General features: G+C 49.8%; 9 protein-coding genes and 1 long non-coding RNA gene across 35 annotated transcripts; 6 read left to right on the top strand and 4 right to left on the bottom strand.

Annotated features, from left to right (window-relative positions):
• The first annotated feature begins 6,808 nt into the window (after positions 1-6,808).
• Positions 6,809-28,768, top strand: ZDHHC1 (zinc finger DHHC-type containing 1). Of its 7 annotated transcripts, none has more exons than XM_055298566.2 (12): positions 6,809-7,151; positions 15,371-15,417; positions 16,719-16,961; positions 22,036-22,211; positions 23,714-23,815; positions 24,224-24,348; positions 24,437-24,595; positions 24,844-24,956; positions 27,617-27,699; positions 27,903-27,996; positions 28,121-28,181; positions 28,294-28,768. In XM_055298566.2, the coding sequence occupies exons 2-12, from the start codon at positions 15,409-15,411 to the stop codon at positions 28,575-28,577; spliced, it is 1,449 nt and encodes a 482-aa protein (XP_055154541.1). In that variant the 5' UTR covers positions 6,809-7,151; positions 15,371-15,408; the 3' UTR covers positions 28,578-28,768. The 7 variants fall into 7 exon arrangements, with proteins under 7 accessions (XP_055154541.1, XP_055154540.1, XP_055154542.1 ...); XM_063611772.1 differs by having other exon boundaries at positions 6,819-7,467; XM_055298573.1 differs by lacking the exons at positions 6,809-7,151; positions 15,371-15,417 and adding exons at positions 18,680-18,846; positions 20,077-20,128 and having other exon boundaries at positions 16,818-17,377; positions 21,670-22,211.
• An 873-nt stretch (positions 28,769-29,641) lies between these two features.
• On the top strand, positions 29,642-33,390 carry TPPP3 (tubulin polymerization promoting protein family member 3). 3 transcript variants are annotated; one of them, XM_055298600.2, is made up of 5 exons: positions 29,642-29,807; positions 30,147-30,241; positions 32,083-32,276; positions 32,566-32,719; positions 32,836-33,390. In XM_055298600.2, exons 2-5 carry the CDS (start codon positions 30,164-30,166, stop codon positions 33,022-33,024), a joined length of 615 nt encoding a protein of 204 aa, XP_055154575.1. In that variant the 5' UTR covers positions 29,642-29,807; positions 30,147-30,163; the 3' UTR covers positions 33,025-33,390. The 3 variants fall into 3 exon arrangements, with proteins under 3 accessions (XP_055154575.1, XP_055154576.1, XP_055154577.1); XM_055298601.2 differs by lacking the exon at positions 30,147-30,241; XM_055298602.2 differs by lacking the exons at positions 29,642-29,807; positions 30,147-30,241 and adding an exon at positions 31,856-32,004.
• A 4,529-nt stretch (positions 33,391-37,919) lies between these two features.
• On the bottom strand, positions 37,920-91,203 carry LRRC36 (leucine rich repeat containing 36). Its single transcript, XM_055298553.2, is given in 13 exon segments — positions 37,920-38,109; positions 38,112-38,281; positions 40,817-40,931; positions 44,311-44,434; positions 46,160-46,305; positions 50,793-51,233; positions 53,217-53,268; positions 54,847-54,967; positions 67,876-67,968; positions 70,586-70,682; positions 71,726-71,918; positions 76,379-76,506; positions 91,127-91,203. Coding segments are annotated over 13 exon segments (1,800 nt in total). The 5' UTR covers positions 91,197-91,203; the 3' UTR covers positions 37,920-38,059.
• Positions 91,021-129,279, top strand: KCTD19 (potassium channel tetramerization domain containing 19). Of its 8 annotated transcripts, none has more exons than XM_063611735.1 (16): positions 91,021-91,435; positions 97,235-97,531; positions 114,117-114,267; positions 115,366-115,560; positions 116,784-116,915; positions 119,134-119,344; positions 121,054-121,214; positions 122,455-122,555; positions 123,310-123,452; positions 123,644-123,727; positions 124,006-124,120; positions 124,529-125,156; positions 126,873-127,064; positions 127,246-127,400; positions 127,726-127,827; positions 129,021-129,279. In XM_063611735.1, exons 1-16 carry the CDS (start codon positions 91,400-91,402, stop codon positions 129,132-129,134), a joined length of 2,817 nt encoding a protein of 938 aa, XP_063467805.1. In that variant the 5' UTR covers positions 91,021-91,399; the 3' UTR covers positions 129,135-129,279. The 8 variants fall into 8 exon arrangements, with proteins under 8 accessions (XP_063467805.1, XP_063467806.1, XP_063467808.1 ...); XM_063611736.1 differs by having other exon boundaries at positions 127,246-127,373; XM_055298535.2 differs by having other exon boundaries at positions 91,123-91,352.
• Positions 129,224-139,970, bottom strand: PLEKHG4 (pleckstrin homology and RhoGEF domain containing G4). 3 transcript variants are annotated; one of them, XM_063611729.1, is made up of 22 exons: positions 139,917-139,970; positions 138,163-138,833; positions 137,900-137,995; positions 137,701-137,824; positions 137,522-137,615; positions 137,068-137,145; positions 136,875-136,988; positions 136,606-136,704; positions 136,364-136,512; positions 136,071-136,209; positions 135,854-135,970; positions 134,253-134,435; positions 133,495-133,997; positions 133,174-133,420; positions 132,345-132,434; positions 132,042-132,263; positions 131,788-131,958; positions 131,529-131,706; positions 130,691-130,807; positions 130,305-130,538; positions 130,101-130,216; positions 129,224-129,902 (listed from the first exon to the last, which is right to left on the bottom strand). In XM_063611729.1, the coding sequence occupies exons 2-22, from the start codon at positions 138,662-138,664 to the stop codon at positions 129,897-129,899; spliced, it is 3,579 nt and encodes a 1,192-aa protein (XP_063467799.1). In that variant the 5' UTR covers positions 138,665-138,833; positions 139,917-139,970; the 3' UTR covers positions 129,224-129,896. The 3 variants fall into 3 exon arrangements, with proteins under 3 accessions (XP_063467799.1, XP_055154505.1, XP_055154506.1); XM_055298530.2 differs by lacking the exon at positions 139,917-139,970 and adding an exon at positions 139,431-139,560; XM_055298531.2 differs by lacking the exons at positions 137,900-137,995; positions 139,917-139,970 and having other exon boundaries at positions 138,313-139,175.
• Positions 139,971-144,026: 4,056 nt separating this feature from the next.
• SLC9A5 (solute carrier family 9 member A5) lies at positions 144,027-179,393 on the bottom strand. Of its 5 annotated transcripts, none has more exons than XM_063611733.1 (17): positions 179,325-179,393; positions 178,476-178,560; positions 163,742-164,044; positions 161,367-161,530; positions 161,080-161,158; positions 160,624-160,801; positions 159,865-160,085; positions 159,441-159,643; positions 159,120-159,209; positions 158,953-159,023; positions 158,107-158,236; positions 156,890-156,978; positions 156,605-156,731; positions 151,704-151,874; positions 151,120-151,186; positions 149,998-150,135; positions 144,027-145,479 (listed from the first exon to the last, which is right to left on the bottom strand). In XM_063611733.1, exons 3-17 carry the CDS (start codon positions 163,863-163,865, stop codon positions 145,007-145,009), a joined length of 2,325 nt encoding a protein of 774 aa, XP_063467803.1. In that variant the 5' UTR covers positions 163,866-164,044; positions 178,476-178,560; positions 179,325-179,393; the 3' UTR covers positions 144,027-145,006. The 5 variants fall into 5 exon arrangements, with proteins under 5 accessions (XP_063467803.1, XP_055154517.1, XP_055154516.1 ...); XM_063611734.1 differs by having other exon boundaries at positions 144,887-145,479; positions 151,120-151,183; XM_055298542.2 differs by lacking the exons at positions 178,476-178,560; positions 179,325-179,393 and adding an exon at positions 167,373-168,984 and having other exon boundaries at positions 151,120-151,183.
• On the top strand, positions 158,069-166,189 carry LOC129492992 (uncharacterized). Its single transcript, XR_008661002.2, has 2 exons — positions 158,069-158,211; positions 165,990-166,189. It is a non-coding gene; the product is annotated as an uncharacterized lncRNA (long non-coding RNA).
• FHOD1 (formin homology 2 domain containing 1) lies at positions 168,991-187,529 on the top strand. 5 transcript variants are annotated; one of them, XM_055298532.2, is made up of 24 exons: positions 169,045-169,364; positions 177,467-177,573; positions 177,954-178,018; positions 178,485-178,552; positions 178,625-178,730; positions 178,804-178,898; positions 179,164-179,275; positions 179,362-179,456; positions 179,549-179,692; positions 179,817-179,965; positions 180,198-180,374; positions 180,495-180,518; positions 180,858-180,911; positions 182,439-182,554; positions 182,643-183,253; positions 184,721-184,876; positions 185,100-185,282; positions 185,370-185,489; positions 185,570-185,731; positions 186,129-186,319; positions 186,414-186,606; positions 186,694-186,856; positions 186,932-187,129; positions 187,204-187,529. In XM_055298532.2, exons 1-24 carry the CDS (start codon positions 169,164-169,166, stop codon positions 187,284-187,286), a joined length of 3,573 nt encoding a protein of 1,190 aa, XP_055154507.1. In that variant the 5' UTR covers positions 169,045-169,163; the 3' UTR covers positions 187,287-187,529. The 5 variants fall into 5 exon arrangements, with proteins under 5 accessions (XP_055154508.1, XP_055154509.1, XP_055154507.1 ...); XM_063611731.1 differs by lacking the exons at positions 169,045-169,364; positions 180,495-180,518; positions 180,858-180,911 and adding exons at positions 169,477-169,744; positions 170,091-170,307; XM_055298533.2 differs by lacking the exons at positions 180,495-180,518; positions 180,858-180,911 and having other exon boundaries at positions 168,991-169,364.
• Positions 187,530-187,639: 110 nt separating this feature from the next.
• Positions 187,640-189,806, bottom strand: TMEM208 (transmembrane protein 208). Its single transcript, XM_055298603.1, has 6 exons — positions 189,679-189,806; positions 188,973-189,068; positions 188,491-188,550; positions 188,274-188,410; positions 188,037-188,121; positions 187,640-187,942 (listed from the first exon to the last, which is right to left on the bottom strand). The coding sequence occupies exons 1-6, from the start codon at positions 189,682-189,684 to the stop codon at positions 187,805-187,807; spliced, it is 522 nt and encodes a 173-aa protein (XP_055154578.1). The 5' UTR covers positions 189,685-189,806; the 3' UTR covers positions 187,640-187,804.
• A 41-nt stretch (positions 189,807-189,847) lies between these two features.
• On the top strand, positions 189,848-210,112 carry LOC129492973 (F-box/LRR-repeat protein 2-like). Its single transcript, XM_055298552.2, is given in 7 exon segments — positions 189,848-189,927; positions 192,971-193,072; positions 206,273-207,211; positions 208,461-208,858; positions 208,860-208,941; positions 209,163-209,380; positions 209,480-210,112. Coding segments are annotated over 7 exon segments (1,932 nt in total). The 5' UTR covers positions 189,848-189,903; the 3' UTR covers positions 209,649-210,112.
• Positions 210,113-211,552: the final 1,440 nt, after the last annotated feature.

Genomic DNA, 211,552 nt, shown 5'->3' on the forward strand with positions numbered 1-211,552 from the left:
GCAGCCTCGAACTCCTGGGCTCCAGGGATCCTCCCCTTCTCAGCCTCCTGAGTAGCTTGGACTACAGGCATGCGTCATCATGCACCGCTAATTTTTAAATTTTTTGTAAACACAGGGTCTTGCTATGTTGCCCAGGCTGGTCTTGAACTCCTGGGCTCAAACAATCCTCCCACCTTGGCCTCCGAAAGTGCTGGGATTACAGCGGCCTCAACACAAATTTCTTGAGTGCTTAGTATGTTCTGGGTTTAGTAAGTGCTGGGATTACAGTGGCCTCAACACACATTTCTTGAGTGCTTAGTATGTTCTGGGCTCTGTGCTAGGGAAGCAATAGTAAACAATACCAACACTATTCCTCCCCTGTGGGAGGAATAATAATTCCCTCCTCTTCTGTCTGACTGGAGGGACAGGCCCTTATCAGATCATTACACAATCAAGGAGATCCGGACAGAAGGAACGAGAAAACAGAGTCCCATGATGCTATGGGAGTGATGGTCTCTATTCTGGGGACCACAGAGGGCTTTCCCAGAGGAAGTAAGTTTCCAGGTAGTGTGAGCTTCAAATGCAAAGGCCGTGGGATAGACAGAACTGTGGTCAGCCCGAGCCAGGGGGCATGCAAGGTCTTGGAGACTGCGGTGGCCACAGTGAGGAGGAGGTTTCTATTCCAATTTCATGGTATATGGAAATACCTCTCCCTAAGGAGTGGGGAGTGTTGTTGAGGGTTGTAAGCAGGAAGTAAAAGAATCAGCTTGGTGTAGGTTTTTAAAATTTTGTTTTTGTTCTAAGACAGCCACAGGCTGTAAGGAGAATGGAGTGATAAGGGTGGGGACAGGGACAGGGAGGGCCCCCGTGGAAATCAAGAGCCAGTCAGAAGGCCAGGGCAAGAGATGCTGGTGGCCATGAAGACAAGCCAAGTGGATGGGCTGAGTCATCCAGGGCCCACTGGAGAGGGTACTGTGACCCAGACGAAGTGGGCCCAGAGAGCGAGAGCTGTGGCTGATCATCTCCCACCCAGTCTAATTTAATAATTTTAAATTTAATTCCACTCATTGATGATGCAGACAGCATCATTTCCTGGTAGAAAGACAAGGACGGTCTGGATGGGAGGCACCCGTGATTACTACCCATCGAGCACTCTTTGGGTGCTCTATATGCATGGCCACATTTTCAGTCCTCATCACAGCCCTAGGCAGTAGCTATTGTTACCCCCATTTCAAATACAAGCAAATTGAGATTATTAAAGTTGAAGAATTTATGGCCGGGTGCAGTGGCTCACGCCTGTAATCCCCAGCACTTTTGGAGGCTGAGGCAGGCAGGTCGCTTGAGGCCAGGAGTTGGAGATCAGCTTGGCCAACATGGTGAAACCCTGTCTCTACTAAAAAAAAAAAAAAAAAAAAGCAAAACAAAAACAAACAAACAAAAACAAAAATTAGCCAGGCGTGGTGGGCACCTGTAATCTCATCTACTCAGGAGGCTGAGGCAGGAGAATCACTTGAACCTGGGAGGTGGAGGTTGCAGTGAGCCGAGATTGTGCCACTGCACTCCAGCCTGGGCGACAAAGTAAGATGCCGCCTCAAAAAAAAAAAAAAAAATTACCCAAGGTCACCATCTTATAACTGGCACCATTAAGATTGAACCACTAACCTGCCCTGGGACAGGTGAAGAGTGCACGGAACCTGGGATCACACTGGCTCTAATTATGGACGTATCTGTCAGTTCAGGCCCAGGGTGGGCTGATCCGGCTTTGCCCCCGTGGAGTCTCCTCTGGCAGCTCCCAGGAGCCCTGTAAGTCAGCTCACATGTGTGTGCACACCTGGAAAACCACAGGCCTTTTTCTCCCTGTGGCCCTTGGCTGTTCTATCCTGGGCAGACCTGCCTTGCGAATCACTGGCTGCAGCTCTGGCTAGGAACAAGTCCTGCCCAAGGGGCTAACTTCTATAAAATGGTCTCAAGTTTTCATAGAAATTGGCCAGGTTGGGGAGGGGGTGTTGTCGGGAGGAGCTGGAAGAACACAAGTTAAAGAGAACCCTGTGGGAAGAGGCCTGAGGGTGAAAACAGATGTTGCCGGTTCCAGGAGCTGCAGAATCGTCACAGAGGACAGGAAGAAGCTCCACATACCAGAAGCCTGCCCAGCAGGGCATTGGAAGCCACACTGTGTCATTTCAGTTGATCCTAAAGGCAAAAGGGAGCCCTGGAATCTCTTGAGCAAGGCTGATGAGGTGGTGTTTTCACATTAGAAAGATTTCTCTGGCACCTGCCAGGCAACATGTGACTTTCCTCAGTCGGTGATGCCCTGCGCAGTGTCAGCTTCTGGATTGGGGACCACACAAGGATGACAGACTCAGAAAGAGCATGATCAACTTGAGGTCAGGAGTTCGAGACCAGCCTGGTCTACCTGGTGAAACCCCAACTCTACTAAAAATACAAAAATTAGCTGGGTGTGGTGGTGCACTCCTGTAATCCCAGCTACTCAGGAGGCCGAGGCAGGAGAATTGTTTGAATCTGGGAGGTGGAGGTTGCAGTGAGCCAAGATTGCGCCACTGCACTCCAGCCTGGGTGATTCTGTCTCAAAAAAAAAAAAAAAAAAAAGCATAATCAAACTGCTTGTGCTTTTCAAAAGCAGATTTGGGGTGAGAGAGTCATCTTCTCACAGAGCCTGGCTTGGAGTCACGCAAAAAGATGTCAAGGGAGGCCAGGTGCCATGGCTCACGCCTGTAATCCCAGCATTTTAGGAGGCTGAGGTGGGTGGATGTCTTGAGTTCCAGCGTTTGAGATCAGCCTGGGACACATAGCAAGACCCTGTCTGTACCAAAAGTACAAAAAAAACAAAAAAACAAAAAAACCCCGAGCCGGGTGTGATGGTGTATGCCTGTAGTCCGAGCTACTCAGGAGGCTGAGGTGGGAGGATCGTTTGAGCCCAGGAGACGGAGGCTGCAGTGAGCCGAGATCATGGCACTGCGCTCTAGGCTGTGTGACAGAGAGAGAACTCATCCCCTGCCCCCCCAACCACCCCCCAACCCGCCCACTCAAAAAATAAAAGATGTCAAAGGAATCTGAGCTGTCTCTTGGATTTTTGTTTCAATTGAAAACAGCTTTCACTGGGCATGTATATGTGCACTTAACCCTGTTTGCAAGCCACTGTATCCATTTCCTATTACTGCTGAAACAAATGACTGCCAATTGTGTCGTCTTGACAGTTCTTGAGGTCAGAAGTTGGAAATGGGTCCCCCTGGGCTAGAGTCAAGGTAACAGCAGGCTGATTCCTTCTGGAGCCTCTAGAGGAGGGTCTGCCCCCTAGCCTTTTCCAGCATCTAGAGGCTGCCTGCATTCCTTGGCTCAGGCCCCTTCCTCCATCTTCAAAGCCCACAGTGTAGCACCTTCAAATCTCTCTGACCTCTGTCGTTACGTGGTCCTTCTCCCATGTGACCCTCCTGCCTCCCTCTTATCAGGACCTTTGTGACTACATTGAGCTCACTCAGATAACCTGGGATAATCTCTTCCATCTTGAGATCTTCATTTCATCTGCAAAATCCCCTTTGATATATCACGTAACACATTCGAAGTTTCCAGGGATTAGGGCGATGACATCTTTGTGGCACTATTATTCAGACTACCACCTCCTCTAACAAATAAAGAGAAGGAAGGATAGTCTGGCAACTGAGAGGAGGATGGGCCGGAAGTGGGCAGGCTGATATTAGGGAGAACTGGAGGCTGCTGCAGGTTCAGCAAGGAAGATGCTGGTGGTCTGGGCTGGGGTGGAGCAGGAAGAATGGACACAGAATGTGTTTCAGAGTGAGGGCAGCCTGGTCACAGGCATTGTCTGGTTTAGGTGGGCAAGCACTAGCAGGAGAGACATGGGAAGATGCCTGAGTGTACAGATGGGCTCACTGGGTAGATGGTGGTGCCCTTCAGAGGGCCCAAGGGGAGGAGCAGGTTTGTGGCAAGGACAAAGGGGGCATGTGGGGATCTGTTACATCCCAGACACCAATGGGACATCCAGGAGAGAAGCCCCTGAGTCAAGTGGATGCAGGGTCTTTTGGGTCCCTCCCCTTATTATGGGAATATATGGACTCATCTTTCACTTTGTTTTTTAATTTTTATTTGTATTTGCATTTACTTATTTATTTAGAGACAGAGTCTTGTTCTGTCACCTGTAAGGAGTGCAATGGCCCAATCTCGGCTCACTGCAACCTCTGCTTCCTGGGTTCAAGCGAACCTCCCACCTCAGCCTCCCGAGTAGCTGGGATTACAGGCGCAGACCACCATGCCCACCCAATTTTTATATTTTTGGTAGAGACAGGGTTTCGTCATGTTGCCCAGGCTGGTCTCAAACTCCTGACCTCTAGTGATCTGCCTGCCTCGGCCTCCCAAAGTGCTCAGATTACAGGTGTGAGCCACCATGCCCAGTCCCACCTTGTTTTTTAAAATATTTATTTATTTATTTATTATTTTTTAAACAGATAAAATCTGACCGGGCACAGTGGCTCATGCCTGCAATCCCATGGTGGCAGGCAACTGTAATCCCAGCTACTCGGGAGGCTGAGGCAGGAGAATCACCTGAACCCGGGAGGTGGAGGTTGCAGTGAGCTGAGATTGCGCCACTGCACTCCAGCCTGGGAGACAGAGCGAGACTCCGTCTCAAAAAAAAAAAAAAGAGAGAGAGAGATAAGTTTTTTTTTTTTTTTGTGACAGAGTCTCCCTCTGTCACCCAGGCGGGAGTGCAGTGGTGCGATCTCGGGTCACTGCAACCTCTGCCTCCTGGGTTCAAGTCATTCTCTTGCCTCAGCCTCCGGAGTAGCTGGGACTACAGGCACGTGCCATCACGCCTGGCTTATTTTTGTACTTTTAGTAGAGACGGGGTTTCACCATGTTAGCCAGGATGGTCTCGATCTCCTGACCTCGTGATCCACCTGCCTCGGCCTCCCAAAGTGTTGGGATTACAGGCGTGAGCCACTGAGACCAGCTGAGAGATAAGATCTTACTCTCACCCAGGCTGGAGTGCAGTGGCATGATTGTAATTCACTGCAATCTTGAACTCCCGAACTCAAGTGATTCTATTCTCCTGCCCCAGCCTCGTGAGTAGCTGGGACTATAGGCACAGGCCACCAGGCCCGGCTATTTTTTTCATCTTTTGTAGAGATGGGAGTCTCTCTATGTTTCCCAGGCTGGTCTCAAACTCCTGGCCTCAAGTGATTTTCCTGCCTCAGCCTCCTTAAAGTGCTGGGATTACAGGTGTGAGCCACTGCGTCCAGCCTCATCCTCCACCTTGATTTCTGGGTCATGATCTCTGTTTGACCCGAAGTTTTCCAATTCTGGGTAAGAGTTAAGTAGTCAGCTTGTACTCTGAAGCCAGAATAGCATTGATATTTATCTCACACTGAGTTTGAGTTTATCAGTCTTGAAAACAAGAATTTAAGTAATAGGTTATGTCACTTGCACAAGGACCCACACACCTGTCATGTGACAGAGCAGGAGTAGTTATGTTGCCTAATAAAACATACAATAAGTATGCTTGTGACTTATACATTTTAGAGATAAGGATGTTTTCTTTCCCTGTCATATCTGCCTTGCAGATGTGCACAGGACAGATAGCAGAAGACAAAGTGTCTTCCTGTCTTTTGAGAAAGCCTGAGCTCATAGAAGATTCCATTCTGAGTGTCCCCAAGGAGAAGAGGAGAGGGGACTTTTAGGGAAACCAGGTTAGCAGGGAAGTCTCCCAGGTAGAGAAAGGGAAGGGAGGCTGCAGGCCATGGAGCAGAGGAAGCAGGTGTCTGTCCCTGGCAGCCCCAGGGAGAGGTAGGGGCCTCAGCAGGGATTGCCTCATAGAGCCCAAACCTGAAAATCTTTGTGGACTGGAGCAATGGCTGTGGCCTCAGTACCAGACAAAACCCTGACCAGAGGGTTTTTTGCTTGTTTGTTTTTGATTGTTGTCTTTTGCTGTAGGAAAACATGAGTCCTTTGGAATTACCTAGCTAAGAGGAGTCCAGTGGAGACTGAGACTGAATTTCCCGGCCGGGCAGGGGCTCACGCCTGTAATCCTACCACTTTTGGAGGCTGAGGTGGGCGGGTCGCTTGAGTTCAGGAGTTCGAAACCAGCCTGGGCAACATGGCAAAACCACGCCTCTACAAAAAAATGCAAAAATTAGTCGGGGGTGATGGTGCTCGCCTGTAGTCCCAGCTACTCTGGAGGCTGAGGTGGGAGGATCGCCTGAGCCCAGGAGTTCGAGGCTGCAGAGAGCCGTGATCGTGCCACTGCACTCCAGCCTGGGTAACAGAGACCAGTTTAAAAAATAAAAAAAAAGATTGAATTTCCCATCAGCCTGGAAGATTGGGGTTTGATTTTTGCTTGATTTAAAGGCAATACATAAATGAGATATTTTGTGCTACTTATTTTAAGCTCTTACACTTCTCGCTTTATATTTTGGGGTACTTGCATTTTTAGTGGTGTAATTTATTTGTCTAGATCTGTTTGCCCCTTAACCTGTAAGCTCCCAGAAGGGTCGGGATATCATGGATGTTCCAGCACATAAGCTCATTGAAATGTGCAGGTCGACTGGGGTTGGGGGAGGTCTCTTCTTGAGAGCTGTGGTCTCAGGATAGAAACTGGAAGGGGGCGCTTTTGAGATGTTAGGATTTCGGGGAGACAAGCTGTGACTCGGGAGTAGGGAAAAGTGGATTTTCTAGACGAAAGGTTAGGAAGAATCTGGGAATGGGCCGACTTGGGCACCAAGGGGGTCCCTGGCAAGCCCCGCCCCGGCCGGGGGACCGGCGCGGAGTGACGCAGCGCGGTTTGGCCGCTGTGGGGCGCCGTAGCCCGCGCCGTTGTCAGGGGAACGGGCCCAGCGCCGGACGAGGCCCAGCCAGTCTGGGCCTGGCCTGGCCGCCCCTCCAGCCTGCTGGAGCTGGAGCCGGAGCCGGAGCCGGAGCCGGAGCCGGAGCCGGAGCCAGAGCCAGAGCCCGAGGACTCACCGGCCCAGTCTCCGTCCGGGATGGGGCCCCGCTCCCGGGCGCGTTGCTGCCCAGTCCCGGGGACCGTCCCTACCGCGAGGGTCTGAGGCGCGGCTGCCCCGGGGAGGGTGGAAGGCCAGGCGTGGGGCCCGAACCTCTGGCTGACCTTGGCAGGGCCCATCTGGCACGGCCTTCGCGGCGCGCAGGTGAGGAGTCCCCGCCCGGTTTCTCACCTCGGAGCCTGGCTTGAGCCACGGGGTAGCGGATGCTGCTGCCTGGTCGGCTGTGGGCTCGCTTCCGCCTGGAGCCGGTGGCCTGAGTTCCAGGGCCCGGGCAGAGCGCGGAGCTTCCTTTTAGCATGCATCAAGTTCGCAGATCTTCCTTGAGCGCTTACTCTTTGCCAGGCTCTGTGCCAGGCGTGGGCACAGAGGACTCCGAACAGACATGGCCCGTCTCCAGAACCCAGAGCATTAAGGAAGGGGGCTGGGAAGCCGATGTCATACATGACTAAAGTGATTTCAGGTCGGGTTAGGCTCTTTGGTATTGAAATGGAGGGGTTGGTCATGGAGGGTCTGTTTTAAAAGGAAACCATGGGAAGAGTTTTAATTTTTTCTTTTTTTTCTTTGAGACGGAGTTTCGCTCTTGTCACCCAGGCTGGATGGAGTGCAGTGGCACCATCTCGGGGTCATTGCAACCTCCGCCTCCCGGGTTCGAGCCATTCTGCTGCCTCAGCCTCCCGAGTAGCTGGAATTACAGGCATCCGCCGCCACGCCTGGCTACGTTTTGTATTTTTAGTAGAGACGGGGTTTCACCATGTTGGCCAGGCTGGTCTCGAACTCCTGACCTCAGGTGATCCACCCGCCTCGGTCTCCGAAAGTGTTGGGATTACAGGCGTGAGCCACCATTCCCGGCCAATTTTTAATTTTTTTTGAGACAAGGTCTCTCTTTGTCATCCAGGCTGGAGTGCTGTGGTGTGAACATGGGTCACTGCAGTGTCCGGCTCCCGGGCTCAAGCGATCCTCCCACCTCAGCCTCCCAAGTAGCTGAGACTACAGATACCCGCCACCACGCTCAGCTGATTTTTTAAGGTTTTGGTAGAGATGAGGTCTTACTATTTTGCCCAGGCTGGTCTCGAGCTCCTGGTCTCAAGGCATCCTCTTGCTTCAGCCTCCCAAAGTGCTGGGATTACAGGTGTGAGCCACTGCAACTGGCAGAAGAGCTTTTTATTTTTTGTTTATTTTTATTTTTATTTTTGAGACAGAGTCTTGCTCTGTCACCCAGGCTGGACTGCAATGGCATGATCTCGGCTCACTGCAATCTCCACCTCCCGGGTTCAAGCGATTCTCCTGCCTCAGCCCCCCAAGTCTGGGATTACAGGCGCCTGCCACCACACCCAGCTAATTTTTGTATTTTTAGTAGAAACAGGGTTTCAACATGTTGGCCAGGCTAGTCTTGAACTCCTGACCTCAGGTGATCCAGCCACCTTGGCCTCCCAAAGAAGAGTTTGGATGAGTTTCACGTTTGAAAAGCTCACTTCACTCTGGCTGCTGAGCAGCATGGTTGTGACAGACATATCGGGAAGTCAGCTGAGGGCCATCCTAGTTCTGCCAATCTAGCTGTGCCTCCTAAAATAACTCATTTAGTGTCTCTGAGCCTCAGTGTCCTCATGATGGGAGTGGGTGTTCTGCATGTTTTTTATGAGGAAGTGAGAGGCCAGTCACATCTGAAATCAGTGACTACAGGGATCTACAAGAACAGTTGGAAATGATAGGACCTTCCTTAGAGCTCTATGAGGATTGAATGAGTGAATTTCATTGAAGCAGTGCCTGGCACAGAATAAGTGCCCTCTAAATGCTGGTGTTTGTTATTATCATGGAAACACTGTAGGAGAGCGATGCTGGAGGTTTGGATTGGGGTAATAACAGCAGAGATGGTAAAAAAAAGTGGCTTGACTTCCTGTACTGAAGGAGAGCTGGGTTCAGACACGGGTGAGGGGTGGTCTCTGCTTTTGTGGAACTGGTGGTTCACTGTGGGAGATGGGTTTGTAAACAGATAATCACGATGAGGTGCAGTAAAAGCAACAGTGGTGCTTAATTAGCCAGATTGTTTTGTTTTGTTTCTGTTTTTCTTTCTTTGTTCTGTCACAACTTTGTTCTTAATGACTGTTGCGTGGTGGGTGTTCCCCAAGGCTGGCTCCTACAGTCATATGAGTTGATTTCCTGGTTGAAATCAACAACCTTGGCCTCTCTTCATTGGCCTTGTTTCTATTCTGTGTTACTCCCTCCTTCTTGTCCCCTTTCCTTGGCTTCATTTGTATCCCACACAATTTGCAGTGGTTGCTTCAGGAGGAGAATGGCACAGAAAATGTTTGCAAACCATGTCAACTCAGGAATAATTGGGGTTTCAAGCTTTTCTTGCCATAGCATCAGACTTTTTTTTTTTTTTTTTTTTTTTTTGAGACAGAGTCTCGCTCTGTTGCCCAGTCTGGAGTGCAATGGCGTGATCCCAGCTCACTGCAAACTCCACCTCCTGGGTTCAAGAGATTCTTCTGCCTCAGCCTCCTGAGTAGCTGGGATTACAGGCACCCACGACCATGCCCGGCTAATTTTTGTATTTTTAGTAGAGACGGGGTTTCACCATGTTGGCCAGGCTGGTCTCGAATTCCTGACCTCAGGAGATCTGCCCGCCTCGGCTTCCCAAAGTTCTGGGATTACATGCATGAGCCACTGCGTCCAACCAGCATCAGACTTCCACCTGTTGTTTATGAGAGAGAAAGTGAGGGCCCAGCCACGTCTGAGACCAGTGACTTGAGAGGTCTTTGGGAACAGCTTGAAGTTCCAGTTTAATTTTTGGTAGTTGTGTGATGCGCATCCGTTAGTTGAGCTAGAGCTGCTTCTCAGAATTTTAAGGCCAGAGACCTCTCTGGCACCTGTGGGGAATTTTAATAAACAAAGTACTCGTCCCTAAAGAATCTTTTGTAAATGACTTTTTGCACTGTAAAAAAACTGTGTACCGTGAAGTGTTTTCTTTCTAGCTTCCCTTTAGGTAGTTCAGCTGGGCATCTGTTAAATCTCAGTGAAAATTTTTTCAAAAGCAGATCCTGGGGGAAACGGAAAGTTCATTTAGGAATACTCATAGATAGAAAATCTCCCTACTGGGCATGGTTGTTTACACCTGTAATCCCAGCACTGTGGGAGGCCAAGGTGGGAGGCTTACATAAACCCACGAGTTTGAGGTTACAGTGAATGGTGATCGCACCACTGCACTCCAGCTTAGGCAACAAAGCAGGATCCTGTCTCTTAAAAAAAAAAAAAAAGTAGGTTGGGTACAGTGGCTAAGAGGCTGAGGTGGGTGGATCACTTGAGGTCAGGAGTTCGAGACCAGCCTGGCCAACATGGTGAAACCCCGTCTCTACTAAAAAAAATTCAAAAAGTAGCCGGGCATGGCGGCGGGCACCTGTAATCCCAGCTACTCGGGAGGCTGAAGCAGGAGAATCACTTGAACCCAGGAGGCAGAGGCTGCAGTAAGCCAAGATCGCACCACTGCACTCCAGCCTGGGCAACAAGAGCAAAACTCTGTCTTAAAAAAAAAAAAAAAAAAAAAGTGAAAGAAAAGAGAAGAAAATCTCTCACATGGAAACCACAAGTCCTCTAGCAAAAGGACAAGATGCATGGGAACAAAAGTTTCCTGTGGAGTGCACTTTCCCTTCGGGTTCTGGGAGTCTCAGGTAGCTGAGTTGGCTGTGGCCAAGAATGAAGCAGGTCCTGCCTAGCAGCTCCTCTATTGTGCTCTCTGATTGTGTGATTCCAGCTTTGACAAGATCCCTAACAGTTCATAGGAAGTTCTGTGGCTTTTCCTCATAGCTCTGCAGCCAAGCGTCTTAGAATTGCTTTCAAGAGTGAGAAAACATTTCATTAAAACCAAGCCCCCTTGTTAGGCAGGAATTCTTTGTCTGGCATGATAACAGGGCTCTAGATCACATAAGTGTGTTTCGTCCACAAGGCAGCTCAGTGGGGCCAGGAAGGCAGGAGGTGACATCCCCTAATCATTTGTTATTTGACATATTTTTTTTTTTCAAAAGCAGTACATGCTCATGATAAAAAATATATATATATTTGAACAGTTCAAAGGAGTACCAGGAAATGCAATTTCTGTCTTACGGCTCTTGGACCACTAGATCTCCTTCCTAGGGGCTGCTCCTGTGTTTGGTTTCTTGCATTTCATTCTGGAGAAAATCTGTGCATATAAGACTGTAGATGTCTATCCATCCCCGCCCCCCCCACCTTTTTTTTTTTTTTTTTTTTTTTTTTTTTTTTGAGACGGAGTCTCGCCTGTTGCCCAGGCTGGAGTGCAGTGGCACGATCTCGGCTCACTGCAACCTCCGCCTCCCGGGTTCAAGCGATTCTCCTGCCTCAGCCTCCTGAGTAGCTGGGTCTCCAGGCCCGCACCACCACGCCCAGCTAATTTTTGTACTTTTAGCAGAGATGAGGTTTCACCAGGTTGACCAGGCTGGTCAGGAACTCCTGACCTCAAGTGATCTGCCCTCCTTGACCTCTCAAAGTGTGGGGATTACAGGTGTGAGCCACTGCGCCCGGCCACCTTTGTTTTTATTCACTTGGTAGCTCCATCTACAAGTGTTCTTCATCTTGCTTTTTCACTTAATTGTGTATCAAAGATTACTTCATCCTTTTTTTTTCTTTTTTTCTCCCTTGTTTTTGATGCTGCCTAGCATTTTATTGTATGGATGTGCCATAGTTTATTTGTATTGTCTTTTGTCCTTTATTATTGCAAACAATGCTGCACTAAATCTTTGTGAGTATATGTATAAGATAAATACCTAGAAATGGAATGTCTGGGTCAAAGGGCATATATGTTCTAAAGTTTCGCCAGACTTGGACGTTGCCAAATTGCTTCACTGAACTTTGTTGAAAGATGAGTACAGAAGAGATCCAAAGAAGTGGATCTGTGAAATTTGCCCCAATGTTCCTCAATCTGTGAGTGGCAGCTCGGGAACCAGAAAAGGGCTCTATTCCAGGCTCAGCCCTCTTCCTTTGATCCCACCTGTGTCTCCCCATTGGCGGTGCAAGGTCCTCCAAGCACCTGCTTCAACCCCGTCGCTTTCTCCTCTGACCCCATCACCCTGCCCTCCCAGTTCCTTGTCCTCTCCTGGCAAACCCTCTTTAGTAATTAACTTGATTCTGAAGCCCTCAGGTAGCTTGCAGGAATCCAGGGATGCCCACAGTCTCTCCAGGGCTGGTACTTTTCGCTTTGAGAATGCTAGGCATGAATTTCACAACAACATTCCTAAATGTTTTTTTGTTGGGAGCAGAGGTGGGCAGGAGGAAAGTGGGTCACTCATGTAGCTATAATGTAGTTCATGATGAGAACTTAAAATGTTAAGATTTCCTTCATTTGACTTAAGCATATAAATTAAGGTACCCAGGCAGGGCGTGGTGGCTCATGCCTGTAATCCTAGCACTTTGGGGGGCCAAGCTGGGTGGGTCATCTGAGATCAGGAGTTCTTGAGACCATCCTGGCCAACATGGTGAAACCCCGTCTCTACTAAAAACATAAAAATTAGCTGGACGTGGTGGTGCCTGCCTGTAATACCAGCTACTTGGGAGGCTGAGGCAGGAGAATCGCTTGAACTTGGGAGATGCAGGTTGCAGGGAGCTGAGATTGTACCACTGTATTCCAGCCTGAGCGACAGAGTGAGACTCAGTCTAAATAATAATAATAATAATATAATAATAATTAATTAAGGTAGCCTAACCTTATATTGAAAACACCATCTAAGGCTTTTAGCAAGTGAATGTTAACGTGAACAGATTACTGTCATCCTGCCAATGGCTTTCACCTTGTGGGGGACAAGGGAGGGGCCTCCACAGCCCCTCTTGCCTGCCTTAGAAGCCACATGGGTCCTTGGCTTACCCAGGCCACGGGACACCCTCCTTCCTGTCTTCCCTTTATTCTGGCCAGCCTAATTCTCTATGGTTTGTTCTGTGGCAGTAAAAGGTACATGAAGAATGTTTTCCGAAGGCCGTGTACCTCTGAGCTTTGCAAAGATGCAGCTGGGGGTAGCCAGGTGGGCAGCAAGGAGCTTGTGGGCTTCACCGCCACCTTCTGACCAGTTTCTCCCAAAGCACAGGGCTGCTGGGCTCCCTGCTGGGCCGCTGTGGTGCCGCTTCCCCCATGCCCTCCTCCCCACTGGCTAGAAAGTTTTCCGAAGCACCCTGAGCCATTGGGTCACTCTCATGCCTTCAGCCTGCTTTGCCTCCATGTGGCTCTTCCAGCAGTGCCCATGTGTCCTCACCTGGCCTCCTAGACCCCTGTGATCTGAGCCCCGCAACTCCGGTCCCATCTCTCACTGGGTCCTGCTGTCCATTCCCTCCTTCCCCCATCCCCCACTCCCACCACCTGTCCACCCTTTGTTCTGCCACATTGGATGGCTGGCCCTTGCATGGGCTGCCAAAATGCCCATTCACCCACTGCCCTGGTATCTGTTCGTGTCTGTCCGGGTCCCAGAAAATAAGCCCCTGAGGGCACGCACCCGGTCTCATCTGTGTTTACATCCTAAGTGCGCAGGCTGGGCTCCGATAAGTGCTGACTGGCCAAGGTCAGAGGGTGCCAGCTGGCCACGTTGTTGGGGAACGGAGCCACATGTCTTTCAATCTGGTCTCCTAGAAAAGTGCTGAGAGGGGAGCAACAGCCAGAGAAGTCCTGGGGTCTGATGACAGTGCTTGGTCCCATCCATGGGTCTGGGAGCCCCATCTTGGATTCTCTCCGACCTCCCAGCCCTTTTAATCAAAATCTTTTGGGCCGAAGGAATTTGTAGCCACCAACTCTGCAGGAGAAAATGTCGTCAGTGAAGAGTGGGCTGGCCTGGGCATGCTTCTGGGCCAGCCTGGGCGTCTATTCCGGAATGCTGCGTCTGCTGAGGGAGGTCTGCCTGGCAGCACCATCGCCACATCCACAGCCTCAGACAAGTGCTCCCTTCCTGGGCCAAGGGGGTATCCTGATTTGGAGTCAGAGCCATCCCCAAGGCTGTATGTGGCGGGCACCTGGCTGCAGCTGGTGACTCCTCCTGCCTCAGGAATCCAGGATACAGCAGCACTGGGGATGCCTGTGGCTGCTGCCAGGCAGTGGGGCCAGATCAGCCGCATGCCTCTGTTTTGCTCTTTGGAAACTCCTGCAAGGTGTAGGGTTGTTCAGGTTTGGGGATGGCAAAAGGAGAGCCAGAATTTAGGAATCCAAATTCATGGATTCCTTTCAAAGTAGTTGCCCTAGTGATGGTGTCACTGGAGAGCTGATGTGCAAGCCACAGAGATTGGCCCCAGAGCAGAACCATCCAGCCCAATTGTATTCACAGGGCTTGACCTGATGACCTTTGACAATTTCCACAATACAAGGACAAAGATTTGCTATCTTTGGGGACAGGCAAAAGAAAGTGAGGGCTGGGATAGTGGGTCATGCATGTAATCTCAGTGCTTTGGGAGGATAAGGTGGGAAGATCGCTTGAGCCCAGGAGTTGGAGACCAGCCTGGGCAACATAGTGAGACTGTCTCTGCAAAAATAAAAAATAAATAGCTAGGCATGGCAACACGCCGCTGTATTTCTAGCTACTCAGGAGGCTGAGGCAGGAGGATCACTTGAGCCCAGGAGATTGAAGCTTCAGTGAGCTATCATTGCGCCACGGCACTCCAGCCTGGGTGACAGCGCAAGATCCTGTTTCAAAAACAAAAAACAAAACAAAGCAAGGCCGGGCACGGTGACTCAACGCTTATAATCCCAGCACTTTGGGAGGCCAAAGCTGGTGGATCTCTTGGGTCCTGAGTCCAGGAGTTGGAGACCACCCTGGGCAACATAGTGGGACCCTGTCTTTACAAAAAAATAAAAATTAAATTAAAAAAGTAGCCAGGTGTGGTGGTGCGTGCCTGTACTTGCAGCTACTCTGGAGGCTGAGGTGGGAGGATCACTTGAGCCCAGGAGGTCAAGGTTACAGTGAGCTGTGATGGTGCCACTGCACTCCAGCCTGGGCAACAGAGCAAGATCCTGTCTCAGAAGAAAAAAAAAAACCCTGAACCCAAAACCAAAATACCACCAGTTGAATCCCTGGGGGAAAACTAAGTCCTCCATTTAGCTTTGAGATGGGACCACTCAGAGGTCACTTCAAATAATGCTCGGCTTGGCCTGCAGGAGGCTCTAAACCTCAGGTGGGCTGAAGGGCAGGGTGGCTAGGAGTGTCTGGCAGTCAGGGTGGTAGCCAGCCGGCAGAGGGAGATGGGCTGCGGGAGGCATGGGTTCATGACCCTGCAGAAAGAGGTCAGGGCTGGATGGATGGAAGGCAGGGGAAAGCGGGCCAGATGGCTTAGGGTGGACCAGGATTCCACACCATTTACTGTGCCCACGTTTCCTTTTATTTCAGATGTTTTCAAGTCAACAAACATTTACTGAGGATCTACTATGTACAAGGTACAATTCTGGGTGCCTGGGGGAAGGGACATAGGGGACAGAGATGAATAAACCCCACCCAGCACATTTGCTGCCTTTGGGGAAAGCTGTCCTGACGGGGGCAGACATGAGGATTGCAAAGCGTCCCAAATGGCAAAGTAATTTGCCCAACAATGACTTAGCATAAGGGCCCCCTGACTCAGGGCATCAGGGAAAGCTTCCTGGATGAGGCAACGCTTGCAGTTGGCTCTGAAGATCAAGCCTCATTCCGTGGATTGAGAAGTGAGAAAGGTGATCCAGGAAGATGCACTGAGTCGGGGTCTGCGGCACCCTTTCTGTTTAGGTTCCCTGTCTCATGGGCAGGGGCTCCTGAAAGGAGAGTTCAGCTACCAGGGTTTTAGTCCCAGCTCCTGGCCTTCCCTCCACGAGCGCAGAGCTGGCCTGCCTCCCAGGTGTGGTGCTGCCTGCCCGGGTTGTTGTCCCATCTTGGGCCCATATTCTGGGGATGGGGGTCTTCCTCCTATAGCCCACCCCGTCTTGCCTGACATTCATCCCTGGCCACTGGGCCAGCTGTCCGGCTAGAGGGTGGTGGGTGGAGGGGGTGGTTGATGCCATCTGGTGTCTGGCTCTGAGTCCAAGGGCATTAGCCCACCTTTCTGTACAAAACTACACCAGGCCCAGATGTACTTAGAGAAACGTGGTCATTTCTGCTGCTGAAGGGAACTAAAGAGGAATCCTTCCCTTCCTCTCATGTGCTGGCCCCTCCCCAGCTGAGACCCCTCAGGCAGCATGGGGCAGAGCTTCAGGCTCCCCCAGTCCTAAAGGGATTTTCTGTCCACCATGGGGCAGAGGGCAGATCCTCTTTCTGGGCACCCCATTCCCCGTTTCCCTGAGCAAAGGATAGCGGGGGTGTCTGACACTTGCATTTGGACCTCAGGAAGGAGGTGACTAATCCTAACAGAATCAGCATGTGTTCTCATCACTCTGGCCCCAGCCTGATATTGTTACCAGATGAGAACATGTCTTATTGGGTTTAACTGTGATGGCTGTGGAGACAGCACTTTGAGTAACAGGCAGCAGCACTGTGTCCTGAATAAACCCTGGGCCCTCCTACCTTGTCCTGGCCAGGCTGGGGCCAGGGTTTGCTTTGGGCTTTGAGACAGCAGCCCACTCCCACCTTCTCCCCACTGCTCATCTCTGTTGTGCTAGGACCCCAGTTTCCCTGGCAGAGTAGCTGTCGCAGCCTACTTCCCCTGTGCTGAAACTTGGCTCCAGCCCGGCCTCTTGGGCTAATGCTCTCTCTACTGTTTCTCCCTCTGGAGATGAACATCTGCAACAAGCCCTCCAACAAGACGGCCCCTGAGAAGAGTGTGTGGACAGCGCCGGCGCAGCCCAGCGGACCCTCCCCCGAGCTGCAGGGCCAGCGATCCCGCCGGAATGGGTGGAGCTGGCCCCCTCACCCGCTCCAGATTGTGGCCTGGCTGCTGTACCTCTTCTTTGCTGTGATCGGCTTTGGGGTCCTTGTTCCCCTCCTGCCTCACCACTGGGTGCCCGCTGGCTACGCTGTATCCTTGGGAAAGTGTAGGGCTGGTGTGTGGAAGTGGGGAGGCAAAGGATGGCCGGCACAGCGGAGGCCCAAAGCCGGGTTCAGAGCCTCGGGGAGCACAGTCAGGAGAATGCAGCAGGGCGGGCCCAGTCCTGGGGTCTTGCTGCTTCCCAGCCTGCCTCCAGCCTCCACCTGACCTCTCCACCTGATAGGATGAGTGGGCATGCCTAAAATACCTAGGAGCATGTCAAGCCCTGCAAAGATGTGAATCCTGTCCACAGAGGCACCACAGGAGCAGTCGTAGAAGGAGGAGCGTCAAACCATCCTGACGCTAATTGTGTTCAGAGCGAACAAAGGATGAAGTAGGGAGTAATTAGTCCATCTGTCAAAGAATTTTTCACTTTTCAAAGAGTCACCGTAGAATTCTTTTACATAGTAAGTGTCCTGGTGCCTTAAAATGTGGTTTTATTTATGGACAGACTGTGCCCAGGACTGTTTATGGGCACATTGATTCTGTACATCAGACCCTTTTAGAGTGAGGTTGAATGTGACAAGAGATGGGATGGAGATACCCTGGATGCTTCTGGGAATAGTGACAAACCCGGACTTGCCTGAGCCCAGTGGTGTGATTGCCCCTTCCCTGGCCACAGCTCCCAGGAGCAGAGGATGTGGCTGCAAGGCCAGGGGTTGCAGTGAAGCAGGCATCTCTGTGCTCTTTTCCGGAGAGTTCCTATTTGAGTGTCCTTCACAAAGATGACTCCTGTGGGGAAGGTGAGGGCGGCCTAAGGGTGGTTGGCAGGGATAAGCCTAAAAGCCTGGGACATCGAGCCTGTGGTGAGCTCTGTCCCTGCTCAGCACCTTCAGAGCTGCACAGGACCGAGCAGCTCCTGCCAGCTCTGTGGGTCTTAGCCTCCTCCTCTGTCTGATGGGAAGGCTCCTACCTGGAGCACTTTAGGATATATGTGAGCACTAGAATTCATTAAGCCACAAATGTGAACATGCTCTTTTAGGAAACCGCAAAGCTCTGGGCTGGTGAGTGACAGGGTAGGTGTGTGGAGGGGGACCCTAGAGGAGGTTGTCATCCTCAGACACAGCAGTGCCATCTGGGGTCTTCTTGTTCACTAGAGCCCAGGGGCTGGTCATCAGCTCTGTGAATGGAAAACTGGACTTTGCCTGAGGTGACCAACAGGTCTTAGTGCTGTTAAGTCATGGGACATGGGAATGTGTCATGGGACATTCCTCCTGTGATCTGGAATGGACACGCCCCTCACTAGGGATCACCTGGCTTCCTCCCATCAGGATACCTGGGAAGCCAGATTAACCAGATGAACAACCCCATGGCTTGGACAAGTAGAAGCAGATCAAATCATGATAAACAGAAGGCAGTAGCCTTTATTGAGCCCTCACATGTGCCAGGCCCTGCGTCAGCCACTTTACATGAATGATCTCATTTGGTCCTCATAGTAATCCTGTAAGGAGGTATTCTCCCCATTTCCTAATGAAGAAGCTGGGCACAGAGGTTCTGTGACTTCCTGAGATCACATAGCAGGCACCCAGTGAGGCCAGATGGGCTGCCCAGGAAGCCTGACTGTCCTGAGAGGGGCGGGTTGAGGGCTTTGTCTCCACATTCAGGGTTCGTCTGCTTTGAGCATTGCAGAGGCTCACAGAACCACCTGGTTCGTGCCTGACCAGCCTATATGCTCTCCTTCCTTCCATCAAGCCTTCTCCTTTCTGCAGGCTCTCTCAGGTCCCCTGAGGAGTGAGGTAGGATCATAATGGGTACCAGGTACCCACCTTGGGCCTGGAACTGGCCTGGGCCTTCGGGATGCAAGCTGAGCCCTAGGGTGCTGGGCCCCCAGCTGAAGGGAAGGCTGGTGCACTGGAGATGGTGATCACGCCACATGGTAAGTGCAGCAGACTGTGAGGGCAGGCGGAGGCCACCTACACCAGCATCACCGCATATCCACAGGCACACTCGCAGCCTGTGGCTCCCCTCCTCCCCTGCCCCACCTCTCCCCACGTGCTCTTGGCTCCTCCCCCTTCCTTCCTCACTTAAATCCAGTCAGTCATCCAGCCCTGTTGATTTTGCCTCCTAAATAGACACTGAATTGGCTCCTGGTTTCTGCCACTGCCAACTGCCTCTCTTCCCTGGATGACCGCTGAGTTTCTAAACGGGTCCCCCACACACACTCTCACCTCGGCCAGCCCCCATCTGCATTCCTGCTCTTTCCAAAAACCAAATCTGATAATGTTGCGCCCCAGCTCCAAGCTTTCTAATGGTTTCTTCCTGCCTTAAGCAATGAGGCTCAAGGCCGGGTGCGATGGTTCACACCTGTAATCCCAGCATATTGGGAGACCGAGGCGGATGGATCACCTGAGGTCAGGAGTTCCAGACCAGCCTGGCCAACATGTGAAACTCCGTCTCTACTAAAAATACAAAAGTTAGCTGGGTGTGGTGGCGCATGCCTGTAATCCCAGTTACTTGGGAGGCTGAGGCTGGAGAATCGCTTGAACCGGGGTGGGGGGGTGGAGGCTGCAGTGAGCTGAGATAGCGCCATTGCACTCCAGCCTGGGCAACAGAGGGTGACCCTGTCTCAAAAAAAAAAAAAAAAAAAAAAAAAAAAAAGAAAAGAAATGAGGCTCAACATGGCGTCAAGGCTCCGCATTCTGGACTCTGCCTCTCTCCCCCATTTCCTCTGATGTGATTTTCCCTGTCCTCTTCTGTTTCCACGGCACTGGTCTCTGCCTGGAAGCCCCTTGTCTCTCTCCCTGCTCCCAACACCCAGCTAAATTAGAGGCCGAGAACTAGCAGCCTATGGGCCAGTCCAGCCTGCAGATTTGTTTTTTTGAATTGAAGGATAGTTAACAAAGAAAATGCACAGATCTTAATGTTCCTTCTATAGGCATGTTTTTTAAATTATTTATTTCCTTAACATTTAAACATTGAGAGATCTCACATAAAAACCCAGACTTCTGGTTCCTTTTGAGAAGCCAGAAATTGGCCACACAGACCCTCATTCTTGCAAGACAGCTGTGAGCTGGAGGCACACTTCAGCCGAACTGCTGGTGGGCATTCCACAAGTTCCCCATAGCCACAGTCCCTAGCCAGGCCCCCTTTCCTCTTTACCTGCCAGGTCCCTAGAATCCATTCCTCTCCAAGTCTCAGCTGAGACAATACTTCCTTAGGTAAGCCTTCTGGACCCCTTCAGACTAGATGAGGTCACTTGGTTATAAACTGGCATAGTCCCACGAACTTTCTTCATTGTAATTAACCCATTATTTGATTGATATCCATGTTTTTGGGCAGGAGTGGTGGCTCATGCTTGTAATCCCTGCACTTTAGGAAGCCAAGGCAGGCAGATCACCTGAGGTCGGGAGTTTGTGACTAGCCTTGGCCAACATGGCAATACCTTGGCTCTACTAAAAATACAAAAATTAGCCAGGCGTGGTGGTGAGCGTCTGTAGTCCCAGCTACTCGGGAGGCTGAGGCAGGAGAATCACTTGAACCTGGGAGGCAGAGGTTGCAGTGAGCCAAGATCGCGCCATTGCACTCCAGCCTGGGCAACAGAGCGAGACTCCGTCTCAAAAAAAAAATCCATGTTTTCCACCAGACTGCAGTCTCTTCAGTGCTAGGGACTCTTGCCCCTGCCATATCCCTCAATGCCTGTCACACAACAGAAGACCTCAGTAGACAGGTGAATGAATGACCCTGGGGGTGAGGCAAGAGAAGAGTTGGAGCAGGCAGGGAGTAAATATTTGCCCTCATTCAGTGTCTAAAGAGTGGATGGCATGGTGAGCACAGTAGCTGGTGATAGCAGAGAGGTTTGGGAGAAGCCAGAGGGAAAGGGACCTTAGCACCGAGCGGAGGAGTGAATTTCAGCCAGAGAGCTGTTGAGACCCACTGTAGGGGTGCAAGCAGGGAGGGCTTTGGGTCTGAGCTTTTAAAAACTTACTCTGCAACCATGTGAAGCATAGACTCAAGGGAACTCAGACAGGAGGCACAGAGTTGGGAGGCTGTAGAGTGGCACAGGCGAGAGATGAAGACTTGACCATAGGGATAGAAGGGGTAGTGATGGCCACAGGATTGTCTCTCTTAGCTGTGCTGTGGCACATTAGGGCGGAGCCTGGTTTATGCGGATATGTAGAGAAATTTGGCTGCTGGGAGGAGGAGGAAGGGAGGAAAAGAGATTGGACAGCTGATGAATGAAGGATGGCAGATGGATGATGGGTAGAGCATGAATGATGGAGGAATGATGTCTACCTGGCTAGCAAGAGGACGAGTGGAATTTTGGGCTGAAGCGGGTGTGATCAAGGGAGGGAGAGTGGATGGCTGCCTGGGTGGAATCTATGGGTGAATTTTTACACATCAGACTTTGTAGCAAATTGTCAGCAAACTTGTCTCCTGCATTTGGCCCAGTCATTGAGCAGATAGGTCCTGGAAGAGCTGTGTTTCAGCTTCAGAGACTAGCCATGCTGCCCCTGGCCAGGCCCTGAACATGGCAGGCCATCCCAGACACTCAGCCCAGGATTCCAAGTGCCTAGATTCTTGGTAGGGGAGGTAGCAAGTGTCTGAACCCCTGTCTGCAAGGGGTTCTCCATCTAGCCCAGCTACTGAAAAGGGGGGTGGCTGCATCCCTCTTGGAGGTGACTTCCTGTGAAAGCAAGATAAGGAAGCTGGGACTTAAACTTCAGGTTCTTGGACCTTAGGTGGGGTTGATCTCTTTCAGTCTCACATCACCATTTGGAATCTGAAACCAGAAACCGGCCTGAGGTCAGACCAGCCAGGGCCTGCACCAGGCCTGGAGCAGTGAGGCCAGGACCCTGTGATTGAGCACCTAGGTGGCGACAGCAGGCACTGCTGGCTGGCTGTGGATTCCTTTCCTAGATGGCCCCTCCCTCTTTCCATTTGGGGCACAGGGGTTACCTGGAGAGGTCTGATGAGGAGGCTTTGGGGGACTGGAGGTAGGAGGTGGCACAGGTAGAGAATCTGCACAAAGCGGGCTGGCATGGCAGTGGGGAGTTCTCTGGCTGCAAGGAACGGGGCAGGACTCCCAGCTGGCAGAGTGGAGTGAGTCTTTAACCTGCTGGGCCAGTGCATGGGTGCCATCTTTGCCAGCCACCTTGTGGTGCACCTCACTGCCGTCTCCATTGATCCAGCAGATGCCAACGTGCGGGACAAGAGCTATGCAGGGCCCCTGCCCATCTTCAACCGAAGCCAGCATGTTCATGTCATTGAAGACCTGCACTGCAACTTGTGCGACGTGGATGTGTGAGTGTGTGTGGGTGCTTGTGGCTGCCGAGTGTGCTGTGGGGTGCATGGTGGAGAGGGGGTGCCAGGACTTCACAGCCATCCCTGATGCCTCAGAACCCTCATGTTTTATGCAGTCAAGAACCTTGATGGCGTGACAGAGAATTGGGTTCCTGAGAAGGTGAGGAGAAGGTGATTGGAAACAGAAGATGAGGAGTAGTATTCCAGCAGTTAAAGGAGGAAACATTTGGCCCTGCCCAAACATTTCTAATGAGCGGCTCTGCCAGTGACACCCCCACATCTCTCGCCAGTATTCCCATATAGGGGTGGGCAGGGGTGTTGATGCCTGAGACTCACTGTGTGCTGAGCTCTCCCTGCAGCCACCCTGCATGGCTTTCTCACTTCATGGAGGAGGAAGAGCCCAGTGCTTAGAAAGGCTGATAGGCCAGACGCAGCCACTGATAGCGAAGCCAGACTCACATCTGGCCGGCCAGGCCCCTAAGTAGATACTGCTAACCTGGGGTCTACCCAGGAGGAGTCTGAGGCCCAGGGGGGCCAGGTGGCTTGCTCAGGTCCCTCTGCTAACGTGGAGGAGTCACTATGTGCTGCGCCCCTGCCACCTTGGCTGGTCCCAGCTACCTCTCTAGGAGCCCCTCTCCACCCTTCTGGAGCCCCCCAGTCTCCAGGTCTCGGGTGGGCGATCAGGGATGGGGACATGGCCCAAGGCCATCCCCCCGCAGGAAGCCTGTTGAAGGGGTCTGTCTGCAGACTGAGCAAGCCCTTAGCCTTAAGGCGCTAAGGACTTGGACATAAGGCCATCCTGCCATTCACTGGGCACCCGCCAGCACACTTTCCGAGCAGCTGCTCCAGCAGCTGCTGCCCATTGCAGGGCTCTGCCCTGTTCTGGGGGAGGGGTTGTGCCTTTGGGCCTTCCCGGATGCCTCCCTGGGCTGAGAGACTCCCCTGAGCCCCTGTGGTGAGCACCTGCATACTCATGCGGATGGCAGCCTGCGCTTCTTTTGCCTCTTTTCTCTTAGTCCACACAAACTGAAGTTTCTGGAAAAATGCCAGTACCATTCCCATAGAATGGCAGGGAAACGGGCCCACTGCCGGAGGTGTCGGGAAGGGCAGTGCAGGCCCTGGGCCCCCCACCTTGCTGTCTGCAGCTCCCTGGGCCCACACCTGCATCTTCTGGCTTCTCTCGGGGTCTTTGCTTGGAAAGGACGCCCGTTTTCCGTTTCATGGTGCATCAGCTAAGCGCACAATCCCAGAGCAGGAGGGGTGCACCTCCTTACCCTTCCTGCGGCCTCCGGGGTCCCCCAGCTCTTCGAGAGCGCTGCCTCCTCCGGGGAACCCACCCCGCAGCGCCTGCAGAGGGCGCGCGCGCTCCTCATCGCCTCGCTCGGGGCTGTCTCAGGCCTGGCGCTTGGTCCCTCCACGGACCCCACTCAACCGCCCCGACCAGCTGGGCCGCAGAGCGGGGAATGAGCCGGCCAACCGCGCTGTGCCCCCTCTCCCTGCAGGAGCGCTCGCTCCAAGCACTGCAGTGCCTGCAACAAGTGCGTGTGCGGTTTCGACCACCACTGCAAGTGGCTCAACAATTGTGTGGGCGAGCGGAACTACCGGTGAGGACAGCTCGGCCGCACGCGGGCCTCGGGATGCACTGTCTGAGGGTGGGAGCCACAGACCTTGCAGCCCGCCTGGCAGGCGGGCGGGGATGGGGATGCTTCGAGGACCTGTGCCCGTTTTATGCGGGGGTGCTGCCCAGAGAGTGATGCTCCTGGGTGCCGGCTGAGATGGCCAAGGGTGGGCCTGGAATCTTCCACCGAGCTGGCCCAGAGAAAGGTGGGCTGCTTGATGGGGTGGCCACCCATCTTCAGTTTTGCCGTATGCCTTTGGCTTCTGAGGAGTTGGGGCTGTGGGGTCACCCTCAGCCCTCTGAGCCCATAGCAATGACCCTACAGCCCCAACTCCTATGGGCCCTCCAAGGCTGGAGCTCCCTGGAGCTGACAGCTACCCATGGCTGGGCCCAGGCTCTTTCTACACAGTGTTGCATCCGCTTTACTGGGCGTCCTGCTCCTGGTGCTGGTGGCCACATATGTCTTCGTGGAGTTCTTTGTCAACCCCATGCGTCTGCGCACCAACCGACACTTTGAAGGTCAGTTTAGGCTCTGGACCTATTCTCACCCCCAACCCTGGTCACCTATCACGTCCCCGGCTGAGCACACGCTGCTTGTGCCTTGCAGTCCTGAAGAATCACACGGATGTGTGGTTCGTGTTCCTGCCCGCCGCCCCCGTGGAGACCCAGGCCCCTGCCATCCTGGCCCTAGCCGCCCTGCTCATCCTTCTGGGCCTCCTGTCCACAGCCCTCCTGGGGCACCTGCTCTGCTTCCACATTTATCTCAGTAAGTGCCTCCCACACCTGCCTTCTGGAGCGCAGGAGTCCTCAGATTGCAGGAAGGTGCCCAGTTGGATGGTGGACCCTGAAACCGTGCCCCTGCCCAGTATGGGCTCGCTATGGTGGCCGGGTCTCACCCGATGGCTTTGTGTATTTGGGGACACTGGTTTCAGCCTGGGGCTAGTTGTCCTCCCTCCTGTTCTGAGGTCCAGGGTCCCCCTTCCACCGCACTGAGCCCTCTCCTCCCCCCACCAGTGTGGCACAAGCTCACCACCTATGAGTACATCGTGCAGCACCGCCCACCACAGGAGGCCAAGGGGGTTCACAGGGAGCTCGAGTCATGTCCTCCCAAGATGCGGCCCATTCAGGTATAGAGGATGAGGGGTGGGAGGGGGCCTGGGTGTGGGGGGTGTTGGGCTGTGCAGCGAGCAGCCAGTGAGGAGACAGGGCAAGAGAGGCAAGCCTGGAACAGCCTCTGGGGGCGGGGGTGCTGGGGGCAGCGGAGACTGGGCTTGTGCTGAGCGTGTGTCCGCTCGCCCAAGCATGGGCACAGCCAGAGGGAGCCCTGTGTTTCCCGGACCCCACGTACACACCTGCCCAGGTGCCAAGCATGCACGGTAGGGCATGGGATGTGGGAGCCTGGAAGCAAGCAGGTTGGGGCTGCAGCAGGAGAGAGAGGGATGGACCAGCGACGGGGTCAGTGATGGGTGGCCAGGATGGAGCCATCACTTCTCCTCATCCATGACCTTGAACGCCTATACCCATTACCCTAATTTATGCTTAGAACAGCCTCTGTTGCAGATGTGCATACTGAGGCCTAGAAGGTTAACCATAAGCTGGGTCTGGGAAGAGTTAAGGTCTCCACGCTCTGGCCGGCCTGGCCAGGCTAGTGGCTGACCAGCCTATCCCCATTCCCACGCCCCATGGCTTCCTGAGGTCAGCAGCTGGGGTGGGGGTGATCCAGTCATCAGAGGAGCCCCTAGGGACTAGGAAGGCGGGCCCCAGGCAGGCTTTGCTGGGGGAAGGCTGAGCCCTGGATCCCGAGGCCTCATGGCAACTGGACACAAACAGAGGCTGGTGGGTGGGTTGGGGAAGGCCTAGGACCCTGCCTCTCCTGTTCTTGTCACCAGGGCTGGACACTGCTTGTGGGCCAGGCTGCCAAGACTGGGCAGGCCTGGGCCTGGGGTGTGCTGGCTATGGGTGGCGACTCCACTGTTACACCACCGTATACCTGCCCTGGTGCTGGGCTCTGATGGTGGCAGCTGTGCTGGGGAGAGGGTACTGTTTCCAGCCCCACATCAAGAGGAGATGGAGGCCCAGAGAAGTAGGCAGGAGACTTTCTCAAGCCTCATAGGCAGCACCCACTGAGGCAGGGCGGGCCCTTTGGCCCTGCCCTGCCAAGGCTTTGGGGCCAAATGTGGCCACAGCAAAGACATTTAATTTCTGTTCTGTCCCTCTGCAGTGACTTGAGGGAGGCGAACCTGGGGGACAGGAGTGGTGTTCTTGTCCCCTTTTACAAAGCAGAAAGCTGAGGCTGAGGGCCCAGTACCATTCAGGAATATACATGGTTTTGAAGGTCTCTGAGGAAGTATCCTCTGGACAGCCACGGCGAGAGAGGACAGGGCTCTGAGTGGGGACTCACTGGGGACGCTTTCAGACTTCCTGAGCTGGCTAGGGCCTGGCGCCTTTCCCATCCTGGCCCCTCAGCTTCTGAGACCTCCTCTACCGCTGCCCCCTCCTCTGCTTCCCCCTCTGGAGCCTAGGGCCCCCCAGTGGGCTTTGCCCCTCTGCTGACCCTGGAGGGTCACTGAGTCCACACTGGGGCAGAAAAGAGGTGTGGGGGAGAGTGATCTTGAGGTCTCCAGTCTCTGTGACTGGCCTCTGACCCCTGACCCCGCGCTCCTCAGCCCAGGCTGGTGCCCCCACACCCCTCTGCAGAGCAGCAGCCAGGGCAGAGGTTGGGCGGGGCCGCTGGCTGGGCTCCTCCCCCAGATCTGTCAGGGCCCTGCAGGCAGCCACCCACCCCCACCCCAGCAGGAATGCGGGAGGGGCCCCTCTCTGGAGCCGTTGCCCCCAAACATAGGCTTGTTTTAGAGACGGCCTTGCTGTTACAGTGTCCTCTCTGCATTAGTCAGGACGCCTCCGTCTCCATGGAAACGGCTGCTGAACTGGCGACAGCTGTCCGGGTGCTCCCGGCAACCCCTCCCCCCTCCGACCCTGCCCGGGACCCGCCCCCATCCCGCACCACGCCCTTCCCGGGCCTGCTTTCCCCTGGTTTTTGTTTCCTCACCTGGAGTCCTCCTGGGCAAAGCTGGGGCGAGTCCTGCGGGCGGGCGTGCAAGACTAGGCCACTCCTGCAACCCCCTGGCTTCAAGACCCCTTTGCTTTCAGGGTTCGCGTCTGCACCCTCAGGGTTGCTGTGAAGATCAGGGCTTGCCCATAAGCCTGGTGCCCAATGGGGCTGTGGCTCTGTTTGCTCCACCACCTACTACCTTCCCTTTTGGTGTAGTGGCAGGGAGACCACCGCATGTGCATTTACGCAGCCCCTTCTCGGCAGCCGGGATCGTGGCTGGTCCTCTGTGAGGGCGAGGGGTGCGCCCAGGACTCAGCTCTGCGGGAGCTGGTGGATGCACACTCAGGCCTGTTTCTCAGCCAGGGGAAAACAATTGGTTCAGAGGCTGGATCCCTGGGGACGCCAGGAGCAGGTGCGGGCAGCTCTGAGCTTCCCACCACTCCCTGGCTGAGCCTCTCTCAATTGGGCCTATAGACCCATGGGGGCTGGGAGCCTTCCCGCAGGAGGCAGAGGCTGAATAGATGAGGTAAGGACCTGGGGATGGGGCAAGGGCCAGAAATGGGTGTTTTAAGCCTTACCCTACAGATGGGATTTTCCCAGCATGGCTGGGAGCCTGGCATGAGGCCTGAGATGTCCCACAGAGGCCAGTGAGGGCAGGACTGCGTGAGCTTAGGGCTCAGGAGGCTCGGGAGCCACACCCCGCCTCCCAGCCTCCTTGACTTCCACCTTCCCCAGGAGATGGAGTTCTACATGCGGACCTTCAGACATATGCACCCAGAGCCCCCTGGCCAGGCCAGGCCAGCAGCAGTGAATGCCAAGTGAGTGCAACCTGGGCATGTGCCACTGGGCGTCTCCAGTTAGCATGGCAGGGCCATCGAGGCAGGAGAAGGGGGTAGGCTAAGGTCGGGGCATGGGTCTGGCCCTTCTCTGAGCTAACAGGAAGGGAAGCTTCTCTCAGCACCTCCAGTGGGGAGGGATTTGGGGAAGAGGCCCCAGGCTTACCCTCCTGCTTCCCCCTCAGTCCCTCCCAGTTTCTTGCCACCCGTGGCCAAGCGGAACCTCCACCACCCTCTTCCCCAGACACTCTCGCCCTGCCTCCCCGGATCCGACCCCAGGTAGGAGGGACTGTGCTGGGCCTCCGGTCCAGGTGGAGTGGGGTAGAAAGAAGCCTCTACCCTGGCGCTCGCCTCTGCTTCTTTTGGCGATGTGGGGCCCTCAGTCTCCCCCGTGTCTCTGCAGAAAAAGAGGAAGAGGCGCGTGTATAAAGTGCGAACTTCTGAGACCTCGGATCCGGTGTCGGGTGAGTGCCTCTCCCTCCCTGTCCGGGTCCTGCTCTGGGAACTCGAGGGAGGGGAAGGCAGAGCTACAAGCGAGCGGCAGCCACTGGGCTCATGTTCCCTTCACCTGCGCAGGGCCCAGGGCCCCCGGCCGCCGCTCCAGCTCGTCGACGGATTCCGCGGACGCCAGCCCTGTGCACGCCGCTGGCCCTGCCAGCGCCTACCACTCGGCGTCGGCAGAGTCCGTGGACGAGATTCCAGTGGCGCAGACGCGCCTGGGCAGCGCCGCTCTGGCCGCCCCGCGGGGCCGGGGCCGACAGCCCACGCTGGCGCGGCAGGCGCGTGCGCCCGCCGTTTTTGTGAGCCCGAGCAGCGGCAAGCCCAGGGCGCCAGGCGGCCGGGAGGCTGGTCTGGCTTAGCTGGGCCAAGAGGCCAGAGGGCCGAGTTGGAGCTGCCGGCCCGACTCTCTATGCAACACCCCATCCTTGCCTCACCGAGTGCACTTTAGGGGCCCCTACGGCCGGCGGGATCGGCCTCCCTCCCCCACGACTCAGCAATACCCGCCCCACCGGCTGTGATGCTCCAATAAACTTTTGTATGCTTTTGCGGACGTCGCGCTTACTTTCTTAATGGCAGGGGCCATGGGCCATCCAGAAGCCCGACCCTGGCCAGTCGACCGGGGGCGGGGAGGAGGTCCCTGTACAGTAGGTAGCCACCCAGGCTGCCCTGTGGAGGTGCTCAGGTGTGGCTCGTGGTTAAGAAAGGCCTTAGAAGGCGGCCTGGAGGAGGTTATTTTTCTTAAAGATGGGCTTTGCACTGGGAAGCAGAGAGAAAGCAGGCTTTGGGCTCCGAAAGCAGCAGTGGGCGCTGAGGCTGCGAGGCCGCGGGGAGGTGGCGGCGAAAGGAGGGGGCCGAGCCCGGAGGTCCCGCAGCTTTTCCCTGGCAGAGGGCTGCCGTCGAATGCCAGCATCCTGGGTCTGGGCGAGCGCGATTCGCTCGTGGGGAGTCCCCTCCCTTCTTCCCCACTGCTCCAGGCTCTGAATCCTACCCAAGAGAGCACGGGAGTTGTGGCCTGGGGGTGCCACCCGTTCAGTGGATGGCAGTGCTCTTGAGCCAACCGTAGACCCCTGTCACTGAGGGAGAGCTCCTTCCCGATTCCCCAAGCCCCACCAATGCCCCGCTCCAGCTCCCCAATGGCCTCTGGTTGACTCTCTGGGGGGCTGGATCTCCCCTGGAGACTGGGGCTGCTTAGAGCTTTAGGCACATCCCAGGATGGGAGGCTGTTTCCTCAGGGGGCCGTCCGAAGGCGCCCCGAACTGCAGAGCGCTTGTCTCGCCGTCGCGAGGACCTCGGAGTTGCGGGGGAGGGGCGGGATGCGGCTCTCGGAGAGGCGCGGGGAGGGCGGGGCCTCGTGGGCGGGGCCGGCGTGACCTTGGTCACTCTCCCGCCGAGACAGCCTCGGGGGTGGGACTCGCTGTCTCTATGGAGACCGAGAAACAGGGGATAATACGGCGGAGCCGCCTGGGCTGCAGTCCCACCCGGGAGCTTGCAGGGAGCGGAGCTGCGGAGCTGCCTGGTCTCCCTCATCCATCTGTCCATTCCTGCGTCCTTCTGTCCGTCCGAACGCACACTTCAGGAGCAGCCGCGAGGTAGAAGCCCATAGGAGACACAGATGCCCGCCACCCCAATCAGTATCCTGCACGATGAGGGTTGGGGGGAACAGCTTGGAAAGGGTCCCAACCTCCGGCGGTCCCAGCCGAGGAGCCAGCTGAGCGGCCCTGCCCTGGCCCCAAGCATTCTGCCCTGCAGCCCCCACCTCCTGGTCCGGCTGATTGATGACTCCAGCTGTCCCAGTGGGAGCGGGACGGGTGGCTCCAGTTCACGGGTGTGGCCACTCCATCCATGGCCTGCAAAACCCATGGGGCTGCGGCCTGCAACCCAGCGCCAGCTGACTGCGCTGAGATGACCAAGAATCCATCTTTCCACAGACAGGAGTGAGCACTGCATGCAGGATCCACCCAGTGCTTGGGCCAAGCACCCTGTGGCATCCAAGCTCCCCTGGACGTTACCCTTGGTGAACCAAGTGCGGGTCTTGGGGTCCCTGGTGGGAGGTTGCACCCAGGGAAAGGGAAGGGGAGTGCAGTGTGGACTGGGGTTGTGGTCCCTGCAACGCAGGAGCCACCGGTGCTCACAGTCCCAGAAACTGCCACTTAGGGATGGGAGTGTGGTCACTGGGGAGGAGTTTTCGGTGGAAGATGGGGCAGCCGGGCGGAGCCCAGGCTGTGGTCACTGGAAGCCCTAGTGTAAAAGGCAGAGCTAGAAGATGGTTGCTGAGACTGAGGGTGTGGTCAGGAGGTGGCAGTGGAGGAGGGGGATGTGGCGGGGAGGTCTCTACACAGGGGATCTCCGCATAGTACCTGGGAGTCTCATAATGTTAGTGTGTGGATGTGGACTGGGGCCTTCACTGCAGGCTGAGGGTGTGGCCAGAGGGCTGCAGGTGTGTGGACAAAGGGGTGCTGAGGGTCAGGGTGCCTTGATAAAGGGCTGTGGGTATTGGAGGGGGTCAGTGGCTGAGGCTATGGTCAGGGGTCTCAGGAAAGGATGCAGGTTTGTGGCCAGGGGCCTCAGCCCCAGGGCTGCGGGTGTGGGGATGGAGAAGGCTGCTGTGCAGGCTCAGGGTGTGGCCAGGGGTCTGCAGTGGAGGGCTGTGAGTGTGGGGGGCACTTCAGTGCTGGACTGTGGGCATTACTGGGGTCGGTGCAGGTTTGTTAGTATATATGTGGGGGCTGGTGGCCGAGGGCTGTGGCTGTGGGTGTGAGGATGGAGGATGGAAGGCTGAAGGTATGGCCAGGGGTACAAGGCCCAGGGGGTGGCAGGCGAGGGCTGAGTGCACAGGGTTGCTGGGAATGTGGGGGTGTGTGGCCAAGTTCAGGGCGTGGCCAGGGGAGGTCTGAGGTGTAGACATGAGGAAGTGTGTTTCAGCCACAGCCCCACTTGCCAGCATGACTCTTGGGGTTCGTAACTCTACAGCCCCCACCCTACTAGCCCCCAACCTCCTGCTCCCCCAAAACTCCACAGTGGGAGGTTACAGCCCCAGTCGGTGGCAAGGGGCCAGGAAGCCACGGTTATGCCCCAGGCGCAGGGAGTGCTGGCGTGCCCCACCCGTGGGCCCCAGCTTCCCAGCCCAACCCAGCCCCTCAGCACTGGGAGCTTCTCCCTGAGCCGCCCTGACACCATCCTGCCCTTAGCAACATTCTCCAAGCAGCACCACCCTCCCTTAGCAACCGTCTCCAGGCTTCACAAACTGTGGCCAGGCCAGCCCCAAGCTCCCGCTCCCCTCATGTTTTTGTTTAACAGCAAATAGTAACAAGGCCTTGCTGGGCCAGCTGCACCCCTGCCCAGGGCATGCACCCATGCCCAGACTGGCTCTTGCTGGGTCCTCATGACCCTTATGGAGATGCCGTCCTCACCAAATGCCTGCCTGACCAGCAGCCTGGCCTGGCCCCAACCCAGCTTGGCATGGAGCTTCCAGGGAGGGGGCCTGCTCTGCCACCCTCACTTCCACCCAAGCAGGCCTTGTGCCAGGGCCAGACAAAGCCAGGGCCCCAGCTGCTGCCCTCACAGTCTTTCTGGACAGTGCCACTCTGTTCCCAGCCTGCTGTGGGCATCATTATTTCATCTGCTGAACCCTGCTGAGAGCCAGGGCTGGCATTAGTGACAAGACCGTGCCTCCCGGGGCTCTTCCTTGGGGCTCTGTGGCCCAGGGCGACAGTGACTGGTCCCTCTCCCCAGGCAGCTCCAGCACCAACTCTGTAACAGAACCTGCCCAGGTCTTGCAGGTTTGAGGTAGAGGCTGGGATGTTCTGGGCTTGGGGGAGGGGAAGGGCAGATTGGCTGGGAGATGACCCAGGTGGGTCTCTACAGGGTGGCATGGCAGCGAGCACAGACATCGCTGGGCTGGAGGAGAGCTTCCGCAAGTTTGCCATCCATGGTGACCCCAAGGCCAGTGGGCAAGAGATGAATGGCAAGAACTGGGCCAAGCTGTGCAAGGACTGCAAGGTGGCTGACGGAAAGTCCGTGACAGGGACCGATGTGGACATCGTCTTCTCCAAAGTCAAGTGAGCCCTAAGCAGCCCCTGCTTCTCATGTTCCCAGGAGGTGGGGAACTGGGGGGCTGGAACCAGGGAGGACATCAAGAAGGGGTCAGGGGAACACCATGATCACGAAAGTCATTCTTCCAGGGCAAACCTTATCTATTGCCCTCCAGAGGTGCTGACCCCCGCGATTTCCCCAAACGTGGGAAAGAAACGCAACTGCATAATTTGTGGTGGCAGTGACTGTGTTTATGCTTTCCCCTGGGGGAGAAAAAAGAAAGGGGAACCCTCATGGTGCCCACATACCTGGCAGGGGGAAGTCTGCTCGGGTCATCAACTATGAGGAGTTCAAGAAGGCCCTGGAAGAGCTGGCGACCAAGCGATTCAAGGGGAAGAGCAAGGAGGAGGCCTTCGATGCCATCTGCCAGCTGGTGGCAGGCAAAGAGCCAGCCAATGTGGGTGTCACCGTAAGTGCCCTGCTGGTCTCAGATGGCCACGGAATGGGGTGTGGGGAATCGTGGCTGTGGGTGGGAAGGGCTGGGCTCCCTCATCAGGTGCCCCTGGGGAAACTCTGTCCAAACAGAAAGCAAAAACAGGGGGTGCTGTAGACCGGCTGACGGACACCAGCAAATACACGGGCTCCCACAAGGAGCGCTTCGACGAGAGCGGCAAGGGCAAGGGCATTGCAGGACGGCAGGACATCCTGGACGACAGCGGCTACGTGAGCGCCTACAAGAATGCAGGCACTTACGATGCCAAGGTGAAGAAGTGAGGCTTGAGAAGACCGCCCTGCCAAGTGCGGCTGCCCCTGCCAGAGGCTCAGGCCTGGATCTAAGGGGCATGTGGAGCAAGAGATCCTGGTCCCCTCCCTGCTGGACCTGCCACCCAGAGCTTCCTGCCTAGTCCCATGGGGCCGGCCTACCAGGCCTCTGACCCAGGCTGCTCTGCGGCCCCTTCCTCCTCCTCTTCCCGCTCCGACTTCTGTCCACCTGGGGACAGTCTGTGCCTGTAGCCTCATGACCCCAACCCAGCCCCAGGCATGGCTAACCCCTGCCTGCTTGCCTCCTATTTAAGCTGCTGCTCTGGCCAAGTGCCTAATTTTAACCCAGACCTCAATAAAGACACCTTTTGTATGGTACGTATCACCTTTTGACGATGACGGGGGAATGACATTCACACCCCAGTGACCCCCTCAGGGTCATCACCCCGCTGCATGCCACACACTGCTAATCTCTCCCCTTCCCCTGGCAGCCTTGCCCAGAAAAAGGCACTCATGAGTCCCCTTCTGTTAGCACAGAGCCATTCTGTCTGAGGAGACTCCTGAGGAAGTCCAAAGCCTTTTAGCTGGGCCTGATGGGAGTCCTGACATCAAAGCTTGCCTTCCTGTGATCAGTGCCTTGGGTTTGGGGAGTTGGCCCCCTCTCCACTTTCACAGCAGTAGGAGGGATGAAACAGCCGACTCGGCCTGGGACAAGCATTGGCAGAGGCCCCAGAGCCAGGCATCAGCTCTCAGTCTGCAAACAGGGGCTATGGAGGCAAGTCATTTTGGGTTCTGGCTCACAATACAGAAAATGCAGAACCTTAGAGGGTAGCTCATCCAGGCCGGGCGCGGTGGCTCACGCCTGTAATCCCAGCACTTTGAGAGGCTGAGGCAGGTGGATCATGAGGTCAGGAGTTCAAGACCAGCCTGACATAGTGATACCCTGTCTCTATTAAAAATACAAAAATTAGCTGGGCATGGTGGTGCGTGCCTGTAGTCCCAGCTACTCAGGAGGCTGAGGCCGGAGAATCGCTTGAATCCGAGAGTTGGAGGTTGCAGTGAGCCGAGATCGCGCCACTGTACTCCAGTATGTGTGGGCAACAGACACTTTGTCTCAAAAAAAAAAAAAAAAAAAAAAGAGAGTAGCTCATCTGACTCCGTAATTTCATAGCTGAGGAAATGTCCAGAGAGTGGAGGGGCTTCTGCAGACTAGAGGCCAGACCATGCCTCTTGCCTCCCAGGCCAGGGTCTTTCTAGCAAGCCCCAGCATTGACTTCCAAAACTGGGACTGGCTTGGCACCCAGCAGTAGCCTGTGGTGGGGGGTAGGGCATCCCTCAGTGAAGGGGCCTCCTCTTTGATGTCCTCCCATCTGTTCCACATCCCTGGTAGGGGAAGGGGAGCCTCTCTGGTCCTGGGCGTTTCCAGATCATCTCACTGAGGCTCTGGGTGTTTTGACAGAGCTATTCCCAAGCCAAGGCTTTCGGGCCACCTCTCCTTCCTTCCTTGCTGTGAAAATGGGGCTGGATGAGACTTTAGGGCCTACCCAGGAGAGGGTGGCTCCCAAAGGGGCTAGAAAAGGTATAAAAGGGCCAGTTCCCAAATGCCTACTTTCCTGACCCAGATCACAAGACAAAGCAGCACCATTGTTTATCCTCTCATCCCACAGGCTATTGGGGGATGCTCCTGTCCAGGTGGCCCCACATTCCTTAAGCCCAGCTCTCCTTGGGGACAGGGGTGTAGCGGAATAGTATGGCTTGAGACAGGGATGTCAGGTGGGAATCGGCAGGCAGCAAGTGGGCACCTGGCCACAGCAGAGCCTTGCCTCACAGCGCAGCTCCTCCTGACCCAGCTGACCGCGTCTCCTTGAGTGGCCCAGGGAAGAGCTTCAGGGACCTTCAGGCAGATCCTCCCACCAGCAAATGTTAAGAGGTAGAATGCAAGGTGTTTAATGAAAAAAAAAATGCAGAGGAACAATTCCTCTAGCCTTGGAAAATTCATTTGAATTGCAAGCTTAAAATGAACATAATAGGAGTGAAACCCAAATCCTCTGGCTTTCACCAAAACAGCCTCACAGGGAAGCAAATTTAACTGTGTTCCAAATTGGGCCAGGCTCCCACTATTCCACTGCAGGTGACAGTACCATCCAATGGTAGAGGGCCCAGTGGCTTCTCCATTCCTGTGACTGGCAGTATGGCTTGGAAGAACACAGAGAGAATGGCTGAGCCCCAAAACCCCACGTCGTAGGAGTAAAGCCGCCTCTTCTCGAAATGCCGTGATGACGCCCGAGGGAATTTAACGCCCAGTCAGGGCTGGGAGGACCCTAAGACCAAACGGGTCTGGCAGAATCTGGCACATGACAGCCACTGCCCAGCAATGCCACTGCTCCTCCCCTAACAGCCTCCTTGTGGTCGAAAGCTTTGGATACCCTTGCTAGCAAAATCAGGTTAGACAAAGGAGAGGTTAGGATCGAGGGACAGAGCCTTTAAAACCTGCTCTGTATGGCTGGGAGAACTCTCAACCTGAGAGTGCCTCTGCCCCTGCCTCTGGACATAGAACCTCCCTGAGGACCAGTCTCCATCCCAGACCTGTCTTGCTTTCTGGTGGTAGTGCCAGGCCTAGGGTGTGGGATTCTGCTCCATGTGTTTTCTGCTTGTTTCAAGGGTCCTCCGCTTTCCATGTTGAGTCCAGTTAGCCCCTCAGGGCAACAACTCTTTGGCTCTCTCCTTGACATCACAACCCCTACCCGTGCCCTGTAGACCAAGTGCCATACAGGGAAAAAATCAGAAACACAGATGACTTCCCCAGGAGTGGCCAGCAACCCTAGCAAGTGCCTGGCCTGGGGCAGGGTTGGTCACTTTCAATGACAATGGAAAATGGGGTGGAGGGTGGCACATGCTGGGCCAGGCTCTTTGTTCCCCTTAGGAGGTGTCCTGAGTAGATTCTGGGGCTGGCACCATCCAGTGTTCATGGAGGATGCAGGAACGGCTGGGGTGGAGGAAAGCAGTGCATTATTCCTCCCTGCCCCCTGGTGTGTCCATTAGGTTGGCCTGTGCACCTTGAAATATAACAACTCAGGGATGCAAGGCCACTGGCTGATGCTGCCCTACCTGGGAGACAAAGACAGGCCCAGGAAAGACGCAGCAGGGGTGCAGGGAGGCTGCTCTTACTGACATTTCCACAGAGCACAAGCTTGCTCTAGCTCCCTCAGAGCCTTGCAGCTCAAAGAAACTTCTGGCTCCTCTGTACAAGCTGCTTTTGGGAAGCCACTTAAAATCCAGAAGTCTGTGGATTTATAACTTAGAAACTTGTGACTGTCATGTCTTATTAGCATGGTGGTGGCTCTCCTTCCCTGCACAGCATGGAATCAGGGGTACAAGTAAGTTATCTAATCCTTCCACCTGTCTCTCTCTCTGATGTGGCCCTGAAGGTGAAGAGAAGAACCATGTGGCATTAGGTTGAAAATCCTTCACCTTCTACACGCTCTCTGGTGACATTAGCGTGCTGGGAGGCCACTGAAGCAGAAACATACCTAGAACCACTTACATCATCTTTCCCCATTGATTTTTTAAATGCCCAATCAGGATTAAAAGTACAGGGCACCTGCATGTAAACTGGATGCTGAGCCCAAAGCCAACATATTCAGAACCGGCATATCTAGTCCTGCCTGCCTCTGCCTCTTCTTTGGGCTGCCTAGCTCCCCCTTTGGTCCCTGCTTCACACATGATCAACCCATTCTCTTCTTCTCTCCTTCTCCTGCTTATTCTTCTTTCTTCTTCTTTGTTTTTCTTTTTTTTTGGAGACAGGGTTTTGCTCTGTTGCCCAGGCTGAAGTGCAGTGGTGTAATCATAGCTCACTGCAGCCTTGAACTCTTGGGCTCAAGCGATCCTCATGCCTCAACCTCCCTAGTAATTGGGCCCACAGGCATGCACCACTGTGCCTGGCTAACTTTAAAATTTTTTTTGTAGAGATGGAGTCTCACTATGTTGCCCAGGCTGGTCTCAAGCAATCCTCCCACTTCGATCTCCCTAAGTACTGGGATTACAGGCGTGAGCCCCTGTGCCTGGTCCTGAGAAAGCTTCTCAAACACAATCTGTCACTCCTCTGCCTTCCCAATCTAAAATCTTCAAAGAGCGGTGCAACTTTGCTCCTGCTTACCTCCTCTCAGCCCCTCAGCTCCCTGAAGAAACCACGTCCCTTTCCATTTCCCGGCCTTTGCACATGCTGCTGCTCTCTGCAGCTTCTCCCCATTGCTCTTGCCCTCAGCCACATGCTTTGCCTAGTAACCTCTTCATGTCTCCCCCTTCATGAACGATCACTTGCTCTGGGAACATTCTCATGACATTACACCTCTTCTATGTCCCACACTTCTATCCCTGCCCCACTACCCCCTGTGGTGTTCCAGACTTTTCTGTGTACTCTTGGCCTGGGAGGCTCTGCATCCCCTCTACCTGCTACCGTTCTTACTCATTCTGCAGCGTCCATTCAAACAAGCCTCACTGACACCTTCTCCAATCCTACAGTGGCCATTACTCACTCTTTCTCCCTCTTCAGGGCATCTTTAGGCTTTTGTTTAGACCTATTTAGTATCGATTCGAAGCTTTGGGTCCCATCACATGAGTTTGCTTTTTTCCCTGACTAAATTGTTGGCTGCTCCAGGGCAGACACCAGATGTCAGCTTTTCACCATGGCGGGAGGGAATCAAACCCTGTTTGATGAATCTGGTGGATGTTCTTTTTTAACTTTCTACCACAGTTCCAAATGACACAGGGGAAAAATGTCTAGTGTTTTTTTCCCTTTCAACATTTTCAGCCAAATGTCTCTATGCAATATCTATACAATAGCTGGGACCAAGTGCCAACTATTTCTGTGAGCAGAAGGAAAGAATGACTCAATAGGGGGAGATAAATAGAGATATAAAAAGAAGGACTAATACAATCTAATCAGAATACATTTCTTTCTTAATCTTTGTGAGTACATACCACCACACTGGTGGCAATGGCGGTGAGAGCCTCTGTGGACCAGGGAAGCTGTGGTGTGAGTTCCATGCTAGCTCCATAAGCCAGGCTCTGGGGCAGCATCCAAGACGCTCTGTATTACTGACCAGTGTCATGTGCCACTGGTGAGGAGGAAGACAACGTGCTTTTCCCAAAGGGCGATGATCTCCCCAGATGATGACCCTTCTCAGGAGGCAGGAGCGCTTTCCCGGAATAACCTTTTGGCTCCTTATTCAGCTGCTGCAGCAGATACTCATTAGTTACCACCAGGGATCTGAGGCCCAGGGGAAAAAGGCAGTCATGAAATCATAAAAGCAAGAGAGATACCATGCAGACCCAAAATGTTTCCCAAAGACAAATGTGAAATTAAGTCACATCTTTAAATAGAAGGAACTGTCCAATTTATGATTACTTTAAAAGCAGACTTACAGTTTCTTCATTACAGTTCTGTTTGATTATATTCCAAACTTACTGAAGCAATAATACATTTCCCATTTTATATATAGCTAGCAGTTGTTCTGTTCTTTCAAAAGCACTTTGATGATGAGGTAAGTAGAAGCCTTGGGTCACTGGCACCTGATCAGGCCTCCAATTTCTACCCCAAATCATAACATCTACTTCTAATCTATCCTGCCACTGCAATTCACTAATGGTGATAGTCATGGCTGCATTGAACTCTGTATTACCATCTAATTTTTTTTTTTTTTTTGAGACAGAGTTTCACTTTTGTTGCCCAGGCTAGAATGCAATGGTGGGATCTTGGCTCACTGCAACCTCTGCCTCCTGGATTCAAGCAATTCTCCTGCCTCAGCCTCCCAAGTAGCTGGGATTACAGGTGTGCACCACCACACCCAGCTAATTTTGTACTTTTAGTAGAGACAAGGTTTCACCATGTTGGTCAGGTTGGTCTTAAACTCCTGACCTCAATGATCCACCTGCCTCGGCATCCCAAAGTGTGGATTACAGGCTCGAGCCACCGCACTTGGCCTGTATTACCATCTAATGTTAAAAGCCATCCACACACTGGCAAAAAGAAAAAAATGTATGCATAATACTATTCATTATAGCACTATTTTTAATGGCAAAATATGTTAAACTAAATGTCCATCAATAGAGGACTAATTAAGTAGTATATCATCCACACAACTGAGCACTATGCAGCTAGAAAAAGGAATGAGAACTAACAACTCTATACACCACTATGAATAGATTTTCAAGATGAAATGTTAAAGCAACACTGTGTCTTCTTATGTAATAATTGGGGAATACAAATATACACCCACACCTACAATAGAAGGATGGTGGGAGGGAAGGAAAGGACAGCAAAGACAGGAAAGGAAGCTGGATTTTTCTGGATTTATCTTATTTTATAGGGTTGACATTGGGACTGTGTAAATGTTTTACTTAATTATGAAAACAAGATTAAACCAAAATTATTTTTAAAATCCCCTAAGAATCAAGGGCAAAATAAAACAAATGAACCTGTATGGTTTCAGAAGGATTATTTCTGGTTAATTTAAAAGAGAGTATTTTGACTGTACATCACTAAAGCAATATATCCTAATGTTTTCAAAGTGTGGTCCCCAGACCAGCAGCAATAGCATCACCCAGAAGCTAATTAGAAATGCAGATGTTCAGTTCCCAACCCAGACCTGCTGACTCAGAAATTGTGGGATGAGGCCCAGCAATCTGCATTTCAACACGTCCTTCGAGTTAATATGGAGGCATACCCAAGTTTGAGAACCATATTATGCTATTCTCTTTACTTTTGTAATGTTTGAAATAATTATAATGAAAAGCTTTTCAGACAAATCCAGAATGGTTCTGGGTCTAATCCTCTGAATATAAAGCTAACCAAATGAAAATCAGGAAGTGAAGTAGGAGGCTGAAGGTTTGGGGATGGAGTGCTTATCTTGAAGTCTCTTCTGATTTTTTTTGCCTGGCCTGTATCCTGGGGGTGCTTTTTTTTTTTTTTTTTTTTTGAGTCTGAGTCTCGCTCTGTCGACAGGCTGGAGTGCAATGGCGCGATCTCGGCTTGCTGCTACCTCCGCCTCCCAAGTTCAAGTGATTCTCCTGTCTCAGTATCCCCAGTAGCTGGACTACAGGCACGTGCCTTAAACTTTAATATGCTTACAAATCACCTGGGGATCTTGCTAAAAATAGATTTTGATGCAGTAGGTCTGAGGTGAGGCCCCACTTGTTTAGCAAGCTCCCAGCTAATTTTTGTATTTTTAGTAGAGACAGAGTTTCACCATGTTGGCCAGGATGGTTTTGGTCTCTTGACCTCGTGATCCACCTGCCTCGGCCTCCCAAAGTGTTGGGATTACAGGCGTAAGCCACCGCACCTAGCCGGGGGTGCTGTTCTTTAAGGACTGATGCTGTTGAGCTCCTCTGAAGGAAACAACACACTTTGGGTTCTTTCTCTATCACTCCCTGCCAAGTGCTGTTGATGTCTTCCGTGACCAATAGCAGGCACTTTCCAGAGGAGCCAGATGGCCGATTTTAGGGGTATGTACTGACCTCCCAAAAACGTTAGCTGACCCAAACAAAGGTCCGATCAGATCCAGTGAGAAGCTAATTATCAAGGTGTTGCAACCCACCAATGCCAACAAAGACGATTAGTCCCTGATGTGTCCTGGGAAGCCGTCATTTTTATAATCCCTGAGCTAACTGGCCAGATACAGGAGGTTTACACACAGAATGGGGTTCACTTGCAAAGTGCATAGATATTAACTTTCCACGCAAAACAAAGGAGATAAAAGGAGTAAATATCTGCTTCTAGAAGCAAGCTAGACAGACCCTCTCCTACCTCTGACTTTCATGGAGAATGGCAACTGTCTCTTCCAGCTTTTTCAGCTGGGCAAGCTCCTGGTTCAGGCAAGCCACCTGCATGGTCAGTTGTTGGTTTTTGTGCAGAAGATCATCTACAAAGGGCACAGTAGCCAGAGGTGAAAAGGATTCCAAGCTGCTAGTCTTTGAGCAGAATATAAGTATTCAGATGGACATCTTGAGAACTGGGGGCCCCATGGCACCCAACTTCACACTCCATTTCCTTACTTGGAGATAGGAGATATGGTGGCAAGAATACAGGGTTTGGCAACAGATCTGAGTTAAAATTCAGCCACTTAGTATTGCACATGGGCTGGGCACGGTGGCTCAGGCCTGTAATCCCAGCACTTTGGGAGGCCGAGGCAGGTGGATCACGAGGTCAGGAGTTCAGGACCAGTCTGGCCAAGATGGTGAAACCCCGTCTCTACTAAAAATACGAAAATTAGCCGGGTGTGGTTGCGGGCACCTGTAATTCCAGCTACTCGAGAGGCTGAGGCAGAGAATCGCTTGAACCCAGGAGATGGGATGGAGGTAGCAGTGAGCCGAGATTGCGCCACTGCACTCCAGCCTGGGAAACAGAGTGAGACTCCGTCTCAAAAAAAAACACAAATATTGCACGTGTTGGTTTATTTTTCTGACTTTCATTAGAGTTAATAACCCTGCCCCTTAACACTGTTATGAGGATTCAATGAGACACCTACCATCACTTAGCATAGGCAGTCAATAGATATTGGGTCTCACACTGTATTCTCCATTTTAGTTTGTTTTGTACATCCTTCACTCCCTACGTAGTATGTGAAAACATCTAGAATGGTGTCAGGCACACAGTAATAACTCAATTAATACTTGTAGAAACTGAATTTGTGGCTAAGACACTTATACCTAGCTTCCCCAATGTACTACCAATATATTACCATTGCCTGCAATAATAAGGAGGTAAAAGAACAGGAATTCCGGTTGTAATGATGCCAATCTTCTATACTTAAACTTTTTTTTTTTTTTTTTCTGAGGCAGAGTTTCACTCTTATTGCCCAGGCTGAAGTGCAATGGTGCGATCTCAGCTCACTGCAACCTCCAACTCCTGGGTTCAAGCAATTCTTCTGCTTCAGCCTCCTGAGTAGCTGGGATTATAGGCGCGTGCCACCATGCCCTGCTAATTTTTGTATTTTTAGTAGAGACGGGGTTTCACCATGTTGGCCAGGCTGGTCTCAAACTCCTGACCTCAGGTGATCCACCCACCTCAGCCTCCCAAAGTGTTGGGATTACAAGCGTGAGCTTGCTAAAAATAGATTTTAATGCAGTAGGTCTGAGGTGAGGCCCCACTTGTTTAGCAAGCTCCCAGGTGATACTAATGTGGATCACATCTTGAGTAGGAGGGTTCTAGAAGGTGGAAAACAAGGCTGCAAAAGCTTGTTTATCACCAGTAAGCCAAAATACTATACTAGGCCTCCTGGCTGAATGAAAGTAAGTATCTAGTGGACAAATACCTACTTTTAATTTCAAAGTAGGTAAGTGGAGACTGATATCTTTATTATTCGGGCCTGTGAGTATCAGATAGTGCTGAGAATTATTTATTTATTTAGTGCTGAGATTTAACAATGGAAATTCAGTGCTTCCACATCAGAACTTTGAAATCAAGTTCCTCGTATAAATCCATGTACCCATAATTTGCTTAGGGGTGCTGAGCTAGTCTGTCAAGGGCAAACTTTATCTAACATACTGGCCTTAACTATGCTGATAATAAAGTAGTACAATCAAGACTTAAATAGGATATTATTTTTCACTTATCACAATGGCAAATTTTGAAAAAATGCTCAGTGTTGGCAGAGGGGAGTGAAAGGAGCATTCAAGTACACTGATGAGGTGGGTGTAAACTGAAACAACTTTCTTGGGAGTGATTTATGTAACAAAAGCCTCAAAAATATCCCATCCTTTGACTCACTAATTCTACTTCTAGGACTGTCTCCTAGGAAAATAGTCTGAAATGTACACAAAGATTTCTGTACATAGACATTTATAGCAGCATTATTTATAATAGTATAAATATTAAATATTAGGACTCTCAGCTCCATCAAAAGGAAAGAAGGTTAATCTCAGAAAAGTATTTGATTCTAGGGTCTTTTCCTTCACTTCAGGTCTTTCTTTTGAATGTTTAGAAATAATTTAAAATCATTTTATTCTAAATATTATATAACCATTATAAAAACAACTATATAAAGGACTAAATAGATAAATATGGTATATTCTTGTGATATTGTAGAAATGCCTATACCATGAAATTAATAACATTAGGATGTAGAAATCAGGTCTGTGATTACTTGAGATCAAGAGTAGGGGAAACTGACTACACAAAGGTATGAAGAAACTTTCTAGAAATGTTCTGTATTTTGATTGAGATCAAACTTAAAATGTGTGCATCTAATTATATGTAAATTATTTTTTAAAACCAGGACACAGTTTTTTTATTATTATTTTTTGAGAGGCAGTCTTGCTCTGTTGCCCAGGCTGGAGTGCTCAGCTCACTGCAACCTCTGCCTCCTGGGTTCAAGCAATTCTGCTACCTCAGCCTCCCGAGTAGCTGGGACTACAGGGACTTGCCACCACGCCCAGCTAATTTTTGTATTTTTAGTAGAGACAGGATTTCACCATGTTGGCCAGGCTGGTCTTGAACTCCTGAGCTCAAGTGATCCACCCACATTGGCCTCCCAAAGTGCTGGGATTACAGGAATAAGCCACTGCACCCGGCCTATTTTTATTATTATTTTTCTTGAGACAGGGTCTCTCTTTCACCCAGGCTGGATTGCAGTGGCGTGATCAAGGTTTACTCTAACCTTGAACTGCTGGGCTCAAGTGATCCTTCTGCCTCAGCCTCTTTGGCTCTATAGGTGCACACCACTATGCCTGGCTAATTTCTTATTTTTTGTAGAGACGGGTTCTCACTATGTTTCCCAGACTGGTCTCAAACTCCTGGACTCAGTCAGTCCTCCCACTTTGTCCTCCCAAAGTACTGGGATTGCAGGTGTGAGCCACTGCACCTGCCCAGCCACAATTTTAAATTTGGAGTTAAAAAATATACAGAGAGGTAAGGTAGAAGAAAATATACCAAAAACACTAATGGAAGTTATTGCTGGATCATGGGGTTATATTTTCCTTGTATTTTCCAAACTTTGTATAAAGAACATGTTCTTGGTGTTATAATCACAAAAGCATGTGTCATTCTCAAAATTAATGGCAATAGTAACAACATTTGTACATGCTTTCCACATGACAAGAGCTTCATCTGGTAACTCAAGCCACTTGCATTACAATTCTCTGTGGCAAAATGATTGTTTCTGTTAACTGTCAGGAAAACTGATGACCAAGTAGGCCAAAGGCAGCCACATGAGTTAGCATGATGAAGATTACTAAATGGGTCATCTATAAACAAACAGTTGTCTTGAGAGGCCCCATATATCATGGCTTTCCTCAACTTACCATAAGTATGTGACTTTTGCCCACTCACAATTGAGATGGCAGCACCTTCCTCCAACTGTTGAATTTTTTCTGACAAAACGAGGTTTTCCTGCAGCACTCTGACCAGTTTTTGCTTCAAACTTTCCTTTAGATTAGAAAACAAAATACGAATACATTAAGAATCTGACATTCTAGGCTGGGTGCAGTGGCTCACGCCTGTAATCCTAGCACTTTGGGAGGCTGAAGCGGGTGGTTTGCCTGAGCTCAGGAGTTCGAGACCAGCCTGGGCAACACGATGAAACCCTGTCTCTACTAAAATACAAAAAATTAGCCAGGCATGGTGGTGTGCACCCGTAACCCCAGCTACTCGGGAGGCTGAGACAGGAGAATTGCTTGAACCTGGGAGGCGGAGGTTGAAGTGAGCTGAGATAGCGCCATTGCACTCCAGCTTGGGCGACAGAGCAAGAATCTGTCTCAAAGAGAAAAAAAAAAAAAAAGAATCTGACATGCTAAGGTGTGTTTAGAGAACTGAAAGATCTTTTCCTCTATTTAGTGATAAACTCATCCTTTTCTCACTAGAATTTTAATTCGTTGGTAAATATAGCTCAAATGCAGTGAACAAATTTATTACATGGACTAGCAATCTTTCTTATGAGTTATCTACTACTCTTGCAGAACAAACATTTGTCATTTTGACAAATGGCCAGCATTCTTAGTGATCTATCTAAAGTTTCTAGAATTGAACTTGGTGTCTGAAAATCCTCTAATGTTAAGGCGGCTAAGGCCGGGTGCAGTGGCTCAGGCCTGTAATCTCAGCACTTTGGGAGGCTGAGGCAGGCGGATCACAAAGTCAAGAGATCGAGACCATCCTGGCCAATATGGTGAAACCCTGTCTCTACTAAAAATACAAAAATTAGCTGGGCATGGTGGTGTGTGCCTGTAGTCCTAGCAACTTGGGAAGCTGAGGCAGGAGAATCGCTTGAACCTGGGAAGTGGTGGAGCTTGCAGTGAGCTGAGATCGCACCATTGCACTTCAGCCTGGGCGACAGAACAAGACTCCATCTCAAAAAAAAAAAAAAAAAAAAAAAAAGAAGAAGAAGAAAGGTGGCCAGGAGCAGTGGCTCATGCCTGTAATCCCAGCACTTTGGGAGGCTAAGGTGGGTGGATCACCTAAGGTCAGGAGTTTGAGACCACCTCGGCCAACATGGCGAAACCCTGTCTCTACTACAAATACAAAAATTAGCTGGGCATGTTGCTGGGCACCTGTAATCCCAGCTACTTGGGAGGCTGAGGCAGGGAGAATTGCTTGAACCTGGGAGGCAGAGGTTGCAGTGAGCTGAGATCGTGCCACTGCACTTGAGGCTGGGTAGCAGAGCAAGACTCTGCCTCACGAAAAGAAAATAAAAGAAAAGAAAAGAAAAGAGAAAAGGGAACAAAGCATGGGGATATGAGTTGCTTCTTCCTTTCCTAGAGCCAGCAGGCTGATGCTCTAGAATGGCCCCTAGCCCCTGGTTCAGGGCTCTCAGCTCCCTTAGAAGGGAGGAAAGACAATCTCAGATACATTTGCTGGGATCAAACCATAACCTTCAAGAACATTATCCTAAACATTTCCACTCTAGAGTTTTTTGGAATTTTTGTTTGTTTCTTCTCATTTCAAGTCTTCAGAATTTTTGGATTAGGGTTAGGATGAGGGAGTCATCCCTGCAGAACTTCCAAGTTGTCCCTGTCCTAGCAAGTTTTGTATTCCTGCTGTGCCCAGACTTTTGCCATATTTTGGTTAGGTGTTCATGGTGATGCTGATCATTAAGGCACAGAGATGTTGTAGTCCTGCTGCTCTGTACTTTTCTAAAGGGAGATGAGAGGGGCATACCATGTCATTAGGGACCAGCTGCGCAGCCTCCTTCAGTTCAAGCTCCCTCCTGCAGAAGGCTTTCGTCGTGTCTTCAGGATGTGAGCAACACCTCGCCTGAGAAGGCACCAGGACTACCAAAGACGGAAGCAAATCTCGGGCAGGACCTGCCAAAAATTCAGGATGGGCACACCGGCCAATCTTAAAAGCTAAAGCACAGCATTCCTAGTCAGTAACTACCAGCTCTCTGGATCAAATAGGCTAATCTATTATCTCCTTTTTACCAGAATTTAGTAAGTGGCAGAAAGAGGTGTTTTTAAGAGGACAAGAAAGTATATCCTACATACTCTATGGAGAAACAACAGCAGCCCCTTGTGAGTGCATAATTCCTTAGTCATTGATTAGTGGCCCTGGGGATAATTTCCTACAAAATGGGAGCAATAGGTCAACATAAGAAGGAAAATAACTGTTAGGATTTCTTCTTCTGTATGTCCCTTTAGACATTTTTTAAAAAGTTTTTTTAACCCCAAACAACTTTTAAGTTTCTAGTTTTTTTTTTTCTCGTTTGCTTGTTTGTTTTCCGAGACAGAGTCTTGCTCTGTTGCCCAGGCTGGAGTGCCGTGGTGTGATCTCGGCTCACTGCAAACTCCACCTCCCAGGTTCAAGCAGCTCTCCCGCCTCAGCCTCCGCAGTAGCTGGGATTACAGGCGCATACCACCACGCCTGGCTAATTTTTGTATTTTTAGTTGAGATGGGCTTTCACCATGTTGGCCAGGCTGGTCTCAAACTCCTGACCTTGTGATCGCCCGCCTCGGCCTCCCAAAGTGCTGGGATTACAGGCGTGAGCCACCGAGCCTGGCCTGCCTCATGTCTCACTTCTATCCATACCTGGCCTGTAGTCCAAGGGTCATAATAACCACTCCCTAGCATACACCCTCAACTCTCTGACAAAACTCCAATTCTGGTTAAATCCAACTGTCCACGTGTTCCAAGCCTACATCAGAGCAGGGGAACATAGCTGGAGAAAAAACGCATCTGTTCTGACCTTTCTCACTTTAAACTCATGATCACTATTGTAACTGCGCCCTTAGTGGTGCCCAGTTCTTCTGATTTTTTTTTTTTTTGACAGAGTCTCGCTCGGTTGCCCAGGGTGGAGTGCAGTGGCACAATCTCGGCTCCCTGAAACTTCCACCTCCTGAATTCAAGATATTCTCCTGCCCCAGCCTCCCAAGTAGCTGGGTCTACCCACCATGCCCAGCTAATTTTTGTATTTTTAGTAGAGATGGGGTTTCACCATCTTGGCCATGCTGGTCTTGAACTCCTGGCCTCAAGTGATCCACTGGCCTTGGCCTCCCAAAGTGCTGGGATTACAGGCGTGAGCCACTGTGCCTGGCCTCTCCTAATATAATACTCTGGCCAATTTACTCTTCTATTCTCTGAGACAAATATTTCACATCTCTCTTCAAACTTCCAACACCTTCTCTTCCTTCCTTACTGCCAGGTGCCAACCTCCTTTATTTCCCTGAGAGGCAATCAAAGAAAACATCTACATGATCACACCATCAAATCTACCAACTCTCCTGTATCTGTATTAATAAATTCTCTGCCTTCCTTCTTATTACAATAGATGAACTATCTGTGCTTTTTTTTTTTTTTTTTTTTGAGACGGAGTCTCTCTCTGTCACCCAGGCTGGAGTGTAGTGGCGCAATCTCGGCTCACTGCAAGCTCCGCCTCCCGGGTTCATGCCATTCTCCTGCCTCAGCCTCCCAAGTAGCTGGGACTACAGGGGCCCGCTACCACGCCCGGCTAATTTTTTGTATTTTTAGTAGAGACAGGGTTTCACCGTGTTAGCCAGGATGGTCTCAATCTCCTGACCTTGTGATCCACCCGCCTTGGCCTCCCAAAGTGCTGGGATTACAGGCGTGAGCCACCGCGCCCGGCCACTATCTGTGCTTTTATTTAAAACCAGCCTCTCCACTGGTGGACTGGATTCCATTTTCTTGTAACGGTCCCTTTTCTCCCTGGCATCATCAGTTTTCTGTCTACTAGATCACTCCTACCAGGATCTCCTTGACCCCATCCCCTCTCCAGCTAGTTCCATTTCTCTGTTTCCCTTTACTGCAAAACTCCTTGAAGGGGCTGATATGGGTTGGCTGTGTCCCCACCCAAATCTCATCTTGAATTGTAGCTCCCATAATTGCCACATGACATGGGAGGGACCTGGTGGGAAGTAACTGAATCATGGGGGCGGGTCTTTCCCATGCTGTTGTCAGTGATAGTAAGTCTCACGAGATCTGATGGTTTTATAAAGGGGAGTTCCCCTACACAAGCTCTCTTGCCTGCCACCATTTAAGACGTGACTTTGCTCCTCATTCACCTTCCGCCATGATTGTGAGGCTTCCCCAGCCATGTGGAACTGTGAGTCAATTAAACCTCTTTCCTTTATAAATTACCCTGTCTTGGGTATGTCTTTATTAGCAGTGTGAGAACAGACTAATACAAGGGTTGTCTATATTCAGTAACTTTACCGCCTTGCTTCCAATTTTTTTCTTGAATTCACCTCAGTGAGGCTTTCATTCTCATGCATCCTCTGAAGCTGTTCACTAATGTCTGCTTCATTGCCAAATACCATAATCACTTTTCAGTCCCAGGCTCCCTCCCTCCCTGTCAGAAGAAGCATTTGACCTAGCATTGATCACTCCCTCCTTCTTGAAACACATTCTTCACTTGGCTTCCAGGATATCACTTCCTCTTGGCTTTTTCCCCTCTATCTTACTGGCTGCTGCTTTCTCACTCTCCATGATGGTTTCTCTTTATCACTTCTAATTGTTGGAGGGCTCAGGTCCGGTCCTCAGATCTCTTTTCTATCTATATTCACTCTTTCCGTGAGATTTCATCCAGTCTCAGAGTTTTACTGTCACCCGTACACTTATAATCTCCAAATTTATATTTCCAGCCATACCTTCTTCCCTAAACTCTGGACTAGTATGTCCAATTACCAAATTGGCATCTCTGGAAAGTTTTAATAAGGCATCTGAAACTTAAGATGTCCAAAACCCAACTCTTGATATTTATCTTAAAATCTGTATCTCCCATTCTTTTCCATGTTAGTAAATGAAAGCTCTGTTCTTCTAGTTATTCAGACTCAAAACCACAGAATCACCATTGACCCTCTTTCTCCCACACTTCATCCTGGATCCATCAGCAAACCATGGAGTGTCATCTTCAGAACATATTCAGAATCTGACTACTTCTCACCACCTCCACTGCTATCTGTCTAGCCCAAGCCATCATCATCTGTTACGCTGATTCCAATCTCTCCAAAGCATTTTAAAAAAATTTCTACCCTGCTCCCCATAGTCTATTCTCAACCCAACATCCACAGTAATTCTTAAATGAGATCACATCACTCCCTTGCTACAAACTCTCCAACTCCTTCTGATCTCACCCAGAAAAAAGTCTGGCGTCTTTCTTACTTCATCTATACACTCTACTTTCTCTGCTGAGGCCGCACTGGCCTCCCTGAGGTTCCTTGTACATGAAAAGTATGTTCTAGCCTCAGGACTTTTGTATTCATTCCCACTGTCTAGAAAGTTCTCCTCCCAGACCCACATGGCTTACACTCCCACTTCATTCAAGTCTCTACTTTTATGATGCCTCATCAGAGAAGCTTTCTGGACCATTCTATCTAAAGCATCGCCTCCTCCTTATCACACTCTATGCCCTTATATAATTTTTTCACAGCATTTACCATAACCTGACATATATTTACATGCTAAAATGTTTATCATGTGTCTTACCCCATGAGAATGTAAGCTCTATGAAAGTAGGAACTGTCTTCTTATTATGGTAAAATATACATGGAACTTTATTTTGTTTGCTACTTTATCTCCAGAGCTAGGACAGTGTCTGGGACACTGTAGGTGTTCAATGAGTTTGGTTGAATAAATAAATAACAGAAGAGTGATCTCTGTCACTAACTCTGAAACTAACTTCTGTTTTTGTTTTCAAGACGGAGTCTTGCTCTGTTGCCCATGGAGTGCAGTGGCACGATCTTGGCTTACTGCAACCTCTGTCTCCCAGGTTCAAGCAATTCTCCTGCCTCTCAGCCTCCTGAGTGGCTGGGATTACAGGCGCATGCCACCATGCTCAGCTATTTTGTGTGTGTGTGTGTGTGTGTGTGTGTGTGTGTGTGTGTGTGTGTGTGTATGTATTTTTGGTAGAGACGGGGTTTCACCATGTTGGCCAGGCTGGTGTCGAACTCCTGACCTCGTGATCCGCCCAGCTCAGCCTCCCAAAGTGCTGGGATTACAGGCATGAGCCACCGTGCCTAGCCTGAAACTAACTTCTTCTGAAAGTAACTCAGAACAGAAGTGACTGTGAGTAAAGACTAGATGTCCTGGGATGCTGCTTAACTAAAATAGCAAGTAGCTGCGATGCTCACTTTCCTACAAATTTTCCCTAATATATATATATATCATGTTAAACTCATACCCTACAGATTTCTGGAGGTTCCAAGGACCACTGGTGACCCTAAAATACAACTTAAGAAATGCTAATACAATTTCAGAAGGGTTAATTCCAAAATTTTCAGTTATATCTTCTATCTTCATGCCTATGAAGAAGACCTGTAAACTGACAGGAAGCTGTTACCTGAACTAAGCTTCAAAAGCCTTCCAGTGCTGGAGTCAGGGTTTGACAGAGAAGTTAGTAAGTCTCCACAGGAATGTGAAGCGGTGGCCTTTATGTCATTTGAAGGCTTTATGCTATACTCTTGATAGTTCTTGCTTCTCTGAGGCCTTTTACCAAGACTTCCATGCAGGGATAGAGTTTGAGAATAACAACTGTCATAATTTTCCAGACCAACATCTGAAGGTAACTGATAGGGATGGATCTGGCTAGAATCACCCACATCCAGGCATTTACTCAATGAGGCATCGTGGGTAAGATGAAAAGTATCAGGTTTTGGTATCAATTCCTTTTCTGGAGAAGAACCTGAAGACTTATTGTCCAAAAAAGATACTTGGTACTCTTCTCTAGTCATCTTCTCTGGGGTTCAGACCGTGGACTGACGAGGCGAGTAGTGTCTGAACTCTGAACACCACCAAGGGAAAAAAACAAAACATGATAAGAATTCTTTGTGGCCTAGCTGGGAGTACCTCTGCTCACTGAACATACTCTCTGTCTGCCAGAAACACCTCTCAGGAAGAGGTGGTTTATAATTCTGATCAATGGTAGCATAAAGTGATGAAAGGACGGAACACCACCACCACCACCAATAAAATGTGGGACTTTTGTGTAAACAGTAAAGAATCTATAACATTCTGGAGACAAATTCTGTTTCTTTCTTTCTTTTTCTTTTTTTTTTTTTTTTTGAGACAGGGTCTCACTCTGTCGCCCAGGCTGGAGTGCAGTGGCGCAATCTCAGCTCACTGCAACCTCCGCTTCCCAGGGGGAAGCGATTCTCGTGCCTCAGCCTCCCGAGTAACTGGGATTACAGGCACATGCCACCATGCCCAGCTAGCTTTTGTAGTTTTAGTAGAGATGGGGTTTCACCATGTTGGCCAGGCTGATCTCCAACTCCTGACCTCAAGTGATCCACCCACCTCGGCCTCCCAAAGTGCTGAGATTATAGGCATGTACCACCATGCCCTGCTAATTTTTGTATTTTTTGTAGAGATGGAGTTTCACCATGTAGGCCACGCTGGTCTCAAACTCCTGACCTCAGGTGATCCACCTGCCTCGGCCTCCCAAAATGCTGGGATTACAGGCATGAGCCACTGCGCCTGGTCCGAAAAAAAATTTTTTTTAATTAGCCAGGTGTGGTGGTAGTCCTAACTACTTGGGAGGCTGAGGTGGGAGGATTGCTTGAGCCCAGAAGTTTGAGGTTATTATGAGCTCTGATTGTGCCACTGTACTCTACTCCAGCCTGGGCAACAGATTGAGACCCTGTCTCAAAAATAAAAAAATAAATAAATAAATAAAAAAGGAAGTGGGAAGAGAGAGAGAGAACGAACTGCCTAGAAATCTATACCCATCTAAAATACCCTTCAAGAATGATAGTGAAATAGAGGCATTATCACACAAAGAAAAGCTGAAAGAGCTCATCAGTAATAGACCTACATTAAAGTATGTATCACTGTAAGGCAAAGGAAAATGATATCAGAAGGGAAGCCTGGGAAGAAAAAGGAAGTGAGCAAACAGTAGTAAATAAATGGATAGACTTAAATCTACACTGACTATATAAAAAATAATATCTTGTGAAGTCTTTAAAAATATAGAGAATTAAAATTCATAATAACAACATATAAGTCAGGAAAGATAAATGAAATAAAGTACTGTAAGGTTTTTGAATTATCCAAAAGAAGACTTAAGGTATTAACAATTTAAAAATTATGGGCCAGGCGTGGTGGCTCACGCCTGTAATCCCAGCACTTTGGGAGGCCGAGGCAGGAGGATCACGAGGTCAGGAGATCAAGACCATCCTGGCTAACATGGTGAAACTCCATCTCTACTAAAAATACACAAAAAAAATTAGCCAGGCGTGGTGGCGGGCGCCTGTAGTCCCAGCTACTCAGAGAGGCTGAGGCAGGAGAATGGCGTGAACCTGGGAGGCGGAGCTTGCAGTGAGCCAAGACTGCGCCACTGCACTCCAGCCTGGGCAACAGAGCGAGACTCCGTCTCAAAAAAAAAAAAAAAAAATTATGTAAGTTAGGGATACATATTATCATTTGGGGAATAATACTAAAAGTATAGAAAATGTATATAACTTATAAACTAGTAGAGAGAAACAAATGGATGAATAAAAAAGTAATAAATACAAAAGAAGGCAAGAAAGGTAAGAAAAAGAATAGTCAATGCAAAAAAAAAACAAGAACAAAGGAGGTCAGAATATGCACTCTTTAAGCAGAAAAGTCTCACAGGTTACTAATCATCCAGGACAGTCCCTCACAAAAGCAGAAATTAGTTGACTAAATAGGGCCCCCATATTGAGACATCTTAATCTCCCAAATCCCATCACATCCAGACTTCTCTGATTAGTGTGGGGGAAAAATACTCAGTGAGCAAAATATTTACCATCTTCCTGGTGATTGTCACTTGGCATCTCCCTTCTTGCTACTTCCTGTGTCTAAAAAAAGTTCGAAAGTTTAGGTAGAAGGAAGTCCATGTGCATTCAGATGTAAGCTTATTAGACCAGGGGTTCAGAATACCTTGCTATTAATGGGAAAGACTATACTTGCAAGCTAGGGAAACAGACCTTTAAGCAAAGGTCCAGTTTAAGTCTATTTTAAAACAGTCACAATACAAGGAGATTCCAGAGTTGCTTGAATATCCTTAGCAGGTAAAGGACATAGCAAACAATGACTGTACTTTCTCTGCCTTAGATAGCTCATAGAAGGTAGATAATGGCCACTTTCCAACTTTGCTTTTTCGTTTAAAGGACTCTCATGCTTATTTTACCAGCTGGTAAAGCTATCAACCACCATAGTTAAGGGGGTTTTAATAGGCTGAAAATTAATCTGAGGCATAACTAGGCAAGGACTGAAGCAAAACAGAAAGCCATCTAGGGTTTCCTTTTTAAAAAATTATCTTAAAGTATTCAGTGTCTTTTTGGTAGTCATGGAGAGAAAGAAATCCCACTTCCTTATTTCTTAAACTAAAAAGATACAGCAAACTATTCCATTTCCTTTTTTCTCACTTCAAGAAGTAATTTCAGACAAGTGTTTTTGTTTGCTTTTTTATCTAAGAAGTGCTATTTAACTGGAGATTGCAATACTCTTTGTCTCCATTTCCTTAAGTCAATATGGTTTTTAAAAATGGTAACTGAGATCATTTCTAAGTCATCCAAGTAGAATCTCCAAAAACAAAGAAACTGATTAAATGCTTATCTTTTTAAAAGATGAAGGTAGTCTCTACCCAAACTGAAAAGAATAGTACTAACTTTTTACTAATTCAGTCTTGATTATCCAAATTATGGATTAATCAGAGCCTTTGCTGCTTTTCTTTCTCCTCCTGGCTATTTTCTACAATTTTATTGCTCATAAATGTATCAAAGAAAGGGAGAAGGTGAATATAAAGTAGTCAGTTCTGCTCCTTGTATCAGATTCACTCACACAAACAAGTCTTACATAATGGTTGCATCCCTTCTGTCACCAATTTTTTCATTAAAACCTTATTTTTCACTCCTCCACTATCTTGCATGATCTCTATCTTCCCATTGCCCACAACTTCCACGCCATCTTTACCCCCTTAAACTTTACTTTTTCTATTATACTGCAGAGGCAGCTTTGGGAAAGTCATACCTAAAATGTAAGACTCAGTATTAAAGGGTGTAGGTAGAAAATGTAAGAAGCAAGGCAATAGGAGATGGAGATATTGGATAGAGGGGAGAAAATTTAAAACCAGCCAAAAACTGTAACAGTTGCATTCTTGTTTGAGGACCAAAATGCCTGTCATAGATATGCTAAAGTTATATGTATAAATATATGACATTAGATAACAGGTTAGTGTGAGAGAGAGGGAAATGGGAGATTGAAATTAATGGAGAAGGTACTCTGCATTCTGTCCTGCCCTTTCCTTTAAAAGGGTCTAAAATGCCTTCATCAAACAAGTCCTCTGAGACCTTCATAAATAATTGAGGGCCCACTGAATTATCAATATTAATCATTGACTAGTCAACAGATCAGCAGGAGAGTGAATACATTACCTGTGTCCCCAGTGGGAAGGTGTCTAATTTCTGATCAGGTGTATCATTGCCCTGAGTTGCAGAAGTACTTAGAGAATCCTTTATTTCCCAGTTGGGGAAGGGAATAAAAAGTCCTTTGAGTCTGTGTTAAAAGAAAAAGCAAACAATGAAGCACTCAACGACCAGACTTCAAAGGCTGGAAGTCTAATGGAAAGATACTAAAAGGAAAGTCACAAGACTGAGTGCTAGTTCTGGTGCCACCACTTGGAGACCACATGAATTTGAGCAAATCACTTAACCTCTCTACATCTCTCACTTCATTTGGAAAACAGAGATGATAAAATCTAAACTGCCTATCTCTTAGGGTTGAGCCAGGTTAAAACAGGATAATGGATATGAAATAGCTTCAGAATTTATGAAGTGCTCAACAGAAACTGAGTGGAAGGCAAATATTTTGCACATTTCCTAAGCGAATAAATAATTAACTTTGATACCAATTCAATAATCTCCAACTACAGGGGGAGATGCTGGGAATAGACTCCTGGCATTACACATCTCCAGGGTACTAATCAGCAGTCAGCACTGATTGACCATTTCAAACCAGCCTTTTTCTGCCTTGCTTTCTCTCTTTTGTAAAAAGAGAAAACTAAGCTGGGCATGGTGGCTCACGCCTGTAATCCCAGCACTTTGGGAGGCTGAGGCGGGCAGATCACTTGAGGTTAGGAGTTCGAGACCAGCCTGACCAACATGGTGAAACCCCGTCTCTACTAAAAATACAAAAATTAGCCGGGCCGGGCGTGGTGGCGCACGCCTATAATCCCAGCTACTCAGGAGACTAAGGCAGGAGAATCACTTGAACCAGGGAGGTGGAGGTTGCAGTGAGCTGCGATTGTGCCACTGCACTCCAGCCTGGGTGACACAGTGAGACTCTATCTCAATAAAACAAAAAAAAAAAAGAGAGAGAGAGAAACCAGTCAGGACCTATTTCATGGAGAAGAATGCTAAATCCTTAGGTCTCCCAACGTATTTTTTACAGTTTATTTTGTTTTATTCAATTGTAACTAATGCTATTAGAGAGATTCTTGTTTTATCTTGTTTTTTGGTTACCACACAGAGAATGTGGAAGTATCATCCCCTACTATTTATAAAATCCTTGTAAAATTATTGATTAAATTAGTGATAGGGCTGGAAATATTCACCATGAGCTTAAATATATTTATTAGTAGTACTTTAGGCTCTGTATATATATTCAAACTTCTGGCCAGGTGCGGTGACTCACATTTGTAGTCCCAGCACTTTGGGAGGCTGAGGTGGGTGGATCATGAGGTCAGGAGTTTGAGACCAGCCTGGCCAACCTGGTGAAATCCCGTCTCTACTAAAAATACAAAAATTAGCTGGGCATGATGGTGCACACCTGTAATCCCAGCTGCTCGGTAGGCTGAGGCAGGAGAGCTGCTTGAACCCAGGAGGTAGAGGTTGCAGTGAGCCGAGATTGCGCCACAGCACTCCAGTCTGGGCGACAGAGCAAGACTCTTTCTTGGGAAGAAAAAAAAAAAAAAAAAAACGTATTAGAACACTCTGTATGTTATTTTGGGTGAGACTTTTTTTTTTAATTTTTACATTAAAAAAAGTTTTAATAGAAACAGGGTATCCGTATGTCGCCCAGGCTGGTTTAGAACTCCTGGGCTCAAGCAATCTGCCAGCCTTGGCTTCCTAAAGTGTTGGGATTACATGCGTGAGCCACCAGGCCTGGTAAGATTTGTTTTATAGTGAAAGAAAAATAATTTTTAGAAAGTAAAGGAAATAGTGTTCCATTTTCATTAAAAAATACTGTTAGGGACAGGCATGGTGGCTCATACCTATAATTTCAGCACTTTGGGAGGCCGAGGTGGGAGGATCACCTGAGGTCAGGAGTTCCAGACCAGCATGGCCAACATGGTGAAACCCCGTCTCTACTAAAATTACAAAAATTAGCCAGGCGTAGGCGCCTGTAATCCCAGCTACTCAAGAGGCAGGAGAATCGCTTGAACCCAGGAGGCAGAGGTTGCTGTGAGCTGAGATCGTGCCATTGCACTCCAGCCTGGGTGACAGAACGAGACTCCATTTCCAAAAGAAAAGAGAAACAAAATCTCATTAGTATTTTGCAGTTCACCTTTCAAATTTTGATGTTAGTTTAATACATATATTCACAAAAAAGTGACAAATTTTAACTTTTTTTCCTGTTTTATAATTTTATTTTTTACCAATATTTTTACTGTGATTAGAAAAATTATTTTAAAAATAAAAAGTAAAAATAACAAAAACTGTAGCCTAGTTCTGGCCACTTTGGAAACTGTTATCAAGAAGAGCCTGTCAGCAGTTCTATCACAGGCGAGGCACAGTGGCCCGTGCCTGTAATCCCAACACTTTGGGAGGCCCAGGCGGGTGGATCACATGAGTCCAGGAGTTCAACATCAGCCTGGGCAACATAGCGAGACCCCCATCTCTATTGAAAATACAAAAATGAGCCAGGAGTAGTGGCATGAGTCCCAGCTATTTGGGAGGCTGAGGTGGGAGGAACCCTGAACTTGGGAAGTCGAGACTGCAATGAACCGAGATTGTGCCACTGCACTCCAGCCTGAGTGACAGGAGTGAGACAAGAATGACAAGAAAGAAAGAATGATTCTATTAGGTTGTCATATTTGTACAAATGTTTTTCCACTCTGGATCAATACATTTATTAATGTATAATTCTGGGATTTGGAGTCTTCTGGGGGGACTTGAATGAAAATAAGAGTTTTGCTTTTGTTTAAGGAACTTTTTTCCAGCAGGATTATGTAAGAAGATAGTATCAAGAACTTGGGCCTTTGTCAAACAATGTGCTCTTATGCTCACTTTCATCTACTGGTTCTGGCAATAGAAAGCCACTACAAGCCAGTGCAACTGAGAGTAGACAGTGAATAAAGCCAGCCTCTTAAGAACCAGCCCCTCCATCCATTTGGGGCTCTAAGATGCTTTCTATTTCTGAATTGCCTTCTGGGACTGAAATGTCCTACTTAAACACAAGATGCTCTTCCAACCACTGGACTCAACAGAACTACTTTTCTGCAAGTGACATGAGCTATCAACCTTTTTGTCCTCTGTTCCCACTGCAGTAGCACTACAGAAGAAATAAAGTGAAGCAGAAACTGCTAGTTGTAACACAGCTTTTGTGTGAATGAGAATGGTTAGTAGGCTGTGACTTTGGGTTCAGGCCTCCTCTTACTCTTATCCTGTGGAACAAGACTTCGCAGGTGTTCAAGACCCTGCTCCATCCTGCTTTTCCTCCCACAGCATATATGCTCTTTTCCAGATTCACAGGTTCCTTTTCTTTCAACCTATGTCCTGGTTCAAATCCCCTACTGCCTGAACTTCTTGCTGAGTGCTCTCATAGTTCTCCTGGGTTTTAGCTATCACTTACATCTGAGTGACTCTAAATCTAAATCTCTTAACTCTGGTCTCTCTTCTGATGTCCAGACCTAAATTTCCTGAACAGCCCCCAATGAGTACCCGCACACAACTAAAAAGTCAATATTTTCTTTTTTTTTTTTTTTTTTGAGACAGAGTCTTGCTCTGTTGCCCAGGCTCTGGAGTGCAATGGCGCAATCTCGGCTCACTGCAACCTCCGTCTCCTGGGTTCAAGCAATTCTTCCGCCTCAGCCTCCTGAGTAGCTGGGACTACAGGCATGCACCACCACGCCCAGCTAATTTTTTTGTATTTTTAGTAAAGACGGGGTTTCACCATGTTGGTCAGGCTGGTCTCGAACTCCTGAGCTCAAATGATCCGCCCACCTTGGCCTCCCAAATTGTTGGGATTACAGGAGTGAGCCACCACGCCCAGCCAAAAATCAGTATTTTCTAATCAAACTCATTATCTTCACTTCCAGGCCTACTTCTGCTGCTGGTGCCTCCCCCAATCTTGTTATTGGCATTAATATCACCCAATCACTTAAGATACAAACTTGTTATTTGACTCTTACTCATCTGAAATCTAAATTACCAAGTTCTACAGAATCACTCTATGACTGTGGGAGAAGCTTTATTTTAATTGAGATATAATTCATATATCATACAATTCATCCTTTTATGGTGTACAATTCAGTGTTTTTTAGTATATTCACAAAGTTGTACAACTATCACCACTATCTAATTCTAGAATATTTCATCACCCCCAAAATAAACCCCATAGCTGTCAATCCTAATTTTTCCCTCCCTTCCATCCTCTGGCAGCCAACAATATACTTTCTGTCTCTATGCAATGGCCTATTCTGCAAATTTTATATAAATGGAATCATACAATATATGACCTTTTTGTCTGGCTTCTTTCACTTAGCCTGATGTTTTCAAAATACATGTTATAGCATGTGTTAGTACTTCATTCCTTTTTAATGCCTGAATATGGATATATCATATTTTGTTTATTCATTCTTCAGTCAATGGCTATTATGAATAATGCTGCTTTCATTCCTGGACAAGTTTTTGTATGAACATAGGTTTCCATTTCTCTTAGGTATATATATCTAGGAGTGGAATTGCTGGATCAAATTTAACTCTATGTTTAACTTTTTGAGGAACTGCCAGACTGTTTTCCAAAACAGTTGCACAATTTTACTTTCCTACCAGCGATGCATGAGGGCTCCAATTTCTGCACATCCTTGACGTTGCTTTTTTTTATAGCAACTTTTTTAATTGTAAAAACTATTTTATTTTTTATACATGTTACTTCATCACTGGATATTAAGCCCAGTATTCAGTAGTTATCTTTTCTGCTCCTCCCCTTCCTCCCACCCTCCCAGCCATTGCTTATTATCTGTCCTTTTGATTCTAGTCAGCCTAGTGGATGTGAAGTGGTATCTCCTTGTAGTTTTGCTTTGCATTTCCCAGATGAATAGTGATGTTGAGCATCTTTCATGTGCTTTTGGCCAGCTGCATATCTTCTTTGGAGAAATGTCTATTCAAATTCTCTGCCCACATTTTTTTTATGGGTTGTTTTTGTCTTTTTGTTATTAAGTTGTTAAGAGTTCTTTATGTAGAATGGGTTGAGTACGTTAGCTCATGCCTGTAATCCCAGCACTTCAAGAGGCCGAGGTGGGAGTGTCACTTCAGGCCAAGAGTTCAAGACCAGCCTGGGCAACATAGCAAGACCTTATCTCCACAAAAAATAAAATAGCTGGGTGCAAAAAAAAAAAAAAAATTAGTGGTGACATACCTGTAGTCCCTGCTACTCAGGAGGCAGGAATATCACTTAAGCCCAGGAGTTTGAGGTTGCAGTGAGCTGTGATTGTGCCACTGTACTGCAGCCTGGGCATGCCACTACATTCCGGTTTTTAAAAATACAGAATGAACGTTAATTAGATCCTTGTCAGATATGCAGTCTGCAAACATTTTCTCCTATTTTGTGGTTTGTCTTTCCACTTCAATAGTGTTCTTTAAAACACAAAAGATTTTAATTTTTATGAAGTCCTTTGGTTGTTTTTTATGTCATATCCAAGATACAGGATCACTCTTGAAAAAAAAAACCTGATGCCTTGCTCTGCCACTATTATGACTAAGTATGTCATATACAACAATCAAGAAAATGAAGCAATTTGTATTCTGAGATTATTTTTTTCTTGTCTTATACTTCAGTTTATTTTATTCTTTTTCTTCAGATACAAAATATATCCAGCCCTTAATTCCAAAAGCAAATGTAATTATAACCTGTTGTCCAGCCCAGGTTTGAACATCCATATAATCAATGCGATACGACAATTTGTTTGAAAATTGTTTTCTATTTGTAATAACACAGAAATGGCTTTATCATACAGATACAGGGGCAAGTAACTAATAGCTACTTCTACTACCAGTAATCCCAGCTGGATGAGGCTCCACTTCACATGTTTGTACAAACACCCTGCAATCAATGGGAGGCTGAGATCTGGCCAGGTCCCCTTCAAGGAAGGACTTGCTGCCTAGCTGCTGGAGGGCACTTCAGCCGTTTGCTCTTCATTCGGAGTCTGTCTTAGCTATCAAGAACCATCTCCTGATGCCATTCTTTTCCAAGGACAGTTTACTCCCCATGACAGAGCTAGGCAGGGGTACAAAGGCCCAGGCATTTCAGCCTAGTAAGGGACATTCTGAAGGAAAGTTCTTACTCTAGAGCTCTTTCTCTCTGCTTAACCCTCTTTCCTCCCCTTCCTCTCAGTGTTAATCTCAAATAAACATATTGTACCCCAGATTCCACTGAGATAAAAATATAAGAGCAGAAATAACTTGTCTTTCACTAGTATCCAAAACCATTTCTTTTCCATTGCTAATTACCAATAAAAACAACACAATCCCTGACATTTAAAATATTAATATGTAACAACTATTGCAGATATGATAATTATTAAAGGAAATTGGTGAGGTGTTTTCCCATCATGAACAGACTCCGTGTAATCTTAGTAACCTTGTATTTTTCCCCCTTTAAATAATAGTTGTGTCTTTTATTCAGAAATTCCGTGCTTCTGAAGTTTGAACTATATAGCAAAACACTGCAGGTAAAAATACTTCATGTTTTGTATCCAGGCTTTATTTTCATATCCTCCAGGACTTAATCAATCTGTGTTTCCTCATCTGCATTTATTTTACCATTGGCCTCCGACGACAGGTCCTCATTACCTCCCACTAACTAAATCTAGCTTGAGTTATCTCTCAAAATCACACATTTAAGCATGCCTCACCTCTAAGAGATCCTTATTATTACCTATTTTCAAGAGAAGAAAATGAACATAATTAGTAAAGAGGGCCTTTGCAACTTGGCCGCATCTCCAGCCACAAGCTGAGTCAATTTCCTCATCACCTGACTTTGCTGCTGCTTTTCCCTCTACATTGAATACCTTTTCCCCTCAACTATGCCCACTGAACTCTATTTTAATGCCCAACTAAAGTGTTGTTTTGTGCAGCCTTTTCCCAGGCCTGCAAAGAGTACTAACTGCAACCGCCTCTCCACCATCCCTCTATATCTCTGCCACAGTGGAGCTCTTGTCTCACAGTGAAGCCTGACTTGTGACCTAATTAGCTGTAATAAATCTCTCCAAAATGGGAGTATGTGAAGATGTGACACTATTTTAATCACGTCCTTGTCTACCTACCCCCAACACAGGATTTGCCCAGTAGATACGCACTTCTTTGCTGAATTGCTGTCATTTCCACTGACTGAGATTGCTAACTGCCTCTCCCCCATATTCATTATTCCTCCCTTAGAACTCTCCCCATGACAGCCGTAGATTGTCAACATCTGGATTTCTATAAGAGAGATAAATGAACTTCTATCTTGTTTAAGTGACTATTTTGAGAAGTCTCTGCTATTCCAAGCTGATTTTTATTCAGCCAAAACTCCATCATGGCTAAACCAAGAGATGAAATGGATCAACAGGTTGAAGTGGGATAGATTTCAATGAGTTATAAAGAAGACCCTGACACATCTGCTAGACACAGGAATGAGCCACTGAGGGTGGCTGTGGTGGATTTTTCCTTGTTATTTTAGAATAAGATATTAGATCAGTATATTTTTGGCAAGACTCTATTTAAGGGCAAATAGAACTGGCAAAAAGAGTGAGTTAGGTCGTTTCAACTAGTACCTACAGGATAAACGTAAATTGTTCTTAGTAAGGCATTCACTGTTCTCCAGGACCTGACCTTCTACCCAATATAAACCTTCCACCCAAACCAAACCGACACATGGCTTTCTTCATGACCTACCATCCTCCTTATCACTTCCAGACAGTAATTCACACCAACCCCACCAATCAAAATGTGCTGCTCCTCTTTTCAGGCCATCCCATTGCTCTCCAGCCTGTAAGGTCTGATGGCTTTGTTTCCATATCTGCCATAAAACCTTTCTCCACTGCCCCCAGCACACACTGGGCTTCTGTAGCATGTCACCAGCCACATCAGTGTTTCTCAAACTCAATGTTGTAATAAATTCTGAGAACAGGAGTCCAGTTTGAGAAACTATAAGAAACTAAACTCAGTATATAAAAAAAATCTTAAAAAGATTATATTGGAACAATTTGGCAGTTTCTTACAAAGCTCAACATACTGTTATATGATGCAGCAATCATGTTCTTTGGTAATTACTCAAATGAGTTGAAAACTTATGCCCACACAAAAACCTGCACAAGGTTGTTTATAACAGTTCTAGTCATAATTGCCAGAACTTGGAAGCAACCAAGATGTCTTTCAGTGGGTGAGTGGATAAATAAACTGTGGTACATCCAGACAATAAAATATTATTCAGCACTAGGAAGAAATGAGCTGTCAAGCCATGAAAAGGCATGGAGGAAATTTAAGTGTATATTGCTAAGTGAAAGAAGCCAATCTGAAAGGCTACATACTGAATGATTCCAACTATATGACACTCTGGAAAAGGCAATACTATGGAGACAGTATAAAGATCAGTGGTTGACAGGGATTAGAGAGGATGAAGGAATAAATAGGTAAGCACAGAGAATTCGTGGGGCAGTGAAGCTATTTTTGTATAATACTACAATGGTAGATACATGTCGTTATACATTCATCAAGCCCATAGAATGTACAACACCAAGAACCAAACCTAATGTAAACTATGAACTTTGGGTTATAATGATGTGTCAGTGCAGGTTTATCCGATTGTAACAAATGTACCACTCTGGGGCAGGATGTCCATAGTTGGGGAGGCTGTGCATGTATGCAGGTAGGATATATGGGAACTCTACTGCCTGATAAATTTTGCTGTGAATCTAAAACTGTTCTAAAAAATAAGATATGTTTTAAAAATCAGATTATTGGCCAGGTACAGTGTTTCACATCTGTAATCCCAGCACTTTGGGAGGCCCAGGTGGGTGGATCACTTGAGGTTAGGGGTTCCAGACCAGCCTGGCCAACATGGTAAAACCCTATCTCTACTAAAAACACAAAAATTAACCAGGCGTGGTGGTGCACGGGTACTCGGGCAGGTGAGTACCCGGGAGGTGGAAGTTGCAACAAGCCGAGATGGCGCCACTGCACTCCAGCCTGAGCAACTGAGTGAGACTCTGTCTCAAAAACAAACAAACAAAAAAAGTTTCACTAAAATGGATGGGCTTTGGTCTGGGTCATAAAGAAGGGTAAGATTTGAGTAAAGCATTACAAGCAGGGGGACAGCATTAGTTTAGGGACAGAGGAGGGAGAAAGGAAGGACTATTTGGGGAGGAGGGAGTGGTTTGATTGAGTATTGGACATTGTAGTTGACAAACAGGAGATAAGATTTCAGCTTAGGCTGAAGAGACAAATTACAGATAGAGCTTAGGGGAGTCTTATATGCCAAGTAAAGGAGTTTAGACTTAATTTAGTAGGGGAGTGGGAGCCAGAGAAGTTTTTGAGCAGGCAAGCGTAATAAATTATTACAGCTGTGTTTTAAGAGAATTAATCTGGCAGCAAAGTACAAAATGAATTGAAGGAGTAAGAGACTGTGAAGCAGTATCATGTAATGGTTAAGAGGACTTTGATGACAGATGGACCAGAGTTTGCCTCCTAGCTCTGCCACTTACTGTATAACTAGGGCAAGTTATTTCCCCTCTTTGGGTCTCAGTTTCCTCACCTGTAGAACCACCTTCAAGGTTGTTGTGAGGATTAACTGAGATAATTAACCATGCCTGGTAAGAGACTATCAAGAAATGGAAAGGGGCTGGATGTGCTATAATCCCAGCACTTTCGGAGGCCGAGGAACGCGGGTCACTTGAGGCCAGGAGTTCGAGACCAGCCTGATCAACATGGTGAAACCCCGTCTCCACTAAAAATACAAAAATTAGCCGGGCATGGTGGTGCGCGCCTGTAATCCCAGCTATTCCAAAGGCTGAGGCATGAGAATTGCTTGAACTTGGGAGGCGAAGGTTGCAGTGAGCCGAGATCCGGCCACTGTACTCCAGCCTGGGTAACACAGTGAGACTATGTCTCAAAAAAACAAAACAAAACAAAACAGAACACACAAAAAAAAAAAACAAAAAAAGAAATGGAAAGGAAGGCTCGTCAATTGTGGATCATACTACAGGGCATGAACATTCAGCTCAGAGTAGCAGCAGCATCAAACCCCAACATGATTCTGGGCCAGGGTAATGGGAAAGCTGTGGTAATACTGATGAAACCTTAGGAGCTGTTTAGGGTTGGGGGAGAGGGGCTCATTTGTTTCTTTTGGGGGTTATTTTGGACATGTATAGCTTGAGAGGCTGTTAAACAGTGGTGATTCCAAGTGTATACTACAAGTTGGTCAACAGAAATACGGGCCTGGTGCAGAGAGAGACCAGTGCAGGTTGTCAAAGCTAGACCAATATATTTAAGATATGAGGAAAGAATATAAAATAAATATAAATAAATAAAACAGGCTGGGTACAGTGGCTTACGCCTGTAATCCTAGCACTTTGGGAGGCTGAGAGGGGCAAATTGCTTGAGCTCAGGAGTTCAAGACCAGCCTGGGCAACATGGCAAAATGGCAAAACCCCCTCTCTACAAAAAAATACAAAACTTAGCTGTGCATGGTAGCACACACCTGTAGTCCCAGCTACTCAGGAGGCTGAAGTGGGAGGATGGCTTGAGCCCAGGAAGTAGAGGTTGCAGTGAGCACTCTGCAGTTGTTGCACCACTGCACTCCAGCCTGGGCAACAGAATGAGACCCTGCCTCAAAAAATAAATAAATAAATAAGACATTTATTTATTCACAAATAAGGCTGTAAAATAGATGAGATCAATAGGGGCAAAGAGAAAAAAACAGGAGAGCCCAAAGATACAGCCTAGGTACGCCTATTTCGGGGATATGGGAAGAGAGAGGGAGGAACCTTTCAAAGAGTCAATAATTATGTGGTTAGGAGAATAAGAGGAGGATCCAAGACAGTGGAGGTTCACTGCCCATTCGCAATGATTGGTGGGAAAACACCATTGTGAACAACTGAGCTAGTGAGAGATGTTCTCCAGAAAGTTTTCTCCTAGCCCGTGGCATGGCCATTAACACGGCATAACCACTTTGATCATATTGGATTACCAACAGTGCTTACTGGCAACACTCCCCAGGGAATCCAGCACAAACACAATTTTCGGTGGAAAACAAAGCTCCTTAACGTTTCAAAGTAGCAAAATAAATTTTATATTAAAAAAAATCCAGGCAACAGCTGGAGCTTCTAAGAACCTTTAGAAATGGGCCCTCTAGCAAAGCAGTTTGTTCTTAGAAGAGAAAGTGCACTTTCAGACTTTTTAATTGTGTTAATGAAGTAATATGGCATAAATGAAGTCTAATTCAGCTTATACAAAAAGAAGTTGTCAAATTATGCTTCAATGTATTTTTCTCTGTCTGGAAATGGATACTTAAATGCCGGTACCTAGAAAAAAGACTAGGCTGTATACCAAAGGTGGTATACCAAGGAAGGCTGTATACCAAAGCATTAACTAGGACCAAACTGTTGTTTTTCATGCTTTTCAGTCTTTTCCAAAATTATTACAATAAAATTGTATCAATTTAAAAATATTAAAAATGCTATTTAAAATGAAATAAAGTAATCCATACTCCCAATATTTATATGTACTGGGACATCCAAGAAATGAACATTAAAGTCACACCTCATTATGTCTTTTTGTTCGTTTGTTTTTTGAGACAGAGTCTCACTCTGTCGCCCAGGCTAGAGTGCAATGGCGCAATCTGGGCTCACTGCAACCTCCGCTTCCTGGGTTCAAGCAATTCTCATGCCTCAGCCACTCAAGTAGCTGGGATTGCAAGCATGCGCCACCACGCGTGGCTAATTTTTGTATTTTTAGTAGCGATGGGGTTTTGCCATGTTGGCCAGGCAGGTGTTGAATTCCTGGCCTCAGGTGATCTGCCCATCTCAGCCTCCCAAAGTGCTGGGATTACAGGTGTGAGCCACCGTGCCTGGCCCGTGTCTTATTTTACCACAAACTACTCTAAAAATGATTTGTCAATAAATGATAAGAAATCAAGAAAATAAAATACATGTTTTAAACTGAAAACCCTTAATGTCTGAACTACAGTGTAGAGTCAGTCTACTAAAGTTATTGCTTGGCTTTTAGGAATTGATGTTTAGAATTTGTGTATAATTCACTAGATTCTTCCAAGGGAAGAGGCACTGACACCGAAGAACATTTTCTCAAGTAAAAGGTCACTTGATTTATCTGACAGTGCCAAGCTAATCCACAAGGATTCACTGGATGCAACTTCTCTGGTGGAAAGCTTTCTCCGGGCCTGTGACATGACCATTAACGTGGCATAATCACCTTATTAATTTTTTATTTATTTATTTTTTTAAGATGGAGTTTCACTTTTGTTGCCCAGGCTGGAGTGCAATGGCATGATCTCGGCTCTCCGCAACCTCCGCCTCCCAGGTTCAAGTGATTCTCCTGCCTCAGCCTCCCGAGTAGATGGGATTACAGGCATGCGCCACCACGCCTGGCTAATTTTGTATTTTTAGTAGAGACAGGGTTTCTCCATGTCGGTCAGGCTGGTCTTAAACTCGCGACCTCAGGTGATGTGTCTGCCTCGGCCTCCCAAAGTGCTGGGATTACAGGTGTGAGCCACCGTGCCCAGCCTGGCATAACCACTTTAACCATATTGGCTTATCAACTGTATTTACAGGAATATAGTAAACATTCCCCAGTAATATATCCCAAACACAAGAGATTCTGCAGCTGCAAAGGTTCTTGGTTGGGCAGCCCAGGAAGCCCAGGGTGTGAGCTGGATGTATGCAGATGAGTAGCCAGTTTCTAATGAAATCAATCACTGATGTAATTTTCTGGGTATACTAATGATGTAAAGTGATGTAAATGAAATTGAACTCTCCAAGTACAGCTTGTGCTTTCATGGGCTCTGGGTTAGGCCTGCTCTGTAAGGTCCTTCTAGCAGTGAGAGGATGGAAGAAAAACACAGCCAGTAAACCTGTGCTTGCTTCAAATTGGTTCTTTCTCAACTATGTGTCTTCATCTTACCTAATATTGGCTATGGCAGCTGACATAACTGATGTTTTAATCATTTTATAATCACAGGGAGAAAACTTACCCATTTCAATCCTGCTGTCAACATTAGCACTGACTTTTGATGCAGAGCTCTCACCTGTTACACAGTTTTTCATTGTCTTCTCCCTAGAGCTGTCACATAGAATAATTTATTTACAACTCAAAAAAAAAAAAAAAAAAAAAAAAGGCTTCTGAGATCACCAGTAAATGCTATTTAGAAAACAGTTTATGGTGATCAGATTTTTCTCCAATGCTCTAGAACATATTAATTTAATTACGTTTCAGCCGGGCTCACCCCTGTAATCCAAGCACTTTGGGAGCCCGAGGTGGCCAGATCACCTGAGGTCAGGAGTTCAAGACCAGCCTGGCCAACATGGCGAAACCCTGTCTCTACTAAAAATACAAAAATTAGCCAGATGTGGTGGTGGGTGCCTGTAGTCCTAGCTACTCAGAAGGCTGAGGCAGGAGAATCGCTTGAACCCAGGAGGCAGAGGTTGCAGTGAGCTGAGATCATGCCACTGTACTCCAGTTTGGGTGACAGAGCAAGACTCTGTCTCTAAAAAAAAGAAAAGTTGCACAAATATTTCAGTTAAAGCCATACTTTATAAGAAAAAGTAATATTTATACTTGGAAATGTGAGAGAAGGACACTATAGTTCAGCCTGTAAAGTGTGAAAGCCAGAAGATTTAGAACTTAGATACTCTGTTTTCTTGACACATACTTAGTTCTGAATGATTGAGGGGGTAGGATAGTTTCTTTTGAATTAAAACATTCATAGTTAAGACACAGAAACGAAGGTTCTGCTGCCAAGAATTATAAAGGAGACAACTATAGCCATTAGTTAGAAAAGCAGACAAGAAAGGCAGGTAGGTACCTTGGGTAGTACAGTAAGTACACGAAGCCTAGGCTGTATATATCAGATGCTTTATAATCACCATTTCATGTAATCATAAAAGGCCCCCTACTGGTCATTATCTCCATTTTATAGGTGGCGGAACTGGGACTCAGACAGACTTAAAAAAAAAAAACTTCACCCAAGGTTAGAGAGCTTATAAGATATTAATGTTAATACAGGGTACTTGAGTAACATTTTGCCTCCAGTTTTGCAATCATTATATGGTAAATAAACAGATAAATGATGGAATTAATTTATCTGTTTATTAGAAAGTTTATTCAGTTACACATTAATTAATCTCTGTATTTTGTAGTGAATGGTATCCATTGCATTTAAAATAGAAATTAATCCATAAAACATATAAACAATGTTTTAAAAGCATTCAATTTCTGTCTAAAGAAGAGTGAATATTCTATGCAAAGTAATCTCAATAAATCTGATTTTAAAAAATAAGAAACTAAGAAAAAATAGGAAACTAAGAATGTTCACTGAAGGCTGCACTAAAAAACATAATGGATCAGAGCAGAGACAGGCAAAGTCACTGGGAAAGGGAAGGATCTCAGGCCAATAGGCACTGACTTCATTCATCCATCATTCAATACATTATTTCTTAGCATCGTCTCTATTCCAGACACGGTTCTAGCAACTAGGGATACTGTAATAAGCAAGACCAACAAGATCCTTGTTCTCATGGAGTTTATGTTCTAGTAGTAAAGGTAAAAGCAATAAACAAACAAAAGACTTATTCTGGAGAATAATATAAGAATAATGTTGTGGGGATATGTTCATGATATCTTGTTAAATTAAAAATGGTGAGCTAGGCAGTGGTGTGCACCTGTAATCCCAGCTACACAGGAGGCTGAGGCAGCAGAATCACTTGAACCCGGAACGCAGAGGTTGTAGTGAGCCAAGATCGCACCACTGCACTCCAGCCTGGGTGACAGAGCAAGACTCTGTCTCAAAAAGAAAAAAAAAAAGGATATTTACCAGAATATAATGAATGTTTCTTTCTGAATGGTAGGATTATGAATTACTTATTTTATCCCTTGTGTTTTTTTCTGTACTTTCCAAATTCTCAACAATAAGCATATATTACCTTTGTCATCAGAAAAAAATGCTGATATTATCTATATGTGTCTATAGTACAAGGATATCTGGAAGGATATATACCAAACATTACTAATAGTCAACTCTCAGTTGTAGGATATGAAGTGATTTTGACTTTTTTCAGTGTACTTTTCTGTATTATTAAAATTGTAATGGACTGCTATTTATTTTTAAAAAATAATAAAGCTACTTTTTAAAAAGCATAGGTTTGGGAGTAGAAGATAATGGTAACTTCTTTTGATAGGATTTTAGTAACAAGAAATGGACAAAGCTACCATTCAGAAATTTTAGAGCCTCAAGATTTGTTCACTTTTTGTTTTGAAGAGAAATGCTTCTCTTCCCTTCCTTTAACAAATTTATCTCTAACAATCTTGCCCATGGTAATGTAATCCTAATTTAATAGGAAAGGATCAGGAACTGATTGATAACTCTACCGAGAAAGAGTTGGTAAGCATTTATACTTATAAGTAATCTCATAGTATCCCTATCTATAACCTGTGAACAACAACTTTAGAGAAGTTATAACAATTATACCCAAAGTTCAAGAAAACAGGAATGTACCCACTGAGGGCCAGATTATCATCCCAGATAAATCTCAGTTTGCAGAATAAATACTTTTATTCCTGATCTGAGGATTCTTACAATTTGTGGGAAATTTCTGCTGGAAAATGAAGAAAGCTAAGCAGGCATTCACTATTTCCTATGTCCAGAACCAAACTTTAAAAATTTTGTAAAGAATCTTCTTACCTTTTTTCCACCTCTAAAAGAAAATTTTCACTGTTGCCCAACTGACTAAAATGCAGCTTGGCAGCTTTTCTCTCACCTTCACGTACAGTTCAGTCATCTGGAGGCAAAAACCGTGGTCTGAGCATGTTTCTTTTTTTGGCATAAACATAACTAGTAGTTAATCAGAAAACCATATTCACAGAGGAAAAATTAAGACCAGTCTCATCTTGGTGTGTTAGAGACAGGTCACAAAATAATGCTATTATGTTGTCACTGGAGCAGGCAGTAACTCAGGGAGACTTCAGGGAGCCATAGCGACCACTGCCTCACAGTTGCAACTACCCTTCAGGAAAGCAGAGCTTGGACAGTAAACAATTCAAAGGCCTAATGTTAGGGCTGAAAGTCATACCATTGTCTGAAAGAGTTTACTTAGTTTCCCTACAATTACTTTCCCAGGGCCATGTGAAATCCAATTTTATATCAATAAGAAATGTATACTCAACAATAAAATTATAAGGAAGTCCAGCCTGGGCAACATGATGAAACCCTGTCTCTACAAAAAATACAAAAATTAGCTGGGTGTGCTGGTGCGTGCCTGTAGTTCCAGCTACTTGGGAGACTGAGATGTGAGAATTGCTTGAGCCTGGGAGGTCCAGGCTGCAGTGAGCCAAGATCGTGCCACTGCACTCCAGCCTGGGCAACAGAGTGAGACCCTGTCTCAAAATAAATAAATAAATAAATAATAAAGTAAAATAATAAGAAAATACAGACCAGCTCATTTGAAGGAATATTTCTTCTTTCTTGCCAACTAAGCCCCCAAATAAATTGTATCAGCTTTCTATTGCTAATACAGTTGCAAAGTTGGGGCACCTGGAAAAATAATTCTCAATCTGGAAATTTTGTGTTGAGGAGGAAGGGGCGGTGAAACCATCAACTGAAGAAAACTAAAGCTGGAAGTAACTGATAAAATCATAGACTGTCATTCAATAAACAATAAAAGAACTCGTCATACATCCTGCCAACACAAAAGAGTTACATAAATATTGACTAATAAACAAATATATCCTGCCGGTGCACACTCTGGGCCAACATCCAAAAGGCTAAGGGGCAGCTGATTTAAAGTAAGATTCTGTGGAAAGGAACAGAGAAGGAAGGTCTTACCTAATTTCTCCAGAGTTTATAGTGTATATACAGCAAAGAGCCTATAATCTGTATCTTTCCTTACAACAGGATTAAGTCTCAAATCCAGTTCTTTGAGGAAGGGTAACGGTTGTAGATGGGACACTTCCACTAATGAAGGAATGTTGTTATAGTATAAATTCAGGTCTTGGAGTGAACATAAATACTGGATTCCCTACAAGGAAAACACCACATTATGAAATGGCATATTGGTAAAGACTAGGAACCTCATAGATAAAGGTGGAAATATATGTTACTTTCTGTCCTTAAACATATTATCCGAGTCCCCGTGAGAAAGGCAGGGCTGGAACTCCCACTTAACTTGTCTGAGAATAAGACCACTGCAGTCCATGAGCACTGGGTGTTCCATATGTTAAATAATTCATATATATAATACATTTCCTTCTTCTGATATTCAAATATCTGCAGTCAATTCTCCACTTCTGTTGGCTCTCCAATTATTCTCCCAATGCAATCCAATCCTTCACAGTGGTTTCCCAGTGGCCAAGCCACATTAGAATTCTCTCAATTTTGTTCCAACCCATCTCCTGATCCCACAAGCACCTTAATTTACAAGAAGGGAGGTAAGCAAAAAAGCTGGTTCTGGGGGGAAGGGGCATGGTTAAAAAAAAAAAAAAAGAGTGTGTGTGTGTGTGTTGTGTTGTGTTCTTATATCTCAGTGCCTCACTTATATGGTCAAAGGACTAATTAGGGAAACAAAACAATGCTGTCTCCAAGTCCTCCCTCCTGGACCAGTCTAGGCCTTCTAGACTGTGTTTGTTTTCCTCTTCAGAGTTCCTGCTACCACGCAAGCTTCCCATTTAATCAATCAGTCAGTTCTCCTTTGCAGAAATGTTCTTCCTTGTTCAGTTCTCTTTCTTGTAGATTTAGCAACCCCACCCTCTACCTAACTGGCAACAGTACAATCAGGACTGGCAAACTCAAGAGGAAAAGCCACAATTTTCTTCCTCTGCTGAAACCTGCTATTGAAAAGATTTCATCTTTATGTATTTAGCTAGCTAGCTGCTTTTGCCCAATACTAAATTTCAGGACAATTTCAAAACATGTACGTATATGTATAATCGCATACTTTTTTTTAGACAGGGTATCACTCTATCGCCCAGGCTGGAGTGCAGTGGCACGATCAGAGCTCACTGCAACCCTGACTTCCTGGGCTCAAGTGATCCTCTCGCCTCAGCCCCTGAGTAGCTGGGAATACAGGCATGTGCCACCACACCTGGCTAACTATTTTTTTATTTTTAGTAGAGACAATGTCTTACTATGTTGCCCAGGCTGGTCTTGAACTCCTGAGCTCAAGCAGTTATCCTGCCTTGGCCTCCCAAAGTGTTGGGATTACAGGCATGAGCCACTGTGCCTGGTTAATCATATACTTTTAATAGTAAAAATGCAAAAAAAAATAGTAAAAATGCTTTCCATAGAAGGAATTCTGTCATTGAGAATTATTTCAGAAAGGTGAAATTATTTTCCGTCATGTATTTATAAAATAATGTTTTTATTCTCCTCCCATTTAAAATTATCATTTTGTCATTGCAAGAAATTTAGAAAACTCAGAGATAGATACAAAACATTCCCAACACAACCCTGTTTATACTTTGATGCATTTCTTTCGTTTTGTATTTGCTTTTGTTTTGTTTTGTTTTTTCTCCAATTCCATTAACTTCCATATTGTTAATGGGTCAGTGGTGAGGAATAGCTATCAGTGCCCTTGGCCTCACTCTCAGGGCAGTGCACCATTAGGACTGTCTTTCATGGTCTAATGGCCCAGCTCAAGTTTTTTTGTTTTTTGTTTTTTTCTGAGAGAGGATCTTGCTCTGTCACCCAGGCTAGAGTGTAGTGGCACGAGCATGGCTCACTGCAGCCTTGAACTCCTGGGGCAAGGGATCCTCCTGCTTCAGCCTCCCAAATAGCTGGGATTATAGGCACGCACCACCAACTATGGTTTTTGTTTGTTTGTTTTTGTTTTGTAGAGACGGGGTCTTGCTTTGTTGCTCAAGCTAGTCTCAAACTCCTTGCCTCAAGTGATCCTCCTGCCTCAGCCTCCCAAAGTGCTGGGATTACAGACATAAACCACCACACCTGGCTCAAGTCATCTTTTAATGTCTCTCAGTGTAAAAATTAAGGAAACTCTTTCTTATCCTCTCACTTTTACCAGTTGGCATGAATTTATATATTCCCCAAAGTTACACTACGAATAATCACAAAACTTTTTCTCTCAGGAAAATTAAACAAAGGGATTCAGAACTGTTAAAGATTAATATAAAGTCACAGATGCGGCTGGGCATGGTGGCTTATGTCTGTGATCCCAGCACTTTGGGAAGCTGAGGTGGGCAGATCACCTGAGGTCAGGAGTTCGAGACCAGCCTGGCCAACATGGTGAAACCCTGTCTTTACTAAAAATACAAAAATTAGCTGGATGTGGTGGTGGGTGCCTGTAATCTCAGCTACTCAGGAGGCTGAGTCAGGATAATCTCCTGAACCTGGGAGGCGGAGGTTGCAGTGAGCCGAGATCGTACCACTGCATTCCAACCTGGGCGAAAGAGTGAGACTTTGTCTCAAAAAAATAAATAAATAAAAATCATAGATTCAAAAAATATAGAAAACTAACATTACTGAGTGCTTCCCATATGCCAAGCACTGTACCAGGAGTCTTATATATGTTCTATCTGATTACACGTGTTAACTTGATTTTTTTTTTTTTTTTTTGAGACAGTCTCACTCTTTTGCCCAGGCTGGAGTGTAGAGGTGCGATCTCGGCTTACTGCAACCTCCACCTCCCGGGTTCAAGCAATTCTCCTACTTCAGCCTCCCAAGCAGCTGGGACTACAGCGCCTGCCACCACGCCTGGCTAATTTTTGTATTTTTAGTAGAGACGGGGTTTCACCATGTTGGCCAGGCTGGTCTCGAACTCCTGACCTCGTGATCCGCCCACCTTGGCCTCCCAAAGTGCTGAGATTACAGGCATGAGCCACTGTGCCCAGCCAACTTGATTTTTTAAAATAGAGATAGGGGTCTCATTGCTCAGGCTGGTCTTGAACTCCTGGGCTCAAGCAATCTGGCTGCCTCAGCCTTCCAAAGCGCTGCATTACAGGTGTGAGTCACCATGCCCAGCCCTAATTTGATTAATTTTCATAAGTTTTTCACCCAATTTACAGAAGTGGAAAGAAAGGAAGTATAAAAACAAATTACAGCAATGTTCACTTAATTTTTTAGCCAGAAAAAGAATAAACAAACAAAAGAGACCTAAGCAACTCTGAACTAATACTTTATTTTTATATTTTATCTTTTCATTTTTTTTTTTTTTTTTTGACACGGAGTCTGGCTCAGTCACCCAGACTGGAGTATAGTGGCGCGATCTCAGCTCACTGCAAGGTCCACCTCCCAGGTTCATGCCATTCTCCTGCCTCAGCCTCCCGAGTAGCTGGGACTACAGGCGCCCGCCACTACGCCTGGCTTTTTTTTTTTTTTTTTTGTATTTTTAGTAGAGACAGGGTTTCACTGTGTTAGCCAGGATGGTCTCGATCTCCTGACCTTGTGATCTGCCCGCCTCGGCCTCCCAAAGTGCTGGGATTACAGGCATGAGCCACTGTGCCCGGCCATCTTTTCATTTTTTAAATTGGATGCTATCACCTCTGAAAGAACTAATCCTTTCTGAAACTGATAGGCCAAATATAAATGGCTGCTAAAAAATAGTCTAAAGACCTAGTTGAACTTGGAGTTACTGATTTTAGAGTCCTAGATGGAAATTTGATCTTGTTGGGGCTTTTGATCTTATAGGCCCTTAGCTAAACGTTGGGATTGGGTCTGGATGTGTTGTTGAACAAATATCCCCTAGGAAGTGCAAAACTGGTAGATGACCCAGGAGATCGGTAACTAATCCTGGATAGCATCTGTGAGTCTTTGTCACTCCCGATCTCGCATAGAAGGGCTTTGCCAAGACAGGTACAGAGCTTGGGCAAAATGTAAACATGAGGAAGAAGCAGTATTTGGGGGTCTATCACAAAGAAAACAAAACTCCATCTCTGTGTGTGTACACTCACGTTTGTAGAGTTCTTTGTGCGTGTTTGCTAATCCACACGCACACTGTTCATGCTTGGTCCCTCCTGCCTTCCTATACTGCACTCTACTCCACCATCCCCTGACTTAAATTTTCCCAATACCACACCTTCCTTCTCCTCATAGAAAAAACCCACAATAACAACACAGGCCAGTGTTTCTCTATGTATGCTCCAGGTACAACCATCATCAGAATCCCCTGAGTATGTCCTGAGCCTACCCTAGACCTACTAAATCAGACCAACTCTCACAGTAGGGACTGAGAATCTGTACTTGTACAAGTGTTCTTCATAATTTTTTATACACATTAAAATTTATGCATTTGCTCTAGACAGTGATATCTTAATATAGTTTTCCCAGAGTATAAAATAAATTCCCCTCCCAATATTTTATAACAATTTAAAATATACTGCAAAGTTGAAAGAATTTTATAATAAATAATTAGTTGGGAATCATTTAAAGGGAAGGTCCTATATTCCCCAGGATGACATGTTCTCTTATTTCTTCCCATCAAAAAAATAAATTGGGCAGACCTGGCTGGTCACAGAATATAGAACTTACCTTAAGGCTAGTGATCAAATTCCTTGATAAATCTAAGGATCGGAGATTTTTAAAATTTCTGAAGGCATCACCAATGGAATGGATTTTTCCAGCATAAGATCCCTGCAATGAAAGAGACTCCACCAGTTCTGAAAAGAGATCATCAATAGATATATTATGATCCCTGCTCGGATCAACAGCAGAGTCAGTGAAAGTAGGCCTTTCTTCCTCCCATATCTCAACTGTGAAAGGCCCTACATCCAAGCCTCATAAGATCAGATCTTCTTTTTAAAAGCAGCAGTATGGTCTAATATAGTGACATTGAACCTTAGTTTTATAGAGCCCTTGGGTTTTTCTAATTTCCCTGAAGGATGTACTAAAAGTCTCCAAAAGTTCTCAAAACAAAATTTCAAAAGATATTCAGCAAACCCACTGCTAGGATTTAGCCCTATGGATAATAGCCATAAAATTTTGGCAGGTTATATAAAATATAGCACAAGGATGTCAATTTCAGAGCGGTTTTAAGATAGTAAAAAAAATTAAAAAGAAAGAAATAGAAAACTGTCAAAGATCCATCAGCAGAAAAATAGAGCTAGACAGCCTAAATAATAGTACATTGATACGAAAGACAATATACTACATCTGTGACTTTGTTCAAGTCACTTAACCTCTCTGTGCATCAGTTTCCTCATCTGTAAAATGGGGGTAACAATTGTACTCAATTCATAAGGTGTTACAAGAATTAAATTAATATATATGTACAAAACATAGAACAGTGCCGGGCCACATGGTAAGTGCTAAACAAGTGTTAATTACCATAATACAACCATGAAAAAGAATGAGGTAGATTTATAGATGTTCATATGGAAAGATCTTTAAGAAATTAAGTGATGGAAAATATAACTTTTTTGCATGTATAACTGTTTTTAAAGAGAGAATGCGTGTGTGTGTGTGTGGAATATATATATTCTATAGAATATATTCTATAGAATCTATAGATTCTAGATTCTATAGATTCTAGATTTTTTAGTTTCAAGGTTTTGGAGCTCCCTCTTCTGTTGTGTTCACAAAATAGTGTAACATGTGACATGCTTCCTGAGATCCGTCCACTCTGCTTCCGTCCCCTATTCATATCAGGACCTTTTATTTCCTTTGCATCTATGTCCCTGCTCCATTCAATGTAGATTCTACTCCCACTAATTTCTCCGTGGTATGCGTCTTGTCCTGAAAGGGATCTTTGGTTTATGACTTTTTAAAGCTTATAGAATCTAGATCTATAATATATATATTCTAGATTCTATAATCTAATCTATATATTCTATATTCTATAGAATATATATATGAGAAGAAGTAGATAAAAGTCAACTAGACATTTTTTTCTATTTTTTTTGAGATGGAGTCTCGCTCTTTTGCCCAAGCTGCAGTGCAGTGGCGCGATCTCAGCTCACTGCAACCTCCGCCTCCCGACTTCAAGCGATTCTTCTGCCTCAGCCTCCCAAGTAGCTGGGAATACAGGTGTGCACCACCACACCCCGCTAATTTTTTGTATTTTAGGTAGAAATGGGGTTTCGCCAAGCTGCTCTTGAACTCCTGACCTCAGGTGATCCACCAGTCTCAGCCTCCCAAAGTGCTGGGATTATAGGCATGAGCCACTGAGCCTGGGTGTCAACTAGACTACTAACAGCACTGAAAAGAGGAGAATCTCAAAACTGTCAGCAAGAACTCACTGGCAAGGGTGGTAGGCCAAACTGCGAATAGCAATCAAAACTTGAAGAGAGTTCTACAGAATCCAGTTTGCAGATAAGTGCCAGGAGACTGCACTGAAATAAGATCTTAAGGTGCTAGACCAGTCTGTGTCCCATAAACTTTATTTTATTTTATTATTTATTTATTTATTGAGATGGAATCTCACTCGTCACCCAGGCTGGAGTGCAATGGTGCAATCTTGGCTCACTGCAACCTCCACCTCCTGGGTTCAAGTGATTCTCCTGCCTCAGCCTCCCAAGTAGGTGGGATTAAGGTGTGAGCCACTATGCCTGGCTAATTTTTGTACTTTTAGTAGAGACGGGGTTTCACTATGTTACCCAGGCTGGTCTCGAACTCCTGACCTCAGGTGATCCACCTGCCTTGGCCTCCCAAAGTGGTGTGGGATTACAGGCGTGAGCCACCGTGCCTGGCCCCCATAAGCTTTAAAAAGTCATAAACCAAAGATCCCTTTCAGGACAAGACGCATACCACGGAGAAATTAGTGGGAGTAGAATCTACATTGAATGGAGCAGGGACATAGATGCAAAGGAAATAAAAGGTCTGGATATGAATAGGGGACGGAAGCAGAGTGGACGGATCTCAGGAAGCATGTCACATGTTACACTATTTTGTGAACACAACAGAAGAGGGAGCTCCAAAACCTTGAAACTAAAAAAGCTATTCTGGTCCACCTTTCCCACCTAAAAGTGTACGAAAACTTAACTGTACTTAAAGAGCCACAGAAAAGGATTATAGTCAAATCTTATATGAGGTTATTATTTTTTTTAAATGAGCAGAATAATACCCCTGAAATTAAAAGCACTCCAGAAAGATACATCCACAAATGAAAACTGTAACTTAATATTTCAAAACAAGCTTAAAAACATCATAGCAATGTAGCAGCTCTCAAAGTATGGTGCCTAAACTTCTGAGGTCCCTGAGACATGTACGGGGTCCACAAAGTTAAAACTACTTTTAAAGAATTATTTTCATAATAATATGAAGACACTAATTGTCTTTTTTTTTTTTTTACAGTATTAACATTTACACTTATGGTGCAAGAGCAAAAGCTACTGGCACCTTAAGAATGAATCATGGCTGGGTGCAGTGGCTCATGTCTGCAATCCCAACACTTTGGGAGGCTGAGGTGGACGGATCACTTGAGGTCAGGAGTTCGAGACCAGCCTGGCCAACATGGTGAAACCACGTCTCTACCAAAAATACAAAAATTAGCGAGGCATGGTGGCACATGCCTGTGATCCCAGCTACTCAGGAGGCTGAGGCAGAAGAATTGCTTGAGCCCAGGAGACAGGGGTTGCAGTGAGCCAAGATCACATCACTGCACTCCAGCCTGGGCGACAGAGCGAGACTCTGTCTCAAAAAAAAAAAAAAAAAAAAAATTCAGCTTCCAAGCAGAAATTAGAAATTTGAAAAGCTTTTATCTGCCACCATGAACTTGATGGCTTCTCAACACTTGAAAGGTTTTTCAAATGACATTGATGATGATATTAACAAACATGATTTTTAAACATTATATAATGAAATTTGTCAATATTTGGAAGATCTACATAACTTAGTGAGTCAATATTTTTCAAATGACCAATGTGTAAGGTTACAAAATCATGCATGGGTAAAAGATTCATCCATATGTAAGATATACCAATAGATTTTGAAGTAACAGTACAAAAATTTCATTGATGTTTCAGATTCCACATTCGACTAAACTTTAAGAAACTACCACTTGTCCTGTTTTCATATTGTATCAAAGAAGAATATAAAAAATTCGATGAGAGACTATTAAAATATTCCTTCCTTTTCCGACTACATTTCTATATGAGGCCAGACTTTTTTCACATATTTCAAGCAAAACCATATATCATAACAAATTAAATATAGAAGCAGATATGAGAATCTAGCTGTCTTCTTTTAAGCAAAACATTAAGGAGGTTTGCAAGAATATAAATCAGTGATACTTTCCTCACTATTTTTTTATTTTAGGAAATAGTTATTTTTCATAAAATTATTTATATTATATAATGTCTATGTTATGGTTACCTATTAATAAGTTAATAAATATTTTAAATTTTTCTCAGTTTTAATTTCTGTATGGTAGATATTAGTAGATACAGTCCACATTAACAAAAGCTCTTTGAGGTCCTCAATAATTTTTTTTTTGTTGAGACGTTGTTTCACTCTTGTTGCCCAGGCTGGACTGCAATGGCGCCATCTCAGCTCATCACAACCTCTGCCTCCTGGGTTCAAGCGATTCTCCTGCCTCAGCCTCCCGAGTAGCTGCGATTACAGGCATACGCCACCACACCCAGCTAATTTTGTATTTTTAGCAGAGATGGAGTTTCTCCATGTTGGGCAAGCTGGTCTCAAACTCCCGACCTCAGGTGACCCGCCTGCCTCGGCCTCCCAAAGTGCTGGGATTACAGGCATGAACCACCACGCCCAGCCCTCAATGATTTTTTAAGGTGTAAAGGGATCTTGAGACCCAAAACTGTGGGAATTAACTGAAAAATGTAAATTAGAATAGACAAATTCAGAAAGATGATTAGAAAGGAAAAAAATTTGAATATAGAGAAGACAGAATTCAAGAAATAATAAAAATTAGGCCAAGTGTGGTGGCTCACGCCTGTAATCCCAGTACTTTGGAAGGCCGAGGTGGGCAGATCACCTGAGGCCAGGAGTTCGAGACCAGACTGACCAACATGGCAAAACCCTGCCTTTACTAAAAATACAAAAAAATTAGCTCGGCATGGTGGCACATGCCTGTAATCCCAGCTACTCAGAAGACTGAGGCAAGAGAATCACTTGAATCCAGGAGGCGGGGGCTGCAGTCACGCCATTGCACTCCAGCCTGGGCAACAAGAGTGAAACTCCTTCTCAAAAAAAAAAAAAAAAAAAAGAAAAAGAAAAGAAAGAAATAATAAAAATTAAAAGGTCATTTTTGAAATGAAGACCAAAGAATGAAAATAAGAGCACAAAAGAACAATAGAATAACTCCACTTCTGGGTATATATCCAAAAGAATTGAAAGCAAGGACCTGAACAGATATTTGTACACCAACATCCATAGCAGCATTATTCAAAATATCCAAAAGATGGAAACAACCCAAATGCCCATCAACAGATGAATGAATAAATAAAAATGTGGTATATCCACAGGAGGGACTATCACTCAGCCATAAAAAGGAATGATGGGCCTGGCATGGTGGCTCAAGTCTGTAATCCCAGCACTTTGGGAGGCCAAGGCAGGCAGATCATTTGAGGCCAGGAGTTTGAGACAAGCCTGGGTAACATAGTAGGACCCTGTCTCTACAAAAAATAAAAAAAATTAGCCGAGTGTGGTGGCACAGCCCAGTAGTCCTAGCTACTTGGTAGGCTGAAGTGGGAGGATCACTTGAAATCAAGAATTCCAGGCTACAGTGAGTCATGATGGCACCACTGCACTCCAACCTAGGCAACAAAGTAAGATTACCCTATTTCTAAAAAAAAAAAAAAAAAAAAAAAAAAAAGTAGGCAAAAGAAAAACTGGATGCAGTGGCACATACCTGTAGTCTCAGCTACTGGGGAGGCTGAGACAGAAGGATTGCTTGAGCCCAGAAGTTCAAGTCCAGCCTGGGCAACATAGCAAGAACCTGTCTCTAAAAAGCAATAAAAATAAACCCCAAAACAGACACTCCACTAAACAAACATATGAAAAAAATGGTCAACATCATAAATCATTAGCAAATTACAAATTAAAATGAGATACCACTATAAATTTGTTAGAATGGCCTAAATCTTAAAACTTTCACAATGCTAAATGTTGGTGAGGATGTGGGGCAAAAGGAACTCTCATTCATTGCTGGTGGGAATACAAAATGGTGAAGCCAGCTGAGAAGACAACTTGGCAGTTTCTTGCAGAGCTAAACACAAGTAAATCCCTTGATATTTACTCAAGTGAGTTGAAACTTTATGTCCACACCCAAACCTGCACATGAATGTTTACAGCAGCTTTCTTTATAATTACCAAAACTTGAGAGCAACCAAGATGTCCTTCAATAGGTAAATGGATAAGCAAACAATGGTACATCCACAGAGTAGAATATTATTCAGCAATAAAAAGATATGGGATATCAATCATGGAAAGACATGGAGGAGCCTTAAATACATATTGCTAAGTGAAAGAAATCAGTTTGAAAGGTTACATACTATATGATTCCAACTATATGACACTCTGAAAAAGGCAACAATAAAAGACCAGTGGTTGGGCCAGGTGTGGTGGCTCACGCCTGTAATCCCAGCACTTTGGGAGACCAAGACGGGTGGATCACCTGAGGCCGGGGGTTTGAGACCAGCCTGACCAATGTGGAGAAATCCTGTCTCTACTAAAAATACAAAATTAGCTGGGCGTAGTGGCACATGCCCATAATCCCAGCTACTCGGGAGGCTGAGGCAGGAGAATCGCTTGAACCCGGGAGGCAGAGGCTGCAGTGAGCCAAGGTCGTGCCACTGCATTCCAGCCTGGGCAACAACAGCAAAACTCCATCTCAAAAAAAAAAAAAAGATCAGTGGTTGTCTGTTGCGGGAAGTCAGGGACCCCAAACAGAGGGACCAGCTGAAGCCATGGCAGAAGAACATAAATTGTGAAGATTTCATGGACACTTATCACTTCCCCAATCAATACCCTTGTGATTTCCTATGCCTGTCTTTACTTTAATCTCTTAATCCCATCATCTTCGTAAACTGAGGAGGATGTATGTTGCCTCAGGACCCTGTGATGATTGCATTAACTGCACAAATTGTTTGTAGAGCATGTGTGTTTGAACAATATGAAATCTGGGCACCTTGAAAAAAGAACAGGATAACAGCAATGTTCAGGGAACAAGAGAGATAACCTTAAACTCTGTCTGCCAGTGAGCTGGGCGGAACAGAGCCATATTTCTCTTCTTTCAAAAGCAAATAGGAGAAATATCGCTGAATTCTTTTTCTCAGCAAGGAACATCCCTGAGAAAGAGAATGCATCCCTGAGGGGAGGCCTCTAAAATGGCCGCTTTGGGGGCAGATGTCTTTTACGGTCACAGCTGTGGGATGAAATAAGCCCTGGTCTCCTGTAGTGCTCCCAGGCTTATTAGGACAAGGAAATTCCCGCCTAATAAATTTTGGTCAGACCAGTTGTCTGCTCTCAAACTCTGTTTCCTGATAAGATGTTATCAATGACAATGCGTGCCTGAAACTTCATTAGCTATTTTAATTTCACCCCGGTCCTGTGGTCCTGTGATCTCGCCCTGCCTCCATTTACCTTGTGATATCTTATTACCTCATGAAGCATGTGATCTCTGTGACCCACACCCTCTTCCTACACTCCCTCCCCTTTTGAAAATCACTAATAAAAACTTGCTGGTTTTATGGCTCAGGGGGCATCACGGAACTTGCCGACATGTGATGTCTCCCCTGGACACCCAGCTTTAAAATTTCTCTTTTGTACTCTATCCCTTTATTTCTCAGACTGGCCCACACTTAGGGAAAATAGAAAAGAACCTATGTGAAATATCGGGGGCAAATTTCACCTGATAGTTGTCAGGGGTTTGGGGTGAGGGAGGGATAAACAGATGGTGGGGCACAGGGGATTTTTAGGTTAGTAAAACTGTTATTATAATGGTGGACATGACTGGCCGGGCACGCTGGCTCATGCCTGTAATCCCAGCACTTTGGGAGGTTGGGGCAGGTGGATCACCTGAGATTGGGAGTTCGAGACCAGCCTGGCCAACATGGTGAAACCCTGTCTCTACTAAAAATACAAAAATCAGCCAGGCATGGTGGTACATGCCTGCAGTCCCAGCTATTTGGGAGGCTGAGGCATGAGAATCACTTGAACCCAGGAGGCAGAGGTTGCAGTGAGCCGAGATCGTGCCACTGCATTCCAGCCTGGGCAACAGAACAAGGCTCTGCCTCAAAAAATAAAAAATAATGGTGGACGGCCAGGCACGGTGGCTCACGCCTGTAATCCCAGCACTTTGGGAAGCCGAGGCGGGCGGATCATGAGGTCAGGAGATCGAGATCACCGTGAAAACCTGTCTCTACTAAAAATACAAAAAATTAGCCAGGCACAGTGGCAGGCGCCTGTAGTCCCAGCTACTCGGGAGGGTGAGGCAGGAGAATGGCGTGAACCTGGGAGACAGAGCTTGCAGTGAGCCGAGATCCATGCCACTGCACTCCAGCCTGGGCAACAGAGTGAGACTCTATCTCAAAAAATAAATAAATAAATAAATAATAATAATGGTGGACACGACATAATTGTCAAAAACCATAAAACTGTACAACACGAAAAGTGAGCTCTAATGTAAACTATGGACTTTAGTTAATAATAGCATCAATATTGGTTCATAAATTGTAATATACCACAATAATGCAAGATATTAAAATTAAAGGAAACGGGGTGGGTGGGGAGAGGTACAAGGGAGGTAAGGGTATATGAGAACTCTCTGTACTTTATGCCCAATTTCTCTGTAAACCTAAAACTGCTCTAAAAAATAAAGTCTATTAATTTTTTTAAAAAAGGAATGAAGTATTAATACATGCTAAAACATGAATGAATAATGAAAATACTATGCTAAGTCAAAGAAGCCAGACAGAAAAGGCTACATAGTATATGATTCCAATGATATGAAATACCCAGAAGAGGCAAATCCACAGAGACAGAAAGCAGTTTAGTGGTTGCCAGGAGCCGGGGGTAGTGGGAAATGAGGTGTAACTACCTAATGGGTTGATGAAAATGTTCTGGAACTATATATAGATAGCGACGATGCTTGCGTAACATTGTAAATGTACAAAATGACCCTGAATTGTATATTTTTTAAATGGGGCTGGGCGTGGTGGCTCATGCCTGTAATTCCAGCACTTTGGGAGGCGGAGGCAGGTGGATCACCTGAAGTCAGGAGTTCGAGACCAGCCTGGCCAACATGGTGAAACCCTGTCTCTACTAAAAACACAAAAATTAGCAGGGTACGGTGGCACGCACCTGCAGTCCCACCTACTCGGGATGCTGAGGCAGGAGAATCGCTTGAACCTGGGATAGAGGTTGCAGTGAGCTGAGGTGGGGCCACTGCACTCAAGCCTGGGCAATAGGGCAAGATTCTTGTCTCAAACTAAATAAATAAATACTAAAACGGTGAACTTTATAGTACGTGAATTATATCTTTTTAAAATGCACCCATCTCTACAAAAAAAGAAAAAATTAGCTGGGCATGGTGGTGCACACCTGTAGTCCCAGCTACTCAGTAGACAGAGTCAGGAGGATTGCTTGAGCCCAGGAGGTCGGGGCTGCAGTGAGCCATGATCATGCCACTGCACTCCAGCTTGGGCAACAGAATAAGACCATGTTTTTTTTGTTTTTTTGTTTTTAAAGAAAATAAATAAATAAATAAATAAATAAAATTTTCCTGACTTTGAGGGCAGTGTATTGGCAATTCTGTGGTATGTAATGATCTAACACCCTGAGAGTGTTAACATGGGAAAAAAGCTAAGGACAATTATGGTTTCCATCAATGACGCACAGCACTTCTCATGCCTTTCACTGCAGTCTATTTTGAAGAGCAGACATTTTAACATTTTAAGAAGGAACGTGAATTATTAAAATGATAAACTGCCACAAAGACAAACATTCTTTAATGATTCACATGAATGCACGTCTTAAGAGGTTATGCATTTCGTTTCAGTGTTTATAAAGAGTGAAGACAAATCAGAGAACAAATCAAACACTGCACAGCATAGATGCCAAGAACAAAAGAATGATCTTCCAATTTTAATATATGGGTTACATAACCCCAATGGGCAAAAATTTGCTATTTGAAAACAACAAATCAAGTAGTCTCTCTAATGAAAACCATTTACAGCTCATTTGGAAGTTGAATTAACAACCTTTAACAAAGCTTGTTTATAATGACAATGAATGTTTCTAATAAATAAAACTTTTTCTTTTTTTTTTTTTTTTGAGATGGAGTTTCGCTCTCTTTGCCCAGGCTGGAGTGCAATGGCGTGATCTTGGCTCACTGCAACCTCTGCCTTTGGGGTTCAAGTGATTCTCCTGCCTCAGCCTCCCAGGTAGCTGGGATTACAGGCATGTGCCACCACGCCCGGCTAATTTTTGTATTTTTAGTAGAGATGGGGTTTCACCATGCTGGCCAGGCTTGTCTCAAACTCCCAACCTCAGGTGATCCACCCCCTCGGCTTCCCAAAGTGCTGGGATTACAGGCGTGAGCCACCACACCCGGCCACAAAACTTTTTTAAAAAGAACTCAGGAGTCAACTTGAAAGATCACCTATTAACTAAAGTTAGGATAAACTGAACATCAATTATGATAAGAACTATAATGGATTAAAACATACATTGAAATATATTGCTATGGTTTGAATGTCCCCTCCAAAACTCATGATGAAATGTATTAATTTATTCAGAGACAGGGTCTTGCTCGGTCAACCAGGCTGGAGTGCAGTGGCACTATCATAGTGCACTGCAGCCTGAAACTCCTGGGGTCAGAGGATCCTTCCACTTCAGCCTCCTGAGAAGCTGGGACTGCAGGTACACACTACCAACACCCAGTTAATTTTTAAATTTTTTGTAGAGACAGGATCTTGCTATGTTGCCCAAGCTGGTCTCAAATACCTGGCCTCATCCTCCTCCCTGGCCTTCCAAAGTGTGTAAGCCGCCATGCCCAGCTTTCATGTTGAAACGTAACTGCCAATGTAACAGCACTGGGTGGTGGGGCCTCTAAGAGGTGATTAGGTCAACGGTGGCTTCATGCTGTTATCATGGAGTTAGTTATCATGGGAGTTAGTTATCCTAATAAAGGAATTAGTTCAGTCTTCTCTCTCTCTCTCTCTTTCTCTCTCACATCTCACACATGCACCTTCTGCCCTTCCACCATGGAATGACCTTCACCAGATGCTGGCACCATGCTCTTGGACTTCCTAGCCTCCAGAACCATGAGCCAAATCAACTTCTGTTCTTTATAAATTACCTAGTCTATGGTATTCTGTTATGACAAGAGAAAAGGGACTAAGACATTTATTTATTTATTTATTTATTTATTTAGACTGAGTCTCAGTCTTTCGTCCAGGCTGGAGTACAGTGGTGCGATCTCAGCTCACTGCAGCCTCTGCTTCCCAGGCTCAAGTGATTCTCTTGCCTCAGCCTCCTGAGTAGCTGGGATTATAGGCACCTGCCACCATGCCAGGCTAATTTTTTTTTTTTATTTTTAGTACAGACAAGGTTTCACCATGTTGGCCAGACTGGTCTTGAGCTCCTGACCTCAGGTGATCCATCCGCCTCAGCCTCCCAAAGTGCTGGGATTACAGGCATGAACCACCGTGCTCGGCCCTAAGACATATATTTAAATCGATGAGTTTATAATGATACTGAGAAAGCAAAACAGTCCTCACTGGTCACCTTTGGAGAATGCTAAGAAAATAACTCATCATTCTGAAAGCTGGCATATAAGGTGAAAAAAAATCAAGCTTTTATGCTACCTTTCCTATACAAACTGTACCTCAGGATAAGCAAACAGTTGATGTGAGGAAATTTCTCTTTATAGAAGTATTACAGTTAATGAAGAAAAATGAAAGAAATAGACAATTACCATTTTGCAATCCCTAATGAATTAACTTAGGTAATCATATTCAGTGGCTGATATCACGAAAAGAAAGAACACTAGGCACCATATACTTCCTAACATAAACATACACCATTACCTATGAAATCATCTTGCGAAAAAAAAAAAAAATCCAACCTGAATCTGATTAAGCCTCACCTAACTACCAATTCATAGGAAGTACAGGGAACACGGGAAAATGTTAAATATCTTAGGAATGCAATGAGCAAAATTCAGGTTATAGAAAACTCTTTCAAAGCCAGTTTCTTCAAAAACAATTGAAAATGCTAGGGAAAAAAAAGGGGGCGCCTACAGATCAAATAAGACTTAAGACATATATCAACCAATTGCAATACATGGACCATATACGGATTCTTATTTTATTTTATTTTACTTTTTAGATGGAGACTTGCTCTGCCACCCAGGCTGGAGTGCAGTGGTGCGATCTCAGCTCACTACAACCTCCGTCTCCTGGGTTCAAGCGATTCTCCTGCCTCAGCCTCCCAAGTAGTTGGGATTATAGGTGTGAGCCACCATGTCCGGCTAATTTTTGTATTTTTAATAGAGACGGGGTTTCACCATGTTGGCCAGGCTGGTCTTGAGCTCCTGGCCTCAAGTGATCCACCCACCTTGGCCTCCCAAAGTGCTGGGATTACAGGCATGAGCCAATGCACCCGGCCATGGATTCTAATTTTAAAAAATTATAGGACAACTGGGGAAATAAGAACACTAGTTAGATATTTCATGATATCAAGAAATTACTGTTCACTTTGGGAGGCTGAGTCACTTGAGATCAGGAGTTCAAGACCAGCCTGGCTAGCATGGTGAAACCCCGTCTCTACTAAAAATAAAAAAAATTAGCCAGGCATGGTGGCACACGCCTGAAATCCCAGCTACTCAGGAAGCTGAGGCAGGAGAATTGCTTGAACCCCGGAGGTGGAGGTTGCAGTGAGCTGAGATCATGCCACTGCACTCCAGCCTGGGCAACAGAGCCAGACTCCATCTCAAAAACAAAACAAAACCAAAAAAAGAAATTACTGTTAAATTTTTTAGGTTGCATATGTGATTTTTTTTAAGTGATCTTAGCTTTTAAAAATACATAATGGCCAGGTGCTGTGGCTTGCACTTATAATCCCAGCTCTTAGGGAGGCTGAGGTGGATGGATCACCTGAGGTCAGGAATTCGAGGCCAGCCTGGCCAACATGGCAAAACCCTGTCGCTACTGAAAATACAAAATTAGCCGGGCGTGGCGGCGGGTGCCTGTAGTTCCAGTTACTTGGGAGGCCGAGGCAGAAGAATCTCTTGAAATGGGGAGGCAGAGATTACAGTGAGCCAAGATCACGCCACTGCCCTCCAGCCTGGGTGACAGAGCAAAACTCTATCTGAAAAATAATAAAAATAATAAATAAATAAAATACATACTGAAATATTTATGGAGGAAATCATATACTTGGAATTTGCTTCAAAATAGTCAGTGTTGGGGGTTGGAGGTGGGTGGAGGATAGATGAGGTATACGTGAAAGAAGCTTGGCCATGAATTGATGATAACTGTTGAGGTAGGCTAATGGAGTTCATTATTCTGTTATCTCTACTCTTGTATATATTTGAAAATTGCCATAATATAAAATTATAAAATAAGTGATAAATGCTTATATATGTAGAGAATATTTCTGGAAAGCTATCCAAGATACTGGCAACAGTAATTGCCTTTAGGAAGGGGAACTAGGCCTATGAGACAGGGATGGGGGAGTCAAGACTTTCTTCTCACTGTACAATTTTTATTTTATTTTATTTTATTTTATTTTTTTGAGACGGAGTCTCGCTCTGTCACCCAGGCTGGAGTGCAGTGGCACGATCTCGGCTCACTGCAAGCTCCGCCTCCTGGGTTCACGCCATTCTCCTGCCTCATCCTCCCAAGTAGCTGGGACTACAGGGGCCCACCACCACGCCCCGCTAATTTTTTTTGTATTTTTAGTAGAGACGGGGTTTCACTGTGTTAGCCAGGATGGTCTCATCTCCTGACCTCGTGATCTGCCCGCCTCGGCCTCCCAGAGTGCTGGGATTACAGGCGTGAGCCACCACGCCCGGCCCTCACTGTACAATTATCATATTACCCACAGAATAAATTAATTGAATTATTTTAACAGTCAAAATAAGTAAATATTACATATTTTCCCCTCTCTACTAAATTAATCATTAGACTACCGACATGCTCTAGTATATCCTTCCTGTTCTGTTCTTGACTGCACATCATACACTTCAGCTACCATCTATTTCTGCAGTCTCTTTTACAGCTACAATTTTCAGCAAAAGTTCTTACTTTCACTGTCTCTTCCCCTCAAATATCATTCCCTTTTTCATCCCACTCCAATCTGGTTTCCCTCCTCCACACCCTCCCAAAACTCCCTCTGTCAAGGTCACCAGTAAGTTCCATGTTGCTAAATCTAACAGACACTCTGCATTTAAGTTGCTCAGCCTGTCAATAGCATTTGGCATAGTTGGCCATTGCTCGCTCGATACGCTACCCCTTCTCAAATTCCAAGATACCACATTCTTCCTCTATTCAACCTCTAAACACCGAAATATTCCAAGGTTGAGTCTTAAGCTTTCTTTCACTTCTCCATCGACATTCTCTCCTTAGCTGAGTTCATCCACTCCCGTAGCTTTAAATACCACCTATTGCTAATGTCTCCAAAATTTGCATCTCTAACCCTGACATCTCCTCTGAGGTCCAGACCCATATATCCAACTGCCTACTAGGTACCTTACACTTGGATGTCTAATAGGCATTTTATCATTTATTTATTTTATTTATTTATTTTTTTTGAGATGGAGTCTCGCTCTGTCGCCCAGGCTGCAGTGCAGTGGTGCGATCTCGGCTCACTGCAACCTCCGCCTCCCGGGTTCAAGCGATTCTCCTGCCTCAGCCTCCCGAGTAGCTGGGATTATAGACTTGAACCACCACGCCCGGCTAATTTTTGTATTTTAGTAGAGACGGGGTTTCACCATGTTGGCCACGCTCAGGTGATCCACCCGCCTCCGCCTCCCAAAGTGCTGGGATTACAGGGGTCAGCCACCGCCCCCCGCAGTTCTGTCACCTGCCGCAGGGTCCCCTGTTAACCTTGTTTCTCCTTCCCTACTTCACACTCCCCTCTTCTCTCTCAATTCCTCGGGCTCTGCCCCACACTCTCCCGGTACTTCAGTTCCTCCACCTCCACCTCCCTCTAACCTTCTGCCTCAAGTTATACCCCCGCCCCCCATCCTCAGGTACCGCTTCTCTGTGGTTCCCTCGCCTCTATCTCAGGTTCCCCGGCTTCCACCTCAGTTTTCTTTCCACAGCTTCTGACCCTACGTTTCCGGTCCACATCCTCCCGGCCAGACCCTACCCGGCTGCTCCAGCGTCAGCGCCCCCAGGCGGCGGATACCTTCCTCGTCCAGCTCCCACTGCTCCGCCATCCCCGCCCGCCGCTCACCTGCCGCCGCCCGCGAGACCACCCGGCGCAAGCCAGGCCACGCCCACTGCCCTGCCCCGCGCGCCGCCGCGACCCCGGGAGCCGTTATTGGCCGGGTCACAAGACCGACCGCCCGCCCGCTGCTCGAGCCGCGACCATGGTACGGAGCCAGCCCTAGCTGGGGCGCCAAAAGCACCAAAGCGGCGAATGGGGGCCGCTGTGGCGAAGGATTGGGGCTACGTGGTTCGAGACCTGGCTGTGGGGCATGGGGGAGAGCGAGGGGCTCCCAGCTGGGAAGGATTTGGGGGACTGGCTCTGAGGAGTTAGAATAACGCTCTGTCTTGAGGGATGAAGTGTTCTGGCTCGAGGATGTGGGGAACTCCGGTTCTGAGGGCTGGGCGTGTGCCCCTTTGACGGGGTGGTCTTCATATCTCAGCGCTGGGGGATGCTGACTCTGGGGCAAGGCGAGGGTGTGTGTGAAGGGGGGATCCAGATCTGAAGGATTGGAGCGTGGGGACAGAACTCTAAGGCATGGTGGGGAGCTCCAGATCTGAAAGGTTGGGAATCCTGGCTCTGAGGAGTTGGGGTCCTGTCTTTAGAGCATGAGGAAGTTCTAGCTCTAGAAATTGACTTGGACGGGCTGGGCGTGGTGTCTCACGCCTGTAATCCCAGCACTTTGGGAGCCCGAGGTGAGCGGATCACCTGAGGTCAGGAGTTCAAGACCAGCCTGGCCAACATGGTGAAACCCCATCTCTACTAAAAATACAAAAATTAGCCGAGTGTGGTGGCACGGCCTGTAGTCCCAGCTACTCGGGAGGCTGAGGCAGGAGAATCGCTTGAACCCGGGAGGTGGAGGTTGCAGTGAACCGAGATTGCACCACTGCACTCCAGCCTGGGCGACCTGAGTGACAGAGCCAGACCTTGTCTCAAAAAAAAAAAAAAAAGGTAAGAAATTTACTTGGACGGAGCTTCTTTGGGGGAGAAGGATGAGCGTGGGAAAGAGAGAAGCTCTTTGTAATGGGGTGGGGATGACTGCTTTAGGGCTACCCCGTTTCCTGAAGTCAGTCTGGCAAGAAGCCTTTTGTCTTTCAAGCACCACAGGTCCCCCTAAGCTTGCCTGTGACTGAGGGCTGTCCCCAGGCTGGGATAGCTCTGCACTAACCAGCCCCTGAGCAGTCTTTGGGAAAGAACAGCCGCATCCCTAACCCCTACCCTCACTCCAGCAGGCACTTAAGAGCCCACCTATGGATGGGACAGGTATGTAAGAAGGAGCCAGGACCCTCTTGTCACACCCTATCCTTAACAAGAAAAGAGGATGGGCCGGGCGTGGTGGCTCACGCCTGTAATCCCAGCACTTTGGGAGGCCGAGGCAGGTGGATCACGAGGTCAGGAGATTGAGACCATCCTGGCTAACACAGTGAAACCCCATCTCTACTAAAAATACAAAAAAAAAAAAAAAAGCTGGGCGTGGTGGCGGGCGCCTGTAGTCCCAGCTACTTGGGAGGCTGAGGCAGGAGAATGGCGTGAACCCGGGAGGTGGAGCTTGCAGTGAGCCAAGATCGTGCCACTGCACTCCAGCCTGGGCTAGAGAGCAAGGCTCTGTCTAAAAAAAAAAAAAAAAAAAGAAAGAAAAGGAAAGAGGAACTGAGACCAGAACTGGGGCTCACCTTCGAGGAGTAGGTTTTCTTTGGCATCGAACATCTGCACACTCCGAGCACCCGCATTGAGCTCTCAGCCACCTTTAAGGAGAACAGAAAGCAGAATCAAGAGTCCTTCCTTGCATATTTATGCTTTCTGGTCTATGTGAGACCCTTAGTCACTCCATTTGTCACATTCAGCCTTTGCCTGAACATGAACTTATAGAAGGGCTTTTAGAAGGGCTGGGACTTAGAATCCTAGGTTAGCTCATTAGATTGACTTTTCTGGCTCTGCTTCTGTCAGTTATGCAATCATTTCACAATTTGTCTTATTTCTCTTATTGCCCCCTTTAACTCTTCTAGTCTCAAATGTGGCATATATAATTGCTCTTCTTCATGTCTGAATATTGCTGTGGGAGAGATGGACCCCATCTCATTCTTTCTTGCATGCATTTATTTTCCTTCCCCAGCTGTCAGAATGGGAAATGCAGGTTCTTTCTGGAGCTTTTCCTTTCTTAAGTAATCACCTCTTACTTTAACACTCTTTTTCCCACACGAACGTCTTAATGCAATTTTATAGACATTCAGAAAGATTGAAAGAATTGTACAGTGAGCACCATATATCCACCACCTACATTCTACAATCAACATTTTGCTCATATTTGTTTTATCACATGTCCATCTAGCAATCCTATCTGTCCATCAATCTGTCTTTTTTAATTCATCTCAGAATAAATTGCAGATATCAGTACATTGCAGTCCAATCACTTCAGCCTGCATAATTTTTAATTAGAATTTGATATTGTTTTGGCCAGGCGCGGTGGCTCACGCTTGTAATCCCAGCACTTTGGGAGGCCGAGGCGGGCGGGTCACGAAGTCAGGAGATCGAGACCACGGTGAAACCCCGTCTCTACTAAAAATACAAAAAAAAAAAAAAAAAAAAAGAATTTGATATTGTTTTATGGTTCTTTTTAGGTAAAATTCTATATACTATTTACTACCCTTTAAAAAATGTTTTTACAAGGGTAGTGCCCTTTATTTTAAAATTTGATATGGATGGTTTGTATGTTTGATGGCTCTCTACTTTTCCATTGTATTGCTAAACTAGGTCATCTTGAAGCAAAGAAGACAATTCACTTATAAATAGATGACCTTAAACTTTTTTTTCAACAACCTCTTGTCCAACAGATGTACAGATGACTTTAAACTTTTAACAATGAGCTGAGGAAGGTTAGTGATCTTTGCTGCCTTTGTATATATGAAAAGGTATCTATAGCATTCATCCTCCAGTAATGTAATGTCTCTGCAGGTAAGATCCCAAGAGAGTTCTGCATGTGCTCCATGGAATGTGGACAGTACCTCATCTTTTTTTTTTTTTTTTTTACAGATCTATTGAGATATAATTCACATACCATACAATTCACACATTTTAATGTGTACAATTCAGTGAGTTTTAGTATGTTCAGAGTTGCACAACTATCATCACAATCAATTTTAGAACATTTTCACCATCCCCAAAAGAAATCCCATACTCATTAGTAGTCACACCCCACCTCCCCATAGCCTCTCCAGCCCTAGGCAACCACTAATCTATTTTCTATCTCTAGAAATTTGCCTTGTCCGCATATTGCATGTGCATGGAATCATATGTGATTTTTTGTTTGGCTTCTTTCCCTTGGCATAATGTTTCGAGTTTCATCCATGTTGTTATCATGTATCAGTACTTCATTCCTTTTTAATTTTTATTTTTTTAGAGATGTGCCTCACTCTGACGCCCAGGCTGGAGTGCAATGGCACAATCACAGCTCACTGCAGCCTGAAACTCCTGGGCTCAAGCGAATCTCCTGCCTCAGCCTCCCAAAGTGCTGAGATTACAAGCATGAGCCACCGTGTTCATCCCATTCCTTCTTATTGACAAACAATATTCCATTGTATGGATATACTACATTTTGTTTACTCATTTGTCAGTTGATGGACATTAGGTTTATTCCCACCTTTTGGCTATTATGTTCTATGAACGTTAGTCTAGAAATTTTGGTGTGGACATATGTCTTTCTCTTAGGTGTACACCTAGGAGTGGAATTGCTGGCTCATAGTAGAATAATTCCATGCTTTACATTTTCAGGACCCACCAAACTGTTTTCCAAAGTGCCTGCACCATTTTACACCTCCACCAGCAGTGCATGGGGGTTCTGGTTTCTTTGTCGACACTTGTTATTACCTATTGTTTTCATTCTAGCCATACTAATGGGTGTGAAGTAGTATTCTGTTGTAGGTTTTGATTTGCATTTCTCTAATGACTAAGGATGTTGAGCATCTTTTTTCGTGCTATTGGTCATTTGTATATATTCTTTGGAGAAATGTCTATTTAAATGCTTTGCCAATTTTTAAATTTGGTTGTCTTTTTATTATTGAGTTTAAGAGTTCTTTACGTATTCTAAAAACAAGTTCTTTATCAGACAAATGATTTGCAAATATTTTGTTCCATTCTGTGAGTTATCTTTTCACCTTCTTGATGGTGCCCTCTAAAGCACAAAGGTTTTTAAATTTTGATTAAGTTCCATTTATCTATTTTTTTTGGTCACTTTTGCTTTTAGTGTCACATCTAAGAAAGTTTTGCCTACTCTAAAGTCATGAAGATTTTCTGTTTTCTTCTAAAGATTTTATGGTTTTAGGCTGGGCGCAGTGGCTCACGCCTGTAATCCCAACACTTTGGGAAGCCGAGGCCGGTGGATCACAAGGTCAGGAGATCGAGACCATCCTGGCTAACACAGTGAAACCCCATCTCTACTAAAAATACAAAAAATTAGCTGGGCGTGGTGGTGGGTGCCTGTAGTCCCAGCTACTCAGGAGGCTGAGGCAGGAGAATGGAGTGAACCCGGGAGGCGGAGTTTGCAGTGAGCCGAGATCGTATCACTGCACTCCAGCCTGGGTGATAGAGCGAGACTGCGTCTCAAAAAAAAAAAAGATTTTATAGTTTTAGGTCTGTGTTTCACTTGGAGCTAATTTTTGTGTATGGGGTGAGGTAGGGGTCCAACTTTATTATTATTGTTATTATTATCTTTTATGCATATGGATGGGCAGTTGTCCCAGCATCATTTTTTATAAGGACTATTCTTTGTCCATTGAATCATCTTGGATTGCTTATCAAAATTCAATTGATCATAAATGTAAGGGTTTTATTCTGTACTCTCAATTCTATTCCACTTATCTTTATATTTATCCTTATGCTGGTAGCACACTGTCTTGATCTAGCTTTATAATAAGTTTTAAAAGTGTGGGATGTGAAGGTGATCTGGCTGCAACATCTGTCACTCCATTGATTGCCAGGGTTGATTTGGCTGATCTGGCTGGCTAGGCGGGTGTCCCCTTCTTCCCTCAATGCTCCACGTATGTCCCTCCTGAAGCTGCGTGCTCAGTCAAAGAGGACGACCATCCCCAATAAAGGAGGACCAGTCTTCAGTCCAGGGTATACAAGTATCTGCTCTTCCTAGCTAGAACCTCCAAACAAGTTCTCAAGGTCCATTGTAGGAGAACGTAGGGTAGTCAAGCTTCCAAGACTTCAGACACATCCTAATGAGGTGCTGCATGTGGCAGTCTGCCTTAAAAAAAAAAAAAAAAAAAAGTGGGAAATGTGACTTCTTAAACATTGTTCTCCTTTTTTCAAGACTGTTTTAGCTATTCTGGATCCCCTGTATTTTCATATGAATTTTAGCATCAGCTTTTCAATTTTTGCAAAAAGTCAGGATTTTCACAGAGATTGTGTTGAATTTGTAAATCAATTGGGAGACTATTGCCATCTTAACGATATTAAATCTTCCAATCCATGAGCATGAGATATTTTTTCATTTATTTAGGTCTTTTAAATTTTCAACAATGTTTTGAAGTTTTCAGTGCACATGTATTTCATTCTTTTGTTAAATTTATTCCTAAGTATGTTATTTTTGATGCTATTGTAAATGGAATTGAATTGTTTTCTTAATTTCATTTTCAGATTGTTCACTGCTAAAGTATAAAAATACAACATTTTTTAATATTGCTCTGCATCTTTCAACCTTGTTGGGCTCATTTGTTTGTTTGTTTGTTTGTTTGTTTTTCTTTTTTGAGATAGGATCTTGCTCTGTTAGGCCAGAGTACAGTGGCACAATCATAGCTCACTGCAACCTCAAACTCCTGGTCTCAAGCCACCTTCCCACCTCAGGCTCCCAAAGTGCTTGGATTACAGGTGTGAACCACAATGCCTGGCCTGGACTTATTTCTAATAGTTTTCTGGGGAATTCCTTAGGATTTTTTATATACAAGATCATGTCATCAGCAAACAGAGATAGTTTATTTCTACCTTTTCAATCTGGATGCCTTTTTATTTCTTTTTCTTGCGTAGATCTCTTTTTCATTCCCCCTTTAGGAGGAGTCTGGCATATCTCATGAATCAGCAGAGGACTTGTTTCATTTCAACATAGGGGGCTGGCATTTCTCAGTTCCCAGAAGCAAACTCTCTCAGTTTCCAGACTCCCTGCTGTGGAAAGAGGCTTCAGCCTTGGCCTCTTCAGAAAGCCAGAGGCTATTTATCGACAGAGATGGTTCCACATTTAGGCACGTGCACTATTACCTCTACACCTCCAAGCTCTCCTTCTCCAGTTGTGCAGAACTGAACTTGCTGTATGAGCAAGCATTGGGTTTGCAGCTGATGCCTTTGCTGCAGGTAAGATGCTCTTGTTTTCTGGGAGTGGTGGATCAGTAACATGGCTTTACATCACTAAATATTGTTTCCTGTTATATATTGGTTGCTGAGATGACCCTCTTAATGGGCAAATGTAATAAATGTGTTAAAGTAATAAATAATTTCCTCATTAGTATAGGGGTGAGTAAGAAGGAAAAAAAAGTAATAAACAATACACTGAAATTACCTGCTTTTGTTTTTTCGAGACAGGGTGTCTGTTGCAATCACAGCTCAGTGCAACCTCCACCTCCCAAGCCCAAAGGATCTTCCCACCTCCCACCTCAGTCCTTCTGAGTAGCTGGGAACACAGGTGCATGCTACCATGCCCAGCCAATCCTTTCCATGTTGCCCAGATTGGTCTTGAACTCCTGGGCTCAAGTTGTCCTCTCTAATTGGCCTCCCTAAGTGCTCCCTCGGCTTCCGTAAGAGCTGGGATTACAGGCATGAGACTGTATATACACCCAGCCTACATATTCTTAATAAATGATTTCATCCCAACTGTGCTTTAGTTAGACTAGTAGCCACCATGGACCCAGAATAGGATTTACTGTCCACTGAGAGGGTGCCCCTGGCTCTTGAAAATCCTATATTAAGCTACTTCTTGTTTTTGTTTTTTGAATCTTAAAAGGAGAACACTTTAGACATTTTAGGATTTGCTATGTACATCATGTCTGAGATTTAAAATCTAAAAGATTTATCAAGAATATCACCTCTCATTGTGCCTGTTAGGTACACAACATGCATTTACACCAAAGCAAAAAGTTCTAATCTTGGGCCAAATGTCAAGAGAGAGGGAAAAAAAAAAACAAGTTATGCAGAATCTTTCCTCTACCATCACTTCTTTGTCTTCCAAGAAACTTTATTATTATTATTATTATTATTATTATAAGAGCTTTAAATATCTTTACTTATCAACCATTAAGGTACTGCCAAAAAACATTACCTTTCTTTCCTAATTTTTCTCCAAGCCACAGAAATCATTTCTGTGGCTGATCTTAAGTAGTTTATTCAGTAGTTTTTGAACAATTCTTTTTAACCTGGAAGAACTAAATATTACAACTGGGAAGGACCATTGAACATCCTCCATATTAATCCCACTGTCTGTACAAGGCGTTTATTCCATCTCTATCAGCACTAACCCAACAAGCTGCAGTGTAGCCCAGTGTACCACCAACTGTGCCTCAACACTGTTTAGAAGAAAATTGAGATAGACCATGCGTATCTGGGCCATAGAGGAATGAGAACATTTCATAGTGCGTGTTTTTATGGATGCTTACTAAATAATTCAGTGTTTTCTCTTAAAAGTAATTCTATATTTGGAAATCAGAAATTCTTTTTTTTTTTTTTTTCTTTGAGATGGAGTTTCATTCTTGCCACCCAAGCTGGAGTGCAATGGTGCCATCTCGGCTCACTGCAACCTCCGCCTCCCAGGTTCAAGTGATTCTCCTGCCTCAGCCTCCTGAGTAGCTGAGATTACAGGCACCCGCCACCACGCCCAGCTAATTTTTGTATTTTTAATGTAGACGGGGTTTCACCGTGTTGGCCAGGCTGATCTCGAACTCCTGACCCCAGGTGATCCACCCGCCTCAGCCTCCCAAAGTGCTGGGATTATAGGCGTGAGCCACCGCACCTGGCCTAAAAATTCCTAATATACTACCAGGCAAGTTGTTGTATTTTTTTTTCTTTTTCAAGCTACCTTCTTGAATTAATTTTTTTTTTCAACTGCCCCAGGAATGGAGTACTAGAATTGTTTACAAGTGGCTTCAAAACCACTTAAATGGCCTGTCATGACAGGATTGCTGATGACTCTACGCCAAGGCATCATTTTGAGGTAGAAGGGAGGGAGTAACTTGCTTGTTGCAGAAAATCAGAGATCAAGGCAATTTTTAAAGAACATTTTAAAGAATACAAGCCTATTGTACAGTGTATTAAGCCCTTTAAACCCTTTGCTGTCCTCACTTCCCAAATTGAAACAAAATATATCAAGGAAGCAGCTTTTTTTTTTTTTTTTTTGAGATGGAGTCTTGCTCTGTCCCAGGCTGGAGTGCAGTGGCGCTATCTCGGCTCACTGCAACCTCCGCCTCCTGAGTTCAAGCAATTCTTCTTCCTCAGCCTTCAAGTAGTGGGATTACAGGCTTGTGCCACCACGCCCGGCTAATTTTTGTGTTTTTAGTAGAGACAGGGTTTCACCATGTTGGCCAGGCTAGTCTTGAACTCCTGAGCTCAAGTGATCCGCCCGCCTTGGCCTCCCAAAGTGCTAGGATTACAGGCATGAGCCACCACGCCCAGCCACAAGCAGCTTCTAAATGGGAGGCTGCGCCTCAGAAACCAATAGGTTGGTCCAATTCCAAAGTTCCACGTTGTGTGAGGAGTAGAAGTATCTGAAGAATCATGTGGATCTGCCTCCCTAAAAAAGACTGTAGGCCGGGCGCGGTGGCTCACGCTTGTAATCCCAGCACTTTGGGAGGCCGAGGAGGGCGGATCACGAGGTCAGGAGATCGAGACCACGGTGAAACCCCGTCTCTACTAAAAATACAAAAAAAAAAAAAATTAGCCGGGCGTAGTGGCGGGCGCCTGTAGTCCCAGCTACTCGGAGAGGCTGAGGCAGGAGAATGGCGTGAACCCGGGAGGCGGAGCTTGCAGTAAGCCGAGATTGCACCACTGCACTCCAGCCTGGGCGACAGAGCGAGACTCTGTCTCAAAAAAAAAAAAAAAAAGACTGTAAAACAAGTGCTTACACTTTGAAATGGTGTTGTCAAAGAAATAAATATTTGAGTTGGCCCAAGTGAAATGGTGTTTATTTCTTGAAGCAGAGTGTAAATACAGCTGGGAACCAACAGTCACCTCAAGCTAATCAACAGCTTCACACATTTCCACCACTTTCCCACTGCTAAGGCCTATCAGATGCTCAGATTTTTTTACTAAATGAGCAAACACTCTGCTTGGAGAAATTGGAGTTTGCCAATTCTTAGTCTTTAGACCCTACTCAGGCAGCCCAACTTAATGCATTCACCCAGTATTTATGAAGAACATGCTGGGTTCCAGGCATTATTCCTGTGGGCTTTGGGGAAAACATAGGATGATCCAATAAAAATATAATGTGAGCGATGTATGTGAGCCACTTACGTAATTTTATATTTTCTATAGCCGCATCTAAAACAGTAAAAAGAAACAGATGACATCAATTTAATAATATATTATTATACTGAAAATATTAACTATATATTCAAAGTATTCAATATATTCAGAATGTTATTTCAACATGTAATCAATATTTAGAAATTGAGAAATTTTACATTCTTTGTACCGTGTTCAAAATCCGTTGTGTTTTATACTTACAGCACATCTCAGATTCAGACTGTCTGTCACATTTCTTTCTTTTTCTTTCTTTTTTTTTTTTTTTTTCTTTTTTGAGACAGAGTCTCACTGTGTCGCCCAGGTGAGAGTGCAGTGGCGCTATCTCGGCTCACTGCAACCTCCGTTTCCTGGTTCAAGAGATTCTCATGCCTCAGCCTCCCAAGTAGCTAGGATTACAGGTGTGCAGCACCATGCCCAGCTAATTTTTGTATTTTTAGTGGAGATGGGGTTTTGTTATGTTGGCCAGGCTGGTCTCAAACTCCTGGCCTCAAGCAATCTGCCCCTCAGCCTCCCAAATTGCTGGGATTACAGATGTGAGCCACCGTGCTGGGTCTCAGACTGTCACATTTCAAGTAGTCAATAACCATACGTGGCTAGTGGCTACCATATTGGGCAGCATATATCTAAACTGCTCTAAACTGTTAGTACTCCTCACCATAGAGTCCTTCAGATTTAGCCCCTAACAATAAAAATGTGACTTTGCCTCCTGCTAACTAAGGTTCCCATGCACTCAACAAATGCATATTCTACTCAGAATTATCTGTGACATAGTAGGCTTTGATGGAAAGCCATGTAGAATGACCAACAAGCAGCACAAGATGGGAAGCTTCTGGAGGACAGGCACCCAGGCTCATGCTGCTGCTCTGCTCTCCACTCCTCCCCATTCCCCAAATCCCCCAACTCCACCTGCCCACCCAACCCCCACCCCTAGCCTGTAGTTGTGGCCTCCAAAGGCTTATTAGTGTCTTATTGTGTATTGAGCACCAAACTTACACCAAGTTCTGGAGATACAGCAGTGAACCCTATAGCTGTACAATGTCAGGTAGAGATAAATACTATGAAGACAATTAAAACAGTGCTTCCTGTGTAATAATGAAGGAGGAGGGCATTTCTGTATTCCAGGACTTCTTGGAATTTCAGATTGTGTTTATATGATTTTCTTTTTTTTTGTAGTTTTTGTTTATTCAATTAGTCTTTTAAACAAAAGTATATTGCTACATTTTCCCCAGTATACCATTGTTTCACTGTCCTTATAGTACTAGAATTCAGTTGAAAGAATAAAACATTTCCATCGAATCTGCTTGTCTTTTAATATTCAGATGGATAGTATGTGGCAAGAAGGGTAAGGGGATAGCAAGTGACTGGAGCCAGGGAAGTGACTTCTGTATTGAGTGATCAGAGGCTGGGCATGGTGTCTCACACCTGCAATCACAACACTTTGGGAGGCCAAGGCAGGAGGATCTCTTGAGCCCAGGACAAGACCAGCCTGGGCAACATGGCAAAACCCTGTCTACGAAAAAATTTTTTTAATTAGCCAGAGGTGATGGTGCGTGCCTGTGGTCCCAGCTACTCAGGAGACTGAGGTGGGAGGATCGCTTGAGCCCGGGAATTTGAGGCCACAGTGAGCCATATTTACACCACTGCACTTCGGCCAGGGTGATGGAGCTAGACCTTGTCAATAAATACTTAAATAAACAAGAAAACAGCGATCAAACAGGCCTCATTGACCAGGCAACATTTGAGCAGAAATCTGAATGAAAAAGGGGCAAAGGGGTAAGGCATGCAGGTATCTGGGGAAAGAACTTACAGACATTAGTAATAGTTAGGCCAGACGCGGTGGCTCCCACCTATAATCCCAGCACTTTGGGAGTCCGAGGTGGGTGGATTACTTGAGGCCAGGTTTGGAGACCAGCCTGGCCAACATAGAGAAACCCCATCTCTGCTAAAAGCAAAAAAATTAGCCAGGCACGGTGGCTCATACCTGTAATCCCAGCACTTTGGGAGGCCGAGGTGGGCGATCACAAGGTCAGGAGTTTGAGACCAGGCTGGCCAACATGGTGAAAGCCCATCTCAACTAAAAATACAAAAATTAGCCAGGCATGGTGTCCCGTGCCTATAATCCCAGCTACTTGGGAGGCTGAGGCAGAAGAATCACTTGAACCCGAGAGGCGGAGGTTACAGTGAGCCGATATCATGCCACTGCGCTCCAGCCTAGGCAACAGAGCGAGACTCCGTCTCAAAAAAACAAACAAACAAAAAAACACAAAAATTAGCTGGGCATGGTGGCTCATGCCTGTAATCCTAGCTGTTCTGGAGGCTGAGGCAGGAGTGTTGTTTGAATCCAGGATGTGGAGGTTGCAGGGGAACTGAGATTGTGCCATGGCACTCCAGCCTGGGCAACAGAATGAGACTATCTCAAAAAAAAAAAAAAGAGGAATAGTTAAACGCTAATACCCTGAGGTTATAGTGGCTCGTTGGCCCACTTGGAGGCCATTGTAAAGTACAGTGAGAGGTAGGGAGATGTCAAAGGTTGACGATGAGATCAAAGGAAGCCAGACCTTGCAGAACCTTGAAAGCCATGGTGAAGACACAGGATTTATTCTAAATGTTATAGGTAGCTCTTGGAGGCTGAGGCAGGAGGATTGCTTGAAGCCAGAAGTTCGAGACCAGCCTGGGCAACAAAGTGAGACTCCAACTCTACAAAAAATTAAAAAAGAAATTTAGCTAGGCATGATGGCTCATGCCTATAGTCCCAACTACTTGGGAGGCTAAGGCAGGAGGATCGCCTGAGCCAGGGAGGTCAAGGCTGCAATGAACTGTGTTTGCACCACTGTGTTCCAGCCTGAGTGACAAAGCAAGACCCTTCCTCTCTCTCTCTCTCTCTCAATATATATATATAAAATGCTAAGTGAAAAAAACCATCATGTCAGCTAAGTGAAAGAAACAGTCTTATTGTATGATTATATGTATAGAAGATAGACACAGCTGGGTGTGGTGGCTCATGCCTATAATCCCAGCACTTTGGGAGGCTGAGGTGGGTGGATCACTTGAGCTTAGGAGTTCAAGATCAGCCTGGGCAACATGACAAAACCCCATCTCTATAACAAACAAACGAACAAATAAATAAATAAATAAAATAGCACCATATATTGTATGATTCTATTTATCTAAAATGTGCAGAACAGGCAAATTTATAGAGACAGAAGATAGATAAGTGGTTTCCTAGGGCTGGGGCTCAGGGTAGGAAGTATGGGTGAGTGAGAATGGAGAATAAGCAATGACTGTTACTGGGTACAGGGTTTCTTTTAGGGGTATTGAAATAGATTGTGGTGATGGTTGCTTGATTCTGTTAATAGACTAAAAGCCACTGAATTGCATGCTTTAAATGGGTAAGTTTTGTAGTATGTGAAATACATCTCAAGAAAAGAAAGAAAGAAAGTAAGGAAGGGAAGGGAAGAGAGGGGGAAGGAGGGAGGGAGGGAGAGAGAGAAGAAAGGAAGGATGGGAAGAAGGAAGGAAGAAAGAAGGGAAGGAGGGAGAGAGGGAGAGAGGGGCTGGGCACGGTGGCTCACACCTGTAATCTCAACACTTTGGGATGCTGAGGTGGGAGGATCACCTGAGGCCAGGAGTTGGAGACCAGCCTGGGCAACATAATGAGACATCACCTCTACAGAAAATTTAAAAATTATCCAGGCATGGTAGCGTGTGCCTGTAGTCTCAGCTACTCAGAAGGCTGAAGCCAGAGGATCATATGAGCCCAGGAGTTCAAGGCTGTAGTGAGCCGAGATTTCACCACTGCATCCCAGCCTGGGTGACAGAGCAAGACCTTCTCTTTAAAAAAAAAAAAAGACCGGGTACAGTGGCTCACGCCTGTAATCCCAGCACTTTGGGAGGCTGAGGCGGCCAGCCTGACCAACATGGTGAAACCCCATCTCTACTGAAAATACAAAATTAGCTGGGCATGGTGGCATGTGCCTGTAATCCCAGCTACTCAGGAGGCTAAGGCAGGAGAATTGCTTGAACCTGGGAGGCGGAGGTTGCAGTGAGTCAAGATCATGCCACTGCACTCCAGCCTGGGCAGCAGAGCGAGACTCTATATCCAAATAAAAAGAAAGATCATTGGCTGCTGGCTTAACCTTAGATCAAGAATCTGCAAACTATAGCCCGTGGACGAAATTCAGCCACTACCTTTTTTGGAAAGCCCATGAGCTAAGAATGGGTTTTACATTTTTAGATGGTTGAAAAAAAATCAAAAATATTTTGTGCTATGTAAAAATCATATGAAATTCAAATTTCAGGCCAGGCGTGGTGGCTCATGCCTGTAATCCTAACACTTTGGGAGACCAAGGCAGGCAGATCACCTGAGGTCAGGAGTTCAAGACCAGCCTGGCCAACATGGTGAAACCCCATCTCTACTAAAATATAAAAATTAGCCGGGCATGATGGCAAGTGCCTGTAATCCCAGCTACTCGGGGAGGCTGAGATGGGAGAATCGCTTGAACCCAGGAGACGGTGGTTGCAGTGAGCTGAGATCACACCACTGCACTCCAGCCTGGGCAACTGAGGGAGACTCTGTGTCAAAAAAAAAAAAAAAAAAAAAATTCAAATTTCATTGCCATTGATAAAGTTTTACTGGAACACAGCTATGCTCATTTGTTTATGTGTTGTCTACGGCTGCTCTCAAGCTATAACACAGAGCTGAGTGGTTGAGTTGACAGAGACCATGTGGCTAGCAAAGCAAAGCCTAAAATATTTACTGTCAGGCCTTTTACAGAAAAAAACTTGCTGACCCCTAGCCTAGACTACAGCAGAGCAAAGGAGGAAGTAGACCAGTTAAGAGGCTCCTGCAGAAGAAAGATAATGGTGGTTTAGTCTGTGGTGGTAATAGTGGTGTTAGAGGTGTTCTAACTCTGAATATGTCTTGCTGGTAGAACTGACAGGGTTTGCTGATGAATCGAATGTAGGGTGAGAGAGAATGGACATCTCCTTTGTTTCTCTCCTGAGCAACCAGATGAATGGTGGATTTTGAAGGATGTGTACACATATTTAGGGAGGAAAATCAGGAGTTAGGATCTGAACATGTTGAGTTTGAGAGACAATGAAAGGGCAATAAAACCATCCAAGTGAAGGTAAACAGGAGGCGCTGGATGTACAGGTCTGGAATTCATGGAAACAGGCATAGAGATAAAAATTTGGGAGTCATAAAAGCTGATATGTAAATCCATGAACCTGGATGTTTTGGAATACTGTATATTGTTTATAGGGGAAATACAAAGTAGTCATTACACGTCCATACATTAATATCACAGGGCCTCCTAGAACTTCCTGTGTAATTTGGGAAGGCCACTTTACCTAAATGTAAACTGATCTGAGCCCTCCACATCCATCAGCCTAGGTGGGAGTCTCAGCTGCAGAGTGGAATTTCCCTTCAGGGTCATTCACCAGGGTTTAAGTTTCATGGCAAATTATCGATTCTTTTTTACTTTACCCCTGAAGTCCACTGAGGACAGTGTGTTGACAGGACATGCTACTTATGTTTCCTTTTTCACACCTTCTGGGGACTTCTCAGTTTGGAACTTTAAATTGTTCCACTTGTGAGCATTCTGCTATCAGCAAGCAACCCAAACACGCCTTCATTCCTTGTGCTCAAGGGAGCCAGGGAGTTTTTATGTTGATCACACAAATGACGTTTTTAAGAAAATAGACCAGTGGCAGTCTCACATTTCCCATTAGTCATGATGTGAGATTATGACTGTGATCTTGGAAAGGAAGAGGATGACATAAACAGCAGATATTCATCCCAATTGTGCAGCTTGTCTGTGGTGTGGGTAAGTGGATGACTCAAATGCAAACCTCTTGACATGGTATCAGGGCTCCTCACAGGCTGGCCCATCTGCTTGTTCTGGCTCATATCCCAACAAAGACACAGACCTACATGCAGGCAAGGCCACATACACATGCACACACACACACTTTGAAGTTCAGCCACGCCCCAAACACCCCACATGCTTTCTCTCTACACCTTTTCACTTGCTGTTTCCTCTTCCTGGATTTCTCCCCTTTTAAGATTTGGCCTTGGCTGGGGACGGTGGCTCACGCCTGTAATCCCAACTCTTTGGGAGGCTGAGGCGGGTGGATCACTTGAGGTCAGGAGATTGAGACCAACTTGGCCAAGACGGTGAAACCCCGTCTCTACTAAAAATACAAAAATTAGCCAGGCGTGGTGGCAGGCAACTGTAATCCCAGCTATTTAGGAGGCTGAGGCAGGAGAATCGCTTGAACCTGGGAGGCAGAGGTTGCAGTGAGCCAAGATTGTGCCACTGCACTCTAGCTTGAACAACAGAGCGAGACTCCATCTCAAAAAAAAAAAACGATTTGGCCTAAATGTGGCCCACTGGAAGACTATCCTGACATTTCCTGAGTTTTTGCCTCTGTGCTTTCATAACAGACTGAATTCCCCCATTCTAGCAGTGCTAATTCGGTTGTGATCATGTATTCATATGTCTTTCTCCCTCACTGGGCTGTACTCTTTTCATGTTTTTGTGAAATAAACACCTAGCACCTCTCACAGTACCTGGCATCTGCACATGCTTAACAACATATCTGCTGAGAGAACATTCAATGTTATGCTCAAGATGACTTCTGCAGAATAAGGTGACTGGAGCCCGCAGTGAAGGGGTACGTTTGAAATGCCGAGAGCTGGGTCTTGTTTGGCTTTGGGGGCTGACAGCAGCTGTTCTGCACATCCTTTTGTTCTACCAGCCTCGCTTTCCTTGAGCCTTAAAGCAGTGCTGGCCCTCCTTGTCTTTACAAGGCAGTCAGGGATTTGGAAGTTCCCCCAAGCTCCTTTACCATCACATTCTTTCCAACAGCCTACATCAGAGCATAAGGCATCTCTGAGAACTGCTGCTGCTTTGGAAAACCTCCGTTAAGTCCCAAAGTTCTGCCAGCAGGGTGCATTTGTCAGCCATCTTTGGCAACCACACACACACATACACATACTTCCCCACGCCATCAGTTTTATGTTGCTTCTGATTGACATATTTTTTTCACCACTATCTAGGCCAAAAGCAACATCATTTATTCTTGTGCTAGAAATTAGCCACCTGAATTCATTTAAGGTCTGTATTTCCCTTAAGAAATCCTCTCTCCAATAACTTTTTCCAGGTCATAACATGTGAAAAGTAAAATTCCTGGAAGTTGTATTCAGGCAGATGAAAGTGGACTTGAAGTCAGCCTGTAGAAGACCAGCCACAGACTCTGTAGCAACTTCAGTCAGCAAAGCCAGAGGGCAGCTGGAAGCCCAGGCTCTCTGGAGTGTTCTTCATTCATTTAGCCATTCATTGAACAAAAAGGTATTGAGACCCTATAGGCCTTGTTCTAGGTGCTGCAAATACGGCAGAGGACAAAACAGCCAAGGTCCTGAGGTCTTGGGGAGGTTATATCTATTAGGGGAAACTGGCAGATCAAAAATAAGTAAGTGAGGGCCTGGGGAATGGTTTCTGTGATTTCTTATAGCACCCGAATGGCTTTCTGTGAGTAGAGGACTTATATTTCTAGAAGTCAGAGCAAGTATTGGTTGACAGAGTTTGGGAAACAGCCTTGTTGAGGCTCTTGAGCCTAGGTCAAGGCTGATGCCTGGGCCTGGCATGCAGCATGACCTGACTGGCAAGGATGGCAATCTTTGTGGACTTGTTTTAGTTTTTCTCTTTTTTAAGATTTCTCAGGCATACCTTTCTTGGGGAAAATGGTACTGCTAACACTTTACATGCTTGGAAATAGCAGGAAATGGAGATTTCATTTCTGCAAAATAGATCATTCCCTCCTCAACTAGCACATCTCCTCTCAAACTAGCTAGACTGTCACTACTGACCCATTCCAGAGGACACATCCAGTACCAAACACCTCCAAATAGGAGTGTTGTCCTGGGCAGGGATTTCTCTCCCCTTCTCCCCACCACAGGCCTCCTCCCACGTGGCCAATTTAGAGTTGTTCAAGGGCACTATTATTTTCTCCACTGAGACAGAATCTTGGGAGTTGAATCTGCAGGTGAAGTAAGTGGCAGATTCAAGTTCCTGTGATGCAGTCCACTGAGCATGGGCTTGGAGTGCTACGCTCCCCTAGCTGACTCCCTAGTTTCACTCTTTTCTTGCTACTTCGCCTACTGTCTTTCTGTCCATCACAAATCAGACCCAAGCTAAACCCTTTCTTCTTGCTATCCTCTCTCCCTCTCCTTCATCCCTATCCCTCTCCCCCTTTGGTCTTCCCTCTGGCCTCCAGATCCCAAGGAGGAATCCCTGTCTTCATTGTCCTCTGAACATTATAGGCTCTGCCCATTGTAATCTTGTGCTGGTTTTTCCTGTGGTTTTGGATACTGAACATCTTTCCATCTTTCTCAGTTTTATGAGTGCAGCCTACTTCTCTGTTCGCTCCTTTGGAGATCTCCCATGTTTCTTTTTGCTTTTCTTTGCAGAGAATCAGCCCTCCAGCCCTTTCTTTTCTTTTCTTTTCTTTTTTTTTTTTTCAGCTGAAGTCTCTCTCTGTCTCCTAGGCTTGAGTGCAGTGGCATGATCTCGGCTCACTGAAACCTCTGCCTCCTGGGTTCAAATGATTGCCTTAGCCTCCAGAGTAGCTGGGACTACAGGCATGCACCACCAAGCCTGGCTAATTTTTTGTATATTTAGTAGAGATGGGGTTTCGCCATGTTGGCCAGGCTTGTCTCAAACTCCTGACCTCAAGTGATCTGCCCAGCTCGGCCTCCCAAAGTGCTGGGATTACAGGTGTGAGCCACCGCACCTGGCTAGCCCTCCATTTTCATGCATTCTTTCATATGCATGCTAGGTTCTAGAATACAAAATGGGGATGCATCAAACCAGCCTTTCCCCAGGAAGCTTGGTATAGGGGGGAGAACTGGCCTGAAACTGAGCCAGAGGCCTGCAGAGAGAAGTGAAAGTGTTGGGTGTCAGTGGGAACAAAGTGGGAGGATGACCCATTCTGGCTCGGAGAGGCTCCAGGCTCTTCAGGAAGAGAATGGGGAGGAGTATTCTGGGCAGATGGAACAGCGTACACAAAGCTGGGGAGGTGTCAAAGAACATGATGTGTTTTTGGAGTTTTGTGGAGTTTAGTGTCATTGATGATGGGGTGTAAACATAAAGAATGATGGGAGATGAGGCTGGAAAGGTAATTTAGCCTGTGCGCAGTGGCTCAAGCCTGTAATCCCAACACTTTGGGAGGCCGAGGTGGGAGGATCATTTGAGCTAAGGAGTTTGAGACCAGCCTGGGCCACATAGCAAGACCTCATCTCTACAAACATCAAAAAGTTAATGGGGTGTTGTGGCACACAGCTGTGGTCCAGCTACTTGGGAGGCTGAGGCAGGGGGATTGTTTAAGCCCACGAGGTCAAGGCTGCAATGAGCCATGATGATTGTACTACTGCACTCCAGCCTGGGCGACACAGCAAGGCCCTATAAAAAAAAAAGAAAGGAAGGAAGGAGGGAGGGAGGGAGGGAGGGAGGAAGGAAGGAAGGAAGGAAGGAAGGAAGGAAGGAAGGAAGGAAGGAAGGAAGGAAATTTAGGATATGACCTCCAAGAGGAAGGAAATTAACATACTATTTCATTTAATCTTTACAACAGCTTCCAGGTTTTACTGCCTCCACTTTGCCAGTGAGGAACCTGAGGCTTGAAGAAGTTACATGACAAGTGGAAGTCAGCAGAGGCTGGGAAAAGTAGGGGGAGGAAAGGGGATGAAGAGAATTTGGATAATGGGTACAAAAATACAGTCAGATAAAAAGAATAAGTTCTTGTATTTGGTAGTACTCTAGGAATAATATAGTTAACAATAATATATTGTGTATTTCAAACTAGCTAGAAGAAAATCATTGGAATGTTTCCATCACAAAGAAAAGATAAATGTTTGAGGTGATGGGTCTGGCCAGTGGTTCATGCCTATAATCCTAGGAGGCCAATATGGGAGGATCACTTGAGCCCAGGAGTTCAAGACCAGCCTGGGCAACATGGCAAAGCCCTGTCTTTACAAAAAACTTAAAACTTAGCTGGCTGTGGGCCAGGCGTGGTGGCTCATGCCTGCAATCCCAGTACTTTGGGAGGCTGAAGCAGGCAGATCACTTGAGTCCAGGAGTTTGAGACCAACCAGGGCAATGTGGCGAAACCCCACCTCTACTAAAAATACAAAAAAATTAGCTAGGTGTGGTGGTGCATGCCTGTGGTCCCAGCTATTCGGGAGGCTGAGGTGGGAGGATCACCTGAGCCTGGGAGGCAGAGGTTGCAGTGAGCCAAGATTGTGCCACTGCACTCCAGCCTGGGCAACAGAGTGAGACCTTGTCTCAAAAAAAAAAAATTTAGCAGGGTGTCGTGATGTGCACCTGTGGTCCCAACTACTCAGGAGGGTGAGGTGGGAGGATCAGTTGAGCCCAGTAGGTCGAGGCTGCAGTGAGCTGTGATCATGCCACTGCACTCCAGACTAGGTGATAGAGTGAGACTCTGTCTCAAAAAAAAAAAAAAAAATGACGTGATGGATATCTTCATTACCCTAAATTAATCATTATACATTGTATCCATGTATCAAAATATCACATGTACCCCCAAAATATGAACAACTGTTACATATCAATAAAAAGAAAACAGTTGCTAAGGGCTTGGGCTCCAGAGTCCTGGGTTTCGTTCCTAGTATCTCCACTTACTTGGTGCACTTAGTCCCCTACCTCTTCCTGGACCTAGCTTCCCATGTGCTCAAAGGGAGTGATGATACCAGAGCCTACTTTGTTGTCAGGGGAAGATTGGAAGGATTCAGTTTAAAAGTCCATGGGTAATAAATGTTAGCTCTTAAGTGACAGAGTCAGAATTTACCCCAGATATGCTGAGTTCAAAGCCCTTGTGCTTTTCGTGTATACCCTACTCCCTCCATTGATTGTGAAGGACCTTATGTGCAATGCAAAGGAGAGTCTGGATTTATCCCATAGCAACAGGAAACACTAAAGTTTTTTAAGATGAGGAGTGATTTGGACTCACCTCATATGTTTGCAAGATCACTGTGTGGAGAGGACCTGGGGGCTGGGGGACCAGGACTAGGGGAAAGGAAAGGAGAGAAAATGGAGAGTCAGGATGGGCATGGTGGCTCACGCCTATAATCCCAGCACCAGCCGAGGCTGGTGGATCATTTGAGGCCAGGAGTTCAAGACCAGCCTGGCCAACATGGTGAAACCCCATCTCTACTAGAAATCCAAAAATTAGCCAGGCATGGTGGCGGGCACCTGTAACCCCAGGTACTCGGGAGGCTGAGGCAGGAGAATCACTTGAACCCAGGAGGCGGAGGTTGCAGTGAGCCTAGATTGCACCACTGCACTCCAGCCTGGGTGACAGAGCGAGACTCTAATGTTCCCTTCTAATGCTGTGGAAAGAAATCCCAGGGTTCCTGGAGGTCCAGAAACTTCATAACTGACACTGGCTCTAATCTCAGTATACATAAATTGTGGTCTTTCATATCTTCTCTCCCAAACTGAGAGCTTCTTGAGGGCAGGCACAGTGTCTGACTGTGGCCCTAGTGATGCACAATGAGTATTTCTCAAATGAAAGACTGTCTTCCAGCGTTCCACGCACACACTGTCTCCCCCATTGTTCACTGACACAGGAAAGTACTCCCCACGATCCCACCATTGCCCAGTGCTTTTGCAAACCCTCCAGCCATCCAAAGTGGGAAAGATTCTCCCACTCTGGCCCGCCTTCTTTTGCATTGACCTTAAGTGATTATGTGGGCACAGTTTATAGCTTGGCCACCAGAGGGCTAGTCTCAATGCTCAGGATTTTTGAGAGCAACTTCACAAGGGCTTCATTGACATAGCAGCATTTAGAGGCAGATTATTTGTTGGTTTCAGACTGAATCTGGGGCACCTGTCCATTTTTAGGATCTAGTGCCTTTAAAGTACCACTTGCCCTGCTATGTCCGGAAATTTATTGGGAAAATATTATGTATCTTCTTCTAGCGTAAAGACAGAAAAAAAAAAAAAAAAAAAAAAAGGGAGGGGTGCTGATGTTATGGTAATCTGCCCCCTGCAGGACTTTTGAGGGAGAACGGGTCCCTGGATAAGGGCGGCACAAACACCGCCCTGGGCTTCAGGCTTGCCTAGTTGGGGTGCTCCACTCCAGCCTCAGCCCACCCCTGGTTGCCTGATCCTTCAAGCTGACAAGTTCTGGACTTGGAAGACTGCTTGGGCAGGCCACAAAGCCTTTGACCTCAGCTGCCTCATCAGTAAGACACTCACCAACCACATCTGTCTCACAGTATCATGTCATGGTAAATGAGCAAATGTGTGTCAAAGTGCGTTGAAAAATGTGGAGTCCTGTGGCAATATAAGACATGTTTATTATACCTCAATCTCACCACTTAGATCACTACCCAGGGTTAGGATGAACACAAACAATAGCAAATCACAATTATAACAGGTCGAAAGTGGTTTTGAGTACTTGAAGGAAAATGACAGCAGAAAATAACAAGTTTTTAATGATTAAATAGAAATTACTCTTTAGATTGTGCAAGATAAATTACTATTACTCAACATAAAATTATAACAAAACTTGTTTCAAAAATCAGAAGAGAAATAATCATTGGGACTTTGAATATCAGTGAATATCAGCATGTCACCCTATAGCCCTACATTTTTACATTTTTTGTGTGATTGCCTAATTTATTTCAAAACACTTTAAGTTGCTGGGCATGGTGGTTCATGCCTGTAATCTCAACACTTTGGGAGGCTGAGGCGATGGATCACCTGAGGTCAGGAGTTCAAGGCCAGCCTGGCCAACATGGTGAAACTCTGTCTCTACTAAAAATAAAAAAAAAATGCCGGGCGCAGTGGCTCACGCCTGTAATCCCAGCACTTTGGGAGGCCGAGGCGGGCGGATCACAAGGTCAGGAGATCGACACCATCCTGGCTAACACGGTGAAACCCCGTCTCTACTAAAAATACAAAAAATTAGCCGGGCGAGGTGGCAGGCGCCTGTAGTCCCAGCTACAAGGGAGGCTGAGGCAGGAGAATGGCGTGAACCCCGGGGGGCGGAGCCTGCAGTGAGCCGAGATCGCGCCACTGCACTCCAGCCTGGGTGAAAGAGCGAAACTCCGTCTCAAAAAAAAAAAAAAAAAAAAAAAAAAAAATTAGCCGGGCATGGTGGCAGGTGCCTGTAATCCCAGCTACTCGAGAGGCTGAGGCAGGAGAATCGCTTGAACCCAGGAGGTGGAGGTTGCAGTGAGCGGAGATCGCACCACTGCACTCCAGCCTGGGCAACAAAACGAGACTCTGTCTCAAAAAAAAAAAAAAAAGTAAGCCACATACTGTTTTTCCTGATCTTCACACTAGAATTGGTAGATAGTTACTTGGTTTAGATTCTCAAGATAGTACTCTTCATTATCTAACAGACTCTAGATAACCTGAAGGAAGGGAAACACCATCTACGCGTGCGGCCTGCAGACATACCTGTTGCTGAGAGAGCATCTCTGAACTACTGGCGTACATGGAAGTGTATTAGCAAACCCTCAGAATTTCCAATCAAAAGCCCAGCCTTCACAGGTAAATTGGGATAGGCTGGCCCTCCCTAAACCCCACACCAACTTTCCCCCTCCTCACCCTAACAGAAGTGGCTTCCATCCAGAGAGCAGAGAGTGCCTGATTTCTGAGGCAGTCTCTGTCATCTCCTTTGATCTTCTGCCCTGCCACAGGCCCTCTCCATGGCTGCTTGCCTGCTGGAACCAACATCCTCCTCCACACTCACTCCTCTGCATTCTGGCTTCATGTGGGCAAGGCGAGGCTTCATTCCACTCCCTCCTATTCATCAGGGAACGCCACCATTCTTTCGAGTTTTCTCCAACCACCACACACAGAATGTCCCCAAATGATCACTGTCTGATGGGTGCCTGGCAGCATAGTTCAGCCTATTTGAGACATGAGTACAAAGCATTTATGATTGTTGATGGATTTTAGCTTCCAGGAGTGTCAAAAGCATCTATTCTGTCTGTGGATCACTGTGTTTGGTTTGATCAATTAGAAAGAATCAAATGGGTAAATGAATTTAATAACTTTGGGTACATAAGTCAAAATGTCACATGTCCCACTGCCCTTCACTGTTTATAGAAAAAAAAAATAGATTTCCAACTGGGCACGGTGGCTCATGCCTATAATCCCAGCATTTTGGGAGGCTGAGGCAGATGGATCACGTGAGGTCAGGAGTTCGAGACCAGCCTGACAACATGGTGAAACCCCATCTCTTCTGAAAATACAAAAATTAGCTGGGTGTGGTGGCACGTGCCTGTAGTCCCAGCTACTTGGGAGGCTGAGACAGGAGAACCAGTTGAATCTGAGAGACAGAGGTTGCAGTGAGCTGAGATGGCACCACTGTACTCCAGCCTGGGCAACAGAGTGAGACTCCATCTCAAAAAAGAAAAGAAAAAAAATAGACTTCCATGCCCCACTCCCTACCACACTCCTTCCAAACCTTAGGGCTACAACTGAAAAGATAAAGAAGGAAGATGTGTCTGGCAAGTGGCAAGGACCGTATCCTGGGGGGGTCTCTCTAGCATCCTCTGGGGCCCCTGGGTCAGTGAAAGCCCTGCTGGAATCAGATCCCTGGCTTCTGAGAGGTGGCGACACTGCCTGTATGTTCTCTTCCAGCCCTACATGACAATAAGGCACCTCTGGGACTCATGGACACACCCCTGTTAGACACAGAAGAGGAGGTGCACTACTGCTTCCTGCCCCTAGACCTGGTGGCCAAATATCCTAGCCTAGTGACTGAAGACAACCTGCTGTGGCTGGCTGAGACAGTGGCCCTCATCGAGTGCGAGTGCAGCGAGTTCCGCTTCATTGGTGATTGCTGTGTCCAGGGCTGGGGCTGGGGGCGGGCTGATAAGGCCCATTCACCCCTCCCCATCACATGTCCCACAGAGGCCCAGCTTGGTGCTCAGGGCCTCAGGAGTTTCCCTGGGCAGAGGTGGCAGAAGCATGACAGAGCCTTCCAGGAAGCAAGCAGATTCCAGCATTAGAATCTCACTAGACTCAGGGCTATTTTATTCCCTATTTGTTTTGGGATGGCCTGGCTGTAAAAGTGTCAGGCACTGGAAAGTGTCAGGGACCACAGGAGTTGGTGTGAAGGGCAGGGAGCTCAGTTGGTTGCCAGTCGGCTTCTCTTCTTACTCTGCCCTTATGTATCCAACTGGCTTTCAGGCCTCAGTTCCTCTCACCATAAAATGAGGAATCTAGATTGTTTCAAAGGATGGTGCTACCTGCTCTTAATGTCAGCAAACTCAGAATAAAAGGGAAGGAGGGTGGATGGTGACATGTTCCCCTGAGTCATAGCAGAATTGTCCACTTGAGGTAGTGGCCTAAGGAAGGATGAGATTTTCCTCCTTTGACAGAGACAGCCTCTCTCCCCCTACTGCCCCAGGATGAGCTCTGTTTGGGATGTGAACTGAATGATCTCTTTGACCCCAAGATGCTACTGCTGTCTAGATAGATAGGGCAGTAAACACTCAAGTTACACTAGGAGCCCAAATGTCTGGAACCCCAGTCATTCATATTCATAGTCACCTAGAAAGTTGTCTGTGATGTGCTTCTGTATCTCTAAGTTGATTCACACAGGACATTAGCGTTGGCTCCATCTCTGCCTCCCATACTGCAGTCCAGGCAGGGACAAACTGCAAGTGCCACCCGCCAGCCCAGGCTCGGCTGGGCCCCTCCTCTCTAAGCAGCAAGACAACTCCCTCTTTTGGAATGACCTGCTCTTGGGTCAAGACTCACAGGGTAAGTCTCAGGGCCAGTGTGCCCACCAGGAGGGCCTGGCTTGGGAGCCCCAGGCCAAGCCACGGGAGGCCACACCCACGGCCTCAGACACAGGAAAACAAAGTAATGTGGGGTCTTTCGCCTTGAAAACCACACACTCAAAGCTAATCTAATAAGGTATGTTGATAAGTTGTTTCAGAATAAGGAGAACCTAGGATAAGTTATAGCACCAGAAACCTGCCAAAACCAGGACCTACAGTTAAACCAGAAATAGCCTCATTAACTCACTGTGTTCCCCTTTGTTTTTCAAGTGAATTTTCTTCGCTCGCAGAAGATTTTACTACCAGATAATTTCTCCAACATTGATGTATTAGAAGCAGAAGTGGAAATTCTGGAAATCCCTGCACTCACTGAAGCCGTAAGGTGGTACCGGATGAACATGGGTATGTCACCAGGAAACCTTGGCCCCCCCTTGACAGTCTTGGCTTGACCTGGAAAAGCCAAGAACAATCTTCCCTCCCACAACCACTTCGGGCTTTGGGGGTTAGTGAGAGAATTGGGTCTTCTGGCTGACTCTGAATCCAAGAAGAGGATTCACAGCCTGAAACCCTGCATGCTGCTGTGCCGGCTCAGCCTTCCCACTGAGGGTGGGGAGTGGGCAACCAGCCAGGGGTATAGAAAGCCCAGCCCAGCCTGGATCAGGAGGAGCCCAGCCCGGGTGGGGAGCCAGGCTGGAATGTCCTGGGCCTGAAGGCAGGCTTCTCAGGGGCAGGGGAGGTCTGCCCGGCTCGTGAAAGTGGTGGGGACTAAGAGCACCCACCAGCCACTCCCATCCTTCCTCTTCCAGGCACGGTTGGAGGTGTGGGAAATGCTCAGTGCTTCATGCGTCTCACCCGCCCCCAAATTCCCTCGTCATCTCACGTGGAAACCCCCGGCCGCTGTGCCTGTTTCTGCCTATTCCTGACGCTTGCTGATCCCTGTCCAGCCTAGGCCTTCGTGCTCCCAGCCCTACCTCATTCCAGTTTGTTCTTCCCCTCATGGTTTCCTCAGGGCCGTTCATCATTCCATTTCCCCACTCCACCTCCATGGAAGATACTGTGCATGTTATAGGGCGCCAGCTACCTGAGCATGGCTTCAGCCGCCATCCTGAGAATGTGTAGAACTGCATTGCACATGGGAAGTTTGGCCTGGACATCACCAGACATTTATCCCATGGCAATCAGGCCTTTCCTTATCTTCAGGCATAGATTTCCCAGCCTTCTCCCAGACAAATAGAAACCCATCCTCTTGGCCAGGTGCTGGTGGCTGATGCCTGTAATCCCAGCACTTTGAGAGGCCAACGCAAGCAGATCACTTGAGGTCAGGAGTTCAAGACCAGCCTGGCCAACATGGTGAAACCCCATCTCTACTAAAATACAAAAATTAGCCAGGCATGGTGGCACACACCTGTAATCCCAGAAACTTGGGAGGCTGAGGCAGGAGAACTGCTTGAACCCAGGAGGTGGAGGCTGCAGTGAGCCGAGATCATGCCACTGCACTCAAGCCTGGGCGACAGAGCGAGACTCCTTCTCAAAAAAGAAACCCATCCTCTTTGTGGGGAGTGGCATGCTCCAGCAGGTCTCAGGACCCTGTCCCAGGGCCTTATAATCCGCTTCAGGCGGTGTGAGTTCAGCTCCTTCCCTCAAAGCCTTCTACTCCTCAGAGAACACAAATCATTGTGAGACAGTAGTGTAGTCCCTGCTCCACAGAGCAATGCAAAGATGGAGGAAGTGTGTTGACAGTCAGGCTCTGGAAGCTGGCAGCACTCCTCAAACACAAAAGGTGGCTTTAGCTTTCTACAAAGCATCACAATAAGGGCAACAGCTGTGGTAACCTTGGAGATGGATAGAGCTGACCTCAAATCCTAGCCCTGCCCCTGCCTAGCTTTGCAGTTTAGGGCAAGATACTTCATTAGCCTCTCAGGGCAGGTTCTTCAACATGAAATGATGATAGCACTACCCCCTCTTGTAGGGTTGCTCTGAGGATTGGAGATGATCCACGAACATCCCCCAGCAGTGTGCCCACTGGCACATTGTTGCCATGGGAGCAGGGTCCTGAAGGCTGTGATAACTGTATTCTCTGGACTGTACCCTGGGCCCACTATAGGAGAAAAAGGTCCCATCCATAAACCAGCAACCCAAGTACCCACCCTGAAAATAATGCCAAACAGTATGTCTCTGGGAGAAATTCTGCCCAGGAGAGCCAGCAATAGGGGCTATGAATCCAGGAAGCCTGTAACACACATTGAGTTTCCAGGCTATGGTTGCCATTCTTTACCCTTGGATGGTTACAGAAGAGCTTGGAACTAATGGAGACTCCTGCAGGGGCTGGGGCCAGATGGCTGCTTTCCTGAAACTTAGGAAATTCAGATGCTAGTGATACAGCAAATGAATCCCCCCACTCCCAACTCACCTCCCAACAAATAGTTATGACTTCTAAGCCTGAGTATACAAAAAAATTATACTGACTTTGAGAAGATCTCGATTTGGACTGTGCAAGGAAATATTCTTCCTCTTAGTCTCCTCGGTACAATGGAGGCAGCAGTAGGAAACGAGCCCCAAAGCCTCCAATCCAGCTATGACCATGGGGGGCCTAGGAGTCACCCCTTTCTCCCTGACACAGGTGGCTGTTCCCGGACCACCTGTCCTCCCCTGAGCCCCGGGAAGGGGGCCTGCACAGCCAGCCTGGAGTCCGTGAAACCGCTCTACACGATGGCCCTGGGTCTGCTGGTCAAGTACCCGGACTCTGCGCTGGGCCAGCTTCGCATCGAGAGCACGCTAGACGGAAGCCGACTGTACATCACAGGGAACGGCGTCCTCTTTCAGCATGTCAAGTGAGGCCCTCCTTAGGGCACGCTGAGTCCCATCACCCTTGGCTCTGCCCTTCCCTCTAGGAATAACCTGGGGCCTTTCCCACTAGCCAGAGGTGAAGTGTGTCCTTGGGGCCAGCCCATCATTTTAGCCATTCCCATCACCAGCACCGCCACACTACCACCAGGTTAGGGCCTCAAAGGAGAGGGCTGGTGCCAAGGTACAAGGGTCGCTAAGGTTCAAAGGCTTCAGACCATTTCCTATTTCTGTCCTCTGCAGTCCATTTCCCTGGTTCTAGCCCTGTGCTAGGTCTGAGGTCACCAGGCCACAGTCAGGGAGCTGGGTACCTCCCTGTGCAGACCCCTCTACAAAGGTCCTCTGCCACTCTTGGGAGGGTCACTGGACACACAGAATGGCCAGAGCCAGGGGTGAGCCCCCTTAGAAGCAGGGCAGGGCAGGCCAGGCCAGGCTTCCCAGAGGTGCTGATCCTCGGCCTTTGCCTTATGGGATGAGCTCAGGATGTCCTCATTAGTGCAGGGGCAAGGAATCCAACCCTGTTTTGTAGATGGGCAAACTGAGGTGCATAACAACAGAGCAACTCTCTGAGGGTCACAAACAGACTGGCACCAAAATCGAAAGTAGAAGTGGGTTTTCTGGAGCCCCTGGGAGAGGGTCAGCTGACCCTGAATGCTGTCTTTTCCCAATATTGTTGTTTTGGGCTGTTTTAGCCCATAAAGTCCATATCTTTCAGAGATGTCCACCCTGATGTCACAGAGGGCAAAGACAAGTGCCTTGGAAGGGGGGGTTTGGAGAACGGGGTTAATGTTTAGACCCCAGCCTTTTTCCAAGACTGTGGCAGGCTGCAGCACAGTGACTGAGATGTCTTGGGCAGATGCGTATGGGGCAAGAAGGGAGTGGCTGGGCCCTAGGCTGGCCCTGGAACCTGAAACAGGGCCTGGAGACATGAAATTAGTCCATTTAGAGGGCTTTGCTGAAATAAGTCAAGCTCAGCTCCAAAAATGTGACCTGTTGTCCAGGCTTACTCTCCTACAAGGTTAAACAGATTTCCAGTTAAAACAAGGAAACGGGCCGGGCGTGGTGGCTCACGCCTGTAATCCCAGCACTTTGGGAGGCCAAGGCAGGCAGATCATGAGGTCAAGAGATTGAGACCACCCTGGCCTACATGGTGAAACCCCGTCTCTACTAAAAATACAAAAAATTAGCCAGGCGTGGTGGCGGGCGCCTGTAGTCCAGCTACTCAGGAAGCTGAGGCAGGAGAATGGCATGAACCCGGGAGGCGGAGCTTGCAGTGAGCCGAGATCGCGCCACTGATCGCGCCACTGCACTCCAGCCTGGGTGACAGAGTGAGACTCCATCTCAAAAAAAAAAAAAAAAGAGAAACCCAGTCTCTATTACAAAAAAAAACATTAGCTGGGCGTGGTGGCGGGCGCCTGTAGCTACTTGGGAGGCTGAGGCAGAAGAATCGCTTGAACCTGGGAGGCGAAGGTTGCAGTGAGCCAAGATCATGTCACTGCACTTCAGCCTGGCGACAGAGTGAGACTCCATCTTAAAAAAAAAAAAAACAAACAAAAAAACAAAAGGAAACGATGTTAATGATGCCTGATTTGAGCCAGTGTTGTGGCAAGGCATCCTAGGCATGGAAAGTTTACAGGCTCAACTCTCTTGGGGTGCAATGCTGATGTTCTTCATAATAGACCTTTCCTCTGGGCAGGAACTGGCTGGGGACTTGCCGGCTGCCCCTGACAGAGACCATTTCCGAGGTATATGAGCTCTGTGCCTTCCTAGACAAAAGGGACATCACCTATGAGCCAATGAAAGTGGCTTTGAAGACTTATCTGGAGCCAAGGACTTTGGCACCCATGGATGTGCTCAGTAAGTGAGAAAGCTTCTAGGTTTGAATTTAGCATCAGGGGAGTATCTGGGAGATTGGAGGGAACAGATGAGGTGGCCAGGACGAGGAACTGTAGATGGAGGAGGAGGGGAAAGCCAGGCCAATATTTTGGATTTTTACAAAAGGGAAACTTTCATGTTAAGTGCTCCCTCCTCATCTCCAAGCCCACAATTCGTCTCCAGCAGCAGACAGGGCTGTTACCCAATCTGGGGCCACGCAGGACCCCCAGGGCAGACCTGCCTTGACCCTGGGAGCTGACTTGCTGTGCTTCTTACAGCCATGCAGGGAGGAGCATCCTCTGTTAAACAGAGATGTCCCTGGGTCCATTTAACAGCCAAAAAATAGGTTCAGAGAAGAAACCTCGCTCAAGTTACACAGTGGTCAAGCTGGGGTTTGACTGAGTCCAAAGCTAATGTTTTCACCAGCTGCCTATAACTTCTTATTACCAAAAATTTGGGGGGCAAAGTTAAAGCTGTATCACTATCATTTAGCAACACCCGACATTTATTGAGTACCGGCCATATACCAGGACAGCAGTAGACACTGGCGGTACAGAAGTAAGCAACACAGACTTAGTCCCTGTCTTCCTGGAGTTCACAGTCTAGTTCTATACATCTTATCTCTTAGTTGTATAATCTAGTTATATACCCTTCATTCATTACAGAGCTCATTAAAAACTGCTTCCCAAACATCAGAACAAGGCCTACATATAGTCATCTCCAGGAAAAGAGTCATGGGTTCATCTTCCCAGCATACAGCCCCCATTCTCCAGACATGCCTAGGGGCTTAGTCTCATAAAAGTGACAGGGATTTGATAAGAGTTGGCTCCATGACATTTGCCAAACCATGAACACAAACACACAGAGGGAGATTCCTAGCTTCAGTCTGAGTGGCCACATGAAAAGCTACACACTCAGGACACACCCAACCAGAAACCGGAGGCAGCTGGCATTGTAGGTGGACAGGGTCATCAACCCAGCTTTCCTGAGGGAGGAGGGTCAGGTGAAGAGGGGCAGTGCCCTTTCCCGCCTCACCACCCAGGAAACCTTGCAGCAAGCAAGGTTTATGTCAGGGATTTCTGCTGCTTCTCAGAGTAGGCAACACAATATGACTGAGGAAAGATATTGAGACTTAACATGAAATACACTACTGACCAAAGGGCCCTACCTGCTTTCCCTTCTGGCCATATGATGATGTGTTCTATCTCCTGGATTCCCATAGATGAGTGGACGGCAGAGATCACTGTGTATTCCCCACAACAGATAATCAAAGTGTATGTTGGAAGCCACTGGTACGCAACCACCCTGCGGACACTGCTGAAGGTACTGACGGCCTTGGCCGCCCTGCTCCCCATCTGGCATCACCACCTGAGCTGCTCTGGGGGCCATCACCTGGCCCTCACACAGCTTCCAGCACTTACTTAGAACAAAGACTTTCCCGCCAGGCGCGGTTGCTCATGCCTGTAATCCCAGCAGTGTGGGAGGCTGACGCGGGCAGATCACGAGGTCAGGAGTTCAAGACCAGCCTGACCAACATGGTGAAACCCCGTCTGTACTAAAAATACAAAAATTAGCTGGGTGTGATGGCACGTGCCTGTAATCCCAGCTACTTGGGAGGCTGAGGCACCAGAATCGCTTGAATCCAGGAGATAGAGGTTGCAGTGAGCCGAGATTGTGCCACTGCACTCCAACCTGGGTGACGGAGTGTGACTCTGCCTCAAAAAACAAAACAAAACAGAGTGCAAGTGGACTGAGTGGCCTGCTGGGAAGGCCCTCCGGAGTTTGGGTAGGGAGGGGGCCAGCTCTGAGGGACCTGGACTGAGAAGGAGGTACGGTGGGCTTCCAAATGCCTTGAGAGGGTGCTCTAGGGGCCATCAAAAGTTGAAGCAGGGATGATGTGCTTCTTCCTGGAAGCTCTGCTCCCCACCATGGTTCCCTGTGACTGACAAGACAGGGAGATGGAAATCTCAAAGCCTCTGCTCTAGTGTAGTTGGAAAAGGGGAGTGAGAGAAGATTGACCTGCCCCTTCCCAAAGACCTAGCATCTGAGACTGAGTCTGGTGTCCAACCCCCTCCAGTATCCAGAACTGCTGTCCAACCCTCAGAAAGTGTACTGGATCACATATGGACAAACCCTGCTCATCCACGGGGATGGCCAGATGTTCCGACACATTCTCAACTTCCTGAGACTTGGCAAACTGTTTTTACCATCTGAATTTAAGTAAGTGAGGCAAGGACACAGTAAGATGAAATCACGAAGGCTGACCCCTCCCTTAGCAACAAAGGAGACCTTCAGGGAGGAGGTTATTTTATTTCCATTGTGGGAACTGTTGGCAGCGGCAGCTCCAGGAGCTCATGCCCCCTCCCACACTCCCACCCTAGCTGCCCAGCTGGATATCTCCTTGTTTGCAGGGAATGGCCCCTCTTCTGCCAGGAGGTGGAGGAATACCACATCCCATCCCTCTCAGAAGCCCTTGCACAATGTGAAGCATACAAGTAAGGAAACTTTATTACGACTCTATGTTTAGAATTTGGTCCTTTAAATTCCTCTTGAAATCCTGTCCTAAGTCCCACTCCTAGAGGATCCTGTTCTCCTTGGGGTTGAGGGAGTGAAGCAGGTCCAGGATTGGCCAGTGACCTAGGCAAAACCCTTTAAGAGCCCCTTCTTCCCTACTGTCTAGCATTAACTCCCAGCCAAAGGGCAGATCTGACCAACTGGCCAATGGCCTGATGGAAGTCTCTACTCACTAACCAACCCCTCTTGGTTTCTGCAGGTCATGGACTCAGGAGAAAGAATCTGAAAATGAAGAAGCTTTTCCCATCAGGAGGCTGCACATGGTGACAGAAGGGCCAGGGTCACTGGTGGAGTTCAGTAGAGACACTAAAGAAGTAAGCCCCAGCCTTCTCCGGTTGGTGTTGTCCTCAAAAACCACTACCACCAGGCTCAGGGTGGATGGGGGTAGGCTCAGCTACTGAGGGGTGCAGCAAAATGAAAGAGCAGGGCCTACATGGGTTCCTAGGACAGGACCTGGCTTCTGAACTGTGAAGGAGGCACAGGAACTTACTGGCCACTTGTGGCCTGTGATGCTGATTGTATCTCCTGTTGGAAAGACAGGCCACTGGGCTGGCACCACCCCCACTCAGCCTGAGCAAAGCTCAAATAGGTGACCCCTGTCAGGGATGGGATTGTTCGGGGAGAGCAAGTGAAGTCTTGGAGGCCCAGCTTATTAGATCTTGGGCAAGGCGTTGATGTCCATGCCCAACCTATCCAGAGTTACTGTGCCCTTCCCTCCCCAGACCACAGCCTACATGCCTGTGGACTTCGAAGACTGCAGTGACAGGACTCCATGGAACAAGGCTAAGGGAAACCTGGCCGGGTCCAACCAGATGGAGGAGGCTGAGCAGTACGCTCGGCCCATCCAGGTGTCCCTATGCCGAAATGCCAAGAGGGCTGGCAACCCTAGCACATACTCACACTGCCCTGGCTTGTGTACCAATCCTGGACACTGGGGGAGCCACCCTGAGAGCCCCCCAAAGAAGAAATGCACCACAATCAACTTCACACAGAAATCTGAAACCAAAGACCCTCCTGCCACTCCCATGCAAAAACTCATCTCCCTGGTGAGAGAATGGGACATGGTCAGTTGCAAACAGTGGGAATTCCAGCCACTGACAGCCTCCCGGAGCAGCCCCTTGGAGGAGGTCACCCTGCAGCTCCCCTTGGGAAGCAAGGCTGCTTCCCAGCCCAGCACCTCAGCTGCCTGGAAAGCCCATTCCACAGCCTCAGAGAAGGATCCAGGACCACAGGCAGGGGCTGGAGCTGGAGCGAAAGACAAGGGGCCAGAGCCAACCTTCAAGCCATACTTCCCCCAAAAAAGAGCCGGCACCCTGAAGGACTGGAGCAAGCAGAGGACCAAGCAGAGAGGTGAGTCCTGTCCCCCTTTGATCTAAGTCTTATTCACAACAGAGAAGTCAAACTCCTTGGCCAAGATGGCAAAGCAAGTTAGTGACAAAGGAGGACTAGACCCCCCCGCTCACCAATGCCATCTCTGTGCCAGGCAGCAGACACAGAAATGACTGGCACATTGGCATGGCTGGAGGGGCCAGGAGAACACATATGGCAAAGGGATGAGTGCTGTGGGAAGGAGGCGCCTATGAAGCAGGAGCACAAAAGAGGCTGAGGGCTGGGGAGTCAGCAGGGGAAGGAAGGAGAAGTCCAGGATGTTTGGAAGCGCAGGGCATGGGTCTAGCTGGAGGCCAGGCTTCACGTGCAGACGTGATAAAAGATGAGGCTGAAGACAGAAGTCATCAGGACAGGCCTTGCGGGCCAGCTTCAGGACGTGGTACTCCGTTCTGACCAGGATGGGAGTGAGCAGCGTCTGAAGGATTTTAGACAAGAGCACAGGGTCAGGTGTGCCCATCAGAAAGTCTGCTCCAGGAGCAGAGGAAATGCAGCAGGAGCTAGGTATTCGAAGCCACTTGGAGTTCTTTCTAGGCTAGGGGAAGCAGGCTAGGCAGGCAGTGGAGGGAAAGAGGGATGGGCCAAGGAGGAGCCAGGTTTCTAGCCTGTGGGACTGCAAGGGGGTGGATAGGCCCTTACTGAGGTGTGGGCAAGAGAAAGAGCAGAACTTGGGGAAGGGCACATACTGAGTGCGAAATGCCGAGGGACATCCAGGTGGAGAAGCCCAGGAGACAGCAGGGGCTACAGAGACTGAGCTGGAGAGACAGCGTGTGTAGCCAGCTAAGGGGAGGTGGCCAGGGAACTGTGCTGAGAATCGCTGTGCCAGGCTGCTGCCTCTGCTCCCTCAAAGCCCTGCCTGCAGTATTGTCACCTTCTCTATTAGTGGCTCCAGCCCTGCTTGAAGGGGCCTTCTTGGACTCTTGCCTGTGAGCCCTAAGTTGGTCTGTCAAGCTTGGGATGACAAATGTCCACTCTTTGGACATGCATCAAAGGCTGGCCCCAAAAGTTCTCAACTTAAAATTTTATAAAGATTTCCAGCCCTCAGCTGGGTTACTGTCGGCCCCATTTGATACGTCTTAGTTCAACAGAGGAATCTGGAGTTTCTTGGAGTTCCAAAATATTCAGGATTTGGCTTGCAGTGATGCCAGGGCAATGAAGAGAGAAGTGGCCAGGACAGGCCCCTGCCAGCCCAGGGTGTCACTTCTGAGAAACTAGAGGTGGCAGCTGTTGCAAGGCTGGGGTGACTTGATTGTACTGGCCTGTCACCAGAGGTCCCCTCCCTGCTTGGGCTCTGAGGTAGCTTAAAGAGAGCCCCTGCTTATGTAGATTTGATGGTAATTGAAGAAAAGAATTTTAAAAGCCTGTGCGTGTGGCTCATGCCTGTAATCCCAGCACTTTGGGAGGCTGAGGTGGGTGGATCATCTAAGGTCAGGAGTTCGAGACCAGCCTGGTGAAACCCCATCTCTACCAAAAATACAAAAAGCCGGGCGTGGTGGCAGGCGCCTGTAATCCCAGCTACTCAGGAGGCTGAGGCAGGAGAATCGCTTGAACCCAGGAGGCAGAGGTTGCAGTGAGCCAAGATTGTGCCATTGCACTCCAGCCTGGGCAACAAGAGCAAAAATCTAAAAAAAAAAATTTTTTTTTAAAAAGGAGAGCCCCCTCCCTATGTTGTTTTCACAGAAAGCCCTGCCCCTGAGCAGCCTCTGCCCGAGGCCAGTGAGGTGGACAGCCTAGGGGTTATCCTCAAAGTGACTCACCCCCCTGTGGTGGGCAGCGATGGTTTCTGCATGTTCTTTGAGGACAGCATCATCTACACCACGCAGATGGACAACCTCAGGCACACACCACCCACAGCCAGTCCCCAGCCCCAAGGTGAGGCTCTGGAGCCAGGCTGAGCCCTGCACCTCCCTGTGAGGATGCCTGAGCCCCCTCCCAGGGTACTTCAGGCAGAGACAGTGGCCCCGGGGGCCCTACCCCTCTCCCCCTCCTCACACTGTCTCTAAGGCCCTAGCTGTTGACAGATGTGGCCACATCCACTTTCCCTCCTCCACAGAAGTGACTTTCGTGAGTTTCTCTCTGTCCTGGGAAGAGATGTTTTATGCGCAGAAATGTCACTGCTTCCTGGCTGACATCATCCTAGATTCCATCAGGCGAAAGGACCCCAAAGTCATCACAGCCAAGGTGGTCTCCCTGGCCAATCGGCTGTGGGTATGTGTGACAGGCCCCAGGCCCTGGGGCACCCTATACCTTCTCCACCTCTTCCCGTGCCCCACAATAAGTGGTGCAAGGCAAGAGGAAGTAAGCCACGATGGGGTTAAGGAGAAGAAGGCCAGGGCCAGAAGAGTGGTGGGACAGGGAGGCAAGCAGAGCAGTTGCACCTGGACTGCGCCTTGGCCAAGAGGCAGATTTGCAGTGACAGTGCCTGCCCCCTACCCCTGTGGCTCTGCGGGCCCAGAGAAGTCCCTGCTCTGCATCTCACTCTGAGGGGCTAGGAGCTGCCCTAGCCCTGCCTGACTGTGGGCTCTCCTGGCAGACCTTGCACATCAGCCCCAAGCAGTTTGTGGTAGATTTGCTGGCCATCACCGGCTTCAAGGACGACCGGCACACCCAGGAGCGCCTGTACAGCTGGGTGGAGGTGAGGGCCACTTGCAATCCGACCTCTGTGGATGCCTCAGATGGACGTGTGTCTTGCTGCACCACAGCTGGGCCAGCACTGCCCAGAAGGCTAGACAGGCAGCTTAGGCCACTGCTCCCAGGGAGGGAGAAACTGGATGAAATTAACCAGTCCAGAGTAGTCCAAAAGCAGTATTCAGGCCACTGGTTTTTACAGCTTTCCTCCAATGATACCAACTGTGCCTTCATCACTAACAACCCTGGCCACACTTAGGGACACATATCATATGAGCCCAAGCTTTGACTCATATGGGAGTGAGGCCTTTTCAACCAGTGGTACCAGCTTCACCTATCTGGCCATGATGTCACCATTTGTGTACATTCCTTTCATTTTTAAACTACTTTTAAGCATTCTTAGGCTGGGCACCGTGGCTCACGCCTGTAATCCCAGCACTTTGGGAGGCCGAGGCGGGTGGATCATAAGATCAGGAGATTGAGACCCTCCTGGCTAACACAGTGAAACCCCGTCTCTACTGAAAATACAAAAAAATTAGCTGGGCATGGTGGCAGGCGCCTGTAGTCCCAGCTACTCAGGAGGCTGAGGCAGGAGAATGGTGTGAACCCGGGAGGCGGAGCTTGCAGTGAGCTGAGATCGTGCCACTGCACTCCAGCCTAGGCGACAGAGCGAGACTCCGTCTCAAAAAAAAAAAAAAAAAAGCATTCTTTACAAAGAAAAAGAAAATGTTCAGTGAGGACAAAGGAATGATCAAGGGTTTTTTTTTTTTCCTTTTCTGATTCCTTAATTTAACATTGAGGTGGAAACGATTTAGGCAGTTTCTCATTGATCTGACACTTCTATAATCAAGAGCATTATTACAACACCTTTCACCATAAGCCCTCTAGTACCCAGTTACCATTAGGCATCTGGCTCATATGTGGTTTTTAAAGGTGAAGTCAGCATGTATGGCTAAAAAGCAGAAAACCAGTAGCAGGAAACATGTTTTTGACCCTCCAGTCTTTCTGCTTAGTTCCCTGATAGCCATTTCTAGTCCCACCCTGTGAGATGCCCTTGGGCAGAGCTGGGCCCTAGAGCATCAAAAGTCCCCAACGGCCGGGCTTGCCCTGTCCCAGCCCCGATAGGAGAACCCCACCCACATGGAGCTAGAGTAGACAACTGGCCAGGAAATCAGGGATAAGACTGGCCTTTCCTTCCAGCTTACACTGCCCTTCGCCAGGAAATATGGCCGCTGCATGGACCTGCTCATCCAGAGGGGCCTGTCTAGGTCTGTCTCGTACTCCATCCTGGGAAAGCACCTACAAGAGGACTAGGGTGCCCAGAGATGCAGCCCCTCGTGCCCCACCCGCCAAGGCTCATTTTAATTGGAGATAGCCCCAGAATGCATGTGCCCATCAGAGGGTACATATCAGTCTATTTTTTATTATAAACAAATAAAAGATTAAATCACACATCAAAGACCTAGACTCCTTCTCTGAGACACCAAAGGCCTAACAACCCATGAGATAATTTTAGACAACTCTATTGAAAGTTATTCAAAAGGCATCAAGTCAAAATAATGAAACTGCCCCAGTAAAAAAGGGGCTGGGCCTGGGGGCCAGGAAAGGCAAGCATGAGGGCCCAGTAGAGGTGGACCTGTCCCTATGGTAACTGAGCTCGGCTTTAAGGCCAGGGATTGGGAATCAGCTGCTAGGAGCCCACCTGTGTTCTTCCTGAGGGGTGGGGGCACCCTAGTCACTGCCCAGAGGCACATGGTCCCCCACCAGCCTACAGCATGAAAACACTCAATGTCTGCTCTAGCCTATTCTTAACCCACAACTGGGATGGGAGCTGGGGACAGGAGAAGGGGTCATGGGGCCAGGAACCTATTCAGGCTCTACAATCAGACTCCCCTAGAGAGGCCCTGTGCCAGTTAGTCCAATGGCCACACACATCAGAAAGGGTAGTCAACAGCACTGCACACGTAGGTTGGAGGTAGCCCAGGTGTCAGCCACACCCTGGTCACAGCAGATCCAGAGAGGCAATGTTCCTTGGAGTTGCAGGCTGCTGGATCTACTGCTCGTCCAGTCCCAGGCTCAGACCTGCAGGGCCAGGCCAGGCATGAATGCTTGCTTCCCTGACTCTGGGCCCAGGGGGTGTCTGGGGAATGGCTCTGGCCCACCCACTCCAAGCTCCACCCAAAGTAAAGGTGTAGCCTGGGCTGGGGAGGGGCTGGTCACAGTCACAGGCCCAGCGTGGGCTGGGGAGGGGCTGGTGGGTATAGGGCAAATGGCACTCACACAGGGTAAGTCCTCGAGGCCCCTACCCAGGGCCTGCCCTGACACACAGCTGCTGTCAGAGCCACTGGAGCCACTGGCTGATGGGCATTGGGATGAGACCTCTGAGTCTTCTGCAGCTAGGGAGGGAGACTGGGTGAGCTGTCAGCACGGGAGGCCCCAGACCCCAAGCCATGCCCTCCTGCCTCTGGCTAGGCCCAGACATACTCAAAGAGGGCTGGCTGCCCAGCTCTGTCTCAGCCTCCAGTGCTGCTTCCTCTGGGAAGTTGGGATACAGGGGACAGCGGAGACCCAGAAGAGCTGGGTCTCTGTACAGGTGCAAGTTGAGGGACCCCAGAACAGAGCAAGAGGCAGGGTCTCCAGGAAGGGAGTTCGAGGCCCCCAGGTAGAGGCTGACATGGTCAAAAGGGGCCACGGCAATGGACGCCCGAGAGCGAACTTCTGCATAAGAGAGAGGGTCAGGTTGGGACAGGCCAGAGCCTAGCCTGTCCCCAGATCCCAAGGAGAGTGCGGGCCAGCACTGATGGAGGGCCACAGTGCTTCCCGCATAGCTTTCCTACTCCTACCCCCACACCCTGTAGCCTGCCTGCTACCTCGGCACTTCAGGACATAGTTGACGGTGCGGTCGTTGATGGCTTCCTCGCTGGGAGCAATGTCTCGGAAGGCCTTGTTCCCCACACCCATGGACACCATCTCAGCCATGCGCACCTCTGGGTGGAGAGTGGACATAAGTGGGATGCTTCTGGACATAAGCCTGTCCTTGGGCCTCTACTACCCCCCAAATAAGTCTTTCCTGTACACCTCCATCCAGCACATTAACTGTCCTGTGAGCTGAGCCTTTCTAGTGCCAGATGTTCTCCTCCCAACAATCCTGTCGGGCAGGTGCCATATTCCCCTTTTAAAGATGAGGCCCCTGGCTGGGCGCAGTGGCTCATGCCTGTAATCCCAACACTTTGGGAGGCCGAAGTGGGAGGATTGTTTGAGCCCAGGAGTTCAAGACCAGTCTGGGCAATATAATGAGACCTCTATGAAAAAATTTTAAAAATTAGGCATGGTGGCACATGCCTGTAGTCTCAGCTACTTGGGAGGCTTAGGTGGGAAGAATGCTTGAGCTCAGGAGGCAGAGGCTACAATGAGCAAAGATCATGCCACTGCATGCCATCCTGGGCAACAGAGCGAGACCCTGACTCCAAAAATAAAAAGAGAGAGAGAGCCGTGATGCCCCTGATATTCAGAGAAGTTCATGTTGTGTCCAAAGTCAGAGGCAGTGACAGCAAGGCTGCCTGGCTTTGAATTCCTTTCTCCTGCACTGGTGGCTGTCACTGGGCCTTCTCCCCACTTCCCGAGCTTTTCCAGGTCCCCGGGCTCCTGTGGGTCAATGTAAGCTCTCCAGTGAGGGGAGTGTGGGGTGAAGGAGGGGCATGGACCCACCCTTGTTGTGGATGGCCTGCCTCCAAAGCAGGCGGGAGATGTCAGCCGTCCAGGCCTGCTTGATGGCCAGGCTGGAGGCCTGCAGCACAAAGGTGTCCCTGGCCTTGCAGCGGCGGAACCAGATCTCGAAGCGCAGGTTGCTGTCCCCACAGCACTCAGTGAGACCAAGGTCTGCCATCTGTGACCAGCAGGGAGAGAGGGGCTTGGTAAGTCATGGGGTGGGAAAACAAGTGGTGGGGCCTGGGGTGGGCAGGCCTACCTTGAAGGAGCGCTTGTAGGCAAATGTGTCAACTCCTGTGGGCCCATGGCGAGGCTTGCTGAAGAGCAGCAGCTCCTCAAAAAGGAAGATGCGACGCACGGACTTGTGGCGCCCAGTGCGCACCACAAACTCATCCTGTCGCACCAGCTGCCCCTGTTCCTTGAGGTTAACCTGCAAAGTTGGGGGCCAGTGGGTGGCCGGCCTCTTCTGCCTTCTTCTTCCACACCTACCGCCCTTGCCCTGGGATGACTCACATCACAGCCCTGGATGGCGTCCATGGCCAGCAGGTCGTTTCCGTGCCGCAGCTGGAAGTGCACAAGGCTCTGGGCCTCCTGCAGCGCACTGAGCTCCTGCGTGGGGCCCCCGCAGGCCCGTGCCAGCTCCTGCAGCAGCAGTGCATACTTGCCCATGCGCTGGATGGGCTTTAGCAGGTAGGAGGCCAGGTCCAGGTGGTCCCCCAGCGCTTGCTGCTTGTTCTGTGGGCGGATGGGAGGCCACTCAGTGGTTTGGGGGCACTCCCCGCATACCCTACTCCTCCTAGTCTCAGGTTCACCTACCTTGAAGAAGGTGTGCCCATAGCTTGACATCAGGGCATCAGAGCGAGGCTTATTCTTGCTGTAGAGCGCGTACATCCCAAACTGCACCCTCTACAAGGACATGTGGCTCAGCCCCAGTGCAAAGGGGCCAGCTCCCCAAGGCTGGCACAGGCTAGACCACCCTCAGCTTGAGAGGACCAAAATGCCAGTAGATGGCTCCTGGGGAGGCCTCCCCCTACAGACCCAGTCTACCCTGCTTTGAACAAGGGGTGATTTGGCAAGAACAGTACTGGGCAAAGGGGGTGTGCCCACAGGCCCCCAAGGAAGAAGCCACTTACCCTCAGACTGAGCCCCTGCCTTCAGCTCTGCTCCTCCCACGGCTCTAAGAGCTCACCTCACCTGGGACTGTCCTGCTCACTACACTCAGCCATCTCTTTGGCAGGCCCCCTTTCCTCCACATGACCTTGCACTTGCTCTTTCCTCTGGGTGGAACACTCACTCCAGCCCCTCCCCTATTCATACTCAGCTTAAACATCAGCCTCTCAAAGGCTTCCTCTTGTACCAGGTGTCCTGGCACCGCACTCAGGCCCTCTAAAGTGGAGCCCCTGCCCAGCCAGTAATTCACAAGCATCTATCCTGCTTATTTTCCTCCTAGCCCCAACTATAATCTACAAGTATCGTTCTTGCTTCTATGTCTCCTCTACTGGACTAAGAGCACCCTCAGGTGCAGGAGCTTGCCAGTCTTGCTCATAGCTGTACCCAGCACAGGGACTGGCACCAAGCATGTGCCCACCAGCAACTTCGGGAGTGTGGCAGAACGAGCTGATACCACATGGCCTGTCAGGCTTACATGGCGCAGGAAGGCATAGGCCACTCGTAGTGGGTGCCGGGTGCAAGCCTCCAGCTCACGCAGGAAGAAGTGGCAGTGGAAGTCCCGCAGCTTCTCCAGGTTGCCAAAGAGGTGGGCACGCTGGCCGCGGAGGCCCTGGGGCACATCAGGGCGATCCAGCTCGGGGAAATAGTTCTCCATAGTGTACTCTAGAGCCCGGACATACTCCCGCTCCGTGGCCACCATCTCTGCCAGCACCAGCTGTAGCCTACCAGGTATGGGGAGTCAGGACCCAAGATATCTCTCCTCTACTGCCCTCCCCGCCCTGCCTACTACCCATACCTGTTGGGGCTCCTGGGGTCAGAGATGCCTGGTGGAGGCACAGTAGGGGATGCCTGGGGCAGGGTACCTCCTCCAGCCTCTCGTCTGCGGCAGGCAGCAATAGTGGCCGCATGGTGGCAGTGGCGGGCAGGTTCACTGAGACTCTGCCCCAGATTCCGATCGAAGCTGTAGGCCTTCCTCAGGGGAGGGTGGGCAGGTGCAGCGGGGACCTGGCTGACACACAGGCTAGCTGTGCTGCCCACCAGTGGTAGCTTCAGTGAAGCCTCGAGCTTTTGGTCCAGGGCCAGCCGGGTGTCCTGGCACCACGCCCAGGCCCAGCGGCACTCCTGGAGGATGGCCTCTGAGCCCAGCCCTGTGGCCAGAGCCCACATCTTTCGGAAGTGGGCAGGAGGCAAGTCAGGGTTCCTGGTCCAGTGCAGCTGCAGCTGCTGCAACACAACCCCCGGGCGTTCCTGCTCCAGTTCTGCCAACACTCGCTGCCCCTCCTCAGCCCACGTCAAGGCCTGCAACACCAGGGCCGGACAAGCATTAGAGGGAGATCCTACCAAGCCTGCTGGGCACTCTGCTCCTCTACCCACTCCCCATCCCCACAGGATGCTGTCCAGGACACAGCCCCAGTGACTGGGTTTTAGGGTCAAACTGAAGACCAGGGAAGAGAACAGGCAGTATGACCAAGAAGAGCTCAGGCTCTGCTGAAGCTGGGGCTGCCACCCCTCCGGCCTCATGGATCACTTGGAGCTGGGGAGACTCTCACCCACCTCCCTGAAGAGCTGAAACAGCCTCTCAGCATCCGCCAGCCGCTGGCACCGCTGGGCCAAAGCCTTAGAGAATTTAGTCAGCTGGGCTCGCAGGGCAAGAAAGCGTGCCCCAGGTGGGCCCAGTTCAGCCGCCTCCCAGCCAGTCAGTGGCTGCAGAAACTTCTCCCCTTGCCTGACCTGCTCCTGCAGAGACAGAGACTAGGCTCAGCCAGCCAAGGCCTGGTGGTCCAGCCCCCAGACCCAGATACTTCCTGCTGACATATCGACATGTCCCCATCAAGTCTGTCCTGTGGTGGAACATCTACCCCTATCTCCCACTCCCCACCCACATCCACTCCCCTTCTCCACAGCCAAAGTTCCTAGAGGAATCGTCTATCCTCACCGTCCTGTGTCGCCCTCTGCACCAGCCCTCTCCAGCTCCACTCTGCCCTGTCCCCAGCGCTTCTCAGGCCTCACTGACTCCAACTCTCAGCGTCATTCAGCCCACTCTCTGCTGGGCTCCCCTGGCTCCTCCCCATGCTCCTGATTCTCCTCACTCTTCTCCGTTCGCTCATCCTGCTCTCCTTCCCTCAACTAGGCCATTAAACACTGGGGATCCTGAGGACAGTGCACTCGCTCTCCCAGGCACTCTTGTGTGACCAACTTCAAACGTCATCCAAACACCTGGACCCACCAAGTGATCCTCTCCAGCCAGACCTCTCCTCCGAGCTCCAGGCCCAATACCCAAGGGCCCTCCTCTCATCCCTCACAGCCATCTCAAGAGCATGCCCAAGACTGGACTCTTGAATGCCCTTCCCCTAAGATGACCTCGTCTCCTAGTCTCTCAGGGAACAGCACCCATTCATTCTTGCAACATCCCTGTCCCTTACTCTCCCACATGGGTCCACAGCAAATCCCATCAACTTCTCCAACCCGTCTCCCCTGCCACTATCCTGGCGAGAGAAGGCACTATTTCCCACCTAGACTACTGCAATTGACTCTTCACTGCACTCCCCATGCCCATCCTCCAAGTCACTGTCTACTCGGAAATGAAGGCAATCTTCCTAGAATATAGATCTGATTATGTGGCCTTCCTGATTAAACTTCACAGTGACTGCTACAGGGCCCAGTGATGTAGCCACTGACCAGGCTTGTCCCACTGCAACTCCCCCCACTCTTTTTTCCTCTCTGCTCTGCATTTCAACCTCACTGGCCTTATGATTCCTCAGGCACGCCGTCCTCCATCCTGCCACAGGACCTTTGCACACGCTGTCTTCCAAGACTGGAATGTGACCCCATCCTCAAACCTCTTCTCCTTGGTTGACCTCAACTTATCTTTCAACTCTCAGCTCAAAAATCACCCAAAAAAAGCTTGCCTGACACTCCTGCTGGGTAAAGTCTTGGTTATACCCTCAGGCAGAATCACCTGCACTGATTCTCTCCAGAGATCTTGCCTAGGTTTACAGGCACATATATGACTGTGATTAATTACAACTGATATCCTCTATGGGACTATAGGGTCTAAGAGAGCAAAGGATTGAACTGCTTTCACACAGTTCTGCATTCCTAGTTCCTGGCATTGCATCTCAATACCCGTGGCATGAACAAGTGACCACACATACCTGGGCAACCTGGTACAGCTCCCGAAAAGAGCCTTGGGCCTGGAGCAGCATGTCCAGCGACAGCTCCCCAGGCTCCTCCAGTGCTGGCCAGCCCACCTGCTGCAGCCACACTTCAATCTGGAGGGGCACAAGCAGGGAAAAGTGAAGAGAGCTGCTATGGATTGGGGGCTCATGTCTGAGATCGGGACAGGGCCCACTCTGGGCAAGTAGTTCCGACCTGGTGCAGTCCGCCTTCCTGGGCCCCCAGTGTTTGGACCAACTCTAGGGCCTGTATTCGCTGGTTGCTCTGCAGGGTCAGTTGGTGCAACAATCCATCCACCCGGTCATATAGCTTGTCAGCCTTGTCCATTGCCGTCCTGGTGTAGGGTATACCATCTCAGACCCCATGCCTTGCACCACTCCACCCTGTCCTGGTCCCCACAGTCCTGCCAGGTTCTGAGCTAGCCAGACGAGTCCTGGCATAGAATATGGTGGGCTGGGGCAAGATCTGGGGGCCGGGCTTGCACTCACCTGTAGTCTGGGCTCAGGGTCACCTCTGGGACCTCTTGCTTCAGCCATGTCAGCTCCCGGCCCCCCTGGCATTGTAGCCATGCCAGCCGTGGTGAGTCTAGCACCTGCTGCATTAGGACCTCTGTCTGCTGTAGCAGCCGACCAACCTCCTGTGATTGGGGGCAATAAGCAGTGGAGGTGGCCGTGGGAGAGAAGGAGGGAGACAGGGAGCATTCATGGAGGGACTGGGAGGGGACACTCACCCCAGGCTCCATGGGCTGGGGCACAGCCTTCACACTTTCGATGGCCCCCTGGAGCAGGGCACAAGCTGCCTGGCAGTTCTCTAGTAGAGCTTCCAGCCGCTGTAAGCAGGGGCAGGCAAGACCGGAGCAGCATGCAGTGTTGGTCCCAGCCTCCTGGGTTCCAGGCCACTGCAGCCAGCTTTGTCCGGTTCAAGCCAGCCCCAGAGAGGCTCCTCCACGATCCCAAGTTGCCTATATAACTGCCCCCATGCCTCGCCCAGTGTACTGACCCTCCGGAAATCCAGCCAGGCCTGGTGGCAGTAAGGCAGGCCTCCTCCTAGCGAAGTGGGCAGCCCCGCCATTGGGATGTGGGTCAGCAGGCTCTGAGAGGGCAACTGCTCCAGCTACAGGAGAAGAAGGTGTTATGACCCAGGCCTGGGGGGAGGCACCCCACCTCTACCCCTAACCAACTGGGCTTAGTACCTGCAGCCCGGAAGGCACTTCCTTCAGCAGCGTGCTTCCCACTAGCAGCACCTGGTACACGGCCCCTGGGGCTGCTTCCTGCAAGGAACCTGAGCTCAGCCCTATCCCCAACTCTACAGAAAAGGGCATGGTGGCTCACGCCTGTAATTGCAGCACTCTGGGAGGCGAGGCGGGAGGATCACCTGAGTTCAGGAGTTCAAGATCAGCCTGGCCAACATGGTGAAACTCCCTCTCTACTAAAAATACAAAAATTAGCTGGGCATGGTGGCAGGTGCCTGTAATCCCAGCTAATTGGGAGGCTGAGGCAGGAGGATCACTTGAATCAGGGAGATAGAGGTTGCAGTGAGCCAAGACTGCGCCACTGCACTCCAGCCTGGGTAACAGAGCAAGACTCCGTCTCAAAAAAGAAAAAAAGTAAGAAAAGGAATGAGGGGAGCTACAATCCTGTACTCACTTGTAGTTGGCTGAGCCCAGAGAAGAGGGAAGAACTTGGGGAACAAATTCGGGCATCAACTAGCACTGTCAGTCCCAGTGCCTGTACTTCGGGCCTAAAGGGGTGAGCTTCAGTTCAGTACCTGACTCCCAGTCCTCACAGCTGGCTCAGGCTCAGTCTCCCAACCCCCTCCCTCAAACCTGGGGATGCTTCGCAGGTACAGCAGGAGGCGGATGAGTTCCGGGCTGCTGCACTCAGACTGAAGCCAGGCTGGGCTGTGGGCACACAGAAGCAGCACTGCCCGGCCTTGGACATCCCGAGTCCCTGTGGGGAGGAAGCAGTGAACTCCTGCCGCATTGGGCCACTCCACCTCCACCGCCTCTAGGCCCTCCTGGCTACCTGGCAAGGTGGCCATACCACTGGCCAGCAGCTCCCAACAGAGGTCTTGGGCCAGGAGACAGTCAGCAGGCTTAGGGAGGCCGGATCCACCGGGGGCTTGGGAAGGGAAATGACTTGCGTCTGCCTTGGGCCACCTATCCAGAGACCCCTCCTTGGACCCGGGCTTCAGCCTGAGTAGGGTCAGAGACCTCCAAAGTCTTGACACTCATCTCTCCAGGCATCCCCATTCCCTTCCCAGACTTCCCTAGCCCAGCCTTCCTTACCTGCCTCCAGCAGCTTTGATGATGTCTCTGATAAAGGGTCTCCAAGGCCCACAGGGTCGCTGTCCAATGCCCCAGGGCTCAAGCCAGATGGCATCACCCTGCTTGGACCTGGGTCCCCTACCAACCCTACCCCTGGGGTGTCACTCTCACCCTGTGCCAAGCTGAGGTGGGAGGACATGGGGCATAGGAGGCTCTCCACTCCAGAGGGGCCTGGCCCTTCTGACAGGACTGAGGAGCTTTCTACTGTGCCCCTCTGGGCATCCCCCGACTCATCTGCAGCTGGGGGTAACTGGAGTTTCCTGGACAAGGGGCTGCCCTGTAGCTCCTCATCCTGGGTGGCCCTGGCTGGTGGTCTTGGAGGACCCGGGTCCTTAACGTGCATCTGGGAAGCAGGTTCCTCCTCTTCCCAGGCATCCCTGAAACTGCACACAGCAAATCTCCAGTCGGTGGCATGGCCCTGAGAGTCTGGGGACTCATCCCCATTCTCCAGGGGCCTTTCCATCACGCCCTCCTAAAGGTGGGCCTGCTCGGGGCCAGTGGGAAAGGGCTGGGCCTCAGTGTGAACCGCGCTGAAGACAGTCGAGTGGGACTCAGTGGGCAATGCAGGCGAAGGGCATGGGCCGCAGGAGGTGCCAGTCTTAGTGCCGGGGCACAGGAACTGCAATTCAGGCCTGGGAAGAGGGAATAACGTTAAGGGTGTCCCTCTGTCCAGGTCCCCCGTCGGACGCCCGTGGGCCTCTGCTCCGTGCGCGCCCACCCTCAGCGTCCTCACGGCCATGCTCTGCAGGCCCATGCCCGTGGGGGCGGCCCCGCCATGGCGCCACGCTGCCTCGCGTTCGCTCTCCTGCCGGCCCCGCCAGGCCCTGGCCTCGTTGCGGGGCCTGCCGCGCGCCCCCCGTCGCCCGCTGCGACACTCACGCCCCCGGGCCGAGCCGCGGGGAACCGTGAAGCCGGAGAGCCTTCGAACAGACAGCAGCCTCGACGGCCAGTACAGCGCGGCCGCGCGGCGTCACGGGACACCGACTCCTGGCCGCTGGGGAGGGAGGGCAGGGCCGCCGGGGCGCCGCGCAGCGCCGCGCCGCCCCCTGGGGGCCGGAGGACGGAGCCACAGCCCGAGCAGGTCTCGACGGGGCACAGCCCTGCCGGCGGGGAAAACAAGGTGCTGCCCCTGCAGCAACCCCCGCCCGCCGCCGTCCTCTCCGTGGGCCCGGACAGCCCGCCAGCCCCGCCCCGCCGCACCCACGGGCCCCGCAGACCGCGCGCCCCACCCGCGGCGTCGCAGTGCGTGGGTCGGGGCAGCGACCAACGGCCGGCAGCTCCACCGTGCCCACTCCCCAGGCCTGGCGAGGACGCCGGAAGCGCTCTCCCGCCAGGAAGGCCGCGTGGGTGCGCGAGGGTGAGTGCGCGGGTGGCACCGCGGGACGGGGCGGGGCGGGGGCTCCCAGGGGCTTCCGCGACTGAATGAGCCGACGGGAGGGGAAGGCCTTCTGTGTAGGGAAGTGGGGTGCTGCCTCGCCGCGGGCACCCAGAGACAGGTCGCATGATCCCACGCGCGATGGGGCTGCCATCGGGGTGGGAGTAAGACCAATGGGTGGAGCTGACCCAGGCCTGCCAGAGTCCACCAGATCCTCCACCCCTTTGTCATCCCTGGCACCCCTTTACCCCCTTCTCCACAAAGTCCAGTGCAGGAGGCTAGTGCTGAGGTGGGGTCCTGGAGCCAGAGCTCCCAGCCCAGGCCTGGCTTCTCCACTTACCTGATGGGGGCGCTCCAGGAACTCTGTCTGCTCTTTGAGCCTCACCCTCCTCACCTGTAAAAATGGAAAGTCATTTTTCTCCTGGGGTTGCCGTGAGGACTGGGGAAGACTCCCTGTGTTATACGTTCACCCGCTGCCAGCACTCGGGCTGTGTTGGTGCCCTGCCCCCCCATTTCACCCGCAGTCAGGGAATCCTGAACTGATGAAAGCCACTTGGGTAGCTGTGCGATTTGAGGTCCCTTTGGGGCATGTGGGCCTGGCCTGACACTCCCCAGAATTTCTGGGAAGATTGTGGGAAGGTCAGCTCTGTGACCAGGAGAAGACCCTGAGCCCCACAGTGTGCCCAGGCCCATGGTCCCTGGGGAGAGGGGGCACCGGGTGCAACGGCTTCCCTGGCTCTAAGGCAGGCGCCTCTTTCATGAACCTGGGGATTACAACAGGCACAGTGGAACCAACAGCTGTCTCCCCACCCAGCCCAGCCCAGCCGAGCCCTCAGAGTCCAGACTTTCAGGCAGCTACCGAGGAGCCTTCTTCATGAGCAGGTCTGGCTGCCAGAGGGGAGCCTTGGAATTGTCCTGCTCCATCCCTAACTCCCAGCCAGACCTCTCTTCCCACCCTCCTGGCTTCAGGAAGCATCATCCAACCTTGGCTTCCTCCCCAGTTCTGTCCCAGGGCCACCCCCACTGAGTCACTGCCTTCTGCTCCCTCCCTCCCCTTCTGCTGCCCACCAGCACCCACCAGCCAAGCCCCCCAGGAGCCCTAAGAGCCGGGGGGGACCTGCTGGCAGGCACACATACCCCTGTGAATGCCAGAGGCAAAGAAGAGCCTCAAGCCACAGGCTATAGCTGACCCTGGCACCCTGGGCACAGCAGGCAGATTCAGGGGAGGTACAGCCATACTGAGATAGAGGCAGGGCTAGGCCCTGGTTTCTCCACTCCACAGAGAATGTGCGTTGTAAGCTTCATGGAAACAGAGACTGTATGTTATCCACTTCCATACTTCCAGCATCCAGCACAGGGCCTGGCACAGAATAAATGCTTTGGGGCGCCTGACACTGATCACACTACCCCTGCCCTCCTGAGGCTCCACATCTATGTATCCCATGGAAACCAGAGTCACAAATGGAGACACATTCAGAGACTCAGCCTGAAAGGAGACAGAAGAGGCAGAGAGCTACATGTTGCATGGCCCCAGGATGGCAAAGGTACAGATAGAAATGAGGACACACTGAGGCCTAGTGGGGAATATTGGGGAGCTGGGCCTGGAGCCAGCCAGGGGTGGCTGACCACAGCAGGCTTTGTGGGCTGAGCTTGCAGGACTGAACAGTGACTCATGGGGCCCATCTCTGTGGCTCTCTTGGCAGCAGAATCAACTCACAGCAGCCTTTTCCACTGAGATCATAAAATGGGAATGGGCCTCCCTCCCCTGACCCTTCCCCAACTCTCCCTCAGCCTCCCATTTCTTGCCAACATGACTCAATCAAAAATAAAATGGGCCGGGCACAGTGGCTTATGCCACAAAATTCCAGCACTTTGGGAGGCCAAGTCAGGCAGATCACCTGAGGTCGGGAGTTCCAGACTAGCTTGGCCAACATGGCAAAACCCCGTCTCTACTAAAAATACAAAAACTAGCCAGATGTGGTGGCACATGCCTGTAATCCCAGCTACTTGAGAGGCTGAGGCAAGAGAATCACATGAACCTGGAAAGCAGGGGTTGCAGTGAGCCAAGATCACGCCACTACACTCCAGCCTGGGCAACAAAGCGAGACTCTGTCTCAAAAATAAATAAATAAATAAATAAAAAATGGGGGAGGGCTCTGGGCCTCACTGGGCCTAGTGACAACAGACCCACAGTCATTCACCTTGCACACCCCTCTTCAGTACTACCCCAAATACTGAGGGCAACAAATACCCCAGAACTTCCAGACGTCTCTTGCCTTTGGCCTAAATAAACTCCAAACTCCTTGGTATGACAGTCAAGGCCACTTAGAGGCATCACAGCCTTCCCATCTACCTCCCAGACTGGCCTGGAAAACAAATCTGATTACTAGTCTAGTCTCACACTGGCTCCTCTTCCTGAAGGCCCATGCCCATCTCCCCTAATCAAAATCCTTCCTCATTTGAGGCCTGGGTGCAGCATCTCCTTCACGAAGACTTCCCCAGCCAAGTTCTCTCAGCTCAGGCCACCCTGCCCAGTCAAATGGCAAGGACCCATGGATGAGCGCTTGACGCACTTGCTCTCCTGCATCTGAGACACCTGCCTGCCTCCCTGTCAAACCCACCATGCTCATCTGCCCCCCCACTGCAACCTCCGTCTCCCGGGCTCAAGTGATTCTCCTGCCTCAGCCTCCAGAGTAGCTGGGATTACAGGCATGCACCACCATGCCCAGCTAATTTTTGTATTTTCAGTAGAGATGGAGTTTCAGCATGTTGGCCAGGCTGATCTCAAACTCCTGACCTCAAGGGATCCACCCGCCTCGGCCTCCCAAAGTGCTGGGATTACAGGCGTGAGCCACCGTGCTGGGCCAAAGTTTTTGTTTTTGTTTTAAGTCCTTTAGACACCAGGGGAATTGGATTTGGGACTGCTCTTATCTAGGGATTTCTTTTTTTTTTTTTTTGAGATGGAGTTTTGCTCTTGTTGCCCAGGCTGGAGTGCAACGGTGCAGTCTCAGCTCACCGCAACCGCTGCCTTCTGGGTTCAAGCTATTCTCCTGAGTTCAAGTGATTCTCCCGCCTCAGCCTTCCTGAGTAGCTGGGATTACAGGCGTGCGTCACCACGCCCAGCTAATTTTGTATTTTTAGTAGAGATGGGGTTTCTCCATGTTGGTCAGGCTGGTCTTGAACTCCCGACCTCAGGTGATCCACCCACCTCGGCCTCCCAAAATACTGGGATTACAGGCATGAGCCACCGTGCCCAGCCATCTAGGGATTTCTATTAATGTTTCTGGACCCCGCACTATGTGATTTGCATAATAAACACTCAGAGATGGCCAAGTGAGGTGGCTCACACCTGTAATTCCAACACTTGAGGAGGCCAAAGCAGGAGGATTATTTGAGGTCAGGAGTTCAAGAACAGCCTGAGCAACATTGTGAGACCCTACCTCCAGGAAAAAAAAGAAAAAAAAAAAAAAAAAAAAAAAAAAAATATATATATATATATATATATGCCAGGCACAGTGGCTTACACCTGTAATCCCAGCACTTTGGGAGGCTGAGGCAGGCAGATCACTTGAGTTCAGGAGTTCGAGACCAGCCTGGCCAACATGGTGAAACTCCGTTTCTACTAAAAATTCAAAAAATTAGCCAGGCATGGTGGCATGTGCCTATAGTCCCAGCTACTCAGGAGACTGAGGCAGAATTGCTTGAACCTGGGAGGTGGAGGTTGCAGTAAGCCGAGATCATGCCACTGTACTCTAGCCTGGGTGACAGAGTGAGATCCTGTTTCTAAAAATAAATAAATATAATAAAAACAAAAACTAAAAATTTAGCAGGCATGGTGGTACACACCTGTAGTCCTAGCTACCTGAGAGACTGTGCCGAGAATATTCCTAGAGCCCAGGGGTTCCAGGCTGCAGTGAGCTATGATTGTGACACTGCACTCCAGCCTGGGTGATAGAACAAAATCCTGTCTCCAAAAATAAAAAATAAACACTCGGGGTAACCAAATCCCATGAGCCCTTGAGATTGCCTTCCCATGTGTCATATGCAAAAGGCCACCTCTGTTCATGTGTCCTGTACTTGCATCCAGGTTTTCAAGAAATGCTCATCTGGTCCTAGGTGTGTGGTGGCTGCATCAGGACAGCTTGGCACCTGACCTCTGGGGTCTTTCCCTGCTAGCCTTTCTCATTTTGTAGACTTTTAGTTCTGTGACTCGATGCCAAAACAGTGATCCCCTCGACCACCACTGCAGGACCCCTGCTAAGGGGACAATATTGGAAAAGTATTGGGGAATGCATGACAGGGGACCAGAAGGATGAATGAATAGTCCTGCCTAGGATTCCCCTCCATTCTCAATGCCTGGGGCAGGCAGTTGGGTTCTCACCTCCTTCACCAGATGCCCCTGTTGCCCCCCACCCTAAGAACCCCCTGACACATGGACACAAGACACCCATCCATCTGAGAGATGTTTAATGTATCTTAGGTTCAAGGTACAAAACACAAGGCAGGTGCTAACCCCTAGAAAGTCACCTGCCACCCTGTCAGCCACTGCTTAGCCAGGCATCCCACACCCCAGAGCAATGGAGCAGTGACCCTGAGATGCTGGGTTCCTTCTCTGTTTGGGGAATGTTCAGGTGGTGACATGGCAGCCCAGAGGCCACTATGTCCCCTCCTCAAAAAACCCAGACCCAAGGATCAGAAAGGTCTAGACTTAGACCCAGAGCAGCAGATCCCAGGGTGACCCCACTTAAGCAACAGGCCTGAACTGAAGCCTGGCCCAGCCTCTTGGCCTTGGTCTTGGAAAAGGAGGAACTATTACCCCAATACCTGGCAGCAAAGGGAAGGAGCTAAAGCAGGAAGTGGAGGCAGAGTTTCCCACTGCCCTAAAAAAATGGACTATGGGTAGCTGACCCAAGAGGGCAGCAAAGCCCAAGGATGAAGCCTGCCCCATCTCCCACCCCAGTTCCTCTAAGGGCCAGCCCCTCACGGAGCCTCACTGCCAGGACACCACTGACTCAGTGCTGGGGAGGGAGTGGGGGCAGGGAAGGCTGGCATCCACTGAAGAATAGGAATGATGCCCTTGCTTTGGGGGCAGGAGCAGCTGCCTATAGAGTGCCCGGAAAAACCCACTAGAGAAGGGGGACCAGCAACCCAAGTATCTGGGCCAAGCCCGTAGAACACCTGGACTGGGTCCTGAGCCAGAGTAGAGGCCTTAATGAAACAGAAAGTGGCAGGGGTTAGGAGCAGGGAGGTGGTGAGAAAGGCCCCTGTGAGACCAGCTTAGGTGACCCCTCTGACCAGCCCCAAGGAAGCCCAATTACTACTTCAACCCAGGCCCCTCTGGCCCCACGTCAAGTTTTGAGGGCTCTACCCATCGCCCAGGGAGCATTTCCCACGGGGATTCCACCGCCTGCTCCTCTCGGAGACCCTGAGCTACAGCCGGCTGCCTCTGTTGAACTGGATGCACCAGTGGGAGGTAGCGGTGCCTGGGCTGAGATGGGTGTGGTCCTCGTGGCCCATGAGGGGCTGCAGCTCCTGCTGCTGGGGGAGGTCGGCGCTGCTCTCACTGCGAGAGCGGCCAGCCTTGGCCAGGCTCGGTGGGAAGGCAAAGCTAGGGCGTGGATCAGAAGGCAGGTGGAGAGGGACCTGGGGCTCTTCAGTGCCCCGTGGATGGGGAGGCAGGCAGGTCAGAATTGGGGCCTGGTTACAGGGAGGGGATGCTAGGCTCTCCAGGGATGAGATGCTCTGGTTCCAACCCGTCTGCATGTCCACAGGCACAATCTTGGTGGTTTCCGAGGACACGTACACTGCCAGGTCCCCCTGCCCACTCTTCCAGGGGAGCTCCTTCTCTGCACAGGTTGGGGAGGGGGGAATGATTCGTGGGCTTGGGCACACCTCTAGGCTTCCTGGGGACAGAGAGTACACATGAACTCATTACCAATACAGTGGAAACCTCAAGTATAAGCACATTCTCATAAATTCATGCCACAGTTTCCATATGCTGTCCATTTGTGCAATTATCTGATGAATGTCTTGCTGAGGCGAAGTACCACAGCTTGTTTCACTCTCCACTGTATCCCCAACACCTAGCACAGGGCCGGGCACACAGTAGTTGCTCAAGAAATTGAACATTATTTTCACTGAAGGAACGAAAATAAGGAAAGTTGGCCAAGCACTGTGGCTCACGCCATAATCCCAGCACTTTGGGAGGCCAAGGTGGTGGATCACCTGAGCTCAGGAGTTAGTGACCAGCCTGGCCAACATGATGAAACCCTGTCTCTACTAAAAATACAAAAATCAGCCAAGCGTAGTGGCACACGTAAGGCTGAGATGGGAGAATAGCTTGAACCTGGGAGGTGGAGACTGTAGTGAGCTGAGATCGTGCCACTACACTCTAGCCTAGGTGACAGAGCAAGACTCCATCTCAAACAAAAAAACAAAAAACTTCACCTCATCAATTATTTGGTTACTTTGAGGTACAGTTCACCCAGTGAATGCTTGATTCTTTCATTTATCAGTTTTCAGACCAAAGAATTCGTTCCCTAGCAGCCTGTAAAGGTGAATACCAAAGGCTTTTTGTTTTACACTTTTTGTTGTTGTTATTGCATTTTTAATATTCCAGGTCTTTCAAGAGATAGCATTTTACTTTTAATCATAGCATCAATATATTTCACACATGTACTCAAGCAAGAAGCTTATTGGGCTGCTCAGGACTTTATCGATGAACAGATACAGGCTGTGCTTTACTTCGGAGAGCTGGGGTGGTTGGTGGCCAGAGGAATTCTCTTTCCAGGTTTTCTCCTTCAGAACCTCAGATTTCCTGTAATTCAGCCCCGCCCCGGCAGTTCTGGGATTCTTAGCTCAGGTCCCCTATGCCTCGTCATCCCCTTTGTGACAAAGCTCTGGCCTGCTGTTAGGTTTGCATGAGCTCACACTCCTGGGCTTTGTCCCACCAAAGGGCTGTGGTGGGTACTCAGGCAGGATGCCCAGCAGAAAAATCTTTGGCCTGCAGCCTCCAGGTCTTTCTTTCCCTCCCTGGTGGCTGGTGTTTCTCCCTCGATGGTTGGCTGGGATGGGGCTTGGCAGGAAGCTGTTTCAGAGACTGGTGCTGCAGCAGGGTGAGGGGATTGGAGATGGGGCTTCCTGCCTGACTTCTGCTTTTGCTATCTTCTTCTTATTTTTTATTTTTATTTATTTTTTAGATAGAGTCTCACTCTTTCACCCAGGCTGGAGTGCAGTGGCGAGATCTTGGCTCATTGCAACCTCCGCCTCCCGGGTTCGAGCGATTCTCTTGCCTCAGCCTCCCGAGTATCTGGGATTACAGGTGCCCACCACCATGTCTGACTAATTTTTTTTTTTTTTTAATTTTTAGTAGAGACAAGTTTTCACCATGTTGGCTAGACTGGTCTCGAACTCCTGACCTCAGGTGATCCGCACACCTTGGCCTCCCAAAGTGCTGGAATTATAGGTGTGAGCCACTGCCTGTGGATTTACTGGTTTGAAGGAAATTTAAGGGACAGAGAAACATATTAAATGACACTTTGGGGATGCAATCAACAAAATCCAGACAGAGAAAGACTGTAAGACAAATAAGCAGGTTTCTTCAGTAAATACACTGTGAAGAAAAAAAAGTAGGGGGTTTGGGGGAACCTATGGATCAGGGTTTACCAAAGTTGACACTTGACATTTTGGGACAGCTACTCCTTTGTGGGGGGTTGTCCTGTTCATTGTAGGATGTTTAGCAGCATCCCTGGCCTCTACCCCTCAATGGGCCATCCTCACCAGTTGTGACAACCAAAAATGTCTCTGGGCATTGCCAAATGTCCCCTGGGGGAGCAAAATCACTCCACCACCATCCCCCTTGAGTATCACTGCTATAGGTTAAAAGGGACATTGGACAAGCCTACTGTAAATATATATATATATATATATACACACACACACACACACACACACACATATATATATATATAATCAGGGAAATTTGAACAATGATATTTGATGACAGATTTTTAGATATGGGAAAGGCATTGTGGTTATATATTTTTTAAAGAATCCTTTTTTCTTTCCCAAGAGACAGAGTCTTGTTCTGTTGCCTAGGCTGGAGTGTAGTGGTGTGATCATAGCTTACTGCAGCCTCAGCCTCCTGGGGTCAATTGACTATAGGCACGCATCAAGAATCCTTATCTGAGGCCAGGTGGAGTGGCTTGAGCCCAAGAGGTTGAGGAAGCAGTGAGTCATGATCCAGCCACCGCACTCTTGCCTGGGTGTCAAAGAGAGATCCTAACTCAAAAAAAAAAAAAAAAAAAATCCTTATCTGGCTGGGTATGGTAGTTCACACCTTTCATCTCATCACTTTAGGAGGCTGAGAAGTAAAGATCACTTGAGCTCAGGAGTTTAAGACTAGCCTGGGCAACATAACAAGACCTCATCTCTACCAGAAAAGAAAAAAAAAAAAAAAGCTGAGCATAATGGTGTGTGCCTGTAGTCCCAGCTACTCGGGAGGCTGAGGCAAAAGGACTGCTTAAGTTGGGGCATTCAAGGCTGCAGTGAGCTATGATCGCACCACTGCACTCCAGCCTGGGTGACAGAGAGAGAATGTCTTGAAAGAAAAAAAAAAGAATCCTTATATTTTAGAGATATGTACTGAAGTATTTATTGATAAAAGTGATATGATATTTGAGACTTGCATCAAAGGAACCCAGTGGAGGGTGGGGCATAGGTGAGGTTTAGGTGAAATAAGATTGGCTATGAGTAGGTAATTATTGAAGCTGGATAATGGATAGATGGGAGTTTATTTTATAGTTCTATCATTGTATATTTTGAAATTTTCTATAATAAAAAATTTTTAAAGACACTTGAGGGTGCCAGCCACCAGTGATACTAACATTATGAGTGAATTAGGTCTCTATACATACATAAAAATGCTTATATACTGTATTTTTGTCCACAATAACTCCATTTTGATGTATTCAGGCTGCTCCTCCAGGTCAGGCTGCCACCTTCACCTGGGGCTCTACTTGAGGGCATGGGTCTCAACAGAGCCCATGGTTTGCTCACTACCTCCTGTTCCTCACTAGACTATAAAGGGAGGCAGCATGGCCTTGAAAGGGTGTGGGTGGGCACGGTGGCTGACACCTGCAATCCCAGCATTTTGGGAGGCCAAGGAGGGAAGACTGCCAGGAGTTTGAGACCAGCCTGGGCAACACAGTGAAACCTCATCTCTACAAACAATTTTTAAAAATCAGCTGGGTGCCGAGTGCAGTGGCTCATGCCTGTAATCCCAGCACTTTGGGAGGCTGAGGGGGGCGGATCAGCTGAGGTCAGGAGTTCGAAACTAGCCTGACCAACATGGAGACACCCCTTCTCTACTAAAAATACAAAATTAGCCGGGCATGGTGGCGCATGCCTGTAATCCCAGCTACTCGGGCGGCTGAGGCAGAAGAATCACTTGAACCTGGGAGGCAGAGGTTGCCATGACCTGAGATCATGCCATTACACTCCAGCCTGGGCAACAAGAGCAAAACCCCGTCTCAAAAAAAAAAAAAAGCAAAAAAACAAACAAACGAAGAAAACAGCTGGGTGTGCTAGTGCACACCATAGTCCCAACTACTCGGGAAGCTGAGGTGGGAGGATCACTTGAGCCCTGGAGATCAAGGCTGCAGTGAGCCATGATCATGCCATTGTGCAATCCATGATCCAGCCTGGGTGACAGTGAGATCCTGTCTCAAAAAAAAAAAAAAAAAAAGATTATAGCAATGCAAGAGTGGCATTAAAAAAAAAAAAAAAAAAAAAAAAAGGAAAAGAAAAGGCCAGGCATGGTGGCTCACGCCTGTAATCCCAGCACTTTGGGAGACCAAGGCGAGTGGATCACCTGAGGTCAGGAGTTCGAGACCAGCCTGGCCAACATGGTGAAACCCCATCTCCACTAAAAATATGAAAATTAGCCAGGCGTGGGGGTGCACGTCTGTAATCCCAGCTACTCAGGAGGCTGAGGCAGGAGAATTGCTTGAACCCGGGAGCTGGAGGTTGCAGTGAGCTGAGATCGCACCACTGCACTCCAGCCTGGATGACAAGAGCAAAACTCTGTCTCAAATAAAATAAAATAAATTTAAAAATTAAAGAAAGAAGCCTGTGGGCTTGGGAGTCAGATGAGTCAGGTTCAAATTCTGGTTCTACTATGTGATGCTGGACAAGTCACGAGTCTCTTAAGCTCTCTAAGCTCAGTTTCCCCATCTTGGTTGTTGTGAGGGTTGAATATCACCTATGTCGGGCATCTGGTATGAAGAAGAGGCTCTGCAAATGCTGGCTGATGAATAAACTAGTGAATAGGAAAAGGGAGTTGTCTGGAGTAGAGGCCCTGAGTGAAGAGAGAGGAAACCAGCTTGCTCCAGAGGGGAGGTGGGCAGGGAGGAAGCCATTACCTGAGACCTTGCCCTCTTGGAGAACCTCACTGGTGGCTCGAGCCACAAAGATGATCCCCTCATCGTCCTCCTTCTCTGTCTCTGAACTGTCACTCTCCTCCTCCTCCTCCTCAGACTCCACGGTTAATATCACAGCAGCTGGACAGAGACAAGAGCAGAGTCAGGCAGCCTGGACTGGCAAGTGCCTGTTGGGACTGCACAGCCCCAAGCCAGCTCCCTGTCTCCCTAGGCAGAACACACATTGGCAGAGACACTTGCTTTCTCCTCTGGCTGTTTCAAGCACTGGCCGAAGAGGTGGGGACTTGGGAGGAAGAGAAGTGACATTGCGGAGCCCAAGGAGGCGACAAGAGGAAGCTAAGTCCTCAGAGGAACCCATGAGAACCACACTTTCCAGCTCCTCCATCCTCTTCTTTCAGCCCCAAATCCCACGATCCACTGGAAACATGAGCACTTGGATTGCTGGAAGGCCCATTAACATTCAGCTCATACAAAACTGGCTTTGCAGCCAGGTGCGGTGGCTCACGCCTGTAATCCCAACACTTTGGGAAGCTGAGGCGGGCAGATCACCTGAGGTCAGGCGTTCAAGACCAGCCAGGCCAACAATGCGAAACCCTGTCTCTACCAAAAATACAAAAAAAAATTAGCCAGATGTGGCGGCGTGTGCATGTAATCCCAGCTACTTGGGAGGCTGAGGCAGGAGAATCACTTGAACCCGGGAGGCAGAGGTTGCAGTGAGCCGAGATGGCACCACTGCACTCCAGCCTGGGCATCAGAGTGAGACTCTGTCTCAAAAAACAAAACAAAATTGGCTTTGTAGATAGGACGCTGGGCCCCAGGGTCCACCCATCCTCCAAGGCCCAGACCAAGCTCCCTGTTCTCCATGACACCTTTTCCAAGTCCTCGGGACCTGTAACCCATAGTTTGCAATCAGATGCCTCCTGTCACGCATTGTCTAATAACTGCTTTGAACATTTCCAACTTGGAAGTCAAGTCCCTGGAGGAAGAGCCCCAGCTCACAGTGCTTAACGCACCCTACAGCGGGTCCTCCAGGATTCTGGCTGGCGAGCTGCAGCCCTTTCCCTCCTCCCTCCCATCCTCAATCCCACACTGCTCCCTGCTTGCCTGTGTCCTGAAAGCCCAGGTCTCGATGTTTCCCATTTGTAGCCTCAGCATTCGCCACACCATCCTTCTGAGGACCAAGAAAGAAAACCTGAGCCTCTGGCCCCGGCTTCCCACCCCAACCCTGTCATCTGGTGGGGTCGACAGGACAAGTTTTCCTAACCCAGCAGGGGAGGGAATTTGTGTCAGTCCCAGTGGTTCTACTATCCCTTGGCCAACCAGGCAAGAGTGACCCATGCCCCAGTAAGAAATCTGGATGCATCAGCCTGGGCTGACTTAGGAGCTCATGGAGTTGCCCCTCAAAGGAATCTCCTTTTCTCCTGCCTCTTTCGTCTTTGGTAGGAGGCCCTGCTGCCTTCCAGCAGGTGACCACATGGCCAAGAGGCTGCTCCCCCTCTGAAGGTCTCACCTTACCCTTCTGGGACTCCAGGAACATCTAAAAGGGAACCCAAACTGCTGTAGTCATCAAGCCCCTGAGGACTGTCCCAACTGGGGTTCCCTGTAAGCTGGATCCTAACACTAGGGGGCTCAAAACTGCTTGCTGTCAGCCTCCAGCTCCAAAGAGGAGTCCCTGAGGGAAGACGTGCCTTCCTGCGGCCAGTCTTGCGGGGTCGTGGCTTGCTCTTGGTGAAGCAGATGTTGTGCTTGGTGGACTTAAAGGACTCCAGCCGCCGCTTCATGTTCTGCTGGAAGACCTCCTTGTCCTGCCGCTCCTGCGCATCCTCTGAGATGAAATGGCGACTGCAGCTGGCTTTATACTGGCAATGACAGCCCCGCCTGGCTATAAGGACGGATGCCTTGGCCTCCCACAAGAACCCCAGGCCACAGCCCCAACATATTCACCACAGGCCCTGCCAGCCTAGCTTTTCCAGAATTAACAATGGATTGAAAAACAAAACAAAAAATACAACAGGAACCCAGCCAGAGACACTGTGTTCTCAGTTCCCTAGGAAAAGCTTCTCTTTATCCCAGAACTTATTCCCCCAAACCTGGCCTTCCCCGACCCTTGCCATCCTTTCCCGATTCTCTCTGGTTTGAAGGTGACCCTCTATCTTGTTCCACTACTGTGACAACATGGGGGACATTTTCTTCTTTGTACCTCCATTTATCTGAGCTTCGCCCACACACCCAGCCTACCTGCCCCCTTCTAGCTACACAGGATCCTTTCTCCAGCTGGAATCTCCCATCAAGCCATTTCTACAACAACCACCATGATATCCTGGGCTGCACTTTGAACTTTCATAACTATCTCCCCTGACACCCTGGACCTTCTCCATCCCAATAATTCAGGATCACCCCTATCATCTGCTTTTTTTTTTCTTTTTTTTGAGACGGAGTTTTGCTCTTGTCACCCAGGCTGGAGTGCAATGGCACGATCTCTGCTCACTGCAACCTCCATCTCTGGGGTTCAAGCAATTCTCCTGCCTCAGCCTCCCGAATAGCTGGGATTACAGGCGCCTGCCACCATGCCCAGCCAATTCTTGTATTTTTAGTAGAGACAGGGTTTCACCATGTTGCCAGGCTAGTCCCGAACTCCTGACCTCAGGTGATCTGCCTGCCTCGGCCTCCCAAAGCCCTGGGATTACAGGCATGAGCCACTGCGCCTGGCCATGCTCTTTTTAACTCTTACCAACACCAAGCCCGCTACACACTCACCTACACTGCCTCTGCCTCTACCCTCCCTGCTTAGCACCTTTTCATCATCTAGTGGTAATCCCCTGAAATGCTGCCCAGAGCCTGCCAAATCATCTTATCTTGCCTCATATCCCAAGTCTGGTCCCTTTATCTCATATTTTCTGCTTCCCTGAACCAGTTCTAAGAGTCCCCTTCAAGTCTCCCATCTGCCCTCCTCCTCTACCTATGCACCACGAGGTACCCTCTTTCCTGGGGAGAAGGGGTCCATCTCCTTCACAAGGCTCATCGCTGCCCAGCCCCGGCCTCCACATTGCTCAGTTCCCTCCTTCCTGACTCCAGCAGTTCCTGCTGCCTCCTGTTTCTCCACTCTCCTGTATCTTCACTCCTTCCCTGACCACTTGGCTCCCTCCCCTCTGTTTTCAAGCTCCTGCCCTTGCCTCCTTAAAGAAAGTCTTCCCTTGAACACCATTGTCTCCCTTTTGCTGCTACACTTTTATAATTTGATTCTGACACTTTCTCTCCTACCCACTACTTCCTTAAATACCAGAAATGCAACTCCAGGGTTCACAACTCCACAGTGCTGCCTTCTTGCTGGTCACCAGTGCTGTGGGCTCTGCCTAGGTGCTGGCCAGGCCTCTGTGCAGCATCCAGCCCTCTTTCTGCCCCAGGCCTGAGGCACCACCTGCCACTGCTTCTCCAAGGGTTCCTTGTCTTTCGCTCTCTTTCCTTTTCTCCCATGTGCACTCCTCAGTGTTATCCTTAGCCCTCCTCCTGCCCCATGAAACACTCTCCCCAGAGAACTTTATCCATTCTGTCCGCCCCAGCTATCCCAGTGATACAGATCTGTAGTCCCCCAACATCAGTCATCAGACCAGCTGCATTTGAATCACCTGGGGAACTTAGTAAGAACACAGATTCTTAGTCCCATTCCAGACTACAGAATCAGAATCTCCAGGTGAAGCCAGGAAGTTCCCCAGGGGATTCTGTGGTAGCCAGGTGACAAAACCTGATATGGATTGCTTCCAAATCTCTCTCCAGCCCTTATCTCTCTATTAAACTATAATCTGATCTTTCTAACTGAATACTAGATATCTCTGTCTCTCTCTAATGATATTTCGATGAAGAACATGAGAAATTGTGGATTGTGTTATCATAATAAGTGGATTCAGAACTGGTCGAGTTACCATACCCCAAAAATGCTTGATCCATGTCAGTCTGGAGGAAAGTCTTTAGTAGCATGCCACAGCTCTATCCTGTTCAACATGTTTATGTGGGTTTGGATGAATACAAAGTTAACAGGCTTAACAAATTTTCAGATGATATGAATCTAAGAAGGAGACATTTGGTGGCAGACGTGGGAACCAAACAATGGGATGATGGGCTAACGCAAATAAGATGACATTTAACAGGATACACACAAACTTATTCCAGATTTTTAAAAAACAGACTACACATGAACTGATTGGACTGAACCCATTGAGCAATCTTATACATAAACACCACACACACACACACACACACACACCCCTCACCAAATCATTATGTACTTCCTGATGTGACACCACAGAAAATATATAGCATACCTATTGAATGTCCCTGAATTTGATCAGGCCTCTAGATTTAACAACCAGGAAATATAGGGAACGGAGGAACATGTTAAACAACACCACTGGAATACAGTCAGCAAAATCTAGAAAATGTGCAATTCTCCAAGACAAAGTATCCAGCTTCTTCAATAAATAAATAGCAAGGGAGATAGAGAGGGGAAAAAGAACTATTATAGATTTTTTTTTAAATTAACTTATTATTCCTCATAATGATCATCTGAGGAAGATACTATTTTATTTTATTTTATTTTTTGTTTTGAGACGGAGTCTCGCTCTGTCGCCCAGGCTGGAGTGCAGTGGCGCAATCTCGGCTCACTGCAAGCTCCGCCTCCAAGGTTCACGCCATTCTCCCGCCTCAGCCTCTCTGAGTAGCTGGGACTACAGGCGCCTGCCACCACGCCCAGCTAATTTTTTGTATTTTTAGTAGAGACGGAGTTTCACCGTGGTCTCGATCTCCTGACCTCGTGATCCGCCCGCCTCGGCCTCCCAAAGTGCTGGGATTACAAGCATGAGCCACCGCGCCCGGCCTATTATAGATTTTTTTAAACGAAGAGACATATTTCCCAAATGCTAAGTGTGGACTTATTTAGACCCTGATTTGAACATCCAGCTGGGAAAAAGATATTTATTGAATACTGACTGGATGTAAGAGTTCTTGCCACCTAGAGAGACATACTGAAATATTTTGAGATGATGTGATACGATGTCTGGAGTTTGTTTTAAGATAAAGTGTGGGAGGGATGTGGTAGGGCTGCAGAATGTAATAGAATTAATCATGCACTGATTTTTCAGAGCTAGTTGATAGATAAATATGAGTTATTTTATTCGCTCTACTGGAATTTTGAATAAGAAAGGTTTTTTAAAAACCCCATAGGTTGCAGTGAGACAGGGTCTGCCAGCCATTAACTGAGGAAGACCTGGGAGTTTAGCAGATTCTAAGGACAATGTGGGGTCCCAGGGTGGTGAGCCAAGGCTGGAGGGATCTTGAGCTGTGGGAAGAGAAATAGCAAGTTCTAGACTAGAATGGTGTCGGAGCTTCTAGGCCCTTCCCTGGCCAGCCACAGCTAGAGTAGCAACTTCCATTCTGGGCCCTGTTTTTTCAAGTCCAGAGAAGACATACCAGGAGGTAAGAGATTCTGGCCTGAGGGCAAGAGACCCTGTGTCAAAGGGAACTGTCTTGAAATTTTGGAAGATTTATTCTGCAGAGCTGCAAAGAGTCAAATCAGGACCAGTGGGTGCAAGTTAAAGGAGGCCAATTCTGTTTCAACAGTAGAAAGAGCTTTGACTGTTGAAACTGCCAGAACTGGTGACAGCTGGCTTCCCATTTTAGAAAGGTGCAAGGTAATGGCTTGCTGCCCTCTTGTGGGGTTGCAACAGACTCTCTCCTGGATGAGCTGGGCCTTTCCAGCCGCAAAGCTTCATGATCTGCATTGGACTAACTTCCATTATTTAAAACAGATGCCCACCTTCCACAGGCTAAGCTGGTCTAGGAGGCTTCCTCAGTGCTCTTGCTTCTGTCTGTGACCCCATCATTCTCCAGTGACCCTCAAGGCCCCCAGTACTCTGTCTCCTCCTCCTCTCACCATCAGAGCCAATCACCTAGGCTTACGTGCCCCTCTCCTTTCCCACCGCTCAGCCCTAATCCACAATATTTCACTCCATCTTCCCAACTGGCTGTCCCAGCTTCTCAACTCACCCCCTCCAATTTGATCTGCACTCTGCTACCAGAAAAGGTATCCTTAAACAGTGCTTGTATTAGGTCAACCCCTTCTCCAAAAAATAAAAATAAAGCAGAGGTTTCTTATTACTGATGAGATAAAACCCATATTCTTTTTTTTTTTTTTGAGATGGAGTCTTGCTCTGTTGCCCAGGCTGGAGTGCAGTGGTGAGACCTCAGCTCATTGCAACCTCTGCCTCCCCGGTTCAAGCGATTTTCCTGCTTCAGCCTCCCAAGTAGCTGGGATTACAGGCACGTGCCACCACACCCAGCTAATTTTTGTATTTTTAGTAGAGACAGGGTTTCACCATGTTGGCCAGGCTGGTCTCGAACTCCTGACCTCAACTGATCCGCCTGCCTCGGCCTCCCAAAGTGCTGAGATTACAGGCGTGAGCCATCGCACCCGGCTGAAACCCACACTCTTTAGCTGGGCATCTGCAGCTCTCCAACAAGCTGGCGCCAACTGCCTCTTAAGCTCTCCTTAGACCACCTCCACCCCCTCAAAATCCTGATGCCTGCCTGCTCTCACCCTACGGCGCGGCTTGTAGAGGCCTCCGCAGAGCAGATGATGCATCACAGCATCCTCACGATCCCGGCCGCTGCGTACTGTGTCAATCACCTGCAGATCCAGACACGCTCCACTGCCACTCTCCCTCCTGCAGGAGGCAGGGGACACATGTGCTGGGGAGGGGGCAGGAGGCAGTCCAGGAGAAGGGCAGATGCAAAGGTGCTGACAAATCTCCCCCAGAAGGGATTCAGAGAGAGGGCACAATGGAGAGGAGTATGAGGAAGGGGAAGGGGCTCAAGGACTCACAGCAGATTGGTGACAGAAGTTTCTGCCACAGAATTGCGGCTGGGCATAGAAGGCAGAGTGAGACCTGTGGAAGACAAGACGTGGCCTCCCTGCAGGTGTCAAGACCAAGGTCAGCCGGCAATCAGATGGAGGGTTGCCCAGGAGTCAGGGGTAATAAAAAAAATAATAATAACGAACACTTAGTTTACTCTTTGAACATGCCAGGTACTGTGCTAGGCACTTTACATATCGAATTCACAAAATCTATTACATAGGTACTCATATGCCTGCTTTCTATTTTTTTTTTTTTTTTTTTTTTGAGACAGAGTCACTCTGTCACCCAAGCTGGAGTGCAGTGGCACAATCTTGGCTCATTGCAACCTCTGGCTCCTGGAATTTTTTTTTTTTTTTTTTTTTTGAGACAGAGTCTTGCTCTGTCACATAGGCTGGAGTGCAGTGGTACAATCTTAGCTCACTGCAACCTCACTGCAAACTCCACCAGGGTTCAAGCGATTCTCCTGCCGCAGGCTCCCAAGTAGCTGAGTCTACAGGCACCCACCACCATGCCTGGCTAGTTTTTGTATTTTTAGTAGAGACGGGGTTTCACTATGTTGGCCAGGCTGGTCTCGAACTCCTGATCTCGTGATCCACCTGCCTTGGCCCCCCAAAGTGCTGGGATTACAGGTGTGAGCCACTGTGCCCAGGCTGCTTCCCAGATTTCAGTGATTCTCCTGCCTCAGCCTCCAGAGTAGTTGGGATTACAGGCATGCACCACCATGCCTGGCTAGTTTTTGTATTTTTAGTAGAGACAGGGTTTCACCATGTTGGCCAGGCTGGTCTCAAACTCCTGACCTCAAGTGATCTACCCACCTCAGGCTCCCACAGTGCTGGGATTATAGACATGAGCCACCGTGCCCAGCCTCTTATGCCTGCTTTCTTACAGCTAAGGAAACAGGCTCAGAGAGTGTGACTTACCCAAGGTCACAAGCTTGGAAGTGATAATGGTTGAGCTGACTCCACAGTCCAGCTGTTTCCCACCTCTCTGGACTGCCTGCCAGACTCTGAATGTCAGCACCCGACCCAGCTGCTTCCTGCCGCAGCCACTTCACCAGACCATGGAGCCAGCGAGGAATTCCCAACTCCCTGCTCAGGGCCGGCCTGCTTGCCACCCCTTTCTGTCCTGCTCTGCTGACCATCTGCCCACCCACCACTGGCCCACCTGGAAGCTGCTGACCCACCTGGTCCACAAAGCTGATGGCATCCCGGATGTTAAGCCTGTAGTACACATCCCAGATCTGGTCCCGGATGCGGTAGGCTGATCGTCGCATCAGCAGCTGACTCAGGTATTTCTTGTCAAACTGCTCCCACCTACAGAGGATGCCAGGCCCGGCTCTGAGTCCCATTCCCAAGGCCTGGCCAGGTGGCCCTTCCTCAGACGGGGCAAGGACACCGTCAGCACTGGCCTGGGTTTTTAGATATGGGCCTCAGCCAGAGAGAATCTCAAGGCTAGTCCCTGCCCTCATGGAATTTACAGTGTCATGGGAAAGCCTGACAGTAATTGAAATTATTACAAATCACTGTAAAATTGCAACCATGACAAGAACTACAAAGGATAATTAGAGAATATGACATGGATATGTCCTAGCCAGAGAGGCCAGGGAAGTCCTCCCTAAGGAATTGAAGCCTATGGTGAGTTGTGAAGGATGAATCGAAGCTGAGTAAGTGAGAGGGAGGTGAAGGAGTGTTCTAGTACAAAGAAGGTCCCAGTGGCCAGGCTGCGGGAGCATGATGGGTCCTGAGGCTGTAAGGCAGGGTCCATGGAACTAGCAGGCAGACAGTCAAAGACAGAGCAGAGCACGATGAGGCTGGAGTCTGGCAGTTGCCAAACCATGCAGGGCCAAGCAGGCCACACTGGGGAGCCTTGTCTTAACCTGAGAGCACTGGGATGCCACTGAAGGGCTTCAGGCAGAGGTCACCCAGCCTGAACTTGGCTCTGTCCCTTCTCAGAAGTGTGGCACATCCCCCATGCTTCCCTGGCTGGTGGGGCTGCTGCTGCTGAAGGAGCCTCGGGGCAGCTCCCTCACCTGTCCCTCCAGTAGTGGTAGCCATGGTGCCCCACAACGTCCTCCACTGCAGCCAGAATGTGGTCAAAAGTCTAGAAGGGGGGTGGGTAGGGGGACTGGATCAGGACTCTGCCCAAAATAGGAGAAGGTCGAGAGGGACAGGCGAGGGCTAGGGTTCTGATACCCACGTGTTCATGCAGCTCCTGGTTCAGGGTGGGTTTGTGATGCTCACTCCTCTTCACCTTCAGCCATTTGACCAGTGGCTTGATGGTCAAGCCCTATGGACAAGCAGGATGTGAGCCCTGCCCTATTCCTATTCACTTCCCTGCTGCCTTTCTCTCCCCATAATGAGGCTTCAGCTTCAGTACCCCCACCCCACTGCACTCAAGGTCTGGGAAGTCAGGGCCCTCCATCTCCCAGCGGGAAGAGGAGCCCCTGTCCCATAGGCTCCAAGACTCCCCAAGGGCCTGCCCGACCCTCTCCCTACCCAGCCTTGTGGGCACTCCCACCTGCACGATGACTGTGAAGAAGACCACTACAATAGTGGTGGCTACAAAGTAGTCCTTGGCAGGGACCTTGGTCCTATCCAGTAGGATGACGAGAGCAAAGGCCACAGCCCCCCGCAGGCCCCCATAGGACATCACCACTTGGTCAATCTTGTCCAGAGGGACTAGCCGGAACTGATTCAGCACCCAGGTCTGCAGGACTACGCCTACAGCGGGAGGGAGGCCAGTGGGAGCAAAGCGTTGGGAGTGGAGGACGTGGGAGTGGATGGGACCAAGTATCTGGGCTGAGGTCTAACAGGGGCTGGGACAGGTGAGCAACAAGAGGAGGCTTAGGAATTGACAAAGATGTGGACTCAGATGGGGAGATGAGCTGCAGGGAGGGGCGGGACAGAAAGGAGACTGGGAAAGCAGAGGGTGTCAGCAATACCGAGGGCTCGGAAGAACAGGATGAAGATGAGGGTGCCCAGCACTAGCCCAGAATCCCAGGCCCACTTAGAAGAGTCCACGGCTGAGATGCCAAGCAGCATGAAGATGACGGTCTCAGCACAGCTGGCTAGAGTCTTCATTGTATATTTGACAGTTGTGCGTGACTTATGGGAGATGTTGGCCTCCACGTACTTCTTACAGCCCAGGCCACACATGGTCACCCTGGGAGAGGATGGAGAGACATGGCAAGTGGGGAAGGGTTCCAGGGGGCTCAGCCTCTGGGGTTGGAGCATACTGCAGGAGGGGGCATTGCCTATTACAGGATGTCAGACTCTCAGAGCGGAAGCCCAGGGAGGCCAGAAGACTTGAGTGGTAGTGCTGAGCTAAGAGTCCAGATCTCCAGGCTTCCCACTTAGTGTCTCCTGGAAGGGAAGGTGGGAGGAACGTGCTCTGACTAGCGGGCTCTCTGATGCACCTTCTGAAGTGCTGTGGCCTCCAGAGCTGGTGGCCCCAGGCCTTAAAGTCTATTTCCAGCCCAGCCTACACCTAGAGGGTTTCAGGGTGCTGAGGACAGCTCTGGAGGCAGCTCCTGAAATATTGCTGAGGTTTACTGACTCCCCAGGAGAGTCTGAGGCTCCCACTACCACAAGGGCTCAGGGAAACCTATGGACTCCTGAAGTTCCTGCCTGTGTCCCTATGAGGGGCAACCATCTCCAGCGCCCCCTCCCAGCTATCTGCCTGCAAGGCCCCCAAAACTCACGCAAGAATGGCGGAGAGTGAGGCCATTTCAGCAGTGAGGTAGGCTGCGTAGGCGAGGAGGAAGACCAGCAGCGGCTCGATGATGCGGACCCGCTTGGTGAAGCGTGTGGTCAGGGCCAGGAGGAAGGCAAAGACTAAGCCCACGGCTGCCCCGCCCAGACTGACCACAAACAGGGAGGCTGGGGGAGGAGTGGGTTGTCAGCATGACCCCTGGCCCGGACCCTACCCGGGCTGACAAGACTGCTGCTTGGCAGGGAGTGAGGGATGATGCCCACCGCACTCCCAGGGGCTCAAAACCCGAGAGCCAGGATCCCTGGCAAGCCCCTCCCAGACCCCATTTCTCTATAGAGATGAGGCAACCCGAATAGCCTCTTCTGTCCTGATGTGGGGTGGGAGGGCCTCAGCAACCCAGGGGAGGCAGACCTCCAATGCCAGCTGGGAGCGGGGAAATACTGACCGACTCCCTTCAGGTAGTCAGTGGCCTGCACTTTGGCAGAGCCCATCTCCACAAAGGAGTTGCAGACCTTGTACAGCACCTGAGCGAGAAGAGGAGAGTCAGCAGTGAGGCGGGAAGGCAGCAACTGGGACTGCTGGGAAACAGACTGCAGGGAGAGCAGGGTGAAAGCAGACAGCATATTTCTGCCCCAGGGGACCCACGGGAAGGGACTGAGTCTGCGCAGACCCCTAGTTGGCCAGAGCATGCAGCCTGGGGTCAGGGAATGGCAGTCAGCTGAGCACGCTCACCACGGTGACAGCATCGTTGAGCAGGGACTCGCCAAAGACGATGATAAAGAGAGTCTCATTGACGTGCACCTCCTCAAAGACAGCTAGCACGGCCACGGGGTCCACCGCTGAGATGAGGCTCCCAAACAGCAGGAAGTCCAGTAAGCCAGCCTGCACCCTAGGGGCTATTAAGGGACATGTGTAGGACAGGCCAGTCATTGAAGACGACCCAGTCTCCTGAAGCATGCCCTGGAACAAGCCCAGGCCCCACCCCTGCTGATACAACAAGGAAGCCCAAAGAGGACTTGGGATGGCAAAGACAGCATTAGCCTGCAGATCAGGAGACTTCAGTCAAGCTACCTATGCCTAAGGCCTGGCTTTGCCACTTACCAACTGTGTGATGCTGGTTCCATCACTGTCATATGACTCACCTTAGCCAGGCCTCCTCATCTGCCTGCCTCACAAGATTGTTTCAAAACTCAACCCAGCCATTTGGAATAGGGAAAAAGGCCAGGTGCAGTGACTCATGCCTGTAATCCCAGCACTTTGGGAGGCCGAGGCGGGCTGGATCACCTGAGGTCAGGAGTTCAAGACCAGCCTGGCCAACATGGTGAAACCCTGTCTCTATTAAAAATACAAAAAGTAGCCGGGCGCAGTGGTGCATGCCTGTAATCCCAGCTACTTGGGAGGCTGAGGCAGGAGAATCACTTGAACCAGGGAGGCAGAGGCTGCAGTGAGCCAAGATCGTGCCACTGCACTCCAGCCCGGGTGACACAGTGAGACTCAGTCTCAAAAAAAAAAAATAAAATAAAATAAAATAAAATAGGGAAAAAACACTATAGCAACAGTAATAATAACTACCAGCAAATGGAAATTGGCTGCTAACTATTTTTATTAGGGAGAATAACAAAAGACAGTGCTTTCTCCCACACCTGTGGTTCCCGGCCAAAGGGATGTGACACAATTCTCAGCAGGTGTGGAGAACTGAATATAGTAAGAAAAGCACCACAGATGGGACTTGAATATGTCATATAATTTCTATGGGCCCCAGTTTCCCCATGTCTAAATTGAGACTAATAACAATATCTACCTCAAAAAGTTCCTTAGTTAGCCAATGCCTAACATATAGTAAGCACCCAAAAGATATTATTATCTATTACTGTTATTATGATCTGATGTCCTCCCTTCCCTTCCTGCCCCAAATAGTTCACTACCTCAATAGGGAAACCAGGTTAGAGTCCCAGGTAGCAATTGTAAACGTTTTCTTGTAATACCTTGGAAAAAGTGTGAATCATCAACCTTCAGGGTTGAATGAATTTCTTGGGTTAGGAAATAAAGAAGGTAGCAAGAGAGGGCAACCTAAAAGCAAAGAGCCTTAGTAAAACAGACCTGAGGCCAGGCGCGGTGGCTCATGCCTGTAATCCTAGCATTTTGACAGGTTGATGCGGGCAGATCACCTGAGCTCAGGAGTTCAAGACTAGCCTGGCCAACATGGTGAAACCCCATCTCTACTAAAAATACAAAAATTAGCCGGGTGTAGTGACACATGCTTGTAATCCCAGCTACTCAGGAGGCTAAGACAGGAGAATTGCTTGAACCCAGGAGGTGGAGGTTGCAGGAAGCCAAGATCATGCCATTGCACTCTAGCCTGGACAAGTGTAAGACTCCATCTCAAAAAAACAAGCAGCAACAACAACAACAAAAACAAAACAAACAAACAAACAAAAAACACGGACCTCTTCTGCTAACCTTGGACCTGACAGCAAACAAATGTAAGAGGCTCTATTTCCTCATGTGTAAATGTGACAAACTACACAAAAGGGTTGCTATGAAGAGTCAGTGGGATAAGTAAGGAGAGAAAACCCAGTGTAGTGCCAGCATTTGATGGATTTATAATAGTTATTTTTTAAATACCTATTATATTTATTTAAAAAAATAAATGTTTTAAAATAATGAATTTCTTATAGACAACATATAGTTAAGAAAAGAAAATAATAAAAACAGAAAACCACCCAGACCTGGCCTGGGGAGAGCCAGGACAGAAGGCCCTTGCAGAAATGATGCACAGCTGTGCCTCAGGGGAGCAGGGCTGGCAAATGGTAATGTGGTAACAGAGGGCAGGAGGCAACAGAGTGGTAACACAGGCTCCCCAGCCTTGGCAGCCCACATAAAGCTGGGAGCCAGACTCCTGCTCAGCCGTTACGCTGCAGAAGCCCAGACTGGCAGAGACCTAGATGAGGCCTGAACCCCATCGGGTGCACTGGCTTGCACTCCAGAGGGAGGGACCTAGGATGGAGCTTTCAGGGCATGGCTCACACCAGCATGGACCTCCAGAGCTTGAGGAGAAGGGAGAGGGGTGATGGGTCTGGCAAAGCCCAGGTCTTAGGGTCACTCACCTACAAGTCCAGCCTGCTGCAAGCCCCAGAGGGCAGCGCCTGTTGTGAAGGCATTCCAGAGTGTGCCTACCACGGCATAGGTGAGGATGGCACCCAAGTTGTCAAAGAACAGCCTGCTAGGCATGAAATAGCCTGAGTCCAACACAATAGGAGGCAGCAGGAAGAGGAAGAAGGTGCCTGGCTCCAGCTGGTACTCAGCTTTCTTGGCCACAGCTAAAACAATGCCCCCTAGCACCAGGCCCAGCAAAATCAGCAGGCAGCTCTCAGGGACCAGAGATGTTATTTTCCGAGACAAGTGAAACACTGCAATGCAAAAAGAGTGCAGGATGGATCAGTTTATGGAATATCCTCCCACACACAGGCCTATGAACTCCCAGTTTTTTTTTTTTTTTTGAGACGAAGTCTCACTCTGTTGCCCAAGCTGGAGTGCAGTAGCACAATCTCAGCTCACTGCAACCTTCACCTCCTGGGTTCAAGTGATTCTCCTGCCTCAGCCTCCTGAGTAGCTGGGACTACAGACACGGGCCACCATGCCCAGATAATTTTTTTTATATTCTTAGTAGAGACAGGGTTTCACTATGTTGGCCAGGATGATCTTGAACTCCTAACCTCATGATCCGCCCACCTCGGCCTCCCAAAGTGCTGGGATTACAGGCGTGAGCCACTGCGCCTGGCCAACCTTCTAAGACTGGGACCAAGGGAAGAGAAATATGCAAGACTTCTAGAATTTCCAATCTCCAGGGCTACAAACCCTCCCCTGCAGTCAAAGTCATCTGTTTCTTAGTGCTCCTGTCACACTATGGTAACCTAGGCCTTTACTGCTTTTTCCCCTTCTAGAAATGTCCCTTCCTTTATACTTTCATCCTCAGGGGACCTCACCTTTCTCTGACAACCCTTATCCATGCCATTATTTGAACCTCAGCAAATGCTACCCGGTATCTTTTTATATGTAAGATAGCTGTAAAAATCAGGGCCTTTGGAGTCAAGCTGCTTGTATTCAAAGCTTAGTTCTGTGATCTTAGGGCAAATAACTTCACATCTCTGACTCAGTTTTCTCATCAGTGAAATGGGAGAAAAAACAATAATGATCTCATAAGATTATTGTGACCATTAAAAAAGACAACCTACAGGTGGGGTGTGGTGGCTCATGCCTGTAATCCCAGCACTTTGGGAGGCCAAGGTGGGCAGATCACCTGAGGGCAGGAGTTCTGGATCAGCCTGGCCAGCATGGCGAAACCCTGTCTCTACTAAAAGTACAAAAATTAGCTGGGCATGGTGGTGGGTGCCTGTAGTCCCAGCTACTTGGGAGGCTGAGGCAGGAGAATCGCTTGAACCTGGGAGGCAGAGGTTGCAGCAAGCCGAGATCATGCCAACTGCACTTCAGCCTGGGTGACAGAGTGAGACTCTGTCTCAAAAAAAAAAAAAAAAAGACAATCTACTCAAAAGCACTTAGCACACTACTTTACAGTAAGCACTCAATAAATGTTACCTATTATAATGTCCTCACTCCTTAACTAGACCAGAATGTATATTATACCTCCTAGGAGCTGTGTAGACTTCCTAGCCCAATGTGCCTTTCATTATATGGGCTCACTCAGGACTGTGTAGTTTTTAAAACTTTGGCTTTAGCAATCAGAAGATCTCCAGGTCTTCTTCCAGCCTTAGCACATTCTGTGTGATCTCAGGCAAATTATTTAACTTACTTGAACTTCAATTTCTTCTTTCGTAATATAGGAAAAATACCCAGCATCAAGGGTGAGGATAAAATGATATAAAGTATGCAAATGTGCCTAGCATAATGTCAGACACATAGTATGTTAGACACACACCAAATGTTAATTAAATAGAACAGTTCTGTCTGTAGGAGGGGAGAAGAAAAGGATTTCTAGCACTATTGCCACTCCTACCTTTGTCCTCTAAAATAAACTCTTTGGCTCTCCTTTAAGTCCTCAGACCACAAGTGAACACAACTCTCTCTACATAATCCCTGGGATGTTGGGGAAGGAGACTCTAAATTAGCCTGTGTGAGACCCTATGCCAAGACAGTGCCCTTTGGAAGCTGTACCCAAAGGGCCTAGAACAGTGCCTGGCACATAGTGAGCTCTATGTAAATATTTGTTTAATAAAAGGGAAAAAGTCTCCTAGCAATGAAGCTGGGGGAAGGTGTTCCTGAATGCTCTGCCTTTTCTCTTGTTCGAGGATTTTCTTTGGCTTGTGAAAAGGAGGCTCTCTTCTCTTACTTCCATAGGAAATGTCATCCAAACTAGAAAAAGAACCATGATTTATGGGGAAAACTACAGTTGTTGCTATAAACTCTAAGACAAGAACTCTTCTGCAACTCACAGACTTCTCAGCAAACCCAATTGTTGGCTCCAAATCTGAGGCTCTTTCCACTCTACTCTCATTGCTGCTGGGCCTCTAAGGTAAACGTGGTTATAGATCTCTCCATACTTGTCCCTACTTTGGTCTCCCACTTCTCTCTTTCAGGTACCCTATTTCATCTTCATCTCTTTACGCATTAACCCCAGCCCTGCAATCCAAGCCCCATCACAGAACCATGCTCCCCGAAGGCATATTGAGTTCCACTTTCTATTGTTAATCTCAGGCTGCCACAGCAGAGTGGAGAGTTCTGTTCCTGCCCAGCCCCCTCACCCCTAGCAGTGTCCCTGTGGGAGAAGAGGGGCAAATTCTAGGCTCTGGGTGATTCCTCCATGAAGGCTGTATTGGTGAGACTGGAGTACAGGCTGTGCCAGCATCCATGGGGAGAGAGTAGCAATGCTCAGCTATAATTAGTCACCCCCACAGCAGAGCCTGCACAACAGGGAGAAGGAGGAGGGTCTCTGGTGGGAGGAGGGACCACTGGCTGCTCAGAAGGGAGGAGGAAGGAGCAGATGCAAGGAAAAGCAGCTCTATTCAGGGAAAAAGAAGTCTGAAGCACAGCCTTCAATGCTGTCAGGACTGAAGAGGTCGGATGTATGAAAGCATCTAGGGTAGACAGCACACAGGAAGGCCCCGATACATGGAAGTTTCTTATACCCTGAAGTGGGAAGAATGTGGACCTGAACGCGGGGTGGGGGGGTCCCCACACACAGGCACAAGAAGGCAGCAGCTTTAAGTGGGGAGCAGGGGAGAGATGGAGGAAAAGTGGCAGTGTAGTTTCCCAAGGGAATGGACACTCGGACATGGTCTCCAGGGAAGGCTGCTTTTTCAGTACCAGGATGCCTGTGTTCGTGGGAGAACACCCTCCCCTCAATGTCCCCACACATCCTCACCAGCGACAGAGGTTTCTGGGAGGCTAGGGATTGGTGGGGGAAAGACCAGACTGAAGAGGGCCTACTGCAAGGGGAAGAGGGGAGCGGAGAAGGCAAAGGAACCTACAGATGGAGTTGGGGAGAGCGGGGCACAGCCCTTCAGAAAGGCAAATCCTCAGAGCTCCCAGGGGAGAAGACAGGGACCTGGGACCCACAAGAAGCGATGCAGGAACTGGGCGAGAGCCCGGATTTGTGGAACCCAAACCTAAGTCCCAGCACCGTGCAAGAAGCCAGCCCCAATCAGAGGACGGAGGAGGTGGGGGTGTTGGGGGCGGGTCCGCCGCTGGCCGTCGGCCTGGCGCACGCACACACGCACTCACCGATTTTGGCCAGGCTGGCCACCAGGATCCACAGGGCCACCAGGTAGGGCGCCTCGACCTCGTGCCACTGCCAGCGGAAGAGCTCTAAGCCTGGGGGAGGCTCGCCCGGGGACTCTGGCTTCTGGGTGGGCTCTTCGGCCGCCCCCGCCAGGGACAGCGCGAGCAGGGACAAGGCGGCGCGCAGCATCCTGCAGCCTGCCCAACCGCCCTCCCGGCACCGCACGGCCGCCGGCCCCGCGTCGCCGCCGCCACCTACCGGGCGCCCCCGCGTCACAGGCACGTGGGGCCCGCTCCCCCCAATCCCGGCTCCGATACCCCCAAGCCAGGTCCAGGCTCCGAGACCCTGCCCCGGACTCTCGTAGTAGGGGACTCTCTCCTCTTTCCTCCCTAAATCAGTCCCAGCTCCGGAAATTCCCCAGTGCAGCTCTCCCCCAAGTTTCACAACCTACTCCTTCGAGTCCGCGCCCCCAAACCTCCGCAAAACCGCCCCCACCAGATCCAGAACGGTGCGCGGCCACGGCCCCCCTGGGGCAGCCCGCAGCGGGAAGGGCGGGGAACTGCGGGGGGCGCGGTCAGGACGGGAGCGGCACGGCTCCTCCTTGGCCAGCGCTGCTGGGAGGCGAGCAGCACCCCCCGGGGACCCAGGCGCGGCCGGGTGCAAACGGCAGGGGACCGTGCTCGGCCGCCCTCCGCCCGCGTTCCCAAGCCCAGGACCCCCTGCCGGCCCCCGCCCGGACCTGAGCTGCGCACGCGCACTGGACGCTCCCCAAAGCAGTGATGGACAACGCTGCCCCCAACGTCCCAGAAACCCTAAGGCCCAGACTGGCCCAGCTCATGCCAGGCGAAGAGGGAGGCTGTTCTTCATCTCCCAAACCAAGGGGCACCTGGCCCTCCCTTTCAATCACACTACAGAGAACTGTCTCATCTCTTTCATGAAGCTGATAGGAACCTATGGAAAACTCAGCCTACTGATTCCCTTCAAACTAGGCGAGATGCACTCAACTTTTTCCAAATCTGAGGGGCATTCGGCTCATAGCTCCCCAAACAGAGGAGAACCGTCTCCACTTTTCATTCAAGCCGAGGGGCACCCATCCCACTTTTTCTCCAAAACTAAGGGGAACGTGTTCTATCTGCCCCCTCAAACTGACTCATCCCAATCTTTTCCCAGAAAACTGAAGGGCATCCTTCCCTCTTCCTCCCACAACTAAAGGGAACTGATCCCACCTCTTCCTTCAAACTGGGTGGAATCTATTCTCACTTCTTGCTCCAAATTGAAGGGACCCCCTCTCACTGCTTTCCCTAAATGAGGAAACCACAGGCACTCATCCCTCAAATGGAAGGAATGAAGGCCATCTTGTCCCTCAACTGAGAGATACCTGGACGGCCACTATCTAAAGAAACTTCTGCCCCATCTGCCCTAACACCCCTCAAAGAGAACGCAGCCTCACTACCCCCAGACCAAAGCAAGCCTCCCCACCTTCTGCGCGTTCTCGAAGGCGGGGCGCGAGCTCGGCTTTTCCCGCCCTCCTGGCCAGTGAACTAACGGGATTCCCATTGGGCCCTGTGAGTGGCTAGCGCCGGCCCCGCCTCCGGCAGTGGTTACCTCCTCGCGCGCACTCGGGGACTAATCTTGGCTCCACCCCCTTCCTCGGCCCCGCCTCCATCTGGCCCCGCCCCTCCAGCCGCGTCCGGTCCGGCCCGGCCCGCACAGCGGAGCTACAGTGTGCTTTGAGTAGAAGCTGCACTGGGGCCGGGACTCGGAGGCGCGCTGCGCTAGCCGGCCGCGGAGCCATGGCGGGCGGGGAAGACCGCGGGGACGGAGAGCCAGTATCAGTGGTGACCGTGAGGGTGCAGTACCTGGAAGACACCGACCCCTTCGCATGTGCCAACTTCCCGGAGCCGCGCCGGGCCCCCACCTGCAGCCTGGACGGGGCGCTGCCCTTGGGCGCGCAGATACCCGCGGTGCACCGCCTGCTGGGAGCGCCGCTCAAGGTGAGGGGGGCCGGAGAAAGGTTGGGGCGATTGGGGATTCAGGGTGGGCGCCATGAAAGCTGGTGGGAGGTGCCCCGCGGGAAGAGGCTGGAGCGAGTGTCCTCCTCCGGAAAAGTCTTGGGCTGGGGTCCCAGGGTCCACTCTGCCCCGCCTGCGGGGGAGTCCCCTCTCAAGTTGAGGGGAAACTGAAGAGGGGTGCCAGGAACTTGGCTCCGCCATTCTGACTGCCCTTCGAATTAGGCGCACCTGGGGAGGTGCTCGAGTTCCGCTCGCCGTCCGTCTGCCAGAGTGGCTTCCCTGGTCAGGGTGACGGTAGCCGCTTGGGCTGTAGCGGACCCTGGAGGCGGAGCTGGGGAGGGACCAGCTTCCACCTGCTTCAGGTGAGGTGGGGGCGGGACCACGAGGAGGGGCGGGCCCGAGGCGGGCTACTTAGAGGTGGCAGAGGTTTCCTGCGGTGTCAGGAAGCTGGATTGGGGCTTGACCCTGTAGGTCAATGGGAGCATGGGAGTGCCGGCCAGGGAGAGACTTCACGGGGTGAGGGGAGTCCCCGCGAAGCGGTCTGGCCCGGGATCCGCAGAGCGCAGAAGGCTGCACGGGTGGAAAAGCCCTTTGAGTCACCGCTCCCGCCCCCACCCCCGGACACTCGCCGCCCATCTGCCCGCGCCTGGAAGTGAGAGGGAGGGCCGGGCTAATTTTAAACCGCCGGCCTGCCCTACTTTGCTGCAGCCCCGAAGCCGACTTGTGCACAGTGAGGAAAGAGGCCCTTTTCCAGATGGCCAGCCTACCTCCTCTCCCCTCCCTCTCGCCGCCGTCAGCCCCCAGCAAGCAGCCCTTTCCGGCGCGCTGTTTCCGGGCCAGGACTCTGGAAGGCGCACTACCACCCCCACAGGCTCCCCACCAGCCCGGCCGCCTCCAGTGCTGGGGAAGAGGAGAGAGAGTCGGGGTGGGTGCCCTCCCCTGCTCCCAGCCTCAGCTGGGCGCCAAGTTGAGTAAACTTGCCCCTTGGGCCTGGGGTCTCCCCTGGAATGTGCCCCGGGCCCCCAGCCCGCATTCCTCGCGCTGCGGCCAGCCCCGCCTCTGAGCGCTGGCGGGAGGGGTGGTGAGACTATTGGCCTGGGGAGTGGCACGTGTCCAGGCCAGAACCCCGGCTTCAAGGCCATGGCTGGAAGGATGCAGCACACTGCTCACCGCCAGAGTTTTGACGCAGCAAAACAGAGTTTTGACGCAGCCCCCGCTTGTCCTGCCCTATTCAGAGGGTCAAATTGAGGTGTGCCTGGAAGAAGCGTGTGCAGCTGGAGGCCACCTCCCATTCAGGATGGGGGCTGGGAAGACAGGAGTGCTGAACTAAGACAGGTTCCCGCTTCCAGGCTCCTAAAGTCTGGGTCCTGAAATAAGGGTGCGGCACTACAGAAAATATTGTATTCCTCTCATCCTGCAACTCAAGGATTGGACCTAGCCCTGACACCACCCCCCCGATATTTTTTTTTTTTAAGACGGATTCTGGCTCTGTCTCCCAGGCTGGAGTACAGTGGGGCTATCTTGGCTCACTGCAACCTCCACCTCCCGGGTTCTAGCAATTCTCGTTTCTCAGCCTTCCAAATAGCTGGGATTACAGGTGTGCGCCACCACACCCAGCTAATTTTTGTATTTTTAGTAGAGACAGGGTTTCTCCGTGTTGGCCAGCCTGGTCTCAAACTCCTGACCTCAGGTGATCTGCCTGCCTAAGCCTCCCAAAGTGCTGGGATTACAGGCTTGAGCCACCGTGCCTGGCCCCTTGACATACCTATTCCCAACTGGGGGCAAGCCTGGGAAGTCAGCTGCAAGAAAGAGGCTCAGAACCACTCCTTCTATCTCCCTCTCATGGGACCTGTGTCACCACCCAACCCCACCAGGTGCTCTGCTCTGTGTTCCCTGCTCCTTAGCTGAGGACACTACTGAGCTCCAGTGGAGAATATAAGTTCCTCATCCCCAGTGCAGTCCTTCCTGGTCTCCCTGATTTCATGTTCTCCCACCTGGAGTACCTGAGGACTGCCTCCCCTCCCCCACGGGGATACAGAGGTGGCACACTAGGTTACCACAATGCCAGAAGCCAGGACTCCCTGGGGCTAGCAACTCTGCCAGGAATGGTCAGATGCACTGTGATGTGTTCAACCCAAATATAAACTATGACCACAGCCCCAGAATAGAAGGCTGGAGGAACAGGGGCTGAGAATAGGGCAGGGACAGGGACATCAGAGAGCTGAGCGAGGGGGAGCAGGGCCCCTCCTTGCAGGAAATGTCAACAGCTGGTTCCTCCCGTAGTCCTATAAGTGGGTGCCCCAGAGTCACAGACATGACTCAGGCCTGTCTTGCTGGCCCTCTAGAGGGAAGAGGTGGCCCAGAAACTGGGGCATCCCTGTCCCAAGCTGTAGGGCAGAAATAAGAGGAAGGGGTTCTCTACTCATTGCTTCGTCCTATGTACAGTTGTCCAGCAGAGGACAGGACACAGCCAAGTGGCCTCTGTCCTCCTCTGGGTACTGGCCCCGGGCACTGGCCCTGATCATCCCAGATGACCCCCCTCCCTGGGGATGTACAGAGGCCAGCCTTCTTTCTCCCTGGGGCTCCACCCACACACCCCACTGGGCCAAGCTTAGCCCCTAGAGTTCCCCTGGGGGCTTCCTTTTTAAAGAGCTTTCAGATCTCAGAAAGCCTTGCTCATTTCCTCCTAGACTAGGAGGAAGCTCCTGGCCACAGCCTCTGACTCATCTCCTGGCCCTGGTTGGTAGAAGGGAGCTTGACAGTGCCTTGGGCCGGGCCTAGTGTCCCCGGGGGAAATCAGGAGTGCCTTCCTCCACTCCAAAATATTCCCCCAGCCTAGGGACCTGCCTTTGCCCCAGGGGAGAATGTGTCCCTCTGGCCTTGTATCTTGTCTCCTAATCTAGAGCCTCCCAGTTCTACCCTCCCTTCTGGGAAGTGTCTCAGGAGCCTCTCCCTGATACCCAAGGCCCTACCACACCTGGTATAGCACTGACTTCTCCCTGAGCTCCGGGTAGGGGGACCTGGGGTGCTTTTCTGACCCTGCTGCAAAGGCCAGGAAAGCCCTCTCCTCCTGTCAGTGGGGATAGCCCTAGAAATCTGGTCATTACTAGCAACTTTGTTTCCCTAGCTATGGCTAAAAATCAGAGTAGGACAGGGGTAGCTCTGTCCTGGAATGTTTCCTGACCCTACCCCAACCCACTCTAGCCTCTTTACATCTCAGGAGCCTTTGGGAGACTGTAGAAAATTGAGGTGTGGGGATGAGTCCTGGTCTCCTCCTAGCCTCCCCTGGGGCTGGTCTATCCATTCTGCTGGTCGTTCTGGAACAGAGTGGCTGAGCTGTAGACTGGTGAGGGACACTGACACCTAGGTCCTGGCAGAGGTAGATACTATTATCCTAGCTTGTACGGGGTGCGTGTGTCTATTGATGTTCCCTTACTGGAACTGGGAGGACCAGTTTGGGGTATTTGCAGAGTCCAGAAAACTAAGGATGTCTTCAGCTCTTGGCAATCCTCCTGGCCCCAGCCCTCACTCCACCTCCCCTCTAGGTTCCTTGGAGCATTTCCAGGGCCCATCCGCCCAAGATTTGGTCAATTAGCCCTGGCTCCTGGCTGTGCACCCTGGGGCAATGCGCTGATTTTCTGATTCTTGGTTTCCCTATCTGTAAAAGGATTATTGGTAGAATCAAATTAAATAGGCAGCTCAGGCTGGGCATGGTGGCTCATGCCTGTAATCTCAGCACTTTGGGAAGCCAAGGCCAGAGGATTGCTTGAGGCCAGGAGTTCAAGAACACTGTGGGTGATATAGCGAGACCCTATTTCTATTAAAAAAAGAAAAGAAAAGAAAGAGGCAGCCTGGTGCCTGGCACAGAGGAAGCATAAGAAAAGATAACAAAAGTGTATTTCCCTCCCCAAGGCCCATCCTTGTCATCTCATTCAGGAAGTCACACTCTAGTTGGAGACCTGCGATAACAGGAAAGGAGGGTCTTCAGAACACAGGGTCCTGTGTTTATAGGAAAGGAGACAAAAGAGGCAGTTAACCAATTATTTTCTAAAACGGAAGCCCTTCAGCCTATAATCCTGCCTCTTTTCCATCTTCCCTGTACCTTGTTCTGGTATGTTCAGTCTTACCTGATTACACTGTTATTAAAAATATTGGGTAAGACAGTCTAAAGAAACAAGCGGGAAAAATGTATATATATATAATATATAATAGATATATGTAATAGATGTCTAGATATATATAATAGATATATAGCTATATATATATAAATTATCAATATCTATAGACATCTATATATTATAGATCTGTATCTATATATTATACATAGGTAGATAGATATCTAGAAAGAGAGAGAGAAGTAGACGCCATGGTCCCCTGGGCTTGACCCTGCATATAAAACCATACATAACCAGTTGGTTTTGGGCTGCCAGAAAAGCCTGAACCTAGAGAGTCAAGAGAATAGTGGGCTGGAGGCCAACGTGAGAAGCTGGGCCTGGGAAGAATGGGGGAAAGACTCTACCCCAAGACAGAGACCAGAGAAATGAGGAAGACAAGAGCCAGGAAGGTGTCAGGGATGTGGGCCCATACTACGTGCTGACCTTAAGCCCTGTCAGTAAGGACCAGGGTTTGGGCTTATTCAGGCCTGGCCCAGCCCCAGGGTGTGAGAAACAAGGCCCAGAGGTTTGGCTCTCTCAGAAGGGTGACCTCAGGAAGGGGCCAGGGGTGTGAGGGACAAGTGCCATCCTGCTGGCAGGAAGTCTCCTGCTCTTTGCTGCTTGCCTGACTCTAGCCTACCACCCCACACTTCCACCCAGGACAGACAGCTGGGGGTGGGGAGACACTGTCCTGGAAGGCACTGGACTGCCTGTTTCCCTGGACCTTCTCCCCAGAAATGGGGCCCTGGCAGGATTGGACAGGTGAAGTGGCTGAGGAGGCTAGAGAATGTGGACCATTGGCCGGGCACAGTGGCTCACACCTGTAATTCCAGCACTTTGAGAGGCAGAGGCAAGCGGATCACTTGAGGTCAGGAGTTCAAGATCAGCCTGGATGACATGCTGAAACCCCGCTTCTACTAAAAATACAAAAATTAGCCAGGCATGGTGATGCACATCTGTAACCCTAGCTACTTGGGAGGCTGAGGTAGGAGAATCGCTTGAACCCAGGAGGCGGAGGTTGCAGTGAGCCGAGATCACACGCCACTATACTCCAGCTTAGGAGGCAGAGCAAGACTCCATATCAAAAAAAAAAAAAAAAAAAGAAGGTGGACCATTTAACCTTCAGGACCCTTCCCCAAATGGATGCAGGTGTCCTGGAATGAGAGGGATATTCTTTGCTCTCTTGGGATTACAGCATGCAAGGAAGCAGGACAGCATGGTGTGCCTGACCTTTCTGGGTCTGTGCTGCTTTGGCCTGTGTTGGCCAGTGCATACCTGACCTTATACCTGGGTGTGTAAGCAGTTACCAGGTGTAACATGTTTTCCCTTCCTGTTTATCTTTATAGCACTCTGCCCCTCCCCTTTCTTAGCACCCATGAAAGTTGTGATTCCACATTCATTTGTGAGCTTTTTCTTTTTTTTTTTTTTTTTTGAGACAGAGTCTCGCTGTCGCCCAGGCTGGAGTGCAGTGGCGTGATCTCGGCTCACTGCAGGCTCCGACCCCCGGGGTTCACGCCATTCTCCTGCCTCAGCCTCCCGAGTAGCTGGGACTACAGGTGCCCGCCACCTCGCCCGGCTAATTTTTTGTATTTTTAGTAGAGACGGGGTTTCACTGTGTTAGCCGGGAGGGTCTCGATCTCCTGACCTCGTGATCTGCCCGCCTCGGCCTCCCAAAGTGCTGGGATTACAGGCGTGAGCCACCGTGCCCGGCCGTGAGCTTTTTCTGACTCAAGTCTGTCTGTCTTCCCGTCTGCCCCACTGGGCTGGAAGGAAGGGAAGGCAGAGGCAGTATCTGATTCCTCCTAGGTCCTCTGCATCTGAAACCAGCCTGGTCATGAATGTTCAAAGAATGAGCTGTTCTATATGTGTGTGATTCGAGGGGATCCCTGATGGGGGGTGGCTCTGGGGTAGGTGTGTTCTTCTAGGGTCCCAGAATCTTCCAGGCCAAGGGAGGGAGATGTGGCTGTGCCTGAATGGGGGTAGGGTGGTAGGCTGCTGAGTCACCGTGTGGGAAGAGATCAGGAGGAATGTGGGTTGCCCTCAGCTGAGTTGGCCCTGGACAAGATACCCCAGCCCTCAGGCCTTGCTGCCCCTTCTCAGGCCTGTTCCCAGTAGGCCCTGGAGAAGATGACTCTGCTCCCAGGGAGGGGAAAGTGGCCAGGCCCGCCCAAGGCACCCTGGGGAGGGCAGGCAGCCAGGCAGGAAGTGGGACAGAGAACACGCTGGAGTGTTTGTCCTATGTCCCAGGTCCCAGGCGGGGGTGGGGGGGTCATCCAAGGGCCCCACAGGCTAAACTGTGGGGAAGGAGCCAGGTCAGGCTCCGAGGCAGGAGCAAGGGGTGCTAAACAGAGGTGGGGGTTGGGGCAGGAGCTGGACTCCCTTTTTCTTCAGGGGACCAAGGCCAGTTGGAAGCCCTTGGGCAGGGTCCAGAAGAGGGCAGGGCAGACCAAACAGCAGGACAAATGTTGGAATTGACATGCCCAGTAAGATGGAGACCAGAATACCCCCTGCCTCTCCAGAGGTGGGCTCTCCCTGGGCCAAGGCATCTCAAGGGCCAGAGCCACTTAAGTCAAGGAGACTTTGCTGAACCTGCATACCTGCACTGTGCAATGCGGGGAGGTGTCTGGGAGAGGTAGAGTGCCACCCTCCGACTCACAGGAGTCACCTCCCTCAGGCTTCTCTACAGGCACTTCTCAAGGGGCTAAGTGCCATGCCCTGTGGTGGGGGAGGAGAGCCCGGGGAGGGAAACATGGACACGTGGATGGAGCATGTGCCTGCTTGTTACAAAGGCAGGCTTTGGGGTCCTACTGTAGACTGAGTCAGACTCTAAAGTGTTTTGTTTTGTTGTTTTTTGAGATGGAGTCTCACTCTGTCTCCCAGGCTAGAATGCAATGACATGATCTCGGCTCACTGCAACGTCTGCCTCCTGGATTCAAGCAATTCTCCTGCCTCAGCCTCCCCAGCCGTAGCTGGGATTACAGGCACCTGCCATCATGCCTGGCTTATTTTTGTATTTTTGTAGAGACGGGGTTTCACCATGTTGGCCAGGCTGGTCTAGAACTCCTGACCTTAGGTGATCCACCCTCCTCAGCCTCCCAAAGTGCTGATATTACAGGCGTGAGCCACCACGCCTGGCCTAAAGTTTGTTTTTTAATAGGCCCCTTGGGTGTCTCTGAGGTCCAGCTAGGACCATTATAACTGTAGCCCACTTTGGGGGAGGGCAAAGACCCTGAAATCTGGTGGGACTGGGAAGTCTATGGATCAGACTCTGTCTTCACCCTCTTACTCACTGAGACACAAACACACACAGACACACTCTCCCGAGTGGATTTGCACCTCCCAGCCATCTTAACACTTTCTCTCTGGGGCTTAATGCTTTGTGACTACACCTTATCACCCCACAGGGCTGTGAGCTTCCTCGAAGGCAGGAACTGCCTCCCATCTTCTCTTCATTCCCCTTCCTCATCTGTGTTTATTAGCTCAACAAGTCCTAGTGAGTGCTTACTGTGTGTCGGGTGCTATGCCAGGCTCTATAGATACAGCAGGGAGCAAGACAGATGGAGTGCCTGAAAGCAGAGAATGCAGCTAGAGGAGGAGACCAATGGCTCGGATATTAGAATGCTGTGTGGAAGGTCTCGGAGGGGAGCATACACACAGGGTGGAGTGGGTTGCATAGCAACCTAAAGAATATGTAGGTATCAGCCAGGAGAGGAGATGGTACAAACAAAGGCCAAGAAAGCCTGGTGCCTGACACAGACGGGCTTTGCACATAGTAGGCGCTTGAGAAGCAACCGCTGAAGGAATGCACAGCTGTAGTGCAGACCCTGTGTCTCTCTGCCACCCCTCAAGTGGTAGGTAAGAGGTCAGGGGTCTTCACACATTCCCCTGCCACCTCTTCCTCAGTCTCACAGCTGTTCCCTTTGCCCCCAGTTGGAGGATTGTGCTCTGCAAGTGTCTCCCTCTGGATACTACCTGGACCCCGAGCTGTCCCTGGAAGAGCAGCGGGAGATGCTGGAGGGCTTCTATGAAGAGATCAGGTCAGAACTGATGGGGCCAGGGAGGCAAGGTTACCCCCACCCTTGCCAGGGGCTGGCTCAAATGTCAGCAGCTGAGACACTCGATCACTAGCCTGGGCCATGGGTCACCTCCTGCCCCAGGGAAGTGTGCCAGGGGAATTCTAAAGCCTGGCCAGTGTTACCTGCTGCCCAAGGTGGGAGTCAGGGGCTCTCCCACATACCTGAGATACATGTGTTTGCACCAACCCTCTTGTCCAACCAACCCTTGGGTCCTTGGAGGAGCAGCTGGGAGGAACAAGCTGGGCTGCGGCTGGCATGGGGAGGTCTTTGGCTCCCTTGGCTTGTGGGGAGGAATGCTGAGGGATGGGCTGGGAGCTGCTGACAGAGATCCTTGATTCCAGCAAAGGGCGGAAGCCCACGCTGATCCTTCGGACCCAGCTCTCTGTGAAGGTCAACGCTATCTTGGGTGAGTGTGTGAGGGCATCCGTGTCCAGCAGCACCTCCTCCCCATAGCCCAGTTGGCTCACCTTCAGGCCTGTGCTGAACAGTGAGCAAAGTAGGTTTAGCTGGATGTGCTCCTTCCTCTCCCTATCCTGACCTCTCCTTCCAGGGCCAGGGTGGGAGTGGAGGGGGATTCAAGAATGTTAGAACAGACCAGGCATCGTAGCTCATGCCTGCAATGCCAGTGCTTTGAGAGGTCAAGGTGGGAGAACTGCTTGAGGCTAGGAGTTTGAGGCTGCAGTGAGCTATGACTGTGCCACTGCACTCCACACTCCAGCCTGAGTGACAGAGTGAGACCCTGTCTCTTAGACCAAAACATATATATATATATATATATAAGACTATTCTTTGGTGGAGAGTTGTGGTTGTATCCAAGTAGAGGAAGACAGTGACTGTGTCCCATTGAGGGTTTTATACCCTACCTTTTACAGAAAAGCTGTATAGCTCCAGTGGTCCTGAGCTCCGCCGCTCCCTCTTCTCACTGAAGCAGATCTTCCAGGTGAGGCCCTGCAGTGGGATGGGGGTAAGTGTGTAGCCCAAGCCTCCCTAAACTCCCCCATGGTGCTTCCAGGAGGACAAAGACCTGGTGCCTGAATTCGTGCATTCAGAGGGGCTGAGCTGCCTGATCCGTGTGGGTGCTGCTGCTGACCACAACTACCAGAGCTACATCCTTAGAGGTCAGCCCCGTCCCTCTCCCATGACCTCTGCTCCAGTGACCCTCGCTGACTCTGCCCATCCCTGTGTCCCCAGCGCTCGGCCAGCTGATGCTCTTTGTGGATGGAATGCTAGGGGTGGTGGCCCACAGTGAGACTATTCAGTGGCTGTACACATTGTGTGCCAGCCTGGTAAGTGGCTCTCCACCCAGCCTTATACCCTTTGTGTATTGCTTCTCTCTGGGCCTCAGTTTCCTGTTCTGCAAAGTGGGCTGGAAGGGAGTAAGTCTGAGACCTCTCTAAGCCTATAAGGCACTTCAGTGCCTGGGCCTAGGGCCAGGGTCATTCTGCCTAGATTGTCTCTGGGTCCAGCCCCAGCAACCCTTCCCCTTCCCCAGCAACAGCTGGCACAGGTCTGGCCTAAGCCCCACTCATATGTGCTGACCTCTCTCCTCAGTCCCGCTTGGTGGTGAAGACAGCCCTGAAGCTGCTGTTGGTGTTTGTAGAATACTCCGAAAACAACGCACCGCTGTTCATCCGTGCAGTGAACTCTGTGGCCAGCACCACCGGTCAGAGACTGTCCCTTTCTCCCCCACCGCTCAGAGCCCTCTCTCCTACCTGTCCCCCTATGACTGCTCCACTTTCTGTGTGGTAGGTGCTCCTCCCTGGGCCAATTTTGTGTCCATCCTGGAGGAGAAGAATGGCGCTGACCCTGAGTTGTTGGTGTACACGGTCACCCTCATCAACAAGGTGTGTCCAAGGACTGGGTGCCAGCTCTGGGATGCTCAGGCTCCTGACCTCCCCACCAACCTCAGCCTTGCCTTCTTATCCCCGCCCTCCAGACGCTGGCGGCGCTCCCGGACCAGGACTCCTTCTACGATTTGACGGATGCACTGGAGCAGCAGGGCATGGAAGCGCTGGTCCAGCGCCACCTGGGTACTGCGGGCACTGACGTCGACCTGCGCACGCAGCTTGTGCTCTACGAGGTGGGCCGGGCTCTATGCTCTGAGGGGGACTGGAAGGAGGGAAGAGAGAAGCGCAGTCCCCAGCGCCCCACCCCACCTGCATGCACGTTAACCACTTTCTTACATCCTGGTCCGCCTCTGCTAGAACGCCCTGAAATTGGAGGATGGAGACATCGAAGAAGTCCCAGGCGCCGGTGGGCGGCGAGAACGACGAAAGCCTTCTTCTGAGGAGGGCAAGAGGAGCCGCCGTTCTCTGGAAGGCGGGGGCTGCCCCGCGCGTGCCCCGGAACCTGGGTAAGTACGAGCCTCCGTAGATGGGGAAGGGTGGATCTACTAGGTATGGCCCAGTGAGCTGACAGGCCCTGACCCCAACCCCCTCAGGCCCCGCCCCACCGACAGCCCCCGCCTCCTCCACTGGGCCTGCCATACCGACAGGCCCCACCTCCAGCCCCGCAGGCCCCACCCCATTGACAGGCCCCGCCTCCAGTCTCTCAGGCCCCGCCCCACTGACAGCCCCTGCTTTCAGCCCCACAGGCCCCGCCTCACCGGTAGGCCCCACCTCTTCCACTGGCCCCGCCCTGCTGACAGGCCCCGCCTCCAGCACTGTGGGCCCTCCCTCCGGCCTCCAAGCTTCAGTGAACCTTTTTCCTACCATCTCTGTGGCACCCTCAGCTGACACCTCCAGCGAGAGGAGCATCTACAAGTAAGTAGGGAGACAGAGGCCACCCTGGAGTCCTCTCTCCCACTGTCCCTCCGCTTTGCGCCCCTCCATGGGCACTCAGCCTCCTCTGCCCAAACGCGTGCTTTCTCTCTCTCTTTCCAGACTTCACCAAACTGCTCCCGTTTGGTAAGTGACTGCCAGCGGGTGGGGTTCGGCTCTGACTGGATCTCCTCCTCCTGTGGTTTCCTTTTTCTCCTCCAACGTTCTGCCTGTCTTTGCCTCTTGTCATGTCTCCCGCCCCCTGTCACTCCCTTGTTCTGCTGCCTCTGTCTCTTCCCCAGCACCCTGTCCTGCTCCACGTCAGTCTCTCTCCTCCACTTCCAGTTTCCTCGTGTCATACTTTCCCCCACTTCCCACTGCGGCTGGGAAGGAACCCCAATATCACTGCCTAGCTCTGTGTGGGTATGAGCAACCACGGAGCTGACACCACAGTTACCATCTCTTCCTCTCATCCCCCCTACCCAGGGCCCCTGAGAGCCCACCCGTCCCCCAGTCCCCTCCTGGGCAGGCCAGGCTGGAGTAAGTACAGAGGCTGGCCTGCCAGGCCTGCCATGTGCTCAGGGCTTCAGCATTGCTTCCCCCAGCAGGGGTTCCACGTGCCTGATGCAACCAAAGCTGGGGGACTCAGGCTTATCCTCTCCCAGACATATGCCTCCTCGGTAACCCAAAGGCTAAGCACTGGGAACCAATTCACTGGGTTCACAGTGGTCCCTGTGCTTCAATAGCAACACCTTAGCAGCCAGAGATGGGGATGTGGACACCCAACCTGGGGCTCATTCTGCCATGTCTTCAGCTCAGAAGCGAGCAGGGAGGGGACCTAGGGTGCTGTGTGGTGTGTGGTGTGGGGGTGGAGGGATAACCTAAGGCTGAGGCAAAGGCAGGGACTGAGAGCTGACAGAGGCTGGAGGGGCCAGAAAAGAAACAATGGATTGCACCCATTATTTCAGCATAAACTGAGGGCCCACTGTTTACCACATCCTTTTTTATTTTTTATTTTTATTTTTTTTTTGAGACAGAGTCTTGCTCTGTCTCCAAGGCTGGAGTGCAGTGGTGCGATCTCAGCCCACTGCAAACTCTGCCTCCCAGGTTCAAGCCTCCCAAGTAGCTGGGATTATAGGCCTGCACCACGACACCCGGGTAATTTTTGTATTTTTAGTAGAGACAGGGTTTCACCATGTTGGCCAGGCTGGTCTTGAACTCCTGACTTCAAGTAATCCACCCACCTCTGCCTCCCAAAGTGCTGGGATTACAGGCGTGAGCCACCGCACCTGGCCTGTTTACCAGGCCCTTTCCTGGGCATAGGCTCCCAGAAGCTACCAGACATGCCATGGGAGGGACAGCCTGATATGCCCATTGGGACAGCTATCCCCTTCCCCTGCTCTAAGAGTCCTTGTCTAGACTCAAGACACCAGCCTGGGCAACATAGCAAGATCTCATCTCTACAAAGAAATTTTTTAAAATTTGGCTGAGTGCATCATTCACACCTGTAATCCCAGCAATTCAGGAGGCTGAGGTGGGAGGATTGCTTGAGGCCAGGAATTCAAGGCCAGCCTGAACAACATAGTGAGACCCTGTCTCCTCAAAAAAATTAAAAAATCAGCTGTGCGTGGTGGCACATGTCTGTAGTCCCAGCCACTTGGGAGGCTGAGGGTCAAGCCCAGGAGGGTGAGGCTGCAGTGAGCTATGATCACACCACTGTACTCCAGCCTGGATGACTGACAGAGTGAGACCCTGTCTCTAAAAAACAACCAACCAAAAAAAATCAGGACAGTGAACATGAACGAGGTTGCAAGTTAGATGTTAAGTAGAATTTCTCCCTGTATTTTCACCTGGGAATGCTGGGTTGGTAGTAATCCTCCCCAGATGTGGAGGACTGAAGAAGGGCTGGCCTTGGGGGGGTGTGGTTCTGGTCTGCTCAGCGCATGGACTGTTCCCCGTGTGTCTGTGTGTGCCTGCAATTGGGGGTGGTGTCCAGGGGCTCAGCAAAGCATATGCACCTGGGCTGGGGTGTGTCAGATGCTGTCACTGACAAGCACCTTCCCTCAGAGCCCGGTTCCTGGAGAATGTGGCGGCAGCAGAAACAGAGAAGCAGGTTGCGCTGGCCCAGGGCCGGGCAGAGACACTGGCTGGGGCCATGCCCAATGAGGCGGATGGACACCCAGGTGAGTAGGTGGGTGAGCAGGCAGAGCCTGCCTGTTGCTTTGTTGCCCCACAGGGGCATGGCACTGACAGCTCCTTCCCTTTCTTTAGATGCCCGGCAACTCTGGGACTCCCTAGAGACAGCCCCTGCACCCAGAACACCCCAGAGCCCTGCCCCCTGTGTCCTGCTCCGGGCCCAGCGAAGCCTTGAGCCAGAGCCCAAGGAGCCACTGATACCAGCAAGCCCCAAGGCTGAGCCCATCTGGGAGCTCCCTACCCGTGCACCCAAGCTCTCTATTGGGGACCTGGACTTTTCAGATCTAGGGGAGGATGAAGACCAGGACATGCTGAATGTAGAGTCTGTGGAGGCTGGGAAAGAGGTCCCAGCTCCCTCACCCCCACTGCCTCTGCTCTTGGGAGTCCCCCCACCTCCCCCACCTCCACCTCCCCCACCCATCAAAGGCCCCTTCCCACCACCTCCACCTCTACCTCTGGCTGCCCCACTTCCCCATTCAGTGCCTGACAGCTCAGCCCTCCCCACCAAGAGGAAGACAGTAAAACTTTTCTGGCGTGAGCTAAAGCTGGCTGGGGGCCATGGAGTCTCTGCAAGCCGCTTTGGGCCCTGCGCCACCCTCTGGGCTTCACTGGAGCCTGTCTCAGTGGACACTGCCCGGCTGGAACACCTCTTTGAGTCTCGTGCCAAAGAGGTGCTGCCCTCCAAGGTAAATCCACTCATCTGCAAAGTAGCCCTAAGGGAGGCTGGAGGGAATCAGAGCTTAAGGATCTGACCTGTTGGAGCTAGTCACGCACTTCCCACATGGGGAAACCAAGGCAAAGAAAGGAGTAGGAAATTGTCCAAGGTCTCCTAACAGGGATCAGCAGTGCCCCAACTAGAATCTAAACGTGGCCGGGCATGGTGGCTCACGCCTGTAATCCAAGAGTTTGAGACCAGCCTGTGCAACATAGTAAGACCTTATCTCTAATAAAAGTTGGTCCAGGTGCAGTGGCTCATGCCTGTAATCCCAGGACTTTGGGAGGCCAAGGCAGGTGGATCATTTTGAGGTCAGGAGTTCGAGACCAGCCTGGTCAAACTGGCGAAACCCCGTCTCTACTAAAAATACAAAATTAGCCAGGCGTGGTGGCGGGCACGTGTAATCCCAGCTACTCGGGAGGCTGAGGCAGGAGAATCGCTTGAACCCGGGAGGTAGAGGTTGCAGTGAGTTGAGATCACGCCATTGTACTCCAGCCTGGGGGACGAGAGCAAGACTTCGTCTCAAAAATAACTAAATAAATAAAATAAAAATAAGTGTCAAAAAAAAAAAAAATTGGCCAGGCATGGTGGCTCACCCCTGTAATCCCAGCACTTTGGGAGGCCAAGGCAGGCAGATCACTTGAGGCCAGGAGTTTGAGACCAGCCTGGCCAACATGGTGAAACCCCATCTCTACTAAAAATATGAAAATTAGCTAGGGGCGTGGTGGCTCATGCCTGCAATTCCAGCTACTTGGGAGGCTGAGGCAAGAAAATTGCTTGAACCTGGAAGGCGGAAAAAAAAAGTTAAAAAAAAAAAATAGTTGGGTATGGTGGTACACACCTGTAATCTCAGCTACTTGGGAGGCTGAGGCAGGAAAATCCCAGAAGATAAGCTGCAGTGGGCTATGATGGCACCACTGCACTCCAGCCTAGGTGGTAGAGCCAGGCCCTGTCTCAAAAGAATCTAAGCTCATCCCCATGCCTTACACATCCCAGGTTGCCAGTTTGTCAGTTGTGGGACCATTTGGCAATCTAGAGGAGGGCCTTGGAGTGCCCTCTGAGATTGCTGTCCCAGCTAGTCCCTTCCTCAGTCTTTTTTTTTTTTTTTTTTTTGAGACGGAGTCTTGCTCAGTCACCCAGGCTGGAGTGCAGTGGCATGATCTCAGCTCACTGCAAGCTCTGCCTCTTGGGTTCACGCCATTCTCCTGCTTCAGCCTCCCGAGTAGCTGGGACTACAGGCGCCTGCCACCATGCCCAGCTAATTTTTTTTTGTAATTTTAGTAGAGACGGGGTTTCACCATGTTAGCCAGGATGGTCTCGATCTCCTGACCTCGTGATCCACCCGCCTTGGCCTCCCAAAGTGCTGGGATTACAGGCGTGAGCCACCGCGTCAGGCCCCCTTCCTCAGTCTTACACTGCCCTTCCCCCAACCATGCAGAAAGCTGGAGAGGGCCGCCGGACAATGACCACAGTGCTGGACCCCAAGCGCAGCAACGCCATCAACATTGGCCTAACCACACTGCCACCTGTGCATGTCATTAAGGCTGCCCTGCTCAACTTTGATGAATTTGCTGTCAGCAAGGATGGCATTGAGGTGGGGTCACCCAGCTATGGGTGCGGGGGGGAGGTCTGGCCTTCTCCTTTGGTAGATGGGCATTTCCTGTCCCTCCAGTGGTGGGCATGGGCTTGGCATTTCTGCAGGGCAGTCCCCAGACTCTGGGGCCTCCCCTAGATGACTGAGGGAGGGGTCAAGACCAATGCCTCAGGCCTCAGGCCTGCATTGAGGGGGCCATGTCAGGCTCTGGCTACATCCTCAGAAGCTACTGACCATGACGCCCACGGAGGAAGAGCAGCAGAAGATTGAGGAAGCCCAGCTGGCCAACCCTGACATACCCCTGGGCCCAGCCGAGAACTTCCTGATGACTCTTGCCTCCATTGGCGGCCTCGCTGCTCGTCTACAACTCTGGGCCTTCAAGCTGGACTATGACAGCATGGAGCGGGTACCTGGGTCTTGGAGTGGGACAGACAGTAGGGACAGGTAAGCATCATGACCATGTAGTCTGAGAGTCCCTGGTCTCCCATACCAGGAAATTGCTGAGCCACTGTTTGACCTGAAAGTGGGTATGGAACAGCTCGTACAGAATGCCACCTTCCGCTGCATCCTGGCTACCCTCCTAGCTGTGGGCAACTTCCTCAATGGCTCCCAGGTGAGTGAGAGTACATGGGGACTAGGGGGAGTCAGGGTTCTGGAGCTAACCAGGCCCAGGCTCAGAAAGGGTCCTTTCAGAGCAGCGGCTTTGAGCTGAGCTACCTGGAGAAGGTGTCAGAGGTGAAGGACACGGTGCGTCGACAGTCACTGCTACACCACCTCTGCTCCCTAGTGCTCCAGACCCGGCCTGAGTCCTCCGACCTCTATTCAGAAATCCCTGCCCTGACTCGCTGTGCCAAGGTTAGCACCTGCCAGAATCAACCAAGGCCGGACGAGGCATGAGGAGCGCTGCTTCCTGGGCCTGGCTCCTCCCCTTTCTCCCCATTTGGGCTGCTGTGCCAGGGCTTGCTCCAGCCACCTGGGTGTGAGCTATGCCCTCTGCCAGAAATGCTCTTTCCTCTATTGGCCTAGCCACACCTACTCAGTCTTTGGGTCTGTTTAACTGCCACTTCCCCCAATATACCTTCTGTTCCCCATTCACATCAAATGGACTTATGTCTCTTGCACTAGTCTATGAGCTTTTGGATGTCTGTGTCCTTACAGCCCAAGCTGGCCAGTCTGGCCCAGAGGCAGCCTCGGGCTGTGTCTTGTCTACAGGGTGTGGGGGGACAGTATGTGCACCCCCTTGCTTTCTCAGGTGGACTTTGAACAGCTGACTGAGAACCTGGGGCAGCTGGAGCGCCGGAGCCGGGCAGCCGAGGAGAGCCTGCGGAGCTTGGCCAAGCATGAGCTGGCCCCAGCCCTGCGTGCCCGCCTCACCCACTTCCTGGCCCAGTGTGCCCGCCGTGTTGCCATGCTGAGGATAGTGCACCGCCGTGTCTGCAATAGGTAGGGGCATGGACCCAAGAGAGGCAGGACAGCCACCACCCTCCCTCAGACAATAAGCAGGACTCACTGTCCCTCCCTACTCTGACCTGCCTAGGTTCCATGCCTTCCTGCTCTACCTGGGCTACACCCCGCAGGCGGCCCGTGAAGTGCGCATCACGCAGTTCTGCCACACGCTGCGGGAATTTGCGCTTGAGTATCGGACTTGCCGGGAACGAGTGCTACAGCAGCAGCAGAAGCGGGCCACATGCCGTGAGCGCAACAAGACCCGGGGACGCATGATCACCGAGGTGGGTGCCCTTCCAGGTCTCTTAGTCTTGACTGCCACCTCCTTGGTTTCCTTCACTCCTCCCAGCTCACCTTTCTTCTTTCTCCAGACAGAGAAGTTCTCAGGTGTGGCTGGGGAAGCCCCCAGCAACCCCTCTGTTCCAGTAGCAGTGAGCAGCGGGCCAGGCCGGGGAGATGCTGACAGTCATGCTAGTATGAAGAGTCTGCTGACCAGCAGGCCTGAGGACACCACACACAATCGCCGCAGCAGAGGTGAGGCCCATAGCTGCTGTAGGGAATGGGCTCCAGGGCCACCTTGGCCTGACTTTCCTATCTGGCCTTCCTCAGGCATGGTCCAGAGCAGCTCCCCAATCATGCCCACAGTGGGGCCCTCCACTGCATCCCCAGAGGAACCCCCAGGCTCCAGTTTACCCAGTGATACATCAGATGAGATCATGGACCTTCTGGTGCAGTCAGTGACCAAGAGCAGTCCTCGTGCCTTAGCTGCTAGGGAACGCAAGCGTTCCCGTGGCAACCGCAAGTCTTGTAAGTAACTCCCCACAATCCTACTGCCCACCTGAACCCCATCAACCCCCTCCAACCCTGCTCTGTCCCTGCAGTGAGACGGACGTTAAAGAGCGGGCTCGGAGATGACCTGGTGCAGGCACTGGGACTGAGCAAGGGTCCTGGCCTGGAGGTGTGAAAGTGCTGTATCCTGGATATCTATCTGGACCCTGGACTGCAGTGCAGGAGATGACAGAGTGAGGAGGGCCCAGAGCAGAATTCTGGCCCCAGAACTCCGTGCCCAGGAGCCATGCCTTGAGCAGTATTAGCTGTGTGTGTGTGCATGTGTGTGTGTGTGTGTGTGTGCACATGCATATGCATGTGCATGTGTGTGAGCTCCTTGAACTCATGGAGCAAAATAAAATTTTCTTAGCTAATCCAACAGGTTTCTCTTCTTTCAGGGTCCCCACCAGGCTGGGTCTGTAGCAGGAGGGAAATCCCATAGGACCAGCTTTTCCTGCCTCATCCCTCATCACCCACACAGCCATCAGCCACATTCTAAGCCATTTATTCAACGACCCTATAGAGTATAAGTATACCCAATACCTCAGACTGCTTTTGGGCCCTGGACTAGACCCTCATTGCTCCAGGCATGGAGGGCTGTGCACCCTGACAGAGCCACCCAGGGCCAGCGGCCTGCGGCCACAATATCAATGGCTATAACCGCTTCATCTGCCGCCGCTCCTGTCGGCGCTGCCGTTTCTCATTGTGCTCTGGTGCTGGGGTGCCACTGTCTGCAGTAAACCAGGGGCCCAGCACATTCACCCACAGGAGGTAAAGGGCCCGGCCCGGAGCCTACAAGAGAAACGGGAACTTGAAGCAAGGTGCAGGGAATAAAAGATGGGGAGGGTGAGATGCCCCTTCTTGGGAGCGCCCCCAGCTCACTTACCAGAAGCCAGAAGGACCAGACATAGAGAGAGAAGCAGCTGAGCACCTGCACGATGGCTGTCAGTAGGATCACATCCTTAAGGTGCCTGTGGATAGAAATAAAGCTGCCAAAGACGGCATATGGGCCCCAGTTCAACTCCCTTCCACCCTTTTCAAGTTGCAAGTATCTGTGCTTCTTGGGCTGTCTGGGCCCCAGCCCTGGGGCCGCTCACCTGGGCTGGCGGTGGGGGACACTCACTCTGCCATGCCCTGCTCCATGTTGAGGTCCATGCCACCATCCATCAGGGCCCCATCCTCAGAGAACGCTGCTCGTGCCATCGAGCTCATAGAGTGGTAGCTGGCCCCATACACTGCCAGACTAAAGCCCAGGGCCAACTGCAGAGCAAGAATGAGGGTATCAAAGGCCAGCCACTGACCCTACGCACTCATCCACCTCCCAGGATGGAGATACTTACCCAGGCCCAAAATGAGGCAGATGAGTAAAAGAAGACCAACGTCACAAGGCAGTAAATGGCCTGCAAGCAATCACAGGATCAGGATGGGGTCAGAAGTTACCTCCAAACCATGGGTCTCCCTCAACTCTGACCAAGAATTAGGCCAGGCTGTGGGAGGAGCAAGGTTGTTCTTACAGGGTTGAAGAAAGGCCCTGCTCCCTGAATCCCAAATACCCACTCTCCTCTGAAACCCAACTCAGCCCAGGAAAGAAGCCTTTGTGTACTTGGAGGTAGGAAGAGCTCTCAAATTGAGCTACGACTCACGCCTTAATTTCGTTTGTGTTTTACTAGTCGGCAGTTTCTCTGTGCCCAGATCTCTCATTTCTTTTTGACTGGAGCTCTCTTCTAGAGCTTTTTCGGGTACCACTACTCCTCACCAAGCAGGGCTGAGGACTAGGGGACTGACTATAAGTGGGCATAGAAGCAAGGAGGCATGCACTTACATTGGCCCCCAGTATGATCCGCAGGTAGAATTTCAGGGTCTCTCTGTTCTCTTCAAATATCTGCTTCTTCCCTCTCGTGCCCACTTTGCCCTTGGGCTGCAGAGGAATGATGAGATGCCGTCAGGAGGCCACGGTCCTCCTTTCTCCCCACCAGCCTGGTTAGCTATAGAGCTCCATCCGCAACTCAGTCAGGTCCCCGTAGTGCTGAAACCTAGCACAATTCCTGGGATGTCCACCCATCCTCCAGTCCATCCTGTCTAGGGCTGACGCCATCTCTCCAGCACCCGCAGCTAGGATCAATCGCCTCCTGCTCGCCCTGGAACAATTCAACCCTAAGCTAATACCGCCCCTGGATCCCGTGGTAGTCTGGCTTTAGGCTAACGACTCTTCCAAGGGTACTCCAGAGTGGAGTTGAATGGTGCCTCTCTCAGGCCTCCGCTGGCGTGGTCCCGATCTGGGCTAACGCCCACCTCAGGTCACTTAGATCTCTGGCCTGCTCTGGTACTGATGCCCACCCCGCTCCGGCACTAGTCCTGGTATGGTCCTGCGCCGCCATTCCCCCAGCCCAGCTCTAGCACGGTCTGGCCAGGGGATGGCGCCCCCCTCTGGCCCACTCCATATCCCTTAATGTTCTTTCTCAGTTTTCACTCTCACAGCCCCTGGAGAGCTTTGCTGGTGCGGACTCCGCCCTACCCATCCTCCTTACCGCCATGGTGCGAGGCAAATACCCAGCCCGGTGAACAAGCGAGAGCGACCGAAACCGCAATCACTAAGCACCACATCGGCAGCTCGTGCACTTCCGGCGCAGACCGAAGTCGTCAGCTTCTGGGACGGAAATAGGTCTCACTTCCTTCCCAAGCCCCGCCCCAAAGAGGCGAGACTACACTTCCCAGAAAGCCTTGCGCGGGGGGGCGGAGGCGGCAGGGATGCGATGGCGAAGTCGCTGACCCTGGAGGTGAGAGGAAGCCGCCCTCAGGCCTAGCTCTGGACAGGCCCCGCCCTCGGGGTCCTGAGCTTTGGGGAGGGGCTGTCAGATAGCTAGCCCGGCCCCTCCAGCCTGGCGGAAACGACCCGCCCTCCCGATCCCGGGACCTTCTAGCTCTGGGTAACAGTTCCTCCTTTGGGCCACTCTGTCCCTTTAGCTTGGGGGACCGTCCTCCCCTTCCCTATTGGCCCCAGAAGATAGCTGCCCTGTCACTTCAGCGAGAACAGGCCCTCTGCCCATCCCCTTCCCTTGAGGTGGCTGTCTACTCCCCGCTCAGTTCTGGAAGATGTCCGCTCCATCTTATCGTCCCGAAGAGTAACTGATCTTATCCCCATTGGTCCCTTGGGATGATCTCTCCAGTTCCTACAGAGACAGCCGCCCCCTCTCCTTGGCAGTGGGAAACAGACTGCTCCCTCCCCATCAGCTGCAATGATCTCTGGGTTCCTTTAACAAGGATAGGCCTGTTCCCCTTTCCTAGGCCCCTAGTGATGGCCGCCCTTACCTCTTTCACTCCATGGGATGTTTGCTCCTTCCCCTTAGCCAGGGGCAAGACCACTCTGCCCCATCTGCCAGAGAGATAACAGATTTTGTCTTCAGTGGCCTGTTGGAATGGCTTCTCCATCTCTTTTTTCCTGAGGTTGGCAGCCCTCTTTCTCTGCCCATGGGAAACAGGGTACCCTTTCCCATCGGTCCTGGAATGATGCTCCTGTCCTTAGCAAAAATAGGCCTGTTCCCACCCCATTGAGCTTGCAGTGCTATCCCTTTCCCCCTTAGCTTTAGGGGCTATTTCCATCCCCATAGACCCCATGAGTGACCAATCATTATCTCCAGTAGCCCCCTTGAGATGGGACTCATGGGATGGCCACTCCATCCTCATCACTGCCTCCTCTCGTCCCTCTAGAAAGGCCACCCTCTTCTTAGGTCAATGAATTGTGTCCCTCCCCCACTCACCTCAAGGGATGACAGGTTTGTTCCCCTCTCCCTTTGCTCTTGGGCTGGCTGCTTAGCCCCAGAAGACAGGATGGCCACTGTCTTAACTCAGCTCAAACAGGCTTCCCCTCCTCCCTGGAGGGATTGGGACTTGGTCAGTCCCAGTCCCCGTCAATACTGTCTTTCCTGTGCCTAGCCTCCCTGGCCCAGAAGTCTATTCTCCCAGTCATTGTCCTCTCAGTAATGACTACTTTATTTCCCCGACCGCTTCCCTGAGCATACAATTGGTGAAAATAGGGGTAGAGGACTGGACTGTCCAACCTTAATTTAATCCAATAAGCACTGGCTGAGCACTGTGCCTGTGTGCTTGGCCTCTGAGAAGAGAAGGAGAGATCACAATGGGTTGGTGAAGTCAAGCTTCAAGAAGGGGATCCCAGGGAAAAGGCCCGCATAGGCAAAAGGAAATAGATATGCTGTGTTTGTAGGGCAGTGGGGAGACTGGACTGGGGAAGTTTGGGAACCTGCGAGTCCAATCAGCCACAGAGGCCTGGCAGTGCTGATCCAGGAGTGGAGACTGTCCTGAGAGTACTGGTGAACCCTGAAGTTTTACAGCAGGGGTGAGCTGAAACTGAAAACTGTTTTATAGGAAAAATTAACCTCGTGACAGTGTGCATAATGTATTAGCAAGGATCAACTTGGAGGCAAAGAGTTCAGGTGGGAGATTGTGGAAGGAATCCAGGTTTGGGGTGGTAGAAATCTGAGCTACTGAGGTGGGGAAGTTGCAAAGGTAGAAATTTTAGTAACAGCAATCCAGCAACCATTTATGGAACATCTAGTTGTCACACACACACTATATATATGTAAAATTTAATCCCTGTGAGGCTATAATCTAGATTTTTTTAAAGTATCCCTATTTTATAGATCTGGAAACTGAAACTCCGAGAGGTCAAGTACCTCGTTTAAGGTCACACAGCAGTATGACAGGAAGTAGTGGAGCTGGAATTTGAATGAGTCTAGGTTAGCCTGGCCTAAAGCCTGTGCATTACACCTATATCTGGGAGCAAGGGACAGAATGGTTTGAATAGTTGAAAGTGTTATCAGGTAGATGCACTGTTGGCATTGAAAGGGGAATTTGGGAGGAGAGGCTGTTTTGGGCTGAGGGTGGAATATGAGTTTTGGTTGAGATTAAAGTGATGGCTAAACATTTGCATGGACAGCTGGCAATATGGACTAGCACTTGGATAATAGGACAATATGGGAATATTGAATTGTTGGTTATTCCTGTGTTGGTAAACAGAAAACCAAAAGACCCAGGTCTGAGCCCTGGGAGCCACAGAAGAATCCAAAAATGAGGCAATTGGGATACAGGGAGGAAGATTCCAGAAGAAAAGAAGAGTTAATATCAAATCATTCTAGGCCTCACTGGTAACCCCTTCCCCAGTCCCATTTAGGACCTCGAACCTCACCACCCCCTAGGTCGGGGGAAGGGCCTGAGCCTCCCAGGCTAGGTCTTGCTGGGATTGAATCTTAACAACCAGTGGAGAGGGCAAGGTGGCAGTGGAGAAGATGGAAAAAGAGCAGGGTCCCAGAGCCTGAGCCATGAGGGCAGGAGGACCAAGCATGACTTCCTGAGGACCAGAGTGAGCACACCTGGCCTGCTGTGCTCTAGGTCCTATGCAAGACACTTGGCTGTGTTCTTTAATTCTCACAATAACCCATTTAAATCTCACTACAATTGCAATTTCACAGGTAAGGAAAACAAAGTTCGAGAGGTCAGTTGGCAGAGTAGAGATTTGAACTAGGTTTATCTGGCCTCAATGCCCAGGCTTTTTCTACCCAGCTAGGCAGGAAGTTTGATTCTTATCAGTCAGTGCAAGCCTGCACCCAGCTCAGGAAAGGTTTGTTCACAGGAAAGATACCTGAAGCCTGGAGCGGGGAAGTGAATGCTTCATGAAGCTTCACATCCAAGATAAAGTAGAAGCCAGGGCTCTGGTGCCCTCAGACCCATGGTGCTGTCAGCTGGAGTCGGTTCCAAAGACCTCCCAGCTCTAACAGTCCCCAATGCCCTGTCTTTTTCCCTCAGATGCTCACATATGTTCTGAGCTTCCTGCCTCTGTCAGATCAGAAAGAGGCCTCCTTCGTGAGTTGGGCTTGGTACCGTGCTGCCCAGAATGCCCTTCGGGAGGTAAGGCACCCACCCTTCCTCGTCCCATCCTCAGGTATTTCTCACTTCAGCTTACTCGTGGCCCTGCTCATGTATCTCCATCCATCTATCCATCCATCTGTCCATCCATTCATGTATGCTCATACATACACACATATACATACATTCATACATACTTGGCTCTGGGTACAGTGCTGGGGCTATACAGATAAATAAGACACAGTTCTCTAAGGAGCTCACATTCCAGTGAAGGAGAAAGACGAGTAATATGAATGATCATGCTATCGTGTGCTCAGCACTGTGACACTGGGAAGAAACAGTTCGACGGGGACAGCCAGGCGCAGTGGCTCACGCCTGTAATCCCAGCACTTTGGGAGGCCAAGGCAGGTAGATCACCTGAGGTCAGGAGCTCGAGACCAGCCTGACCAATATGGTGAAACCCCGTATCTACTAAAATTACAAAAATTAGCTGGGTGTGGTGGCGTGGTGTGCACCTGTAGTTCCAGCAACTTGGGAGGCTGAGGCAGGAGAATCGCTTGAACCCGGGAGGCAGAGATTGCAGTGAGCCAAGATCCGCGCCACTGCACCCCAGCCTGAGCTGGGGTACACACACTATGTATATTTTACCATATATATATTTTACCATATATATAGTGTGTGCACCCCAGAGCGAGACTCTATCTCAAAAAAAAAAAAAAAAGAGTTTGACAGAACATGAAGAAGGACATCCAGAGGAGACTGGCGGTGTCAGGAAAGGCTTCCTGAAGGAACAGGATGAGAAGAAAGGTTGGGCTTCTGGGATCAGTAATAACACAAGTGAAGGCACCATGGTGTGGAACCAATCACAGAAGTCCCGTGTGGCTGGAACTGAGTGAGACATGGCAGGAGGCGAGGCTAGAACGGATCAGGCTGCAAGCTGGCAGATGTGCCAGGCAGCAGAGTTTGGCTTTCTCCTGGTGACCATCAAGGAGCCTGTTAGGCAGGCAAGTGACGCAGTGTGATTTGTATTAGAACTCTGCAGCGCAGAGTGGACTGGGAGAGTGAGACAGCGTAGGGAGGAGGCCAGCCAGGAGGTGAATGCAGACATCTGGGCTAGTTCGAAAGGCAGGCAGTGGTGGCTCATTGTTTTAATTTTGATTTGTTTATTAGTGAGGTTGCACTGTTTTTCTCATTAGTTCACCCTTCATATTTCCCCCTTTTGTTTATTCATGTTCTGTATCCATTTAACTATTAAGGTCTTAGTATTTTTCTGTTCCATTTGTATGGACTTTTTCTTTTTCTTTTTCTTTTTTTTTTTTTGGAGATAGAGTCTTGCTCTGTTGCCCAGGCTGGAGTGCAGTGGCACTATCTTGGCTCACTGCAAGCTCTGCCTCCTGGGTTCAAGCAGTTCTCCTGCCTCAGCCTCCCAAGTAGCTGGGATTACAGACACCCGCCACCATGCCCAGCTAATTTTTTTTTTTAGATGGAGTCTTGCTCTGTCACCCAGGCTGGAGTGCAATGGCGCAATCTTGGCTCACTGCAACCTCCGCCTCAGCAATTCTCCTGCCTCAGCCTCTCAAGTAGCTGGGATTACAGGCACTCGCCACCACGCCTGGCTAATTTTTGTATTTTTAGTAGAGACAGGGTTTCACTATGTTGGCCAGGCTGGTCTCGAACTCCTGACTTCAAATGATCTGCCCTCCTTGGCCTCCCAAAGTGCTGGGATTACAGGCGTGAGCCACTGTGCCTGGCCTGAAATATATTCTTAGTATGTTTGCCTTTTATTTATTTTTTTTTTTTTTGAGACGGAGTCTCGCTCTGTCGCCCAGGCTGGAGTACAGTGGCGCAATCTCGGCTCACTGCAAGCTCTGCCTCCCGGGTTCACGCCATTCTCCTGCCTCAGCCTCTCCATGTAGCTGGGACTACAGGCACCCGCCACTACGCCCGGCTAATTTTTTTTTGTATTCTTAGTAGAGACAAGGTTTCACTGTAGTCTCGATCTCCTGACCTCGTGATCCGCCCGCCTCGGCCTCCCAAAGTGCTGGGATTACAAGCGTGAGCCACCGCGCCCGGCCGTATGTTTGCCTTTTAATTTGATTTGTAGATATGTGCTTTTATCTATGAGATATGGAAGTTAAATTTCTTTTTTTAATTTTTATATATATATAAATATATATATATATATATATATTTTTTTTTTTTTTTTTTGAGACAGAGTCTCACTGTGTCGCCCAGGCTGGAGTACAGTGGCACCTCTCGGCTTGCTGCAACCTTTGCTTCCCAGGTTCAAGCGATTCTCATGCCTCAGCCTTTCAGGTAGCTGGGATTACAGGTGTGTGCCACCACACTCGACTAATTTTTGTATTTTTAGTAGAGATGGGGTGTCACCATGTTGGCCAGGCTGGTGTCGAACTCCTGACCTCAAGTGATCCACACCCCCTTGGCCTCCCAAAGTGCTGGGATTACAGGCGTGAGCCACTGTGCCGCGCTTCTTTTTTTATTTCTATTTATTTATTTTTTTGAGACGGAGTCTTGCTCCGTCGCCAGGCTGGAGTACAGTGGCGTGATCTCAGCTCACTGCAACCTCCACCTCCCGGGTTCAGGCGATTCTCCTGCCTCAGCCTCCCAAGTAGCTGGGACTATGCACACACCACCACGCCCAGCTAATTCGTCTATTTTTAGTAGAGATGGGGTTTCACCATGTTGGCCAGGATGGTCTGGATCTCTTGACCTGATGATCCGCCCACCTCGGCCTCCCAAAGTGCTGGGATTTCAGGTGTGAGTCACCAAACCTGGCCTCTTTTTAAAATTTTAATTTAATTTAATTTTTTAAAAATTTCATTTGTTTGTTTTTGAGACAGGGTCTTGCTCTGTTGCCCAGGCTAGAGTGCAGTGGTGCAATCACAGCTCACTGCAGCCTCGACCTCGCCAGGCTCAGGTGATCCTCCCACCTCAGCCTCCTGAGTAGCTGGGACTACAGATGCATGTCACCATGCTTGGCTAATTTATATATATATATATATATATATATATATATATATATATATATATATATATGTATTTTTTTTTTTTTTTTTGAGACAGAGTCTCGCTCTGTCACCCAGGCTGGAGTGCAGTGGTGAGATCTTGGCTCACTGCAAGTTCCGCCTCCTGGGTTCACGCCATTCTCCTGCCTCAGCCTCCCAAGTAGCTGGGACTACAGGCGCCCGCCACCACGCCCGGCTAATTTTTTTTTTGTATTTTTAGTAGAGATGGAGTTTCACCATGTTAGCCAGGATGGTCTTGATCTCCTGACCTCGTGATCCTCCTGCCTCGGCCTCCCAAAGTGCTGGGATTACAGGCGTGAGCCACTGCGCTCGGCCTATACTTTTAACAGAGATGAGATTTCACCACGTTGCCCATGCTCGTCTCAAACTCCTGGGCTCAAGAGATCTGCCCACCTTAGCTTCCCAAGGTGCTGGGACTACAGGCATGAGCCACCATGCCTGGCCCAGAAGTTAAATTTCTCCGTTGTTGATTCTGGACATCCTTTTCTTTTTCACTTCTTCCATTGTTTTCTAAACTTAATGATTCCTTGCCCTTTTACACTTTTCTTCTGTTTTTCTTAAATAGACTCTATTACTTAGAGCAGTTTTAGGTTTACAGAAAAACTGTCTCTTCTGCTTTCTGGTTTGAATTTTTGTGTTAATGTTTTTATTGGTAAAAATTATTTAGATTTATGTTATGAGGTAAGAAGCTAAACTGATTAATTTTCAAAGAGCCCGAACACCATTTACATCTAATCTTCTCCTTCTCTGCTTGGTTGGAATCCTCTATCCCCTATTAAATATGGGTCTATAAGTAGATTCTGTTGTTGAATTATGTATACAGTGACATTGATCTCATTGTCCAAAGGAATTTTATTTTGGACATGTTGAAAGTTTGAAGTGTGAGGATCTAGATGTTGAGATCCACTTGGTAGTTGCATTTCTGAGTGAGGAATTCAAGAGAAATGTCTGGGTAATAAATATAGATTTGAGTGTCATTAAAGAATAGGTGGCAGTTGAAGCCACAGATCTGAGTAACTTCCCCTGGGGAGAACATGCAGAGCTACAGAACAGCAGGCCACAGAGAAGCCCCAGGAGAGGACACAAGTCCAAGGGCACAGAAAGGAGGAGACACCCAAAGAGGGGAATGAGGAGATCCCAGAGAGAGGAGGGCACAGACATCAAAGGCAGGAGAGCAGGAGAGCATTTAAAGGATTGAATGAGGCCAGGCATGGTGGCTCACGCCTGTAGTCCCAGCTACTCAGGAGTCTGAGACAGAAGAATCGCTTGAACTAGGGAGGCAGAGGTTGCAGTGATTCGAGATCTAGCCACTGTACTCCAGCCTGGGCGACAGAGCGAGACTCAGTCTCAAAAAAATAAATACATAAATAAAGGATTGAATGGATGATTAACAATGTCAGATCCCACAAAAAGCCCAGCAAAATGAAGAACAAATAGTGTCCATGAGATATGTTATCCAAGGAGGCCACCAATGGCTTCAGTGATATTTGGCATCTGGAAAAAAAGCCAAGTTAATTGAGGAGTGAATGAGAGAAGTAGGAAGTGTAGAGCGTGACCTCGCTGGCAAGAAATTTCTCCACAGAAAGAAGGAAATAAATAGGGCAGGCCAGGCACGGTGGCTCACGCCTGTAATCCTAGAACTTTGGGAGGCCGAGACGAGTGAATCACCTGAGGTCAGGAGTTTGAGACCAGCCTGGCCAACACGGCGAAACCCTCTCTACTAAAAATATAAAAATTAGCCAGGCATGGTGGTGGGTGCCTATAATCCCAGCTACTCTGGAGGCTGAGGCAGGAGAACCACTTGAACCCAGGGGCGGAGGTTGCAGTGAACCGAGATCGCTCTACTTCACTCCAGCCTGGGCGACAGAGAGAGACTCCGTCTCAAAAAAAAAAAAAAGAGAGAGAGAGAAAGAAATAGAGCAGAAATGAGAAGTTGAGATGGGTTTGACAAAGACAAAGGGATTCTCTTCTGGAGAAATCTGAAATATGTTTGAATGCCTTAGGAGACTGGGCATGGTGGCTCACACCTGTAATCCCAGCACTTTGGGAGGCTGAGGCTGGTGGATCACTTGAGGCCAGGAGTTCAAGACTAGTCTGGCCAACAAGTTGAAACCCCACCTCTACTAAAAATACAAAAATTAGCCAGGTGCAGTGGTGCACACCTGTAATCCCAGCTATTCGGGAGGCTGAGGCACGAGAATCTCTTGAACCTGGGAAGGAGAGGTTGCAGTGAGCAGAGATCACACCACTGCACTCCAGCCTGGGTGACAGAGCAAGACCCTGTCTACAAATAAATGAATAAATACATAAAGCTTCAGGGTGGCCCAGTGCAGTGACACAAGCCTGTAATCCCAGCACTTTGGGAGGCCAAGGCGGGTAGATGAATTGAGGTCAGGAGTTCGAGACCACCCTGGCCAACATGGTGAAACCCCATCTCTACTAAAAATACAAAAATTAGCTGGGCATGGTGGCGAATGCCTATAATCACAGCTCTTCGGGAGGCTGAGGCAGGAGAATCGCTTGAACCTGGGAGGTGGGGGTTGCAGTGAGCTGAGATCATGTCACTGCACTCCAGCCTGGGCAACAGAGTGAGACTCCATCTCAAAAAAAAAACAAAAAACAAAAAAACAAAAAACACCATCCTAGCTAACACGGTGAAACCCCATCGCTACTAAAAAAAAAAAATACAAAAAATTAGCTGGGTGTGGTGGTGGGCACCTGTAGTCCCAGCTACTCAGGAGGCTGAGGCAGGAGAATGGCATGAACCAGGAAGCGGAGCTTGCAGTGAGCCGAGATCGCGCCACTGTACTCCAGCCAGCCTGAGCGAGACTCCGTCTCAAAAAAAAAAAAAAAAAAAAAAAAAGAGGCCGGGCGCGGTGGCTCACACTTATAATCCCAGCACTTTGGGCGGCCGAGGTGGGTGGATCACAAGGTCAGGAGTTCAAAACCATCCTGGCCAAGATGGTGAAACCCCGTCTCTACTACAAATACAAAAAATTAGCCAGGCATGGTGGCAGGTGCCTGTAATCCCAGCTACTCAGGAGGCTAAGGCAGAGAATTGCTTGAACCTGGGAGGTGGAGGTTGCAGTGAATTGAGATCGTGCCACTGCACTCCAGCCTGGGTGAAGAGTGAGACTCCATCTCAAAAAAAAAAAAAGTAAATTAATTAAATACATAAATAAATGCTTCAGGGAGTCACTAGAGGAGGGGTGAAGATTGGGGGAGGAGAGAGGTCAGGCGTGGAAGATGGTGGCAGGGACAGGCTTCCACATACCAAGCTTGATCTGGGATAGGATGGAGAGGATATCACTTCTTCCTTTTTTTTGTTTTTTGTTTTGTTTTGTTTTTGTTTTGTGTGTGTGTGTGTGTGTGTGTTTCTTTTTTGTTTTTTCAGCGTCAGTTTGGTGAAAAAAAGGATGTCACCTCTTCCTGAGGAGGTAGAGAGGTGGGGGTGGAAACATGGAGCTATTTGCAGAGAAGTTCCTCAGAGGCATCTCCTTCCTCAGCAGCCCCTTCGCTCAGTGGATTTGGAGACCAGGTTGTCTCAGGAGAGTAAAAAGAGACATAGAGACCAGGGCTTCAGCAGAGAGGGTTGGAGCAGTCACAGGACAGGAGGAAGACGGAAATTTACCAGAGACACATGGAGAGGGTGTGGGCAGCCTTACTCAAATGTTTCTGCTGTGCCAGGCACAGTGCTGGGCACCGGCGAGGCAAAACTGAGGAAGGCACAGGGCTGGGGAGTGTGTAGTGAGCACAGATGAGTAAAAAGAGGCTGGGGTGCTGCATTTGAAGTCTGTGTGAGGCACATCATGGGTGCAGAGAAAAGATCAGAAAAGACTCCGTGGAGAAGGAGGTGCTTGGCCTGAGACTCGAGAGAGGAATAAACATTTGCCAAATAGACCAATAGGAGCCGGTGAGGGGTGGGACCTCCCTCACTGGGGGACCCCCCCAGAACAGAAAAAGCAGCTGAGCAGAGGCGTGCGGTACAGGACAATGGTCAGAAGTGGCAGCCTCAGAGCCAGGACTAGAAGGAAGGGGAACGGGCTTGGGAAGAGCTTGGCTGAAGCAGCAGGCCTGGGTCCTAGAAGGGCTTGAATGCAGGCTTAGGAAGCTTAGCCTGTGTCCTGGAGGCGTGCAGAAATGGCAGAGGGTCTGGAGAGCACAGGCAGAATCGCCTTTTGTAAGGGTCACACGGTGACAAAACCCAGGGTGGATTGGAGCCAGAGGAACTGGAGGCCAGGACCTGATAAGGAGGAAGCTGGCATCGTCCGAGCTTAGAGGAAGCAGCTCTCGGGCTGCTGGCATACAGTAAGGGGACCTCAACTAGGGCAGAAGCAGTGAGGTTGGAGCAGAGGGACAGATTGCACCGTATCAGGGAAACAGAGTGGAAGGGGCTTGGGTCATTGTGGATGTGGGGAGTAAGGGAGGATTCTAGAATCACTCCCAAATTTCCCACTTGGGTGACTCAATAGAGGGTGGGGAGAGTTTAGAAGGAGCAGAGTTGGAGGATGAGATGATGAATTCAGATTCGGGCATGCCGCATCGTGCCCTCTGGAGAGAGGTCAATCAGGCATTTGGCTCCCAGGGTCTGGTGTTCAGGAAAATCATGTGGATTGGAAAGACAGTAGTTGGAATGATGGCCCCATGGGGCAAAATGCAGTTGGCCAGGGTACGGGCACAAAGATCGTGTGCATATGTGCATGTGCACACGTGTGTGTGTGTTGTTGGGTGGAACAAACCATGGGGAACCCACTCATCTGTAGACTGGATCTCTGTTCTTTGTTGACCCCAAAACAGCCTGAAGAGGAGCAGGCTAGAAGGTAGGAGGAAAGCCAGTAGGGCAGAGTTGCAGAACCCCAGTGGGAGATGGCATCAAGGGGAGTGGCTGCTGGCCATGCAGAGCAGGTGACATGGCAGAGAACCCTTGTGGGAGGTCTGAGGTGAAGCCCCCACATGTTGGTGACCTTGCTGGAGGGGAGTTGTTGCCAGGAATGCGTGATCCTGTGGGGGCCAGGGTGGAGGGTTGAGCAGGTGAGGCAAGGGGCAACGAGTGGCCGGACAGCAGGCATGCCTGTGCCTGTGTGCTTCCAAGAAGCGTGGCTATAGAGGAAGGGGAGAGAAGAGAGGCAAGAGGAAGGGGTGCAGGATGAAAGGAGGCTTTTAGTTGCAGTTTAAGACTCTGGGGTGTTTGTGGCCTCTGAAGAAGGAGCAGTGGAAAGGCAGAAACATCAGGGTTCTCAGAGGAGAAGGTGCAGCAGGAGAGGGAGGCCAGGAGAAGAGGTCTTCTGGAAGCAAAAGAGCAGGAGAAGGAGGAAGGTTCAGATGGGCCCTGCCTGGAGGCAGCTGGTGGACATGAACAGGGGAAAGGGAGGGACTTCCCACCTGATGGCCATCCCTGAGAATCCTGGGTGAGGGAGGGTGTATCAGTAGGGCCAGGAGCTGGAGGGGGAGGGGCTTGGAGAGAAGTCTTTTGCGGGGTGGGAAGCGAGCAAGGAGGCCATGACTTCCTGGGCGGAGTTCTGTATCCCTGGTACAGACTCAGAGGAGACAGCTGGTCTTGTCAGCCCTGGCCGGGCCAGGAGAATGGGCACAGCATCACGACTGAGGCAGGGCAACAAGGACCCCAAGGAGAGGCTGTCACAGGGCAAAGCCTCATGGAGCCCAGCAAAGATGGGGCAGTCAGAGGAGCCCAAGCAGGGCAGGGCTGGAGGAAGGAGAAGGAAGCCAGAGTGAGTGTTTTCGAGCGGGAGCTGCTCCAGCCAACCATGCTCTCCAGATAGAATGCGGACAGAGACAGATGACAGAGCCTTGGGATAACCAAAAACAAGAAAAAGAAAAAAGGAATGTTGACAAAGACCCTTTGATGCCTCTGTAAAACTCAGCCCCACCTAGGCTGGGAGCACTGGGAGGCCAGGCCACAGGTACCTGGCATCACCCCTACCATGTGCCAGAGAGCACCTGCGGGACCCTGCAGGCAGGAACCATCTTCCAGGGCTTGGGCATGGCCAGGTGGATACTGAGGCAGTAGCAGTTAGGTACCAGTTAGGTGCTGTGGAAGACACTGGCTTACCGAGGCCCAGCGGGAACTGGTGACTCACCAAGTTGGGCTAGGACACTGGTCTTGGGGACTTACTTTCCCTGACCAGTCCCTCCTGTTCCCTTAATCATAATTTTCTCAAATAAGGATGCTGGCAAAGGCAGCACCCTCCATATGCACCAGCCCTGTCCGTTCCTGGGGGAGCCCTGGTTGCCTCTGCTGGTTGGTCCCCATGAAGCAATAGCTGAAGAGAGCTCTTTGTGCCCTTCCTGCCTGGGGGATTGATGAAGTCCTGGAGCAGCCTCTGTATGACCCACCAGTCTAACTCCTCTCTAGAGACCAATGCCCTGGGTGCCAGGGCGTACATTTCCCAACGGCCTCCTGGAGAACAAGCACGGTAGCTTTGGAGTCCTGTACTAGGCAGGACGAAGGGCCATTTTCTCTATCACATGGCTTTCCAAGTCTGTACACAGGCCTGCAGTCTCAGTTCAGGGCTTCACTAGGTACAACAAAACCCTGGTCTCCCACAGACAAGGTACATACGTCACTTGTAGCAGATTCAGAGCATTTCCCAAATGATTTTGCGATTACTCTTTTTTTTTTTTTTTTTTTTTGAAATGGAGTCTCACGCTGTCACCCAGGCTGGAGTGCAGTGGCAGGATATCGGCTCACTGCAACCTCTGCCTCTGAGGTTCAAGAGATTCTCCTGCCTCAGCCCCCAGAGTAGCTGGGATTATAGGTGTCTGCCACCATGCCTGGCTTTTTTGTATTTTTAGTAGAGATGGGGTTTCACCACATTGGCCAGGCTGGTCTTGAACTCCCGACCTTAAGTGATCTGCCCACCTTGGGGCAAAGTCCAGGAATTACAAGCATGAACCACCATGCCTGGCCAGCAATTACTCTTAAGATGCCAGCATCAGGAAGAGAGGAGACCAGGGGGCAAGGTATTCCTTCTGTAGTTGGGGCAGCTAGAGCTGGAGCATGTGGCCTTGCAGTTCTCTTTGGGTGGGTCTAGAAGCATCTTCCCAGGGCCCAGGAAGGGGGTGTCCTATACCAGGGCCAAAGACCAGAACCCAGAAGGCTTGCTTCAGCCTGCTGTTGTTCTCTCACACAGAGAAATATCCCTGAAAGGCTGTTCCTGGGCTCCTGCAGGTTTATTTATTTATTTATTTAAGCTGGAGTCTCACTCTGTTGCTTAGGCTGGTCCTGCAGTTTTAAGTCCACATGACCTCAGGAGCAGGTGACCTCAGGAGCAGACCTCAGGAGCCACCTGGGAGGTGGCTTAGAGGCTGCTCCCATCCCACCCGGACATGGTGGAGCAAAAATGGTGGAGCCTGGACATGGTCTCAAGCCTCTTCCGTACCCCCAGAGCTGAAAGTCCTTTAAGCCAGGCCCTGCTTCTTTATCGGGTGGCCTTGCTGCCAGGAGCCAGCCCTGGACTTGGGCCCTGGGGCATTGCCAGAGCCTTCCAAGGTCTTTTGTCCACCTGGTTCATAGGGAGGCAGTGGGAGAGAAGAGACCCTTCCTGGCCAGCCAGGCTCCAGAATGAAGGGAAGGAAAGAAGTCAGGCTGAGCCCCTGAAGGTGCTGTGCTGCCGGAGCTGGGGCCTGCAGGACTTTCAGGGGTTCCTCAGTGATGTGTGAGTTGGGGGAGGAGGTGCTGCCTCACAGCCAGCTCTGCCCCACCTGCCCCAGCGAGTTTCCTCTCATCTGCATGGGATGGAGTCGTCCAGCTTGCAGGGCTTGGGAATGGCTGGAGGTATGCCCTCCATTCCTCTCTGATGTTTTATTGCCCTCTCCACCCTGACACACTGGGATCTTCCCAGCCTCCCTTTCACCTGAGATCCCCGATCCACTGCCCACGAGGAGACCTGTGGTGAGTGCCCCTCTCATCTGGAATGACCATGTTCCAGAAGTAGAGGCTGGAAGGGGAACCTGGCTGACCTCTGGTTCCTGTGAAAGAGGCCAGGAGCTGGTTCTTGTCTCTTACACCACTCCTTCCCGTCATTACAGCCATGGGTGCCACTTCTCTGTGGTAGAAGCCAGGCTGCCCTCTCCACACTTGGGAATGAGTCCTTTGTTTCTTAGGAGAATCCTGTTGATAAGTATCTTGCAGGAGCACATCCTGTGAGTCACTTCTACCTTTTGCATTCCTTTTTTTTTTTTTTTTTTCGAGATGGAGTTTTGCTGTGTTGCCCAGACTGGAGTGCAGTGGTGCAATCTCGGATCACTGCAACCTCCACCTCTCAGGTTCAAGTGATCCTCCTGCCTCAGCCTCCCAAGTAGCTGGGATTATAAGCATGTACCACCACACTAAGCTAATTTCTTTTTTTTTTTTTGAGACAGAGTCTTGCTCTGTCGCCCAGGCTGGAGTGCAGTGGTGCAGTCTTGGCTCACTGCAAGCTCCGCCTCCTGGGTTCACACCATTCTCCTGCCTCAGCCTCCCAAGTAGCTGGGACTACAGGTGCCCACCACCATGCCCAGCTAATTTTTTTGTATTTTTAGTAGAGATGGGGTTTCACCATGTTAGCCACGATGGTCTCGATCTCCTGACCTCATGATCCACCCACTTTGGCCTCCCAGAGTGCTGGGATTACAGGCGTGAGCCACCGCGCCCAGCCTAATTTCCGTATTTTTAGTAGAGATGGGGTTTCACAATGTTGGCCAGGCTGGTCTCAAACTCTTGACCTCAAGTGATCCACCCGCCTCAGCCTCCCAAAGTGCTGGGATTACAGGTATGAGCCATCATGCCTGGCTTGGATTCCCTTTTGATGATGGTCTTTGGGGTACCAGCAGGGAACAGCAGCTTGTTTTTGCAGTTACTGACAAGACAGGTTTAGGGGAGCGTTCTTTCCTGCATCAGGACCATGTTGATTCAAACAAGAGCCCTCTTTGAGTACCACGTGCCTGCAACATGGGCAAGAGGTAGGGAGATGGGGCAAGGATTTTAGAATCCAAGCCCTCTTCTCCCTCTCCCCAGAGATCTGTTCCACACAAATTATACCGATTTCCCTTTGGCTCACTCCAGTGCAATATCAGGAAAAGTTCTTTGAAGATATTTCCTTAGCTGGGAGCTCCTAAATGCCTGCACAAGCCAACTTATTACCACCATATAGCCCTGAACTTGTCTCTTGGGTCCCACCCGACTCCAGCTGTGCACTCCCCATTCTCACTCCCCTGTTCCTCTATGCAGATCCAGCTCAACTTCCTTGGCACGGGTGGTGAGGTGTGTTCTGTTAGCTCCCACCTACGGAAATGGGAGGCTTCAGCGTCCTTACCTTGACAGATAGATGTCCCCTCCAGAGATATGCCACAGGGATCACAAGTACATCTTGAACTCTGGAGCATCCAGGGCCCAATACCAGGCAGCTCCACGTGTTCATGCACACACACGCACATGCACACACACACATGCACATACATGCACACACACATATATGCACATGCACACATTTTTGCTTACACACACAACACATTTTTGCAAACATTCATGTGACAGACTCTCTCAGGCCACCAGGGGACTTAGGCCTCACTGCCTGCCCCAGACCTCTGGCACCTGGGCCATAGAGGGTTGTGGTGAGTGACACCTACCTCACTTCTATCGCCTTCCACTCTTCAGAGGGCTATGCTCTCTAGAAAGTGGAGGAGGCTTGCTGCTTAGCTCATGCCAAGTCCCTGGAGTAGGAGGCTGAGTCCATGGATCTCAGGGCCTCCTTCTGAAAGTCCCAAAGGTTGGGGTCTGGCGTACTTTGCCTTCCCACACCCTGGGGACTTCACTGGATTTCCTCTAGGTCCCATCTCAGCCCTCCTGTGCTCAGCATGCCAATTCCCCACTCTGTCCCCACCCCTCCCTCAGTATCCCGTCCTGTCCATCACTAACCTTCCCACCTTCCTCTGATGGTCATCTCGTTTGAACCCCAGCTCCCACTTCCTACCCATACCCAACTTGACCACACATGACACCACACACCATGGTGGGTCCCCATTGTGGAAGGGCCCTTCCTTGACCTGCCCTCAACCTCTGGCCAGTGACTTGTCACCAAACCCAGTGCCCAGCACCCTCTGAAGCCAGAGGGCTACCCCTAGGCCTGCTGCTGCTCCGTAGACAGATGTGCGATACAACATCCCCATGTCCTCTGCCTCCCTCTCGGCCATCAAGAGCCTGGGCCTCAGGGGCATCTGCTGCATCAGCCTGACCAACCTGGATGGCTCCCCGGCTTCACACCAGGTGCTACAATTTGTTGCTTACCACCTGGGCCCACACCTGCAGAGCTTGTCCCTGGGTGGAGGCAGCCCCACAGAGGCCTCCTTTGTGGCCCTGATCCTGGGCTGCCCAGCCCTGTGTGTCCTTGACCTCAGTGGCTGCAATAGCCTCTTCACCTCAGGCACACTGCTGGCTCAGCCCGAGATGGCACAGAGCATCCGGCAGGCTTTGAGCGGCCTCCGTGAGCTCAACCTGGCTGGCCTGCGAGACCTGGCTGACCTCAGCTTCAACCGGCTCAGCAGCTGTGCCCCCAGCCTGGAGCGCCTCTCCTTGGCATACTGCCACCTCATCTTCGAGCTAGGCCCAGCCCGAGGCTCCATTGGCCCCCAAGACTCCTCTCCCTCCCAGTTCTCCTTCCGCAACCTGCTGCGATTCATGCAAGAGCGGGCTGGCAGGCCGCGTGCCCTGGACCTGAGTGGCACTGGCTTGCCACTTGAGGCCCTGCGGGCCCTGGGCCAGGTAGCTGGGCTGCAGCTTCAGGAGCTGAGCCTGCACAGCTGCCGGGACCTCTCCACAGAGGTTGTGGCTACCCTGTGCTTCCAGCAACCAGGACTTACCTCCCTGGACCTCAGTGGCTGCTCAGAACTGACTGATGGGGCGCTCTTGGCCGTGAGCCGAGGCCTGCGGCACCTGCGGCGCCTGAGCCTGGGGAAGCTGCAGCGGCTGACAGACGCAGGATGTACAGCTCTGGGTGGCCTGCAGGAGCTGCAGAGCTTCGACATGGCCAAGTGCTGCCTGGTGAGAGGGCGGGAACTGGCCCAGGCCCTGGGCTCTGTGCACGGGGCTCCATCCCAGCTGGCCTCCCTCAGCCTGGCCCACTGCTCTTCATTGAAGGTGAGCACACCATCATCCCCTTCCCTCTCCAGGACTGAGGACAGCGGGACAGGGGAAGCGGGGTGGTGGGGGGCCTTTGGCACCAGGGAGGGACTCCCCAGTGTTCATGCCTATGATTGGCAGTTAGAAATGAACTTTGGACCCAGTCTGGAGGAGAGCAAGAGCCTAGACAGCTGCTGTTGCTGCCAGCATGCCTCCCCAAAGCCCCCATTCTGGGCCTAGGAGGTCCAAGCGGCCAAGGTGGCCCAGCCCACGAGGCAGCCAACAGCTCACATGCCAAGTGTGTGGCGACCACTGCGGTCTGGGGAGGGGCGCTGAGGATGAGTGTTCTGGAGCTGGGCAGGCTGAAGAAAGGGGGTGATGGGCAAGGAAGGCAGGGAAGGAGCACTGAGGAAGGTGCGGGGGCGGGGCCTGCGAGGGTGATGTGACAGGAGTAGCAGGGTCATTTCCTAGCCGAGGCCAGGCCCTCCAGCAGGGCTCAGCGCTGTCCCTCTGGGTGGCGCCCCCCTCTTGGCAGTGTCAGTCTGTCCCTCTTTAGTGGATTATTTCTTCAGCCTGTCCATTTGACCAGGGCATCCCCAACCTAAAAACCGTCTCTCCACTTTGCTCCCCTCCAAGCGCCTCTCTTCTCGGCCTTACTCCTTCTCTTTGGCACCAAGCATGTCAGATATGTGGTACAACATCCCCGTGTCCTCTCAGCTGCTGCCTCCAGGCCTCACGTTCTTGTGTCCCTGAAGCTCCCCTCTGTGCATCTCTCTACAAACCAGCTTCCTCTACTCTGCCCTTAGCTCCTGCTCCCCGTCCCTAACTGCCCTGGCAGCTGGCAGCTCTACCTACATCTCATTGTTCTGCGTCCAGTTCTAGAGGGAGCAACTCCGATTGGCTTAGCAGGGTCAACTGGCTGGTCCAGTTGTGAGCTGTGGTCTGAGGTGGCCTCATTCACTTTTTTGGCAGGGGCTGGGAGCATAGGCAGGGTGGCCACCCTAGGCCTTGCCACCTGCATCCTTCCTGCCCCAGCCACAGTCCAGGCCTTTTTCCTGCCACAAGCCCCATGGCCCACCCTGTCCACCCCCACCTTTCACTACCAGCACAGGGACCATGTTGCTTCCTTCCTTGGACCCTCTGGTAGCTCCCTCCTGCCTGTGGGGTGAGAACCTTGAACAGACCCTTCCTAGCTACCCCTGCCAGACCAGGTGGCATAGGCAACCAGCTGCTGCTCCATCCTGTCTCCTCCCTTCCTCCCTCCTAGGATGCCTCAGTGCTCTCCATGATCCCAGCACTGGGCCTGAGCCTCAGGGTGCTACACCTGTCCTCCTGTGTGGCCCTCACCAACTGGACCCTGCAGGCCATCTGCACCTACCTCACCCACCTCTCAGTCCTGCGCCTGGCTTGGTGCAGGGAGCTCTGTGACTGGGGGCTTCTGGGGCTGGGGGAGCCTGTGCAGGGGACCCAGGTGCGGGACCCTCGAGGTCTTGGAGGACGGGGTGGCCCCTGGGCTCAGCTGCCCTCCTGCCCCTCCCAAGTCTCTGTAGGAGTACTTAAGGGCAAACTCAGGAGGAACCTGAGAAGCAAGGGCTTCTTCCCACAGTCACGCCCAGAGCTGGAGCATCAGGCCTCAGGTACCAAGAACCCCTGTCCCGAGCCACAGGCCCTCCCTGCTCATGCTGCGGGCCCTGCAGGAGTTGGACCTCACAGCCTGCAGCAAGCTGACTGATGCCAGTTTAGCCAAGGTGTGGGGCTGGGGGTGCAGGTAGACTGAGGATCTTGGGGCTGAAGTCAGGGGTCTGAGCCAACCCACTTTTTGCTTGGAAAAAAGTTGACCTTGGAGTTCCTTTTTCATTGGCTTTTGCTGCCTCTAGTCATGCCCTGGCTGGGGTGGGAGGATCTGGAAAGGCCAAGGCTGTGGGCTCCAGTGGCATTTACCTCTCCCCCACCTGCCCTATCCTCGTAGGTGCTGCAGTTCCCCCATCTGAGGCAGTTGTCCCTTAGCCTGCTGCCAGAACTCACAGACAAGGGCTTGGTGGCTGTGGCCAGGGGATGTCCTAGCCTGGAGCACTTGGCTCTGAGTCACTGCAGCCACCTCAGTGACAAGGGCTGGGCCCAGGCAGCCAGCTCCTGGCCAAGGCTGCAGCACCTCAACCTGTCCAGCTGCAGTCAGCTCACAGAGCAGTAAGTGTGTCCGATGACACTGGACAGATGGAGTCACGGTGCAGGGGCTGGGCTGAGTCCCACGCTGGGCCAGGCACTCATCGGGTGGCCTCCCCACAGGACACTGGATGCCATTGGGCAGGCGTGCAGGCAGCTCTGGGTGTTGGATGTGGCCATGTGCCCTGGCATCAACATGGCCGCCGTCAGACGCTTCCAAGCCCAGCTGCCCCAGGTGTCCTGCGTCCAGTCCCACTTCGTGGGAGGGACTGACCTGACCCTAACACTCTGAGGCTGGGTCAGTAACCAGCCCTGCAGCACAGTCTCCTTGACTCCCCCAGTCTCCAACCCTGGCCTTGACCCACGTTGCTTCTTGCCTCCCTCTACTGCAGACCATCTAGGACTGGGGGTGGGGCCAATCCAGGGCAGCCCAGAGGGAACTTCCCGCAACACCGCCTGGCAGTAGCCTCTTTCCAGCTACACGTCGCTGCCACAGGCCCCTGGAAATGCTACCTACATGTTGCCACCACAGGCTCCTGCTCTCTGGCCAAGCCCTGGGCAGGAGGCCAGGCCCCCAGCAGGCAGGGTCTGGTGCTGGGAGGAGCAGAGCCCCTGCCTCTTGCCTGCCCTCCTCAGACCTAAGGCTGGGCTCCACCTACTCCTGTGGGACTCTCCCAGCACCCTGTGTGCACTGAGCTTCAACAGCTGAGCCCAGGTCTGTGCTGTAAATCCTAAGATTAAACATTCCAGATAGTACCTCCTTGTCTTAAGTTCTCAGACTAAAGGGCCCCTCCCCTCCCAACTTCAGCTGAAGTGGCCCTGGGGCAGGCTCCTTCCTCAGGCCTGGCCCACAGCCCCACAGGGGCTCCTAGCATCTTCCCCACACAGTAGGAGACTCTGCAGGCCTGGGTGTGCCCTGAGGCAAAGGCACACGCTGTGCGCTTGTCCCAGCCAGATTCCAGAAACAACTGATGAATGATGCCTGAGTCAATGAGGCTGTCCTGAGGGGGAAATAAGAGGAAAAGAATGAAAGAGGCCAGCATCTCTGGGTGAGAGGGTCACTAGAGGTCACCTAATCCAGCCCCCTCAATGGTGCTGGTGACTTCTCTATGGCAGGTCTGGCCCTTGGTGTGTCCCTGCACCTCGTCCATATCCCTGTTCACTGGTTGTAGCAGCGAGCCATGGCTCCCCCAGTACCTGCAGGGACTGTGCTTTATGTGGGGATTCAGAGGGGCCAAAGCTCTCCCAGCCCCAGGGCCAGCTGGGGAGGCAGAGAAGCCAGCTAGCAGGGACAGTCCAGCGTGCAGGGTGTGGGTTAAGAGAGACAAGCACCTGGGACCAGAGCCCAGGGAGTAACAAATTGGGCTTGGAGGGTCCAGGAAGGAATCAGGGCAGTGAAAATGGCCAGAAGAAAGGAAGGGGGTGATCCAGGTAGAAGGCACTGTGGGGGTGCACACAGGCAGGCCAGAGCTGGCACTGAGGGGGTAGTCTAGGCAGGGAGGATGCCAGCTCAGACCAAGCATCCAAAACCCTGCAAGCCACAGGTGCTCAGGTGGAAGGGCTAAACCACGGTTTGTCTGAGACTCACCTGGCTCAACTCAGGCTCAGCCATGGAAACTGTGGCCATTAACCCATGGACATGGATAGGGTGACATCAAATATATGGGATGTTTGTGTGTGTGTATGATCAGATTTATGTCGGAGAAAGCAGTTGGGGTAGCTGGTATTGAGAGGATTGGAAGTGCAAGACAGGAGGCCAGAAGTCAGGAGGCTGTTGCTGTGATGGTGGCATGCACAAGGGACTGGAGACATTAAGAAGGAATAATTGACAGTTACAGGGAGGCCCACAGCATCAGGGGTCCCTGCCCCCCATTTCCACCTGTAACACAATGGCTGACTGCTCCATTTGTGGTGGGAAGTCCTTAGGCATGGGCATGGTGGGCCCTGGATGCCCAAGGATCTGCAGCTTAGCTGGGGGAGGGAGAGCAAGTGCCCTCCAGCACACTCTCCAAAGGAAGTGCTGTTTCATCAGTTCTCAAGGTCAGCCAGGTTGATGGTTAACAGTTAAAAACAGTACTGGGGCCAGGCACGGTGGCTCACGCCTGTAATCGCAGCATTTTGGGAGGCCAAGGTGGGCAGATCACCTGAGGTTGGGAGTTCGAGACCAGCCTGACCAACATGGAGAAACCCCTTCTC

The sequence above is a fragment of the Symphalangus syndactylus genome, chromosome 11, assembly GCF_028878055.3.
Source record: "Symphalangus syndactylus isolate Jambi chromosome 11, NHGRI_mSymSyn1-v2.1_pri, whole genome shotgun sequence".
NCBI classification, from domain to species: Eukaryota; Metazoa; Chordata; class Mammalia; order Primates; family Hylobatidae; genus Symphalangus; species Symphalangus syndactylus.

What these genes read in the sequence shown, in the direction of transcription:
- TMEM208 (XM_055298603.1), bottom strand. An exon ending in ATGGAGCAGGGCATGGCAGA is followed by an intron (nt 188,122 to 188,273) that starts GTGAGTGTCCCC and finishes TTCTATCCACAG; the next exon opens with GCACCTTAAGGATGTGATCC. An exon ending in TCTGGTCCTTCTGGCTTCTG is followed by an intron (nt 187,943 to 188,036) that starts GTAAGTGAGCTG and finishes TTTCTCTTGTAG; the next exon opens with GCTCCGGGCCGGGCCCTTTA.
- ZDHHC1 (XM_055298565.2), top strand. An exon ending in GTGGGCGAGCGGAACTACCG is followed by an intron (nt 23,816 to 24,223) that starts GTGAGGACAGCT and finishes GGCTGGGCCCAG; the next exon opens with GCTCTTTCTACACAGTGTTG. An exon ending in CACCAACCGACACTTTGAAG is followed by an intron (nt 24,349 to 24,436) that starts GTCAGTTTAGGC and finishes TGTGCCTTGCAG; the next exon opens with TCCTGAAGAATCACACGGAT.
- FHOD1 (XM_055298532.2), top strand. Translation starts at nt 169,164, where the DNA reads ATGGCGGGCGGGGAAGACCGCGGGGACGGAGAGCCAGTATCAGTGGTG. An exon ending in AGCGAGAGGAGCATCTACAA is followed by an intron (nt 180,375 to 180,494) that starts GTAAGTAGGGAG and finishes CTCTCTTTCCAG; the next exon opens with ACTTCACCAAACTGCTCCCG. An exon ending in AAGAGGTGCTGCCCTCCAAG is followed by an intron (nt 183,254 to 184,720) that starts GTAAATCCACTC and finishes CCAACCATGCAG; the next exon opens with AAAGCTGGAGAGGGCCGCCG.
- KCTD19 (XM_063611735.1), top strand. Translation starts at nt 91,400, where the DNA reads ATGGGGGCCGCTGTGGCGAAGGATTGGGGCTACGTG. An exon ending in GTGGTACCGGATGAACATGG is followed by an intron (nt 116,916 to 119,133) that starts GTATGTCACCAG and finishes TCCCTGACACAG; the next exon opens with GTGGCTGTTCCCGGACCACC. An exon ending in CCCTGGCCAATCGGCTGTGG is followed by an intron (nt 127,401 to 127,725) that starts GTATGTGTGACA and finishes CTCTCCTGGCAG; the next exon opens with ACCTTGCACATCAGCCCCAA.
- SLC9A5 (XM_055298541.2), bottom strand. Translation starts at nt 167,559, where the DNA reads ATGCTGCGCGCCGCCTTGTCCCTGCTCGCGCTGTCCCTGGCGGGGGCG. An exon ending in GCAGCAGGCTGGACTTGTAG is followed by an intron (nt 161,531 to 163,741) that starts GTGAGTGACCCT and finishes GTCCCTTAATAG; the next exon opens with CCCCTAGGGTGCAGGCTGGC. An exon ending in CCTGGGCTTTCAGGACACAG is followed by an intron (nt 150,136 to 151,119) that starts GCAAGCAGGGAG and finishes GTCTCTGTCCAG; the next exon opens with CTGCTGTGATATTAACCGTG.
- TPPP3 (XM_055298600.2), top strand. Translation starts at nt 30,164, where the DNA reads ATGCAGGATCCACCCAGTGCTTGGGCCAAGCACCCTGTGGCATCCAAG. An exon ending in CGTTACCCTTGGTGAACCAA is followed by an intron (nt 30,242 to 32,082) that starts GTGCGGGTCTTG and finishes GGGTCTCTACAG; the next exon opens with GGTGGCATGGCAGCGAGCAC. An exon ending in ATCGTCTTCTCCAAAGTCAA is followed by an intron (nt 32,277 to 32,565) that starts GTGAGCCCTAAG and finishes CATACCTGGCAG; the next exon opens with GGGGAAGTCTGCTCGGGTCA.
- PLEKHG4 (XM_063611729.1), bottom strand. Translation starts at nt 138,664, where the DNA reads ATGGAAAGGCCCCTGGAGAATGGGGATGAGTCCCCAGACTCTCAGGGC. An exon ending in GACCCCAGGAGCCCCAACAG is followed by an intron (nt 133,421 to 133,494) that starts GTATGGGTAGTA and finishes CATACCTGGTAG; the next exon opens with GCTACAGCTGGTGCTGGCAG. An exon ending in CCTACAAGCGCTCCTTCAAG is followed by an intron (nt 131,707 to 131,787) that starts GTAGGCCTGCCC and finishes TGCTGGTCACAG; the next exon opens with ATGGCAGACCTTGGTCTCAC.